Source organism: Pinus tabuliformis, chromosome 6, assembly GCF_031772625.1.
Source record: "Pinus tabuliformis cultivar Carrire ecotype Pingquan chromosome 6, CPIR1, whole genome shotgun sequence".
Classification (NCBI taxonomy): domain Eukaryota; kingdom Viridiplantae; phylum Streptophyta; class Pinopsida; order Pinales; family Pinaceae; genus Pinus; species Pinus tabuliformis.
In genome coordinates this window covers 1,271,957,909-1,272,246,266 of record NC_142292.1, presented here as the reverse complement: position 1 = coordinate 1,272,246,266, position 288,358 = coordinate 1,271,957,909, and the positions used below count along the sequence as shown (strand labels likewise).

Sequence of the window (288,358 nt, the reverse complement as noted above, 5' to 3'; positions counted from 1 at the left end):
TATCATTAAGAGATATACACTCAATTGAGCAATGAAGCATTGGAAAATTATTTACTTGGAAAAGAATATCAAATAGTGACCATTAGCCTCTTCAACTTCTCTAAACACAAAGGAAAGTTTTGAATGCATGTCTCATGAAATGGGTCAAATATTTGGAATGTTTCAACATTGTGATTAAGCACTAGAAAGGAAGTACTAATAAGGTTGTAGATTTCCAATCAAGATCACCATAAATTTGTTTGATGTGTTGCACAGTTCAAATTATGTGGTTTCAATGTTTTTAGAGAAGCTTCCACATATTTTCCGCTTGTCACACACATGCATGGATCACTATAGAGATTTTCAATGACCCTACCAAATGAAGAGTTCCAAGACTACCTACTGAAGGACAATATTCTAAATAAGTTTAATGTCATTTATGTTACATAGGATGATCACAAACCTCAATTATTGCAGCAAGTGCACAATTCAAAAACATTGAAACACTTTAAAGTCAAGAAGATGACTATGAAACCACACACACAAAAATTATTACCAAATATGGTACAAGTGGTAGCAATGTTATCAAAATATGTCCCCGCTATAGCATATCAAAACTAACAAATTAAAAGTTGGGAAAGCACATTCCACTTCTAGTCATGTGTAAACCATGGGACTTAGTTTTGTTGTATTTTCTTAGAGGTCTACAAATAACCAACAAGGTCAAATATTATTCAATTTTAGTTATAAATTGCTTTAAAAAGATCTCCATGAATGTATTGTGCAAAAAGTTGGTTTCACTAACACAAGTAACACAATTGTTTTTTAAGAAGGTATGGGAATTATTGTCCATGTACCAATAGATTTCTAGCTACATTTGATAGGTGTTATGGGGATTTATTGACAATGCACTAAAGAGAGCTATTAGCTTCCATCCATAGACAGATGCTCAAACTAAGCTAGTAAATCACACCAAGGTTCAATTATCATGTCTTTAATTAAAAACATTAAAGAACATGGGATTGCAACAACCAATATGCACAATAGTTATAACTGGGTGATGCATAGCATGATAAGCACTACAAATTTCAGTGTCATTTTTTAATCATATCCTAGAGGAAACAATAGGGAAGTAGGCCACTCCACATGGGTAGGCGATAAGATTTATAATCACATTCAAAAGATCCATGATCAGGTTTAAGAAGCTTGACACAATATTCAACAAACGCACAAGACCTAATGTAATCAAAACTACTAGATCACATTCAAAAGATTCATGATCAAGTTCAAGAATCTTTACACAAAATTCAACAAATGCACAAGACCTAACATGATCAACACTACAAATATTATTGGTTTCATGCAAGAGACAATTTAGATTTACCTTGAGAAATAGTACTTCATAGTGAAGATAAGGACATCCCACTTAGATATGTATTTTAAATTTTTATACTATCAACAACTAGATTAGAGAGAAATGTGTAAGTTGTACTCAAAAACCTACATAGGTATCCATCCAATGTTCAACACAAATTGCCTAAAGTTTTACAGACCATGAATGCTGGACAATGATGAAGAAGAACCTATCATGCTTCTCAAGATTCATACTTAAAGTTGGCATTGAGTTAGACATGGATACTAGTCTTCCATACGAATATTGGGTCACTAGAAAGGGAATTCTAAAATCTTACCATATCGAGTCGAAATGATAGCTTCCTCAGGTCAATGATCGATACACCTTAAATCAAACTAATTCAAATCTTATTAAACTCAAAGGGAAAAATTCAGGGACCAACAACTCCTACGCATAGTGGGTTAATCCAAAAAAGCGTTGGAGATCAACTTGTTATATGATTAAAGAAATTGGCTTAGCGATAACCCATCTTGCGAGACTTGTTTGTATCGATAGACACATTGTAGTGGAATATTTAGTATGCATTAATGACAAGTTCAATTTTGTAATGGACATGCTTATATCCTACACAATGCCAATATTGTAGTTTAAGGACACATATATAGTCTCACACACCTTTAACTTAGTTCGACACAGGGGCACCCATGTGGAAGAATAGGTCAACAAGAGGTTATGAATAAAAGCTCAATTGACTTAATAACTCATCATATCCTCTAAATTTCCTCATTTGCATGACTCCCATATTCCAATTTATTGTTAGATATAAACAAGGGAGCTATCAAATGCTTTTATTTCCTTGAATTGTATCATTTATGCCCCAATTTTTCTAAATATTACTAGGGTTCATTCACTTTGATGGTGTTAGTGATAGTTGGATGTTATATAATAATTGTATTGTGAAGCTTCATGGCATTTATATCATTATTGTAGAAACCTGTTTCTATAATGAATATTCACAATTTATTTCTACCCCTACACAAGTGTCGATCGTGCATGTTATATGAATTCACTTGTTTATATCTAACATATTTTGATAGTTATCTTTCTATAATTAAAAAACCATGTGTTCAATAAAAAAATTATCACAATGGTTGTGTTGTGTTTATTCCACTACATGGATGAGTGTGAATTACCAACTCTCTATCTCAGCAATCTGATTTTTTTTCCCATCTAATTTTAGCCATTGATGCCTTGGACATAGTGTTAAATTATTATATGATTAGAGGAAAAAAATTCTCCCACATTTTTACAAACCAATCATGTCCAAGTACATGGTGTTTTGGAGAATTTAGCATCTATGAATAAATACTAATTCACTAGACAAGTAGCTATGCCTAGAACAACAGTTTAAAGTGTTTTAGACTTTCCCTATAAGCAATAGATAAGAAGAGAGAATAGAAGGCCTACCTGTAGTTCCACTTTCCTCTCGCATCCCTTGTATCGATTCCATCGCTCCTTCCCGTACTTAATCTGCTTGAAAAGTACCCTTTCAACATAACAAAAGACGAAAACCGATCAAAGCATACGATCCATTGAATATAAATGAAAGGAATCAGAGGCAATTCGTACATATAAGCATTATGAAAGAACACATCATATGGAAAAATGTTCAAACACTTTATTAGATAGAAGAAGAAACTACAACCATCCGTGTCTGATTCAAAGTCATTCCTTCAGCTTGGATCCCATCCACATCACATCAAAAGCAAGACAAGCAAGTCTCATAGCAGCATTATCTCCTTACAATTCAACATAATCCAGCCCCTGATCACTTAGATGAGTGGTCAATTTATAGGAAGATGAAGGAGGTTTTGTCATTAATGGTGACATTGAATGGCCTTCCATACTTAGAATTAGTTCCATGGAGGAAGGGATGAGATGATAGGATGATCCTTAACTCATTCCTCATCCATTTTCGAGCTCATGGGAGTTGATAAGACAAGGAAACTTCTAGATGACTCCACAATAAGAGAATATTCCCCAAACCCTATGTGAATTTCGCTCATTCTCGCCCAGCGCAGGTGAAAGGAAGCCTAAGTGCTATGCAGAGCACCCTGGCATTGGACTTAACTGCTCTGCAGCGCCCCTTCGTAAGGGCTTACCTGCGCTGGTCCCTCTAGAGGCAATTTCTGGATGTCTTCAAGTCATGAAACAGTCTGGGAAGGAGGCATTCAAAGGGTTGATTTGTTTAGGGAATGAAACAACTGATTTTAGGGTTTGATGAGTCCTGAATCATTAATCTGAATGTTTGGATTTGACGTGCCCAAATGGATTTGTAATAGTTGCCCCCTAAAGCATGAAGTCGGAAAAATGCCAATGTCGAATGAAATACTTTACGATGTGATGAGGAGGTATCGAAGTGGAAGGTGACCTACATCAATTATAATACATATATCATGATATTTGATTTTACATGAATTGTTGAGGGAAGGCGTACCCATGCTCAGCTTATAAACTTTCATTGCATGTACATAAACAGTCGTCTATAGATATAGACCCATGATCAGAATCACTATCAATGTAAAGCCATTGTACATATGATTTAGTACTCCTAATATCACAACCTAGAAGGATGAAACTAGATTCAAGGTCTTCAATCTTGTTCAACTATTCGCTCAAGTACGAGTCTAACCATGTGAATATGTGATCTGAAGTCGAACATGGGAAGACACCATCTGATTGCCAGCCAATGATGTAAGTTGTTAACAAATGCGAGAGAAATTGCCGATAATTATAATGATCCTCAAGGTACTACAGTACATTCTGCATGGTGTGAATGGATGATTTGATTTCAAACACCATACAAAGTATTTTGGTCGAAAGCCATTGATGTATGCCTATCGTCAAAAGCGAGAAACCTGCCATTGATGCATGCAAGCCTCAAGGTACTGAATGGGTGTTTCTAAGTCAAATTCTTGGATAATGAGTTGATGTCGACAAGAAGTGGCTCATCGCAGGAGGGCCTTGATGTATCCCACATCAACGACACGAAACGAGTGTAGTGATTTTAGAGATAGAATTTGACTAACGACACAAAGTTCAGGAATGGAGGTCATGAAAATGAAGTTTTATGGTATTGCAAAAGATGGATTTTGACTGGATGACTTCTCTTAAACATGTCAGCGACACTAAAGTGAATTGGTAGTATTGACCCAAAACAAAGTGATGGATGGTATGATAGACCAACAGTGTGATAACCATTAAGCTAATAACCCAACCTAGATAGTCACGGTGATGGAGTGAAAGTGTCATGTTCAAGAACGACCTGCTACCATAAAGTGGTTTTCCCCTTTTTCCATTTTCCCCAATCATCGCTGACCAGTACCTTTTTATTTTTATCAAGCTTGAGGAGGATAACATATGCTTGTTGTATAATTTCACCCTTCGGGCAAATCCATCGCTATTTGATGTTTTAACGATTCTAGCGAAGGTGAAACTCGGTCATGTCTAGATGGAAAAGTTTGTCGCTATTTGATGTTTTTAACAATTTTAACGACAAATATAACTTGATCCTTTTCATGTTTAAAGAGTTTGAAAAGGTACAAAAAGAATACTCCACAAGTTCTTTTTCGTAAGTTAATATCTCAAGTCCGAAAAAACGTAAAATAATACAAGAGAGATATCGTTTCCAATCTGTTAACGAGCTAGAAAGGACAAGCGCTCGACAATCTTTTCATGTTTAGAGAGTCTGAAAAGAGCTTAAAGAGGACTCCAAGGGGGTTCCTTTTTCATTTTTAACAAAGCTTGAAAAAGAGATCAAAGTGTGTTTTGTGGTCAAAAGTACAACTTACAATCGAGCACGTTGAATTCTGCAAATCAGTTGTAAACATGCTCAAAATATCACCAAATGGATTAAAATTATCTATTTCATAGGTAAAAATAGGAAAATACTAATGTTTAGTCGATTAATTAACATGAAATAAACATAAAATAAGTTTTTACCATATCATTTTTACCATTTGGAACTTACCATCCAGTTTTGTCCTCTGAGCTCAATTTTTACCTCAAACTTCACCAGTTGATTGTGAAATATTCTGCAGACCATTTCTCGAGCCGTCCAGACAAGGTTGGAACTAAGCCTCTCTACTTTCTTTTCAATCCATTCTTTTGTCATTTCATGCAAGTTCTATGGTTTCTTGGGGCCCCTGGGGTTTCATTTTTTCCCTAGGATCAACGTAGGCTTTCACATCAAAAACTGCGCTGAAGAGCACCCAGATAGAAGGCTAGATGCTTTGTAGCAAACTGTCTCTGTGTCTAGGCTGCGCTGAGTGCATTTCCCAAGTTGGTTTTAACTGTTTTCTCCAAAATTTGCCCTATTTTTTGCATGGAATGGATCCTAATTTAGCTTATGATTGTGTTTCAGGCTTTCATCGAATCAGAATGTCAATTACATGGCGAGAAAGAGAGCATGAAGAACAAGACATGGTTTCCCTAAATAACCCAGGTATAGTTGAGGCCCTTAGGAATTGCGGGTTACTCAAATACTTTAAGTTGTCCAGAATAAGGCAACAAATAGAGCTATTGCAGTTCCTTGTTCATTCATGGGATTCGACAGATTAGACATTTCACATTAGGGACAAGATGGTCCCTATTACTATTGAGGATATTTACTTTCTTACCAAACTATCGAGGCGAGGTGCCCCCATATCACTTTCTAGATTTTCCCATGGAAGTGAATCGGTGAGAGATTACATCAGACAATTTTGGCGGTCAGGTACACAGCCTAGTAGGGATGGGAAAATAAACATCCGGGATGTAAGTGATTTGCCTTTAAGAACGATCCTCTTTACGATCACAAAATTGGCTGGCAGTGTGACACTACATCTGGCGAACAGATCTTATATGCAATATGCACTGGAGTGTCTAGAGCCAAAAGTTTTCAACTGGTGCGAGGCTGTACTTTCACTGCTGAAAGAACAACTGACTAAGGTAAAAAGCGGTAAGACGAAGAATTTTTGCTATGGTTCAATCTTGATTGCTTTTGCCTTAGAGAAAATCCCATTGATGCAACCACAACATGTATCACTGGGTGTGGCTGGTCCTAGAGATCCACATATGCAGAGGTGGGTTGAATTGATGGCTCGACATGCTGGTCAGTCAACAATCATTTTTTCCCCTGCATTTTTCAGCTGGCTTGAGCGACAACATGTCGTTATCGAGAAGCATCCATACTCAGGGATGGATTATCATGGAGATCCAGATTTGATTCTACCAGTTGGAGCACAATGGGGTGCTATGGGTAAGTTGTTTGACCAAAGTGTTTTTTGATTTTTCAAGTTTCTACATGTTTTTTTGTGTTTTTTTAATGTTTCCAAGACTAAACTAAAATTACTCCTATGCATACAGATGTGGGTACTATTCGACCTACGGTACGCCAACAGGTTGCAGGTGGGCCAGCACAGAGAAACATCGGGAGAGCAGTTCTCCAGGACTTGGATTTGGCCGAGACCTTAGCAGAGTTGCAGGATCACATAGAGGGATTAACCCTTGGTATTCTGGATATCCGGATTGAGGAGTTACCTATGAGGCTGCAGCGCCACACTATTGGTGTTCCTAACCGTTGGGCTAGGCTTTTGCGCATGATAGCACAAGCTGTGACCTGTTACCATGAGCACCACTAGATATACTTAGGATATTTTGTATGAATTTTTGAGTTTTCGGGTCAGATAACCAAATGTGTCTTGGGCACAAATTTTGTAAAAACTTTTAAAACACCTATCTATTTTACTTTTAGAGTTTTTTATAGTTATATACAATCCTATTCAACTGATGATGTGAATTGAAAATATTACTTTTACATATCTCGCAAATGTCTTTTTAACACATAATTCGCTAGAGAATTAGTTAATGTGTTAAGATTTCTAGAAATATGTTGATATTGAATGTGTTCAAAACGTCTTTCCAAAATACAAACTCTAAGGAACATACGAAAAATTGTTGGATTTCAGACAGTATAAATGTTTGTTAGTTGTAGTACAATGAATTGCGAGTCCAACCTAATGATGATTCGATGAATGCAAAGTGAAATGGAATCAAAGAGTAGTTCAATCAATGCGTTATACTCATCGATATTGTTCGTCGATCAACTGATACAAATCCCTTGAAAACTCACTAACTCGCCACTTGGAGCGAAAATTGCCCATGGTGCAGAAGACAAATTATGCGTACTACGACTAGCACCATCAACGTAACCAACAAAAGGTTCTGAAGACTACGACATCTGCAACAAATGCAAAGCGGATTACTAACCAAATAAAAATCTCTAAAAGACACACACACACATGCAATGAAATCATATATACAGTGAGTTTTACTATACTTAATCAAGCATAGTAACGTTTAAGGTACAACCCATTTCGAGGTTGCGACAATGTAATCCCATCATAATCTACTAACTCGTAGGCTCCTTTCGCCAGAACACGCTTGAAAACATAAGGACCCATCCACATTGGTTTGAATTTCTCTGCTCCAAGTTTATCAGTTTCCTGATCGTAAAGCAAGACCAAGTCTCCTTCTAAGAAGATACAAGGCTTGACATTCCTATCATATTGTGCCTTAATATGTTTCTTATGCGCTTCGTTAGCCAATGCGGCATCACAACAGGTTTCATCCAAATGGATTAATTCCAAGAAACACGCTTCTTCTTCAGAAGTGTCAGATAACAAGTCAATCACGAGTTTGAGCGATGAAATATCACATTGTATCAGTAAGATTGATTCCAAACCATACACCAACTGGAAGGGTGTAAATCCAGTTTCATTTCTCACCGAGGTTCGATATGCCCACAAGGCAGAGTACAGGATTAAGTGCCAGTTTCTTTTATGAACCCTTATCATTCTTTGAAACATCTGTTTTAGGACGTTGTTGATGGCCTCAACTTGTCCATTCGCTTGCGGGTAATACGAGGTAGAACTATCATGTGACAGTCCTAACTTAGCAGTCAACTCAACCATCATGTGATTGCGAAAATGCGACCCATGATCTGTAACTACGGCTTGTGGTACACCAAATCGGGCAACCACATGATTAAAAAAGAAAAGAGCAACCATTTCGCCACTGTTGTTCAACGTTGGCTTCGCCTCGGCCGATTTGGTAAAACAGTCAACAACAACTATAATATACCCATGCCCCCGACCGAGGTGGGGTTACATGTCATAAAGTCAATGCCCCATTTAGCGAATGGGCCAACAACAACGACTGGATGCAATGGTGTAGGTGGTAATCTGGTTTTTCGGTCATATATCTGGCATGCATGACTGCTTCTGACAGCAATAATATAATCTTTAAATATAGTTGGCCAAAAGTAACCGGCACAAAGAATCCTTTGTGTAGTTTCATATCCAAATAAGTGTCCACCACAGGCACCTGAAAGGCAATCATTCAATGCTTTCTCGACTCCTCATGCATGAGGACCTCTAACCATCGATCCACGAGTGAATGAGACGGCATGGGCAATGGAGCGGTAAAGTGTGTCGCCAATCAGATAATCTTGGCTTGGTAACAAATACGTCGTTGTTGCGAGCAAGAGGTATCTTGCCGGAAAGTTTGGGTTTGGAGATAAAACAATATATCTCCATACTAGGCGTCAGATGACGAAATTAGAAACAGAGACTCATCCAAAATTGATGGTTTGGATGTTGAATCGATGGAAGTCGAGGGAAGGTCACATAGTAACTCAGGGAACACTGGAGATTTCTTTGATTTAGACTTGATGAATTCTAAATCAAATTCCTGTAAAATAACTATCCATTTCGAATATTTTCTCCCCATCAATTGACGTGATAGAATGTATGTCATAGGGTTGCAATCTGAAATGACAGTTATTTTCCATAACATGATATAATGGCGAAATCTTTGAACAGCTTGAACAGCTGCCAAAGCTAGTTTTTCGACATAAGAGTACTTACTTTCTGTATCATTGAGATTACAGCTCAAGTAATAAATAGGATGTTCAATCCTGTTTTCTTCCTGGACTAAAACCATGCCAATGGTTGTATCTACAGTGGCGAGATACGGGTAATAGTCATTTTGGTAATTTGGAGAATACATTAATGAAGCTCTAATCAGGGTATCTTTAAGAGCGTCAAAGGAAGCTTGTGCAACCTAATCCCAATGAAAGGGTATCTCCTTTTTCAAAAGACGTGTAAAACCTTTAGCCATTTCAGCATAATTAGGAATGAACCTCCTCAGAAAGTTGTCTTTCCCTTGGAGTCTCTATAACTATAAAATATTTGAAGGTGGAGGCAAATCTAGAATTGCCTGAACCTTTAATGGATCTAGTCGAATCCCCTCTCGAGACACTACAAATCCAAGCAAGTGACCAGAACCAACACAAAACACACATTTGTGTGGATTGAGTCGAATCTTGTAGTGTCGGCACCGTAAAAATATTGCTCTCAAATGTTGTGGGTGATCAGTCCGCTTTCGTGAATGAGCAGGTAAATCGTTAAGGTAAGGTTGAACAATGTGCTTGATGTCATGGAAGGCATAATTCATTGCCCTCTGAAATGTGGCCCCAGTATTCTTCAAACCGAATGGGAGTTTCCTGTAGGCGAATGTTCCCCATGGACAAATAAAAGTTGTTTTTGATTGGTCCTGTGGGCATATATTGATTTGATTGTAGCTGGAAAATCCGTCCATAAATGAGAATATTTCACATCTGACACATTCATCAATAATCTAGTCGATAAAAGGTGTAGGATAATTGTCCTTTGGACATGCCTGATTTACATCCCTATAATCGACGCACACTCATATTGTTCCTTGTTTCTTCATGACAGGAACAATGTTGGAAACCCAGTCAGTAAAGGGAACACGGTAAATGAAACCAGCCCGCAAAATTTTTTCAACTTCTGCTTTAATTGCAGCAACTTTCTTTGGATGAACGGGTCGACGCCACTGATGAACTGGCTTGACATCAGGGTACAATTTAATTTCATGTTCAACAATACTAGAGTCAATGCCTGGCATCTCCTCATAAGACCATGCAAAAATATCTCTAAATTCACGAAAAAGAGCATGGTAATTATCAAGTTCCAATGGAGAACAAGATTTGCCGACATGAATGTTCTCTACAATATTAGGCTTGGTCGAAATATTAATAGAAATCATTTCTTCAATATTTGACAGATTTCACTTAGATTCGATTGTGTCTATGAAAACTGAATTCGATAGGAAATCAACGACTGATGGGTGGTTTAGTTCATTTGAATAATATTCAATGTCATCTGGAAGATGGGAATGATGATGATAATCTTCCCATGGTTCCTCTCCTATCATCATTGATTGGATGATTCCTTCATCCGTAGAATGTATACGTGAAAAAGGATCTGAAGAGGTACCATATTCTAACGACCTATCTACCCATACAATTGTTGAGTGCAGATTTGGGTTTTCCGCACAAGCCCGAAAGATTGATTGCTATGATGATTCAATGGGGCTTAACGACATCACCTCAATATTACTATCAACTTCAACTTTGTTGGTAATCCTCCTTAAATCAGATGAGGTGGAGGAAATCATGTTGCAAGTCTCTACTCTTGCCACTTCCGCCAAATCAGATGGTGACGGTAGGGTAAAAGTACCCATTAGGGAAGGATCTTTAAAGAGACCTACTCCAACACTTTGAAGTGACAGTGGGGGTCCGTGTACCAACGGAATGCTTCCCGTAGCTTGTGAACTATTGGAAAAGAAGGCTAGCTAATCAATGACTGTGATTCCACCCTTGAAAGAGAATACAATAGTACGAAAGTACGTGGAAACCACAACAACCATAGCATATACCCAAGGCCTTCCCAGTAAAATTTTGTAATCGAAGGGTCCGTCAACTACCTCAACTTCAACAGTAATTGTTTTCCCCCTAGTTCGATATGCAGGTTACTCAAAATCCTACATGGAGTATATGTTCTTCCATCAACAACTTTCAACGTGGTTGGTGATCATGACAATGGCGGTGAACCAAGTGTTTTCCAGCAGCTCATGGACATAATGCAAGTAGATGCCCCCTCATCAATAATAGTTCAGTGAACATTCTTATTGAGAGATTTTACTTGGATTAGGAAAGCTAATTGCACTGGTAACTGTGGTGTATATCCCGCATGGTTAAAAACCACAAGATTTGAATCCGTAGGATCTATTTCGCCTATTGCTGACAGTAAAGCCTGCTTCTGGGAGGGACAATTTTGCAACACCTCGAGTGTCGACATAGCAGAAGGTGATTGAGCAAGATCTTCCACTATGTTATAATTTTGAGTTGCTCGAGCCCGAGGGTTGAATGTCAATTTGTGCACAACTCCCTTTGGTGGTTTTATTGTCAATTCAGGTACAATGGGTGGAACAACTTCAGATGAAGTCAAAGTTGAAGGATTAGGTTGATCAGTGGCCTGATTATTCGATGATGATGACGGATTTCCATAATCTTTGTTTCTCGTTGACACCAAAACTTCGTTTTTTGGCTTTTTGATGGATAACATGAGTACTTGGGATGTGGAAGCATGGTCTGTTGCAACCAAATGTGTCTATGGGGTTGGAAACAGATCAGTCAACACTGCCGATGTGTTTGAAGTCTTTAAAAGTTTAGAGACCTTAGAGCGATGTGGACAATCTCTTGTAAAATGCTCGTCATTACATATCAGACATGGATAACGAGGTTTCCTTGCCGAAGTAGAGGAATCAGATGATTTCTCTGGAGGGGAATTTTCTTGTTTCTTTTTGTTCTTCCCCTTTTTCTTGCTCCCTGGTTGCTTTGGATTTTTGCCTTTGTCAGATGACACGGCATTAATCTTGGAGGCAAGAGTATTTTCTGATGCATTGGTAGTTTGATTGGAAATAGCAAGAGTTTGACCAGATGGTCTTCCTGTTGTTTGTGTGCTTGAAGAACTGATCACACCATCACTGGCATGAGAGTCCTTACTCGATTGTGGAGGAGGGGGAATAGTGAAAGCTGGTCGAGGTGCATTGGGAATTTTGTCATAAAGCGTGTCGGATTGTGTGTAAATCAAATCCAAGTATTGGGCACGAGCAATAACTTGCTCTTCTGTGACAACTCCACCTTTTGCCACATCCTCGGTGATTGATGGCAACAAGGATTTTATGAACCACTCAGCTAAAAGTTGATCGAGAACATATGTCTTAACCATTCGACGATGACGCCACCACTCATGAATATGATATGATATATGGGTAGCAGTAGTCTGTTTAAAGTTGGTTAGGATTCCCGTTCCAGTCTCGTATCTGATAGGTAACTGGAAGTAGGTCAAAACTTTAGTGGCTAAAGTGGTGAAATTATCGAAAGAAGCTCTTGGTAATTCAATGTACTGTTAGCGCTTGAAATTTCACCTCAGGCTGAGAAAGGTAAACCTCAAGGCAACATCAAACCATTTAGCCTCGTAGCTAGCCCTACGGGGCAGGAGAAGGCTCTCTCCGGTCTATCTCGTGAAATCTTCAATGGGATGAGATGACCAACAAGGTAACACTGATATTAGGCTAGTAAACTGATAAAAAAGGTTGATTTGGGGTTTTTTGGGTTTTTGGTGGCAAATTGAGGAGAGGGCAATTTTGGGTGCGGGGATTGGACACAGTTTCTGCAGGGAGTTCTTTGGGGCGAGGTAGGAGACAGCGTTGATGCCTTTAACTGAGGTAGATGGTCAGGAATGAAAGGTGAGGAGCTAAAGAGAGCAAACAATCACTTTGAATTCTCTTTAGACAGTAGAAAACATTGAAATTAAACAAACTTAAAAGCAGAGCATGGCAGGCATGAATTCTTACTTTAACACTTCATTTGTTTAATGTGCAGAAGTAAAAGAAAGGAAATGAATCACATAACAAGCTTACAAGTACATTGAGAAGCACACCATCAACACATGAGTCCACAAGAATCCCAAAGAGGACTGCAAAACCCTGGTCTTCCTTAGCCAAAAAATTGCAGAGATACAGTGAATAATACAATGAAAGCTTATCCCTCAAGAGTCCAACCATGAAAATGAGCAAGAAAGTACATAATATAGATGATCTAACCTCTTTCCCTGCCTCCATGGGTCGAGCTCACTATCCTAGGAGCTGTTTCAACCACTTCTAAACTAAGCACTACAAACTAGGCAGTCAAAACAACTTGCCTCTATAAACTTGGAAACCAATTCATACATTTAATTTTTACCCTTTTCATAAATGAATCTTCTAGAAAAGTTACAAAAGGGTAAAAGTGTCTAAAAAGTGTCACAATTACATCAAAGAGGACCATCATTAACCTCAAAAAGCCAAACTGAGTCAAATCTGCGTTTTCTGGGTTGTACAGTGCATTTCTGGACAAATCTGCCTAACGGGTCGCGCCCCCTGCCTGACGGGTCGCGCCCCTTTGGAGCTCTGTTTGGGGTACTTTCAGGTGGCCAAATTGAGAAAAAGTGGGCTTGTTGGAAAGGTCTGTGAGTCTAATTTCCAACCCAACTGGAATTTTTGAATTTGGAGTTCATTTGCCCTGTCAAAAACCAATTCTCCCAAAACAGCTTTCTGCAGTTCAAAAAAGTGGCAGAAAGTCAAATTTTGCATGTATTTTTGACCTTCTGGAGGCCCAAAACTCCATAAAAACTCAATTCCATCCATGGGCATATGTAAATTTGCATGAAAAATCAGGAAATGCTGAGTTTTTGTGAAAAGGAGTTGCCCTGATGAAGGGTCGCGCGGGGGGTGAGACCCGTTAAAGAGCCAAAACCTGTAAATTGCACAAAAAAATCACAAATGACAAAATTTTCTCCAAATTTCTTGAAATTTGGGCTGGCAGTCCCCAATCAAGTACCATGCTCAGTCAAAGAGGCTTTGACCAAAATTTGGAGTGGATCGGCATTTTCCGTCGTTTTAGTGCCTTGGCCAACCTCCTTGGATCCAGCGATTGTAATTTTGACATTTCTCTAAAACCATGACACCTGTGCAAAAAGTGAAGGAGGTTTTTCTTCTTTGGCATGTTATGGACAAAAACCTCTCTCAGTTTTCCAAAATTCATCTTTTATTGCTCTGGAACATCATTTGAGTGCGACTTGTCCCGATGTGTGAAACAAGGAATTTTGTCGAAATGGAGCGAAGTGAAGGGGATAGGGGGCTTCTAAATTCTTGGGGAAATTTTTGGGAGTGGAAAGGGATGTTAGGAAGCAGGGGAAAGTGGAATCTCAGAGATTGAGCGAGGGGAAGGGGTCCAAAAGGGCAAAACACAGGCCCAACCTAGAAAATTGCCAGGTTGTAGCTAGAAACTAGGGTTTGTGCAAAAATGAGGAATTTGGCGGATCTAAGGGATGGGAAGTGTTTGGTAAGGTACTTTAAGGATAGGGGAAGGTGTATGAACATCAGGATACAAGTTTTGCTAATGATTTGACCGTCCAAGAGAAATTGGCTTCAAAACCCTAGGAGAGGGAAATGACCTTGCCAAGGCGCAACTGAAGCATGAACAAGGTGTAAAATGACTCATTAGACACTGACATGATAATGACAACCCAATGAATTATGATTGACTCAGCTGAATAGTGACATAGACTGACATTTTGACAACTTTAGAAGAAGTTAAAGCAAACCCTAGACCTAATGCCTAGTGACCAAATTTTGCTTGAAAATTATTTGAAATGACAAAATTTGACCTTGGCACTTCAAAATCACTTTGTAAGAGCACATTTGATCACTGGAGGAAGGCTGGAAAGACTGACACTAACATTGGCTCCAATGGGGATGGTAGCTCCTTGGAGGTGCCAAGAACCTCAGACCTCTAGGAAAGCAGACCAGTGTCTTATCTATGGGCAATGGAGTCAAAAACTCAAACTACAATGCATGACTAAAAACCGACACAAACTAACTTAACAACAAGACTGAAAATTGACTCACAAAGGACTCATGACTCAACTAAAAACTGACTCGATACTTAAACACAATCGACCAACTGAAAATGATGCTCAAAGGGGAGCTTATTCATCAAAACCTACTCTAACAGTTTCATTCATCACTTGATCAAGTGAAATGAAACAACCAATGCAACCAAGTAAGTATCCCATCTGCTATTCGAATTCTCCACAAGTGCTCACTTATGACCAACGAGAGAGAACTACTGAAAGGCAACTCCCATGACAACTTGGAAACAGATCCGTTGAAAGATATGAATTCTCTATCCACCTCCAAAAACACTGCATAAGGATCTTGAAATTCAAGCACACTGGAACTTAGCTCATCCAATGGATTACTTCTCGTTTCCTCATACCATGAATGCAAACTTTGATCTGAGCCTTGTGACAAGACCTCTGCTGAAAATGACAAAGAAACCGGCTGCCGGATCCAATTCATATCACACATGTTTCAAGCTCACCTGTAATCAATGGAGAAGACTTTGACTGCAAACCTCATCCAAAACATCAGATATTGGATCATGAAAAGCTTGAAAAGACTGCTGCAACCCATTTTCTATTGGTTCCAATGTGATTATATGATTGCCTACATGCTGCTCATTCTTCACTGAAGATGTATTATGCAAAGTTCCCTTCAAAAGCTGAAATGATTCAAAACAGAAAGGTAAGGAACCTTCTTGTATCATTTGATCAAATATGTCAGCTTCCATGCCTTCATCTGCAACTTGACAACCATTGGCATTTGGGGGCTGCAAATCTGAATATGAGAAGTCTCGAACAAAATTTTCATTGCTCTCAAGATGATTCAAATCAAGACTTGTTGACATTTGATTTCTGATTGCATGGTAGTTATCTCTGATGAACTGAAACGAATCAAAACAAAAAGGAAAAGATCCTTCACTTACTTCAAACTTTGATGCACTTTCCTCATCATTGTCATAGCTGATATGTGATGGCTGAACATTGTATTCAAGCTGCTGAAAATGAACTTTTTCCTCCCACAAACTAGCTGCTGATTTGTTTGTAAGATTAGCTTTTGTTTGGAGAACATAATCATCATCATACTCATCAAACTGAGGCGAATCATCGGTATAAAACATATCATCAAGCATGCAGGTCATATCAACAGTTCTTTCTTCTTCACAATGATCTATAAAACAATCACTATCAGATCTATGATAACTAGGATAAGAAACAAAATGTTTTGGATCAGCAACTTGTTCTTCTTCAATCATCGCGCCATGAGCTTGAACATCATAATCATTTCTCACGTTGATCTTGTCCATCATCTTTTCCACTGCACTTACCAAAATGTCAAGCTTCACCTCTAGAGATGTTGATTCGGCCGGATCTATGTTTTTCATCTCTTCTTCTTTCAACCTTGCCCTTCGGATCAACAGATGAGCTTCTACATTTACTGCACTGTTTTTCATCTCGTGAAGTGTTGCAATATCCCTTTCTCTCAGCTGAAACTCCATCTCGGATCAAAGGCACCCGGATAGTGCAAGAGAGCAGATCTAGGAGAAGGTCTTATATCAACTGGCATCGAATAATAAACTTGGTTAAATCTGGCTGAAAATTGTTGTACTGTCTCCCCTGGCAATCTTTTCATCTGGTTATACTCTTCTACGATCAAGAAAAGGTTCTGTCTGATCATCCACCTATCGAGAAAAACTTTGACGAACTGCTGGAAATCTGAAATGCTTGCATCAGGCAGGGCTTTGAACCAACTCTTCACTTTGGCTTGCAAAGAAAGAGCAAAAAGCCTAATACTGACATCTTCTTCATCAACTTCAAAAAGATCTAGAAAATTCTCAAAATTCTGCACATGTTGCTCAGCATTGACATTCTTACTCTCACCATCAAACCTCGGCAAGTATAGATCATAGTTTTTGGGGAAAGCATGGAGAAAAGAAGGTAAAACAAGAGGTTTATACCGATCTGGAATTTTACAAGGTGTAGGGGTATGTACAGAAGGTATAGAATTAGTTTTTGTCTCTTGAGACTCATCAATCTGAAGATGGTCATCACAAGATTTAGAAGAAAGGTCTTGATCAAGCTCAAAGGTATGCAAATCTTTGGTATTCACAATCTTCAAAGGAAAGAATCAACTGCAGGCCGAAGATCTCTTCTCAAACACAGTATACTTTGCAAAGCCTTCTTGACATTCTTGGAAAAAGAGAAGAAAGAATTTATGACAAAGAACAAAATGTCTTGGATGAAATTCCAACTTGAGTACCTGATCTTGCCATATTCTCCTTTCATGTTTTTGCTGGTCGGGATCATCCTCCAGTGGAGTCTTTAGATCTGATCTCGAAACTGATTTAGAGTCGCCAAGTGAATGATTTCAGCCTTTCAAGTGTCTGATCGTTGTCCACTATCAACAATCAGATCTGAACTTGATACACGTACTGGGGTAAAATGCAAATGAAGTGGTCGTATTCACAAGCTCACGGAGATTGACTGAAGCAGCATTTATCTACTTCCGCTTATGCAAAGCAAAAGCGTTTCGAAGGCTACCTGGCATAACTTCAGGCTCCGTCTAAGACTTATGAAACAAACACATCAATCAACAGACAATTTTGTTTTCCCCAGTATGGTCGCCAATATGTTAGCGCTTGAAATTTCACCTCAGGCTGAGAAAGGTAAACCTCAAGGCAACATCAAACCATTTAGCCTCGTAGCTAGCCCTACAGGGTAGGAGAAGGCTCTCTCCGGTCTATCTCGTGAAATCTTCAATGGGATGAGATGACCAACAAGGTAACACTGATATTAGGCTAGTAAACTGATAAAAAAGGTTGATTTGGGGTTTTTTGGGTTTTTGGTGGCAAATTGAGGAGAGGGCAATTTTGGGTGCGGGGATTGGACACAGTTTCTGCAGGGGGTTCTTTGGGGCGAGGTAGGAGACAGGGTTGATTCCTTTAACTGAGGTAGATGGTCAGGAATGAAAGGTGAGGAGCTAAAGAGAGCAAACAATCACTTTGAATTCTCTTTAGACAGTAGAAAACATTGAAATTAAACAAACTTAAAAGCAGAGCATGGCAGGCATGAATTCTTACTTTAACACTTCATTTGTTTAATGTGCAGAAGTAAAAGAAAGGAAATGAATCACATAACAAGCTTACAAGTACATTGAGAAGCACACCATCAACACATGAGTCCACAAGAATCCCAAAGAGGACTGCAAAACCCTGGTCTTCCTTAGCCAAAAAAATTGCAGAGATACAGTGAATAATACAATGAAAGCTTATCCCTCAAGAGTCCAACCATGAAAATGAGCAAGAAAGTACATAATATAGATGATCTAACCTCTTTCCCTGCCTCCATGGGTCGAGCTCACTATCCTAGGAGTTGTTTCAACCACTTCTAAACTAAGCACTACAAACTAGGCAGTCAAAACAACTTGCCTCTATAAACTTGGAAACCAATTCATACATTTAATTTTTACCCTTTTCATAAATGAATCTTCTAGAAGAGTTACAAAAGGGTTAAAAGTGTCTAAAAAGTGTCACAATTACATCAAAGAGGACCATCATTAACCTCAAAAAGTCAAACTGAGTCAAATCTGCGTTTTCTGGGTTGTACAGTGCATTTCTGGACAAATCTGCCTGACGGGTCGCGCCCTTTGGAGCTCTTGTTTGGGGTACTTTCAGGTGGCCAAATTGAGAAAAGTGGGCTTGTTGGAAAGGTCTGTGAGTCTACTTTCCAACCAACTGGAATTTTTGAATTTAGAGTTCATTTTCCCTGTCAAAAACCAATTCTCCCAAGACAGCTTTCTGCAGTTCAAAAAAGTGGCAGAAAGTCAAATTTTGCATGTATTTTGACCTTCTGGAGGCCCAAAACTCCATAAAAATCAATTCCATCCATGGGCATATGTAAATTTGCATGAAAAATCAGGAAATGCTGAGTTTTTGTGAAAAGGAGTTGCCCTGATGAAGGGTCGCGCGGGGGGTGAGACCCGTTAAAGAGCCAAAACCTGTAAATTGCACAAAAAAATCACAAATGACAAAATTTTATCCAAATTTCTTGAAATTTGGGCTGGGAGTCCCCAATCAAGTACCATGCTCAGTCAAAGAGGCTTTGACCAAAATTTGGAGTGCATCGGGCATTTTCCGTCGTTTTAGTGCCTTGGCCAACCTCCTTGGATCCAGCGATTGTAATTTTAACATTTCTCTAAAACCATGACACCTGTGCAAAAAGTGAAGGAGGTTTTTCTTCTTTGGCATGTTATGGACAAAAACCTCTCTCAGTTTTCCAAAATTCATCTTTTATTGCTATGGAACATCATTTGAGTGCGACTTGTCCCGATGTGTGAAACAAGGAATTTTGTCGAAATGGAGCGAAGTGAAGGGGATAGGGGGCTTCTAAATTCTTGGGGAAATTTTTGGGTGTGGGAAGGGATGTTAGGAAGCAGAGGAAAGTGGAATCTCAGAGATTGAGCGAGGGGAAGGGGTCCAAAAGGGCAAAACACAGGCCCAACCTAGAAAATTGCCAAGTTATAGCTAGAAACTAGGGTTTGTGCAAAAATGAGGAATTTGGCGGATCTAAGGGATGGGAAAGTGTTTGGTAAGGTACTTTAAGGATAGGGGAAGGTGTATGAACATCAGGATACAAGTTTTGCTAATGATTTGACCGTCAAGAGAAATTGGCTTCAAAACCCTAGGAGAGGGAAATGACCTTGCCAAGGCGCAACTGAAGCATGAACAAGGTGTAAAATGACTCATTAGACACTGACATGATAATGACAACCCAATGAATTATGATTGACTCAGCTGAATAGTGACATAGACTGACATTTTGACAACTTTAGAAGGAGTTAAAGCAAACCCTAGACCTAATGCCTAGTGACCAAATTTTGCTTGAAAATTCTTTGAAATGACAAAATTTGACCTTGACACTTCAAAATCACTTTGTAAGAGCACATTTGATCACTGGAGGAAGGCTGGAAAGACTGACACTAACATTGGCTCCAATGGGGATGGTAGCTCCTTGGAGGTGCCAAGAACCTCAGACTCTAGGAAAGCAGACCAGTGTCTTATCTATGGGCAATGGAGTCAAAAACTCAAACTACAATGCATGACTGAAAACCGACACAAACTAACTTAACAACAAGACTGAAAATTGACTCACAAAGGACTCTGACTCAACTAAAAACTGACTCGATACTTAAACACAATCGACCAACTGAAAATGATGCTCAAAGGGGAGCTTATTCATCAAAACCTACTCTAACAGTTTCATTCATCACTTGATCAAGTGAAATGAAACAACCAATGCAACCAAGTAAGTATCCCATCTGCTGTTCGAATTCTCCACAAGTGCTCACTTATTACCAACGAGATAGAACTACTGAAAGGCAACTCCCATGACAACTTGGAAACAGATCCGTTGAAAGATATGAATTCTCTATCCACCTCCAAAAACACTGCATAAGGATCTTGAAATTCAAGCACACTGGAACTTAGCTCATCCAATGGATTACTTCTCGTTTCCTCATACCATGAATGCAAACTTTGATCTGAGCCTTGTGACAAGACCTCTGCTGAAAATGACAAAGAAAGCGCTGCCGGATCCAATTCATATCAGCACATGTTTCAAGCTCACCTGTAATCAATGGAGAAAGACTTTGACTGCAAACCTCATCCAAAACATCAGATATTGGATCATGAAAAGCTTGAAAAGACTGCTGCAACCCATTTTCTATTGGTTCCAATGTGATTACATGATTGCCTACATGCTGCTCATTCTTCACTGAAGATGTATTATGCAAAGTTCCCTTCAAAAGCTGAAATGATTCAAAACAGAAAGGTAAGGAACCTTCTTGTATCATTTGATCAAAATGTCAGCTTCCATGCCTTCATCTGCAACTTGACAACCATTGGCATTTGGGGGCTGCAAATCTGAATATGAGAAGTCTCGAACAAAATTTTCATTGCTCTCAAGATGATTCAAATCAAGACTTGTTGACATTTGATTTCTGATTGCATGGTAGTTATCTCTGAATGACTGAAACGAATCAAAACAAAAGGCAAAGATCCTTCACTACTTCAAACTTTGATGCACTTTCCTCATCATTGTCATAGCTGATATGTGATGGCTGAACATTGTATTCAAGCTGCTGAAAATGAACTTTTTCCTCCCACAAACTAGCTGCTAATTTGTTTGTAAGATTAGCTTTTGTTTGGAGAACATTCATCATCATACTCATCAAACTGAGGCGAATCATCGGTATAAAACATATCATCAAGCATGCAGGTCATATCAACAGTTCTTTCTTCTTCACAATGATCTATAAAACAATCACTATCAGATCTATGATAACTAGGATAAGAAACAAAATGTTTTGGATCAGCAACTTGTTCTTCTAATTCATCGCGCCATGAGCTTGAACATCATAATCATTTCTCACGTTGATCTTGTCCATCATCTTTTCCACTGCACTTACCAAAATGTCAAGCTTCACCTTAGAGATGTTGATTCGGCCGGATCTATGTTTTTCATCTCTTCTTCTTTCAACCTTGCCCTTCGGATCAACAGATGAGTTCTACATTACTGCACTGTTTTTCATCTCGTGAAGTGTTGCAATATCCCTTCTTCAGCTGAAACTCCATCTCCGGATCAAAGGCACCGGATAGTGCAAGAGAGCAGATCTAGGAGAAGGTCTTATATCAACTGGCATCGAATAATAAACTTGGTTAAATCTGGCTGAAAATTGTTGTACTGTCTCCCCTGGCAATCTTTTCAGCTGGTTATACTCTTCTACGATCAAGAAAAGGTTCTGTCTGATCATCCACCTATCGAGAAAAACTTTGACGAACTGCTGGAAATCTGAAATGCTTGCATCAGGCAGGGCTTTGAACCAACTCTTAACTTTGGCTTGCAAAGAAAGAGCAAAAAGCCTAATACTGACATCTTCTTCATCAACTTCAAAAAGATCTAGAAAATTCTCAAAATTCTGCACATGTTGCTCAGCATTGACATTCTTACTCTCACCATCAAACCTCGGCAAGTATAGATCATAGTTTTTGGGGAAAGCATGGAGAAAAGAAGGTAAAACAAGAGGTTTATACCGATCTGGAATTTTACAAGGTGTAGGGGTATGTACATAAGGTATAGAATTAGTTTTTGTCTCTTGAGACTCATCAATCTGAAGATGGTCATCACAAGATTTAGAAGAAAGGTCTTGATCAAGCTCAAAGGTATGCAAATCTTTGGTATTCACAATCTTCAAAGGGAAAGAATCAACTGCAGGCCGAAGATCTCTTCTCAAACACAGTATACTTTGCAAAGCCTTCTTGACATTCTTGGAAAAAGAGAAGAAAGAATTTATGACAAAGACAAAATGTCTTGGATGAAATTCCAACTTGAGTACCTGATCTTGCCATATTCTCCTTTCATGTTTTTGCTAGTCGGGATCATCCTCCAGTGGAGTCTTTAGATCTGATCTCGAAACTGATTTAGAGTCGCCAAGTGAATGATTTCAGCCTTTCAAGTGTCTGATCGTTGTCCACTATCAACAATCAGATCTGAACTTGATACATGTACTGGGGTAAAATGCAAATGAAGTGGTCGTATTCACAAGCTCACGGAGATTGACTGAAGCAGCATTTATCTACTTCCGCTTATGCAAAGCAAAAGCGTTTCGAAGGCTACCTGGCATAACTTCAGGCTCCGTCTAAGAGTTATGAAACAAACACATCAATCAACAAACAATTTTGTTCTCCCCAGTATGGTCGCCAATATGTTAGCGCTTGAAATTTCACCTCAGGTTGAGAAAGGTAAACCTCAAGGCAACATCAAACCATTTAGCCTCGTAGCTAGCCCTACAGGGCAGGAGAAGGCTCTCTCCGGTCTATCTCGTGAAATCTTCAATGGGATGAGATGACCAACAAGGTAACACTGATATTAGGCTAGTAAACTGATAAAAAAGGTTGATTTGGGGTTTTTTGGGTTTTTGGTGGCAAATTGAGGAGAGGGCAATTTTGGGTGCGGGGATTGGACACAGTTTCTGCAGGGGGTTCTTTGGGGCGAGGTAGGAGACAGGGTTGATGCCTTTAACTGAGGTAGATGGTTAGGAATGAAAGGTGAGGAGCTAAAGAGAGCAAACAATCACTTTGAATTCTCTTTAGACAGTAGAAAAACATTGAAATTAAACAAACTTAAAAGCAGAGCATGGCAGGCATGAATTCTTACTTTAACACTTCATTTGTTTAATGTGCAGAAGTAAAAGAAAGGAAATGAATCACATAACAAGCTTACAAGTACATTGAGAAGCACACCATCAACACATGAGTCCACAAGAATCCCAAAGAGGACTGCAAAACCCTGGTCTTCCTTAGCCAAAAAATTGCAGAGATACAGTGAATAATACAATGAAAGCTTATCCCTCAAGAGTCCAACCATGAAAATGAGCAAGAAAGTACATAATATAGATGATCTAACCTCTTTCCCTGCCTCCATGGGTCGAGCTCACTATCCTAGGAGCTGTTTCAACCACTTCTAAACTAAGCACTACAAACTAGGCAGTCAAAACAACTTGCCTCTATAAACTTGGAAACCAATTCATACATTTATTTTTACCCTTTTCATAAATGAATCTTCTAGAAGAGTTACAAAAGGGTAAAAAGTTTCTAAAAAGTGTCACAATTACATCAAAGAGGACCATCATTAACCTCAAAAAGTCAAACTGAGTCAAATCTGCGTTTTCTGGGTTGTACAGTGCATTTCTAGACAAATCTGCCTGACGGGTCGCGCCCCTTTGCAGCTCTGTTTGGGGTACTTTCAGGTGGCCAAATTGAGAAAAAGTGGGCTTGTTGGAAAGGTCTGTGAGTCTACTTTCCAACCCAACTGTAATTTTTTAATTTGGAGTTCATTTGCCCTGTCAAAAACCAATTCTCCCAAGACAGCTTTCTGCAGTTCAAAAAGTGGCAGAAAGTCAAATTTTGCATGTATTTTGACCTTCTGGAGGCCCAAAACTCCATAAAAACTCAATTCCATCCATGGGCATATGTAAATTTGCATGAAAAATCAGGAAATACTGAGTTTTTGTGAAAAGGAGTTGCCCTGATGAAGGGTCGCTCGGGGGGTGAGACCCGTTAAAGAGCCAAAACCTGTAAATTGCACAAAAAAATCACAAATGACAAAATTTTCTCCAAATTTCTTGAAATTTGGGCTGGGAGTCCCCAATCAAGTACCATGCTCAGTCAAAGAGGCTTTGACCAAAATTTGGAGTGGATCGGGCCTTTTCCGTCGTTTTAGTGCCTTGGCCAACCTCCTTGGATCCAGCGATTGTAATTTTGACATTTCTCTAAAACCATGACACCTGTGCAAAAAGTGAAGGAGGTTTTTCTTCTTTGGCATGTTATGGACAAAAACCTCTCTCAGTTTTCCAAAATTCATCTTTTATTGCTCTGGAACATCATTTGAGTGCGACTTGTCCCGATGTGTGAAACAAGGAATTTTGTCGAAATGGAGCGAAGTGAAGGGGATAGGGGGCTTCTAAATTCTTGGGGAAATTTTTGGGAGTGGGAAGGGATGTTAGGAAGCAGGGGAAAGTGGAATCTCAGAGATTGAGCGGAGGAAGGGGTCCAAAGGGCAAAACACAGGCCCAACCTAGAAAATTGCCAGGTTGTAGCTAGAAACTAGGGTTTGTGCAAAAATGAGGAATTTGGCGGATCTAAGGGATGGGAAGTGTTTGGTAAGGTACTTTAAGGATAGGGGAAGGTGTATGAACATCAGGATACAAGTTTTGCTAATGATTTGACCGTCCAAGAGAAATTGGCTTCAAAACCCTAGGAGAGGGAAATGACCTTGCCAAAGCGCAACTGAAGCATGAACAAGGTGTAAAATGACTCATTAGACACTGACATGATAATGACAACCCAATGAATTATGATTGACTCAGCTGAATAGTGACATAGACTGACATTTTGACAACTTTAGAAGGAGTTAAAGCAAACCCTAGACCTAATGCCTAGTGACCAAATTTTGCTTGAAAATTCTTTGAAATGACAAAATTTGACCTTGACACTTCAAAATCACTTTGTAAGAGCACATTTGATCACTGGAGGAAGGCTGGAAAGACTGACACTAACATTGGCTCCAATGGGGATGGTAGCTCCTTGGAGGTGCCAAGAACCTCAGACCTCTAGGAAAGCAGACCAGTGTCTTATCTATGGGCAATGGAGTCAAAAACTCAAACTACAATGCATGACTGAAAACCGACACAAACTAACTTAACAACAAGACTGAAAATTGACTCACAAAGGACTCATGACTCAACTAAAAACTGACTCGATACTTAAACACAATCGACCAACTGAAAATGATGCTCAAAGGGGAGCTTATTCATCAAAACCTACTCTAACAGTTTCATTCATCACCTGATCAAGTGAAATGAAACAACCAATGCAACCAAGTAAGTATCCCATCTGCTGTTCGAATTCTCCACAAGTGCTCACTTATGACCAACAAGAGAGAACTACTGAAAGGCAACTCCCATGACAACTTGGAAACAGATCCGTTGAAAGATATGAATTCTCTATCCACCTCCAAAAACACTGCATAAGGATCTTGAAATTCAAGCACACTGGAACTTAGCTCATCCAATGGATTACTTCTCGTTTCCTCATACCATGAATGCAAACTTTGATCTGAGCCTTGTGACAAGACCTCTGCTGAAAATGACAAAGAAACCGGCTGCCGGATCCAATTCATATCAGCACATGTTTCAAGCTCACCTGTAATCAATGGAGAAAGACTTTGACTGCAAACCTCATCCAAAACATCAGATATTGGATCATGAAAAGCTTGAAAAGACTGCTGCAACCCATTTTCTATTGGTTCCAATGTGATTACATGATTGCCTACATGCTGCTCATTCTTCACTGAAGATGTATTATGCAAAGTTCCCTTCAAAAGCTGAAATGATTCAAAACAGAAAGGTAAGGAACCTTCTTGTATCATTTGATCAAATATGTCAGCTTCCATGCCTTCATCTACAACTTGACAACCATTGGCATTTGGGGGCTGCAAATCTGAATATGAGAAGTCTCGAACAAAATTTTCATTGCTCTCAAGATGATTCAAATCAAGACTTGTTGACATTTGATTTCTGATTGCATGGTAGTTATCTCTGATGAACTGAAACGAATCAAAACAAAAAGGCAAAGATCCTTCACTTACTTCAAACTTTGATGCACTTTCCTCATCATTGGCATAGCTGATATGTGATGGCTGAACATTGTATTCAAGCTGCTGAAAATGAACTTTTTCCTCCCACAAACTAGCTGCTGATTTGTTTGTAAGATTAGCTTTTGTTTGGAGAACATAATCATCATCATACTCATCAAACTGAGGCGAATCATCGGTATAAAACATATCATCAAGCATGCAGGTCATATCAACAGTTCTTTCTTCTTCACAATGATCTATAAAACAATCACTATCAGATCTATGATAACTAGGATAAGAAACAAAATGTTTTGGATCAACAACTTGTTCTTCTTCAATCATCGCGCCATGAGCTTGAACATCATAATCATTTCTCACGTTGATCTTGTCCATCATCTTTTCCACTGCACTTACCAAAATGTCAAGCTTCACCTCTAGAGATGTTGATTCGGCCGGATCTATGTTTTTCATCTCTTCTTCTTTCAACCTTGCCCTTCGGATCAACAGATGAGCTTCTACATTTACTGCACTGTTTTTCATCTCGTGAAGTGTTGCAATATCCCTTTCTCTCAGCTGAAACTCCATCTCCGGATCAAAGGCACCCGGATAGTGCAAGAGAGCAGATCTAGGAGAAGGTCTTATATCAACTGGCATCGAATAATAAACTTGGTTAAATCTGGCTGAAAACTGTTGTACTGTCTCCCCTGGCAATATTTTCAGCTGGTTATACTCTTCTACGATCAAGAAAAGGTTCTGTCTGATCATCCACCTATCGAGAAAAACTTTGACGAACTGCTGGAAATCTGAAATGCTTGCATCAGGCAGGGCTTTGAACCAACTCTTCACTTTGGCTTGCAAAGAAAGAGCAAAAAGCCTAATACTGACATCTTCTTCATCAACTTCAAAAAGATCTAGAAAATTCTCAAAATTCTGCACATGTTGCTCAGCATTGACATTCTTACTCTCACCATCAAACCTCGGCAAGTATAGATCATAGTTTTTGGGGAAAGCATGGAGAAAAGAAGGTAAAACAAGAGGTTTATACCGATCTGGAATTTTACAAGGTGTAGGGGTATGTACAGAAGGTATAGAATTAGTTTTTGTCTCTTGAGACTCATCAATCTGAAGATGGTCATCACAAGATTTAGAAGAAAGGTCTTGATCAAGCTCAAAGGTATGCAAATCTTTGGTATTCACAATCTTCAAAGGGAAAGAATCAACTGCAGGCCGAAGATCTCTTCTCAAACACAGTATACTTTGCAAAGCCTTCTTGACATTCTTGGAAAAAGAGAAGAAAGAATTTATGACAAAGAACAAAATGTCTTGGATGAAATTCCAACTTGAGTACCTGATCTTGCCATATTCTCCTTTCATGTTTTTGCTGGTCGGGATCATCCTCCAGTGGAGTCTTTAGATCTGATCTCGAAACTGATTTAGAGTCGCCAAGTGAATGATTTCAGCCTTTCAAGTGTCTGATCGTTGTCCACTATCAACAATCAGATCTGAACTTGATACATGTACTGGGGTAAAATGCAAATGAAGTGGTCGTATTCACAAGCTCATGGAGATTGACTGAAGCAGCATTTATCTACTTCCGCTTATGCAAAGCAAAAGCGTTTCGAAGGCTACCTGGCATAACTTCAGGCTCCGTCTAAGACTTATGAAACAAACACATCAATCAACAGACAATTTTGTTCTCCCCAGTATGGTCGCCAATATGTTAGCGCTTGAAATTTCACCTCAGGTTGAGAAAGGTAAACCTCAAGGCAACATCAAACCATTTAGCCTCGTAGCTAGCCCTACAGGGCAGGAGAAGGCTCTCTCCGGTCTATCTCGTGAAATCTTCAATGGGATGAGATGACCAACAAGGTAACATTGATATTAGGCTAGTAAACTGATAAAAAAGGTTGATTTGGGGTTTTTTGGGTTTTTGGTGGCAAATTGAGGAGAGGGCAATTTGGGTGCGGGGATTGGACACAGTTTCTGCAGGGGGTTCTTTGGGGCGAGGTAGGAGACAGGGTTGATGCCTTTAACTGAGGTAGATGGTCAGGAATGAAAGGTGAGGAGCTAAAGAGAGCAAACAATCACTTTGAATTCTCTTTAGACAGTAGAAAACATTGAAATTAAACAAACTTAAAAGCAGAGCATGGCAGGCATGAATTCTTACTTTAACACTTCATTTGTTTAATGTGCAGAAGTAAAAGAAAGGAAATGAATCACATAACAAGCTTACAAGTACATTAAGAAGCACACCATCAACACATGAGTCCACAAGAATCCCAAAGAGGACTGCAAAACCCTGGTCTTCCTTAGCCAAAAAATTGCAGAGATACAGTGAATAATACAATGAAAGCTTATCCCTCAAGAGTCCAACCATGAAAATGAGCAAGAAAGTACATAATATAGATGATCTAACCTCTTTCCCTGCCTCCATGGGTCGAGCTCACTATCCTAGGAGCTGTTTCAACCACTTCTAAACTAAGCACTACAAACTAGGCAGTCAAAACAACTTGCCTCTATAAACTTGGAAACCAATTCATACATTTAATTTTTACCCTTTTCATAAATGAATCTTCTAGAAGAGTTACAAAAGGGTAAAAGTTTCTAAAAAGTGTCACAATTACATCAAAGAGGACCATCATTAACCTCAAAAAGTCAAACTGAGTCAAATCTGCGTTTTCTGGGTTGTACAGTGCATTTCTGGACAAATCTGCCTGACGGGTCGCGCCCCCCTGCCTGACGGGTCGCGCCCCTTTGGAGCTCTGTTTGGGGTACTTTCAGGTGGCCAAATTGAGAAAAAGTGGGCTTGTTGGAAAGGTCTGTGAGTCTACTTTCCAACCCAACTGTAATTTTTGAATTTGGAGTTCATTTGCCCTGTCAAAAACCAATTCTCCCAAGACAGCTTTCTGCAGTTCAAAAAAGTGGCAGAAAGTCAAATTTTGCATGTATTTTGACCTTCTGGAGGCCCAAAACTCCATAAAAACTCAATTCCATCCATGGGCATATGTAAATTTGCATGAAAAATCAGGAAATGCTGAGTTTTTGTGAAAAGGAGTTGCCCTGATGAAGGGTCGCGCGGGGGGTGAGACCCGTTAAAGAGCCAAAACCTGTAAATTGCACAAAAAAATCACAAATGACAAAATTTTCTCCAAATTTCTTGAAATTTGGGCTGGGAGTCCCCAATCAAGTACCATGCTCAGTCAAAGAGGCTTTGACCAAAATTTGGAGTGGATCGGGCCTTTTCCGTCGTTTTAGTGCCTTGGCCAACCTCCTTGGATCCAGCGATTGTAATTTTGACATTTCTCTAAAACCATGACACCTGTGCAAAAAGTGAAGGAGGTTTTTCTTCTTTGGCATGTTATGGACAAAAACCTCTCTCAGGTTTCCAAAATTCATCTTTTATTGCTCTAGAACATCATTTGAGTGCGACTTGTCCCGATGTGTGAAACAAGGAATTTTGTCGAAATGGAGCGAAGTGAAGGGGATAGGGGGCTTCTAAATTCTTGGGGAAATTTTTGGGAGTGGGAAGGGATGTTAGGAAGCAGGGTAAAGTGGAATCTCAGAGATTGAGCGAGGGGAAGGGGTCCAAAAGGGCAAAACACAGGCCCAACCTAGAAAATTGCCAGGTTGTAGCTAGAAACTAGGGTTTGTGCAAAAATGAGGAATTTGGCAGATCTAAGGGATGGGAAGTGTTTGGTAAGGTACTTTAAGGATAGGGGAAGGTGTATGAACATCAGGATACAATTTTTGCTAATGATTTGACCGTCCAAGAGAAATTGGCTTCAAAACCCTAGGAGAGGGAAATGACCTTGCCAAGGCGCAACTGAAGCATGAACAAGGTGTAAAATGACTCATTAGACACTGACATGATAATGACAACCCAATGAATTATGATTGACTCAGCTGAATAGTGACATAGACTGACATTTTGACAACTTTAGAAGGAGTTAAAGCAAACCCTAGACCTAATGCCTAGTGACCAAATTTTGCTTGAAAATTCTTTGAAATGACAAAATTTGACCTTGACACTTCAAAATCACTTTGTAAGAGCACATTTGATCACTGGAGGAAGGCTGGAAAGACTGACACTAACATTGGCTCCAATGGGGATGGTAGCTCCTTGGAGGTGCCAAGAACCTCAGACCTCTAGGAAAGCATACCAGTGTCTTATCTATGGGCAATGGAGTCAAAAACTCAAACTACAATGCATGACTGAAAACCGACACAAACTAACTTAACAACAAGACTGAAAATTGACTCACAAAGGACTCATGACTCAACTAAAAACTGACTCGATACTTAAACACAATCGACCAACTGAAAATGATGCTCAAAGGGGAGCTTATTCATCAAAACCTACTCTAACAGTTTCATTCATCACTTGATCAAGTGAAATGAAACAACCAATGCAACCAAGTAAGTATCCCATTTGCTGTTCGAATTCTCCATAAGTGCTCACTTATGACCAACGAGAGAGAACTACTGAAAGGCAACTCCCATGACAACTTGGAAACAGATCCGTTGAAAGATATGAATTCTCTATCCACCTCCAAAAACACTGCATAAGGATCTTGAAATTCAAGCACACTGGAACTTAGCTCATCCAATGGATTACTTCTCGTTTCCTCATACCATGAATGCAAACTTTGATCTGAGCCTTGTGACAAGACCTCTGCTGAAAATGACAAAGAAACCGGCTGCCGGATCCAATTCATATCAGCACATGTTTCAAGCTCACCTGTAATCAATGGAGAAAGACTTTGACTGCAAACCTCATCCAAAACATCAGATATTGGATCATGAAAAGCTTGAAAAGACTGCTGCAACCCATTTTCTATTGGTTCCAATGTGATTACATGATTGCCTACATGCTGCTCATTCTTCACTGAAGATGTATTATGCAAAGTTCCCTTCAAAAGCTGAAATGATTCAAAACAGAAAGGTAAGGAACCTTCTTGTATCATTTGATCAAATATGTCAGCTTCCATGCCTTCATCTGCAACTTGACAACCATTGGCATTTGGGGGCTGCAAATCTGAATATGAGAAGTCTCGAACAAAATTTTCATTGCTCTCAAGATGATTCAAATCAAGACTTGTTGACATTTGATTTCTGATTGCATGGTAGTTATCTCTGATGAACTAAAACGAATCAAAACAAAAAGGCAAAGATCCTTCACTTACTTCAAACTTTGATGCACTTTCCTCATCATTGTCATAGCTGATATGTGATGGCTGAACATTGTATTCAAGCTGCTGAAAATGAACTTTTTCCTCCCACAAACTAGCTGCTGATTTGTTTGTAAGATTAGCTTTTGTTTGGAGAACATAATCATCATCATACTCATCAAACTGAGGCGAATCATCGGTATAAAACATATCATCAAGCATGCAGGTCATATCAACAGTTCTTTCTTCTTCACAATGATCTATAAAACAATCACTATCAGATCTATGATAACTAGGATAAGAAACAAAATGTTTTGGATCAGCAACTTGTTCTTCTTCAATCAGCGCGCCATGAGCTTGAACATCATAATCATTTCTCACGTTGATCTTGTCCATCATCTTTTCCACTGCACTTACCAAAATGTCAAGCTTCACCTCTAGAGATGTTGATTCGGCCGGATCTATGTTTTTCATCTCTTCTTCTTTCAACCTTGCCCTTCGGATCAACAGATGAGCTTCTACATTTACTGCATTGTTTTTCATCTCGTGAAGTGTTGCAATATCCCTTTCTCTCAGCTGAAACTCCATCTTCGGATCAAAGGCACCCGGATAGTGCAAGAGAGCAGATCTAGGAGAAGGTCTTATATCAACTGGCATCGAATAATAAACTTGGTTAAATCTGGCTGAAAACTGTTGTACTGTCTCCCCTGGCAATCTTTTCAGCTGGTTATACTCTTCTACGATCAGAAAAGGTTCTGTCTGATCATCCACCTATCGAGAAAAACTTTGACGAACTGCTGGAAATCTGAAATGCTTGCATCAGGCAGGGCTTTGAACCAACTCTTCACTTTGGCTTGCAAAGAAAGAGCAAAAAGCCTAATACTGACATCTTCTTCATCAACTCAAAAAGATCTAGAAAATTCTCAAAATTCTGCACATGTTGCTCAGCATTGACATTCTTACTCTCACCATCAAACCTCGGCAAGTATAGATCATAGTTTTTGGGGAAAGCATGGAGAAAAGAAGGTAAAACAAGAGGTTTATACCGATCTGGAATTTTACAAGGTGTAGGGGTATGTACATAAGGTATAGAATTAGTTTTTGTCTCTTGAGACTCATCAATCTGAAGATGGTCATCACAAGATTTAGAAGAAAGGTCTTGATCAAGCTCAAAGGTATGCAAATCTTTGGTATTCACAATCTTCAAAGGGAAAGAATCAACTGCAGGCCGAAGATCTCTTCTCAAACACAGTATACTTTGCAAAGCCTTCTTGACATTCTTGGAAAAAGAGAAGAAAGAATTTATGACAAAGAACAAAATGTCTTGGATGAAATTCCAACTTGAGTACCTGATCTTGCCATATTCTCCTTTCATGTTTTTGCTGGTCGGGATCATCCTCCAGTGGAGTCTTTAGATCTGATCTCGAAACTGATTTAGAGTCGCCAAGTGAATGATTTCAGCCTTTCAAGTGTCTGATCGTTGTCCACTATCAACAATCAGATCTGAACTTGATACATGTACTGGGGTAAAATGCAAATGAAGTGGTCGTATTCACAAGCTCACGGAGATTGACTGAAGCAGCATTTATCTACTTCCGCCTATGCAAAGCAAAAGCGTTTCGAAGGCTACCTGGCATAACTTCAGGCTCCGTTTAAGACTTATGAAACAAACACATCAATCAACAGACAATTTTGTTCTCCCCAGTATGGTCGCCAATATGTTAGCGCTTGAAATTTCACCTCAGGCTGAGAAAGGTAAACCTCAAGGCAACATCAAACCATTTAGCCTCGTAGCTAGCCCTACAGGGCAGGAGAAGGCTCTCTCCGGTCTATCTCGTGAAATCTTCAATGGGATGAGATGACCAACAAGGTAACACTGATATTAGGCTAGTAAACTGATAAAAAAGGTTGATTGGGGTTTTTTGGGTTTTTGGTGGCAAATTGAGGAGAGGGCAATTTTGGGTGCGGGGATTGGACACAGTTTCTGCAGGGGGTTCTTTGGGGCGAGGTAGGAGACAGGGTTGATTCCTTTAACTGAGGTAGATGGTCAGGAATGAAAGGTGAGGAGCTAAAGAGAGCAAACAATCACTTTGAATTCTCTTTAGACAGTAGAAAACATTGAAATTAAACAAACTTAAAAGCAGAGCATGGCAGGCATGAATTCTTACTTTAACACTTCATTTGTTTAATGTGCAGAAGTAAAAGAAAGGAAATGAATCACATAACAAGCTTACAAGTACATTGAGAAGCACACCATCAACACATGAGTCCACAAGAATCCCAAAGAGGACTGCAAAACCCTGGTCTTCCTTAGCCAAAAAATTGCAGAGATACAGTGAATAATACAATGAAAGCTTATCCCTCAAGAGTCCAACCATGAAAATGAGCAAGAAAGTACATAATATAGATGATCTAACCTCTTTCCCTGCCTCCATGGGTCGAGCTCACTATCCTAGGAGCTGTTTCAACCACTTCTAAACTAAGCACTACAAACTAGGCAGTCAAAACAACTTGCCTCTATAAACTTGGAAACCAATTCATACATTTAATTTTTACCCTTTTCATAAATGAATCTTCTAGAAGAGTTACAAAAGGGTAAAAGTGTCTAAAAAGTGTCACAATTACATCAAAGAGGACCATCATTAACCTCAAAAAGTCAAACTGAGTCAAATCTGCGTTTTCTGGGTTGTACAGTGCATTTCTGGACAAATCTGCCTGACGGGTCGCGCCCCCCTGCCTGACGGGTCGCGCCCCTTTGGAGCTCTGTTTGGGGTACTTTCAGGTGGCCAAATTGAGAAAACGTGGGCTTGTTCGAAAGGTCTGTGAGTCTACTTTCCAACCCAACTGGAATGTTTGAATTTGGAGTTCATTTGCCCTGTCAAAAACCAATTCTCCCAAGACATCTTTCTGCAGTTCAAAAAAGTGGCAGAAAGTCAAATTTTGCATGTATTTTGACCTTCTGGAGGCCCAAAACTCCATAAAAACTCAATTCCATCCATGGGCATATGTAAATTTGCATGAAAAATCAGGAAATGCTGAGTTTTTGTGAAAAGGAGTTGCCCTGATGAAGGGTCGCGCGGGGGGTGAGACCCGTTAAAGAGCCAAAACCTGTAAATTGCACAAAAAAATCACAAATGACAAAATTTTCTCCAAATTTCTTGAAATTTGGGCTGGGAGTCCCCAATCAAGTACCATGCTCATTCAAAGAGGCTTTGACCAAAATTTGGAGTGGATCGGGCCTTTTCCGTCGTTTTAGTGCCTTGGCCAACCTCCTTGGATCCAGCGATTGTAATTTTGACATTTCTCTAAAACCATGACACCTGTGAAAAAAGTGAAGGAGGTTTTTCTTCTTTGGCATGTTATGGACAAAAACCTCTCTCAGTTTTCCAAAATTCATCTTTTATTGCTCTGGAACATCATTTGAGTGCGACTTGTCCCGATGTGTGAAACAAGGAATTTTGTCGAAATGGAGCGAAGTGAAGGGGATAGGGGGCTTCTAAATTCTTGGGGAAATTTTTGGGAGTGGGAAGGGATGTTAGGAAGCAGGGGAAAGTGGAATCTCAGAGATTGAGCGAGGGGAAGGGGTCCAAAAGGGCAAAACACAGGCCCAACCTAGAAAATTGCCAGGTTGTAGCTAGAAACTAGGGTTTGTGCAAAAATGAGGAATTTGGCAGATCTAAGGGATGGGAAGTGTTTGGTAAGGTACTTTAAGGATAGGGGAAGGTGTATGAACATCAGGATACAAGTTTTGCTAATGATTTGACCGTCCAAGAGAAATTGGCTTCAAAACCCTAGGAGAGGGAAATGACCTTGCCAAGGCGCAACTGAAGCATGAACAAGGTGTAAAATGACTCATTAGACACTGACATGATAATGACAACCCAATGAATTATGATTGACTCAGCTGAATAGTGACATAGACTGACATTTTGACAACTTTAGAAGGAGTTAAAGCAAACCCTAGACCTAATGCCTAGTGACCAAATTTTGCTTGAAAATTCTTTGAAATGACAAAATTTGACCTTGACACTTCAAAATCACTTTGTAAGAGCACATTTGATCACTGGAGGAAGGCTGGAAAGACTGACACTAACATGTACCATTTAGCAGCTAGACCAGTAAGTGTTCTTTGGAAAAGACGCAGTCTGACCGAATCATCATTTAAGGAGTTTGATGAACACCACAAATGAAAGTTCATGACATGATTTGATGGGTCTTCTCCAGGATTTCCATTAAATTTCAGAATGTCAGATGGTAACTTATGCGGAATTATCGACCACCAAGGTGCATATAAGATTGGATCATTAGTGAGCCGATTTAAATCTGGTAATTCTAAAGTTGCTACAAACAGAAACTGTTGATTCAAGTCAGGTTGAGCATACCCGGGATATGATGGAATTGCTTGAGCAATAGGTCATTGCATACCGACATAAGGCATCTGCATTTGGTAACCTTGGTATGGTTGTTGAACAAAACCAGTATAAGGTGGTTGTTGATAATTAGGTTGAATGTGTGGTTGTCCATAACCTGCAAAGCCTTGTTGACCAAGACCTTGGTAAACTTAAGATTGACCAAAACCAGGTTGAGCCTATGGAACAAGTCCAAACTAGGGTTGGAATTGCTAGAATTGGGGTTGTTGAAATTGAGGTTTCCACGGTTTTTGAATCAATTGTTGTTGTTGGTACAACTATTGTTGATTTAACGGTTGTTGCTATCTAGCAATGAAAGGTTGGCCAAGTTGTGAATAAACTATACCAGTATAAGCCTAGGTCAGTCCAGATAAGGGTATACTAACCTGAGGTTGTTGCTGAACTCCAGAAACAAGTGGTTGTTGTACAACAACTTGAGGAACTTGAACTTCTTGACCTGAAACTTATGGTTGCAAGGTAGAAGAATCAGTTTGTACTGGTTGAGATACAGTAGTTTGAACTTGTGACTGTGGTACAGTAGTAACAACAAGTGTAGTAGCAATAGCTGACATAGTTTTCATTGGTTGTGTTGGATACACAAGCCCTAGTTGAACTAGCATTGTTGGTTTCCATTTACAAACTCTAATTTCAAATTGACCTAAATACTGCGGGATACTACCATATGGTAGTCCTCCAGAATAAGGAGGATACGTTGAATAAGCATATTGCTCTCCATATGGTGGCAATCCAGTATTTAATGGATACATAGGTCTTTGTTGACAAAATTGCCCAACTTGATACTGATATGCAGGATCAAACTGTTGAGTTCCCATTAGAGAAGAACCAGGTAAAATTTTGGTTGAGGACATGGGTGATGACCATGGTGTAGAAGCAACCCTTGGGTGGGTTCCAGACAATGATTGGTAACCAACGGGACGGACGATTCACCATACAGGTGCGACTCAGGTGTGGTAGAAAATATCGAAGAGGTTACAACAGAAGATTCTGCTGCAGCTGCATCAGATGATACAGTTTGAGATGTTGACGATCGTTCAACCATAGTTAACTGACCCAAAATTTGTCCTAAATAATCGACGGGTACTTGAAAAGAAGCAGGATCAAATGAAGCAAAAAAATCAGGAGTATTAGGGTAAAGATAAAGCCCAGTTCCAAAGTGAAATGGGGTTCCAGGTGTGGAATATTCTTCCAATTCCTCCTCTATAGCAATTAAACCTAGTAGTTCACCGTTAGGTCTGTAAAAGATTTTCGGTGTTAATGAAGTTGAAGTTTCAATAATTATTGATGTCTGAGGGGTAACCAGTTGATCATCTTCTGGTAAAGTAACAACTTTTGAATGTTCAAATTCGAAGTCCAGATGTTCGAGTAAATGAACAACAGTTTCAGAAAGAGGTTCCTGAACAACTTCAGGTTCAGATGTAACTTCTATTTGAACTGGGATAGATTCTAGATTAACTTCTGGTTGAACTGATTCAAGTTCAGAAGTACTTCGTTGTTGAGAAACTTCAAGTTGAGGATCAACTTGTTGTTGAACAACCTTGGTTAATGTTTCACTAAGATCAGTGCTGATGTCCTCAAGTAATTGTGAAACTTCTTCTTTAGAAACAGATGGGCCAAAAATAGTTGGAGTAACTGGAGTCTATGTACTTACCGAAATAGATGATTTAGGTAACTTAGATGAAGAACTAGGAGTTCTTGATGTACTAGACTCAGTTAAGCGAGATCGCTTTGCCCGAATTAGTGTCAGTTCAGGAGGCAAAGGCGGTTTGCTCACTATTCTCCGAAAACGACGGGGTATGGGTTGATCTTCCTCCATGATTGCTGATTAATTTTATTATCAAAAAAGAAATAAACAAAAAGGGGTATACTAGGCAAAAGGTTTACCAAGCAACTTTGAACTGCAGAATACCTCCTGGTGAACCAAGCAGTACGGGAAGGCAATCTCCCCGAATGCTGTGTTCGATGTAGCACAGTTTACAAGGCGGCTGACTCGGTTACTTAAGGATGGATAGCAACCTAGAGTTTTCCTCCCATATATACCCGAAGGTACGTGGAGGCCCAGTCCGTATAAGCATTGTCTAATGCAAAACTGCACAGTGAGAGCATTCCCATATACTTTACGTATTGTAACACTACCTTATATACCTAAAGGTACGTGGACAAGCTATGATATGCTCACGTACGTGGAATGAGGTATCACACTTAGGATGTATTGTAGACAAGTTAGTGACAGTTGCTTTGTTTTACGACGCCGGAACATGTCTCTAGCCTAGAACCACTAAATGTTCTCGTTAATGACAATGCTCCATTAGGTAAATTGATGTTTATTTTAAGTTGATCTTGCTTAGGAATTTGCCTTTCAAGTTCACCACATGATGTATTCTGAAATTCCTAGGAATGCAACTATCATGATAAGAATTCTTTCCATTCAATTTAACGATGAAAATCCTAGCTACTTAGGGATAGAGCAATCAGATTTCTTTTGATCAAAGAGCAAAGAGCACAATCTAAATGCAATTTCCCTACACTATTCCTATCAGCACACACAAACTTTTTCAATGCAACATGCATGTATTTCTTTTTGATTCCCTTAATGTGAATATGAACAAAAAGGAAATATGCACATACAATCAATCAATCTTTCATATGAACAAAGAATTTTATGACAGTTCAGATTCGAAGGAAGAGAAGACTTTACGACACTTTCTTTCGAATGAAGATTAATCAATTATATCCTAACTTTGGCTATTGATCGATAATGACAAAGAAAACAAGAAGAAACATTAATCAATCCAATCAAAGCTGGGCTAGACCAGGAGATAAACACTCACTTTCAGAGACATAACATTCGTTTATCAATCAGCAAACAATCAAACAGAGAAAATTTGGTAAAAACTCTTTCCAAAGTGGGAAACTGATCCTAGGAGGATCAGCGCAACCCAGAGTGGGAGACAGTGAGCTTCAGAGCATTTTCCCTAAGCCAGGGATTCTCTGCAGCGCACTGTGTCCCTCACAAGCATGTGCTGGTGACAGTAAGCCATTTCAAGAGGTAATTTGACACAGTTTTGACCAATTTTTCAATGTAAACAGCTGAATTACAATCTATGAACAAAAATAGAGTCTACAAGGATGTCGTAGGAGGTGGATAAGCTACTAGGAAAGAGGATTCTTCCCCAGTAGAGTCGCCAATTTGTTTTGGAGAATTTAGCATCTACGGATAAATACTAATTCACTAGACAAGTAGTTGTTCCTAGAACAACAATTTAAAGTGTTTTATACTTTCCCTATAAGAAATAGATAAGAAGAGAGAATAGAAGGCCTACCTGTAGTTCTGCTTTCCTCTCGTCTCCCTTGTATCGATTTCATTGCTCCTTCCCGTACTTAGTCCGCTTGAAAAGTACCCTGTCAACACAACAGAAGGTGAAAACTGATCAAAGCATACGATCCATTGAATATAAATGAAAGGAATCAGAAGCAATTCTTACATATAAGCATGATGAAGAACACATCATATGGAAAAAGGTTCAAACACTTTATTAGATAGAAGAAGGAACTACAAACATCTGTGTCTGAATCAAAGTCATTCCTTCAGCTTGGATCCCATTCACATCACATCAAAAGCAAGACAAGCTTGTGGCATCACATCATTTTCTCCAAAGTCAAGTCTCATAGCAGCATTATCTCCTTACAATTCAACATAATCCAACTCCTGATCACTTAGATGAGTGGTCAATTTATAGGAAGATGAAGGAGGTTTTGTCATTAATGGTGACATTGAATGGCTTTCCATACTTAGAATTAGTTCCATGGAGGAAGGGATGAGAGAATAGGATGATCCTTAACTCATTCCTCATCCATTTTCGAGCTCATAGGAGTTTATAAGACAGGGAAACTTCTAGATGACTCGACAAGACGAGAATATTCCCCAAACCCTATGTGAATTTCGCTCATCCTCGCCCAGGGCAGGTGAAAGGAAGCCTAAGTGCTCTAAGTGCTCTGTAGAGCACCCTGGCAGTGGACTTAACTGCTCTGCAACGCAACTTCATAAGGGCTTACCTGCATTGGTCCCTTTAGAGGCAATTTCTGGATGTCTTCAAGCCATGAAATAGTCTGGGAAGGAGGCATTCAAAGGGTTGAATTGTTTAGGGCATGAAACAACTGATTTTAGGGTTTGATGAGTCCTAAATAACTTATCTAAATGTTGGTATTTGATGTGCCCAAATGGATCTGTAGCACATGGGAATTTTGATAATTAAAAATAGGTTTCACAAGGAATAGTTTCCTTCAAGAAATGAAAGGAAAAAATACAAGGTCTCATTGAAATTTTAGGTTATTCCATGATATTCTTCTAATAATAAGTATAAAAGAAGCTCAATACATTTTAATGTAGAATTAATATATTCATCCTAGTATCATGAATTTCAGTATCAAAACATTATTTTTTAGGAAATTTGTATAAAATAAGTCCAATACATATTAATGTAGAACTAATATGTATATTAATATATCAAATCTAAATTAAAAAACATCATTCTTGTAGGTATTTGTATAAAGAAAGACCACATAAAACGAAAAATAGCATATACATACTAGCATACTAAGTCTTAATAAGAAAAATTATTATTGTGACAACTTTTATAAAGAAATTCCATTACTACATTCAAAGTTGTATTTACTATAAGATATCAATAAAACATTTACTTTTGTTAAATTTAATAAAAGAAAAAAGAATGAAGAAGAAAATAGAAGGAAGAAAGAGTACTTGAAAGTTTAGATGGTGTTTTGTATTAAAACCTAGATCCTTCTTAACCCCCGATCTATTAAGCACCAAGAGGGATCAAATCTCTCAAGGTGAAAACCTCTCTTTTGAGTGCAAATCTTGAGGAAAGGTTTGCACCTCGAGAGATTTGATCCCTCTCAATGCTTGATAGATTTGGGGTTAAGATAGATATAGGTTGGTTTGTAAATAGGCTATGTGATAATATCATGGCTTATCCATAATTCATTTCACAATCACAATCATATTTTTATTTGATTATAATTTAATTTTATAGCATTTTTTAATTAAGTTGAAAATAAAAAATGGCATGTTTGATGAATAGCAACCCTCTATACTTACTACTATTAAAAATATTCTATAGATATTCCATATAGATTAAATCCCTCTGTGTCCATATATTAATTATTGATAATTAAATTAAAATTACCTTTACTCTAAAATATACACAAATTTGAATTTAAAAGAAAAGAAAAAAAGGTCTATAAATAAATATTTCTTTCCTACTTTGAAGAAATTTTGTATATATATATATATATATATATAAAAATAAAATAAAAGTATAATGTGTAAATAAAATGAAGTTATATGTATCTATGAGGTGTATACTAGTAAAATTTGAGAAGACATACTACAAAAAATCTTAGCATATTGAAATTTAGATTCATGATATTCTTAAAACATAAAATAGATTCAATATCCTCAAAATGTTTACAACCCAAATTTAAATTCTAACAAATTACTATAATTGAGACAAAATTTTAGAGATTTCAGAATTTAAATTTGCAACTCTTACAAATTTTGATTCATGCAACTTACATCCTATGACAGTCTTATCACCACCTCGCATCCACCAAGTCAACTAGATGCACAATAATGAATGTTAAATGAGTCTCATTCACCCACTCGCATCCACCAAGTCAACTAGATGCACCATAATGAATGTTAAATGAGTATATCTCTTTTGCCAAACTTATCATCTACCCTCTCAATATGGGCTTTGTACAAAGACGACAATTGGAATGAGATGGAATCTAGGGGCCAATGTAGTGTGTGTGAAAATAATGCAAGCAAGGCAACAAAAATGCAACCTACTCCCTGTTTTCAAAATCATCAAGATAGAAAATGCATTTGTCCAATTCTCCTCAACTATTGTACTCAATGTTTTTCTCCACGACCAAAAGGATCCCTCCATTGTAATTTTGTTCTTTATCGGTCTCCACTACCATCCACATCGAAAATCACATATGCAATACACACGTTGACAAATAAATTAAAGCAAGAACTGAAAAAGTTATAGTATCCATGTACTTGTTACTAGGAGTCATGAGTTGTAACAGAAGTGTATATAATAATGTTGAAATCTCATTTATGACAATCAGAGCGCATGCCCTCCATAGTAGCTCCATCGTTGATATGATTACTTTATGGTGACCCCCACCAATCCCCAATGCATAATAGCTGCTAGATATTTAAGTCAGTGATATTTTCACAGATTTATAATGTGAAGTAAAAGAAAGGGTTTCTTCTTTATATCTGTCATGCATTAAAGTTAAATTTTCATTACTCAAGCCGCACAATGTTAAGTCTCACATCTCAACCAATTCTCACTATTATACAAGAACTACATAAATAATTTCTCAGTACTAATAGGTGTCATAGTTCTTGTAAGTACTAGGTTAGACATTCTCAGTACTAGTTATATCTTCCCAATCTGATTCATTCCAGACTCCTCGCTTAATTTGTGCAACAGAGAGGTATAATAGGGTGTGATTCAAGTAAAAGATTCAAGTAAGAGAATATGCAATTAACTTAGATGTATCCCATCTGCTTTAAACCCTAGAAGAAAAAAAAGTGGTTAGCTTGGTGTCACGTCGGAAAATTGTTGTTGAAAAATGTGATGAAAACAATTCAAACCATATTTTGGTGGCAAAAAAAGTCTCTAGAATACCGAGCATTTGGTGCATTGGTTGGCCATGTGTTGAAGTACTAGGTTCATCTTAGTACCAGTAAATTAAATTAAAGCAAGAGCTGCGAAGTGCTCTAAAGTACAATGTTGAGGAGTGAGATTTAACATTAGTCGACTCGAGTGATGAAAATTTTCCTTTTATCGTGATAGATATAAAGAATAAACCCTTTATTTTACTTCACATTACAAATCCGCGAAAATATAACTAACATAAATATCCAACATCTAATATGCATTAGGGATTGGTGGGGATCGTCATAAATTAGTCATATCAGCAATGAACCTGCTATGGAGGGCATGCACTTTGATTGTCATAAATGTGATTTCAATATTATTGTATACACATCTATTACAATTCATCATTCCAAGTAATAAGTATGGGGATACTATAACCTCTGTATTTCTTGCTTTAATTTATTTGTCAAGGTATGCACTGCATATGTGGTTGGCATGGTGGATGGTAGTGGAGACTAATGAAGAAAAAAATTACAGTGGAGGGACCCTTATGGTCATGGAGAAAAACATTGAATACAGTAGTTTAGGAGAATTGGACAGGTGAATTTTCTGTCTCGATGATTTTGAAAAGAAGCGGGTTGCATTTATGTTGCCTTACTTGCATTATTTTCACATAGATGCATTGGCCCCTAGATTCTATCTCATTCCAATTTACCTCTCTCTATGAAGCCCATACTAAGAGGGTAAATGATAAGTCTAGAAGAAGATATATACTCATTTAGCATTCATTATTGTACATTAAGTTGACTTGGTGGATGCGAAGTGGTGCATGAGATTGGCATAGGATGTAGGTTGCATGAATCAAAATTTGTTAGAGTTGCAAATTTAAATTGTGAAGTCTCTGTTAGCACCTTGTAATTAACATTCTAGGATGAAAAAGGATCACAAGGGTAACCACGAACCTATTTTAGGCTAAGGTCCAGCCCCCCTAGCCTTGGATGGGGCTCTCTTACTTTCTTGTGCTATCAATCAAATAAATGACTGATAAGATCTAGGTTTTAGGTTGGTTATACTAATCAAAAGATAGTACAAGATTTATTTATTTTTTATATATTGAAGGTGGGTGTAGAGGGCAGAACTACTTACGATTAGAGCACTATTACAGATCCAAATGAATAAGGGATATGATGCAATTGAAACATGGGAAATATAGGCATACTTACTGGCAATCAATCAAAATTCATTGTAATGGAAGAATGAGTGAGCTAAGATAAAAATGACAAACTGAGCATCAAGCCACATATGAGTTCAAATTACCATATAGAAGAAAAGTAACACATATGATCAGCTGAATAAAATCAGAGCAGTAGATGAATTATGAAATATCTCCTTTTAAATTTCAGCATGAAGAATGTTTACAACATGAAAATATATATTAAAAACATATTAGAAGGTAACATATAAACCAGATCACAAGGACACATACATACCAATAAATATTGACACAAGAATCATTGTCCAAATTGCATCGGCCTTCTTCTATTCATTTGGAAAAAAGATACAAAATTTCATAAAAATGTAGTATAGCCTCTTACACTACCAACCAGAACTATTAAATTTCCATGTGTTTACACCATTATATACAATGAGGAATTCGAATTACCACTCTAGGTGGTCGGATTTACTCCATAGAAGTCAAATGGGCTAGATACAATGCATATTTACTTGCTATGTAGAAAAATAGGAACTACTATATCAAGACTAATATAATTTAGAAACATTAACCAAGTTGGAATATTTGTTTAACAACTCAAACTACATGACTTTAAACTTATCGACACTTATTCAACAACCAAATTACTTCTAGAAGTTCAAAAATTCGAAATTTTCCAAAATAAAACTGACTAATATGTTTGTGCAATAGTTGTGCAGCGTACGACACAAGTCTTCAAATTGGTATGGTTGCAGGTGGTTTACGTGAAAAACTGAGTATGTAGATGTGGCTGAGATGACTTGGTGTTGATGTAGATCCCACTGTGTGCTTCCTTTCATGCTCACCTCCTCCTCTTCTTGCTAGATGATTGTTTGGCTTCCTTGAGTTGTTTTCTATCCGTGGTCAGCTTGTCAGATGATTGTTCCTTGAGTTATTTTCTAGCCTTGGCCAGCTTTAGTTTCATCAATCTTAACCTTCTTGTCATGATCAAATTCCTAGTATAGTATCTCTTTATCTGTCTGTGTAAAGGAAGAGTCCACTTAAAACTACCTTGGCTTTATCGATCGTGTCAATAACTTCCAAAACTTGAGCATAGATTTCCTTTTTGTACATTTCATTCCTTTTTGTCAACTAATCAACATGATGTTGGCACCCCTCAATTTTCTCAAACAGCTTATGATGCTCTTTCCACTCATCAAACTCTGGATTTTCTTTTGTTGGAAGGGTCTCTTTCATCTATTCATCCCTCTTAGTTGTTGACCTTTTCCTGGGTCTTCCTGGTTGTTTTGGCACATTGAACTCTTCCACATCAATCACTTACTTGCATTTGTCTTGGGATGTAGGTCTAGAAGGCCTCCTGGATGACTCGCCTTCACTATATTGGGTTGCCTCTACTGCTTTGTGTCTAAGCTCTATGTTTTCCTTCTGCAAATAAGCTTCCATGAGATGGCCTTTATCAAGTTTGTCCTGCAGCTCTATGGTTTTTAGATCATTGTCCTCCATCAGAGCCTCTTGGATATCGCCTCTAAATTCTTTACCACCCACCTCAAACTGCTATGGTACATCATTAGGTAGCTCAATGGTCTTCTTAGAGGTCAGCTCCTCGATCATCTTTTTGTAGTTGAAATGGTTCTTGGTCTGTGGGAAACCTGCATTTCTTCACGAGCAACTTGGATCATCCTACCTTTCCATTTATATGTTGTTCTCCTATCCTTCAATGACTTCCTGACTACCTCTTCAACTTTAGGCCTACTGGCTGACTCTTCAGGTGCAGGTTCCCCTTCATGTGTGCCCACAAAGGGAGTGTCTTCTTGATTTTAAGAGTTGTTTGAATGGGCCAGCAAACCTAAGGCTGACAAGAAACCATCACAAGACATTTTCCTCTTCTCCAACTCATTCAAAACCAACAACTTGATTAGTGCAAAGTGGGACAAATTGGGCAATTGCTTCTCTCCCTTAGACTGAACTTTTTCTGCCATTTTTCCCAAAATTTTGAAAAGGTAATGAGGTAAGTTACGACTCATTTTTCCAGTAAAGTGCATGAGAAACCTAATATGATATTGATACACTGTACTGAAATGGCCCTCACAGGTAAAATATCTTTGTATCACCTTCAACAGTTTATTGTAGTGGTTCAACATGTAATTCCTTAGAAATGTAGGCCCGTACTTACCTTTATGTTGAGGTTTTAAAAAATATTTGTAGTATGATGCATCAAGCTCCATACCTTTGAACCAAATTTCACCAAGTAGGGGTATCTTTGTGGCTTGGTAGATGGTTTCTTATGAATTTGTGAACTCCAAGTCCCCAACCTTCACCTAGTTACCTTTAAGACTGGGAGAAAATATGCTAGAAAGCTAGAAATGGTAACCATGGTTTGAACCTTCTCACAAAATGCTATACAACCTATTTGTTCAAATTCCACTTGGATTGTAGGGTCAGCATTGACCATCTCTAGACTCCTAGGTTCAAATCAGACAACATCTCCTCCCCTTGATTTCTTTATTTTCTCTGGGTTTTCCATTTGGCTATGTAGATTTCTGAATACTTCCTTTCAAACCTAATTTTGTGTAATTGAGGTGAATGAAAACACAAAAGTCTGTGAACAGGGGATTCTATGTGACAACATGATGAGATGTGTGAATTGAGAAAAATGATAGCGGTTTCAACAAAAGGGAGTGACTTGGGGTTTTGGAGAATGGTGTAAAATAGGTATTCATTATATAAACAGTCGCAGACAACCTTTATATGCCCAAGTCACAAAACATGGACTTATATAGGAAATGTGTGTCAGAGTAATGGGAAATCTCAACGAGAGGCTATCCTCGACTTTCGACTGTGGGAACTGAGTCTCAGGTTTAGTCGCACATCATTTCAAACACATATGAACCCACAAAGTTGTGGAATGAATACTTCATGCAAATACAAACATGTAGACTTTGCACAACAATTGGGTAGTAAATGCAAACACAGTCGTTACTTTTGGTATGCCCAATCAATCTCTAATAATAATGATAGTTGGAGAGCATCATTTATAACTCAAACACCATCAAAGATTGATGAAACTTATCAGAAGACTTACACAGACCCCTGTGGAGACTTTAAATCACGTGTGCAACAGTTGTGTAGCTTAACTAGTTAGCGCAGCAGTTGCGCAGCGACCACGTACCTTGAGCTTAAACCTCCTCCTTCGACTGTTTGCAACCTTATTTGAAACCTTAGACTAGTTCAGAGCTTGAATTTCACTTTGGATGAAGGAGAATGAGGGATGGCTTGAATAATTTTTGAATTTTATGCCACCACAAGCCCTCTCATGTCATGATGATGAAATTTGAAATCATGGAGGTATGAGAAGTATAAACCACTAACAAACCCATGACATGACCCCTTAAACTCTAATAATGACCCCTCATGGACTATTATACCTTTACAAATTTGACTTAGGGCTAAAAGAACCCTTTATGACATGAAAATTTACAATGACCTTAACTCATATGACTCTTTATACAATGACCCTTTAGACTATGACATTTAGTGACTCATAGGCTAAAATTGACAAACAAACCCCCGAGATGAATAGTAAGAGGCAAACACACTATGATTCCTATATTATAAGATCCTAACCGTCTCTAAAATTTTATCTCAATTATAGTAATTTGTTAGAATCTTAAATTTGAGTTGTAAAGATTTTTAGGGTATTCAATCTTATTTATGTTTTAAGAATATCGTGAAGCTAACTTTTTTAACATGATAAATTTGTTTGTAGTATCTCTTCTCAAACTTTATTAGTAGACACCTCATATATACATGTAAATTCATTTTATTTACACATTATACTTTTATTTTATCTTTTGTAAAGTAATAAACTGTATATAGGGAGACGAGAATTACATAAATAATTTCTTCAAAGTATGAAAGAAATATTTGTTTATAGGTAGATTATTTTTTTTGTAATTCAAATCTGTGTATATTTTAGTGTAAATGGAATTTTATAATCTAATTACAAGGTGTTCTATAAGGCACGTTAGCCCACTGGCCTTTGTTGTCTATCGAAAGCCACTTACAGGATGGCAAGTGTTTGCAGTCAAAAGCCACTTCAGGTTACCAAGTGTTTGCAGTCAGCACATGTTTGCAGTCAATGTGTTATCAGCTGGTAAATTTCCATTGTTATCAACCCTTCATGCTCTGGAAGTAGTGAAGGAAAGGATCGAAGCAGTGGAAGGAAAGGATCGTGAACCTAGTGTTGGAAATAATAATGAGAGGGTGGGGTGAATCAATATTTACAAATCAATGAATTTTTCTTTTCATACTCTGATTTATATACGCTACTTCAATGAAGGTAACTCGCGTGTACATGCAACCCTATTTAAGGCAACCAGCGTATATCCAGCAAACTTTTGATTTAGTTAATTCATCATATGTTGATATTTAATCAGTGCATCAGTACTTCATTAACCATATAAATAGTAACCATGTGCAATAATAATAGAACAAACCATCACACATAAGGAACACACATGAACACCAAGATTTAAGGTGGAAACCCAATGCGGGACAAAAACCACCTATTGTTGTCTTATTTTAATATAAGAAAAACCTATTTACAATCGTGTGCCGGTGCAGACTCATACCAGTACGCAGGCACCCACCTGCAGAAGGCTACAACCTTCTCTCGTTCTCCATCTTCTACTGGAAGGGAGCTACAACCCCCTAGCTCTTGTATTAGTCGATCTGTTTACTAGTACATAGGTGTCGACCTACAAAAGGCTCCAACCTTCACTCGTTTTCCAGTTGCTACTGGAAGGGAGCTCCAACCCCCTGGCTCTTGTACTAGTCGATCCATTTACTAGTACGTAGGCACCAACCTATAGAAGGCTCCAACCTTCACTCATTTTCCAGCTGCTACTGGAAGGGAGCTCCAACCCCTTGGCTCTTGTACTAGCCGATATGTTTACCAGTACGTATGCAACAGCCTACAAAAGGCTACGATCTTCTCTCTTCCTCCAAGGACCACGTTTCATTAATTTTCAGATTGGATACTCCTAGAACACAACACCACAATCTAAAGGCCTCATTTCATCATATTTTCATACTGGACCCATCAGTAACATTGAAGCTCAAAATCAATCACCACTGCAATACAACCATCAAATACATTTGCATCAACCAATCACTGAAACTCAATCATCAATCTCTAAATCAACCACAACTGAATCAATCACTAAAATCCCATCATCACTTAAGCATATCACAATCAATCAATCTAAACATTCATAACATTGTCACCACAATACAGTCACCACAACCCATAACTCTGCATCAACACCAGAACCAACTGCAACTTCAAACATCATTTTTCATATTGTATACACTACTTCGATGTGCCGAACCTGCGTGTATACATGCTTTTATCAAAGCGAACCAGCATACAGATCTGCAAATACTAACTTAAAAACTTCACAGCTATTCCAGACTTCAGTCATACCCAGATCATAACATTTACAGAATAAAACATGTGTTAGTATTCAGATCTAGACTATCCATGATCAAACCACATAATGATAATTCATTTTAGGTCTTATGATCCCGATCCATCATCCATCATCAACCACATAGGTGCATCCTTAGTTCAGATCAAGCAAAGCATCAGAAACCCATAACCTGCATATTTGATCTAACACTTCATAAGATATTCAATACTTGCACACCTTGGCCTAATGATCTTCTCCTCCTTATATATTTTTAGGTCTTTCTCTATACCTTGGACCAATACCTTGGACCAAATACCTCGAAATAATACCTCAAACCAAATACCTCGGACCAATACCTTGGACCAAATACCTTGGACCAATACCTTGGACCAAATACCTCGAACCAAATACCTCGGACCAATACCTTGGACCAAATACCTCGGACCAAATACCTTGGACCAATACCTTAGACCAAAACCTTGATTTTCCATCCCATAATTGCTTTTCCTTCTGTGAAAATGCATGTATACGTATACGCTCTTTTTGTTCTGTGTGCCCGCATGTATACGCTACTTTGACAAAGTGAACCCGTATACCTCTCTTTCTTCAATCTCTGGAGTCTAATCTGTAATCCTTTGTTGTTAGCCTGTTGCACTGTGAACTGTCATCTATGTGAGTTTCCATCAAGGACAACACCTGTATCATAATGCCAACACATAGGAAAATATGTTGTAGAAAGTTGAGAGGCTAATTAACCTAGGAAAGGGGTTATTCTTGAGTGATTTTTGGCTATATTTGTACCAGAAATAGCCATCTTCCAGATGATTGATATGGTTTTTTGGTCATGAAAGCAAATATAGGCTTGCAGTTTCGTTTCTAACCCTTTTTCCTAGGTTTTCTCCCGTATAAATATGATTAATATTAGGATACATTATAGGGCCTTTCAACCTCGTAAACTCCTACAAATCACCTTTCATAATTTTAAGACGGATGTGCGCTAATGAAAGAAAATTGCAATGAATGAAATAAGTCTTTGCTTCTTAGCTTTTGGTTTTGTAGGCTTGCTCACTGTATTGGTTATGTAAACTTGGTCTTTGTACTGATATCTTTAGAGGACAATTTAGTTTTTTATAGCCCTAATATGATCCCTGCACTTGATGCTTCATGGCCTATGATCCTGTGATGGATGCTTCATGGACTTCGCTTTTGAAGACTAGCATACCACTATGAGATTGCTTCACAAGCACTTCTAAATTACTCAATCTATCATTAAGATATATACACTTAATTGAGCAATGAAGCATTGGAAAACTTATTTGCTCAGAAAAGAATCTCATAAATAGTGACCATGAGCCTCTTCAACTACTCTAAACACAAAGGAAGGTTGTGAATACATGTCTCATTAAATGGGTCAAATAGTTGGAATGTTTAAACATTGTGATTAAGCACTAAAAAGGAAGTATAAATAAGGTTGTAGATTTCCTATCACGGCCACAATCAATTGGTTTTATATGTTGCACGGTTTAAACTGTGTGGTTTCAATGTTTTCATAGAAGTTTACACACATCTTCCATATGTCACACACTTGCAAGGATCACTATAGATATTTCCAATGACCCTATCAAAATAAGAGTTCCAAGATAACTTATTGAAGCATAGAATTCTAAAGAAGTTGAATGTCATTTATGTTACATAGGATAATCACAAACCTCAATTGTTGCAGCAAGTGCGCAATTCAAAACATTGAAAAATCAGTCAAGAAGATGACTATGAAATCACAAACAAATTTTTTATTACTAAAGATGGTACAAGTGGTAGCAATATTCATCAAAATATACCCCCTATATATCATATCAAAACCAACAAATTAAAAGTTGGGAAATCACATTCCACTTCTAGTCACGTGTAGACCATGATACTTAGTTTTGATGTATTTTCTTAGAGGTCTACCAATAACCAACAAGGTCAATGATTATTTGATTGTAGTTATAAAGTGATTCAACAAGATCTCTGTTATAAAACCAGCTCAAGAAAAAGATAGAAAATATAGATCAACGCCTTAGAATTCAACCTCTTCGAGGGGGAAACCTCCTTTACATTACATAAATGAACAATTCTTGGATGATTCAAATGAAAAAACCTCCTTTCTATATATAGGGGTATAAGGAGTCACAATATAACCCAGCTGACCTAACAATAATAATATAAAGCCACAAAAATAACAATAGAGGGATTCTATGGGGCACAGTAATAACAATATGGGGATAATAGGGGCACAGCAATATTAATAAGGGGTACAACTACAATAGTAATGGGGTAATCACTAGGGACCCAACATGCCCCTCTCCTTCAAAAAAGTGTTGTCCTCAACGCTTGAGAAGTTCTGGATGCTTCTGTATAAAATTCTCATCCTCCCATGTGGAATCTTCAGCGGATAAGTTCTTCCACTTGATAAGATACTCCGAAATTGATCGATTTCGTAGCTGTCGAGTTCTTGTTTCTGTGATTACTTCCGGTTCCAATATAATTTTTCCTTCCTCATCAATTTCTGGCAATATTGTTTGAACTAGGAGCTTGTCGCCTATAACCTTCTTTAAACATGAAACATGGAAAACTGGGTGCAATCGAGAAGCTGCAGGAAGCTCCAATTTGTATGCCATAGTACCAATCTTTTACAACACCTTGTATGGACCATAATACTTTGGTGATAATTTATTATCCTTCTTAGCTTGCTTGAGGGACATTTTCTTATATGGTTGTAGCCGTAGGAATACCCAATCACCTACATCAAAACTTCTTTCGCTACGATGTTGATCTATCTGTTGTTTCATTCTATTCTGTGCCAACACGAGGTTATCCTTTAAGAGTTGGAGGACGTGTTGTTGATGTTCGATGTGATGTTCCACTGCTTGAACCTTAGAATTTTCTCTTAAATATGATGTGATGGATGGTGGCTGATACCCATAAAGTGTCATAAATGGGGTCATTTTTGTTGCTGTATGGAAGGAAGTGTTATACCACCATTCAGCCAGAGACAACCATTTGACCCATTGTATCTATTTATCAGATACAAAGCAACGAAGATATCCTTCCAAACATTTTTTTACTATGTCAGTTTGCCCATCAGATTGAGGATGATAAGATGAGCTATGAGCTAACTGAGTACCAAGACAAGAAAATAATTCTTTCCAAAAATTTCCAGTGAAAATGGGATCTCTGTCACTTACAATAATCTTTGGGTTTCCATGTAGCTTTTGAATTGTTTCCATAAATGCAGTAGAAACTGTACTGGCTTTAAATGGATGTGATAATGCACAAAAGTGTGCATACTTGGTAAGTCTGTCAACTACCACCATGATGACACTCTTTCCCTCAGACTTGGGTAAACCTGTGATAAAATCCATTGAAACCTCCTCCCAACGTTGGCTTGGAATGGATAAAGGTTGTAATAGACCCGGTATCTTAATTGTTTCAACTTTATTTTTTGGCAAACCAAACATTCCGCCACAAACTTTTGAATATCTGATTTAAGGCCATCCCAAAAAAATTCCTTCTTAACCCTGTGGTAAGTTTTTAAAAATTCTGAGTGCCCTCCTAAGGGAGAAGTGTGCAATTCCATAAGAATATTTTGTTTTAGCTGGGAATTCTTACAAAGGTATAAGTGATCTTTGTACCATAACGAATCATTTTGCCAGCTAAATGTATCAGACATACTGGAATCTTGTTGTAACTTTCGAATAAGTGCCCACACTTCTTCGTCATTCTTCCATTCCTCCCTTGCTTCATTTATCCAATCTGGTTGGATAATAGAAATGGCGCACAACAATAGTTCCACATCCTCATCCTTTCTTGAGAGTGCATCTACCACCACATTTTGCTTCCCTTTTTTTTAGATGATTTCAAAGTCATAACCCAACATCTTTGTGACCCACTTTTGTTGCTCTTCAGAGGATAATCTTTGTTCTAAAAAGTATTTAAGGCTATCATGATCCATTTTTACCTTGAAGTGTCTTCCCATTAGGTAGGGTTGCCATTTCTTAAGTGCATGGAGTATTGCCAACATTTCCTTCTCATAAATAGCTTTGTGTAAAAACTTTCCCTTGATTGGACGACTTTCAAAATCAACGGGTCTTTCATCTTGCATTAAAACAGCACCAATTCCATTTCCTGAAGCATCACATTCCACAATAAAGGTTTTTGTGAAGTCCGGTGTAGCTAAGATTGGTGCTTGGCACATTGCCTCTTTAAGATGTTCGAATGCCTTTGTTGCTTCTGGAGTCCATGGAAATGCATCTTTCTTCAATAATGTTGTTAGAGGTGCTGCTATTCTCCCATAATTCTTAACAAACTTGCGATAATACCCTGTCAACCCAAGAAATCCTTGCAGATGCTTTATGGATGTGGGAATTTTTCATTCCTTAATGGCTTTAATTTTGCTAGGGTCTACCTTAACTCCTTCATGAGATACAATATGACCCAGATATTCCACCTCTTGTACTCCAAAGAAACATTTGGATCTTTTTGCATATAATTGTTTCTCCTCCAATAGTTGTAGCACCTTGTCAACATGTTCAACATGATCCTTCCAAGACTTGTTGTAGATTAGTATATCATCAAAAAATACTAACACAAATTTTCTAAGGAATGGTTTGAAAATTGAATTCATCAAACCTTGAAATGTTGAAGGTGCATTGGTAAGGCCAAAAGGCATGACCAAAAATTCATAATGACCCTCATGAATTCTAAATGCTGTTTTCGGAATGTCTTCAATCTTCATTCTGATTTGATGATATCCTGAACGAAGATCCAACTTGGTGAAGTAAATTGATCCATGCAATTCATCCAGTAATTCATCAATGATGGGAATGGGAAACTTATCTTTAATAGTGAGCTTGTTGAGCTCCCTATAATCCGGACACATGTGCCATGATCCATCCTTCTTGTGCACCAATACTACTGGAGCAGAGAAAGAACTTTGACTCGGTTGAATTATACCAACCTCTAGCATTTTTGCAACCATACGTTCAATTTCACCCTTTTGGGCATAGGGATATCTGTACGGCCTGGTGTTTGGAGGAACACTTCCTGGAATCAGATGAATAGCATGATCATGATCACGAATAGGTGGGAGACCTTTGGGAGTCTCAAATACCTTGGAATGATTGTCCAAGACTTTTTGGAGATCTAGAGAAATAGATGATTCCAATGTGGAAACATCTAGTGAACATAATTGTGCAATTACACCTCTTTGTTCCTTTTTTAGAAGCTTTTTCATACCGTCAGAGCTGAATATCTTTCCCGGTTTCCCTGTAATACCCCTTAATTCAACTTCCTTTCCTTCCACAGAAAATTTCATGAAAAGTTCTTGAAAATTAAAAGCTATTGTACCCAAGGATTGTATCCATTGGACTCCTAGTACAACATCAACACCTCCCATTGGAATGGAAAGCATTGGGCTAGTCAATACATATTCTCCCATGGATAGCTTGATATTATGGCACTTTCCCGAGCAATTATTGTTCCTCCATTTGCAACCATCACTTGACACTCTGGTGCTGGATATAAGAAGCAATTCAATTCTTTTGCTACCTTACAATGAATAAAATTGTGGGTACTTCCTGAATCAATCAACACTATTACCTTTTTCTTCTTGATTTGTCCTTCTATCTTGATGGTTTGAGGAGTGGTAATTCCCGCCAATGCATTACAAGATATGGTCGGATTCTTTTCTTCTTTATCTAGGCTTCGTTCCTGGAGTATATCCTCTTATTTTTACCTTTCTTTCTCCTTTTCTTCTTCCTCTTCACAATCTATGTAGAATAATTTTTTCTCAGCACACTTATGACCTTTAGTGTATTTGCTATCACAACTGTAACAAAGCCCTTTTGCTCTTTTTTCTTCCAATTGTTGTGGTGTCAAACTTATAGGTTGTGGAAGACTAGGGGCAACAACACTTCCATCTTTATAGTTGTGAGTGGTGTGCTTCTTGGTTGCCATAATTTTGCTTTCCATTTTTCTTTCTAACCTGAATGCCTTCTCTAATGAATCAGTTTCCCAAAGGCGAACATCATGTTGGATATTATCCTTTAAAGTCCCTATGAACACATCAATCCTATGCTCCTCTGGAATATTTTTTACCCTTATATTCAATTTTTGGAACTCCTCAATGTGCTCCATTATTGAACCCTTTTGTTTGAGATTTATCAATTGGCTAAAAAAAGTGTTGCTTTTTGTATCCTCATAATGTGCTGTCAATTCTTCCGTAAAAATTGCCCAAGTGATAATTTGTTTACGAGAGCAAAGCCATTTATACCATACAGACTGATTTGGTTCCAAATATAAAGTTGCAATACGTACCTTTTGTGTGTTTTGCACATTATTGAGATCAAAAAATTGCTCCATCTGTAATATCCATGTTGCGGGATCCTTGCCATCAAACTTCCTCATATCGATTTTTGGAATGTGGTGGGTCTTCGATCCAACATTAGGGTCTACGGAATCATGATTATCATTTCTTTTGTTCTCATCATGAGTTTCCTTTACTACCCTTTCACCATTAGTGACCATTTCTTGTAGCAACTTATTCATATTTATCTTCAATTCTTCCATGTCTATCTTCAAATCTGTCTTCCAATCGTCCATCTTAGCTTCCATGCCATTCATCTTAGCTTCCACGCCCTTTATCTTAGATTCCATGCCATTTATCTTAGCTTCTGTTAGCTTTTGTGAGACTGACATTTGTTGCACTTGGTCTTGTAATTTTGATATATCATGTAGCATTTCTTCCTCTTCTTCATGAGTCATGCTACTGCTTTCAGGTTTCTTACTAGGTGTTTGCATTTTCTTTCCTCTGGGCATCAGTTACTGATAACAATGCTCTACTATGCCCTTTGAATTCCTTCAAAATAATTTTTCAAACCAAGCTTAAGCAAAAATTTAAAAAAATCTACACACCTTTTTTCACTTTGTAGGAGCTCGATATTGCCTCTGATGTATCTTTGTAATTTCTGATCATCCAGTTCTGAAATTGCGACCTGTAGTAGCCCTCTGTGTCCTCTTTCCAATGCCACCAGTCTGATCCCAATTGGATTCTCCAAGGAAGAGTTATGTCAAATCTCCCACAGTGACCTGATTATAGATTAGTTCAGTAGAGTGAACTTGTGCGAGGTGCCACGTGTCCCTGCTTCGACCTTTGGCTTGAAAAATATATACAAGAAACTACAGTCCGTCCTATTTCTGTAGCTTCTTACGAAATTTCAATCCGATGCTCAGAGAAAAATTTATGATGATTTTCCCCAAGTCACCTGTTTGGAATGTACTTCAGGAGTCTGCAAAAAGACCAACTTCCTCAGATCATATCTCTGCAAATATAGCGCGAAAAGCTCTGAAATTCGGATCCAAGATTCAGCGCGACGTCTTCTCAAATGGGTTTTTTTTTATCTTCTGAAACGTCGTAGAAAAAAAGTTCTAGCGAAAATTCCACGATGACCTATTTGGAGCAGCGAAACCCTATAATTCAAAGCTCTGATACCAAATGTTATGAAACCAGCTCAAGAAAAAGATAGAAAAGATAGATCAACGCCTTAGAATTCAACCTCTTCGAGGGGACAACCTCCTTTACATTACATAAATGAACAATTCTTGGATGATTCAAATGACAAAACCTCCTTTCTATATATAGGGGTATAAGGAATCACAATATAACCCAGCCGACCTAACAATAATAATATAAAGCCACAAAAATAACAATAGAGGGATTCTATGGGGCACAGTAATAACAATATGGGGATAATAGGGGCACAGCAATATTAATAAGGGGTACAACTACAATAGTAATGGGATAATCACTAGTATTATAGGGACCCAATAATCTCCATGTTAATACCATGTAAAAAGTTGGTTTCATTGCAACAAGCAACACAATCGTTCTTTAAGTTATGGGAACTATTGTCCATGTACCAATAGATTTATATCTACATTTGATAGGTGCTTTAGGTATTTATTTAAAATACACTAAAGAGAGCTATTATCTTCCATCCATATAAAAATGCTCAAACTAAGTTAGTAATCACAACAAGGTTCAATTGTCATGTCCTTAATTAAAAACATTAAAAAAAAATGGGATTGCAACATCCCATATGCACAATATTTATAACTGGGTGATGCATAGCATGATAAGCACTACAAATTTGAGTGTCATTTTTTGGTCATATCTTAGAGGCAACAATATGGAAGTAAGCCACTCCACATGGGTAGGTGAGAAGATTTATACTCACATTCAAAAGATCCATGATCAAGCTTAATAAGCTTGACACAATATTCAACAAATGCACAAGACCTAACATGAACAACACGACACATATCATTGGTTTTATGTAAGAGACAAATTAGATTTAACTTGAGAAAGAGTACTTCATAGTGAAGATAAGATCATGCCACTTAGATATGGCATATACTATCATCAACTAGATTAGAGAGAACATGTGTAGGTTGTACTCAACAACCTACATAGGTATCCATCCAATGTTAAACACCATTTGCCTAAAGTTACACTGACCATCAATGTTAGACAATGATGAAGAAGAACCTATCATGCTTCTTAAGTTTCATAGTTAAATTCTGCATAGAGTTAGACAGGGATACTAGTCTTCAATACAAATGTTGGGTCACTAGAAAGGGAATTCTAAAACCTTACCATATCAAGTTAAAATGATAACTTCCTCAAGTCAATGATTAATACACCTTAAAGAAAAACTAAATCAAAGCTTAATAAACTAAAAGGTAAAAAATCAAGGACCAACAACTCCTATGCATAGTGGGTTGATCCAAAAAATTGTTGGAGATTGACTTGGTATATGATTAAAGAAATTGGATTAGAGATAACCCGTCTTGCAAGACTTGTTTATATCCGCAGACACATTGTAGTGGAATATTTAGTATGCATTAGTGACAAGTTCAATTTTGTAATGGACATGCTTATATCCTACACAATGCCAATATTGTAGTCCAAGGACACACATAGTCTCACACACCTTTAACTTAGTTCAACATAGGGGAACCCATGTGGAAGAACAGGTCAACAAGAGGTTATGAATAAAAGCTAAATTGACTTACTAACTCATCATCCCCTCTAAATTTCCTCATTTTCATGAATCTCGTATTCCAATTTATTGTTAGATATAAACAAGGGAGCTCTCAAATGCTTTTATTTCCTTGAATTGTATCGTTTATGCCCTGATTTTTTTTTTAATCTTACTGGGGTTCATTCACTTTGATGGTGTTAGTAATAGTTGGATGTTAGATAGTAATTGTATTTTGAAGCTTCATGGTCTTTATATCATTATTATACAAACTTATTTCTATAATGAATAGTCACAATTTATTTCTACCCCTACACAAGTGTTGATCATGCATGTTATATGAATTCACTTGTTTTTATCTAACATATTTTGATAGTTATCTTGCCATAATTAAATGACCATATATGTTTGATAATTTTTTTATCACAATGGTTGTGTTGTGTTTATTCCAGTACATAGATGAGTGTGAATTACGAACTCTCTATCTCAGCAACTCTGATCTTTTTTCCATTAAATTTGAGCCATTGATGCCCTAGACATAGTGTTAAATTATTATATGATTAGAGGGAAATCATTCTCCCATACTTTTACAAACCCATCATGCCCAATTACATGGGCATTTTGATAATTAAAATCAGTTTTCACAAGGAATAATCTCCTTAAAAAATGAAAGTTAAAGCACAAGAAAATCAATGTAAAATTAATATATATTATTATATCAAGTTTCAATATAAAAAAATATTCTTCTAACAATAAGTATAAAAGAAGTGTAGAATTAATATATTCATCCCAGTATCACGAGTTTCAACATCAAAACATTATTTTTGAGGCAGTTTGTATAAAACAAGTCTAATTTGTATTAATGCATAACTAATATGTATATTAATATATCAAATCTCAATAAAAACATCATTCTTGTAGAAATTTGTATGAAGAATGACCACATAAAACCAAAAATAGCATATACATACTAGCATACTAAGTCTTAATATGAAAATTGATTATTACGAAAAATTTTATAAATAAATCCCATTACTACGTTCAGAGTTGTATTTATTGTAAGATATCAATAAAACATTTTGCTTTTGTTAAATTTAATAAAACAACAAAAAAAAAAAACAAAAAACAAAAAATTTGAAGAAGAAAAGAGAAGGAAGAAAGAGTAGTTTAAAGTTTAGATGGTGTTTTGTATTAAAAACTAGATCCATCTTAACCTTGGATCTATCAAGCATCGACAAGGATCAAATCTCTAGAGGTGCAAACCTCTTTTTTGAGTGCAAAACTTGAATAAAGGTTTGCACCTCGAGAGATTTGATCTCTCTCGACACTTGATAGATTCATGGTTAAGATGGATCTAGGCTAGTTTATAAATAGCCTATGTGACAATATCATGGCTTATCCATAATTCATTTCACAATCAAATATTTTATAAATATTTTTTATTATAATTTATATTTATAACATTTTTTTAATTAAGTTGATAATAAAAAATAGCATGTTTGATCAACCCTCTATACTTACTACTATTAAAAATATTCTATAGATACTATAGATATATTAAATCACTCTATATCCATCTAAATAAATAAAAATTACATTTACTCTAAAATATACACATATTTGAATTTCTTTTAAATGTCTATAAACAAATATTTCTTTCATACTTTGAAGAAATCTCTCTCTCTCTCTCTCTCTCTCTCTCTCTCTCTATATATATATATATATATATATATATATATATATGACTTTTCAAAAAATAAAATAAAAGTATAATGTGTAAATAAAATGAAGTTATATGTATCTATGAGGTGTATACTAGTAAAGTTTGAGAAGAGGTGCTACAAAAAATCTTACCATGTTGAAAGTTAGATTCATGATATTCTTAAAACATAAATAAGATTCAATTCCCTCAAAATCTTTACAACTCAAATTTATGATTCTAACAAATTACTATAATTGAGACAAAATTTTAGAGACTTCATAATTTAAATTTGCAACTCTTACAAATTTTGATTCATGCAACTTACATCCTAGACAGTCGCATGCACCACTTCACAACCACCAAGTTGAATGGATGCACAATAATGAATGTTAAATGAGTAGATCTCTTCCTCCAGACTTATCATCTACTCTCTCATTATAGGCTTCGTACAGAGATGACAATTGGAATGAGATGGAATACAGGGGCCAATGTATTGTGTGCGAAAATAATGCAAGCAAGGCAATAAAAATGCAACTCACTCTCTATTTTCAAAATCATCGAAAGAGTAAATGCACCAGTCCAATTCTCCTGAACTATTGTACTCAATGTTTTTTTCCATTACCAAAAGGATCTCTCCACTGTAATTTTGTTCTTCAACGATCTCCTCTACCATCCACAATGCCAACCACATGTGCAACGCACACCTTGACAAATAAATTAAAGAAATATCTGTAAAAGTTATAGTATCCCCATACTTGTTAATGGGAGTCATGAATTGTAACATATGTGTATACAATAATATTGAAATCACATTTATGACCATCAGAGTGCATGCTCTCCATAGCAAGTTCATCACTAATATGACTAGTTTATAGTGACCCACACCAATCCCCAATGCATATTAGCTGTTAGATATTTATGTCAATGGTATTTTCGCAGATTTATAATGTGAATTGAAAGGAAGGATTTCTTCTTTATATCTATCATGCATTAAAGGTCATTTTTCATCACTCAAATCGACCAATGTTTAAGTCTCACATCTCAATCGATTCTCAATATTAGATAAGAACTACATAAATAAGTTATCATTACTAATAAGTGTTGTAGTTCTTGTAAGTACTAGGTTAGACATTCTCAGTACTAGTTATATCTTCCCAATCTTATTATTTCCAAACTCCTTGCTTGATCTGTGCAGCAGAGAGCGCATAATAGGGTGTGATTCGAATAAAAGATTCAAATAAGAGAATATGCAATTATCTCAAATGTATCCCACTTCTTGTAAACCCTAGAAAAAAAAATAGGTAAGCTTGATGATGTACAACTTGATGATTTACTTTCCTTGCCCCAAATATATCTCCCCAAGGTTTTTCCATACTTCCAGACTTAGGTAATAGTGCATCAGTCCTAGATCCTTCATCTCAAATTCAGCTGCCAACATTTTCTTGCATTCTTGTATTCTTCTCTCCACACGTGTGATGAATATATCATCCACATACAATAGAATAATGATTGGCTCATTATTCACAACCTTTATGTAGAGATTTGAATCAGAAAAACTCTTCACGAACCCAATTCTTAGAAGGTATGCATCCATTCTTGCATGACATGCCCTAGGAGCTTGCTTCAAACCATACAGGACCTTCTTGAGTCTACAAACATGAGTATCCCTACCATTTACCTCAAATCCTTCGAGTTGCTCAATGTATACTTCCTCATCGATGGTACCATTCAAAAATGTTGTCTTCACGTCAATTTGATGGATGTTCCATCCCATTGTAGCACACAATGAAACCAAATATCTAATGGTAGTATACCTTGCAGTGGTGCAAAGGTTTCTTCATAATCTATGCCTTCCTTTTGAGAGAAACCCCTTACAAAAAATTTGGCCTTGTATTTATCTATGCTTCCATCAATAGTGTGTTTGATCTTGTAGATCCAATTTGAGGTGACAACCGATTTGTCACTAGGTCTAGGAATGATTTCCCAAACCCCATTCTTCATGATGGATTGATATTATTCCTGCATAGATTTCTTCCATACTTCTTGATGAGAAGCTTCTTCAAATATATATGGTTCTGCTTCAATTAGTTTAGTCATCTATGCAGCATATCCATAATATATCTTCGACCTTTTGCTTTCCCTAAAGGTTCCTTTCGCAGCTCCATGCCCTTTAGCATCTTCAAGAGTATATTTTAACCAATTTGGCCTCTTCCTTGTGCTTAGTATGACCACAAGTTGAACAGGCTCACTTGGTCCTTCTTCTTCCTCTTTAATTGTAGAAGGGTTGTCGGGTTGTACTTCTTCAAATATGGGTAGATCTTCGTCATCGAAATCAATAGGAATATCCTTCGATCTTTTGTAGGCTTGATTCTCATCAAATATAACGTCCCTACTTACTTCAATGTGTCTCCCTTCCTTGATGTAGATTCTATATGTCTTTAAGGAGATACTATAGCCAACTAAGATCCATTTGATGCTTGTAGAATCTAGCTTAGGCAAGACTCCCAAAGATTCGGTGATGGTCTACACTTGGCTTCTTTCCTGTGAATGCTTCCTTGGGTGTCATATTATCTAGAATTATATGAGGACTTCAATTTTGAATATATACGGTTGTCATTGCTGCTTCTCCCCATAGAAACTTTGGCAAGTCTTGATCAAGTACCATTGTTTGTAAACCTTCATTTGTCCTATTCTTTCTTTCGGCCACTCCATTTTGTTTGGAATAGTAGGGAACAATAAGCTCCCTCTTAATTCATGATTCTTTACAATATGCAATCAATTCTTTAGAAGTGTATTCCCCACCATTGTCGGATCTCAAAGTTTTTATCTTTCTTTCAGTTAGGGTTTCCACTTCGCATCTAAACTCCTTGAATTTCTCAAATACTTCATCCTTTTTCTTGAGAAGGTAGAGCCATGTCTTTCTAGAGTGATCATCAATAAATGTTACATAGTAAATATGACCTCCAAGTGATTTGTCAGACATGGGCCCACACACATCAAAATGTATGAGGTCTAATATTTCTTTAGACCTTGTTTCACTATTTGAAAATGGTTTTCTTGTATGTTTTCCCAAAGAGCATCCCTTGCAAACTCCTTCATGATCTTCTTTGATATCAGGGATGCCATGAACTAGATGTTTAAGAGTAGGAATGACCTTGTAGTGAAGATGACCATATCTTCTATGCCATAGCTCAATAAGAGAGATTTCCATATGAACTAGGGCTTGAGGAGGTGGTGTAATCACTCTATACAAACTTCCTTCATGAACTCCAATACCCCTAGCTTTATCAATACTTGCATCTTTCCCCAAACCAAGACCTTTCCATCAACAAAAGAAACTCTATCCCCTTTATCTTCTAAGTAAGAAATTGAAAGAAAAATCTTTTTCAAACATGGAACACTTAGTATGTTGTTGAGATGTAGTTTTTCTCCATTCTCTAGCTTCAAAGATGTTGATCCCAGACCTCTAACAACATAGCTTTTGTTGTCTCCCAATTCCACTGCATTGGAAGATGGTTCCTTTGATAGAGTTTGTAGTTGTTTACTTTCCCTTGTCATATGCCTTGATGCTCCACTGTCAATGATCCATGCATTATCATCAGTAAGTGATCTTGTATGTGCAGCTAAGAACCCTTGACTTTTGATCTTGTTGAATAAGTAGTAGACAATCTTCTTGATCCATCTTTTTGTAGAAGTGAATCCCATTCTTATCATATAGGGAGTAATCATTTCCTTCAAGCCAACAAAGTGATCTTCAATCTTCTTCGACCTTAGCTCTGATACCATGTTGAGAGATCAATGCTAGTAGGATTAGGGTAAGATTTCTCCTTCTTGATACTTACTTGTGAATTATGTTGGCTTCTTTTACTTATTTGTTATATTATCTTTCATTAAGAAATTACCAAATTATATGTACATGAAGATCACAAAACACAAGACACAAGTTGTAGGCACTCTGCCACGAGAAAACCCCTATCTAGGGGAAAACCCAATCAAAATCTCCTCCTTCAATCATTTTTCCTTGAGACTCTTCAACCGAAACAAAGACCTCCTCCACACCAAGCCAACCTTTCCTTCTTCGATCCAACCTTTGACCTAGCAGCAGCAAAACTTCGACCTTAGCAACTTCAACTTGGCAACTTCCAACATCAGTAGCAGCTTTGACCTTGACAAGGAGACTTCGATCTCCTAAACCAACCCACACGAGAGAGAGAGAGACACCAAAACTCTGATTTTGTTCTTCCCTTCTTCCTTGACCAAACTCGCACCTCTTTCATCCTCCTCCTTCACCTTCGCACTTTTTCCCAGCTTCCAGCCTTAGATATCAAACTATGTGAGTGAGAGAGAGATGCTCCAAATGAATTCGAACTGCCTTGTATACATAGCCTTCCAATGAGGTCAAATTTCCTTCCTTGAGGCTGACTTGATCTTCTCGAAGCTGACGTGGTGTGGAGGTTACATAATTCATTTTTTACTCAAAAATAATTATTTTTAAATCGTTCAAAAGCCCAAGAAGGGTTTCATTAAATACACAATGATTCTAATGACTCTTTATTAACCCTAGGAGTCCACAATGGGGACTTTGACTAATAACATGATGACCCAAGTATGAAACATGTGCTTTAATAAGCCATTGTAACAATAATAAAAGTTCTTTTGACAAATACATTTTATGAAGACCGAACCTAGTTACATTTTTCAACAATGGAGACCCATGAAGAAAATTTACAATGGAGGGATCCTTATGGTTGTGGAGAAAAACATTGAGTACAGTAGTTTAGGAGTATTAGACAGGGGCATCTTTTGTCTTGATGATTTTGAAAACATGGAGCGAGTTGCATTTTTGTTTCCTTGCTTGCATTATTTCACACAAAATACATTGGTTCCTATATTACATCTCATTCAAAATTCCCTCTCAATACGAAGCCCATAGTGAGAGGGTAGATGATAAGTCTGGAGGAAGATAGATATATACTCATTTAACATTCATTATTATGCATCTAGTTGACTTGGTGGATGGGAAGTGCTAGATGAGATTGTCATAGGATGTAAGTCGCATGAATCGAAAGTTGTAGTTGTGAATTTAAATTGTGAAGTCTCTAAAATTTTGTCTCAATTATAGTAATTTGTTAGAATATTAAATTTGAGTTGTAAATATTTTGAGGGTATTCAATCTATTTATGTTTTAAGAATATCATGAATCTAACATTCAACATGGTAAGATTTATTGTAGTATATTTTCTCACAATTTACTAGTATACACCTCATATATACATATAACTTCATTTTATTTATACATTATATTTTTATTTTATCATTTGTGAAGTTATAAAATATATATAGAGAGACAAGAATTACATAAATAATTTCTTCAAAGAATGAAAGAAATACTTGTTTAGAGAAAGGTTAAATTTTTTTAAATTCAAATTTGTGTATATTTTAGTGTAAAGGCAATTTTAATTTAATTATCAATAATTAATATATGGATATAGAGTATTTACTTTATATGGAATATCTATAGAATATTTTTAATAGCAGTCAATATAAAAGGATATTTATCAAACTTGCCATTTTTTATTTTCAACTTAATTAAAAAATGTTATAAAATTAAATTATATATATATAACATTTTGATTATGAAATGAATTATGGATAAGGCATGATATTGTCACATAGTCTATTTGCAAACCAGCCTAGATCCATCTTAACCTCGAATCTATCAAGCGTCGAGAGGGATCAAATCTCTCGAGGTGCAAATCTTTCCTCGAGTTTTGCACTCAAAAAAGCAGTTTGCAACTTGAGAGATTTGATCCCTCTCAATGCATGGTAGATCCAAGGTTAAGATGGATCTAGGTTTGTTTATATCCAAATACACTTTAGGCCACTTTGCAGTTCTTGATTTGATTTAATTTACTAGTACTGAGATGAACCTAGTGCTTACTTCAGCACCTAGCCTTCCAATGCACCAAATGTCCAGTATTCTAGAGACATTTTCCATCACCAAAATATGGTACAAATCGTTTTCATGACATTCTTAGACAATAATTCTTTGATGTGTCACCAAGTTGACCTATTTTTTTCTAGGGTTTAAAGTAGATGGGATACATCTAAGATAAATGCATATTCTCTTATTTGAGTCTTTTATTTGAATCACCCTATTATATGTGCTTTACTGCACAAATCGAGCGAAGATTTTGGAATGAATCAGATTGGAAGGATAATGCTAAAAAATGTTTCGTCACAAATAATAACTCTCCTTTATATTTATTTTTTTCACTTTACATTACATCAGAATCGACATTAAATTGTGTTGTGCTTTTAGTTAGTTAATAGAGCTGGTATTTTTAATGTTGACATATGATCTTTCTTACATTACGCCTAATGCCTACACATCTCCCCCATATTGAACTGTATAGTGCCTCTTGGCGCAACCATCCTACATCCATCTTAACCTCAAATCTATTAAGCACCTAAGAGGGATCAAATCTCTCAAGGTGCAAACCTCTTTTTTTAGTGCAAAACTTGAGGAATGGTTTGCACCTCGAGAGATTTGATCCCTCTTGGCGCTTGATAGATCCACAGTTAGGATAGATCTACACTGGTTTGTAAATAAGCTATGTGACAATATTATGGCTTATCCATAATTCATTTCACAGTGAAAATATTTTATATTTTTTTATAATTTAATTTTATAACATTTTTTAATTAAGTTGAAAATAAAAAATGGCATGTTCGATAAATATCAACCCTTTACACTGACTATTATTAAAAGTATTCTACAGATATTCCATATAGTTTAAATTGCTCTATAGTTATATATTAATTATTGATAACTAAATTGATTGCCTAAAAATTTGGGAGGACTAGCAATAAGGGACCCAGAGTCAATGAATTTAGATATGGGAGCAAAGCTAGTATGACAACTTCTTACGGAATCACAGGGAGGTGGAATGCAACCTTCCTCCGAAAATATTTTCGTAAAAATCAATTAATAAGACTTGAAGAAGCATCATGGATAGACCGGGGCTCTAAAATATGGACGTTGTGTCGAGCAATCTACAAAGCTAGAGAGTTTCCAAATCTCCCGTCAATGATTCTTAGACTCTGGATCCAAATTCAGAAATTTGAAAAGGTTGATCAAAAGGAAACACAACCAAGTAGGGTCTTCGCTAGCTAACAAAGGTGCAACCATAGAACAAGGAGAGTTAATCATGGACCATGGTGTCCCACCTATAGTAAATATCCCATGAATAAAAAGCACAATCTGACTTGGGATTTAATATCCCAATCCCTTCAGCGTTGGTGAAACAATCGATTTAAGAATTGTCAGGAAATTAAATGTTTGCATGAGGAATAATTCTTTGGAAGTCTAGAGTTAGCGGCCTGCAACTTTGATGTAAAGTATTAGAGACCTCTCCATATGTGTCACCGAGGACGAAGGATCCATGATCCCTGTCAGGTGGAGGATTTATTTGATTTTATCAATATATAGTGCTATAGTTGAGCAAGCTCGCACGCAGCGTATATTGAAAGCCTTAAACTTGATTGAGCCCACGCGCTGTAGAGGCTCAGTGATGGCAAATATTGCCAGGGAATTGCAGTACCAGGAGGATGGAATTGAATGTGAGCAAGTTGTTGCAGGCAGAAGCAGTTTGGGAGTGACCAATTATAAATGGAGGTTCACTGTCCTAGACATCTTGTTGAGGTGTAATATCACAATTCCATGCAGGGTGGAGCATTAAATTCAGTCGGAATGTGATGAAGACCCGAAGGCACAAGTGCCATTGAGCTTGTCATACTTGGCAACCCTCATATGTTAGAAGGGTGAAAATGTAGCGTCAAAAGCTTGTTCCCATTTCATATTGGTTAGTCAACAACTCGAGACATTGCAAGTCGATGTCGATCGCTCGCAGATGATAGTGGAGAGGTTGGCTTTAAAAGTGGACCACATTGACTTAATTGTGGAAACAACAACGCTGGGAATTCTTAAGGAGGTCTTTGGAATTGCAGATAGTTCAGTACGAGGAGAGCAAGCAAGGCAATGACATGAGGAACTATTGGACCAAGCCATGAATGAGTACCCACCTCATCAAGTATAGTTTGTTCAACCAGGACAAAAAGGAAATTTTGAATTTGGGCAAGCTAGTAGTGGTTGGTCTTTAATGTTTTCTTATGCTCTGCAAGTATATAGTGTATCAAGGAGTCTTTTGGAGACTACAAAATAAATGTTAGGAGTGTCGTTAGTAGTTGGCTAAGTAGAAGCAAGACTCTTTTTGTGAAATTTTGGAACAATGAAGATGTAGATCTTTCTCTGAATGTAAAGTTGTTCCTTGTTTTCTAATTGAATTAATATAAAATACCCTTTCTTAAAAAAATATATATTGATAGCTAAATTGAAATAGCCTTTACTCTAAAATATACACATTTGAATTTAAAAAATAAAAAATTTGCCTATAAACAAATATTTCTTTCATACTTTGATGAAATTATTTATGTAATTATTCTCTCTTTATATATATTTTATAACTTTACAAAAAATAAAATAAAAGTATGGTGTAAATAAAATGAATTTATATGTATCTACGAGGTGTATACTAGTAAAGTTTGAGAAGAGATACTCAAAAAACCTTACCGTGTTGAAAGTTAAATTCATAATATTGTTAAAATGTAACTAGATTTAATACTCTTAAAATCTTTACAACTAAAATTAAAAATTCTAACAAATGATTATAATTGAGACACAATTTTAGAGACTTCGCAATTTAAATTTGTAACTCTAGGAAATTTTGATTCATGCAACTTACATCCCATGTCAATCTCATGCACCAGTTTGCATCCACCAAGTCGACTGGATGCACAGTAATGAATATTAAATGAGTACATCTCTTCCTCCAGACTTATCATCTACCCTCTCAATATGGGCTTCGTACAGAGAGGGCAATTGGAATGAGATAGAATCCAAGGGAAAAGGTATTGTGTGTGAAAATAATGCAAGGCAGGCAACAGAAATGCAGCCCACTCCCTATTTTGAAAACATCGAGACAAAAAATGCACCTGTCCAATTCTCTTGAACTGATGTAGTAAATAGTTTTCTCCACGAGAATAAGTACCCCTCCACTATAGTTTTGTTCTCCACTACCATCCACGATGCCAACCACATATGCAAAGCACACCTTAAGAAATAAATTAAAGCAAGAACTATGAAAGTTATAGTATCCCCATACTTGTCACTGGGAGTCATGAATTGTAACAAATGTGTATACAATAATATTGAAATCGCATTTATGACAATTAGAGTGCATGCACTCTATAGCGGGTCCATCGTTGATATGACTAGTTTACGACAACTCCCACCAATCCCAATGCATATTAGCTTATTGGATATTTATGTCATTGATATTTTTGCGGATTTATAGTGTAAAGTAAAAGAAATGGCTTCTTTATATCTATCATGCATTAAAGGTAGTTTTTCATCACTTGAGTCAGTGAGCGTTAATTCTCAATTGTCCACTGATTCTTAGTACTAGATAAGAAGTACATAAATAATTTCTCAGTACTAGTAGGTGTTATAGTTCTTGCAAGTACTAAGTTAGACATTCTCAGTACTAGTTCATGGTTTATTTATTTATTTATATCCAAATACACTTTAGGCCACTTCACAATTCTTGCTCTAATTTAATTTACTAGTATTGAGATGAGTATATCACTTAATTCAGCACCTGGCCATCCAATGCACCAGACACCCGGCATTCTAAAGACTTTTTCAGCCACCAAAATATGGATACGAATTGTTTTCATGACATTCTTCGACAATAATTCTCCGACGTGCCACCACACTGAACTCTTTTTTTCTAGGGTTTAAAGCAGATGGGATACATCTAAGATAATTGCATATAATCTTATTTGAATTTTTTATTTGAATCACCCTATTATACACACTCTTCTACACAGATCGAGCAAGGGGAGATAATGCTTAAATATGTTTCATCCAAATAATAGCTCTCCTCTATATTAATTTGTTTACTTTGCATTACATTAGACCCGACATTAAATTGTGTTGTGTTTTTAGTTAGTTGTAATAGAGCCAGCATTTTTAATGTTGATAACATTACACCTAAAGCCTAGACATCTCCCTAAACTAAACTATAGAGAGAGCGTCTCTCGGCGCAATCAATTTAAAAAAATTAATGATTAAAAAAATAAAATGAAAACACTTTAAAAATATAATAAATTAATAATCAATATAAGAACCATGACAAATATATTGAATTAATCTGTCCGTTGAGTGATGTACCTCAGCCTCCTATGTCGACCCCGTCATTTAACATACCTCAGCAATAACGGTCAAGTCACTATTATATTAAATCCCAGTGAATATGAATAAAAAAATTAAAAGACCAAGAAAAGGACCATTAGAGATACCAATGAAAATATAAATTAATGCAAACAACTATAAGAAATTAGATTGAATTGTTATGTATAAATATTTGGAGAGAAGCATTAGAAAAAGGGAAAGTATAAAGCCACTACACATAATTGATTAAAGGTGAGAACTAGATAATCATTAGGAAAATAACTAAATAACCGAGGAATAATCAGGCCGAATGTGATAGAGACCATTAAATCTTATCGTTGTAGAACATGTTAATGAGAATCCGAAATACAGTTCACAGAATCCGAGATACAGTTCAAATTGGTGCAAGATTGTCAGCTGGCATGAAGCAAAAAGAGGTTCGTATGGATCTTCTTGTGTTTTGAGACAACTTTGGCATTATATTTCCAAGCCAAAACAATATATGTTCAAAGATATATATCATCTACCGAGGGATAATTGCTCACCGATTGCTAACTTCTAATAGGAAAATTAAGAAAATACAAGTGGAAAATCAGAAGCAATACTTATAAAATGGCACCTTTATTTACATTAACAAAGTGATCTATGGTTATCCAGTCTTCCTCATACAAAAAGTTTAAAGATGAACTTCATTGTCACAGAGTTATGCCAGGAATTCCTTCTAGGATGGAAAAAAAAAAAAAAAAAGAGAAATATAAAGGTAGGGACATCCCTTCCAGAGTATACCATATACAGAGGTTCCCTGAAAGAATAATCTTGTTAGAGTCTGAAGTGCTAGTCGTGTTTTGAATGGAGGACCGATTGATTTGCAATTAAATTGTGATGTTTCAGATTCCTTTAAATGTCTAACAAAAAATTCCTCAATAATACAATCAATGTAGCCCAAGTATGTCTCTAATTGCACTGCTGGACCACAAGGCCAACAAAATTATTTTCCTGATTTGAAAATGATAAACTAAAGAACCAAAAAAACCCTGTCAAATGGAAAACAATTGTTAAAAATAAATACAGTGGAACTAAGCATTCCTGTATCATCTGAGCTGTGCATTTTTCCCTCGTACAAGTGACCATCTGAGCTCACCAACTAGTCAGTTTTTTGTACAAGCTCCACAATGGTGCACAATATATTTGTCCAATCAGGAGCCAGTAGCATCTGTAATATCCTCTGTTAAGAATAGCACAAAAGAAGCTCAACTATCCACACCAATAAACCCCAATAGAGCAGCAGTAAGGCTGTAGAACTGATAAAAGTCAACGTATTGAACCTAGATTCCATCTCATTCCTGGTATAACATGTGAAATTTGGTCAAAATTCTTATCTTTCCATGATTCCATCAAATATCCCAGTACGCTCATCAATTGTAGGCCTTGAAAACCACTTCCGAAGACTCATCTCTTTGATGACGTTGCAAATGCAGTTCATAGCTGCTTTATCCTAGCTGGGAATAAATGCACATTTAATTGTAAACCAGAATCACTTTGGCTTTGGGGATAATTGAGCAATTTCAAGAAGATGTTTATGCAATGCCTGTGGTTTTGAAAAGAAGGGGCAATGGTCACTGCCCTTAATCTGAAACACCTGTTCTGGAGGATTTGATTTTAACATGTTTTCCTGAATATAAGGCGTAATGGCTTGATCATCAGGTGCCTCAATGAAGAAACGCCGCACGGAGCCATAATTCTCTTCAGTAAGAGAGAGTTTTTCTAAAAGTGGTGCAAATGGAATAGGTCTCATTGAGACTGAAGCCAATGCCACATCCTGTTGCAAATGAAAATAAAATGTTCCATCAAACCTAATGTCGCTGCAAGATAGCTCAAAAACAGGCTCCTGGATATCTTTCATATCCATGAAGGAAATTCATCGTTTAACGATGTACACATGCACTAAGGATAAACAAGATAGCATATGAAACCTCAGCAAATATAAATCAGAAAGCTCAAACCAATACAATGAATTGAAAATATATACAATAGCAACAATTATATGGAAGAAAGTTCATCTACATAGAATTAATGGAAATAGTCAAAAGAAAAGCATCAACGATTTGTACCTACTCTAATGCAAGATGTTATAAGATTGAATTTGCTTAGGAGTTGTTATTTCACCCCATGAGAAGTCCAATTCACTCAATGCATGCTCCCTGAAGCTTTACAAATTTTAACTTTAGGTAGGTCTGATTCGATGTTACTCCACACTTCTTGAGTGTCCACTTGTAAGTAATAGCTCCCAACTTAAATCAGCATGGATTTCCCTTTCGCAGATGATGAATATAAGTACACGGTGAAATATTGGTACATTCTCTTTTGGAGTTCATGTCAAAAGATTGGATACCAATTTTTTCTTGTTGTCTGAAGTATTTTGTTAAATACGCATCCTTCTAATAGCATGCACTCAAAAAGACTCAATAAATAAGAAAACATAACAATGTTTCCACATTAAAATTTCAGGCACGAAAATTTCCATTTTCAAATATTACTAACAATCATTTGAAAAAGATGCCAATCAACGACTTTCATTCATATGATAACAGCATTAAAACAACCATAAAGTGTTACAACCGAACGTATGGCTACTTAGTTGACCAATGAATATGAACTGGTAAACCTTCAACCAGGGTTTGAGTACATGTGTTTTAGTGCCTTTTTGGTGCAATAAATAGCATTCTTTATTTTGGTTTTACAAATAGCACACTCAGCCCTTAGGATTCCTTGTGTCATCTGAAATAAATGGCCATGGCTCCCGGGGGGGCAGTAAATGGAAAGCCAATGCCATAATTAACACCTGTCAACACTGGTAACTATGCTAATACCTATCAAATGATATCATTATTAAATTAACAAGCAAAAACTAAACTTCCAGATGGCCCATTATTATTTGTTTGACATGTGGTATCATCATAATCAATAGTAGAAATGTAAACCTTATGCACCATATAACTGCCCATGACTAAATATAAAACAGTGATGGTAGGAAAACTCCAAACCCTCGTGTCTAATCTAGAGAGAGGGCTCAAGCCTTATTAAAATCCCTGTCAAAGTGAAATGGAATGGTAATAGTCTCAAAGATTTTTCCCTCTTGGGAACAGACACAATGGCTAGCCTACTGTATTTCAAGACTCACGTTGTCCTGGGAAGCAAGGTTTGTGTTTAGCAAGATGTAGAACAAAATCCCAGTCTCAACTTTAACAAATGAGACATGAAGCCTGTCATGTCCCCATTTTTATTCTTCTCCATAGTACAGCTAGGGTGGATTTCCAGGACAGGGGATGGCCAGGACAATGGAGCAGGTTTATGTCATCAGGGGTCCCGATGGAGTTTTGAGGGGTTTTTATGAGATTTGATGGCATTCACTTGGCATATTCCATCATCAGCATAGTGTGTCTTTCATTCCGTTGCATTCCAACAACTTTCAAAAATCAGCATAATTATTGGGCGTAACTTAATAATTATGCTCGAGGTGGCATTCCGGGGAGATTAATTGATACATGATGAAGATCTACATGATGAGACTTTTGGATGGGAGTCTCAGTGACCTGAGGAGACATGGTGGCCAATTTACCTTTTTTCCGCATTAAAAAGAATATTTTAATTAAAATAAAAGAGGGAAAAGTGCTCCATGATTAAAATAATAATAAAATAGAAGATTCTAGAGGGGTCCATCAGATTTATAAAAGAGGAGGAGGCCATTGGAGGACATCTTGGTTTTGATATTATTTCTTGTATGTGAGGTTGAGAACCCGGTTCTCTACTCCAGCAGTAGCCCCAAGACGGAAACCCTCGGGTGATTCAGTGAGAGTGGGCGAGCACCCATCTCTTCCCTTGGTGAATCCATTCAAGGTTCACAGGTTGCAGTGTATTGATTTTTCAGTTTGTTTTGGAGGCCGATTGTGGCATTATTGTAGATCTGTCTAAGGCCATTTATCTCAGCTCTATGGGTTGTATTTGCATGTAAACCCCAGTTCTTCTAATATAATAAAGCTGAGAATTTCCTGTTCATTGTGTTATGTGATTGCAGTGCTTTATTTGCTTATTTTTACATGGCAATCTTCTGTTAAATGTATGATAAATTTTATGTGAAGAGCTTGTTCCAAATTTTTCTCATTTGGGACATTACAGTGGTATCAGCATTGGTTTTCCTGCCAGCCTGAGGGTTTATTGTAGATTAATTTTGAAACAAGGTTGAGGGCTTCAGGAGGAACTAGTTTTCAGTGATCTTCCATAATGACCCTAGCTATAATCTCGTCAATTTCAATGGTTCTCCATAACCACCCTAGTTGACCATGCAGAGAAATTACTCGTCCATCATTGAGTTTGATTTGCAGTTGGCTTTCAAATCATTCCACCACATATCGAAGAAAAATATATTTGCTGGGTTTTGCCAAATGAGCATGAAATGTTGTGCTAGTCAAATTTTTAATTTTTTGTGGAGGTGAACTTTAAAGAAACCGAAACCCTTGAAGTTGCAGTATCATTTTTTAGGGTTTCTAATATAAAAGTGGATTTCCAATTGGGGATCAAATTCTGAAATGTCATAATCAGTCTCCAGATTAATCGTTGTCAAAACTACCCAGATTTGAAAGATTCGTGTTATTGAAGGGAGTCACCATAGTTATCAAGCCGCATATATTAAAACTTGTGGGGCGCATCGGGCAAGGTGGACCACTAACCATTGTGCCGAGGATCAGGTGGGCCGTGTGGGGGCCGTGGTGAAAACTCTCATGTGCAGTAGGCCGACGGCACATCAACAAGTGAGATGAGATCATTGATTTTGGTAGGCTGTGAAGCCTCACTTCGTTCGCAGAGAAGGTAGAAGATCGAAGGCCCTCTTCAGACCGTGTGGATTTTCTTGAGGAGGCCAAGCCACAAGAGGGGCCACATACTGCAAGCAGTGCCAAATCTAGTCGTTGCTTCATCGAGGGGAGGGTTTGGTGCCACATAAAGCCTAAAGATTCGAGATAGTTGCAAGTGAGTCTCACGCCCGCACAGACGACATTTCCACATAATCATTGCCCAGTCACGGAGAGAATATGTGGATGATCGCATTCCCATGATACAAGTTTGTCATTTGTAGCAAGCGACTTGTTGCACAGAGATCAGATTGACCGTGTTGGGATCGATGGAAATATTTATCTGGGGAGCCATCACATGTTAAGACACATCAATCACATTCGCTTCAGTTTGTGACATCGAATTCTTATGGGTGCAAAGCGTGTTCAGGGCCAAAAAGCTTGCAAAGCCATAAACCGTCACCGAGGAGTGCATCATGTTACAGAAGGCTACCATTAATTTGGGAAGGAGGAACGAACTAAAAGTAGGTGACCGTGTTCTTAAAAGAAGCCGAGTTGCTATTGCTTTCAATGGCTTGAATTGAATTGCTCTTTAGGGATCAATCTTCCTCAACGTTAGGGCCGTGGGGATTGATAAATGTAAGCTGGTTCTTTTGTCGTGTGTCTTTCTCTAAATTTCACGCACAAGAAATTCTGGGCATATATCTCATTCTCAATCAAACATTCCAGATTTGAGATCAAATTCCTGAATTTTGAGGCACATTTCTTGAACACTGTTGAGACAGTCCCTCATAGCAACCGAATTTCTCTTGCAATTATCCTTGTCATGATGGTTGAATTATTAGCTCAAAAGGGAGACAAGTTCTTCTATTTCAGAATCACGACCACCTGCAAGTCCTGGTCCGATTTATGGTATCTGAACCACAGCCATTTCCATGTGCGCTGACTGAATGTTGTCACTTAAGGGACTGAGTTTAGTTTTCTAAGAGCTGTGTGGGACAAATTCCATTGCTGAAGGTTGCTAGAAAATTCTGAGTAGGCCACCAAGATAGCCGCTAATACCATACCTGTGTGTATAGAGCCTAAAGGCCAGATTTCCAGTGAAGGCTCGAGTTGCTGGGAGCACACTGCTGAGGAAGAGAAGACTGATATGCAGAAGGGAGCTGTCTGGAGCAGAGTACAACCAAGTTGAGTATTATTCTTCATTTCCAGAATTGCATGGACCAAACACACAGTTGAATAAGTAGTTCAACTTACATCAGTTCTGAGTTTACATTGCTGGTTTTATTCCACCTTGGCTGATATAATGGAAGCTACTCATGTGACAAAATTCCAGGTCCCTTTATTTTATTTCCTGTATTCAAATTCATATCAACATTGTATAATCTACCTGAGCTCAACATATATATATATATATATATATATATCAGTTGAGAATATTTTGAGGTTGCAATAATTACTATGCCTATTTTATTTGGATTGAAACCGTGAAAGTACACCTACGGTAATGATCCTATGATATGTTTGTCAAACTCACTGAAAAACTCAGAAAATGGTGGTTATTGGGGAAAATTTCCGAAGGGGAAATTGACAGTGGTATCATTTGTATTTCTGGGTACAACGTAAGGCAGTTTATAATATTCTAACGCATCATTATTCCCCACAGTATATGCCTACAGCAGTCTGTCCTGAAACTTTTTGTTAAAATACCTGAATGAGAAATTCAACAAACTCATTATCATAGTTGTACTTGTCATCATTAAGCAAAACATGGCTCAAGCCTTCATAGGTTCCCTTAATAAAACAGCAGCTGCCAACAGCAGACCCTTCTCAAAGGGGGTCTATGCCAATCTTCAGAGAGAACACCCAAAAGATGTGCAGAAGGGGCAGGAAATAGGGCACAAAATATTTGCACTTGGGACTGATTTGAAACATATGAGGGTCACATGGAAAGTTCTTTTCAAACTGGATGAACTAAATGCACTCCTTTTTAAAGTGAACCAGTTGGAAGGGTGAAAACTGATTTGGGCGCTAAAACCAGCTATGTTTGCTCTAATACAACCCAAGTTCATGGAGGAACCTTGTGAAGGGGTCAGACTTCCAGTTGCCTCTTGTCTTAGTAGCATCATGATGCTGACGACCCCAATAGCTCTTTACAATGATGATGTTATGAAGAGAGCTTTCAGGCTGATAGTAGAAACTTTCCAGGACTTAAACAACAGTGCAGGCTCTACCTTTGGGAAGAAGCTTGATATTCTAGGAGACATGGCCATGACTAGGACTTATGAGATCTTGTTTGATCTGGAGTGTGACGATTTGACCCTACAGATGTTCCAATGCTTCTTCAGCATTAGGAAACATCATCCTAACAGAGTCATAGCACACATGCAGTCCATCTTGTACTCATGTATGAGAGGTCGTGATGCCATTTGTCGGGAGTTGCAGTCTCGATTGTTGTCTATTTGGAGGAGAGAGCAGTTGTTCTCACCAGCTGCTTATGATCTATCCGAGAGTTTGCTTGAGCAGAACATTGGGCTATTCAGGAGATAATTTACTAGGGAGGAGCAGCTCAGGTTTTGGGGCTCATGCAGCAAGAATGAGATGAGGTAGATGGGACTTTGCTTCATCTGCAAAGGACCTTGGGGACCTGACCACTCATGCTTGAGTGACACTGAGGAGATGGTAGCGGTAGAGCAAGGGGATATTCTTTATGTCTGTCAGGATAAGGACTCTCGTTGGACGAGTATGTGGGTTCATACGATGATACCTTAGAGGAGCATGAGCAGTCATATGGAGTTGATGACAATAGCCCAAATATGCATCCATGTGTGGTAGAGGAGTACAAGGAGCAACTGATTGTTCCCATGTGGGAAAGAGATCAGGGAGCAGATGAGCGGTTGATGATTCAGCATAGAGAGCACATAGAGGAGCATGAGTCATGGCGAGTCATTGACATCAGGCTAGATTCATATGATGAGCAGTTTGTGGGTCCTAGGAGAGACATTCAGGATAGTGTGTCACCAGTGATGAGTCAGCATGAGTAGCATATGATGGAGCGTGAGTCAGATGAGGAGGATGAGGTGAACAATATGCATGATGAGCCATTTTGGGAGAGCCTGTTAGAGGTTCATATTGAACCCATGATGATGGAGGATGAGCAGCCACCCTTGGGGCCAGTCGTTGATGAGGAGCAGACAGATGTACAGACAATTGGCAGGGAGATGATGTTCGTTGACACTTGTCCTTAGGAGATGTTGAAGTATGACAGGACAGTTTGGCAGGAGAAGAGCGGGGAGTTTCCTATCAAGCGAGCGAGATGGCAGTGCATACATCTTTGGGTCTACCCATTGATGAGGTGCAAACAGATGTAGTGGCAGCTAGCCGAGCTGCAACATTTTCAGGCAGCAACCCTCTATGGGAGTACATAGACAAGGCTTGCAACACAGTTTTGCTACTTGTACCCATTACAAGGAGAGAAGCAGGACTTTCTCGATGGATATTGATGACCAACCAAATAGGGCAGCATGAGTTGAACATGGACCAACATCATCATAGTAGACTTGTTCCTTACACAAGAGTCCATGACCTAGATTGGCGAGAGATCATGAGTTGGTATCCTATTGATGGGGTATCATTCTTAGTCAGGAGCAGTGTATTGCAAGAGCCCTTAGAGGTAGGGGATATTACATGCTCCAGTCAGCAGCAAAACGAGGGTTGGCCACTCATCAATATCTTAGCGCAACATCAGTATGGTGAGACTGATCTTGGGGTATGCCAAGGATTGAATTGGAGAGAGGTGATGAGTTGGTACACAGTTGGTAGGGCAGCATTCACAATCGCAGCTACAGCACAACAGCATTAACACCCCTTCTTGTGGCATTGGGATACAGGGGGATCTATTGGCAGCAGGTTAACTCAGAGATGGACATGGGATCCAGGTATTGGAGGATCCAGTCATGTTTTGATAGCTTGGAGACGTGACGTGGACCAGTGGTTTGTATGGGATCCGGGCATTGGGTCTCAGTGGCGTTGGGCCACCAGATTGGTCCACAAATTTGGATTGCTTGAGGGCAAACAATCTTGGGGCGGGAGGACTATCATGTCCCCATTTTTATTCTTCTCCATAGTACAACTAGGGTGGATTTCCAGGACAAGGGATGGCCAGGTCAGTGGAGTAGGTTTATGTCATCAGGGATCTTGATGGAGTTTTGAGGAGTTTTTATGGGATTTTATTACATTCGCTTGGCATATTCCATCATCAGCACAGTTTGCCTTTCAATTCATTGCATTCCAACAACTTCCAAAAATCAGCATAATTATTGGGCATAACTTAATTAATTATGCTCGAGGTGGCATTCCGAGGAGATTAATTGAATGGAGCACCTCAGTGTAATAGCTCATTGGAATCGGAACGAGAAGATCTACATGATGGGACTTTTGGATGGGAGTTTCAGTGATCGAAGGAGACATGGTGGCCAATTTACCTATTTCCCGCATTAAAAAGACTATTTTAATTAAAATAGAAGAGTGAAAACTGCTCCATGATTAAAATAATAATAAAATAGAAGACTATAGAGGGGTCCATCAGATCTATAAAAGAGGAAGAGGAGGCCATTGGAGGACATCTTGGTTTTGATATTATTTCTTGTATGTGAGGTTGAGAACCCGGTTCTCTATTCCAGCAGTAGCCCCAGGACGGGAACCCTCAGGTGATTCAGTGAGAGTGGGCGAGCACCCATCTCTTCCCTTGGTGAATCCATTCAGGGCTCATAGGTTGCAGTGTATTGATTTTTCAATTGGTTTTGGAGGTCGATTGCAGCATTGTCTGAGGCCATTTATCTCAGCTCTATGGGTTGTATTTGCATGTAAACCCCAGTTCTTCTAATATAATAAAGCTGAGAATTTCCTGTTCATTGTGTTCTGTGATTGTAGTACTTTTCTTATTTTTACATTGCAATCTTCTGTTAAATGTATGATAAATTTTATGTGAAGAACTTGTTCTAGATTTTTCTCATTCGAGACAATACAAAGCCAGTTGTCTAGCTTGTTACTATAAATGCCTTAGCTTCCCGTAAGGCACCAGAGTATCTACCCTTGCAGCTATGTTCACCTGAATGCTTCCAAAGAGATGACTAACTTATTTTTCTAGATTGGTGGTTCTTTAGATTGACACGGTCAATGATCTCCTAGATAGATAACCTGATCAACTCTAAGGTCATACGGTATACCTTACAAGAAAACTGTGACATGGCTAAAAGTTCTCCTAGCAAAACTTCTTGCTAAAATCTAGGATCAAAACCACAAGAAACTCCACTTCAATTGTGAAAGTAATACAAAAAATGACCAATCAAGATCTTTACACGTGAAGAATGGGACAAAAGCTTGCTTTCTTTTACCTCAATAAGAACCGATGTACAAAAAAGATTGTATAGAGAATCAAAACATGCTAAAGCAATTTAATCTTATTCTACCATACTGAGCTTGGGTTGATTTCCAAGCCTTAAATTTTCATAAAAGAGTTACAGAGCCTATAGAAGCATTTCTTGAAGATATCAACTACCTAGTCCATCTTTAGATTAATCCATCGTTTGAACGAACTTGAAGGTCCTGAGATATAAAAACCCCCTTGGTAAATTGGACAAATTCAAAAAGAGATTGACACTTGTATTCCCACAGTGAAGTTTGGCACAGCATATGTGAAGGTGCTCTGGATGTTGTCAGCAAAGAGACATCACATTAAACTAGAATCAAACTTGAGACGAAGATGGGTGAAGAATATTATGGTGAACAGTCTTATAGTTCTCAGAGTTCTCAGGCAGAGAAAAAGAATTCTAAGTAGTATGTTTGCACATTGGAAGATGTGAAGTTAGCTGAGCCATTACAACTGGATGGACTAAAAAAAGACCCACTTTGGAAAAAAGAAAACGAATCTAATTGGCCTAAGATAAACATGTCATTGATGGGTGTTATCACTCATGAGCCTGAGACATGAAGAAACTCTTGGGAATCAGATTTGGAAAAATGTAAAGCAAGGTTGAATTATGTATTTATAAATAATACTTTATCTCTTACTGTCAACTGGGTTTAGCCTGGGTGGTTGGGAGGAATGATTGTTATCCATCCCACCTAGTTTCAATTCCATAAAGTGACATGTTGAGCTCTTAATGAGTATATCATTGTAATGGCTTAGATCCTCGTTATTGATCAGCGTTGAGCCCTGAAGATTCTAGGGTTTACCATGTCTACCATCCTCGAAATGAGGGGAAGTACTTGGGGCTTTTCCCCAGGTATGTAACCTAGAAAATAAATAAATAAATAAACTTTAGAACTTACTGACTTGCTAAAAGGAAAGAAATCCATAGGTTGCAAATTGGTTTATAAAACCACATACAATGCAGATGACACCAACGACAGGCATAAGGCTCAAGTTCTAGCCAAAGGAAGTACATGATCGAATGGGAATGACTATGATGAGACATTCGCTCCTACAACAATGATGGTCATAAGTCAGATAATCATGGCATTAGCGTCTCAGTTTGGCTAGAAGGTTACCAGATGGAAGTCAAAAGAGCATTCCTGAATGTTGACTTGGAAGAGGTTGGGTAGATGGAGCATCCAGTTGAATTTGAAGTGGAAACAAAGAAGCACTTGGTCTACATATTGATCAAGTCATTGTATGGTTTAAAGAAAGATGCTTAAGCATGGTACACCAAGACTGACGAACATCTTATAAATAGAAAATTTGTTTGAAGTTCTTAAGATCCAAACTGTTAATTTTAGATAACACTGGTATGTTCTATGTTGTAGAACAATTTAGCATCCCAATGACAATTTTCAATTATATCCAGTAGCAATCACATTGACAGTAAATGCAGATAGAACATAAAAATTAAAAAACACGTGCAGAAGACAAGGCAAGACAAGGGGACACAAGATTTGGCAAATGCCAAGGAAAACCCCAATGTGGGAAAACCCTTTGATCAAATCTTCTTATTATTATTCAATAGTTCAGCAGAGAGAGAGAGAGTACATAAATCAAATTCACTTGCCCAATAGTCAAAACAACCCTGTCAAAATCAACAGTGAACAACAATCAACTGCAGCCCTAACCCGAAAGTCAATCCTGGTCAAATCAGCACCAAAACATCCTCCAAGCAGCTCAGTCAACAGCAGCCCAATTCGGCCTTCAAGGAGAGTCAAAGTCAACCCAAAACAGTTTGGTCAAACCTAGTCAAAGGAGAGAGAAACACTGCGGTAATTTTTTGCGGCCAAATCTAAAGTCAATGCAAAAGTCAACGCTAGTCAAACTACCCAAAACATTTCGATTTCTATGCCCAACAATTTAGCCTAGGAAATTCGAAATTCTTCCCTAAAAACCGAAGCAAAGAAGGCCAAATGAGCCCTAGTCAACGCTGGTCTAATTCTCTCAAATTTGGCCTGCACTTAACCCTGAAATTTTCAACCTCCTGGCACACGTGCAAAGAAGAGAGAGAGGCTTCCCAAGTTGTACGAACCAATCAAGAGAAGAGAGAGAGATGAAATGATGTGGGGAGTGATGTCCAAATGAGGAGAGAGGTCACTCCTATTTATACAATTCATTGAGAGTGAGGAGACACATCCATTGGGCTTTCATGTACCATCTCTGTAATCACTGCTATCTCTGCACTACTCTGCTCTACTGAACCATGAAGTAATAATGAAGAAGAAGTGATCGAGAGTGAGTCATAAGACCTTACCACTCTCCACTGACAAAAGTCAGTCTTTGATCCTAGATCAAGTTGTTGAACACCATGCATCCTCGTCATAGGGAGTACGACAGTACACGATGCGTCCATCGGTAGTGCTATGATCCCTAACCATCTTTTTCCAACTCATTGGCCAAATGAGAGGTACTTCCCACGAGTCCTAGACTTCATGGGTAGGATGTGTGCTAGGGCATTGGCAAGAGAAGGTGAACCACTCATCCTACTCATATGCCATAAGAGAAGGTGAACCACTCATCTTATGCATATGTCAATCGTAGGGGAAGGTGAACCACTCACCCTACATACATGTGTCTGCAATATATGGACACACATCAAACTCTCTTCTCCTCTTCTATTTGGTCTTGGCTCGCACAAGTCTAATGGAGGAAGCTCGCTCAAGGGTCTAAAGCTTCAGGATGAAGTTCGCACCGAACTAGGGTTTTCTGATTCAAGTCATTGGCACAGTACTGAGCATTTGGGTCTCTGGACGCTGGCACACAGTGGTCATGAGAGAGACTTTGGGTCCTTGGTCGCTGACACAGAGTCTTCATGAGAGCGACCGAGAGTCTGGGTCAGTTTGGTCCCCGGTCGCTTGCATAGAATGGTATGGGAGCGACCGAGCTACCACAGTCGCTATCATGCAGTTCACAGAGAGCGACCTTATCTGTCATAGTCACTTGCACAACTCCTCCTCCCTTCGATCGGGACTCCAAGATGAGATTTCAGTATTCCGAAGATTTCGCTCAATGACAGAAGTGTTCGGCAACAGGCTACAGGTAGTGACAATACATTATAGTTATCTGAATCAGAGTTTTGATGTTTAGATGCATTTCATGGATATTCTAGTTTTTGTGAAGATATGGATCATTGTACTCTCTTTTGCTGAATCATTTGATGACAATCTATTAGAAGAAGATTTGCAAGGGTTTTCCCCATAGTGGGTTTTTCCCTGGTCTCCGACCAATCCTGGTGTCTCTATGTGTGCATGCTTTTCTTCTCTTGTTCCTTTATGTTTCGCTGCATTGATGATGATGTTATTGTTCTTTCTACATAGTTGCATATGCTGATGAATAATGATGTAAATATGTATAATGTTATGATGCTATCGGGTGAACTTAATGTAGTAATGAAGAAATGCAATTATCAAAGCAATGAACAATATATCCCTATGAAAAATTAACATGGAATCAAAGCTGGGATGAAGAAAAGCCATGGAGATCACCCCCATGGAGACACTTTGGATGGAAGCAAGAAGAGGATGGTAGAGACCTAAAAGAATCCTAGGGTATGAAGGAAACCCTAGGTTGTTAGTGCATAAGGATTTGATGGTTAGGGTTAGAGAGACCATGGTTTATAGAAAAGACTTTAGATTTGACGTATGAAACTCTAGCATGGTCTATGTGAAAATGCTCAAGCACTTGGGACACATTTGATGAAGCCCTAGATGGCCAATTGTGGACTATGGATAGTGATGACTCTTGAAGGCTGGTTCAAGAGGGAGAGGATCACCTCTCATTGAAGATAAGTACTCCTTGACTTATGATGTTTCTTTGTGTATTTACTCTTGTTTAGACTTATGGATCTGATTATTATGATTATTGTTTTGATCATTGCTTATACTTCTTGCATGTATATTTGAGTATATGGATGTATCTAACCTCCTTGATGAGATGTGATAAGTGGATCCCTCTTAAGGATCATTTGAGATGCAGGAAAAGAAAAGCTAGATCTGGAAAGAGGTAAAGAGGCACTTGATGAAAAGGTGACAAGCACTACAAGCTGCCTATGAGAAGGTGCACAGGTATTTGAACACTACAAGGTATGAAAGGTATATTGTTTCAATGCTATGGATGACTAGGTAAGCCTCATGGTATGTTGAGAATGTCTCCTTCGCAAATGGCTCATGCTTACATATGAAAGAGATTTGGATTTATGTTTCCTACAATGAAATGGTGCACCTGGTATTGAATATTTCGATCACGATGATCTTGATTTTATGAGGCTACTTATTGTTGATCTCGGATATAGGTGGTATAACTTGATGTTTGGCTAACATCTATTGTTCTTAGAGATCCTGATTCTATGAAGTAGGCTAGTACCTTGACTCTAGTAAATGATACTCTTAACACTTGACATGCAGTTGACATGATGGATCTCTTATAGAAGGTTACCTCATTGACACTGATAATGCTTGTGATAAGCATGATGAAAGTATGTTGACACTCATGTTGTTCTGGTAAAGTTTTATTGAATGACCCGACTTCGTCCTATGATAACCATGATGATAGAATTATGAGATTGATACTCTAGATCTTTTATTAACCGTGGCCATGTCTTTGACAGTAATTATGGCATATGGTAAAACTAAATGCCCTAAACCTGATGGATTGACTTGATAGAAGTGATTGTGTTCATGATCTTTGAAGTATGTTGTCAAACCTGTACAATGTCCCTATCATGTGAATCTAACCTTTGATGAAAGACGGATATCATGATATCACGTAGTAGCTTACGTAAGCATGTTATGACCATGATGGGTATATGTTTGATTTTATGATCTAGTAGATTTGTTGTTGCATGAATCTAGTAAAGACATATTGATGACATGAAAGAAGTCGAATGAAGTAGATTCTCAGTCAAAGGGAGAATCTCTTCTCAAGATTCTTACTCTTATTACGAATTGCATTATGTACTATTGAAATATGATTTATGTGCACCTGACATCATTGATCTGCAACAAGGTCTCAGATCTGAAGCTTGTACAGAAATTAGGGTTTCTTCTCTGGACGCAAGCATAGAATTGGGAATACTCGTCCCTAGACACACGCATGCTAAGGCCAAGGTAGCGTCCAGGCAGCTAAAGTCACTGCCATGTTAACTTGATGAGAGCGACCAAAGGTTTGACTATTGTTGACCATCATCTAAAGATTGTTGAAGTTGTTTGAACTCTGAATCAAGATGTTCACCTGGAGGATGTCAGTTCCACAAATAAGTAGCAGATACCCGAAAGATTTGAAAGCAGGGAAGTTTGAATGTTTACATGTGACCATGACATATAGATATGTCATTGTGTTTGAAGTTTGTGCTATAAGAGTTTAACAAGATTTGGGTGATTGATATATAAGTGTTGTATGATGTCTGATGATGACCTAAATCTCTGACTCAATGATTGAGATATGTCTTGGACTATAGATCTCTTTATGATAGCAAATTTAGATATTGACACGATGTCTAATGTTTTGACTTGATCACTGATGATTTGCCTTGATGACAATGATATATGAGCATAGTAACTTCCAACGACTTGTATTATGGAAATGACTTGATTGATATTGCATGGTTGATGACAACCTATTGGCATGATAATAGATGATGTCATGACTTGATGAAAGCCCTACTTGTCATCTGGTTCAAAGAATTGACACTGAGATATTGATGACTTTTGATATTAGTATTGATCTGGTTTCTAAACTTTGATGAGCTAATTTGATTGCACAATAAGGATTTATGAAAGGTTGATGGTTTGGTAAAGTGTTATGGTTACAGTGAGCATTGCATGAAGCAAGCTCCCCCAATCCAAATATGTCTACATTGACAGTTATCTGACGAAGCCGGATGATGTGTTGATTCAAGCCTTTACCTCAGAAGTGTTCCAAGGTATGACTTTGATTTTGATTTTTGGTTTTTATATACTGACGATTTGCTATTGTCAGGTAAAGAGCCTCTGATGATATAAGTAAGAGGGAGATGGCTTCTGAAGCTCGTAATAATGTATCATGGCATGATGAATTGATTTTTGAAGTTGGGAAAAGATAATCTATATTGTGAAGCTATTAAAGAAGCATTGAAAAGTGGAAATGCAAATCCTTGGACACTCCAATTTGAAGTTCAAGATATTGTTGAACTTGACATGGCATCCGACAATTGATTGAAGCATTGATGTTATGTTTTGAACATCCATCTGTATAAGTATGATGTGCATAGAACCTGAATAAGTTCATGATTGAGCCGCTTCATACACATTGTCGTTAAGAATCCTTCGAGATGTTTGCATGATATGATCTATTCTTGGTCTGAGATATTCTTATGATATATGACTATATGGAGATGCTAATGTTGATTATTGATGAGCACATATGAGTGTTGCCTTAGTATGAAATATGACATGATGAAAGGTCTGTGACACAACCGAGGTTGAGTATGATGTTGCTAGGATGACTAGCTATGAGCATGTTGAAGAATCTCCTTAGAGAGCTTTATAAGCATGATCTGAATATGACATGGATACATTGCGATAATAAAGAGTGGGTTCTGATTGACAGAGAATGCCATATATATATAGTTGGGACCGCGATACTCTCATATATTGAGACAGTGCAGCTGTGCGAGACAAGCTTAGGCTTGTGGTTGGCACCTCCTTGAGAGGGAGGATGATTATGGTATCCTTTTGTGATTTATATGATTATTTATGCTCTAACATGATACTTGATTTGATGTTCTGTATAAACAGGGGACAATTGTTATTGATAGGTGATGATTACTTGATACAAGCACAATGATGAGTATGATGAGAGTAGTGTTGATCGAGGACATTGAGCCATACTCTTCCCCCCTGTTTGAGCTCAAAGGGTGAGGAATTGAGATAGAGGGCTCCTGGGGTTGAGGGAAATCTGGACAATAGGGTATCACCCCTATCTGTTACCCATAGGGTTGGAGTAGTAGCTCACCCTATCTTGGTCTTTGCAGAGTATACCCCAATTGGCATCATACCCACAAGCCAGGCTTGTTGAGAGTACCGCTCCTCGTCTGGCCAACGAGTTGAGAGTGTACATGGGGTTGTACAACCCAAGGCAATTATGATGCAGGTGTTCTACCACTTAACTATTCAAGTTCATTGATGGGAAGATCAGTAGGCAATAGGATGGTTTGAGTAGTAGCTCTCCTATATCACCTATTGCTCAATATGGGGTCGTAGTAGTAGCTCCCCCATGAGGTTTCGAGTTGAGTAGTAGCTCCCCAATATGGTTGCAGGTTGAGATGTGCTCCCTAATGATACGCTCTCTGATGTTGATGCGGGTCGTAGATCAGACTCCCCGCTGATATTTCTAGCTAGTAGCTCGATGACATTTCCAGGTAGTAACCTGATGACACATTTTCGGGTAGTAGCCTGATGACATTTCCAGGTAGTAGCCTGATGACACATTTCCTAGTAGTAGCCCGATGACATTTCCAGGTAGTAGCCTGATGACACATTTCCGAGTAGTAGCCTGTTGACATATTTACGGGTAGGTAGTAGCCTGTTGACTGATATTTCGAGTAGTATCCTGCTAACAAATATTCCAAGTAGTAGCCTGCTGATAGAGATTCTGGGTTGGAGCTCGATGAATAGAGGGTGGTAGCTTAAGCTCCCCTCCGGTGGCGAATTCTTCTTCTTCTAGATTCAAGAATATTCAGCATATGAGCAAGAACAATCAAGAGATAAGCAAGAATAAGCAAGAGATGTACATTGATTATCCAAGATGATGAGATACTTGAGATCGGACTTATGTCATGTAGATCGATGGTCCGATATTAGTAAGTGGAATTCTCCCTAGTTGAGAGGGTGTTAAAATATGCAACTACGTTCAAATTCCACTTTGGACTACTCATTTGATGGAGATGATGATTGCATTGAATTACTCTTTTAGAAAGGACCAAAATCGACCTAAAGATCACCTCATTTGGACAAGCGAAAGTTGAGTTATGAATTATTTTATTCATACATATATTCTGGATCAAGTCGACCCTATGTACATGTACCAATGGACAAGTCAAGTGGCACCTCATGGAAGCCTATAAATAGAAGAGACCTCAAGCTCATTTGGACACACATCAAGCTCTCTTCTCCTCTTCTATTTGGTCTTGGCTCGCACAGGTCTGACGGAGGAAGCTCGCTCAAGGGTCTGAAACTTCAGGATGAAGCTCGCACTGAACTAGGGTTTTCTGATTCAAAGTCACTGGCACAGAACTGAGCATTTGGGTCTCTAGACGCTGGCACACAGTGGTCATGAGAGCGACTTTGGGTCCTTGGTCACTGGCACAAAGTCTTCATGAGAGCGACCGGGAGTCTGGGTTAGTTTGGTCCCCGGTCGCTCGCACAGAATGGTATGGGAGCGATCGAGCTGCCACAGTCGCTATCATGCAGTTCACAGAGAGCGACCATGTCTGTCATAGTCGCTCGCACAGCTCCTCCTCCCTGCAACCGGGACTCCGAGATGAGATTTTAGTATTCCGAAGATTTCGCTCAATGACAGAAGTGTTCGGCAGTAGGCTATAGGAAGTAACAGTACATTACAGTCATCTGAATTAGAGTTTTGATGTTTAGATGCATTTCATGGATATTCTAGTTGTTGTGAAGATATGGATCATTGTACTCTCTTTTGCTGAATCATTTGATGACAATCTATTAGAAGAAGATTTGCAAGGGTTTTCCCCATAGTGGGTTTTGCCCTAGTCTCTATGTGTGCATGCTTTTCTTCTTTCGTTCCTTTATGTTCCATTGCATTGATGATGATGTTATTGTTCTTTCTACATAGTTGCATATGCTGATGAATAATGATGTAAATATGTATAATGTTATGATGCTATGGGGTGAACTTAATGTATTAATGAAGAAATACAATTATCAAAGCAAAGAACAATATAGCTCTATGAAAAATTAACAGTGAGGACACTCTCTAGCGAAGTGGCCAAACCTATTGCAATTGACGCATTTTCCTTTTCTTCCTTCTTTGAATCCCGACTTGAACCCTTGACCTTGTCTTCTTGGATCAGCATTCTTCTTCCTCTTAGTATGAGTGGAGAAAGCGGTAGGATTGTTTCCATTTGAGGGCTTGTCTCTTTCCATCATCCTTATTTCTTCTGGAGTGCATCTAGCCCAGTGTTACTTGGGAGCGGGAGCGGGAGCGGGGAGCGGGAGCGGGGAGCGGGAGCGGAAGCGGGAGCGGGAGCGACCATTTTCAGAAGCTCCCGGTTTGGGAGCGAATCCCGGAGCGATTTTTTAAAAATATATATATTTTTTATATTTTTTAATTTTTGATACATATATGTCAACAAAAACATGTAGAATGATGAAATAGACATAAAAAACATAAAAAAACATAAATTGATCATTGAACCATATCACATCAATCATCTAGAAATTATAATCGTCATCAACCTTAGTAAAATAATAAATTAAAATAACATTCAATTCAATAACATTTATCATCATTGATCACCAAAGTAACAAGTTGTACTTGTAAGCCAAGTTTAACCATTACAAGAAGTAATATCGAAGATATTTCTAAGTCCTAACTTCTAACTGTTAACATGATATGAAATGTTAAAAATTTATAAAATGAAACATGAATAATGAGATGAAATGAAACAACTTTAGTCTTTCACAAAGCATCATATTCATAATTCACAATCATTACCAATGAGTTATAATTGCCAAGGCCCAACTTCAAACTTCAAATTTTCATTGTCACAGTGATATAATGTTTACAAAAAATATCATAATGTCATAATGATATGAAAGAGTCAAGAGTCAAGAGTCAAGGACTCAAAACTCAACACTGAACAGTTATGAAAACTAAAGTGACAAGTCTAATAGAAACTAAAAAAGACAAGTAAACTGTAAATCTACAAGTGGCCCTTGCCACGAGAGTCTCCAGGAGTATAAGTAGGTCTTGGCGGTCTTCTAGGAGTCTCCCGCCCAGACCGACGACCAGAACTAGAGCCTCCACGCGAGGGTGTCGATGGAGGTGGCAACAACAATGGAACAAGACTCGGGCCCCGAGAACTGCTACTGGATGGTGGAGGTGGAGGTGGCATGGCTGCTGCAGCTGCTTCAGCTTCATCCCGTACAAGCTCATCTTCTAGTTCTTCCATATGTACAATGCCATCCTCCAAATTGTCGTCCTCAGGGTGATTGTCCCAAATTTTATATGTGGGATCTTCATTAGCCCGATCACAGTAATGGCTCAACAACCTCAAATTGTAGTGCACATAAACCAAGCTTTCTGCTCGGTTTTCGTTGAGCCTGTTTCTTTTCACATTATGTATATAACTGTAGGTGCTCCAACACCTCTCTGCAGAAGAAGAATTTACAACCTGTGCAAGAACTTTCAATGCCAATTTTCGCAAAAGTCCGTCGCCGCCATATGTTTCCCACCATGTGAGAGAATCAAATTTATCTTTGTCGTCCATTGCATGGAAGTTACCATACAAACCACTGCCAGTGAAGTATCTGCCTATTTCAAGGCGCACAACTGCACATTCCTCCCTGTCAGGCACCAACTTTTCTAATGCATCCAGATATCCTTTAGTTACCTCTCGATCTAAATGGGGTTTGGTCCTAACACCACCCCCTGCTGCAGGTTTGCCCAACCAAGAATCTGAGTAGTATTTTGGCGTAAGGATATACGCCAAGCAATGTAGTGGAAGGTTAAGCCTTTTCCACCGTTCACACACACAATCGTGAATCAGATTGTACAAGTCGGGATCTCTGTTATTAACAATGTCTTTTATTTCCCCCAACATGGTATCCATTTGCTCATACACCTCGCCAATCACTGGTTTGTCTGTATCTGCAAACCGAATCATGTTATAAATTGGCTTGGTGAAATCCAATACCTGTCTCACAGCTGTCCAAAACTGCCCATCAAGAGCGGCCTCCTCCACCGTTTCAAAACCTGCAATGTCAGCTACATTTGTAGCCCTTTCCTTTAACACCTGCCAATTTGGACTTGATACCATGCTAGCTAAACCCTCTCTTACCTTCAAAAGGCGCCTGAAGGTGAGGTAATAGCTACCAAATCTAGTCCTCGCAATCTTCAGCAACTCCAATCTCGAGTGACTGCGGAAAAGGCCATGGGTATTGCTATGATTTGTAATAAATTTTATCATTTTTTTTCCTCTCTTGTACAAATCACCAATCCATTGGTATTGTTCATTTTTGTTTTTGACAATATCATGCAACAGAAGGTTCAATGTGTGAACCAAACATCCAGACCAAAATATGTTCGGGTATCTATCCTCAATAATTGCTCCCGCTGCCTTACAATTAGGAGCATTATCAGTGATGACTTGGATGACATTGTATGGGCCAATACGCTCAATTGTTTCAAGCAATGCTTCTGCAATGTTGATAGCGGTCTTGAACTTGTCTGAGTAATCATGTGCAGCTAGAAAAATGGGACCACTTCGGTACACAGCAAGAACACTTATCAATGGCTTGCCTTTTACATTTGTCCATCCATCAGATACAATGGACACCCCATTGTCAGTCCAAGAACTTGTCATTTTATTCAAAGAATGTGATATTTTTGCTTTTTCATGATCAAGGCCAACTGTTCTTGCCTTGTCATACCCAGGGCTCTTGTATCCTTTAGGGGCATCATTTATGGCAGAAACCATTTCGTGCCAATAAGGTGAGCGTAGAACATTGAATGGTATCCCATTTGCATAGAGGAACCTGTAAATTTTTGAATCCACATCATTCCTACACCCCTCATCAAGGAAATCTGATATGGTTCTACGGCGTAAAGATGATGACCCTGAGCCTCCATGTCCATATCCACTGCCTTGGGAGGATGCTGAAGGAGTTCTTTGTGAGCTTTCAAAGAAACCCCTTGATCTTTTTGCTTTGTATTGGGCGTCCTCCTCTTCCTTTATGTATTTGGCTCTATCTGCTGTTGACACCGCGTCGCAAGTTCTGATTCCTATTTGTTTCTCTCCATCCCATGCCCTTTTCCCGCAAAGGTGTCTTCTCAAACGGGTGTATGAGCCTGTGAAATCATTGTTGCAATGGGGGCAATGAAATTTAGTGGTTCCACCCCCTCTCCCTGTTTCAGGCCTGTGAACATATTTCCACAATGGAGTTTGGTCTTGTTTAGTTTTTTGACCCTCATGTTCACCCTCCACATCCTCCTCACTGGGGTTTTCACCTATTTGACTTCCTCCGGCTTCTTCATCCACCTCTTCAGTTTCAGGCCCCCTCCGTTTCCTACTCTCCACCACCATAATAACCAGAAAAGGGACCAGGAAGAGGAAAATGCCAATAAAAATCCCCAGGTCCATTTTGTTTGATGTTTGTAGGGTTTGAGTCTTGAATCTGCAAATTAATTTAGTTTATTGGGATTAATTCATTTAATTTATTAATTTAATTTAAATTAATGATCTTTAAACTCAAACAGGTAAATTAAACTAAACAAACTAACTACCTAACCAACTAAACTAACTAAATGATTAAGTTACTTACCTCTGCAAGCTTGCTCCTCGCTCCTTGGCACTTGCTCCTCGCTCCTCAGCTCTGGCTCCTTGCTCCTCAGCTCTTGCTCCTTGCTCCTTTGCTCTCAAACTCAAGCTCAATCTCATTGAAATGATTTTGTTTTGGCCCATTGGGCTTATAAACCCAAAAAAATTAGTTAATTTTTTTGTTTTTTTTCGGGTCCGCGGAATTTTTTTTCCGCCGAACCGCTCCCGGAATTTTAAAATTCGCTCCCGGAGCGTTTTTTAATGCCCGGAGCGATCAGGGAGCGATCGCACCCGGGCATTAAAAAGCGCTCCGGGAGCGCGGGAGCGATCGCTCCCTGAAGCGCTCCCTCACAGACCAGGGAGCGCAAATTTTTTTACGGGAGCGCGCTCCCGAAAATCGCTCCCGTCCGGGAGCGATTTGGGGAGCGCGCTCCCGACCCGCTCCCGAGCCGCTCCCGCCCGGAGCGCGCTTCGGGAGCGGGTTCGAAGGGGGGTGGGGGCGCTCCCCCGCATCACTGATCTAGCCAATAATTCATCAAATCCCGGAATCTTGTCATTGTTGGGGATGATAGTGTTAAACACATCCCATTCTCTTGTAAGGACTCCAAGTGCAATAAGAGTGAGCTCCCTGTCACCAATGACTTCTCCAATAGATAGGAGATCATTCTTGATTTTGGTAATCCTCATGAAGTAGGATTGAATGGATTCTCCTCTATCCATCTTGATGTCTTTCAACTTGTTCTTGAGAAAGAGAACTTGATTTTCATTATTTACTTTGAACATCCCAACCAGCTTGTCATACATCTCCTTAGATGTTTCCAAATCAGAAATATAGGCAACCAAAGGCTTGTGAATAGAATCAACAATAATTTTCTTAGCTTTAACCTCACCTTTCTTGTACTTTGTTTGTGCATGCATTTGAAGGAGGCTCCACTACTCTTCCTTTGACATAGTCCATGGCATCATTTTCTTCCAAAGTCAAATCTAGAGACATCTTCCATGCATGATAGTCGGATTTGTCCTTAAGCTTGTCCTCATATTTGAAGTAATATGTAGTCGTCATTGGGACTAGTTCCAAGTTCTTGTCCAACAGCTTCCCTTAGTGACCGTTTTTCCTCAATCTTGCCTGAGCTTTGATACCATGTTAAGTTTAGATAAAAATGGAATGTTCTATGCTTTAGCACAATTTACTTCAATGTTCCTTTAGCAGCGCAATGACAATTTTCAATTATATCCAGTAGCAATCACAATGATAGTAAATGCAGATAGAACATAAAAACATGTGCAGAAGACAAGCCAAGACAAGAGGACACAAGATTTGGCGGATGCCAGAGAAAAACCTCAATGTGGCGAAAACCCTTTGATCAAATCGTCTTATTATTATTCAACAGTTCAGCAGAGAGAGAGAGAATACATAGATCAAATTCACCTGCCCAATACATAGTCAAAATCAGCAGTCAACAATAGTCAACCGCAGCCCTAACCCGAAAGTCAATGCTGGTCAAATCAGCACCAAAACGTCCTCCAAGCAGCTCAGTCAACTATAGTCCAATTCGGCCTTAAAGGAGAGTCAAAGTCGGCCCAAAACAGTTCAGTCAAACCTAGTCAAAGGAGAGAGAAACACTGTTGTAATCTTTTGCGGTCAAATCTGAAGTCAATGCAAAAGTCAACGTTGGTCAAACAGTCCAAAACATTTCAATTTCTATGCCCAGCGATTCGGCCTAGGAAAATTGAAATTTTGCCCTGAAAACCGAAGCAAAGAAGGTTAAATGAGCCCAAGTCAACGCTGGTCTGATTCTCTAAAATTCGCCCTGCACTTAACCCTAAAATTTTTGGCCTCCTACCACACGTGCAAAGAAGATAGAGAGGTTGCCCAAGCTATCCAAACCAATCAAGAGAAGAGAGAGATGAAATGATGTGATGAGTGATGTCCAAATGAGGAGAGAGGTCACTCCTATTTATACAATTCGTTGAGGGTGAGGAGACACATCCTTTGGGCCTCTTGAACCTACATTTCACTGAAGCCGACCTTGACAATTTGTGCATGAGAGACTATAAATTTAAAATTCCACTTCTGCTTGTCAGAATGAGATGATCTTTATATCAAAATTGGACCTTTCGAAAAGAGGAATCCAATGCAATAATCATTTTCATCATATGAGTTGTCCTAAGGTGGAATTTGCCCCTAGTTTCCCATTTTAACAAAAACTCTGCATAAAATGCATAAAGGATGGTATTGTAGTTGTGATCGTTGTTGATGATCTCATTCTCACAAGAACAAAGGAATGCTAAATTGATGAGGTAAAAGAACTTGGTATTTGATATGACTAACTTGGGATTGTTGCCTTTTTGTCTTGGAGTTAAATTTTTTCAAATGAGATTTTCAGTCTTTATCTCACAAAGAATGTATGCACATCACTAGGGAAAATTTTAAGTGATTGAATGCAAGCCTTGATCAACCCCATGGAAGCAATGTTGAATATACCGACTCAAAATAATATAAAACAAGTTGATAAAAAAATGTAACAGCAATTGGCTGGTGGGATGATATACTTGACAAATATTAGGCCTGATCTTTGTTATGCAGTTAGAATTGTATACAGATTTATGAATGCTCCAAAGTGTACTCATTGGAATGCAGCAAAAATATATTGAATATGTAAAGGGTACAATTACCTAGGCAAGTACCTCTTCAAGAAAGGTCATGTCTTTAGAGACATGCCTATTCACTATTAACTAATTATTATTCATTATTCACTATTATTTATATTATTTGTATATATTTTATTCATAACATCACCATAGGTATAAGTGTCTAGACATGTGGAAGTCAAAGCCTTCAACCTTAGCAAAATTACTTTAATTAAAGAAATAACTAAAGTAAGTGCTTTTTGTAAGAAAAGTGAGTTCAATCTAATAAAATGAAAGGTTAATTGCATTAATGAATTAGATGAATCATAACTGTTGATCGTAAGTGAGGTGAGATCTAATCTCAACCGTCAATCAATTTGGAAATTAGCATTATGGATTCAATCAACAACTCAAGCTTATAAATGCAAGGCTAGGTGAAGGAGGAAAACACACAAGAGACATAGAGAGCTTGAGACACAAAGGCCTTTGACTCAATAAGAACTCAGCAAGGGTAAAAGAGGACTTTCATACAAAGATCAGCTCACAAGAGGAGAGTGCACCCAGATTGCAACAAGAGGAGGATAACCCAGCAGCCAAAGAGGACCATACAGCAAATCGACAACACTATAGCAATTGTGGGAAAACCATACAGTAGTTGGGCAGGACAGTAGAAGCCTAGGGCAGACTGTACAGGAACTAAGCATGGATGTAGAAGTCGCGGGCAACTAGATCTGGGCCACAAAAGTCGCAGCAAGGCACGTGCAGAGTACAATTTCTGTAGGCAGCCTAGTACAAGTTGTACAAGTGTGGGTTTAAGCACGGGCATCCCAGAACAGGTTGTGTACAAGGGCATGAGAAAAACATATAGCCACGCAGACAGCAAGTCGGGCAGGCAGAAAATAGGTTTTTCTTCAGGGGCAATTTCAACAGTTTTGTGTAGCTTGCAATTTTCTTAGTGGGCAAGTTATTTCGCAAGTTGGGAAATCCCTTCTAAGCTTTGATCTTATTAATGGAACATTGATTTAAAGGGAAGAAACTTTTGTGTGCATGTGTGAAATTGGTGTTTACTTGCTTTTGTTGATTTTTTATTTTATTTATTGTTAATATCCAAGCAATGAGGGGTGGCAAGAGAGGAAGGGGCACTTAATGGCCCCGAAGAGGACAAAGTGTTTAGGTACTCATGGGGTCTTGGTCATATGCCAAATAATCAAGCAGAGATTTATGGTTTCTACCAGGAACTATTGTTAGCCAAATAACATCAGATGGACACATTTACGGTTATGGAAGATTCTCTCTTAATCCTACGTCATCCGGTCAAAGGCTCCCTCCCAAAGGAGAAATCTATAGAAAGTGTAATGAAAAGAATCAAGAAAATTGTTGAAAATATCCCATCCAAAGCATATCTCAATGTCCTAAAAGACTTCAACAGAGAAGCAAACAAGTATGCTAACAAGGGGTGTAAATTGAAAATAGGTGAATTAAAGATTAATGGCCAAATTAGGCCTGCTATAGTTGATGTTGCCGCAAAATCTAACAGGCCTTGTGGAGGGTCACCCTACAATGCAATCATTAGACCAAGTGGCAACCCCTGCTCTTTATAGATTTTCACCAATGGGAGGAGTCTTGGTAGATAGGTCACCTAAGAGGTATTCTAGGCTTCAATGTATAAGGTGACTAAAAGGCTTTTAAGGGGGGACTTGACTTAGGGACAAGGCCAAGAGCAATGGAGAGGAGGCAATGTGCTTCCCGTAAACAAGCCAAAGATAGGGCACGCTAGACCTGGGTTTAAGTATTAGCGTGGAAAAGGGAATGTCCCAAGGTTAAGGTGTAAAGAAAAGGTTTCAAATAATGAGTACTAACAAGGCAAAGGCGCATTTTTTTATTTTCTATTTTTTTTTTTTTTTTTCGAGCTCTCCTTCGCAGCTCCTGAACGCATGACCTAGCCAGGGTGATCGCAGTTCCCAGCCGCCTTCCAGCAGCCCCCTGTCGCCTCAATGGAGCAAATGCATCCTCCAGAAGATGGAGATCCATCAACAGACCATCTATAGGAGCAAGAAGATACAACAAATGTGTTCGCATCTCTCATCTCTACTATTGGACCTCCAAAAAACAGGTCATCATTAACCAAGTTTGTGAAGAAACTTGATGACATTCTGGAGATATCCCTCCCTCCGACTCTCCCTCGACGAGCAGCACTGTCCCTAGCAGAACATGGTCTGGTTGGCCAGTTCACAGGTTTATGGCCATCCCCCAAATCTGTCCAAAAATGGGTAGAAAGAAACTAGACTTCATCAATCACTGGGAAAATCTCCATAAGGTTTTGCGGAAGAGGATATTATACCTTCCATTTTGAAACAAAAGAAGATCGTGATTTAATCTTCAGGAACGGCCCATACTTCATGGACATGAGAGGATTATATCTAAACCAATGGACCCCTGATTTTGATCCTGAAATGGATGTTCCCAACATCGTGCCAGTCTGGGTTAGACTACCGCATCTTCCTCTTCACTGCTGGGGAGATGAATCAGTAAAAGCTATTGGGAATGTTGTGGGGAAATACATTGACAGATGTGAACCAAAGGAGAACATGCATGCGTGCGCAAGGATCTGCGTCGAAGTGGATCTAGGGAAAGGCCTCCCGGAGGCAGTAAAAATCAAAGTAGACCAATGGACGCATATACAACAGTTGGACTACGAACAAATCCCCTTCAAGTGCAAGGTATGTCATGAATACGGTCATTTCGCAAATAGATGTCCAAAAAAGCAAGAAAATGATAATGCTGAAGAACCCGAAACCAAATGGGAGCAAGTCAAATGGAAAAAATCATCCAACAAACACACCATTCCCCCTTCATCCCAACCTCAAGCCTCCTCTGAACCTTCTCCATCCTCGCCCATTGCTGATAACCCTTCCTCCCTTGCAAACCCCAACCCCTTCAGCCCCTTGGAAGAGCCCTCAACTCCCCCCTCCCCCCCTCCTCCTCTCACCCCCACTCTCCTCCCTTATGCCTTCAATCCCTATTACCCTTCGCACCCCTCCTCCCCCTTCAGTGGATAGAATATTAACTAGAAATCAATCCAAGGAATCCCTCCAAACCCTTGAACACCAAAAAAAAGCAAGAAGAAAATCCAACAAGGAGCTGAGAGATGAAGCGGCAGCTAAAGAGATGGCATTAGGAACACAGCAACCCATGGACTCCTTTGGAAAAAGTTCCGGGAATAATGAGAAAAATACAAATCAGCATAGAGGGAAAGGTCCCTCATCTCACCAAACAAACAAGTAATGATTGTGGTCTCCTGGAATTGTCGTGGACTGGGAACACCTTTCAAAGTGAATGAAGCAAGAGATATTTTAGCAAAAGAAACCCCAGACATATTCATGCTTCAGGAGACCAAAACAAGCAGCCAGGAATCAGAAAAAATGATAAAAAACTTAAAAAATTATGACGAAACAGCAATACAGGCCATAGGGGCCTCAGGAGGAATTTGTACACTATGGAAGAAAGGAAAATGGGAAATACTTCAGCAAAAAAAGGAACAACATTGGATCAGAACAGATTTAAAGGAAACAAGCACCAAGGAGCAATATTGTATTATCAACGTATATGCTCCAAACCACTACAGGGAAAAAGAACAATGTTGGAGCACAGTGCAAGAAACTTTAAAAGAAACACAAAATAGAAAAGTAATTTTGGGAGGGGACCTCAACCTAGTTCTAAATATTGAGGAGAAATTTGGAGGGTCCTACCATGCAGACCCATCTAGGGAGGCTCTCGAAACAATCATGGAACAAAACAAGCTAATTGATATTCCACCAAGCAATGGAAAGTACACATGGAATAACAAAAGGGTGGGAAAAAGCAATATAAAAGAAAGATTGGACCGAATATTGGTTCAAGAAAACATCATCTCAAGTTTTAATTCAGCAAGATCAAAAATTATTCATATCACGGCATCTGATCACAAGCCGGTGGCAACCACTTTGGGAATGATGGATAACCAAGCACTGTTACCTTTTAAATACTGCCCAATATGGGACAACAGTGAAGAGTTCAGAAATTTAATCTCAGAAGTGTGGACACAGAAGGTCACAGGTTCGCCTCACTTTGTGTGGGAAACCAAGCTAAAAAATTTGAGAAAAGAAGTGAAAATATGGGCAAGAGAGAATGAAAAGCAAAATAAAAAAACAAGATTCGACCTGATTAAAAAAATGGACAATTTACAAGAGGCAAAGGAAAATTAAGAGGATAAACATGACTATCTACAAGAAAAGGAACTCTTGTGGGAAATATACAGAGAAAATAGAAAAGAAGAAGAAGAGATGAGATTAAAGTCAAGAAGCCTATGGCTGAAAGCTGGGGACAAAAACACAGCATTCTTTCACAACTCCATGAAGCTTAGAAGAACAAGAAATCAAATTGACAAAATCCAAGTAGATGGACAAGAAGTTAAGGGAGTGGAGGAACTAAAAAAAGAAGCACATAACCACTTTAAAAACCTCTTGACAGCAAATGAAGAAACAACAGACCATGATAATTTTCTGCAGCATACTCCAAAAAAGATAAATGAAGAACAGAATGCAGAAATAATGAAAGAAATTTCAGAAGAAGAAGTAAAGGCAGCAGTATGGAGCCTCCACCCGGATAAGGCACTGGGCCCAGATGGCTTCACAATAGCCTTTTATAGGCAGCACTGGCAAACTATAAAAAAGGACTTACTAAGAATGGTAAGGAATGTTTTCAAAAAAAAATGGGAGGCAACACAAAATCTTCCTATCTGGCATTAATACCAAAGGAAGCTAACCCCTCCACTTTCAGCAGATTTCAGCCAATCTCCCTATGCAACTATTCCTACAAGATAATAACAAAGATCATAGCCAATAGAATAAAGAAAGTTCTTCCGGAAATAATATCGGAAAACCAAGGAGGTTTTGTCCCAAACAGGCAGATCATCGACAATGTAATAGTGGTCCAAGAAGCCATTCACTCAAGCATGCTGAGAAAAGAAAAAGGAATTATTATAAAATTAGACATGGCCAATGCTTTTGATAGAGTCAGCCTACCATACCTCATGGTTGTCCTAAAGAAATTCGGATTCTCAATAGAAATTATAGAGGTCATCAAGGCTTGTATCACGGATCCATGGATAGCACCGCTAATAAATGGAAGACCCAGTGACTTCTTCCAAAGTTCCAGAGGATTGAGATAGGGATGCCCACTATCTCCTTTCCTATACATCATAATGGCAAACACTCTAAGTAGAGCACTGGAAAAAAAAAAGGAGAGAAAGAACCATAACTGGCCTGCAAATTTCAAAAGGAATCAAAAGTATCAACCACTCTTTGTTTGTTGATGATACTCTATTGTTGGGAGGTGCCTCGAGCATAATTGCTCAAAGATTTAAAAAAGTCATGGATAATTTTTTGCAGGTCTTTGGTGGTCTTTTAAACAATACTAAGTGTAGAATTTATGGTTGGAATACCTCTCCCAAAACCATGCAAAGAATCTCACAGATTCTTGAGATCCCTATTCAAGAAAGCTGGAACCACTTCTTCTACCTTGGACTACCCATTTCAAAAGAAAATTTGAAATCAGAGTTGTGGAGTAAAAAAATTGAAAAAATGAAAGAGAAAATTCAAAAGTGGGGAATGATGTGGTTGAACATGGCAGGCAGCGTAATTCTAATCAAAGCTTTGCTCACCACACTCCCAATATATCAATATGTTACAATTATGGCACCGGCAAGTGCACACAAACAAATGGAACTAATTGTCAGAGGTTTCCTATGGCAAGGAGGGAAGCAAGAGAATAAAAAATTCAGTTTTGAAAAATGGGAGCAAGTAACTTTGCAGTTTGATAAAGGAGGCTTATCTATAAGGCTGCCCAGCCTGATGAATGTTGCCTTAGGAATTAAAATCATTTGGAGAATGATAACCAGCAAGGAGAGCTGGTGGAAAAAAACTCTAGCTTCAAAATATATGAACCACCCAAGAACAAATTTGTTGCTTGAAAATATTCCAATAAGACCGTGCACGCAAGTATGGAAGCTTGTAAAGAAAATGATACCAACAATCAGCAAATATATCTCAAAAATACCAGGCAACGACAAAAAAGTCATGATATGGGATGACAGAATAATGGGGAAGGAGCCTTTAAACCTTCTCACGGGCCATGAAGACATACAAAATTGGATGAAGAGTAGAGGATTCACAACTCTTCACTCCATCTCCAGCTGGGAAAATCGAAATTGGCAAGAATGGTACATTCCAAGTATCCCTCAAAATCTAAAAGGGCAATGGGACAGCCTTCGGCATCACCTCAAAGGAGTAGCACCAACAAGCATGGAGGAGGAAGACACTTTTGTATGGGACCCAAGTGGAGGAAGTTATACAGTTAAGACAGGATACACAACTCTACAAGAAGAGCAGAATCAACAAGATTGGGCACCATGGAAGTTTATATGGAAAACTGAAAGCCTCCCAAAAATCAAAATCTTCATATGGACCCTACTAAAAGGAAAAATCCTCACTTCTGAAAACCTCAAAAGAAAAGGCTTCTCTGGTCCATCCAGGTGTCAGATGTGTTTAAAGGAAGAGGAGACTATCCAGCACCTCTTTCTGGATTGCACGGTCATAAAAGAATGCTGGAAGCAGCTGACAACTCCTTTGGAAGTTAACCTAAACTTCTCGAGAACCCTCATGGATTTCTTCATAGAATGGAAGAAAACTTACCCCTACTCAACAAAGAAAAAGGAAACTATTAAAAGGTTTTGGGAAAGCCTCCCAGCTGTTCTTTGTTGGCAAATATGGCTCTCAAGGAATAAAAGCATCTTTAAAGATCAGGCACCAAAAATTGGAAAGATATTATCAAAAACATGGGGTCTCACCTCTGAATTTTTAAATGAGAAGGGTACAACAGCAATAGATAACAATCTCCTACAGCAAGAAGAAAGGGACTGGATAAGCAAGGCAACAATAAAAAACAATGGAAATAAAAATCTCAAGGACACACCTACAGTACAGAATTGGAAGATCAGATTAAATGAGGAAGAGTTTACAATTTGGAAAGGAAACCAAAATAGATTTTGCTTTTTCTTTGATGGGGCCTCTAAAAATAATCTGGGGAAAGCAAGGGCTGGAGGAACCATAAACGACCCCTGGGGGAATATGTTGGTCTCCTATGAATGGGGACTGGGGGAAACTACAAACAATAGAGCAGAGGCCTACAGTCTGTTATTAGGCACAAGGATACTTAAAAAAAGAGCTATTAAAGATCCAATAATATTAGGGGACTCGGCTATCATTATTGAAGCAATGGCCAGCAACAAAAATCCTTCAAATGCAGCCATGAATAGGATTTTCAACGAAATAAGGAACAATCTGGTCAGTGCAGGCAAAGTCACATTCAAACATATATTAAGAGAGCATAACAACACAACTGATCATTATGCTAATATGGCAATTACTAGATTGGAAGGAGAAATAAGAGAAAATGAAGAGTTCTACCATAACTCAGTCCCTTAGTTCTATCCAATCAATGATCATGACAAATAACACATTCCTAAAAAAAAATCAGAAGATCAACAAAAAGAAGATCCAAAGGACCACAACAAATCAGTGCACAAATACATCAACAACCCAAAACTCATGGAAAACTCGTGATTTATTCCAGAAAATCCTGAGAGAATCAAATTTTGATCCTAGCCCGAAGTCCAAGGAGGATAAGCCACTCTTTCACTGGCAGATTTGCACGAATCGCACTTTCTATGACAATCATTCCCATCGCCTTCCTTCTTTAAATTTCGAGACTATCCTTCCCTTATTCATATGTAGCCCTGTCAATGAGAATATTGAGGCCTCTATTTCGCACTCCCCTCATCGATTCCCCGGATCCTCTGCTTTGCATTCTCCACATTCACTAAAAAGCCTGAGCATTTCCCTCATCAAAGCTCTTTCAATCAATCAGTGTGAAGAGTCTCCTTCCTTATGCATTCACATAGCCTACAATGACCTGATCAATATCCCTCTGTGTTAAGAATTTTAAGGTAGAAACTTCTCTCGAACTTGCAGCACTCATTGCAACTCTCTACCAAGCCCGTGGTGCTCCTAAGCATCGCATTGGTCACTTATTCCAGCTCTTATCAACAGCACAAAGAAGTGGGAAAAATCAATCAGATAGCAGTCAGCAGAAGAGGAGTCATCAATTCAAGAGAAGCGAAAATCGACTAAGACTCAGTGCACACAAGAACTTCAGAAAGCACTACAATACCACAGAAAATCAAACTTCATAATGGAATTCAACCCGGTGGAGAAAGCTGCTCAGAATGACAGTTGCACCACCTGCAAAGCGAACAAATTCATGATCAACAGACTCAAAGAAACAATTCAAGACCTCAGATCTAAGATGAAGATGGAGATCAACTACCAAAAGATGCAGTTTGAGAATCAGAAAGTGGAAATCATAGCCCTCAAAAATAAATGTATACATTTGGAGGAGGCTGTTACATACATCAAAAACTCCACCCTGAGCCAGAAAGGAGAAAACTCAATAAACCAAGGCAAAAAGCAGAAGTCCCAGCTAGAAAACTCTATAAACCAATACTAAGTAGTTTTAGTTCTACAATAGTATACAAGTAATATGTCATGTAAGTTTATTTTGTTACTATGCCAGTTTGTTAGGCAATATGCCAGAATAGTCTTAGGCTCTATAATAAATTTGGGATTCAAGCACTCAAGTATTAGGGACTGTGCTCCCATTTTCCTACTAAGGCTTCCAACTAAGGCTTGACTTCAAACTTTCTCGAATGTAATAGGAGTCAGCTCCTTTTCTTTTTTGGAAATACAAAATTAACCAATCTTGTAAAAAAAACAAGGCAAAGGCACATGAAACCTTCAACAAGCCCTCAAGTTGAAGCTTAAACCAAACTAGGGTTTTATCCTAGGGAAAACAACTAGGGAAAGAGAAATTATGGATGAAAATGGAAAGAATGGCCACCAAGAGGAATGATTTTGAGGCAACCACTACCAGTGTTTTAAGATTCGGCCGGCTCGGAACCGATTCGACCAAGTTGGTCCGAGTCAAGGCCTCACCAAGTCGACTTAGCCAGTGAACCGGTTCGACCGGCCATGTTGTTGTCGAGCCCTCAACCAGGTTGGATGACAACGGCCTGTGAATTAAAAAACATCGATTTTTATTTTTTTTTTGCTTTTGGGGGACTCCAAGGTTTCCACGATGATACTTTAATGGTTTTTTGTCCCTAAATAAGTTTATCTAGCTTGATCTTGAAAGGTTTGTTTAGGTGGTATCACATATGTAGTAGAGATTCCTTAAGGGATAGCTTCATTCTTCTTCAAAACCTTCCAATAGGTTCTTTGCCCTTTTCTTAAAGCAAACCTAATTTTGTGGCCCCAACCTTGGCCCTCCAAAGATGAGCATCGAGCCTTGAGTTGATGCCACGTGATGCTACACCCCTTGATGAGCCTCCAAATGCTAAAACACTAAACTTGAAAGCTTGGACGTTGGACTATTTGATGATATGCCCAAATGGACTGAAGATGCCCCCTGGCTGGCCTTGACCCTATTTTGGTGGATGGTGCCTTCTTCCAAAGCACAGATGAGGATGGTTATCATTGAGACGACTTAGGAGGGCTAGCACATCCCTCTTTGATGCCAATGCTTACCCTTAGGGGTGCCATGTCACTCACATGCTTGAAAAGGGTGACAGGTTCTCTCCTAGATAACATCATGGTGGAGGATGCACCTTTTGAAGATGTACACATGCACTTTGGGACTTTCTTGGAGTGAGGAACACTCTTGGACCCTTGTATTAGTTCCTTGATGACTTACAATCTATTTTGGAAGATAACGCCATTTCTCGCCTCCTTGGTTATGTGTTTTTGTTTTGATCTCTATATCATCCTCGTGTAGGTATTGGACAGTGCACTAGATGCTATTTTGATATAATGGATATATTAATGAGCCTACTTTGATCATATGTTGTCTTCTATCTATATTCTAAGGCTGTGTGTTTGGAAACATGAATGAAAATCTTTAAAATTATGTTTTTTAATAAAAAAATAAATATTTAATGTATTTTTTACAACAACCGAGTCATTGAAATCAAGCTGACTGAGTCGAAGTCGGAGTCGGAGTCGGAGTCGGAGTCAGAGTCAACCCTCGACCGAGTCGGAGTCGGAGTTTTAAAACATTGACCACTACAACTCTTGAAGTTGAGACTTTCCAAGTCCAAAAATTCCCTTCCTAGCTAATTCGCACTAAGCTCTAATTCGACCCCTTGCCTTTAAGAGGGGTCGAATTAGAGAAGAAAGAGAACGAGATTCAATTTATGGATAAAACATGATCACCAACTAGGAAAGGCCAATGCCGAGTCCTTGGGTTAATGGAGTCTATGGATGCATAAGATTAGCTAAATCTTGGAAAGGAATAAGGTTATTTTGATGCCCTAGAAACAAAACCCTAACTATTCCCTTTGAGGGATCAAAGGCACTTGGGAGAGCTACACCAAGAGTTCACCAAGGGGATTACCATTCATATTCCATATATGAGTAATGCTCACAATGAGGATATCTAGATTATATTCAATTTATTTTCAACAAATTAGGGCACAATACAAAAACCCTAGACAACCATTACATTCAATACATTAGACATCAAATGAAAAATTCTTCAACAACAAAGCTCACTTACAAGATAAAATGCATGAATAATCCATCATTGATCTAAGGTAACTTCTCCAAACACAAGAAAATAGCTCCAATATGCAAATTACTCCATAGATCACATCTTGCCAAGATACGAGAGGTCGAAATTCTCCTAAGGTGGGTCGAAATAGTCCAAGTGATGATGATTGAAATGAAAAGTCCTCTCCTCTATTTATATCAGGGGGATGACTCCAAATTTTGGTCTAAAATCCCCTAATAACAAGCTAAATTACAAGAAACACTTGGGTTACAAGCCAACCCACTAGCCCTTGATCAAAAGTGCAAAATAAGCCCACATGTGTGAGTCACTAGCCTTCTAGGACTAACGTCATGCATGAAATAGACTAAAATTGGAATCTCCAAGTGTTATGAGGTGTCTAATGTGGTGTAGTAGCATGTAAAAATCATGATTTGAGGGTTGGCCCTCAAATCTACCTCAATGGCTCCCTATGGTTCCAAAATCCAGCTGGGGCACCACAAAATGGTCTCTTTGTGTCTCTAACTACTCATAATGTCCATATTTGCGCCAGTGTGGAGGGATTTCCAAGTGCTACTAGCCCTCCCAAGCCTTTGAATGTGAGACCATCCTCATTTAGGCCCTGAATCAGCGACCATCTTTCATAAGTTGCTAAGGTCGACCTGGGGGCATACTAGGTCCAGGCATGTCATCTTAAATAATCATCAAATCCAGTGCAAAGTGGAAAAACATTCTGGGTGCAAGAGGTGCCCAAGGTCGTGTGTGATGTGTTGTTGCTGCTAGGAGGCCCAAGGCTCTCAACGCTTCCCTTGTTAGTGCCAATATACTTCTTTAATGAACTAGGTACCTATGGGTAAGATGCCCAAGACATGGGTTGTTGAACCACTTAACAATAAATAAATAAAATTCTAATGAAAGCAACCAGTCATTAGGGACAAAAATCATTATTGCATCTAAGTGAACCAAGCTTGAATGTAATGGGCTATTTAACACTTCAAATAAGGATTCCCTTCCAAAATCAAGGCCCTAAACTTGCAATGGTGTTTCCTCCCTAGATAGGAGTGGCTAAATGGAAACCCTATTAGGTGTTTTCAACCCCAAGGGGAAGTAGCGTTTCCTTAGACCACCCTTCAATTGGTAGGTGTTAGTGAATAATCATGATGGTACAGAGGGGAGAAAACTTCATGGCCAAGTGCCATGGTCAATGGATTTAACATGATGGGGATCCACATCCTGAGTGTATAGATGTGAGGAGGGAGCAATCATGGATGCATGAGTTACCAACTCAACCTTTGTTTTTCCACCCCTCTTGTGCACCTTTTACTTTTGCTTGATTTTTTTTTGTATTACTGCTCATAGCTCAAGGGTTACAACTTGCTTTGAATGATATAACAATTGTATAATGATGGGTTAATTTATCGCTCATTGGTATTGGGATATAGGGTTCCTTTTTATGATGTAATGGAGCAACATGTGCTTAGGAATTAGGTGATGGCCATAAAGGGTGAGGTAGAGCTCATGCTAGGCTTTTTCCCACATCCTCATTTGTATGTCCCGGCCATCCTTTGCATTTTGATATTCTTTGTTTTGTGGCCATGATATGTTTTTTTCTATTTCTTTTAGCTACATCAACCTCCCAAGGCAAACTTCCAAGCCCTAACCAAGTATGAGGATGTATGGGTGCCAAATCCCAGAGAACCAATGGTCAGTTGAACCCAAAGAATGGATGTGAGATAAGGGCTTGTAATGTATGATGGAAAGTGGTAAGTATGGAATAGGGATAGATGGAACTACACTATCTCAATCAGGGCTTCCCAAGTAGTGCCCCTCCTATACCCATTGGGCCATTAGGGGAGGTCCCACTGGACTAGGATCGAAGATTAACCCCCCATTTAAGGTGAGGGAACAAGATCACAATCAAAATCCCTCCTTTCAATTCACCCCATAATCCATATCAAATGCCCAAATACAAACAAGCACAAGCACCCGATTGCAAAATGAATAAAGTACCTTTTGTAGCCCACCTTTGTCCATGTGCTTTTGTAGGATGTGTGAGAAGCATATGGTTGATGCAGGTGGCGAAGATGTAATGGCACGTCATCATGTAGAGGTGGCTTTCAGGGGGTGCATGCCTAGTCGGCTTTCTGTGAAGAACGAGAGAAAAATTCTCTCCTATAGGGTTACCCATTCTGGTGGGTAACATATGGCTCCAACTAGGGGACAAGAGCTCACCATAGATCACATGATCCGTATGCTCAAATGAGGAGTTCATGAGAATTCCAACAATCCCTAGGTTGGCAGACCTGTAACCTGCACATTGCAATAAACTTGTTTGGGAAGCATGTGCATTGAGCATAGGTTATCACCCATGTTTTATGTTAAGGTATAAATCCATACAGAAAACAAAATCTATTCTACATGAAACATGATATGAACTATATTAAAATGCTCACACAATATGCAATCCAACGAAACTACTATGCAATGCTAGCATACAATGCATGACCTAAGTATAATCGTATAACCACTACAACGAGCATATTATTAGATCAACATAATACCCCTTTCCCTTATGATGGATCATGAGATAGAACAAGAAAGCATCACAATCATTCATATAGCATTCACATGTTGAATCACAAGGATGGGAAGTGGGAAAATAACTGTGTATGATGAAAAAGAGTTTCAGATAAAGAGGGAAAAGATGAAAAAGACATGCACCAATGGATCCTCTCTTGCAGCCTGAAGATGGAGTAATCAATGATTAAGCTCAAGAATTTTTGTTGAAAAGCCACCTTAGGCATATAACTCTTATTGATGTCTTGAGGAACATGGTGGGAGTGATATGGTGGGGGAGATGGTTGATAGGCAAGATCTTGAAAACTAGGCCACCTGTCACAACAATCACATTGAATAGGGTCAACTAGTGTTGATTTATCATGTTCAAAATTTATGTGACTCGAATATGACTAACGGATGCCAACAGGAAGGTATAAAGAGGTCTCAAATACATTAGCGATCATATCTTCCTAATCATATGGAGTACAAGGGAAGACAAGGACCTTGTTCACATAATCATCAATATCATAAATTGGATCCTTATCAAAATTGTTGGTTGATGTAGCTTGGATAGGTGTTCTAGCCTCAGGTGGTGTTAGTGAGGTAGGAACACAAGAACAAAAAATATCTCCAAGCCCAAGTTATTCTTTTGAATGGAGATATCAATTAAATTAATTAATCATTTTTTAATTTATTTTCCTAAGTTTTAATTTATGGAAATAGATTAATTAATTAATAATAACTAAGACATGGTCGATTTTCCTCTAGAGACTTCTAAAAGTTTCTAAGTGATCTTAGCCATCGATTAGATCATTTCAAATCTAGATCTTGGTCGTTGATTTCTCAATGAGAGATTATAAAGGAAATCGATGGCCATTGTTGGAGATCATGATCATGGTCATTGGGGTTTGACGCCAGCGAGGGTTTCAATAGCAATTGAAGCAATGAATATTTTTTGGGGGTTTCCTTTCATCAATATTCTTCCAATTTCTGAGATCCGGAGGAGGAATTTTCCCAGATTTCCTCTACAGACAAGGAGGCTGAGTTATTGAGGTCATGAGGGTTCCACAAGGGTCGTGTTTTCTCTGAGAGGGGTCAAGATTCCTTGTGGAGGTCGTATCTTCCAGGAGGAGGCCTTACGAGATTTCCAAGAGGGTCGTATGAGTTGCCAAAAGAGCCGAGAGTCTAATTTCGTATGGGCCGTGAGCATCAAAGGGTCCAAGAGTCGAATGTGTGGGGTCATACAAGTCGTATTTACTAGTGTGAGGCAGTATCGGGTTGCAAAGGGAGGTTGTGAGCCACCAGAGGTTAGATTGACTTGTGGAGGTGAAGAAATATTTTAGCAAAGCTTTGTCGGGGTTTGGAAAGTAGTATTGTAATATTTATCAATTGCAGAATTTGTTGTATATAATAATAAAACCCACAAACCTGAAGAACTAGTTTTCCCTCTGGGTTTTTCCAGGGACATTTTGTCCAAAAATATTGGTGTCCATTTTGTGATTGGTTTTTCTCAAGTTTCAGCAATTTATTTTGGGTAAATATTGCAATCATGTTTTCATTCAGTATTTACAGTAAAATAATTTTGCTCATAATTAAATGCATTGGATAATTACCGAATGATTGCAATAAGCAATATTTTATCGATTTTTCACGTGGTACCAAAGCAGATTTAAAGCACTGAGGTTCACTGGAGTAGATTAGCGTAGGGATTTGGAACAAGAAATCAAGGGTTTAACACCCAGATTGATTTCTTCAGTTTATTCTAGATTTACTTGGAGGGATTTTACCAGTGTTATTTTTTGTAGGAAAGGCTAATATTTTCAGTCAGGTTGCGAGAGTTTCTAGAGGGTTGTGTTTCCCAGATCTAGTCGCACGTGTGGAGCATTGAGGCCATGTTGAGGGCATAAATACTCTTGCAGGACCTAAAAGGTGAGGCCAAGTCTTTTTTAGGAGGCCGAGACTTCCACAAGCAAGGTCGTGAAGCCAGTTTGCTATGAAAAGGCCACACAAGTAGGTCGTATTGCTTTCCAGTAAAGCCGAAAATTCTCATAGTAATTGAGATCAATTGCAAAAGGAGACTGTGAGGTTTTCCAGGTATTTTTGTTAGCTGGTAGAAGAGATACTTATTTTTTATTTTCTCCTGAGGGTTTCAGTAATGGCTTTAGCACGATTGAGAGACCAAGTTAGGTTGGATGGCGCATGTAACTTTGGTGTCTGGAAAATCCGGTGCCTTCTTATTTTGGAAGAGCGTGGGCTGAAGGAATTTGCTATGGCACATATTGTTGTACCAACAAATCCTATTGCATGAGTATTGAAAAGATGATGCTAAGGCCAGGAATATTATTCTACATGGGGTCAAGGACCACATTGTTCCACATTTGGTGGAAGAAAATAGAGCCAAGAAGATGTGGGATGCCATCAACAAATTTTTCCAAGATAAAAATATGAATTGGAAAATGGTCCTAAGAAAGAAGCTCAGAAGCACCAGACAAAATAAGAGAGAACGTTGTCATTTATCTCGCCTACATCAGGACAGTCAGAGATGAGCTAGCATCCATTGTAAAGAAGATCAATGATGATGAGCTTGTGAGAATAGCCCTAAATGGGTTTCAGAAGCAGTGTGATATTTTCGTGCAAGTGGTCGGTGGAAGATCTGATTTCCTACTTGGGACCGCTTTTGGAACGAATTTACACAAGAGGAGCTTCGACTAAGCCTTGTGAAAGGCAACAATGGTACTAGTAACAATTCCAAGCAGAAGGGAGATGACAGCGAGAATGTTGCTCTTGTCAGCGAGGGCAAAGCAAAGAAGGGATTTATTAAAGGGTCCAACTCCAAGGAGGAAAAGAAGGAGGACATGTCGAAGATCAAGTGCTATGGTTGTTACAAGTTTGGCCATTACCACAACAATCACCCACAAAAGAAGAAAGGTGACAAGAAGAGTGAGAAGCATACACTGGTAGCCACAGATGAGAGTTCTAAACGGATAAAGGGTGAGTTTGCACTCATCGCCTGCAACAACAGTCCAGGAGAGCTATCGCAGAGTGGAATGGGCCATGGGGTACTCAAAGTGACAAGAGTTCTAGATGCAAGCACGGAGCCCGATGGTGTACACCGTAGAACACCTTCCTCGCTAAGGTTGTGTTGGTTGATGTAGCTTGGACAAGTGCTCTGGCCTCAAGTGGTGTCAGTGAGGCTAGGAACACAAGAACACAAAATATCTCTAAGCCCAAGTTATTCTTTTGAATGGAAATGTCTTAATTAAAGTAATTAATCAGTGTTTAATTTATTTCCCTGAGTTTTAACTTAGAAAAATATATTAATTAATTAGTAATACTTGAGACATGGTTGATTTTCCTCTAGAGACAACTAAAAGTTTCTAAGTGGTCTCAGCCATCGAGTAGATCATTCTAGATCTAGATATTAGCCGTTGATTTCTCAACGAGAGATTATAAAGGAAATCGATGGGCAACCTTGGAGATCATGATCATGGTTATTGGGGTTCAACACTAGTGAGGGTTTCAGCAGTAGTTGAAGCAGTGAATATTTTCCAAGGTTTTCTTTCATCAATATTCTTCCAACTTCCGAGATCCAGAGGAGGAATTCTCCCAAAGTTCTTCTAAAGACAGGAAGGTTGAGTTATTGTGGCTGTGAGGATTCTAGTAGGGTTGTGTTTTATCTGAAAGAAGTCGAGATTCCTTGTGGAGGCCATATTTTCCATGAGGAAGCCGTACGAGATTGCTAGAAGGGCCATACGAGTTGCCAGAAGAACCAAGAAGCTAATTCCGTCCAGGTTGTAAGCATCAAAGGGTCTAGGAGTCACATGTGCGGGACCATACAAGTCATATTTTCCAGTCTGAGGACGTGTCAAGTTGCAGAGGGAGGTCGACAGCCTTCCAAGGGTCAGATCAACTTGTGGAGGTGAAGAAATATTTTGTTGGAGATCTACCAGGGTTTGGCAAGCAGTATTGTAATATACTAATATTTATCAATTGTAAAATTTGTTGAAGATAATAATAAAACCCTCGGATCTAAAGAATTGGTTTTTTCTTCAGGGTTTTTCCAGGGACATTTTGTCCAAAAATATTGGTTGCCATTCTTCGATTGGTTTTTCTCAAGTTTCCACAATTTATTTTTGGTGAATATTGAAATCATGTTTTTATTCAGTATTTGCAATGAAATAATTTTGCTTAGATTTAGATACATTGGATAATTATCGGTTGATTGCAATAAGCGATATTTTATCAATTTTTCACAAAAAAGAAGGTTATTGATATCCCACTTCCCTCCTCCTATATGCAATAAATAAAAAATGTTAACCTCAAGGGAATTAATGGGATCGCCCTTATCAAGGTTTTCAAGAAGTACATCATCAAAGTTAACATCCATGGAAAGGGTGGAGCTTGCCTCAACTCTTCTTACCAAAGAACCATCTTCATTATGATCCCCACTATGCCCCTTTGTAAGACCATCTTCAAGATCACTTTTAATTCGTTCATCTTAATCATCTGAAAAAGATTCTTCCTTATGGTATTCTTCTTTAGGATGGCAAGGATCTTCTTCAGCTTCCTCAACATAATTGAGGAGGTGCTCTTCTTGGAAATTTACAGTCAAATCTTGAACAACTTCAAGATGACACATCAGTTCCCAATCCTTAAGATATTCTTTAATCAACACCTTAATGGAAAGGATGTTTTTAGGTCTAGAAGAACATTTAAGCCAATCTCTTTCACCATCCCCTAAGGAGTTAATGAAGAACCTCATGAGAGCATCCTCATGAACCATGTTGATCTCTTAAGTATACTTGATAAATTTGGCAAAATGGTTCACAGCTAAAGAAGGGTCACCATGGAATTTTGGAACATTCGTCATATAATCAGTATCCCAATGATTTGGATATCCAAGAATATCCTTGACATCCAGCATTGGGAACATCTCATCTAGATCCCAAGGAGCCATTTCCTTAGGTTTGTTGAGAAATCTAGGGCTTTGATATGTTAATGATTTCTCGATCTAGGTAACTACTTGTGAAGTCCTTTTTAACTTTTTATTTATAAAAACAATTTCTTCCTTACCAGCTACCATGAACAATAACACAAGACATAGGCAGCAGCCAGGGCAAAACCTCTCCAAGACCTTGAGAGGAAAACACATGAAAATCTTCTTATAGAATCTTCACTTGAGAAAATTTCCATGACCTAGACAAAGACCCTTTGGCTGATGTGTCTCCAATATCAAGGCAAGTACCTTTGACTACTGTTATCCTCTTACTGCTATTGTCCTCTAACTACAGTACAGTGAACTGGATCAGCTTCTAGATGAGATGGGACTAGCTTCTACCTTCCTTGTACCTTTCCTCAAATCGTATTTGTTTCAAGGGTGATTACAAATCAAGTTTTTACCCAACAACTTGATCTTCCTCTTGCAATTTCAGTCAGCCCTGTAAGTCTGCAATTTCACTGTGAATGACTTCACTAGATGTCAAGGAGTGGCTCTCCTAGACCTCCTATATCTTCGCTTGCCTTAAGGATTAGTCTTCTGTATCAAGATCCTTACCCTTGACCTTAGAACGAACCTTTTGGAGACCTTGTGGATGACTATCCTAGCAACTCTAAATCAAAGAAGAACAGGTCTTCAATTCAAGTTCACACGTGGGAGAGGTTTAGGGCTCTTCTAGCCCTCATAAACCTTCGCTCTTCTAGTAGGATACTTACACTTATTTCTGCCCTTCAAACTGTCCCAAAAATGAACCCTTTCCTTGCTAAAATGGGCACACAAGATAATGCCCTACTCTCAATCTGTTGCCACACATGTGGACAGACTTCTTGCTATTTCGGATGGCAGAACAAACTCCTTTTTTTCTCGTTGACCTGAGGCTCCTTGTCTTGACCTTTTCCTCGCACCTTTATCTTTGATTTTGACCAAGTTCTTGAGTATGAGAGAGTGACCGAATTGATGTCCTTGAATGAGGTGAGAGGGGCCCTTTTATAGTCTTCTTGTGATGCCTCGTTAGGCCGACTTGATGACTTTCCCTAAGCCGACTTGAAATCTGTCTTGAAGCCGTCTTCTATTAATGCATGTGTAAGCCTTCTTTGTGCCAAATTAATGGCTCTTTTGCCATGCTTTTGGAGGACGAATTTTACGTAGTTATTGCCCTTGATCTTGGAGACACAACTTCTCATTTTGACATATTATTTACAAGTGTAACAATTACAATAATGACACAATCCTATCACCTAGCCTACAACTCACAATGGAAGCTACTAAAACAATTTTGAGCATGAAACCCATGACTCAAATTTTACAAAATATTTTGCTAGATACAAATTTACATCATGTGTCACACTCCCTCTTAACTAGCGAAGTATTTATACATACATGGTACTTGGACAATTTTTTCAAGTTCTCAAAAGAATTATCATAAGAAGATTGGATTTCAATCCATCGGTTATAGCATCATTTCAACCAACATTGTTTTCATTTAGCAATGCCTTGACTAACAGCTCTATCTCTCACTTAAATCAGAGCACACAATGTTGGTGAGACTAATGACTAGTAGACATGCATCATTATTGTCTCTCTTAGGGTCATACCCACCGGGGTGTTCTCCAAGTATGCCCTACTAGGACTATTCTCATCTTGGGTCCCCAACCCTCAAGAATATCGGTCCTCTTGCCCACTCTTGTCTTGGATGCCCTACCACATCCTCAAAGAGTGTCGGATGCCAGATGACTACACAATCCTCCATTCTTTCTTCCAAACTGAAGACAAGAATGTCGTGTCTAACTCTCCCACTTAACCAGGGATGAGTTCCAAGTTTCACCTTACTCAGAAACTTGTTCAAGTTCCTTTCCTCATGGAAACTTTCCAGAGCTCCCTCTCAAACAGGGACTCTTTCATCGACACTTTATTGGGTCTTCTAGTTGCTTGATGATCCATAACCTTTAAGTCATCACTTTCTTGATATGTAGGGTCCAACCATCCATCACTTCCTTTCATCATGTCATTCCTTCTTTCCCGGAAAGTATCCTTCTTGGCTTTATATTTGGAGCTTTCTTCATAGGGCCAACTATCTTCACTTTTCCTTCAACAGTGATTGCTTTAGATCACAAGGAACATGGTTGTGACATCCTTCACAACTCTTCTTGCCATGGCCCTACACACATGTCCAGACCTTCTCCAAGAAGTCAAAAACCAAAACAAATCACATATTACCTTTTGGTGATGGCCTTTTCTAGAGACATCTTGTACCAATATCATGCATGCTCCTATCTACAAGGTTTTTCAAGTGTCAAAGGGTCTTCTTCTTCTTTTACAATGCTTCATGCCTTCTATCGAGAGATGTCATATTTCTTGGATATTGAATTCTTAATAACATGGTATCTTCTTGGATCTCTTTCTTCCTCTTTACTGCAAAGCTCCACCTCATGTCTCAAATGAGGTCATATGTTCACCTGCACAAACTAGAGAAAGAGATCTTCTATACCAAAAACAAATGACATGATATCTTAAAATACAATAACATACATACCTCATCAGTCTTGAATCATACCATGATTATTGCAGTGGACTTCTTGAAGGATCTTTGACCTGCAACAGAGTTGACTTGACTCTTGCAGCTTTTCTTAGTACCATCATTCTGAATTTCATGAACCTCAATTCTTTACAGAGAATATTTGCCTATAAAACCCTTCAAAGATTCGGAGAACAAAAGTGTTCTCATCTTAGGGTTTCCTACAAAATGTAATTCATTATTTTCTAGAATCCTTTCATAAAGAAATTCCTATACAACACACTTGTATCATGACTTTAACAGTTCTTTCAGAGGATTCAACATATCCTTATACATCAAGTGTTTCTCTATGAATGGTACAAAATACAATGTACATAGTCAGAGAAAGCATCCTTCAAGGAACTACTAACCATTACTACATAAGAATGTTCATGAATTTCAACATGTCACAAAATGCTTATGCAATCTATCATGGAACTAAGATTTATGTAAGAAAGCAGGAGGTGATCTTTCAATCATGGTAAAGATCTTGTGGGTCCTCCTTTTTCAGCTTCTTTTCATTGTCTTGTATTTCCTAGGTGACACGTGTTGCTTCATGTTTCCTCTTGCCATTCTTCTTTCACTTGGGACAATCTCTCCGGCAGTGTCCATATTTGTGACATTCAAAGCATTGAATCTTTGATATGTCTTTCTTGGGATGTTGCTAGTGACCAGACCTTTCAAATTTTCCGAACTTCCCTTTTCTCTTGAACTTGGCAGCAAATGCTTGCTCCTTGGATCCAATTGCAATGTCATCCTTGGTCTTCAATCTAGCTTCTTCCACTTTGCATATCGACCACAGATCATTGAGTGAGGATACCTCCTTTCTAGCCCATACGCTGGCTGTAAAGTTTCCCCAATCCTCGGGCAATGCATTCAGCACTATAGTAGTCATTTCTTGATCAGACATGATTTCTCCACAATCCTATAATTGATCTCTGATTTCAGAAACCCTCATAAAGTACAGAGCTATAGCTTCTTCTTTATTGATTTTCATCTTGTACAACTCATTTCTTAAAGAGATCCCTTCTCCTGCAGTGCTGACAGAGAATAGTTCTATCAATTTGTCATACATTTCCTTGGTTGTTTCAAGTTTGGCCACATAGGGAATCAAAGAGTCTTTGATAGATTCTATGAGAATCTTTTGAGTTGTTATTTCATTCTTGTTGTACTTGGCTAATTCTTAACTATCAGTAGGAACAGAAATTTTCTTTTGCACATGTTCCATAACTTCTTGTTCTTTTAAGTTGATGTCAGTTCTCTTCTTCCAAGCAAGGAAGTTGGCAACCCCAACTAACTTATTGCTTTCCTTGCAAGAGGACATCTTTTCAAGATTAGTTTTGCTTATAAAATAAGATACTTACTTGATATGATGATCCTTGAAGCTTGTCTTTGGATGGTTGCCTTGAGGAAGCTTGTATGTTTGTCCTTCAACTTGAATGTGAGAGAACTTGATATCTTATCCTTGAGGATCTGCTCTTCAACTGGAGTGTGAGGATGCGTGTTGCCTTCCTCTTATAGATCTGCCCTTTAGAATAGTAGATCTAGCCTTCCCTTTGATAGATCTAGGGTTTTGCAATGTAGATCTAGATCTTGTTTTGCCTTCAACTTCAATTGCCTTGCCTCTTCTTTAATGTTCTTTGTCAGCCCTTCCTTGATGTGCTACCATACGCTCTGATACCATGTTGAGAAATCTAGAGCTTTGATATGTTAATGATTTCTCGATCTAGGTAACTACTTGTGAAGTCCTTTTTAACTTTTTATCTATACAACCAATTTCTTCCTTATGTGTGTGTTCAATAACTTCATCAACCAGCTACCATGAACAATAAACAAAAGAACAATAACACAAGATATAGGCAGCAGCCAGGGCAAAACCTCTCCAAGGCCTTGAGAGGAAAACCCACTGAAAATCTTCTTATAGAATCTTCACTTGACAAAATTTCCAAGACCTAGACAAAGACCCTTTGACTGATGTGTCTCCAATATCAAGGCAAGTACCTTTGACTGTTGTTGTCCTCTTACTTCTACTGTCCTCTAACTGTGGTACAGTGAACTGGATCAGCTTCTAGATGAGCTAGGAGCAGCTTCTACCTTCCTTGTACCTTTCCTCAAATTGTATTTCTTTCAAGGGTGATTAGAAATCAAGATTTTACCCAACAACTTGATCTTCCTCTTGCAATTTCAGTCAGCCCTGTAAGTCTGCAATTTCATTGTGAATGACTTCACTAGATGTCAAGGAGTGGCTCTCCTAGCCCTCCTATATCTCACTTGCCTTAAGGATTAGCCTTTGTATCAAGATCCTTACCCTTGACCTTAGAACAAACCTTTTGGAGACCTTGTGGATGACTGTCCTAACAGCCCTAAATCAGAGAAGAACAGGTCTGCAATTCAAGTTCACACGTGGGAGAGGTTTAGGGCTCTTCTAGCCCTCCTAAACCTTTGCTCTTCTAGTAGGATACTTCCATTTATTTCTGCCCTTCAAACTGTCCCAAAAACAAACCCTTTCCTTGCCAAAACGGACACACAAGATGATGCCCTAGTCTCAATCTGATGTCGCATGTGTGGACAGACTTCTTGCTATTTCAGATGGCAAAACAGACTCCTTTTTTTTCTCGCTGACCTGCGGCTCCTTGTCTTGACCTTTTCCTCGCACCTTTATCTTTGATTTTGACCGAGTTCTTGAGTATGAGAGAGTGACTGAATTGATGTCCTTGAATGAGGTGAGAGGGGCCCTTTTATAGTCTTCTTGTGATGCCTCATTAGGCCGACTTGATGACTGTCCCTAAGAAGACTTGAAATCTGCCTTGACACCATCTTCTATCAATGCATGTGTAAGCCTTCTTTGTGCCAAATTAATGGCTCTTTTGCCTTGCTTTTGGAGGAGGAATTTTACATAGTTATTGCCCTTGATCTTGAAGACACAACTTCTGATTTTGACATATTATTTACAAGTGTAACAATTACAATAATGACACAATCCTAACACCTAGCCTAGAGCTCACAATGGGAGCTACTAAAACAATTTTGAGCATGAAACCCATGACTCAAATTTTACAAAATAATTTGTTAGATACAAATTTACATCATGTGTCATTATAAATACCGAACCTAGTTAAACTTTCTTCAACAAGGTTTTGAATAGAAATGAATGGAGGAGTTGCCAGGGTGAATCTAAAATGCCTTAAATGATGCTTGCTTCACCCTACAAGCATTTGCTTGAGACATTGAAACTTAATGAAGTAGAGGATTTTTGTCATTTGAGATTTTCCCCTTCAAAGGAATGAAGCTTAATCTTCAGATTACATGGAGGTAGACTCACTCCCTCCTCGACAAAGGCGTCAAAAATGTTGTCATAAAATCTAGCAAGCCGTGTGCAGGGGCACCCTATAAGGAAATCACTAGACCAAGTGACAACAATAAGGTAGTAGCCCACTGTCACCACAGCTACTACCCCGTGCTCTTTACGGATTTTCACCCATGGGAGGAGTCCCTATAGATAGATCACCTAAGAGGTATTCTAGGCTTCAAGGTATAAGCTGACTAAAATGCTTCTAAGGGAGGACTCGACTTAAGGACAAGGCTCAAGCAAAGGAGAGGAGGCAATGAGGCAATGAGCTTCCCTTAGACAAGCCAAAGCTAGGGAACACTAGACCTGCGATTTGAGTATTGGTGTGGAAAAGGGAATGTCCCAAGGTCAAGGTTTAAAGAACATGTTTCCAATAATAAGTACTAGCAAGGCAAAGGCACCCTTCAACGAGCCATCGAGTTGAACCTTAAACAAAATAGGGTTTTCTCCTAGAGAAAACAACTAGGGTGAGAGAAATTATGAATGAAAATGGAAAGAATGATTTTGAGGCAACCACTACAACCCTTGATGTTGAGACTTTCCAAGACCAAAAATTCTCCTTCCTAGCTAATTCACACTAAGCCCTAATTGGGTCGCTTGCCCGTAAGAGGGCTAGAAAATAGAGAGGACGGAATTCAATTTATGGATAAAATTTAACTTGATCACCACCTAGACAAGGCTAGTGCCTAGTCCTTGGGTTGATGGAGTCTATGGATGCTTAAGATTAGCTAGATCCTAAGTGACTTGACATGGGAAACGCAGGACACGCAAATTCGAGTCTCCGACATGGGGCACATAGACCCCCAAAACAGGACAAGTAGGACATATATATATATATATATATTAAAAAATTAATACTAAATAGATATTTCAATGATTTCATATTACACAAATCCTCATTCATGATACAAATTCAAACATAGATCTAGATTCTAAATTGTAAATTTGTAAGTTGTACAATGTAACACTATGCATACAAATACAATTGTGACCAATTAATCAATGATCCAATAGGAGAAAGACAAAAAATTACAGTTTTCTCATTAAGTCATCAAAATCAAAATGTGTTACATAGGTAGTAGGTATTGAGTCTTGAGGACTCCTTACTAGAATTACCATTAGCAAATACAAAACAACTACAAGGTAGTAGTTAGCTCATCAATCATCATCATCAAAATCAACATCATTGTCATGGTCACCACTGTTCTCCTCTATTGCATCCTACTCTATGTCCAATGTAATCTTTGCACCTGTCAATGTGGAGGATGACCCCTTAAGAGTATCACCATCATCAAAAGTGAAAGGCTCTAGAACCAACTCGTTAAGATCCAAGTTGGTCAATGCCAACTCAACATTGTTGTCCAATCTCATATCAATAGGAAAGACATCCCACATCTTTTTCTTTCCCTTCAACCACTCATCCCTCTGCCTAGATAAGACAAAGGTTGGTGTGCACATACACCATTGTCTCTGCTCTGCACTGCTCAAGCCCGCTCTTCTTGACACTACACAAATTCCCATATGTACTCCAATTCCTCTCACAACAAGAGGATGAAGTAACCTGAGAGAGAAGTCTCATGGCAAACTGTTGTAGAGGAGGGTTTGTTTCCCCATGAGTTTCCCACCAACAATAGGGCTTCTTAGCCCCCCTGTCTCTAATCACATCATAGCCTGCAAATCACCCAATGCCAATGGAAAACTCTGCAAAGGCATCCTCCACCTCATCAAAGGATGCTCTATCTTGAAATATCTGCCTCAATGCATCCTTCCTCCCCTGTGAAATTTCACCAGCCATGTGAGGAGGGAATCTGTGGGAAGGTCCACCATTCAACCACTCATGGTTGTAGTATTTTGGGTTCAATGAGTGAGCCAAGGTGTGCAATTCTTGTCACATCTGCAAAGGTTGGTGTGCACATACACCATTGTCTCTGCTCTGCACTGCTCAAGCCCGCTCTTCTTGACACTACACAAATTCCCATATGTACTCCAATTCCTCTCACAACAAGAGGATGAAGTAACCTGAGAGAGAAGTCTCATGGCAAACTGTTGTAGAGGAGGGTTTGTTTCCCCATGAGTTTCCCACCAACAATAGGGCTTCTTAGCCCCCCTGTCTCTAATCACATCATAGCCTGCAAATCACCCAATGCCAATGGAAAACTCTGCAAAGGCATCCTCCACCTCATCAAAGGATGCTCTATCTTGAAATATCTGCCTCAATGCATCCTTCCTCCCCTGTGAAATTTCACCAGCCATGTGAGGAGGGAATCTGTGGGAAGGTCCACCATTCAACCACTCATGGTTGTAGTATTTTGGGTTCAATGAGTGAGCCAAGGTGTGCAATTCTTGTCACATCTGCTGACAAGAATATCTTGTATGGTGGTGAAGAAGGCCTTCGATGATGTCTCATACTCAGGGCACTCACTCTATAAAATAATGGTCCTCCTAGACTCAATCATGGAATCCCATCCCTTGTAAACCTCTCCTAGGGTGGGTTGGTCTATATTTGAAAATCGTAGCAAAGTAATGATATGGTCCATGATCTTAATAATGACATCTACCATCTCCCACCAAGCATCATCTAACACTACATCCTTGACTCTTTTTTAGGCTACTTGATCTGCCTTTCTCCAAAAAGACCAAAACTCTGAAATAACCATGGCCCCAAGAGCGATCTTGACCTCCCTCAACCTCTTCAACATGATGAATAGAGAGGCAAACCGTGTATCTGCAATCTTCAACAATGATAGATGGGTGTACTCCTTGTAGATTGTGAGAGCATTAGTATGATTTTGTACAAAGTTGTGGATATGTCGTGCATCCTCAATAACACTTCCAATCCAACGCACATCAGAAGAAATAGTTTTAAGTGATAAACTCAAGGAATGGACAATGCAAGGTGTCCAAAATACTTGTGGATATATAGCTTCCACAATCATGTCAGCAGGCCTTGCAAATAGGTGCATTGTCTGTAATGATTTGCAAACAAGAATCAACACCTACATCTTCAATAAATTTAATGAACAACTCACCCATATATTGTGCATCCACTGATTTCAAGAAAATTGGTCCATTCAAAGAGACACCATGAAGTTGATGAGTGGGTGGCATGTCGGATCTATCCATCCATCATAAACAATACTAACCTCAAATGTTGGCCATATTGATTTAATAGGCTCAAGCAGTTTGTCCACCTCTTTCTTTGCCTTAGTCAACAATGTGGTTCTAAGCTTCTCTAACCCAGGAGGCACATACCCTGATGGAGCCCCTTGAGTTAGAGCTAAGCACATCTCAAGAAATAAAGGTGATTGTTCAACATTAAAGGATATGAAGTTTAGATAGAAAAAGAAGGCAATGGTGATATCAAGCTCTTCCCATCTCTCTTTCTAAAATATCTTGTCCATTCAACCAAGTGTCACTACCTTTCTTTTGTTGCTTGACCTATACCCCCACCAAAACTCTCAAATGGAAAATTGTTGTTGCTTTTCTTCAAGAATGGAAGGGGATTCTCATTCTTTTTTTTTAAATGATGCAACCACCCTTGCCACACTAGGATTGCCCTCTTTTTCCATTTATTTCCTCTTAGCTACAGACACATTTGTACATGCTCCAATTCCACAACCCAGTAAGCCCAACAAATGAGCTTTCACGCGGAAATAAGTGCTCTTGAATGATTGTCACAATAGCTACATGTCCAAGAAACATTGCCTCATCCCTTTAACTTGTTGCATGACCCTTGATCTCTTGTGACATACTTCCAAAAGGGGTATTTACTTTCTTGAGGTTGTTGTCTTTCTAAATTTATTTTGCCCTCAACATTTGAAGTTATTGTTGAAACCCCATTGTCAACAAAGGGAACACTTGCAGACCCTGATGAAATTGGAACAAGAGGGGCATCACCAATGGGGACATTCTTCCCCTTCTTTTGCCCCTTCCCCGCTGCCCTTGATTGAGCCATGAATGTTGTCGAAAAAATAAAGAAAAAATGCACAAGCATGTAAACAAAATGGAGAGGCAAACTATTGTAGCAAAAATGGAAAAAAATGGAATCAAATGCAATTATCGGTTGCTTGAATCACCTCCAAAACACTCCCAAATGTTAGAAATTAAATAATAGATCAATGGAACACAAAATATTGCGGAAACACAAACACAAAAAAGCATAAAACAAGAGAGACACATATATACGTGGTTCACCCAATTTGCGCTATGTCCACGAAGAAACATCCAGACCGTCCTTTATATTATCCAGCAAAATGAAGAGATACAACCTACAACAAATCCGTTGTAACTTCCTCTTCGCTCTCACACAGCCTCCTCTCTCTTTCTCGCACAAAATAATAATCCATAATCACAATACAAATCTCTCATATATATTGAGAGTTGCCTTCTAGGGCCAAATACCCTAAATTAACATAACTTCTATCGTCAGATCTTTCACCTAATGAACTTCTACCGTCAGGCACTGGGATCCAACCACAGCTAAAACAAAAAACTTTGAACAATCGTGAAGATAATCAGGCTCCACACCCAACACCAAACCCTTTTCTAGTCACTCCCACACACCCAACACCAAACCCTTTTCTAGTCACTCCCACACACCCACAACAAGAGAGAGACACAAGAATGAGGAATTAAACGGCCCAAATCAGGCTTTTAAATCCATGCAGCACAATTTTTAGAGGGACACGTGTCCCAAAATTGGGATTCACTAACCCATCGAATCCCAATCGTGTGCCCAGCGAATCCCACATGTTAGGACACGCTTGAGCCACAAATCAGACACATGTCCCCTGAGAATTGTGTCTGACATGTGGGATTCGGGACACGAAGGGGGGGCGTTGGACATTGGATAAACCAACGCTCCCCTTATGTTTCGCGACATGGACTAACCACCTCTTGTGGATCCTTATCTCTAGTGATGCAATCGTTGACTAACACTTACGGGTTTTGGTCTAACGGCAATCGTGATTCCCAACAAGTGGTATCAGAGCGTAGGTCATGAGTTCGATACACACCTGACTCGCGTTGAGGGGGGAGATTGTTGGACATTGGATAAACCAATGCTCCCAGTGTGTTTCGCCACATGGACTAACCACCTCTTGTGGATCCTTCTCTGGCGATGCAATCGTTGACTAACACCTGCGGGTTTTGGTCTAATGGCAATTGTGATTCCCAACAAAAGGTCAACCTTCTTGAATAGCATATATAGAATGCACTTCCAAGGTGCAAAGTTGGAAGCATCCTCTAGATGGTCACATTCCTTGAGACCAAAAACTAGTCATATTTTCAAGTTTCGGAACAAAACTAAACCAAACAAATCAGCCAAAAAACAAATCAGATCCAAAACCTATCATGAGTGTGGATTACCCCTCTCAGGCATAAAACAAGCACAACAATCATTGAAACACTTAGGGCATCACATTCTACAGGCTACAACTTATCACATGTCCAGATCACATGAATAACTGAAGCAGAAGCAATACATCCACTGAAATCCTCTCGCATCTCCCTCATAAAGAGCAGCCATATCCATCCACAGATTTCAGATCTGCCACTCTGATGCCATCTTAAAATTTTCAGATCATGGTAATACATATATGATATTACCACTCAAAAGATTGAAACCCTAAACTAATAGGCACTAAAACAGAAACTACTCTCAGAACAGTTAGTTCTGTAGAGAAAAGAAGAACTAGATAAAGAAATTAAAACAAAACAAAAAAATCAGATAATATGAACAGCAACTGTATAACCGGACTGTCAATCACATCACTGTTTTATTAATTGAACAACAGGAAATACTAGTGTTGATAATATTGGCGATATTCGAAAATATAGCGATATTTCTGGCAAAATGATATACATCAGAGTAAATATCGCGATATTTTCCATTTTGAAAATATCACGATATTTTCAAAATATCCGCAAAATATCGCCATATTTTGAAAATATCGGCTATTTTTAAACATCTGAAAATTTGATTTTTTTATGTTTGCAGATATTTGCCGATATTTGACAATATTGCCAATAAGATGTTTCTGGACCCTCGCCGATATTTTGCCGATACTGATATTATCAACACTAGGAAATACAATGCACTTAGCTCAACTGCTAAACAGACTCACTGAATTAATAAATACTCACCCACACTGCCTTATCAACACTAGGAAATACAATGCACTCAGCTCAACTGCTAAACAGACTCACTGAATTAATAAATACTCACCCACACTGCCTTCTATGAAAGGCTCTGATCAGAATAAACTAAATCAAACTAAAGACAACCTAAAGAAGTACACACAAGTCTGAATGGGAAATATTCCTGGAAATAATGCCCCGAAACTAGCTCATGCACCCAGCTAAAAATAAAACTGCTGCTAAAGACAAAAGAATTCTAAGCTAAGAAAGTCTCCGCTTCTAAATATAGCGGACTGGCTAACGATAAACGAAGTAGAAGAGGGCGCATGCATACTGCCCACATGCATGCACCTCACACACACATAAGTTATAACTCTCTATAACAGGACCCTCATTCACACTTTCACAGAGACCAAGGTAAGACTGTTGAAACATGCCATCTCTGCTGGAGAAACAACAATGACCCAGCAGTCACAGGTAAAACTAACAGTTATGAACTTCAATTTTGCTATAGTTTTTTAAAGATTTTGGCATACCTTCTCTATTTTCTTGTGCCAAAAATGTTGGGCCATATTTTCCCATATTATATTTTCCATTTGGCTTCTGTCTGAACTAATTTCTACACCACTAATGAATAATAGTGCCCTCAAAAATCAAAAGCAGAAATCAGTGAACAAATATGAAAATATGCCCTTGGTGTCACTAGCAAATTCCCTCTCCATTTGAACTGGTGCTTGCCAACCTCAGGGGGGTGTCCTTAGTCTTAATACCTGCTGTCTGTACCTGTAAATCTGCTATATATCATAGAAAAACAGCAAGAAAATGGCTGTTTGACTAGTATGTTTGTGGCCAAACAAGAGCGTAAAAAATCTTAATTTAACTTGTGGAATGATCCTTTGGAAATCAGCTTTTTGTATGAAAAAATAAAATAAAAACAAAGCATATTTAAGTGGTTAATTACCAAAGTAATTGCTAAAATAAATCTTGATTAATTGCACAAAATATCATGAAACAAACAAACCCAAACAGAGTGGATCAAAAATGAGTTTTATTCTGCAAGAGCCAAAAGGCTGGCCGCACCAAGATGACAATTACAAAACTGAAGGCAATGATATCCAGACACAAAATAATAAGAGTTAGAAAACAGCAGAAAGAATGATGAAGAGGAGAGAAGGCTGCTTGCTTTGCTCAAGACAATTTCAATTGAAAGGTTGCCCTTCCGCTGTATCTATAAATCATATTTAGATCATACTCATTGGATTGCATATCCATTGAGATTCTCTTGAAATCATACTCATTGCATTCGTCTTTCAGTAAAGAATCCAAAATCCGCAATCAGAATCGACATGCAAGTGCTGCTAAAAATATAAAGTGCTTGCATGTCGTCCATAAGTAGTTCATCGGACATAGAATCTCACAAGGAATTGAAATATACCATTATCTCTGACATGCAAGTCTTCAGACAAAACCTGCTAAAAATAGTAGGTGCCATGCACCTTACCCAGGGGCCAAAGAAGCCTCATTGGAACTCTGAGTTCATAAGGACTCCAAATATGTGATCAATGTCGCTGTGCCATCCCTGGAACTCCATCTCCTACAAAGTAGGGAACCTGCTAAAAGTAGCAACTCTCTCCAATATGTGCAAAAATGTGTCTAAATCATCATTGGATCAATCCTACAACTAGTCTCTCTAGGAACCAACCCCAACTTGCATCTGCATCTATCTCTGAACCTCCAGCCTAATAAAATGAGCTGGTCTTTAACCCTCCAAATTTGCAAAGGGCAAATTTAGGGGTTATGGGTTCTCATAACTCTTATACCATAAGACCAAGCCTGTTCCTTGCTGTAATTTTGCCTTAATCATCTAACTTCATAGTAGTCCATGGAATAGAATAAGAACTATAACCAAGATAAAGAATTCAAGGTACTACTAATAAATATAACGATATTGTATCCAAAGCATACACTTATATTTACACACTAACTTGCCTCTTAGTGCCATTCTAACACATACCTTGGCAGGGGTGTGGTTAAATAATACATCTCTCAATAATTCTTTCTCAAGCTCAAACGCTGTGGGAGGCTCTGTACTTCCATTTGCATAGATAAATGTCTGTGCCTTCCGCAGAAGACAATCTGGGTTCTTAGCCTGAAAAATAAAATAAAGAAAATTGTAATTTCAATATGATTAAAATGCACTTCGACAGTAACAGTTTTAATCTGACCACATCTGTGCACTAGTGAAAAGCAGCCACAGAATAAAATAGTTTTCTAATTTTCAAAAACTGTTCCCAATTATTTAATTTAAGGGTATTAAAAATAAAAAAGTGGAACCTCTTCAGCAAAAATATCAAATGTTCTCTGTTCATTGATGACCATAGCAGCAGAAATAAAGACAGCTTTAGCAATCTTTGATGGAAAATGTTCCATTGCATATGATATGCATGCGCCTCCAACATCATGGCCAACCAGAATTACCTGCACAAAAATGTCACTAAGCTGGAGATATTTGCCCAATGTAAACTTCGATTCAATGAAGAAATCTATTACCAAGAAAAAAAATTATTATGACTTTGTGCTAATGAATCTTTTAAATGAAGAGTTTCATGGCATCGAGTTATGTGATATGAAGCACTGATTATGATTGTAATAACTATAATCATCTTGATTTGCCTTGTAAAATATTACATTTCTTCTAGTACAGGCAAGAATAGATGAGCCAACTACTCAACTAAAACTAAATTCATGAAAATCCAGAAAAGCAATACAATACCAAATAAAATATCTATGAAGCAACAGTGTTGCAAACATTGCAAAAAAATGATGTTGATAACACCACATTGCAATTTTTTCTAGGCATCAATCTTATTGGACAAAAAAATCACGGATTTTTAGGTCCGAAAAAATTGAGAAATCGTAAAAATCATGATAAACTCAGGATAAATTTGTGATAAAAATCGGGATAAACTCAGGATAAAATCATAAAAACCACAAAAAAAAATAGCGAGTCAATCCAAAAAAACTCCATGAGTCACTTTTTGTTTCTTTTTTTCCCAATTTTTACGATTTTTTTGTTTTTTGTCAATTTTATCCCAATGCTTATTTCAGCAGCATTGATAGGAAATATCAAATACTCATTCTAAATTAAATTATAATCATGGATATAAAAAGCGACACCAAATGGACAAGTATCAAACAGAAAATGTGTTTTCAAATGTCAAACCTCGGTTAATAGTGGGGAACATGGGTCAGACCAGTCAAATGACCTTGTGACAGGTGAGAGCAGCTTTTAAATCAGCCTTCTTGTTAAAAAGGCCACTTGTTAGCCTGGTGGGCTAGCTAGAGTAGTGGGGTGCCTTGAGCTTCATGCAGGAGGTCTTAGGGTCAATCCCCTGGGCTGGCTGCCTCTGATCCCTGCCAGGTCAAGCACCATAATCAGCACCAACGAGTTTGCACTGGATGCCATAAACGAAATGTGGGGAAGTGTCTGGGAGTTTTCCCACAAGGTTTTCCTTCGAAACAAAAAGTTTACAAAAGTTGGTCTCTCATACATCAGCCTATTACAGTTTTCTTGCACCTAGGTGAACAGAAACAGTGCTTAGACACATCCCATTAAACAATAGCTCCAAAGTACTAATTATTATTCTAAAGTAGATATCAGTCTCATTTTTGCTCTAAAATTAAGGTCAGGCTTGTTACAGGGCTTCAAACTCCTTTTTCATTAACATTTTGGTAACTCTACTATCTCAGAGAGGTCCCAGAGCTATTATCCCTGCTCCCTACTAAGGCTGGCCGCTGTACAAACTGGTTTTAACACATAATTAGTAGTTCAGTAGGACAGGTCAACTTACGCACTACCTCAAGGAATTTTCCATTTCAAAGGCATCCAAATTGCCAAAAACTCTCATGTTGAGACCCAAGACAACAGAAAAATGTGTCACTCTCATAATTAAAACAATATGCTTTTTGAAACAAATGCATCTTAGTGAACGTAAGAAAATACATCATAAAAATCATGCGGCTCCTGCCAAAGCAGGTGTATACCACAACAGTACCAATTTTTCTTCTCTAAAAATTTATATCCTAGCTGCAAACTGTACTGCTAAATTAGAATTGAATGTGCAGCTTCCTCCAGGTGAAATAATGTATCTTCTCCATTATAAGCTGAGTGGCAGCATATTTGCCATAAGGAGATGGCTGTTATTTTATAGTGCCCCATATACTTCTTCCTGCCTATCTAAGCACCCATTTACCCCCAAGGATGTTCCCATTCTTCTAGAAAGGAGCAGTAAACAGAGAATGGCATTCTATCACAAACCAATCCCAACAGGTTTCGGCCACCTTACAATCCTACAATAACTACTTGACTGTTTCTGTCTTGCAACAAATCACACATCTAACATCTGTACAGCGTATAGCACATATGTTAGAGTCCAATTACTTGACTATTATTGAGCATCAGCCACCTAACAATTTGAGCTTTGAATGATCATGTACTTTTCAGATGCCTTGGAACTTCCTAACCCATATTGCCTTAAGATCATAGAATGGCCCTCTTCCATTTTGCTTCTGTCAAAAATCAATTTGAGGACATCCTGTTAGAAAAATCTTCGGTTCTAATAATTAGAACAAAAAAAGGAAAAAAAAAGAATCACGCATAAGTCCAAATGGGTCCTTGCATATCCAAGCTCATTTTGTGGTATCAAGTATGTTATTGCAATGTCTTGATAAAGCTTACTTGTCTATTGCTCAAAGCCTATGCATATGACTGACTTCTCTCTGTGCAATCCAGCTGCCTGAGTCTTGGCCCACAAATTCCCCCCATGTATGAAAACCTTTTTTGGCCAGCCATTTTCCTGGATAGAAATGGGTTAGACAGTAGACCTAGCTGCCTCAAATATGTGTGATGTGTTGATATTGATCTTGAAGCTAAGTCCCAGGCACTGAGAAGCCCTTCAAAATCCCAATAAAATTCTAGGCAAGTTATCTGCAAAACCTTCCATATCCTTTTGAGCACACTCCTAATCCTGAGATTTTGAATGCCTCTGCAATGCCAATAATGTTGCACATTTATAACAGAATTCAATGTCTTGAGCACTAAAGGCACAAGTTACTTGTCTATTGCATCAAAGCCATATGCATATGACCTTGACTTCCTCTCTGTGCAATCCAGATCTGCCTGAGTCAGTTCATTTGGCAGTTTAGCTAATCACACATTCAATTCCCATGTACAAGAACGAATATGTTCAATGAAGTTTGGTGAACTTTGAACTTGAAGCTTCAAGTTTTTTTAGGATAATCAACTTGCCTGTATTTATACATCCTGGATAGCCCAAGATTGGGTTCAGCCACAAGTAGACTCATGAATAGGCTGCGACATGTAGCCCAATTATTGTATTCAGTCCAGAACCCACACATGCAGAAGCAAATCATGAGAACAACCCCAATATCATCCAATATATGTCTGAAAGGTATCATCAGTGATATGTACACATGCAAGAACATCACTTCACATAGTCCACCTGATCAAATGATGAAGCTACACTCCTAATCCTAGATTGATTATTGAATGCCTCAGATGCACTATGCCAATTTTCATTATGACTTGCATCATTTTCATGAGCACATAGGTCAAAGACTTCAAGGATTTTAGGTCTGGTCACAAGGTCAAAAGATTACTCTCCAAGAACAAGTGTCACTATCCTCGTGCAAGTCGGCTCTACAAAAAGACAGTGATCTCATTGATGATATGTTGGCCTGCCTTTAAGGCACTCATGTCAGCCTAATGTATCATAGATGATCTATATATATAAGAAGTAACATTGAGTCAACGAACAAGTCTTCGGATCATTCATCATAGTCAATGAAGATTGTACGCGTACACAGTGATATCTCGGTGAAGTGATCAAGGGTAATATCAAGCTCTCAAAAGTCTATACGCTGCGATAGCTCTCAGTGGTGGTGTATATATATACAGTGACTGTGTTCAGCTCTCAGTGGTGGTGTATATATATACAGTGACTGCGTTCAACTCTCGATGTTGGCCTGTCTTATCTTTATCATAACCAACGAAGAGCATGAAGGATTGTCTCAAGACAATAACATAAATGAAGAACTATGGCAACCGAGAAAGGAGGAGTCGAGGACTGTGAATGGACAGCGAAGTCATAAGGAGACGAAGAAGGAGTACAGTGATATCAAGTCTATAGACTGTGGATTGTGGGCCAAACAATGCAGAGGATAGTGACAAACATCTTGGAGGTAATATGGTGTCAATTTTGTCAAGGATCTTGGTATTCATCATCTAAATATCTATAAGAAGAGATTCAAGGGTTTTACTTTCAAGAGGAGAGGTTTTTCCCTGGCTTGGCGCCAACATTTTGTGTATGTGTACTTTATTGTTTTTCTTGTTTTGATAATTGTTTGATGATTAAAGAACAAGAAAACATAAAGAAGTTAACTCAAGAAAAATAAAAGACATCACAAGCAATTGTCAATGATGGAAGAATCATTAATAACTTGCCCTAGATTCTTCAACATGGTTTCAAAGCTATGGTTACAGTCTAAGGAAGGGCAAAGAAGAAACATTCAAGGATCAAGTGTCACGCAGGGCATCAAAAGCAAGCTGAAGGGTTTTGTCAAAAATTGAAGGATCAAGTCTACTACAAGCAATCTACAAACAGCAAGATCTTGTGTCTTCACAGTTATCATCAAAGGGTCATCACAGAAACGCAAGTAACGAAAACGCCTATATAAGTCTCGGTTAACATAGTGAAGGTTTGTATCAGCATACAATCGTGGTAGATACTCTGTCTCGGTGAAGGAGGAGAATATATAGTCTCGGCATTCCTATGATCACGGTCACAATCATACAAAATTGCAGTCCCTGTGATCTCGTGATACAATCTTGGCATGATATCTAATCATTGTTACAGTCTCGGCTTATGAAGAAGATCGAATCTCATACCATGTCTCGGCATTTCACTGTGACTATTGTCGTTGTCCCGAGTCTCGGCTTAACTGTGATATAAAGTATCTCAATGAAGCATACTCAGTCTAGGTATATTCATGATGAATGAATCACACTAACGAGTTGGACGAAGTTATAATCCTAGTCTCTAGACATAGTTACAAGTATTGATTATATCTTTGTGCAAGATCTCAGTGTTATAATGATGAGTCGAGAAAAGGTATGATCTCAGTGAAAGAACAATGAAGATCTCAATGAAGCTATAACGATGGAGCAGCAGTGATAAATTTCGTGACAAGTTCGGGCTCACAACACTGTGCCTCTCTACACAACTCATAGAGTGCTCATAGACATCACTATCTCGTTGTTTGCTGATAGGAATGTTGTGTGTGATAAAGTCCACTTGTGGGACAACAATATCACTAGCATGTCAACAATGTTTTCAAATGTAGGAGTCAAAAACACCTTGAAGATGAATTAGGAATCAAGATAATGTCAGGATCACAAATGTCATGCTATGGTGCTAAAAGGTCTCCAAGGAAGTCTTGATCAAAGGATACTAGTGATTCATGATGGGCAACTCAAGCAAAGGAAGCATTAAGGTGAAGATCTCCTCTTCACATGCCAAGTAAATATCTTTCATGTTTTTTGTTTAATGATTTTGTTTTGTAAGGAAATAGAAATATTGGAGGATATTTAGAGTCCTCATGGAAAAATTCCTTGCATAGAATGAGGAGGATAGTCTTAGTCCTCATAGATGAGTAAAGTCATTAAATAAGGTATCCTTTGAATTCATAAGGCAGACATTGAGGAAGCTGGTAAAGGACTTACGAACAATATGGTTCTTAAAAGAACATTGATAGGAGGAAAAGAAAATTCATGTCACTGGATAGGATGGAAGGAGCTTAATGCAGCCCATGGTAAGAGGGAGTAGAATTTTTTAAGCTAGTCTCTCTCTATAAGTCTCCTTTTGGGCTCCTAGATCCTGTGAAGAATGTGACTACAATATATTATCAAGATATGATGTGATAGTATGGAAGTATTAGAAACAAGATCTCTTGACATCATCACGAGGATGACTATAATCACAAGGATAAGTAAGATACCTTCGTCAACAACTTAGGGTCTCTGTGAAAGAAGACAAGTTGTAGGCAACAACTTTGCAGAACTCAAACATTTGAAGAATGATCATCATGCGACAAAAGGGAAACATCTGTTGGATAGGGATCTTTAAGATCCTCAAGACTCTGATGGAATCTTCACTAGAAGATTCACTGATCCAAGGATGAAGCAAGTGTTTCAATAGATACTCCAACCTGTGGAATTCATGAATAATGATATGATGACATAAGAGCAGTTCAAGGGGTTGAAGATCTTTCAATCAAGGAAGTTGTTGAAAGAAGCCTGGACAAGCTAAAGGTAAAATGAGGTATGTATACTCATATTTAAGCTTTATAATGTCATGTTGTATGCTTGCAGATCAATACTTCTATCTTGAGAAGCATAATCGAAGGAAAAGGATCTCCTCCTTTGAAAGGATGCAAAAAGACATAAGTCACACCAGATGAAATCAACATAATATGTCCTCATATGAAATATGAGGTGGTTGACTACAATGAAGAAACTATGATTGAAAGCTACTAGGAATGAAATGTGCGAGGAAGGAAGAGATCGTGAGATATGCAACCCTGATGAAGGCAATCAACATCCAAAATATCAAGAAGACTTGACTAGAAAATCTCTCGGCAAGATATGAAGACTTTGATGGACAAGATGAAAACACTGGACAACGGATATCTTTGGGAGATGTGTCAACATGTATGCAGGATGTTGATACCTGCAGAAAGATGTCATGATGAAGAGTCATATTCTAAGGTATGACTTGATTTAATGATATATTTTGATCTCTTAAATAATATCTAGATAAGTTCATGCAGGGCTACTTACAAATACAACTAGCATTCATGTGATGAAGGGAAGAAGCATGATGAGAAAGTAGTCATATGATGAAGGTTCTAGATATGAAGAAGGCCACTTTCCATGAAGAAAGGAATGACATGATAAACTAAGGAGGAAAGTGATCGATGGTTGTTGCCCTACAAGGAGAGAAGCTAATCAAGCAGCTGAAGGACCCACGAAAAAGAAGTTGTTGATATATAGAAGAATCCCTAGCTAAGAGGGAGCTCTGACAGGTCCCTGATCAAGAGGGAGCTTGGATTACATCACCCTTGATTAAAAAGGAGTGACAATTGTGTTTTTCTATTTCATGTGTCATGCACTAAACCAGGACCAACAGTCGTAAGTCTAGGTGAAGGCCATGAAGAGAAATGTAAACACATGATATCCTCCCTAGTTGAGAGGGAAAGATAGACACAACATTCTTGTCTTCACTTTGGAAGAAAGAATGGAGGATTGGGTAATCATCTGGCATCCGATGCTCTGTGAGGATGTGTAGGGCATCCAAGACAAGAGTAGGCAAGAGGACCGATATTTTGAAGGTTGGGAACCCAAGATAAGAATAGTCCTAGAAGGTCATACTCAGTCAACACCCAGGTGGGTATGTACCTTGAGAGACAATGATAAAGGTGTCCATAATCATTGGTCTCGCCAACATTGTGCTCTGATCTATTGAGAGATAGAGTTGTTATTCAAGGCCTTGCTATGTGACAATGTTGGTTATAATGATACTATACAGATGGATTACTAGTCCGACTCTTCTTATGAGATCTCTTTAATATTGAAAATAGCCATGTACTATTTAATGAAACCTCCCTAGTTAAGAGGGAGAGTTGAAGAAAATGTAACTAGGTTCGGTTTTCATTATGACTTGTAATTATAATAATATGTAAAAGAAAAATTATTATTCCTTGCATCATGGGTTTCATGAGCAAGATGTGTTTACCATAGGTCAAAGACTTCTTCTTGATGTCTTTAGGATTATATGTCTCATCATAAGTATTATAAAAGTCATAAGGTCAAAATATTATGCTCCAAGAACAAGTGTCACTATCCTCATGCAAGTTGGCTCTACAAAAAGACAGTGATCTGCTTGATAATATGTCGACCTACATTTAAGGCACTCATGTTGACCTAATGTATCATAGATGATATATATATATATATATATATATATATATATATATATATATATAGATAGATATAGATATATATATATATAAGGAGTGGCTTTGAGTCAACGAACAAGTCCTCGGATCATTCATCATAGTCAATGAAGATTGTACGAATACACAATGATATCTCGGTGAAGTGATCAAGGGTAATATCAAGCTCTCCGAAGTCTATACGTTGTGATAGCTTTCGATGGTGGTGTATATATATACAGTGACTGCGTTCAGCTCTCGGTGGTGATGTATATATATACAGTGACTACATTCAGCTCTCAGTGGTGGCATGTCTTATCTTTATCATAACCAACGAAGAGCATGAAGGACTGTCTCAAAACAATAACATAAACGAAGAACTGTGGCAGCCGAGAAAGGAGTTGAGGACTATGACTGAACAGCGAAGACATAAGAGACCAAGAAGGAGTATAGTGATATCAAGTCTATAGACTGTGGATTGTGGGCCAAACAGTGTAGAGGATAGTGTCAAACATCTTGGAGGTAATCTGTTGTCAATTTTGTCAAGGGTCTTGGTATTCATCATCTAAATATCTATAAGAAGAGATTCAAGGGTTTTATTCTCAAGAGGAGAGGTTTTGCCCTAGCTTGGAGTTAAAATTTTGTGTACGTGTACTTTATTGTTCGTCTTGTTTTGATAATTGTTTGATGATTAAAGAACAAGCAAACACAAAGAAGTTAACTCAAGAAAAATAATAGACATCACAAGCAGTTGTCAATGATGGAAGAATCATTAATAACTTGCCCTAGATTCTTCAACAACTAGGAATCATCAACAAGTGGTAAATCAAAAGAAGAAAACACATGATCCATGGATACATGAAGAGAAGCATCATTGGAATCATCATTGGCAAGAAGTGACAAAAGAGATCCCGGTAAACCATGAGGAAGGCATTCATCAAAGATAGCATCAAAATGTTCGGTCCCCTATGTGAAACCCCTAAAATGTCACATTGTAGCCAACCAAAGTGTTGCATGGAGTATCATTGACAGGTGATACATCTCACCTTTGATGAGGCAAGTGAACCTGTTACACACATTTTGTCAAAGTTCCAAGGAAGCAGAAGTGCCAAATTTTTTCAACAAGATCAGGGCATCTACCAACAGTTTACATGTCATTGTAAACTCATTCTGCAAGTTATGTAACGTAAATGATCCTAATAAGACCTTGAGTATATGTAATATCCTAGGTAAGCCTATAATTTTGATGACGAATTCCATCCTAAGGGATTTTTTAACCTCGTTGATTCCCTGTGCTTCTAGACACGGCTAATCAGAAGATTTTTTTCGCTCCGGCTTAAACCCCAAAGCTAGGGTGAAATTTATACCTGAAATCCTAGGTGAGTCTTAGTGTTTTTAGTTGAGTCTGATGTAAAAGTGAATTGGGAATAATTTAAGCTAGTTGGCTTAATTATTTTATTACGAATCACTTGGTCTACTAGATCATATTATGTCACAAACGGGTTATGTGTCTTGAGGATCTATGTGTATTCCCCCTTTGAGGGTTGTAAATGTAAAATCTTATGTATTAGAGAGTGGAAAAATAATTAAATCCCCTCATGCGTAAATTAATTACTTTTTCTGGCAAAATAAAATTAAATCCTAAACCAAAAAATTAATTAATAGAGTCAAAATTAAATTGTCTTTGGAAAAATAATTCTCCAAGTGGAAAAATTCGTGGGTCCCAAAGGAATCAATTTTTAAATGTCTTCCACCAAGGGAATATTGTATATTTAAAGAAAATTTGGACCTTTGGAACTTGGTGGTTAAGTCAAATTCAATTTTTTAATGAAATTAACTCAAAATAATTAATTTTGAGCTAATAAAAATGGAATTAAATGATAAATTCGAAAATTCCTTAAAAATAAAAATAAAAATAAAAAATCAATAGCCAAGATTAAAAGAACTTGAAGTGTTTATCAACGACCAAGATTATTTTGACAAGGATCAAAGGAACTAGCCGTTATTTTTCCACTTGGAGGATAAATCTATAAATTAGAGAGTCATTTGAGTCTCTAGCATCTTGACCTCTGGCTACAAAATGGTTGTTGAAGCATCTTTGTAACTATTGTCCTGCTAGGAACTATTTTTTCTATCATAATAAACATTTTGGAGTACAATTCAAGGTGTTCTTGCTTATTGATTTGTGGTATGTGCTAACTACAGGCATCTCTATGTTGTGTTTAATATTGGTAAGATATGTTTTTTCATTAGATGGATATAAAATCATACTATTGATAGTTTTGGGCTAATCTTAGGAGATTTGATTCCCCATGTGATCTAACATATTATTTTTGAGATAAATACATCGTGCTTGCCTTCGCCTCCAAGTTCACAAACTTGGGCAGGAACCTCTGTTGCTTGGATTCCAAATATTTGTATGGTGGATTAAATCTTCGCTAAGTCTATAGTATACAATGGGGTTTCTAAAGTATTTTTAGTCATTCTTCAAAGGAAAAAACTCCATAAAAATATTTTTCTCAAAAATTCAAAATTTTAAAACCCTTGTATATTTGTAGATCTTGTGAATAATTTTGTAATTATAATTTGTAAATTATTTTTTCTAACTTGGGTTTTGGGGTTTTAAAGTATTTTGTATATATTTTAAGCTTGGTTATTGTATTTTCCATTTTTGCAGGTTGGATCAAGGGATCAAGCTGAAGTAGTGTTAGATCTAGGCCCTTGAGGGTAAGATCTAGTCTTTTGGAAAATTTGCAGGGCTACCCACAAAGGAATTTTCTAGAAAATCGAAGAGTTGGAGCACAAAAAAAAAATTGAGCAAGGGTTTCACAGTTTTCAGGCCTTCAAACCCCTTTTTCCCTTCCAAACCCTCAACGTCTCTCCTTTGTCCCTCTACATCAGGGTATCTAACCTCTCTAAGGCTAGCCGTCACACTAAGGGTTGCGACCTCACCTCCCTGTCGCGGGCCTCCCCTCCTCTTGGCCTTCCTTTCCTCGGCCCCTCATTTTCTCCTTCTCCCCTCTCTTCCCTTAGCCGCAACCTTCTAAGGGCTTGCAGCAACCCTTCTAGGCCTCTAGGCCTTAGGCTGTGGGCATTAGGGCTCTCTCCAAGCCCTCAGCCTCCTTCTCACCCTAGGTCGTGGCCCTTGTGGGCCCACGACAGCCCTTTTTAGGGCCTCTCCCTTAGCCATTAGGCCTCTCCCTTCCAACGCTGACCCTCCTTGGCACTTTTCAGCCCAACGCTAGCCCTATTGGGCTTGGTGTTGGTCCTCCTTGGCCCTAACCTACCCTAGATCCTTCTCTGATTTTTCTGGACTAAAGCACTTGGTGGTTTTGTAGGTTTTTGGGGCTCAAAAATTCTATTTTTTAGGTGGCAACGTGATCCCAAAGTTTCAACAAGTTTTGACCAAGGGATCTACAAGGCCTTGGGCCTAGGGTTTGACCTCTAAACCCTAGTTTTCTCTCTGTTTTATTACAACAGTCAAATCAGTAATAATTAAGCCCTAAAATCACATGTTAAATGGTCAAAATTGCTCAATAATTGCTAAATATTGATTTTCCTAAATTTTGGCCACTTGGGCACCTTAGATCTAGGCTAGATCTAATTTTATGCTTGCTGGAATTTACTGCATAACTGAATATTTCAGATCTGCAATTTTTGAATCACACACTCAAAGAGGGCTAAAGAACTTGAAATTTTCAGTTTCCAGTAAATTTCCCTATTTTTAGGCAATTTTGGTACTGTTTTTAGCCTCATTAGCTTGCTGATCTGTGGTTTATTTACTGTTGTAATTAATAAATCAGATCTGAAATATCTCTGAAAAATACATTTTAAAGAGGCCAATTCACCTAATTTTTCAGTTAGCTAAGTTTGCTTGGCAATTGGGTTGCTTCTTATAACATTGGGCAAGCATATATACTTGGAATTTGTCATTTACTTACCGCTGTCATAATAGTCACTTGCTGCTCATAAAAGGATCATAGGAACATAAAGTACATAAGTGTCTTCATATCTCTATATCTTGTTGTTACATGTTCCTAGCATTTATGTGGTGAAAGTGGCTAACATTGTGTTGTTCTTGTGAGTTTATTTATTTATATTTCACATCTATAAGTTCACTCACCTAAAAGCACTTGAATCATAAATTGTCTTGGTGATAAGTTTCTTGATCATATTGGTATCTTGTTGATTTGATTGAGTTCCTCTTAATAAATGCCATTGAAATGATATGATCATTCTTAATCTTATTTTGGACATCTAAGTTTTCATTGGTTATCTTAATAGTGATATTTAGCTCATCTTAAGTATTGAATATTGTTGAACATTGGCATCTTATAACTTAGTGATTAATTGATAAGTACTCTAGCATCTTGAGGAATATCTTATGAAGTTTGCACTTGTATCTTTTGGCACTTATCTTGTTAATATTGTTATCGCAATATTGTTAAAGTACTCTTGCTTTAAGATAATTCACACTAAGTACTTAAGTAACATAAACAATCTTAACTTAAGATAATCTCACTCATCACCGTTGCATAAGAATCATAGATCTAGCTTGCACTAAAACTTACCTCCTACTATAAGCTAGGCTGATAGAGATCTAGGGCAACCCTTCTCACCTAGCTTGAGGGGCTTGCAACTCTTCAGTGGTTAATATAGTGATCTTGCAATTGTCAAAGCCACAATCTTTGCAACGTTGAAGGCATCAGGTGATATGAACACAACAAAAGGTATCATTAATCAGGCCCTAGCCTACTTTGGAGCCCAGCTTCAAAATAGTTAAGGGAAGCCATACTTAGATTAGGCATATAATTAAAATTAACCAAGATCTTTGCATTTCACATAGGTCCTAGGACTTGTACATCATATAGGTTAGTCAATCATTCAAACAGTGGGGTGTCCATCCAGTCACTTGGTTTTAATTTACCATAAGCAAGAATTGTGACTCCGTTAAGGTATTGGTCTCATACACGAAAATCTAATCTAATTAATAATCTTGCTAAAATTCAACCAAGTGGCTTGGCCACTCATCTGTCTCTCCCAAGCAAGTTGATTCCCGACTTGTTTTCCTTCATCGCATTTCATAGGGACTACCCCCCATAGCCTGTTGTTAGGAGACAGCTAGAACGAAGTGGGTGAAGATAAGAGTAACAGCCCCTGCCCTGAGCGGTTGTCGTGGTGCATGTACAATCTAGGTGACAACAAGACCTATGAACCTAATCCAAAGGTCCAGAAGTCTAAGGCTTCTGCCCATGCAATTACTCATAAGGAGTCATACTAGCGACCACACAAGTTGTTGTGATTGATGATATATGTTGCACAAACCACAACCCCTCCCAATAAAAACAACTTCAACTTCTAAAAATGAAGCATACAGTGGGCCATTTCTATGGTTGCCATATTCTCACACTCCATTTTGCTAAGGAATATAGGGTATAGTATTATGCAAAGAAATTCCATAAGAAAAAAGGAAGCACCTAAAAGCATTACCATTATATTCACTCCCCCATCCAGAAGGAACTTGATTTTCTAATTGCATTAAGCTTCTGCAAAAGGTTTAGATTCTCAAAATTTGCCTAGCACCTCATCCTTGGATTTAAAGGTGTAGATCAAGAGAAACTGAGAATAGTAATCAATAAAGGTGATGAAGTACTTGGCTCCCTCAAGAGGAGTGGCCATGGGGCCATAGAGTTCATTGTGAATCGATTCAAGGGGATTGGAAATATGCTTACATTGATCCTTCAAAATTAACTCTGATTTTTTCCCATTACATATCCCTTGCACACCACTAGTACATTTATCTCTGGAAGATGATCAACAAGGCAAAGATGGCTCATGTGTCTTAACGATCCATAATTGGCATGACCCAAAGGATAATATCGTGGAATATTGTCATCATTTGAATTGTTGATCATTCCAATGAATTTGTTCTAAGTTAAAGGTGAAGAACTCTTTCCCAACTTGTACTTATGCTAAAATTCATAACAATATCTAGAGTCAACCACTTCGAACCAGTCACTAGTATCCTTGACAATCCATTTGTATGAGTAAAATTCCACCCTTTTCTTGGTGCGTATGATATGATAGATAGATAGAAGATTTAGTCAACCCCAAGAACATGGAGAACATGCCCAAACTTAGCATTGCAAATACAATAGTGACCACAACCAAAACCTAGGCGGGTTGAATCATCACCAATGGTGACCTTCTTTCCTTTATGGTGATCATTGTTATGAGAGAGAACTTGTGCTCCATCATATGTCTAGTAGCACTAGAATCTGTGTTCCAATCTTGTAAAGAAGTTGAAGACCACAAAGTAGAGTGCATAGCTAGATGTGCAAAGTTAGAACTACCAACGTTTTTTTCAAAGAGGATTGTTGCTAGTTGTTTTCCTACCAATATATTTAATCTTTTGAAGATGGAGACAAGTTTTGACGAAATGTCCTTCCTTATGGCAATGCACACCATCCCCTTCTTGGAGGATATAGGAGTTTCCCTTGTTGACTCATGCTGCCATGAAGATGAGTAGCCTTAGAATGAGCTTGATCACGAGGGGGTGGTTCTCTCAAATTCCTCAAGTTGACTTGAAGTTGGATAAGGTTTGAAAATGCATCCCTCTAAAGAGGGAGAAACAGGTGCATTGATAAAGAGAAGAATGTTCTAGAAAATGCAGCAAAATTTTTTATGTACAAGAAAAATTATTCAGAATAGTACTTACATATTTTGAATCTGATTTAGCCTTGCCACCAAATGTAGGAATGTTAGGTTTCAGATTAAGGATGGAGTAGCCTTAGAATGGGCTTGATCACAAGGGAGTAATTCTCCCAATTTCCTCAAGGGGACTTGATGTTGGAAAAGGTTTGAAAATACATCCTCTAAAGGGAGAGAAACAAGTGCCTTAATAAAGAGAAGGATGTTGCAGAAAATGAGAGCAACATTTTGAATGTACGAGAGATTTATTCAAAATAATACTTCCATATTCTGAATCCGATTTATCCTTGCCACCAAATGCGAGAATGTTAGATTTCAGATTCTTGAACCTTGCAATAGACTCCTCGATGCTCACAACATTTGCCATTTTGAGGTTGGAGAATTCAATTTCAAGTTGAATGACTAGAGTAGTGTTTAATACACAAATAAGTGGAGAAAAGCATTTCAAATCTTCTTTTCACTTTGTAAGACTAGGTGTGATGAACAAGATGCAACTCCAAATAGAGTGTAACCAACCCAAAAGCTTCATTCCTTTTCAAGCAAACAATGCCATAACTATCATCATCAGAAGCAGGGAGATTTTTCTAAATACATTCATAAAGTCTTACTATGAAGAAAGAATTGCAATTGACCAGGCCAAAAATGTCAATTGGCCACATTAAGATGGGGAAAAAACCATTTTCCATCCATGGATCACAAGCATAGCAACACGGTCATGGAAATACAACAATATTTTTTGTTGGAAAAGAGGGAAAAAATAGTACATCGTCCTAGAAGGGCAAATATGCAAAAAAATTCCATCAGATTCACTTAAAAAACACAAAAATAGCCAAGAAATGATAACATTGGTGATGGATAGAGAAGGAAAAGTTCAAACCAACTCAAACACCATGTTGTATTCAGAAGAAGATAGGAAATCTACAGTGAACACTTCAATAGCCCCTACTCCAGACAAGTTAAACATGGCAAACTTATAACAACACTCAATATTGATCACAATAGAGATAAACCCATGCTATAGTGCACTCAAGAGGCACAACTCAGCTTGAGAGAGAAATCAAACATAACCAAGAAAGATTGTTGCATAACTCAAGGACAAGTGCTATAAAAGAGGTGCACTAAAGAAGAGATGCCCTTAGACCTTTATCAGTAATCCACTTAAATAGATAATTACAAATGAGAGGTTTTGTATTTATAGGGCTGGGGCATTAGTCCGTTGTCTAACTCGGTTGTAGCAAAAGTAGCCAAATAAAGTACAGCACAATAAATGGGTCAGTTACCAATGGATAGGCTCAGCAAAACCATTAATACATCCATACAATACTATGACATGTGTCCTCAAGAGAAGACTAACCACATAATCTCAATAGGTGAATCACCTCCTCACCCATTTTTCCCCAAGGAAGTGTCAAAAGCATATGCCCCAATTTACTGCACCTTAAAGCAACTGACAAAAAAAGAGAGGAATAACATACACACCATACTAAAAGTAGGTTGTCCATTATAGTAACTTCTCAACTAAAGGAATAGCTTTTTTTAATACATGCTTCCAGTTTGTTACCTCCCAAAGTTGCACTCAAAGATATTCAAGTCCCTAATCAAAGTTCAACCCTACGAGCACTTGGGAACATTTCCCACTATCACCATAACAACTCCTCTCACTTTCGGCTGCTTCCTTCTCATCTCAAAGGGAGAACCCTGGAAAAGATGATGTTCTTTAGAAATAAACGGACGGTGCACTACCAAGACTAGTGTCTATTAAATTGGGCGATGGAGTTAGGATCAAAGAGCAAGAGATTTTAAATGGAATGGAGAAGATGTAATTAATCCATTCAGTGATGTGCCATAATTAGTCCAAAACAAATTTTTAAATTAATAGGCAAGAATAAGTGCAAGCCCTTAGATAAGATGCACCATCACAACCAAGAATAATGTGCTACCACTGAGCAATTCAAGGACAACCACATATGAAGCCATAAATAAACAAAATAGGACAACCATTTTACCAAACTAACAACTGACAATACATCATTCTTCAAATCTGATTTTACAAGAAGTCCAACAAAACCATAATGTGTTGCACCTGATCTTTCTCCTTAGCTTGGACATCCCTAAAAAATAGAGTGAATGACCCTAACTAGAATATTACAGCAGCAAATATCCTCCTCCCAAGGGTTGCTCATACTTTGAAAATGAGCTCAAAGTAGGAGTGTTTAGGGAGCACCCCTAGGAGTGTGCTCCAAGGCTCCCTAGCATTGTGGGGAACGTGGTGCTCCCTAGGATGCTACCGGGGCAAGGACATGATCTATTGAATATTATAGCTCGGGCAAGTACTTATGCATAGGCCTTATGTCTAGGCATACAAAAGTCGCCCACATTCTCCTTAGAACACTTACTCTAGGTTGAGTAAATTGCTTTGTAACTAGAAAAAAATGCAAGAGTATTATGTTGGCTTGTTGAGCTAAAAGAAACTTAGGAAAAGTGAAGTAATTTACTTTAGTGATTTTATTTTAATCTTAACCATTAATCTCAAGTGAGGCAAGATCTAATCTTGGTCGCTAATCACTTTGAGATTAGGGTTAGAGTTAGGATTTGGATCAATGTAAAGCTATAAAAGCAAACCTAAGGGCAAGCAAAAGACACACCATACAGTAGCACTAACCTGGAGGAGGACGAGTGTGATACTTCAGAGTGTCGGATCCAAGGAAGTATAGGAGGGAGCCTGGAGATCTAGATCTACCAAGGAGACGAGCATCGATCTAGCGCAGATCTGCTAGATCAAATCCAAGGCATTTGTATTCTCTCAATTGGGGCATTATCCTAGGACAAGAGCCCAAGTAAGTTTGGATTATTAATGAAAAATTGTGATTGGGCAAGATATATTGTGTCATTGTGATTGAGATTGATATATTTGCTTCCACTGAATTTAAGTTAGTAACCTAGTTTTGTATTTAATCAGTAGATCAATTTTCTGCTAGGAATTAAGTACCAGGTGCTAGGTTAGCAAGAAATCTAGCATGCTCATCATGTGCTCCCTAAGCATTCCCGACATGCTCTCTAGCTCACCTACATTCTCCCATGAAAGATGAGGGCATGCAAGGGATAATTCTAAAAGAACAACAACAATTTCCTTGATATTGGCGGCAAGGATGAGGTGGATCCAAAAGTGATGCAATTTCTCTATGCTTGTGGTGTACCATTCAATGTTCTTTGCTCCCCCTATTTGCATGATATGGTTTAGGCCATCAACAAAGCCCCCAAAGGCTACAAGGTCACTAGGTATGAGAAAGCTAGAGCTGTGTTACTAGCCATGGAAAGAGCAAAAATTCAAATAGCTATGAAATGATTTATGAATAAGGGGTCACACTATGGGGTACCCATTGTATCCAAGGGTATCCCATTATATCATGAGGGTACCCCATTGTATAATTGGGGGGGGGGGGGTGGGGCAACCACTAATAAGACCAAACAAAAAAGGGGCAGTCGCCATCAGTCGAAGCAATGATGCATAAGAGGTTGTAGACAGGTAGGTGCCATAGCTTGAGGAGGCAACAGACGTGGTGGTTATGATGACAGTAGCAATAGTTCACGCGGAGGTGATGGCAGCAAAGGCAGCCGACCAACCACGAGTTGTAGCCGACAACATAACCGTCAACAGGCAAGGGTGCAGTGTGGTTGCGACAAGCTCAACACAGCCAGCATCATCCAACCAAGAAGGAAATGGTTGGCTGCAAACGATAAAGGGATGTAGCAAAAGACATAGGTGGGAAGACCTGCCAACAACACCAAAAGTAGAAGTTGTGGGCATACAAGAGCAGGCCCAGAAGTGGCCACAGCAGAGTGTTGTGAAAGTAGAGACTAGCAAGGCCACACGCGCAGCTAGAGAAAGTAGTCAGGTGCATGGTTGCAATAGCGCACAAGCTACAAAGAGGCTAGGTTGAGACTGCAAGCAGGACTACAAATAGGGTTGTGTGAGGCAATCATCAGACTAGCTTGTGGAATTCAGGTCTGGAGCAAGTGGTGCCACAAAGCAGTGTCAAGGACCGTGTCGTGCTAAAGCATGATCGAACAACTACAAAATGCAGTGGACAACAAGGAGTCATTGGACAAGGGATCTGCCGAGAAAGGCTATGAGTAGAAGTGTCGATAGGCTTCAACTAGCAGAGCATGGTACAAAGGACGATACTAGCAATGTAGCTAGTAGGATTGGTGGGGGTCAGCCCTCAAAGGGAGAGAGGGAGACTGTACCACTCGGGGTATTAGCATCAGAGTTCATCAATGCCTCAAAGGATCGAGACAAACCTAAAACTGTGGTAGGACATAGCACAAGAACAATGCCAAGAAGAATTGCAATGACAAAGAACAAGGAGCGGGAGGCTCCCAAGGTTGAGCAACTCAGAGGGAGTCATCCTTCATGTTCAAGTAGGGAGGAGCAACTGACAAATTCCTCCAAGTCTATCAAGAAGGTTTCTTGGTATGAGATGACCTTACAAATGTTCAGGAGCAAAAGGCTTCTAGGAACAAATTCAAAGGGAGCGGGTTTTCGAGGATGATGGCAAGAAAGCTTTCCAATTCAAAGTAAGCAGCCATGACAGCAAATGCAAATCCAGGATCGGAGCCAGTCCTAGGAGGCAGAAGTCCCTGCCTCGCTAAGAGGGAGTGTTCAAAGTTGTAGCTCAAGCAAGTACTTCTGCACAAGCCTTGTGCCTAAACGCGCAAAAGTCATCCACATTCTCCTTAGAACACTTGCTCTAGGTTGAGCAGTTGCTCTGTAACTTAGAAAAAGCACATAAGTATTTTGTTGGCTTATTGAGCTAAAAGAAACTTAGGAAAAGTAAAGTAATTTACATTAGTGATTTTGTTTTAACCTTAGCCATTGATCTCAAGTGAGGCACGATTTAATCTCGGTCGTTGATCACTTTGAGGATTAGGGTTATGGTTAGGTATTTAGCTCAATTTAAAGTTACAAAAGCAAGGTTAGGGAGAGGGAGAAGACACTCCATACAACAACACTAGCCACAGGAGGAGTGTGATACTCCAGAGTGCTACGTATGAGTAAGTTTAGGAGGGAACCTAGAGATCCAGATCTACCAAAGAGATTGAGTACCTATCTGACGCAAATCCGCTAGATCAGATCCAAGAATTTGTATTTTCTTAGTTGGGCCATTATCCTGGGACGGGAGCACAAGCAAGTTTGGATTGTTAATGAAAAATTGTGATTGGGTAGGATTTGTTGTGTCATTCTAATTGAGATAAGTATAGTTGTTTATGTTGAATGTATGTTAGGAACCTAGTTGTGTATTTAATCAATAGATCGGTTCCCTGTTACGAATTAAGTACTAGGTGCTAGCTTCGCAGCAAATCTAACATGCTAGGAATGTGCTCCCTAAGCATTCTCAACATGCTCTCTAGCTCACTTGTATGCTCCCACGAAAAGATGAGGGCATGCAAGGGGTGATTTTACAAGAACAACAACAATTTCCTTGATACTGGTGGTAGGGATGAGGTGGATCCAAAAGTGGTGCAATTTCTCTATGCTTGTGGTGTACCATTCAATGTTCTTCACTCCCCTTATTGGCATGATATGGTTAAGGCCATCAACAAAGCCCCCAAAAGATACAAGGTCCCTAGGTCTGAGAAAGTTAGAATTATGTTGCTAGATATGGAAAGAGAAAATATTCAAAGAGCTATGACATGATTTACGAATGAGGGGTCACACTGTGGGGTGCCCATTGTATCTGAGGGTTGGACAAATGTTAGAAACCAACATTTGATATATGTTCTTGGTTTTTCAACTAGTGATGTAATGTTTTTTCAGTGCATAACTCCTCACCATCACTTCCTCTACTCAAAACATTTTAGAGCTCCCACTAAAATTATTAATGATGTTTGTCATTCTAATGTGATTCAAGTAACCAGTGATAATGCAGCAAATTATAACGGAGTAGGAAAAATCATCGAATGGGTTCACATATTTTGGTTTGGTTGTTTGATGTAGACATTGAACCTTTTGATGCATGATATTGTTGAGCATAAAGATTGTGGATGGATTAATGACATGTACAATAAAGGGAAGAAACTCATCAAATTTTCTTAAGGCATACAAAAGTCAATTACATTTATGGCACTCATTCTAGGTTGCAAGAACTTAAGATCGCAAATACTAGATTTGGTTGTTATTTCCCTACCTTTAGGCACCTATTGAGGGTGAAATAGGCTCTCATGCTATGGTGATGAGTGATGCCTGGGATGATTTGAGCATTGATAGAGATGGTGCTAATGAAATGAAGGAGATTGCTCTTGACAGTCATTTTTTGTCACACGTTACGTATGTTTTGCAATTCTCTAAGTCAAATTATAACACAATTCAATTTGCAAATTTAGATTCGCCAATCTTTTTATAATCATATTCGTATAGAGGTGGAAAAATTGTGGGAAAGGCTAAATATTCCACAAAATGCCTTTGAATATGTGTTTACAACAAAATGCTATCATATATCATGGCTTTCAACAATAGCACCAAGTGGTGGAGTGAAGAGTAGTTTTATTGGAATCAAATTGAAATTGGAAAATTAGTTTCGAGGATGTACCAGTCTCAAATCTTTTTATAATCATATTCGTATAGAGGTGGAAAAATTGTGGGAAAGGCTAAATATTCCACAAAATGCCTTTGCATATGTGTTTACAACAAAATGCTATCATATATCATGACTTTCAACAATAGCACCAAGTGGTGGAGTGAAGAGTAGTTTTATTGGAATCAAATCGAAATTGGAAAATTAGTTTCGAGGATGTACCAGTCTCATTTACGGTTTTTAATCAAAAATAGATGGTTCTATACAATGTGGTTAGTGTTGAAAAATATAACTAGGTGTTAGAAAATCGGAAAGGCAGAAAGATTTTCTCTAGTTGATATTTACTTGTGATATCTTTTGAATTCTTATTATTTTCTTATGTTCCTTTTTATCTTAGTTCATCAACCAATTACCAAAACCAAAAACACAAAGATTAGGGACACCAGATATATGCACTCCTCTAGGGCTAAAACCCCTATATAGGGGAAAAACCAGTCAAGAACTCTTCCTTTAGTAATTCAGATTGAGATGGACCAAGACCCTAGACCAACAAACTTTCCTCCTCCACCAAGTAAGCCTTCCAAGATGATATAGTAGACTCTTCTTATCCAGCAACTCCAGCCCAGCAACAATCCAAAAATTCGACTTCCCAGTTGCAGTGTTTTGACCTCCAGCAACAAAATTTCGGTCTCCTAGTTATTGCAAAATTCTGGCCCCATTCCAACAACTGCACAACTTCACATGTGTGGGAAAGAGAGAAAATTTCGACTTTCATGCTTGCGAGAGACCTCCTTCTCCTTTGTTATCCTTCTTCCTCTTCTTCCATGAAATTCGCACTTTTTCTGGCCTCGGAAGTTGCAGATCGAACTTGTTGTGAGTGTCAAATGAGGTTGAGTTGCCTTTATATAGTGATTTTGCTGCCCAATTTTAAGTCGACTTGTCCAGTTTTGAGACCGGCTTGGTGGAGGAGGCCTAGAAAACTTATTTTAATATAAAATACATTTCCTTCTTGACAAAAAATTCCCAAGAAGGGTTTCTTACAACAAGACATAGGCAAGGATACTTGACACAAACCCTAGAAACCTGCAATGGAGGTTTTGACCTAAAAATAATTAACCAAAGCATGAAACCCATGTTTTAATAAGTCAATTTTAATAATAATAAAATTTCATTTTCTTCTCTTTTGACAAATATATATTTTGACTTAAATATATTTATGAAGATCGAACCTAGTTACATTCTTCAACACTCCCTCTTAACTAGGGAGGTATTCATAGTTACAAACATAGAGAGGTACATGGAAGATCTCCAATATAAACTACGAAGAGTTCAGGCACACTCAGCGCCACGGACTAAATACCTGACCAGGATTATCTATTCGGGTGGGACTAAGATGGACTAAAGTTTTCAGCTAGTCTAGGTACCATCAGGCTTACTAACTAATCATCAACCCAGGGATCTAGGTGTGTATCTAAGGTTAGAGCTCCAAGACCAATGCCACCCTCCCTCTTCGAGATCTAGACATCAACACACAAGCCGACCAGATGTACCCCAAAGCATCCACCATTAGATGCTTCAACTCTCCCTAATAAACTGGATATCTCCATTTATCCAAGCATGCTTCCAAAGTGTTTCAACCTTCTTGGGGAGAGATTTCCCTGTTCAATCACAACCCCAATCAGTAATAAACTTTCAAATAAACAAGTAAACATAAACCTTCGAGGTTTGGATGTTGCTTATATCATCAACAAGTTATCCAAATACATCTTATCGGAAGCTTTCTTCTACCACTTCTTTAGCAGCACCAAATATAGCTTTGTGTTTGCAACTTCATGAATCACAAATATTCATTGATAGTACTCTTGCTTACTTCAAAGTACTCATTGTCATAATATGCCCTCCCTCTTAACTGGGGAGATATATCTTTATTCTATCCAGGCTCCCTCTTAACTTAGGCAGATCAACTACTTCCCTCTTTTATAACAATGGAGAACCTTTCATGGCTTCATTTCTTCTTATGGCATCAAGTTCATCCTGATATATAGCTTCCTTCAGCGTGCTTATACGAACATCTTCATCATCTTGAAGATTATGCACCTGCAACACTTTAATAGCAAGTACAACCAAATATATCTATAGAAGCATGAAGTTAACAGTGTCAAAGTTATGTCAATATAGTCAAAACAATCAAATACTTTAGACATCAAACACCTAAACCTAGTTAGGTTCATAACCAGCAAGAGACATATACTTCTAAACTTCAACTTCTTGCTAGGGTTTCGTTACAAACCCTAGGCTACATCATAAAGCAACTTAAATCAGTCTCATTCTATCTAGGGCCTCAATATTATTTTAAGAGATAGATTCTACCATGATCTATTAAAAACCCTAGATTCCATCTTAGAGACACAAAACCTTAGATATCAGTGATTCAATCAAATAACAATTCTACTATACATTTTAGACTCTACTAGGGTTTGTTGCAAACCCTAGATTTAGCAATCATGTCCTAGAATATCAAACTCCTACTAGGGCTTTGTTAAAAACTCTAGAATTTACAGACTATGAGCATCAACAATTAAGTTAGCATATATACATATCTAAGATTTCATAATCATGCACAAGCATATCACAACAATATCTACTATCAATATACAACAATTTTGACCAAGCCGAGGTTTCGATCAGACAGACAAACATACACCTAGGGCTTCATTCCTAGGATCTCATTATAGATATTATAAGGGTTTTACTCATAAACCCTAATTCATCAAACCCTAAAGATCTAGGGATTCATCAAACCCTAAAGGACTAGGGTTTCTATTATAAAAATACCAAGACTAAACATCAAGAGAATAGGATTTCTAGACTTCATTATTAACCCTAAGTAGACTAGGGTTTCATAAATATAGACATACCCTTAGGTTAGGATTTTATAGAGAACCTTTTAGGGTTCCATATGAATGATCAAGATATAAAGAGGGTTGATTCAATCTAATGATTAATCACCTAAACAAGAACTTCTTACGATTCAAAAACCATAGACATAACAATGTTAGTAATGTAGAGAAAAATATAAAAGAAGAATGATCGTACCTTTATACGAAGAGAAACTTATAACAAAGCTTATAGGCTAAGACATATCTTGAGTTGTTTCTTAACAAACCTTGTAGGACATCAATGCTTGAAGGGTTTCAATAGAACTATGCTTCAAGTCTATCCTTTGAAGTCTTCTCCATAACACTTGATCAATTAGCAAGCTTTCCTAGCCAAGAAAAAATATAAAGAGAAAGGTTATTAGCATATAATACAGACATATATAGATATGAGAGAGAAACTAAACAAAAAAGAGGAGACAAGGAACAAAATACTTATCTTTGGTAAAATGGTGAGGGCTCCCTCTTAATCCATGGTCTTTGAGGGATACCTATAACTTTATCAAAATAAAATGGTGAGGGCTCCCTCTTAATCCACAGTCTTTGAGGGATACCTATAACTTTATCAAAATAAAAAATGTTCTTACAAGTCCTATTAGATTTACAAATTCTTGAGATCAAAACATAAAGGAAAACAATTCAAAACTCAGAATAGAAGACTAAAGGAGGATATGTGTAAGGGAGGACTTAGCAGTATAAGTCCTTGACTTCTGATTCTTCTTCAGTCTTGTTCTTCTTAGATGGAGCTTCGTCAGTGACATTTGCTTGATCCCTATTTCTTTTCTTATTTCTTGGATTCTCAGGACAATGACTCTGGTAATGTCCCATCTTGTGGCAATTGTAACATTCAACCTTGGATAGGTCCATTTTCTTCTTTGGTCCTCTGAACTTCTTGAAGGTTCCCTTCTTCTTGTGATGAGCAAAGTAAGCATTCAAGGTGTTTTCTTCTTCATTCTCCTTTTTGTTGTTTACCATCAGTATTTTGGCTTCTTCCTGACAACATGCATTCCACATTTATTCAAATGTTGGCATATCCTTCCAATTGTTGAGTCTTGACGCAAAGACACTCCAAGATTTAGGTAGTCCTAGAAGGGCAGTAATTACGAGATCCTTTTCTGGGACAAATTCATCTATTGCTTGGAGTTCATCCGTGATTCTAGATATTCTTATAAAGTATGATGAAACAGTATCATCATTTGTCATTTTAACAGTTCTTAGTTCATTCTCGAGGTTTGGTATTTGACCAATGTTCTTGATTGTGAATAACTTGGAACGAGCCTCATACATTTCTTGAGCAGAATTTATGTTGGATATGTATGGAATTAAGTTATCCTTAAATCAATCCTTTATTAGATTCATAGTCACGATTTATTTGCATTACTTGATTCATCAGTAGGCTTCTTGACTTTTCCTTTAACAAGATCTAAAACTTTATTCTTTTCGAGAATGAGATCTACTCTCTTTTTCCAGGCCCTGTAGATGGAGGCTCCTTCTAGTTTGTTCTCTGCCTTCATTGAGTTTGTCATGTTGATATCTTCTATTTCTAACCTTGAAACTCCTTATTCTCCTTTCAATAGACCTTCAGGCTGTCTTTTTCCTTCCTTCTTTCACCTTAGCTCTGGTTCCATGTTAGAAAATCGGAAAGGCAAAAATATTTTCTCTAGTTGATAATTACTTGTGATATATTTTGAATTCATATTATTTTCTTATGTTCTTTTTTATCTTAGTTCATCAAGAAATTAACAAAACCAAAAACACAAATATTAGGGACACCAGATATAGGCATTCAGCAAGGGCTAAAACCGCTATATAGGGAAAAACCCAGTCAAGAACTCTTCCTTCAGTAATTCAGATTGAGATGGACTGAGACCCTAGACCAACAAACTTTCCTCCTCCACCAAGTTAGCCTTCCAAGATGATATAGTAGACTCTTCTTATCCAGCAGCTCCAGCCTAACACCAATCTAGAAATTCGATTTCCCAGTTGTGGAGTTTTGACCTCCAACAATAGAATTTCGATCTCCTAGTTATTGCAGAATTTCGGCACCCTTTTAGCACCTGCACAACTTCACACGTGAGAAAGAGAGAGAAAATTTTGACTTCTTATGCATGTGAGAGACCTCCTTCTCCTTTGTTATCCTTCTTCCTCTTCTTCCTTGAAATTTGCACTTTTGTTGGCCCCAGAAGTTGCAAATCGAACTTGTTGTGAGTGAGTGTCAAATGAGGTCGAGTTGTTGCCTTTATATAGTGATTCTGCTGCCCAATTTTAGGCCGACTTGTCCAGTTTTGAGGCCAACTTGGTGGAGGAGGCCTAGAAGACTTATTTTAATATAAAATAAATTTCTTTCTTGACAAATAATTCCCAAGAAGGGTTTCTTACAACATGACATAGACAAAGATACTTGACACAAACCCTAGAATCCTGCAATGGAGGATTTGACCTAAAAATAATTGACCCGAGCATGAAACCCATGTTTTAATAAGTCAATTTTAATAGTAATAATAAAATTTCATTTTATTTTCTTTTGACAAATACAACATATTTTGACTTAAATATATTTATGAAGACTGAACCTAGTTACATTCTTCAACATTAGGTTCTTTCTTCATAATTATCTTTGTGCTTGTATCAATGTATATTTTATGAAAAAGCGAAAATAAGAAAAAAGAAAATTATTTTTCTAGTTAAGCATGTTCTTCTTGCTTCTAGGGTTTATTTGAGTCAAAAAGAAATTTTTGCCATGTGTCAAAGTCCCATTTGGACTTTTTGTAATAAAAGAAAAATATTAGTTTTGAGTCTAGAAGAGTCTTTTTGACCCCCAAGACCAAGTCGGCCCTGCCAAGAGGAGTCTGCCTAGAAGAGGCCTAATTCAACCACATGAAAGGCTATAAAAGGAAGAGACTACGTCCTCATTTGCACTCTCACACTCACAAGTTCGATCTATGACCAAGAAGAAGATTTGTAGCGAAAGTCAAAGAAGGAAGAGCAAAAAGTCCAAGGAAAGAGAAAAGGCTAAAATTTCTTATTTTCTACCCTCATGTGCGAGAGTTCTAAGGTAATTCTGCAAATTGCAAGGCCGAAGTTGCAAATCCAAACTGCAGATTTGAGTTGCATGGCCAAAATTCTGAGTTGGACCAGATTTGGTGAAGTTTGACCAGCGTTGACTCTATGAGCTTTGACTTGTCTGAGGAAGGTTTTGAAGAAGCGTTGACTTGAGGTCTTGGTCTTGGTCTTTGGGTCTTGGATACCTCACTTTGATCTGATTCTATAAGAAGAGAAGTTGTTTGGGTTTTCCCCCCTATGGGGTTTTGCCCTGGCTTAGAACCTCTATCTTGTGTTCTTTGTGTTCCTGTGATCTTCATGTATTTTATGTTTTGCTAATTGCTTGATGAAGAAGACATAATTAAGTAATAAAAGCCAACAAAAACTGACAAGTAATTATCAAGTAAGAGGAATCAACCCTAATCTACAAAGATCATTGATTTCTCAACATGGCATCAAAGCTAAGGTGATGGAAGGAAGTCTGAAGATCACACTCTTGTTGGCACTCTTGTTGGAAGACTCTCTTGAAGCAATTATTTATTCTCTCCCCCCCTCTTCCATGGCAAGCAATATGGAGAAAGGCCTCAAGACTCTTAGAAATCTCTTTGAAACTATCAAAGGTTGCATCATCAAGTTCATCTCCAAGCTATCTAAAGAAGTCATGGATGGAAGTCTCTTTTCCACACTTACAGGTACTTTTGAAGATGATAGTATATGGGTAATCAACAGTGAAGCCTCAAGACATATGACAGGGGAATCTGGTAAACTTCAAACCCTATCAAAGGAATCTCTTCTCATTCAGTTGAACTTGGAGACAAGAAGAGCTACTCAGTCAAAGGAATTGGATCTACTTCTTTGGAGCTGGAAAACAGTGGAAACATTCATCTCAACACTATACTCTATGTTCCAGGTTTGAAAAAGAACTTAATCTCTAGTTCTTGTTTAGAAGATAAAGGTGATAGGGTTGCATTCGTTGATGGAAAGGTTATTGCATGTGATAAGGGATCTAGTACTGAAAATGCTAAGACTATTGGGATTCGTGAAGGGAGGTTGTATAGGCTTCTGACACCTCTTCCTCAAGCTCTAATGCATTTAGATATTAACCCTTGTGAGCTATGGCATAGAAGGTATGGTCACCTTCATTATAATATATTGCCATCATTGAATCATATGGTTAATGGTATCCCCAAACTAAAATAAGAGCATGAAGGAGTCTGTAAGGGATGTGCTCTTGGCAAGAATGTAAAGAAACCTTTTGCAAGCAGCGATACTAGATCTAAGGAAATTTTCAATCTCATGCATTCGAATGTTTGTGGACCAATGGCAGAGAAATCTCTTGGAGGTCATCAATACTATGTGACATTCATTAATGATCACTCTAGAAAGACATGGATATATCTCCTCAAGTCTAAGGATGAAGTGTTTGAGAAATTTCAAGAGTTCAAAGCAGAAATAGAAAATTTGATAGAAAAGAAGATCAAAACCCTACGATCAGATAATGGTGCAGAATACACTTACAAAGAACTTGTGGCTTTTTGCAAGGAAGCAGGAATTAAGAGGGAGCTAATAGTTCCCTACAATCCTCAACAGAATGGTGTGGTTGAAAGGAAGAACCGATCAATTGAAGAATGTGTTAGAGCCATGCTACATGACCAAGACCTACCCAAGTTCCTATGGGGAGAAGCATTTGTAACAGCAGTATATATACAAAATCGAAGCCCTCATAGAATTCTCAATGACATGACCCCGAAAGAAGCTTTCACAGGGAAGAAGCCAAGTGTTGATCATCTCTAAATATTTGGACGTCCCGTATATATTCACATTCCCAAAGACAAGGAAGAAATTAGATCCTTCAGGTATAAGAGGCATTTTTGTTGGATATAGTACTTCATCAAAAGCTTATAGAGTCTACATTAACGAAGATCGACAAATTGAAGTAAGTAGAGATGTTATCTTTAATGAAAGCATTGCATACAAGATGTCCAAGGACATTCCTATTGATTCTGATGAAGAGGAAGAACCCATCTTTGAATCTAGGCATGACAATATTCAAGAACCTACTACTAATCATGAAGAAGTTGAAGGACCGAGTGAACCCATGCAGCAAGCCATCATTCCAGAAACTCATAAGAGGCCAGCTTGGTTGAGGACAACTCTACAAGAAGTCGAAGGACATGCAACAACAAAGGGAACTTTCTGAGAAAGCAAGAAGCCTAAAAGATATTCAGTTTATGCAGCTTATATGACTAAGCTTATTGAAGAAGAACCCACAACTTATGAGAAGGCAGTCGAACATCAAGAATGGAATGCAATGCAAGAAGAATATCAATCTATGACTCTATTATGAAGAATGATGCCTAGGAAATTGTTACTAGATCTAGTAACAAATCTATTGTCACTTCCAAATGGATACACAAGATCAAACATATAGTTGACGGAAGCATGGACAAGTATAAAACAAGATTTGGGGCAAGAGCTAAATATACCACCATTAGATCACTTGTCTCTCTAGCTGCTACTATGGGATGGAACATTTATCAAATGGATGTTAAAATAGCCTTCTTGAATGGAACAATTGATGAAAAAGTTTATGTTGGGCAACCTTAGGGATTTGAAGTCCATGATAAGGAGACACATGTTTGTAGAATGAAGAAGGCCCTATAAGGCTTGAAGCAAGCTCCTAGAGCTCGGTACACCAAGATGGATGCATATCTACTAAGACTTGGTTTTGTCAAGAGTTTTGCAAATCATAATATCTACATCAAGGTAGTTAAGAATGAACCTGTGATTATACTACTATATCCGGATGACTTACTTGTTGTCGGTGTAAAGCTTTGTATTCAAGAATGCAAGAGGTTGTTGATAACATAATTTGATATGAAGGATCTTGGGCTTATGCACTACTACTTGGGATTGGAAGTATGGAAGAAATCTGGTGAGATCTATCTTGGTCAAGGTAAATATGTGAACAAGATCATGCAGAAGTTTGGTATGATGGACAGTAAATCGATGAAAACTCATATGATCACTAATTTGAAGAAGCTAAGGAGTTCAAATTCAAGTTTTGTTGATCCAACATCATACCAACAATTGATTGGCTCCTTGATGTACCTCGTGAACACCCGAACTGACATATGCTTTGGAGTAAATATCCTTAGTGAATTCTAAATGGAGCCAAGGCATGATCATTGGATAGTAGCTAAACATATTTTGAGATATCTTCGTGGGACTATACATCACTGTCTAAGATATGTTGGTAATGAGATACAGTTATTGGGTTATATAGATTCAGATTGGGGAGGCAGTGAGATAGATAGAAGAAGCACTATTGGTGGATTTTTAGCTTGGGATCTTCTATGATCTCATGGATGAGCACGAAACAAGATTCAGTTGCTTTGACTAGTGCTGAAGCCAAGCAAATTGTAGCAAGTGAAGCTGGCAAAGAAGTTGTTTGGCTTAGAAAGTTGTTATCAAATTTGTTTGAAGAACCGTTAGACCCTACCATTATATGTTGTGACAATTAGAGTAGCATAAGATTAACAAAGGACCCAGTTTTTCATGCTATGACAAAGCATATCAATAATAAGTATCACTACATTTAAAGTTTGGTTCAAGATGGAGTCATGAAGCTACAATACATCTCCACAAACGAAGAAGTAGTTGATATATTGATGAAGTCTCTTCCGAATAAGAAGCTTGAGTATTTGAGAGAAAATCTTGGACTTGTAGATATCTCCTCCCTAGTTGAGAGGGAGTAATGAGGAACACCATATTCTCCGTGTGTCATGCACTAGACCAGGACTAACAGTGCTAAGTCTAGTGAAGGCACTAGGAGGGAGAATGGAGGATTGGATAAGCATCTGGGACCGATACTTCTTGAGGATTGGGAATCCAAGATAGAAGTAGTCTCATGGCCCAATAATCTTTGAGAATGAGGTAGGGCTTCCAAGATAAGAGTAGTGAAAGAGGATCGATATTCTTTGAGGATTGGTAATCCAAGATAAAAATAATCCTAGAAGGACATACCTAATGAGCATCTGGATGGGGTATGTGCTCTAATCTTATGGAGAGTTAGAGCTTGTCAAGTCAAGGCCTTGCTATATTGCAATTTGACAATGTTGGTTATGATGATGATGTGTGATGATGGCTTACCAATCCGACTCTTCTTATGAGAATATTTCAATTTGAGTATATCCTTGTACCTCGTTGTGGAATTATGAAGACCTAGCTAGTTAAGGAGTGTTGAAAAATATAACAAGGTTTGGTCTTCATAATTATCTTTGTACTTGTATCAATGTATAATTTATGAAAAAGCAAAAAGAAGAAAAAGAAAAGTTATTTTTCTAGTTAAGCATGTTCTTCATGCTTCTAGGGTTTATTTGAGTCAAAAAGAAATTTTTGTCATGTGCCAAAGTCCCATTTGAACTTTTTGTAATAAAAGAAAAATATTATTTTTGAGTCTAGAAGAGTCTTTTTGACCCGCAAGACCAAGTCGGTCTTGCCAGGATAAGTCGGCCTAGAAGAGGCCTAATTCAACCACATGAAATGTTATAAAAAGAAGAGACTTTGTCCTCATTTGCACTCTGACACTCACAAGTTCGATCTCTAAGCTAGAAGAAAAAGATTTGTAGCGAAAGTCAAAGAAGGAAGAGAAAAAAGTCCAAGCAGAGAAAAAGGGTAGAAATTTCTTGTTTTTTGCCCACATGTGCGAGATTTCTAGGGTTTTTTTGTGAATTGCAAGGCCGAAGTTTCAGGTCCGAACTACAAATTTGAATTGCAGGGCCAAAACGTTGAGTTGGACCAAATTTGCTTAAGTTTGACCAGTGTTGACTTTGTGAGCTTTGACTTGTTTGAGGAAGGCTCTGAAGGAGAGCGACTTGGGGTTTGAGGAGTTCTTAGTCTTGGTATTTGGGTCTTGGATGTCTCATATTGATTAGATTCTATAATAAAAGAAGTTGTTCAAGTTTCCCCCTTGTAGGGTTTTGCCCTGGCTTGGAGCCTATATCTTGGGTTCTTTGTGTTCCTCTGATCTTTATGTATTTTATGTTTTGGTAATTCCCTGATGAAGAAGACATAATTAAGTAACAAAATCCAACAAATATTCACAATTAATTATCAAGTAAGATGAATCAACCCTAATCTACAAGATCATTGATTTCTCAACAGTGAGTGACCACTAAAACTCGTATTTATTTAAAAACAATGAAGCACAAAATCTGACCCTAGTGATTAATAATAACATTAAATTTTAAAGTAAAAGTTGACATTCTCGTTTATCTTTTCTATCCTTTTACTTAAATTTTTAACATTACCATTGATTGTTTTAGGATGTTTGAGAGTGGTTCCAACCTCATTGGACTTCATATACAAAAAGTAGAATTTTAGATCTCATTCAAAATTCAACATACTTAAGATTTTTCAATATTTCAACCTTGGTAGGATTGCAACATTTCCATTAGATTCTATCATGTATTGACAATATAGAACTAGCATTTAATCAAGAGGACCAAACTCCCTATGGCTTGATGTTGGTGGCATTGATTGTTGAATTCCTCTCTCACGACCCTAGTGAAAATGTACCCTTCTCTCAAGCAAAACCATTGATTATGAATGTTAAGCTTTTTCTATCTTATTTTAATGCCTAGAGGATGATACTAATGACAAGGATCCCAACGTAGGCAACGATTTTGATGATATGCATCTATTTTTTGTAGCATGACCTTTGCGGACTTTAGCAGCCATTTAAAGCCTCTTTGTCGATGTGTTTTGGGTTAAATATGTTGTTATTTTCGCTATATGCAATCGGTACTGTTTTGGTTATATGCACGCTTCCTATGTACATGATGAGAAACTTTGCATATTTTTGTATAATGATTTGGATTCATATCGATGCGCATGAATATATATGTTTTTTTTTTCAAATTTTAAATATTTTACATATGTTTTGGTTGACTAAGTTTTTCCCCTTTTTTTTGGTTCTAGTCTAGTTTAGGATTTTGGGGTTGACCAATTTGATGACTAGTCCAATTCTGATAACTATGGTGAAAAGAAAACCATACCAAAATCCAAAGGGTTAGACTAGTTATATGCAAGCACTGGACAAACAAGTCCTTGTTGAAGAGTGTGATACAATATAAAGACAATTGAGCCATTACATCAATGGCAGTGTTGCCCTGGGACCAACCATCCAATTAGAGATCGAGGGATCCTATCTTCTCCCAAGTGGTGGAACACACATATTGATACTAGCCCACATCTACAACATTGTCAACACGGGTTCTTTCAAAGATGTTGAGGAATTCTTCTACAGAGAGGTGTTGGAGCATTTATAGTTTCATCTAGAGTGTCCAAACAAACAAGTTGAATGTAAACTAGCTAGAGAGCTTGGTTATGTGCATTACAACTTGTGTTTATTGTTACATTATTGTGAAAACATGGATAAAACATTTAAGACATGGGACAACAATCCAAAAAAAGATAATTTGAAGGATGGAGTGTTGGTTTTGGAGCAATTGGAGAATACTCTTATTGATGATGACGATCATGTTGAAATGCCACCACCATCCATGGCCATGGTCCCCTTTTACCCAGATTCCAGTTGCAACAATAGGGGTTTCATGTTCAATTCCACCTCCATTTGCTTCTACACAGTTCCCTTCTACTTCGACTCCACTACCAACACGATGTGGCTCACACAAAAATTGTGGTGGTGCAAGGAGGAAGGAAACACAGATAGAAATTAGAATAATTGTTTTCTTTTTTCATTATTTAAATGTCATAGACTCGCATTTTTTAGCAACTCAATTTAGTGTTTTGGACTTTTTTGTCTTCATACTTAGTTAAACTATCATTTTAGAACTTATGCAAATGGCCTATTTCGTAAACAAAACTATTTGGTCATGCTAACAATTGGTGGATAACCTATTTCATTCCATAAGTTAATGGTCTACTTCCTATTAGATAGCTGAAAATTTTGTATGTTTATTTGCAATTGCTATATGGTTTATGCTTGTATGATTAATCATTAATTTACTATGGATGCCATTTGTAACTTCATAATAATGTAGTATTCATCCATGAGTAGCATAAATATGCCCATTTTCATATATTCTACAACAAATTTGTCATTCTACATGTCTTTCTGAATATAAGTGTGTTATAACATAAAAAATAAAAAAAAAACTATATTAATAAAGAAATGCTCTCAGGATGATTTGTTCTCAAGGTCTTTTTGGAAATGGCGCTCTACAACATTGTCAACACGGGTTCTTTCAAAGATGTTGAGGACTTCTTCTACAGAGAGGTGCTGGAGCATTTATAGTTTCATCTAGAGTGTCAAAACAAACAAGTTGAATGTAAACTAGCTAGAAAACATGGTTATGTGCACTACAACTTGTGTTTATTGTTACATTATTGTAAAAACATGGATAAAACATTTAAGACTTGGGGCAACAACCCAAAGAAAGATAATTTGAAAGATGGAGTATTGGTTTTGGGGCAATTGGAGAATACTCTTATTGATGATGATGATCATGTTGAAATGCCACCACCATCCATGGCCATGGTCCCCTTTTACCCAGATTCCAGTGGCAACAATAGGGGTTTCATGTTCAATTCCACCTCCATTTGCTTCTACACATTTCCCTTCTACTTCGACTCCACTACCAACAGGATGTGGCTCACACAAAAATTGTGGTGGTGTAAGGAGGAAGGAAACATAGATAGAAATTAGAATAATTGTTCTCTTTTTTCATTATTTTAAATGTCATAGACTCGCATTTTTTAGCAACTCAATTTAGTGTTTTGGACCTTTTTGTCTTCATACTTTAGTTAAACTATCATTTTAGAACTTATGCAAATGGCCTATTTCGTAAACAAAACTATTTGGTCATGCTGACAGTTGGTGGATAACCTATTTCATTCCATGAGTTAATGGTCTACTTCCTATTAGATAGCTTAAAATTTTGTATGTGTATTTTCAATTGCTATATGGTTTATGCTTGTATTGTTAATCATTAATTTACTATGGATGCCATTTGTAACTTCATAATAATGTAGTATTCATCCATGAGTAGCATAAATATGCCCATTTTCATATATTCTACAACAAATTTGTCATTCTACATGTCTTTCTGAATATAAGTGTATTATAACATAAAAAAAACTATATTAATAAAGAAATGCTCTCAGGATGATTTGTTCTCAAGGTCTTTTTGGAAATGGCGCTCCTAGCACTCTCGCTCAGCTCCTATGCTCCAACAACCTTGAGCTAATCATACTCTCCCGCACCCGTAATTGCCATCGAACTTCAAAGAGCTTCTCTTCTACTCGATGAAAGGGGAGGCCCATGAAAATGCAAAATGAACCATGTAATTTCAAGGAGCAATTATTGATTCCATATGGGGACTACACTCACTCTGTTGAGAAATGTAGCTTGAGAAAAAACTTCTCGCACAAGTTCGAATGTAAAAAATGTAGGAATTGTTTTTAGGCATTTAATTGGCAATCACCTTGGAAAAGTGGTAACTAATTCCATCTTGTAATTTTACTTAAAGAATAAAAGAAAAGTGAAAGTCTATTGTTTTGAAGTTGGCTGTCTTAAGGACCTAAATGAAATATTCTATAAGTTCTAGGACATTAGTGACTTAGATTAAAATTTAATCTTAGTCGTACATCTCAAAATTGAGATAGGCAGTAGCTAGGATTGAGGAGATTAGGTTTTCTCTCAAATCCTAAAGAGGACAAAAGTGGAGTGATCAATGTCATATGAGAAGAGACAGAGCTGGAAGAAGAAAGAAGTGCAACAAGAAGAAAAGAAACAAATTTGCCAAACAGATTAACGAAATACCAACAGGATCGGCAGGAGATCAAATCTAGCTTTCCCCTTTCCTACACAAGCCATACACTTCAGATCTAGGAGATCAAATGACGAGACAGTTTTAGGATCAAGCAACCTGCAGAGGTCACCTTCTAAGCTTTAATCAAAGGAATGAAAAGCCCTGAGAATGAAAAATCCATATGTATGCATGTGTTTTAATTCTTTCCTTGCTCATTTTTCAGGTATTGTGTGATTGATACAAATTTAGAAATTTAATATATTATAGTTAAATAATTTTTGTTTTGAGTTATTTAATAACAGAACTTTAGAACAGCAGTCACCTAGGATTAGAAAAATTACATGGTATGAAAGTTTTTTCTTTGATTGAAATTCTCAATTGTTTACAATAGTAAATCAACTGTCAAAAAGAAGGATCAATAGGAGGATTTCAATATTTTTTAGGGGCTAATTTTCAGATATGAGAGTTTCTGCATTATATCTCAGAGATTACCTCAGCTAGTTTTAGATTTGAGGATAGACTAGATGGATACAACGTTCAAAAATTAATTTTCTGCTGTTAAATAAATTCTGTTTCTTGAATTATTTAATGAGGACAATAGGACAGTAGGCACTGTTGCCTCAAAATCTAGCAGGTCTTGTGAGAGGGCTCACAAGACAAGAACTAGACCAAGAGACAACAATGAGGTGGAGACCCACTGTCACCACAACACTCTATCTCCTACTCTTTAGTGGATTTTCACCATATGGGAGGCTTCCCAGTATAATTCACTTAATAGGTATTCCAAGGCTATGGTTCAATGATGACAAATGGATAAGCTCAAGAAGGGCACTCAAACTAAGGAGAATGCTCAATCCAACAAGACAAGGAATAGCATGCTCTCCAAGAGGCCTATCAAAGGCACTTATGACCTAGGGTTTTGTTGAAATTTGGTAGCTTGAAAGGTATTTTCGAGGCTTTCTATTTTGGGGTTTTTGACCCCAAGGAGTGGGCTTGGAACCCAAGGAAAAACATTTATAATTCTAATTTAATTAATGAGTCAACTTAGGGTCAAGGCAGCTCAGATCAGTCAGCAAGGCCAAGGGGGACACCACTTGGGGCTTCACACTTCTTTGACAACTATAAATAAATCCAATGGAGAGGCTTGATGATAAGAGTAAGAAGGAAATTTCTCTCGTGAGCAAAGGCAACAAGGAGCCACAACCAAAGAAGAAAGAAGGGTGAGTTATGTGGCAAGTGAGAGGCCGAGTTAGGTTGTTTTGGGAACAGGAGAAGACTGAAAGGGAGGAAGTGAGGCATGGCTAAAGGTTGGATCAGCTGCCAAGAGGAGGGCCAAATAGGCCGCAGAGCAGACCAACCCTAGCAGAGGCCTTTTGGAGGTTTGCAAGGTCAGACCGAGGAGGAAAAGGATTGTTTGGCATGTTGAGAAACCAAGTGTTGGAAAGATTAGGGCTTGATTCCTTACTTGATAATTGCTTGTGAATGCTAGTTGTCTTCTTTTAATTTATGTTCTTCTTCATCAAGCAATTATACAAGACTTTAAAGCATAAAGATCACAACGAGACAGAACACCAAAAATTAGGCCAAGCCAGGGAGAAACCCCACAAGGGGGAAAATCCAAAAGAAATCCTCCTCTTATAGAATCATATCAAAGTGAGATATCCAAGACCCAAAACCAATACCAAGATTGTCACAGAGTTCCCAAGTCAGCCCTCCTCCAAGTCTCCTCCAACAAAGTCAATGTTGGTCAAACTTTGTCAAATCTGCTCAAATCACAGAAATTCAGACCTGAAGTTTCGGACCTGTAATTTCACATAGCTGCCCTAGAACCTTCGCACGCGTGAACAGGAACAAGCTAAGAAATTTGAATTTTCTCTCTCCTTTGACTTCGCTCCTTTTTCCTCTTTTATTTTGGCATGGAAATCGATGTGATGAATTGTGAATGAATGGCTCTCCAAGTGGTCGAGTTGACTTGTATTTATAGTTGTCCAAGATGGTTGAATGGCTCCACTTAAGGTTGACTTGTCCATGGAGGGCCGACCTAGTATTTATGACGACATTTTTGAGTTTTGACTCGAAATAAAATTTATTTTATTTTCTTACAAAAAGTTCAAATGGGACTTGACTCAAATAAATTTCTTTTTAATTCATAAATATTCTTTTTTACTCAATTGACCCTATAAGCATGAAGAACATGCTTTGACTAAGATAAAATAATAATAATGAATCTAATAAATACATCAATGATACATTTGAATTCAATTATGAAGACTAACACTAGGTACATTTTCAACACTCCCTCTTAACTAGGGAGGTATTCATAATGACACAATAGGATACTCTCAAATTTAAATATTCTCATAAGAAAAAATTTGGATTGATAAGCATCAATCATAACCAACATTGTCAAAAATAGCAAGGCCTTGGCTTTCAAGCTCTATCTCTCCATTAAATTAGAGAACAATGTTGGGAGGCATAAATTTGGACACCACTGCCTCTCTGGGCACATACCCCATCCAGATGTTCACCAAGTATGTCCTCACAGGACTATTTCCTTATCTACCAGCAAATATCGGTCCTCGAGACTATTCTTATCTTCGATTAATTTATAAAGTACAAATCCTCAAAGAATATCGATCCCAAATGCTTATCCAATCCACCATTCTCACTACCAGTGCCTTTACTAAGGCTTACAACTATTAGTCCAGGCCTAGTACATGACACATGGAGAATACGTCTCCATCCTCACTCCCTCTCAACCACGGACGAAATATCCAAAAGCCCAAGCTTGTCTCACAAATACTCAAGCTTCCTATTATGAAGAGACTTCGTTAATATATCTGCTACCTGTTTGTCAGTGGAGATGTATTGTAGCTTCATGACCGCATCCTGCACCAAGCTTCAAATGTAGTGATATTGGATATTAATGTGCTTCATACTAGCATGGAAAACCGGATCCTATGTAAACCTTATGCAGCTCTGGTTGTCACAACAAATGATGATACTTTCGGAGCCAAACTGCTGCTCGACCAACTTCACTGACAACTATATACTCAGCTTTAGCGGTACTTAACGCAATTGAATCTTGTTTTCTGCTCATCCATGAAATCATAGAGAATCCCAAACAAAAACAACCACCTATAGTACTTTTTCTATCTCATCACTACGTGCCCAATCTCAACCTATGTAGACTAATAAATGTATCTCATTTGCTGCAACATATCTCAAACAATGATGTATGGCCCCATGGAGATATCTTAAGATGTGTTTAGCTGCTATCCAATGATAATGTCTCGACTCCATCTGAAACTAGCTAAGGTGGTCCACTAGAAAACATATATTTCGCTGGGTATTCACGAGGTACATCAAAGAACCAATCAATTGTCAGTAGATTGTTGGATTAACAAAACTTGAATCTGAACTCCTTAGCCTCTTCAAATTGGTGATCATAGGTATTTTCATAGGTTTGTTATCCATCATTCCAAATTTTTGCAAGATCTTGATCACATATTTTCCATGACCAAGATAGATCTCGCCAGGGTTTTGCCAAATTTCGAGTCCCAAATAATAGTGCATTAATCCAAGGTCTTTCACATCAAATTCAGCTTCTAGTTATTTCTTGCATTAACGCATATGATGCTCCACCCCTGTTATCAGTAAGACATCCACATAAAGTCATATGATCACGAGCTCATTCTTTACCACCTTTATTTAGAGAATTGGATCTATAGTACTTTAACGAAACCAAGTCTTAATAGATAAGCATCCATTCTAGCATACCATGCTCTAGGGGCTTGTTTCAAGCCATATAGAGCCTTCCTTAACTTGCAAACATGAGTTTCCTTTCCATGCACTTTGCATCTTGGAGGTTGCTCAATGTAGACTTCTTCATCAATTGTTCCATTCAGAAAGGTTGTTTTTATACATCCATTTGATGTATGTTCCATCCCATAGTAGCTGCAATAGAGATGAGAGATATAATTGTTGTGTACTTGGTTGTTGGAGCAAAAGTTTCCACATAGTCAATTCCTTCTTGTTGTGAGAATCCTCTTGCCACAAATCTTGCCTTATATTTGTCAATACTCCCATCAGTTGCATGCTTGATTTTGTACACCCATTTGGAAGTTACAACTGATTTGTCTTTTGGTCTAGGAACAATTTCCCAAACATCATTCTTCAGTATTGATTGGTATTCTTCTCTAACATTGCATTCTTCCACACTTGATGTTTGGTTGCCTTTTCACAAGTGGTAAGTTATGCTTCAATAAGTTTGGTCATGTAAGTTGTATAACCTGAATATCTCTTGGGTATTTTGCTTTCTATGAATGTTCATTTTGTTGTTGCATGTCCTTTGGCTTCTTGTAGAGTTGATCTTAACCACGCTGGTTTTTTTTTAGTTTCTGGAATGATGACTGGTTTTACAGGTTCGCTTGGTCCTTTTGGTTCTTCATGATGATCAATTGTAGGGTCTAAAGGATTGTCTTGCCTTGGACTCTCTTCATTGGGAAAGATAATTCCTTCTTCTTCATCAGAATCAATAGGGATGACCTTGGACTTCTAACATGTCTGCTTACTTCAATACAATGATCTTCCTTGATGTAGATTTTATATGCTTTGGATGAGATACTATATCCAATGAAGATACCTCTCATACCTGCCAAGTCCAATTTCTTCTTTTTGTCCTTCGGAATATGTATGTATACAAGACATCCAAAAATTTTGGGATGATCAGCAATAGGCTTCTTTCCTGTAAATGCTTCTTTCGGGGTCATGTTGTCAAGTATTCGGTGAGGAATTCTATTTTGGATGTAAATTGCTATCATAGAAGCTTCTCCCCATAAAAATTTGGGAAGGTCTTCATCATGTGGCATGGCTTTAACACATTCTCCAATAGATTGATTCTTCCTTTTGACTACACCATTCTGTTGGAGATTAGCTCTCTCTTAATCCCAGCTTCTTTGCAAAAGGCTATAAGTTCTTTTGAAGTATATTCCCACCATTGTCTGATCTTAGGGTCTTGATCTTCCTTTTTGTCAAATTCTCCACTTCTGCTTTGAACTCTTGAAATTTTTTGAATACTTTATCTTTGGACTTTAGGAAATATATCCAAGTCTTTCTAGAGTGATCATTAATGAATGTTACATAGTATTGATGACCACCAAGCGATTTTTCTGCCATGGGCCCACAAACATCGGAGGGGATGAGGCCCATATTTCCTTTGATCTTGTGTCGCCGCTAGGGAAAGATTTGTTCACATTTTTACCGAGGGCACACCCTTCACAAACTCCTTCATGCTCTTCCTTTAATTGAGGTATACCAATAACCATTTGATTTAGGGATGGTAATATTTTGTAATGAACATGACCATACCTTCTATGCCATAACTCATAAGGATTAATGTCTAAATGTACTAAGGTTTGAGGAGGAGTTAGAAGTCTATACAACCTCCCCTCATGAATCCCAATTGTCCTTGCATTTTCTAAACTAGATCCCTTTGCCCATACAATTACTTTGCCATCAACAAAAGCTACCATGTCTCCTTTATCTTCTAAAAAAAGATAGAAAGTAAATTCATTTTCAAACCTAGAACATGGAGGATGTTGTTGAAATGAATGTTCCCTCCAGACTCCAACTCTATGGAAGTAGAACCAATCCCCTTAGCAAAGTAGCTATTCATGTCTCCAAGTTCGACCTTGTTAGAAGAGCTTCCTTTAGATAGGGTATTGAGATGTTCATGTTCACATGTCATATGTCTTGAAGCTCCACTATCGATTATCCACATGCTTTCATCTTCAAATGAACCTGTAAGTGTTGAATATAGACTTCCATCCTTGAATTCCTTAGATAGATTAGAGATGAATCTGGTGATGGATTCAAAGAGACTCCTAAGAGCCTTGAGACCTTCCTTCACGTATCTTGCCATTGAAATGAGAGAGAAAATAGCTGCTACAAAGATGTCTTTAAACAAGATTGCCAATAACCTATGATCTTCAAGCTTCCTTCCTTCACCTTAGCTCTGATACCATGTTGAGAAACCAAGTGTTGGATAGGTTAGGGCTTGATTCCTCTTACTTGATAATTACTTGTGAAAGTTAGATGTCTTCTTTTAATTTATGTTCTTCTTCATCAAGCAATTATACAAAACTTTAAATCATAAAGATCACAAAGAGACAAAGAACACCAGAAATTAGGCTCCAAGCCAAAGCAAAACCCCACAAGGGGGAAAACCCAAAAAAATCCTCTTCTTATAGAATCAGATCAAAGTGAGATAACCAAGACCCAAGGGCCAAAACCAATACCAAGATTGTCACAAAGTTCCCAAGTCATCCCTTCTCCAACTCTCCTCCAATAAAGTCAAAGCCAATAAAGTCAACGTTGGTCAAACTTTGTCAAATCTGGTCAAATCACAAAATTTCAGACCTAAAGTTTCGGACCTGTAATTTAGCATCGCTACCCCTGAACCTTTGCACGTGTGAACAAAAACAAGCTAAGAAATCTAAATTTTCTCTCTCCTTTGACTTCTCTCTCTCCCTTTTGACTTTGCTCATTTTTCTTCTTCTATTTTGGCACAGAAATCAATGTGATCAATTGTGAATGAATGGCTCTCCAAGTGGTCGAGTTGACTTGTATTTATAGTTGTCCAGGAGGGTTGAATGGTTGCCCTTAAGGCCAACTTGTCCACAGAGGGTCGACTTGGTCTTTGTGATGACATTCTTGACTTTTTTTTCCCCAATGAAACAACTATGGGACTACCCACTAGAACTTGTTTATACGGCTTTTTTCACAATTTTCACCAAGTATAGCATGTCTCTAGAGATTTGAACCAGCCACAACCAAAAACACAATATGTGCCTCTACTGCTTGAGCTCAACTCCTTTGACTACGTTTTTGACTTTTAACTCAATAAAAAAAATCTTTTCTTTTCTTACAAAAAGTCCAAATGGGACTTGACTCAAATAATATTCTTTTTTATTCATAAAATATTCTTTTTTACTCAAATAACCCTATTAAAGAACATGCTTTGACTAAGATAAAATAATAATAATAATGAATATAATAAATACATCAACGATACATTTGAATTACATTATGAAGACCAACACTAGTTACATTTTCAACACAGCAAAGGTTGAGGGCTACTGTAGCAAAATGCTAAGAAAAAGGGGTAGGGCGAGGCCTATACAAGGCAACCAAAGGAAAGGAGAGGTCACAACAAGATAAGGAACAACAGTCGAAGGTAGCACGTAGCCTAAAGGAGCAGGCCAGTGCCAATAGAAAGCTTAAGGAGGTTGACTGCAAAGGACAACAAACTGCCCAAGTAAGTTGATTCGTTATACTAGGTTGTTTAAGTGTTGTAAATGTGTTGAGCAGATGAGAGCCTAAAGGAATTGGCCTCAGCCTAAGATTTGGTCAAAGGACTGACCTTGTATATTAGGCATTGTACAAGGATTGGAAAGGGCCATGATCCCTAGTACAAGAGCACGGAGGTTTTCTTATTAATGGAATTGTAGGAAACATGTTTAGGCCATAAATCTTGTGTACTATCATTGATCCAATTGTTGTTTTAATGCCCATTTTTACCATTAACCAAAGAATCAAAATTTAACAATTTAATTGCAAGTACTTACTTGGAAATCCTATTTGAAGGTGATTCTGGATTGTCGTTGCTCTTGCTCCTACTACCAAACTGACCTTTTCCTCCCAGCGTATCTAGGATCAACCTATTTGATTCCCAGAGCTAGAAGACTTCGAAATCGAGGACTTCTGGCCCCCATGCCCAAAACTCCAAGAACAATTGCTCAGGTTTCCAAGTCTCTTTGTTATTCCACAGATTCACTCTAGTAGTCTTTTCTTCGTCGTGGCTCTCTCCCCTTCCCTTTTGTCTTCACTTCCCCACCTTATATCCCCAAAACCCCACCACCTCCAAGCCATCCACCATCTTAGCATCACATATTTTTATTTAACTATGATTTCATTGTTTCGTCGATCACTGCGTTGTCATGAATGTTTTATTTCAATCAATTTTTAGAGGCAGTCTAACATTTAATATTTATATAACAATTCCTATGACCAAATTGAGTTTGGTTAGGTTGGTTCACCAATTATGAAAGCAATTCAATAGGGCCATTTAATTAATGAATTAAATAGGTTTATTCAATATGGTTATTTAAATAATGAATTAAATAGATGTATTCAATAGGGTCATTTAATTAATGAATTAAATGAGTTTATTTAATATGTTTATTTAACTAGAGTATTAAATGTGTTTATCTGATAGGTTTAATGAATTAGTAATTCTACTAATTTAGTTATGTTATACAATTATCATAATCACTTTGTGTGTTTGTGTATGTGTGTGTGTATATATAGTGCAACGCATGCATATGCAACTATCATATGCATGCCTCGTATGCATGTTAATAATCACCTTTTGTCGTAATTCGAGATGTGTCATTATAGTTGTTGTAATTTCTATTGTGAAAATTGTTTAAAGTTAGGCACTACTAGTGTGTTTATGTTTCCTAGCTAAGGCATAGACTAGGCTTGGGTTGCATGGAATTTCTAACATGGTTTCAAAGCTACTTTGAAGAGTAACTAGGTCAAATTTGTGTACAAGTGGCAGCTCTAAGAGGGAGTTGTGGGACTGTTGCAAGAAGCAGCAGTGTTGCCAAGTGATTTGGCTAGACATGGAGCAAAATGTTCAAACAAGGAGCTATGGATTATTGCAACTTGGAGTGGTAAAATGGGAGTTTTGGTGGATTGATGGAGAACTTGGTGCACAATAGTATGTTGAGTGGCATTTTTCCGATACTATTGACGGACTTTCGTTGACTTGTCAAAGTTGTGACAACTCAAGTGCCTTAGTAGGCAGTGCTTTGGCATGGGTGAGGTATCTTCATGTGGATGACAAGTTGATTGTGAGATAGTACCTCATTGGGTTGCAGAGTTGCACATCCGTCAGTGGAGCCTTGTGCATAGGAGGTCTTTTGGAGGTCTGTAAGGTTAGACCAAGGAGGAAAAGGATTGTCCAACAAAGGCCAAGGGCCTCTATAACAGCACGCTGAGAAAAGAGGGTCAGTCAAGGCCTACACAAGGCAACCAAAGGAAAGGAGAGGTCACAACAAGATAAGAAATAGCAGCTCAGGGTGGCACAGAGCTTGAAGGAGCAGGACAATGCTAATAGAAAGCTTAAGGAGGTTGACTGCAAAGGATAATAGACTGCCCAGGTAAGCTAATTTGTTATAGAAGGTTGTTTAAGTACTGTAAGTGTGTTGGGAAGATAAGAGCCTAAAGGAATTGGCCTCATCCCTAGAATTTGGTCAAAGGATTGACCTTTTATATTAGGCATTGTACAAGAATTGTAAAGGGCCATGATCCCTAGAACAAGCGCCTAATGTTTTCTTATTAATGGAATTGTAAGAAACATGTTTGGGCGATAAATCTTGTGACTACCATTGACCTAATTGTTGTTGTAATTTCCGTTGTGCAAATTGTTTAAAGTTAGGCATTGCTAGTGTGTTTATGTTTCCTAGCTAAAGCATAGACTAGACCTGGGGTGCATATATTTCTAACAAAGGAATAATCAATGGTAATGGCTTACCAAGGTGCATAAGATCAAGAAAAGGCTTATAAAGAGATAATATGACCAATAAAAGAGCCACAAGCCTTCAACAAGCCCTAAGTTGATGCCTTGATATTAGATTAGGGTTTCCCTAAGGCAAAATGGCTTGTGACGTCAGGCCTAAAGAGGAAAAATTAACTATGTAAAAGGCTATATTTTGATGCAATGAGACTCAGTCCACGTGTATGACCTCACAACAATCCAACGCACTCCGCTCCAAGAGCTAGTCTCCAAGAGAAAAGTTATACACAAAGATCACATCTCCACAACAATACAAGCTACAACAGCTAGGATGAAATCCTCTGAGGCTAAAATAGTCCACAAGTGATGATGAGAATCAAATGTGAGGTGACCTCTATTTATATGAGGTCTGCCTCAACTAATATTAGCCTAAGAAGCCCTTAAAACAAGTTTTGCAACAAGTAATCCTTGGGTTACAAGCCAACCCACTAGCTCAATGCTAAAACATGCATTAAATGCCCACTTGTGTGAGCCATAAGCCTTAAAAATGCTAATATCATGCCTTTTTTGGGCTCCAAATGTCATCTCATGGTGAGATGAAGGTTGAAGATGTGTTTGTATCCCATAATCATCCATCATTTGAGGGGTGTCCCTCAAATCCACCTAAAATCATTCTTCGAGGTCCCAAATCCAGTTGGGGTGTCACCATGTCATCTCCATGGGTCTCCAATGGTCAAAGCGGGCCTCCTCTCTCCAATGTTAGGGGTTCATCAAGTGCAACAAGCCCTCCCTAGCCTTCTCATGGAAGACCATTCTCATCTGGGCTTGAATCATGGCTTGCCCATTAAGTACTATAAAGGCCATCCTGGGGGCATGCTAGGTTCAGTGGTGCAATCATCAAGAATATTGTGTGTTGAGTCAAATAAGATCAACATCCTATGGGCATGCTAGGTTCAATGGTGCAAATTGCAATCATCAAGAATATTTTGTGTTGAGTCAAAGAAGATCAACATCCTAGGACCTAGGGGTGCTTTGGGACATGTATCATCTGCTCAAGTCATCATAAGGCCCAACACTCTGAAGAAAGTGGGCAATGTTGCATATGTTAAGTCATCAACCTCTCTGAAAGGCTTGAGTACCTATGGAGTGAGTGCCCTCAAGCCCTGGGTTGTTGTGGACCACTTGACAAGACCGACATGGACTCAAGTGAAAGCAACCATCCATTAGGGACTATGATCATATATGCATCTAAGTGGACCAAACTGTATGTTAAGGGCATATTTATACTTCAAACTTGGATCACCTTCCGATATCTAACTAGACCAAGTCCCATAAAGGTGTTCCCTACCTTGATAGAGGTGGCCAATGGTCAACCCTATTAGGTGCTTCCAGTGCCAAAGGGGAGATGGCATTTCCAAGGTCAACCCCTCAATCAATAGTTGTTAGTGTAAATGAGTGACAATGGAGGGGGAAACGGCTTCATGGTCAAGGGGACCAGTTGATGGGTAGAGTCCACATCCTAAGGGTAATGATGTAAATGGAGGGAGCAATCATGAGGCGTGAGTTACCCTGCTCAGCCTGCTTTTTCCACCCCTCTAGTCCACCTTTTACTTCTTTTTTATAATGCTTTTTATTATGATGCATAACTCACATGTTAGAGCTTGCTCTTAATGATGTAGAATTTAACATTACCCCTTAAGATGAGACAATTCATCGCTCATCAAGGTTGGGATATGCAAGGGTTCCTTTTGATGTAATGGAGCAACATGTGCTCAAGAACCAAGTGATGGCTAATGAGGAGGGTAGAGCTCATGTTAGACTTTTGCCCACATGTTAACTTATGTCCCAACCATCTTTGCATTTTGATTTTCGTCTTTTTCTTTTATTGAGACCATATTATGATTTTTCATTATTTTAGCTACATCAACCTCAGTAATGTTTCCCAACCCTACTCAAGGAGTGTGGACAAAAGGGTGCGAAATCCCAATGAACTAATGACAAGTTAAACCTGAAGAATGGAGGTGGTACAATGGGGCTTGTAATATGACATGGAAAGTGTTAAGTATGATGTAGGGGAATATGCTCACACTATCTCAATCTGAGTTTTCCAAGTAGTGCCCCTCTTATACCCCTGAGGCCTTAAGGGATGTCCCGGGGGCCATGGGCTAAAGATTAACCCCCTTGGTAAGTTGAGAACAGATTTACATTCAAGATCATTCAATCTTATAGATCACCCCTTTTTCCATACTAAATGCCCAAAACAAACAAGTATAAGCACTTGATTGCAAAATGATCAAAATACCTCTTGAACAGAATCCCACCTTCATCCAAGTGGAAATGTCAGATGGTGAGGAACATGTGGTTGATGCAGGTGCTAGAGGCATATGGCATATCATCATCAAGAAGTGAATATCAGGGGTCCTTGGTTGGTTGGTCGACTGTCCAATGAAGGAGAAAATTTATCTCCAATGGGGTTTACCCATTTTGGTGGGTAACAGGCACATAGGCTAAAAAAATTTACATGGTATCAAGGTTGCTTCTCTATTGAGATTCTCAAGGATTTATAGCAGTAAATCAACTACATTAAGAACAACCAACATTTGGAGGGTCTCAATATTTCCTTCAAGTACTAATTTTCAGATATAGAAGTTTGTGCATTAGATCTCAAATATGGCTTCGGCTAACTTTAGATTTAAGGATAGATTGGATGGTGTCTTCTCATCATGGAAAGTGAGTAACACTCTTCTTCAAAGAGAGTAATCTCTAGCACATTTTCAAGCATGTCATGCCTTTTCCTACAAATCTGCACTAATTCACAACTCACAAGAAGAAAGAAGTGAAGACCAAGCAACTTATTATGGATGCAATGAATGGTCATTTGATTTCCCACTTATCTTAAAAGGAAACTGCAGAGGATATGTTTGATGCTCTAGTTGGCCTCTACCAGAGTGAACAAATGATATTGCAAAACAAACTCAAATCCCTAAAGTTGACCAAATCAAATTCATCAACCAATTACCTTATGAAGGTCACGCAGATTCTTGATCAACTTGTCACAATCGACGAAATGGTTGCAAATGCAGAGCCAATGAACACTGCACTGAATGGACTACCAACTTCGTGGGAACCATTTACCAAAGGTATTTGTGCTCATGAGAACCTTCTTGGCGTCAAAATGTTGTGGGATAATTGTATTTAGGAGGAGATTCAAATAGAGTCAAAGGTCAACAAGAAGGGTGGTGATGAGAACCTAGCTCTATTTGGTCAAACAAATAAGAAAGGGTAAGGGAAAGAGTGAAGAGTCATCTTCAAAGATAGGAAAGAAGGACTTGAGTAAAATCAAGTGCTTTATTTGTCATAAACACGATCATTATGCATCACAACGTCCAGATAAGAAGAGGGGTAAAGAGAAGAAATTACAAAAGCAGCATTATTTGGTCAAACAAATAAGGGCAAAGTAAAATGACAAAGAAAGGGTAAGGGAAAGAGTGGGGAGTCATCCTCAAAGCTAGCAGAGAAGGACTTGACTAAAATCAAGTGCTTTATTTGTCATAAACATGATCATTGTGCATCACAGTGTCCACATAAGAAGAGGAGTTAAGGGAAGCAACAACATAAATAGCTCCCTCCCTTTACAAAAACTCAAATGAATGAGTTTATTGCCAAGTTCAAGATTCATTTCTTAATGGTACTTGCTTTTGTACAATCATGGTTCTTAGGAATGGATGGTACATGGATAGTGGGGCATCTCATCATATGACGTCAAAGCAACAGTTGTTTTGTAGTCTAACAAAGAAGTAATCATGAGTGCAAGTCGATCTTGGTGATGATGCCAACTACACAATAACAAGAGTTGGTACCATTTCCATCTAGCTCGACTTAAATAACTCTTTAGATTTTGACAATGTCTTGTTTGCTACAGGTCTCGAAAGGAACTTGCTTTCAATTTCAATTATGGAGGATAAAGGCCATGTAGTTGAGTTCAAGAACCAAGACGTCCTCATCAAATTGAATAAAGTTAACCCAGATACAACAGAAGTAATGGTGGTTAGGGAAGGTAGTCTTATAGGTTGTAGGGTGAACCTATTCAAGCCCTACTTCACAACAGTGACAACCTGTGCAAGTTGTGGCACAAATGAACCAAGCACCTACATCATAGAGCTTTACCTATTATGAGGGAGATAGTCGCAAGTTTTCCAAAGTTTAGTAATAAGCAACAGGGAATATGCAGAGTTGCACACCTAGCAAGCATGCCAAGGCTATATTCCCAAGTAGGGACCATAGGTCTAAGTGTTGAGAAATCATGTTGATTGCATATTAGGATTGATTTCTCTTACATGATAATTACTTGTGAATTATTTGACTTCTTATTAAAGTTATATTCTTCTTTCATCAAGCAATTACCAAAATGAACGAAACAAGAAGATAACAAGAGACAAAGAACACAATGATGCAAGCTCCAAGCCAAGGCAAAACCCCACAAGGGGGGAAACCCAAACAACTCCTCTTCTTATAAAACCAAAATCAAAGTTAGAAATCCAAGACCCCAGAACCAAGACCAAGACTTCCCACAAGACCCAAGTCAACCCTCCTGCAGTCCTTCAATCAAGTCAAATTCAAAAAGGTCAACACCAGTCAATACCTTCAAGATCTGGTCAAAGTTTGAGTTTTTCGACCCTGCAGCAATCTTAAATTTTTTTTGCCTTTCAACAAATCATAAGCCTCACACGTGTGGCAGGAATTAGGGAAAAATTCACAAGATTCTTTCTCCTTTGACTTTCACTCTCTCTCCTTTGACTTTTGCTCTTCTTCCTTGGACTTTTACTAGTTTTTCTTCCTTCTCTTACACAGAAATCGAATTGTGTGAGTTGATGCTACAATGAGGTCAAGCAGCCCTCTATATATACACATCCAAGAGGTCAACTTTGTCCCTTCTAGGGCCGACTTGTCCAACAGGGCCAACTTGGTCTTGTGGGTGACAAAATGACACTTTTGACTCAAATAAAATTATTTTTCCTCTTTCATCCAAGAGTCCAAATGGGACTTGACTTAAGTACAATATGACAAATTTTCTTTTGATCCAAGAAACCCTAGAAGCGTGAAGAACATGCTTGACTAATGAAATAATAATAATAATAATAATTTATTTTTATTCTTTTGCTTTTACATGAAACACATGTTGATACAAGTACAACGATAATTATGAAGACCAAACCTAGTTACATTTTTCAACATAAGGAGATTCTAAACCTAGTGTATCCAGATGCTTATGTACCAATGTCAATAGCACCAATTTAAGGAATCATGCACTATGTTTCCTTCATTAATGAATTCTATTGCAAAACTTGGATCCACTTCCCAACAACCAAGGATGAAGCCTTTGGCAGGCTCAAGCTTTCAAAGATCTACTTCAAAATCATAAAAGGACGATGATCAACGTCTAGAGATTGGACAATGGGGGTGAGTATACCCCCAAGGATTTTGATAGTTTTTGCAAGGAGACGGGAATCAAGAGGGAGATAATCATTCTATATATGCCACAACAAATGGGGTTGCAAATCAAAGGAATTGGTCCATCATAGGTCAGCGAAAGCCATGATTCATGACCACGACTTGTCAATGTTTGTTTTGGTAGAGGCATGCAACATAGTAGTCTACATCCAAAACTAATGCTTCCCATGATCTTGGAGAATAAAACAATAGAGGATGTATTCACTAGTGTGAAGACAAAGGTGAGCCATTTTTGCATATTTTGTTGTCTAATTTATATGCATGTACCGGTAGAAAAGAAGACTAAATTGGATCCTTCAAGCAAGAAATGTTTATTAGTAGGTTACAATGAGACTTCAAAGGCTTATAGGTAAATTCCAAAGTACAAAAAGAAAATAGTGAGCAATGATGTAAAGTTTGAGGAAAACTTTGCATTTAGGGAGTCCCATGAACTATTCCCACAATAGAGGATGGAGATCTAAAAGCTTTAAAGGTTTAGCTAGGGTCATCAGTGACCTCTAGAGCAGTACAATAGACTTCAAGTGATGACAAGACAATAGCCCCCTTCCACTTCTGTCAAGAGACCTCAATGGTTCCCTTAGACATTGAGGAATGCTCAAGAGTATGTTGAGGCTCCTATCACTACATTCAGGGAGACTAGGCCTCCAAAAATATTTTCAAACTACATGGCGTTTTTTAGCAACATCATAGATTCTTTTCTAGCTCGAGTCAAATAATTCTTCAGAATTTGAAGATGTCTTGTTTGTTCCAAGTCTCTGAAAGAACTTGCTTTTAGTTTTGATAATGAAGGATAAGGGATATGCAATAAATTTCAAGACCGAACAAGTACTCATCAAAACGAATAAATCTAGCCCAAATACAACAAGTAATAGGGGTTAAGAAAGGCAATTTTTGCAGGTTCCATACTGAACCTATTATAGCCCTAGTTCATAATAGTGATAGCTTGTCTGAGTTGTGTCAAAAAAGAATGACAGGCCTTGTCATTATGCATTTCTTATTTTGAGGGACAATCTTAAGTATTCCAAGGTCAACATTGAGCAGTAGGGAGTATGCAAAGCTCTGCAAGGCCTGCAAGCATGCCAAGGATGTCTTCCCAAGCATCAAACATAGGTCCAAGGAGATTCTAGACCTAGTGTAGTGGGTTGCTTGTGGAACAATGTCATTCACATCAATTCCAAGAAGCATGTACTATGTTTCCTTCATTGATAACTTCTCTTTGATACACAACCTAAAACGAAACGGGTGGACCTTCAATTAAAGTTCCTTCAACAGAAATTGCTTGAAGAAGGAAATGTACCCGAATATATTTCTAGACTTAAAAACATAGGACAATAAATCATTACAACAAGATTTACTTCCATAGAAGATAGTTTGATGGTAACAATCTTAAGTGCAAGATTGCCATCCTCCTATAAACACTCCTTGGAGACATTACAGTTGATAGGAAAGTTGGAGAAGACATCATTGTTGAGAAATCTAGGGCAGTATATATTTTGATTTTCCTTAACTTGATTTCTCTTATACTTTGACAAGTTCTTGTGATTATATTAATTTTTCATCATTATTATTATGTCATCAAAATAAATGCCAAACAAGAAGATCACGTAGACATCAAGAGAACACCTAGCAAGCACTCAGCGAGGGCAAAACCCCTATGAAGCGGAAAACCCAGTCAAACTCTTCTTCTAGTAGATTCAAATCAAGATGAGACAATCTAGACCTTTAGACTAAGAATGTGGACTTCATCCACCAAGTCAACCCTTAACGCAACTTCTTAAGGTTAGGATCTGCAACTTCTGGAATTCTTTCTCCATCCTTGGCCCCTGCAACTAGCTTTAGACTCCTCACACGTGTGACAAGAAAACATGATGACTTCGGTTCTTTCAGCTTGATATGCTTCTCTTCTTTCCTTGCTTGAGTTATCTCTTCTTTTCTAGGCCTTCACATCCCTTTAGCATCTTCTAATTGCAGATCGAGCTCATTGAATGAATCATCCAAAATAGGTCAAGTAGCATGGCTATATATAGTGGTTGTGTCTCTATTATGAGGTTGACTTGACAGAGTTTGTGAGGCCAACTTGATCAATTGGATGTCCTTGAGGCCAACTTGATGGATGAGGTACAAGACACATAATAATTTTTCTTTCTCAATACAAAGAGCCCAAGAAGGGTCTTTTACATAATGATTTTGGCTTTGACTCAACAAAAATCCTAGAGCACACAATGAGTACTTTGACCTATTGACCAATGACCCAAGCATAAAACCCATGCTTTAATAAGTCAATTTTCTTTTACAATAGAAGTTTCTTTTTCTTTTTTTCGACAAATACAATTATGAAGACCAACACTAGTTACATTCTTCAACAATCATTTGAACAATTAAGTGATATGTGTTGATTTTAGGCAACAATGGTATGTTCTATGCTTTAGAGCAATTTTACTTCAATTTCTTTATTAGCCCAATATCAATATCCAATTTAGCAATCACATAAACATGTAAGTAAAATGTTGATAAAACATAAACATAAACAGTAGAAGACAAGCCAAGACAAGAGGACACAAGATGTGGCCCCAGCCAAGGACAAACCCCAATGTGGGGAAACCCTTGATCAAATCTTCTTTAGTCTTCAATAGTTCAGCAGAGAGAGAGATAGTACAATTTACAAATTCTGATAATTTATAACAGCAGCAAAAGAACCCTAACCAAAAAAGTGAACGTTGTTCAACAAGGCAGATTTCTTCCTCAATTCAGCTCAGTCAAACCCAGTCAACTTCAGCCTCCAACAGCAAGTCCAATCAGCGCAAAATAGTCTAAAAAGGTCTAGTCAAAACTGGTCAACAAAAGTGAACCTTGCGGCCAGCCCTAGTATAGTCAACGTTGGTCAAACAAGTGGTCAAATTGCCTCGATTCTTGTGCCCAAATCTACAAACTACTAGGAAAAAATTCCTCCACCCGAAATCACAACAAACCAAGTCAACGCAGCCCAAAAACAGCCTCTGAAATTTTTGGTCAAACCTGGTCAACACTAAAACAGAAAATGATTGTCCTTTCCTTCGCATGTGTGGAGAGAGAAGCTGCCCAAAAATTCGTACCCAATCAGATGAGGAGAGAGAGATGTGTGAAGATGAGTGTGTCCAAATGAGGAGGATGCATCATGTATTTATAGGCAAATGTTGAGGATGAATAGACGTGACTATTGGGCTTCTGAACCTACATTAGTTTGTTGGTCGACCTTGACAATTTGTCCATAATCAAAATAAATTCATATCTTCATTTGTACATGTTAGAATCAAATGATCTTTAGATCAATCCTACACCTCTCGGAGAGAGGAATACAAGAAAAATACCAGTTGTTATAAATAAGATGACCCATGTGGAGTTTGACCCTAGTTGCCAATTTTAACACTCCCTCTCAACTAGGGAGAACTCCACCTGCTAATCCATCTGCCAATCTGTACTATCTCTGCCATCCATGCACTGTTGTGCTTTGCTGAACTATGAAGAAGAAAAAGTGATCGAAAATGTATCATACCATTCTCTACTGACCCGAAGTCAGTCCCAATCAAAAAAGAGTGTCTCATACCACTCTTACTGACCCAAAGTCAGTTCCAATCAAAAGAGAGTGTCTCATACCACTCTTACTGACCCAAAGTCAGTTCCCATTGATCCCATATCAATATCGGACATCCTAGCTGAGAAGAAACTATATAAAAATTCTAACATGAAATGAAACGTTATAAAATGATGAAATGAAAAAACTTTCAACTTTCACGAAGCAACATATTCATAATTCATTACCAATGAGTTATAATTGCCAGCTTCAAACTTCAAACTTAAATTGTCATATATGGTTTACAAAAAATATCATAATAAATATGAAAGAGTCAACAGTTATAAAAAATACTAGAAACTAGAAAAGACAAGTAAATATATCATCTACTGCTAATGCTTGGCCTCTTGCCACCACGAGAAATGTCTAATTTTTTAGTCTTGTTGGAAAATCAGGATCTTTGTTATTAATATGACCCTCTAAACATTAATATCCAAAGGTATATTTGTCATTACCTCTAGATCTGTATAGGGATCTTTGTCATTAATATCACCCTCTAAGCATTAACATAAGATAGAAAAAACATGGCATGTTAAGTCAAGAATTTATTTGAGTGATTGGTACATTTTTAGTAGGGTCATGATAGAGGAGTTCGACAACCAATGTCACTAACATCAAGGTAAATAAAGGGATTGGTGCTCTTGATTAAATACGAGTTCCATACCCTAATACATGACAAAATCCAATGGAAACATTGCAATCCCCCCAATCTTGAAATCTTGAAAAACTGATGAGTCTGCTAGATTTTGAATGAGATCTAAAATTCTACTTTCTCCATATGAAATCCAATGAGGTCGGAACCACTCTGAAACATCCTGAGTCATTTCATGGTAATGTTAAAAATTTAAGTAAAAGGATGAAAATGAAGATTAAGGAGAATGTCACTATTGCTTTAAGAATTTAACATTACCATGAATCGCATATCAATACTAGGGCCTTAGGCTTGATCATTACACTACCCCACCCAAAAATTATTATTTTTTTGAAAAAATTTGCATTTGGAATGTTTTTGCAAAAAGAAAATTGCAAAAAAGGCTAGAGAGCGAAAATTTCGCTCCCAAGTTCACTCCCAAAATTCACTCCCTACAGGAGCGATTTCGAGAATGTGCTCTGAGAGTAGGTTTAAGGGGGGGAGTCGCTCCCCCGCAACCCTGGTCAAGGTAGGGTATTCTTCCTTCTAGCTACAAGACATTGCACTTCGACCTCCTTTTGCAGCACCAAAACTCCTAAAACTTCACAAGTGTGAGAAAGATTAAGCCCAAAAACAAGATTTTCCGTCCTCCTTGCTTCCCTTGGACCCTCGCTCTTCTTTTTCCAACTTCCTAGCTACAAATTGAATTATTTCTTGAGAGATCAAACTTCTTAACTGAGTGAGTGCTAAATGAGGTCGACCTGCTTCTTTATATAGCCTACCCAGGGGGTTGAATTCCCTCCTTTTGGCCGACTTGTACTTTTGGAGTTTCCAAGACTTTCTAGACTCAAAAAAAATTATTTTTACAATTATATTTTGCCCGAAAGGGTCTTATAAACATGATGTTGACTCCTTTAACTTATGATAATAAATCCTAAGACTTAACAAACACTAGAAGCAAGAAGAACATGCTTTTACCTAGAAGACCATCAATAAAGAGCATGAAACCCATGCTTTAATAATAATAATTTTTTCTTTTCTTTTCTTGTTTGTTACATAGCATACATATTGAAATGAGTACAACAACAATTATGAAGACCGAAACTAGTTATATTTCCAACATGGTCAAGTCAATTTTCATCCCTCGCGGTTGTGGGCTATTTTCTGGGTAGTTGCATTGCAAATTTGATATATTTCAAACTACATACCCAAATTTAGTGTTTTTGTGCTCATTGTTAAGGTATTTAATAGTACTAACATATCCTGTAAAAATTTCTCATTTCCCACCCCGGTTTTCAGTTTCACCTTATTTCTCCAAAATAGTTAAATGCCCTTTCCCATATCCATACATTCAACAACTGAAAAATAAATTTTGCTGAAAACACAAATTCTGGAAATTTTACAGAATGCTGGAAAATGCATAAATATAAAAATCAACACATACAAACAGCTTTTTAACTCATTTAAACACAGTGATTTTTGGTCAAGGTGACCCTGGAAAAACCCCCTACAACTCTTGGGGAAAACCAGTTCGAGAGCTCTTTCTTATTTCTGGAAACTCGGCTGTACGGACTTGCTGAAACTCCGTTGTACGGACTTGCTGAAACTCTGAATTGCTGAAACTCCGACTTGCTGAAACTCCGCCTTGCTGAAACTCTGACTTGCTGAAACTCCGTTGTACGGACTTGCTGAAACTCTGCCTTGGAATGTGTGTCAAGTTGCTGCCTCCTTCTCCTCACAAATTCTGGAAATTTTACAGAATGCTGGAAAATGCATAAATATAAAAATCAACACATACAAACAGCCATTTAACTCATTTAAACACAGTGATTTTTGGTCAAGGTGACCCTGGAAAAACCCCCTACAACTCTTGGGGAAAACCAGTTCGAGAGCTCTTTCTTATTTCTGGAAAATGCTTTTTACAGTGAGAAATATTCAGCAAAAAATCAGCAAGCAAATTTTACAACTTATCTCGTTTTTTGTGCCTCACAGCCAACTGGGAAAACTTGCAAACAACAAAACAGAACAGCAATAAATGTTGTACGACCTCTTAAAAAAATAGCAGTACAGTTGTACGGATTTCTGCCCTCGGCTTGCTGAAACTCAACTGTACGGACTTGCTGAAACTCCGTTGTACGAACTTGCTGAAACTCCGAATTGCTGAAACTCCGACTTGCTGAAACTCCGCCTTGCTGAAACTCTGACTTGCTGAAACTCCGTTGTACGGGCTTGCTAAAACTCTGCCTTGGAATATGTGCCAAGTTGCTGCCTCCTCCTCACTATCCAGAAATCTCCCTTGCTCTCTCGCTCTCCTTCTCTCAATCTGCTCATGAAAGAATGAATGACCTTTTCCTCCTTTTCCTCCTTTAATCTAACCTTAAGTGACTTTTGGGTGATCCCTAAATCCAATGGCTGGAATAGATTGAGATCTAGGGCTGAGATTAAATACTCATTTAAATCTCACTTTCTATTTTTTAATTCACCCCACTTTAATAAAGACCCACTTAGTCATTTATTTCCAAAGTCACTTTTCCTTTCTAATTTTACATTGACTTTATTAAAGTCACTTTAAAATTAGACTTTAGTAACTTTATCACTTAAAGTCACTTTTAAATTAGATTTGACTTTATAAAAATTATAAAGTCACTTTAGGAGAAAAATTAAATTCTTTTTGGACACTTTTCCCTAGGCCAAAGATCAAAGCCTTAGGGAACCACCTGTCCTCCGATACCAAATTTCAACACTCCCTCTTACAGAGGAAGGTGTTCCTCACCACACCCATCTTGTCTCTGAAGTAGTCATGCTTGCCCCGTGGTAAGGCTTTGGTAAGAATATCTGCAACCTGCTCATCAGTGGGAATATACTCAAGCTTCACAGCTCCCTTCTAAACACAGTCCCTGATGAAATGATATTTGATCCCGATATGCTTTGACCTGTCATGAAATACTGGATTCTCCATGAGTTTAATGCAACTCTGATTATCACAGTAAATCACTGAAAGTCTCAACGGCTGACCAAATAAGCCAAACAACATCTTGTGAAGCCAGATGGCCTCACAACTAGCTACACTGGCTGCCATATACTCTGCTTCCGCTGAACTCAATGCTGCTGACTGCTGCTTCCGGCTGAACCATGACACTACTGCCGAACCCAACCCAAAACAGCACCCTGAAGTGCTCTTCCTATCAGAAGCACAACCTGCCCAATCAGAATCAGTATAACCGGCCAATCTCACTCCATCCCCCTGCCTGTAGTCCAGACCATAATCCATTGTCCCCTGCAAGTACTGCAAAATGTGTTTTGCAGCTACCCAGTGAACCTTCCTAGGGTCACACATAAACTGACTCATCGTGTTGACTGCAAAACAAATATCTGGTCTAGTGTTGACCAAATACATCAAGGAACCAATCAGTTGCCTGTACAATGTGGGATCCACCAACTCGGAATCTGAAGCATGAAGCTTCTTCCAGTTAGTGATCATCGGTGTTGACATGGGTCCACAATCCTCCATGTGGAATCTGCTAAGGATGTCCACAATATACTTCCCCTGCCCCAGGAAGAAATGCCCCTCCTCCCGCCACACCTCCAAACCCAAAAAGTAATGCATCAAGCCGATGTCCTTCATCTCAAACTCCGTTGCAAGGTCTCTCTTGCAGTGCTCTATGAGTCTCTCTGCACCTGTAATGACCAAGTCATCCACATACAACACCAGAATGAGAGGCTCCTCACCTATCACAATAAAGTAAAGGTTCGGATCTGCCTCACTCTTTGTGAAACCCATCCCCTGCAAGTATGTATCTATCCTGGAGTACCAAGCTCTAGGAGCTTGCTTCAGGCCATAAAGGACCTTCTTCAGTCTGCACACATGGGACTCCTTCCCATGCACCTCAAAGCCCTGTGGCTACTCAATGTACACCTCCTCTTGTATGAAGCCATTGAGAAATGCAGCCTTCACATCCATCTGGTGGATCTTCCAACCCATCTCTGCTGCTATCGATATAATGGAGCGGATCGAAGTATATTGAGCCACGGGAGCGAAGGTCTCCTCATAATCAACTCCCTCTACCTGGGAGAACCCTCTAGCCACAAACCTCGCTTTGAATTTCTCAATGTTGCCATCTGCAGCATGCTTTACCTTGTAAAGCCATCTGGAAGTAACCACGAATTTGCCCTCAGGCCTCGGCACTACCTCCCAAACATCATTCTTCATGATATAAGAATACTCCTCCTGCATGGCCTCTCTCCAGACCTGCTGGCTAGCTGCCTCCTCATAGCTAGAAGGCTCAGAGTCAAGGATGCTGGTAACCATTGCCATATAGCTACAAAACCTCTCAGGCTCAGCAACAGATGTGGCATCTCTCAAGGTGTCCTGAAGCCACTTGGGCTTCCTCTTCCCTGAGCGCACTTCTCCCATAGGAGAATGAAACTCCTCCTCCTCATCATCATCAGGAGCCTGAACTCCTGACTGTTTGTTTGTTGTCCTCCTACCTGCACCTGAACCTGTAGAAGTCGAGGTACCGTGTGAACTGTCCATCAGTGGACTCCCTAGTGAACTGCTCTGTGTACTGCTCTGCATGCTGCCCGGAGCACCACCCCTCTAGCTCGGTGAGCCACTGCTCACTGACGGACCTGACATCCTCATAGATGTACCTCCGGATCCTCCTGATCCCTACCCACTGGATCCCTGCAACTAACTCAACTGCTGTTGAGGGTCTGGCTGATCCAGATACTCTAACTCCCGTGACCTCCTAAAGGCCCTGTCCTCCTCGAACTTCACATCCCGCCTGACAACAACTTTCCTCTGTGCAGGAATGTAAATCCGAAAGGCCTTTGAGGTCTCACTGTAGCCCACAAAGATACCCTTCTCTGCAGTGGGCTCTAGTTTGGTCCTCTTCTCCTTGGGTATGTAGGAGTATGTAATGCACCCAAAGATACGAAGATGACCAATATCAGGCTTCTTCCCAGAAAAAGCCTCCTCTGGAGTCATGTTCCCCAAGGCACGATGCGGACTCCTGTTCTGCAAATAAACAGCTGTGTTGCAGGCCTCTGCCCACAAGAACAATGGCAACCCCTAATCATGTAACATGGCTTTGGCAGCCCCTACGATGGATCTGTTCTTCCTCTCCGCAACCCCGTTCTGTTGGGGGTTGTAAGGAACAGTGAACTCCCTCCTAATGCCTGCCTCCGCACAATAGTCAACAAACTCTCCAAGGGTGTACTCTCCCCCATTGTCCGACCTCAGGGACTTGATCTTCCGACCTGTCTGTGTCTCCACAAGAGCTCTAAACTCCTGAAACCGCTTGAAGACCTCACTCTTGGTCTTCAAGAAATAAATCCAGGTCCTCCTGGAGTGATCATCAATGAATAAAACATAGTACTCATATCCACTCAAGGAAACATGAGACATCCGACTGCTCACATCGGAATGAATCAAATCAAGTATCCAAGTCACTCTGTTGTCACTGCTGGGAAAAGGGGATCTGGCAAACTTGCCCATCGCACATCCTCTGCAAGTATCAAAGTGATCAGTACTGAAATCTGGCACACCTGTAGTGATCTCCCGCAATGTCCTCAAGGCTCCATGATACATATGCCCCATCCTGCAGTGCCAAATCTCACACAGCTCAGAACTGCTAGCTCTGCTGTCAGTACTACTGCTCAATGCCAAAAGGCGCTGGAATGCAAACTTGTACACCTTTGCATGGCGTACACCTATCACTCTAGCTGAATCAGCTGGAGTGCCCCTGGGATACATCAACACCTGTCCTCCCCTGAACAGTACCTCATATCCTCTGTCCTCCAAAGCTGAGACGAATATGAGGTTCTTCCTCATCCCTGGCACATAAAGAACATCTGACACCTTCAAGGGAGGTTTGGACTCCCTCTGAAATGTCAGTGTCCCCACACCGACTGCTCTAACAACTCTGTCATCACCAAGTACTACCTCTATATCAGTGCCACTCTCTGAAAGCTCTGAGAAGTACTCACGGACTCTTGTCATATCACGTGAAGCCCCACTGTCCACATACCAGATACCCGAAGATGCTCCGCTAATCGAGGGAAAAGCACGCTCCCTCTGAACCTGTGTGGCAGATGATCCTGCACTAGAGGACCCATACGCAGTGAACCCAAACTCCCGGTCAAAACAAACTGCAAAGTCCTCAACCTCTGCTGAAGTTGCCACGCTCTGGTTCTTCCCCTTCGTCTTCTTCTTCTTCTCCGGACACACAACTGCATAGTGTCCCATCTTTTGACAATTCCAACACTTCACCTTGGAATAGTCCTTCTGTGTGTTATCCTGTTTACCTTTACCTTTGCCTTTGCCCCCACCATTGCTTGTGGAAGCCTGCTTCTTCCCTTTTCCTTTCTTGCCTCCTGCTAACAGTGTCTCACGTGCACAAACCCCATCAGCGAAGTTCATCCATGAACGGGGGAGGCCATTCACTGCAATCCGCACCAACTCAGTGGGTGGAATGACTCTCCAACTGCTGCCAACTCATCTCTCACATTAGTAATCTTTGTGAGATATCCAGTTGCACTATCATTACCCATCTTAATAGTCTTCAGCTTCTCCTTCAGGACCATTTTCCGATTCTCATTGGTACTCTGGTAGAGATTGGACAATGCTGTCCACATCTCATGGGCATTTCTCTTTCCTCTCACATGAGGAATGCAATGGTCTTTGACTCCGTCTAGAATCAGTCTCTTACCTTTGTTGTTCTTTTTATTATACTCAGCCAACTGAGTAACATCAATAGGCACAAGGTCCCAGACTTCTGCCTCCTCAAAGATACTCTGCATTCTCTCCTTCCAAACGCTGTAATTGCTATGCCCATCCAACCTATCCTCCACCCTCAATCCCAATGACATCCTGTTGTCCTAAAACTGAAAAATAGCACTGTTGTAGTAAAGATAAAACTGATGTTTGTGAAAAATCAGTGTGCTGGAATTTTCTGAGTGAAAAATCAGCAGGCTGTAATTTTCCTCCTTGCTGTCCCAAACTGCACTTCAGCACTTAAGCTCTGATACCATGTAAAAATTTCTCATTTCCCACCCCGGTTTTCAGTTTCACCTTGTTTCTCCAAAATAGTTAAATGCCCTTTTCCATATCCATACATTCAACAACTGAAAAATAAATTTTGCTGAAAACACAAATTCTGGAAATTTTACAGAATGCTGAAAAATGCAGAAATATAAAAATCAGCACATACAAACAGCCATTTAACTCATTTAAACACAGTGATTTTTGGTCAAGGTGACCCTGGTAAAACCCCCTACAACTCTTGGGGAAAACCAGTTCGAGAGCTCTTTCTTATTTCTAGAAAATGCTTTTTACAATGAGAAATATTCAGCAAAAAATCAGCAAGCAAATTTTACAACTTATCTCGTTTTCCGTGCCTCACAACCAACTGGGAAAACTTGCAAACAGCAAAACAAAACAGCAATAAATGTTGTACGGCCTCCTCGAAAAAATAGCAGTACAGCTGTACGGATTTTTGCCCTCGACTTTGCTGAAACTCCGCTATACGGACTTGCTGAAACTCCGACTTGCTGAAACTCCACCTTGCTAAAACTCCGACTTGCTGAAACTCCGCTATACGGACTTGCTGAAACTCTGCCTTGGAATGTGTGCCAAGCTGTTGCCTCCTTCTCCTCACTGTCCAGAAATCTCTCTTGCTCTCTTGCTCTCCTTCTCTCAATCTGCTCATGAAAGAATGAATGACATTTTCCTCCTTTTCCTCCTTTAATCTAACCCTAAGTGACTTTTGAGTGATCCTTAAATCCAATGGCTGAAATAGATTGAGATCTAGGGCTGAGATTAAATGTTCATTTAAATCTCACTTTCTATTTTTTAATTCACCCCACTTTAATAAAGACCCACTTAGTCATTTATTTCCAAAGTCATTTTTCCTTTCTAATTTTACATTGACTTTATTAAAGTCACTTTAAAATTAAACTTTAGTAACTTTATCACTTAAAGTCACTTTTAAATTAGATTTGACTTTATAAAAATTATAAAGTCACTTTAGGAGAAAAATTAAATTATTTTTGGACACTTTTCCCTACGCCAAAGATCAAAGCCTTAGGGAACCACCTGTCCTCCGGTACCAAATTTCAACATATCCAACTAAGTTCTTTGAGGTTCAGGTCCATTTAAAGCTATTTTCAAGCCCCTAAAGTGGCCCTCTAATTGTTGGCATGGTGCATGTGAAAATTCGACAAACCTCAAATCCTATTGCAGCAACTGATGTTAATTCTTCTAATTGTTAATTTGATTAAACAATTTACTTGTTGTGTGCTACGGTAAATATCGAATTAAATACACTCCAACCTTCACAAAATAAATATTGCGAAAGAAATAAAAATGCTAGAAGAATAGATGCACACACACACAAATACACAGTTACTTTTGGACTAAAGTCCCCGGAAAAACCCAACTTGGGAAAACTAGTGCAGTGGCTGAGGGTTTTAATATTATGCAGTAGCAAATCTGAGTACAAGACTATGGATGCTCAAATCTAGCAATCCATACAGAGAAATGACTGAGAATAAGTCTAGTGAGAAAAATTGCACTCCCATTGGCGAACCAACACTGACCTTGGCTCAAGTTGAGCTACTCTTTGCTGCCTCTGCGCAATCACTGCGTCAACCTACACAGTACGGTGCCCACAACTCAGAACTGCTTCCCTCTTCGTTATCTGATCAGCGGTTGTCTAGAAGATGGATCCTCCTGGCCTCCAAACTCTCTCTCTGACTTCTGGGACTAAATCACTTCTTCTCCCCAGCGAAATACAAAATCCCCTCTGAAGCACTGCGCTACCTCTCTGCAGTGCACTCACTGGAGCTAGAAAACTTCCTCCGGCCTTATTATCCATGCCCCTCTCTCACCTGCTTCGAGCTCACTAGCTCTCTCTCCGACAACTCAGCGCTGCTACTCTGGAAATCGATCTGCCAGTGAAATTGCATTGCTAGTGTGCGTACTCTAAGCCCCATCAAGTTTCTTCTTATAATCTATCGTTGAGACATCAACGGCCAAAATTAAAACATAATCGATGGCTAAGATTAACTAGAACTCGATCCATGTCTTTTTCTAGAAGATTCTCACCATGATTTAATTAATACCCTTTAATTAATCATATTCTCTAAGTTTAGACTTAAGAAACATTAAAAACTAATTAATTATTTTAATTAAGTCATCTCTAGGTGGAATTTCAATAGATGATTTCTGGGTTTTGGAGAATACGTGTATTCTAGCCTCTCCACCAAATTTCATGGCTAGAACACATATGATGCTACAAAAACTAACACTCCCTCTTAGCGAGGAATGTGTTTTAGTGTTGCAACCCACTAAAGCAACACTCTGTCTCTGCACCACCTCCTGTCACATTGTTGATGTTTGGTTTCTGCTGCCCACCAACTACTGTGCAACTCTAATATACTTTGCATATGTGTTGCTACTGGCCCTACTGAACTGCTGCCAACACTGCATCTACACTGCAACTGCCACTCCATCTACTATTGTTGCAACTGCAACTGAAAAGCATCCAAAATACTGAAATACTGAATCAACTGTGATCAGTATGATGCATATGTCTCCCGAATCTCTTACTGCTGCTAGTCTTTGCTCTGTCATTGAAGCCTCTGCATTGTTGTTGACTCCGCTCTGTGCCAACTGCACTGCTGCCAACTCTACACTGCGCTGCCCAGTATCTGACTTCTACTAGCCACTGCATCTGTCACTCTAGCATCTCACTACACCATCTGCCACTGATCCATCCTACTACTGAAATATTGTGGGCTCCCATAGCAAGGTCCTAATCCAAGAGGTCGACCTCCTCAAGAATCATGCCCACGTTGTAGCTCTCTGGGGCTACAAAACTAAATCACCCCACCTCACTTCTGGAGGTATATCGGTGATCATGGCAAACTCTTCCTCCAATTTGGAGGACAACCTGTCGATCTCTGCATGAGTTGCTCCCTGGTCCCACTTCTCCTCCTTGTCCTTCTTGAGGGGACACTGGGTGCTATAGTGGCCAAGCTCACCACATCTGAAACATTTGACCTTGGAAAGGTCCTTCTTCCTCCTGTGTTGCCCTTGCTGCCCCTTTGATGCGAGGGCCACATTCTCCTCTTCCTTCACTTGCTTCATCCCATTGTTGCTGTTGCTACCACTGATGGTGGTCTTCACCAAATCTCACCTCATCCTCCTGCTGCAGATCAGCGCACATTCGATCCCACTCTGGCAACTTGTCTCTGCCCAAAATACTTTGGACAAAGACCTACCAATCTTCGAAACATTGTTTAGAGCTAACCTCACCAATTATATAGGCTGGGGCGCTAACCCTATTGCAAACAATTTGTCTCGAACATCCTGAATCCTAGTGAGGAAGGGGTTTATGCACTCCCCTTTATGCATCCTTGTACATCTCAGCTTCTCCCCGAGATACATCTTCCACTGCTCGGAAGATCCCTGGTATAGTGTAGCGAGAGATTCCCACATCTGCCTGGCAGTATCTTTGCCAGCTATGTGAGACACCACATGATCTCGAACCCCATCAAGAATTAGCCTCTTTGCTTTCGCCATCTCCTTCTTGTAGGTCTTCATCTGATCTGCATCTTTGGGTATAGCTACCATGTTATCGATGTAGGTTTTGAGATCGTATTCATTTAGAAGACAGGAAATTATTACCTTCCAGATCACGTAGTTGGAGGCTCCGTCCAATCGATCCTGATCTCTCAACCCTGTTGATGCCATCTCTACAAAAATTCGAACTCATTCTCTTCTCCTCTGTGCAGCTACTGACTAGCTCTACGCACTCCCTGCTGGAGTGGGCAAATCTGCTCACAACTACTGCTGCTCTAGAGTTAAAAAACAAACTTTTGGACTAGAAGTTCCCTGAGGAAAGAATTTCCTCAGTGTGTGCTCTTCCTTCCTCCTAACGCTATTCTGCACCGGCAAACTGCTGCAAAATAACTGCATCCCAGCTGAAGATCTGCTCTGCAAGGAAAACATTGCTTCTCCCTCTGCCTCTGGTAATCTTTGATCTAGAAAATTTATTCTCTGTCGACTTTCTCAGAGAAATAAACTTTTCCTCAAAAATTGACCATCCTGACCAAGAACTGCGTTGCCTCTAAGGGTTTCGAACTGCTGCCTATGCAGAGCTTCGAAATTCCTCTTCCCTTCTGCTACTAATCTCTCTTGCTTACAATTTGTGCTCTGATACCATGTGAAAATTCAGCAAACCCCGAATCCTATTGCAGCGACTGATGTTAATTCTTCTAATTGTTAATTCGATTGAACCTAAGTTGCACGAAACGCCAAAACATTTCAGAGTTTCTAGAACAAGTACGTTTAGAAACGTCTGCCGAAACGTTAGCTGAAACATCATATATGTATATAAATATATATAAAAAATTATAATAAGTGAATAACATATTATCTTGCAAGAAAAAGGGGAATAACACCCATAGATGACAATTTTGAAGGAAAATCAAGTCTATATTAACTCTCAGAGATGATTATATGATGGTCGAGCTTTGACCCAGTTTCGGAGTTTCGAGTATGGGTATGGCCTGAAAAGTCGGGTTCCTAGAAGTTTCGTACAACATAGGATTAAACAATTTACTTGCAGTGTGCTACAGCAAATATTGAATTAAATACACTGCAACATTCACAAAATAAATACTACGGAAGAAATAAAAATGTTGGAAGAATAGATGCAGACACACACAAATACACAATTATTTTTGGACTAAAGTCCCTGGAAAAACGCAACTCGGGAAAACTAGTGCAGCAACTGAGGGTTTTAATATTATGCAGTAGTAAATCTAAGTACAAGACTATGGATGCTCAAATCTAGCAATCCATATAGAGAAATGACTGACAATAAGTCTAGTGAGAAAAATCTCACTCCCACTAGCAATCTGACACTGACCTTGGCTCAAGTTGCGCTGCTCTTTGCTGCCTCTGCACAAACACTGTGTCAGCCTACGCACAACTCGGCACTGCTTCCCTCTTCGCTATTTGATTAGTTGTTGTCTAGAAGATGGATCCTCTTGGCCTCTGAGCTCTCTCTCTGGCTTCTGGCACTAAATCACTTCTGCTCCCCAGCAAAATACGAAATCCCCTCTGAAGCACCCCATTGCCTCTGCATGGCTCTACGTTGCCTCTCTGTGGCACTCACTGCCTCTCTGCAGTGCACTCACCGGAGCTAGAAAAACTTCCTCCCACCTTACTCTCCCTACCCCTCTCACTGCTTCGAGCTCACTAGCTCTCTCTAGAAACTTAGTGTTGCTACTCTCGAAATCCATCTGCGAGTGAAATCGAACTGTTGGTGTGCATTCTCCAAGCCCTATCAAGCTTCTTCTTATAATCTCTCATTGAGACATCGACAGCCAAGATTAAAACATAATTGATGGCTAAGATTAACTAGAACTCGATCCATGTTTTTTTCTAGAAGATTCTCACCATGACTTAATTAATATATTTTAATTAACCATATTCCCTAACTTTAGACTCGGAAAACATTAAAAACTAATTAATTATTTTAATTAAGTCGTCTCTAGGTGGAATTTCCAGAAACAATTTATGGGTTTTGGAGAATACATGTATTCTAGCCTCTCCACCAAATTTCGAAGCTAGAACACATCCGATGCTACAAAAACTAACAATATCATTAATGAGATAAGAATTTGGTTATTTAACTAACCCATGCCTCTTCCATGTACTTCATCTAGGCACTGGTCTATTATCTCTTTGGTTGAGTTGTTGTGTGTCGGGATACTGCCCATGGCATTTAGTGGGAGTTGCCTAAAACGAGAGGAATATGCTGAGGGGACATTGGGTGTACTCCTAATAGTGTTTACCGTATAACAGTCTTGGTTGAACCTTGCCAACACTGCTAATTTGAGCGATAATAACCTCGAACAGGAATTTCCACACAAGTTTAACGTGAACTTGCAAGGAGTAGTTTGAGATATTTTTGGAAAGGTAATTCTATTTTGTAATTCACTTTAATAAAATAAGTCTTATATTTAGCAGTTAAATCTAAAAGGTGTATCTCGTGTATGACTTAGACTAATCTCAAAAATAGATTCTCAGCTAAAAGTATAAAGACAAGTCAAGGAGGCTTTCAACACACATGAGCGTTTTAGCAGTTGAGAAACACAGAGAGAAAGACAGAGGATTCAGGGAAAGACAAATCCAGGCAATGGGCAGCCGTACAGTCTGTACAATCATACAGGCATGCTGTACAGACTGTCTAGCTACTAGCAGGTTGTACAGTAGTTTTCTGGTGTTTCTGGTTTTTTCACCGGGCTGTACTTTCTCAAACAGGCCATACAAGCTCAGTTCATGATGTATTTTGGTATCCGTGCAGTGCTGTTTTTTCTAGCAGCTTGTGGAAGTTTCCTCGTAAGTTTTTCAAAAGACTGAAAAGTTCATTTGAAAGAGTAATTACCTGTGTAAGTGTAAAACTATTTTTTATTCTTCCACTATTTAATTTCTAGCTACCGTGAGATTGATGCTATGGTCTAAAATTTAATTTCAGCATTAATTAAATTCAGCAATCTACTTGTTTGATTGAGATCATAAGGACATTAGTCACCTAGGGCTTGAAATTTTCACAAGTTCAAGTTGACGATGCAAGATTGCTTGGTATCTCAAACAAACAGAGTTATCATGAATTTATTAGACATATCTTCATTTAGTTCCCATAATTGCATATCTTCAGGGAGTAGTAGATTGACTCCCTCATTTGCCAAACCATCTAGCACTTGATTTAAATTTGTTTTAATGTGGGAAAAGGTTTTAAATTTGTTTTAATTCTTGCACTTTCAAATTGCTTAAACTTCAGGCTTATATTATACACCTTGGGATATACAAATTATTCATTATTTGTATAGTTAGCTTTAAATCGACAGAAAAAGTTAGTCAATTTGATGTTATTGTTGAGAACTATTCTATAACCTTCCCTAGTACACCCGCATTTTGGCCACATTATTTGAGTTATGAACCAAGTTTCAGGCAAACTTTATTCTGATATTCCATCCCAAGTCAGTGACAAGCCCCCCTGCCTGGCTCTGTCCAGGTTCCCTTTCGTCGCCCCATCTACAATAGGCGTTATTATAACCCAAAATGCAACATTTCGGTCAAGGAAAAATTCAATTATATATCTGTTGGAGATCCTCCTACTCTAAGCTGTTGAACCGAAGATGATAAACATGACCTTTCCAAATGAATTTGCAACAACCTGTGCCTAAACCTACTCTTCAATATGCCTTTATGTCTACCATGTTGGCATTATGACTCAGGTTTGGTGCTATGGCACAGATGTTGTCCTTGATGGCAACTCACTCAAGTGGCAAATCTCTGTTCAGGCTCTCAAAATAATAGAAAATGTGATACCCGCAGGTGAGCCTAACAAAAGCTGCGGACCCGCAGGTGCCCTGAACAAGAAGAGCAGACATACCCGCAGGTTCTCCGAACAAAAGGTGCGGACGTCAAATTCACTCACTTTCATGCAGAGAAGCACACGCACGTGGGAATTTTTATCACTGGTCCATGGTATCTAGTCCGACGTGTGTGATCCTATGGTTTTGGTCTGTGGTATTGCATCTAAAATATTGAACCCCGGTTTTTGGGTCCCTTGTATTGGCTTTCTATGGTTTTGATCCATGGTTTGAGTAAGGGCTTGCCTATAAAAAGGAAAGGAGATCAATTGGCTAAGCACTTTTTATATGTTGAATATCTTAAGAGGAACAAGATCTGAAATAATTATAATCGGTTGGTGAGTTAGAGTTGAACCTGAGCATGAGAAGACAGATCAATTGAGGGGTCGTGATCTCTTTGGCGCATGATCAGATCTGTGGATCTGATAGTCTGTGGCACATTGGAGGACTGATAATTTGGCTCTATTCGGAGGTCCGCAGGCGATCCACAGTGCAGGTGCGGTGGTACACAGCTTAGCGACAAGAGCAGGTGCGGAGGTACGCAGTCCAGTAGAAGGCGCAGGTGTGGAGGTGCGCAGTCTAGAAGAAGCCGCAGGTGCGGAGGTACGCAGTCCAGTAGAAGGCGCAGGTACGGAGGTGCGCAGTCCAGAAGAAGCCGTAGGTGCGGAGGTACGCAGACCAGAAGAAGCCGCAGATGCGGAGGTACGCAGACCAGTAGAAGCCACAGGTGCGGAGGTGCGCAGTTCAGCAGACGAATCAAGTGCAGAGGTACGCTGTCAAGTAAACAAAGCAGGTGCGAAGCTACACAGGGTAGACAAAGAAGAACTGCGGATATTCGCAGGTTTCTATTGGTGAAGTTGCGGACTTTTCTTGAAATATTTGTTGGTTGCCTTTTGTCTATTGCTGCTGAATTCTAGGTTTAGATTACTGGTATTGCTTGTCTGGTTACTGCATTCTGAGAGGCTCATTAGTTGATTGTAAAAGGAGATTGGTTGATTCACATGTACTTGATGATGATTTGATGTTCATGGATCCAGTCTGAAAATTAATGAAACGTGGTCCTTGGAAGAAAAGAAGTAGGTCAGCACCTACGTACTAGTAGCTCAGCTAGTACAAGAGCCAAGGGGGTTGTAGCTCCCTTCCAGGAGAGACTGGAAAACAAGAGAGGGTTGTAGTTCTCTGCAGGTTGCAGCCTGCGTACTGGTAAAGGACTGCACCAGTAGAGAATCATTGTAAAAGAAGTTTCTAATTGAAAGAAGATAGAGACACATTGCAGCAGGTGGTTTTCACCCACATTGGGTTTCCACCTTATATCTGGTGTTCTTTGGTGTGATTGTCTGTTTTTCTTGTTCCTGTTCATTATTATATGGTACTGACATTCAAATTAATGGTCAACATCTGAAGAATGATTTAAATTATAAATCTAGAGGGAATATTGAAAAGAATTTGATAATACTGATTCACCCCCCCCCCTCTCAGTATTATTTCCAACAATTGGTATCAGAACAGGTCCTTCAGAAGAAGCTTGATTGCTTGAAGGAAGATCTATCATCATGAGCAACTACGAGAGAGAAGCATCGATCAGGCCACCAATTTTTTATGGGACAAACTTCGTATATTGGAAAGTAAGAGTCACTACCTATCTTCAATCTCTTGGTACGGAAGTCTGGGATATCATAGATACAGGGTACACTTTTCCGTGAGCAACACCTACAGATCCGGCGGGTAAGAAGCAGTATGAAACAAATGCAAAAGTTGTTAATACTCTATTAGGATGTCTATCTCAATCAGAATTCGTCAAGGTTATGCAGTATAAATCCGCAAAAGAAATATGGGACAAGATTGTTCTGAGCTATGAAGGAGATGAACAGGTAAAACGAGCAAAACTTCAAACCCTCAGAATTCAGTATGAAAATCTCAGAATGCACAATGATGAAAGTGTGGCTAACTATTTCCTTCGTGTAGATAAGATTGTTAATTGTATGAAAAATTTGGGTGAAGAAGTAAAAGAGGTTGTTGTGGTTGAAAAGGTTCTAAGATCCTTGTCCCCTAAATTTGAATCTAAAGTCTCTATAATAGAAGAAAAGGAGAATCTACGAAATCTCACTATGTCACAACTGCACGGAATTCTGATCGCTTACGAAATGAGGAAAGGAGGACCATCAGACAGAAGAGAAGCTGCATTCAAGACTTCAGGCAAAGGAGATTAGTATGAGTCAGGACATCTATCAGAAGAAGACGAAGAATCAAATTTTGTCAAGAACCTTCAACGGGGTGCTGGAAGATTCAGAGGTAAGTTACCTTTCAAATGCTTTGCTTGTGGAAGAGTCGGTCACTATGCTGCAAAGTGTCCTCATAAAGACAAGCTTGATAAAGGTAAGGAACCTGTCAGATGGAACAAGAAACAGAATGTAAATACGAAAAGCTATTACACTCATGAAGACAGTGATGGACTTTCAAATAGTGACGAAGATGAACAAGGTAACAGTTATAGACTCTTAATGGCCTTTGAAGATGATGATTTCATGGATGTTATAGATGAAGAAGGTCTGTATGAAGAGATTTCTAAACTCAAAATTTGTTTAGAAGAGAAAAATATGATTATTGATACTCTGCAATTCCAACTGGCTGAAAAAGAAAAACTTCATGAAAAGTTAGAATGTGAAATTGTTGGTCTTAGAAAAGAGATTGAGAAAACAAAAGCTCTTAATTTTAAATTTGTTAAAGGATCTGAAACTCTAGATGAGATTATCAATGTGCAGCGTTCTCCACTAATCAAGACAGGTCTGGGATATAATGAAGAAGCATTTCAAGCATCCACCTCCAAAAGTTATCTTGATGCAGCAAGGAGGAGCGAGCAAAGGCCTAATAGAAATCATCAGGTAAATCAGGGACAGTTTACCTCAAGAATGAACAAAGACTATCAAGTAAATCGGGGTCAATCTACTTTAAGAAGCTACAACCAGCCTCAGGTAAAACCTTCTCAATTTGCTTCAAGAATGGATGTCAATAGAAACTACAATCATTTGGCCGGTAGATTTGATAATCACAGGAGTTTCTTCAATGGCCAATGTTTCTCTTGTCATAACTTTGGCCACAAAGCAGCTCAATGTGTTGCCTATAAGACAATCATGACTAGAGAAGCTCAAAACAATGAAGCATGACTAGGATCGTGAAAAGAACCTACAATAACTTTTTTGCTCTTGAAAATGAAATAGAATGCTCTATTTGTAACAACTTCGGTCATGAAGATTTTGAATGCAGGAGCAGGTTTCGGCAAACAACTCAGAAGGAGCAAGCCTCAAGTGTCAAAACATGGAGAATGAAGGAACCACAACCAGAGAGATGTGGTATAGCTTTATATGCAGAAGGGCAAGAAAATCAATGGTACATTGACAATGGCTGTTCGAAACACATGACGGGTGACAAGGAAAAACTCCAGTCATATAGTGCCTTAGAGAAGGAGAAGAAGGTCTCTTTTGGAAATGACACCCATGCGCTCATAAAAGGTAAAGGTTCTGTTCAGTTGAAATAAAAGGTCAAAGCTGGAAATGTTATGTATGTTGATGGGTTAAAGCATAATTTGTTGAGTGTCAGTCAGATGTGTGATCAAGGAACAGAGGTAATAATTTGATCAAATGGATGTAGTGTTCGTGATCTTGATACAAGAAAAACAGTGATCAAAGGCATAAGGACTCCAAATAATTTATACATATTCAAAGAAGGACAACATCAATGCTATCTAAGCAAGAACGATGAACACTGGTTATGGCACAGAAGATTGGGGCATCTTAGCTTCTCACAGATAAGGAAAGCATGTAAATACCAGGCAGTTCATGGTCTTCCAGACATCAGAATTCCAGACAATACAATTTTCAAATCGTGTCAGTTTGGTAAGCAAACCAGAACTAACTTCCCTGAGAAGGAAGGATCAGCTAGCAGGCCACTTGAACTTGTCCATACTGATGTATGTGGCCCATCTAAGAAAAGGTCACCTCGAGGAGAAGAATATTTCATATTATTCATTGACGACTTTTCCAGGATGTGTTGGATAGGACTTATGAAGCACAAAGACGAAGCCTTTGAAAAGTTCAAATCATTCAAAGCCTTGGTGGAGAACGAATCAGATCACAAAATCAAATGCCTCAGGTCTGATAGAGGTGGGGAGTTTACCTCGAATGAATTTTTTGACTTTTGTGAAGAACATGGAATAAGAAGGGAATTCTCTACAGCTAGGACTCCACAGCAAAATGGAGTGGTAGAAAGGATGAACAGAACGGTTCAACAAATGACTCGAGCTATGCTTGATGAGTCTGGAACTCCCGCAACCTTCTGGGGTGAAGCCACATTTGCTGCAGTTGTTATTCTCAACAAGACAAATATTCGGGTGAACAGCACTCAAACTCCTCATGAGCTCTGGTATGGTGAGACTCCTTCGGTAAAACATTTCAAAATTTTTGGAAGCAAATGCTATATTAAAAATAATGATGAAAATCTTGGCAAGTTTGAACCTAGAGCAGATGAAGGCATTCTCCTTGGTTATTCTCCTCACAGCAAAGCTTACAAATGTTACAATAAAAGGCTTGGAAGAATTGTCGACAGCATTGATGTTGTGGTGGATTAAAAAGAAAACACTCCCAGGCAAGTAAGATCTGAAGACTTCGAAGATGATGAGGACTATCCATCAACATCAAATCAGATTCATAATGAAGAAGAAACCCATGAGGCACCAGAGGAACAGATAAGGATAAAAGAAAAGACTCCATCCAGGTATGTTCAAAAGAATCATACAGAATCTCAAATTTTGGGGCAAAAGGAGACAGGCATACAAACAAGAAGAACAATTGCAGAAGCTTCAAGCTATTTGGCATTACTTTCCTCCACTGAACCACAAAATGTAAGAGAGGCATGCAAAGATGAATGTTGGGTCAAGGCAATGGATGAAGAACTTGAACAGATTGAAAGGAATAACACTTGGGAATTGGTTCCTAGACCAAAAGATAAGAATGTCATAGGGACAAAGTGGATTTTCAAAAATAAACTAAATGAAAATGGAGATGTGGTTAGAAACAAGGCAAGACTTGTTTGTAAAGGATATGCGCAACAAGAGGGCATAGAATTTGAAGAAACCTTTGCACCAGTTGCTAGACTTGAGGCTATAAGAATGTTTCTTGCTCTCTCTAGCTTTCAAAAGTTCAAAGTATTTCAGATGGACGTAAAATCTGCCTTTCTGAATGGAGACTTGAATGAAGAAGTGTACATTGAACAACCAGATGGGTTCATCCTTGGAAATGATCCAAATCTTGTATGCAGGCTCAAAAAGGCTCTCTATGGTCTTAAACAGGCTCCTAGGGCATGGTATTATCGGTTGGATAAATATCTTCATCAACAAGGTTTTATAAAAGGATCAACTGACAGCAATCTATATATAAAGGTTGATAATGAAAAGTTGCTAATACTTGTTGTGTATGTAGATGATATCATCTTTGGTAGCAATGAAGAAGACATGAGTCAAAAGTTTGCCTTGGTGATGCAAAAGGAGTTTGAAATGTCCATGCTTGGTGAGCTCACATATTTCCTTGGTTTGCAAGTCCAACAAAACAAAGACGGTATTTTTCTATCACAAACCAAGTATCTCAAGCAGATCTTGAAGAAATATGGGATGGAGGATTCGAAACCAGTATGTACCCCTATGGTGACAGGATGCAGCCTCAGCGTGAATGATGAGTCAGCAGCGGTACATCAACCAACCTATAGATCCATGATTGGAAGTCTGCTTTATTTGACAGGTACCCGACCAGACATCATGCATGCAGTGGGAATTGTTGGAAGATTTCAGGCAAATCCAAAGGAAACTCATCTTCGGGCAATTACATCATGCATGCAGTGGGAATTGTTGGAAGATTTCAGGCAAATCCAAAGGAAACTCATCTTCAGGCAATTAAGAGAATCTTCAAGTACCTTCAAGGAACTCAAAACTATGGCTTATGGTATCCTAGAGAGACAGATCTCACACTTCATGCTTATACAGATGTAGATTGGGCCGGAAGCGTGGATGACAGGAAAAGCACTAGTGGTGGTGCATTCTTCATGGGTCCTAGATTAGTATCTTGGTTCAGCAAGAAACAAAGCTCTATTGCACTATCTACAGCTGAAGCAGAATATGTAGCTGTTGCATCTTGCTGCACAAAACTCCTTTGGATGATGCAAACATTGCAAGACATGCAAATCACTTGTACTCCACCTATCTCCATCTTCAGTGATAATACAAGTGCAATCAGTATTTCAAAGAATCCTGTCATGCATTCAAAGACCAAGCACATTCCAATCAAGTATCATTTTCTTCGGGAACAAGTGCTTGAACAAGTTGCAGATATACTCACCAAACCGCTGCCCAGGGAGACCTTTGAATACCTCAGGCAAAAGCTAGGGGTAGTTGATGCATCATCTTGCTGTTGAATCTTGTCTGTTTCAGAGATTGTTAGTTGTACACGAGTTTCATATGAGGTATATGCGTACATTCGCTCGTTTATGGATTGGTTGAAGAACGAATGGCACAGGTTCAGGGGGAGCATATATTCTTCTAATAATGCATTGTTGGCATTATTGTAGAAGATCTTGGAGGAGCATGTACAGAAGAAGTACATGGATGTTGATCTAATATTGCTGCTAATGTTTTGTCTCTATGTCTTATACTTCTTTTGTCAAGGTCATGTAACGGCCTATGTCCGGGATGAATGATGTAATATACTTCGTTGTCATATGTAAATTTCTGATGTAACCCCACTTGGTTGGGAGGATGATCCCCACTTGGTTGGGTGATGAATGTATATATAGAATCTTTTGGTGATAGGAAGGTCTTTTGGTGTATGGTGGTTTATGGTTCTTCTTGAAGAGAATTTCTTTTGCAGATCTAGTCTACAGTCAGGGGTAGCACTATCAGCACAGCATGATCTCAAGGGGAGCATAACCCTTTGCCCTTGATGACAAAGGGGGAGAATGACTTTGAGGATCTTGGGGTTGCCATCAAGTCCAAAGGGGGAGATTGTTGGCATTATGACTCAGGTTTGGTGCTATGGCACAGGTGTTGTCCTTAATGGAAACTCACTCAAGTGGCAAATCTCTGTTCAGGCTCTCAAAATAATAGAAAATGTGATACCCACAGGTGAGCCTAACAAAAGCTGCGGACCCGCAGGTGCCCTGAACAAGAAGTGTGGGCATACCCGCAGGTTCTCCGAACAAAAGGTGCGGACGTCAAATTCACTCACTTTCATGCAGAAAAGCACGCGCACGTGGGAATTTTTATGACTGGTCCATCGTATCTAGTCTGACATGTGTGATCCTATGGTTTTGGTCCGTGGTATTGCATCTAAAATATTGAACCCCGATTTTTGGGTCCCTTGTATTGGCTTTCTATGGTTTTGATCCATGGTTTGAGTAAGGGCTTGCCTATAAAAAGGAAAGGAGATCAATTGGCTAAGCACTTTTTATATGTTGAATATCTTAAGAGGAATAAGATCTGAAATAATTATAATCGGTTGGTGAGTTAGAGTTGAACCTGAGCATGAGAAGACAGATCAATTGAGGGGTCGTGATCTCTTTGGCGCATGATCAGATCTGTGGATCTGATAGTCTGTGGCACATTGGAGGACTGATAATTTGGCTCTATTCGGAGGTCCGCAGGCGATCCACAGCGCAGGTGCGGTGGTACGCAGCTCAGCGACAAGAGCAGGTGCGGAGGTACGCAGTCCAGTAGAAGGCGCAGGTGCGGAGGTGCGTAGTCCAGAAGAAGCCGCAGGTGCGGAGGTACGCAGTCCAGTAGAAGGCGCAAGTGCGGAGGTGCGCAGTCCAGAAGAAGCCGCAGGTGCGGAGGTACGCAGACCAGCAGAAGCCACGATGCGGAGGTGCGCAGTTCAGCAGACGAATTAGGTGCGGAGGTACGCTGTCAAGTAAACAGAGCAAGTGCGGAGCTACGTAGGGTAGACAAGGAAGAACTGCGGATATTCGCAGGTTTCTATTGGTGAAGTTGCAGACTTTTCTTGAAATATTTGTTGGCTGCCCTTTGTCTATTGCTGCTAAATTTTGGGTTTAGATTACTGGTATTGTTTGTCTGGTTACTGCATTCTGAGAGGCTCATTAGTTGACTGTAAAAGGAGATTGGTTGATTCACATGTACTTGATGATGATTTGATGTTCATAGATCCAGTCTGAAAATTAATGAAATGTCGTCCTTGGAAGAAAAGAAGTAGGTCAACACCTACGTACTAGTAGCTCAGCTAGTACAAGAGCTAAGGGGGTTGTAGCTCCCTTCCAGGAGAGACTGGAAAACGAGAGAGGGTTGTAGCTCTCTGCAGGTTGCAGCGTGCGTACTGGTAAAGGACTGCACCAGTACAGAATCATTGTAAAAAAAGTTTCTAATTGAAAGAAGATAGAGACACATTGCATCAAGTGGTTTTCACCCACATTGGGTTTCCACCTTATATCTGGTGTTCTTTGGTGTGATTGTCTGTTTTTCTTGTTCCTGTTCATTATTATATGGCACTGACATTCAAATTAATGGTCAACATCTGAAGAATAATTTAAATTATAAATCTAGAGGGAATATTGAAAAGAATTTGATAATACTGATTCACCCCCCCTCTCAGTATTATTTCCAACATGCCAATTATGCATTCTGCCCTTGGGGACAGAAGTTGATATGTTGTAATCTTTCTGTCCATCCAAATGGTGCAACTTGACAATATGTTTCTTATCTTACATTTTGCTATCTAATGAATAAGTATGACAAGCTAGAAGGCTCAGGTGTGCCACTTTGTTATAAAATGCCCACACTATTACCCAGAGAATGAAAGTCCTTTCACAAATTAACAAAAAAAAAAGGAAGTTTGAGGCAAAAAGGGCTTCTGTATGCCTAAAAGATACGGTCTTATTGAAAAACTTTATAGGATCAAAAATTTATTTCTGTATCAAACGACTTCAAGAAGTTTCCAAAGTCAGAAACCATGTTCAACATTTTGCAAAGAGTGAATTGAAATGAGCTCCAAATCCCGAAAAGGGTGAAGAAACATCAAACCTTGCACAGTAAAAAATATTTGAACTGATTCAACATTGAAGTTAGAATAAGGAATACTGGATGGAACTAACCATGCAGAAAACCCTTAAGTTCTGATGTTTTAAGTTAATAGATGTAAGGATATAGAATAAGTGCCCTATGCCACAACAAACGCTTGTAGACCATTATAATGTTACAAACTTGAGTACCAAAGTCCTTTGCCAAAATAACAATGAGAATGTTCTTGCCTCATACATGGGTTCACCACGAGACAAGGAGGCATTCTTAAGAAATTTTCAAAATAGAGAGTATTGCTTGCAATTTCTCTTCATATTCAGCCAAAACATTGATACTCCTGTAAGGAATACGATTGCATTATATTGTCCTACAATATTGTTATACTAAAGTTTAAATAAGACAATAGGCTGTAACAATATCTAATTTATAGGTACTCTGTCGAGAATAATACTCATACATACCATGCTCAGCCTCTTACTTTCAAGGCCTACCAATATGTTTTAGTTAAAGAAAATGAACAGCTATAGCAAGTTAACCAGAATCTTATAATCTAGCAGTACTTGGGATGGACATGAACCCCAAAATTGGGATGACTGAAAACACACCTGTCGTTTTGAGGCAGTTATCCAAGTCTTCTGATTGGATTCTTTTCAACAAATTATCTCCAGTAATTTTGGAAATACTATTTGATGCATTTAAATTATTCCCACCATAAAATATGTTGTAAACATTATATTATTGCAAGGTCTGCTACTTAAACAATTAAGTACTTGAGGCAGTCATCACATCAATCTGCCACAGACTTCAACCAACTCAAGTGATTAACAAGGATACTAAAATGTTATGTTTAATACAGTATCTCACCAAACAAAACCAAAAATCTCTACATATTGTAAAAGAGAAGATAAAAACAGCATAAGTGCAATTCGAGTATGGCTTACTCTAGGCAGAAAAAATATATTTCCAAAATCAACCTGTGATAGGCAACAATCAATCATTATAGGAAGCCATGTTCTCTATTCTGTTTAATATGTCTCTAATATAAAACCATAAACACTCTCTTTCTTTAATTCCATCTTCATTATTTTTCAATAATGTTCCACCAAGTTTCTGTGACAGCGGTATGCAGGAATGGGGAAAAATATTTAGGGGACGTGTAAAGACAGCCCCAAATTTTAGGAAAATCAGGGGTAACGTTGTTGGGGTTCCAAACATAGAGAACCCTGTACAAAATGCTAAAAATAAAAATTTGGTTATATGAGAAACAATGACTGACGAGTCAAAAACATGAATAATAATAGCATGATATAGATATTTTCATTTTTTTAGGGATTTGATTTTTTTTTAATTTTTTAAATGTACTTCTTCTAAGGCCATTGGACAAAAATTATGGGGCAACAACCAGGATTCCTGCCTATTTGGACGGGGGTGCCAGGAAACCCCTGGAAAAGGGAAATGTCCCCTTCACTGTTTCCCAAATTTCACTAAAAGGGGGACATGGGGAAACGTCTCCCACTGAATTTCCCTGTCTTGGGACCATGGGAAGCATGGGGGATGTGCCCACTGCCACCCACCATGTCCCCCCCATGTAACATTGCTTTTCAAAGTGAATGTGCAGTTAGAGAGATATACTTGTGAATCATCACAAAAAACCATGCAATCTATGCAATGTTGTTTGTTCTTTCAAGGAAAAAAGAACAAAGTGAAGCTAGATCAAAGTGAATGTGTGGTTAGAGAGACATACTTGTGAATCATTACAAAAAAAACTATGCAATATGTGCAATGTTGTTTGTTCTTTCAAGGAAGAAGTATGCACTGGAAGAGATTATCACCTTCTCTTCATCACCAAGCTTTTCAAAGAACTCTGTTAATGGCTTAACATATTGAGCAAGGGTTGCAATTTTGTTCGGATCAGTAGAATCTATGCCAGAGCCAGTAAGATCAATTGCAGTAGCTTTGAAGCTGATTTCTTCCAGTAAGGCTATAGTTTTGTACCAACACCAAGCACCGAATCCACCTCCATGTACAAGTACAAAATGTTTCGTCTCCAAATCAGCAGATAATTTAGCATCCTGCCAAAGAAAAGGTACCTTATATGATAAGAACTACAGAAACCTTAAATGCAGAGATGAAACTGTAAGACATAGTATATTGCATGCTTTCTCGGCCTTGTATTTCATCTGGTTTCTAGATACCCTTTTCTTTATCAAGGTTTGGAGAGAATATCCTGAGGTAAGTTATGTCAAAAGCAATTCTAATTCATTAACAATAGTGCCATTAAGGGCACTAAAGGCTGCCCAAAATAAAAGTGAAATTTACAAAAGACCACAACAACTACAGTACTGTCATATAACTAAAATGCTTAAAGAAAACTAGTTGTTTAATTAACATCTTATACTTTGACCTTAATTATGAACATCTATCAAGAAGCAACAGTTAGAACATACTAGGAAGATTTGATTCCAACTTGAACACGCTCAAATTTATTGGAAATTTAAACAGGAATACTTGCTAATAGATATTAAGCTTGACATGAGAAAACTGCAAATTAGGTAGAGTTTCAAACAAACTGTTCAAAGCAGCAGGCATGAGAGTTATTTTGCAAGCATATTAATAGATCAAGAAAGACGACACAATTTAAGAAATCATGAAATGACACTTTAGTCTACAAGCCTTTATAAAGTGCCTGTACCAAGATAGCTAATATACAGGAACAGCAATTCTAACTTCGCTCTAAACGATTTCAGTGTGAACCTCAAAAATTAATAGATAACAATCTCTTATAAAACAAAATTTTGACTATGGTTATCTTTATTTTGCATGGAAAGTACAGGAGTGCACAGTTTGGAAAATGAAACAAAATTAAAGGGTCCTAAAATGCCTCATAGACAGTTCTTTGAATCTCTGACAATGCAGTTATTGTCAAAGAACATTTTGACTTCTTATTCTTCCAGTGTGAGTAGTAAAAGTATTTAAGCAACATTAATCACGTGCATGCATATGTTCATATAGACCTATATTGCGTTGTTGATAAAGCAAGAATATGACAGTGCTATATGTTGGGAAAGTAGTAGGTATTCCAGTTTTGCAGAACTCAAGGAAAATTTGACTGGGAACCCGAATCATTGATTCGGGAGAAACTCTGCCAAAAATTGGCAAAATTGGTGAAAATCAGCAAACATTAGAAAATTGGATCAATTTTTTTTCAAGTTAAGGAAAATATCTTTGGCACAAATTAAATGCCACTTCTCCCCTCTATTAGCATGCTGAAACAAAGTTCACCAATGAAAATGAAATCTGTAAGAGTTAATGAGCAAATACAGCCCCAAAAAGTAAATTTTGATAAAGCTGCTCCCAGCATGAGAAATGTAGCTGGAACTCTTTTTACATAGAGATAGTTAACCAAAATGGACTACCTGAGGGACTGTTTTGAAGGAAAAGGCATGTATGAGGTTGTGCTATAAGGAAAAGGTTTCTGAAATGTTTAAGACCTTGTTGAGCTACATGGAGCTCATTTCTTGAAATGGAAAAGCCCATTTATGTTGTAAACCAGGTTGAAATTGTGTTCGGAAGCTCTAGCTGCTAAATTCGCCTTTGTTGGTTAATTTCCTAGCTTGGGAGTGGTACCTACATGTGCTGGTGCCCATGGCTAGGTAGTAGGAGGAAAATCACTCCTGAGGAGCTATTTTCCCTGAATGCATCTTTAACCTATAAGTATTTTGTCCTAAATCTTTTTATGTGGAGAATTAGTTCTGTTGGTTGTTGTGTGTAAATTTTCCTTCTCCAAATGAGTAAAATTGCCAATGTGGTTATGATAATGTCTAAGGGAAATGTTAGAAATTGGAAGCCATTTAAAATATAGTTATCTATATGTTTAATGGCTGTTACAGCCATCATTTCTTGCTGAAGGATGCAGAAATCAGTCTTTCTGTGTAAAGGATGGTACAACCATGCCAGTCATATGAAGCTGGTTTGAGAGTATCATTGATAATCCCAAAACCATGAAAAGATTGGGATTATCTCTGTGCAGAATGCTTTTATCTGTATTTTGTTATGTGCTCCCCTGTATTCAGCTGATAACATGTGATTTCTGCATTGGAATGATTAACTGTGTAATTAAATGCAAATCCTTGTGTAATTCATGCATGTGGTTAAATCTTTATTTATTTCCACTGCAATTATAATTAGAATGAGTCGTGATTGTATTGCATGTTAAATTGGCTACAAGACGATAGGAGAATGAATTCAACTCACAGTGGGTAAATCTCAATTGAGATAGAACCACAATTTAAATTGACCGCCCCAGCAGTCAACAGAGGCGGATCTGGGTACATTACATAATTGATAATAGGGGAGATTTTCAACTTCTAGCACACTGAACTGGATTTCGTCATTAGAGCATAAATGCAAAACAAGGCTCTGTATACCTTCACCTTGCACCCCTTGAGTGAGGAATTGTCGGATTCTAAGATTGAAAACTAGAAACCAAACTTCTGTGAATAAGTATCAAAGAATGCCTAGGGAAGCATGTGCTGGGTTCAATTTCACGGCTGCATTGCTTGGTTGGCTACTCGGCAATGCTATGGGCAGGCCCCAATGGTGCCAACTCATTTTAAAAATCAAATGGCAACAATTGAAGGCATTTAGCAAGAGAAAGCAAACTCCAATTCACGGACTTGGCCAACACAATCTAATGAGCCATATTTAAGATTTCGACGTTGGTTTGACCCAATGTTTTATCCAGGGATCTCAACATTTAATCATTATAATACATTTTTATGATTCTTGGACTTTAGTGACCAGTTAAAGCCCCATTATTTATGTATTTTGTCTAAAAAAAATTAATTTTGTTTATCTCAAAACTTATTTTTTATCTATTTTGATGAATTTAAAGTCCCATTTATGCATGAAATTTGTCTCAAAAGTTTAATTTTATATATCTCAGAACTGCCCATTTGCACGCTAAATGCAAATATAAATCCGCAAGTTTTTCATATTTCATGTATATATATGTGTATCTCAAAACTTATATTTTATCTATTTCGATGAATTTAAAGCCTCATTTATTCATGAATTTTGTCTCAAAAGTTCAATTTTATATATCTCAGAACTGCCTATTTGAATTTCCACCACTAAATGCAAATATGAATCCGCGCAAGTTTTTCAGACTTTAGTGGGTAGACGGTCAGTTCAAATCTAGTTCTAAGCTAGATAAATGATAATTTTGTGACAAAGCGATTCTGATCTAGTTCTGAGTCAAGTTGTAATTTTGGGGCAAACCAACTCGGATCCGATCCAATTGCAAGGCAGGGTTTTGAGGCAAACCTATTCCGATCTAGTTCCAACCATGCCAAGTCATACTTTTGGGGCAAGCCAATTCCCATCCGATTTTGAGTACAATAACATTGCACCTAACATCATCAGTAGATGTACCTATTAGGTGCTCACCACTTCAGTCTCAGTGGAGTTGCACCATCCACATGGACAACAATGCATGCGCTCTTAAATCATCTAAGCCGAGTCACTGCCAACCAAAGCACGCATGTTTAGCTCTTGTGAACAAATGAAATCTCTGGGGACAACGCAAACTTATAACTCCATATGGGCGCAACCATAAGTATCGAAGTACTGTCTTTGTCGGCCAATATTTCTTAGTTCATTTCCCATGGACTAAAACTGCTCAAGACAAAATATTCAGGCATGCAAAACTGCACAGATACTAGTGCCACAAACCTCCAACGGCATGCAACACTACATAGACCCTAGTGCCACAAACCTGAAAAACTGCGGTCTCAATCATCCATCCCACAGAGAACTATGGCAAATAATAAATGGTATCACTGGGCAGCAAGTTCTACAGCCTAGCATAATGCAAAAATCTGTGAGAAGTTGACCACATATTTCCTGAATTCACTAAACCCAACAATCTCCAGGAAGTGAACGCACTATTACTGTAATCGGCAAAAAACACAATAACTTGTAGGACGTGACCCCAAAAAGAAACTCAGTCCCCTGTAAACACAGACTCTGACCTTGAAACTACATCAATCCACTCAAAAACGCCGAAACCGGTCCTAATATCAGCGAAAAATCAGCTGAAACTAAATTCTTGGAGAAGAGGAGGCACTCTCACTAAAAATTTGTTTAAACACAACAATACTCGGAAAGTGCCAACATTAGCAAAATTCACCTTAAAAACTGACTAAAGAACGAGCGTACACTCATTTACTCGGAATTTGCTGACTTACTACTAAAAGAATTACCCTGGCGTTACAAGTTATGAAAGACAGCGGGACAGACAAGAAGAAACACGTCCATGAACTCAGAATTTGTGAAGACATAATAAGCATTAATGAGGCTATATCAGATGCAGAGCACAAAATACAAACCTGATTAATGAGTTCCAGCGGGTGAAGCAGAGAATCCTTTGAGACCTCGGTCTGACGCTAGCGCTGCGTGGAAGACCCTGCTTTGGTCCCCCGGGCGGTGGATTTCGCTGCGACGTAGAACGCTCAAACTGCATGCGCCCGTTCTTCGGTTGATGCTGCTGCTGCGACAGAAAAAATGCCAGAGCTTGCTGCTGCAATAACTCATCCTGCAAATTACTTTTGCGGGTAGATGATCGACCTTTAACCCATTTGTCCCCGCCACGGACCGACCTGGGAGACGGAGACCGTTTTCCCGTCCGCGGCAGGCACGCCAGCCGGTTTCCCATTGCCTTTAAGGTCCTGCACGTTGAAGCACTGATCGTTGTGGAGTATGTATGAAAGTTTACTTAGTTGTCTCTTTCTCGGCCTCTTGCTTGCAGCCAATGAACTCAAACTGGAAGGCTTAGTGATCAAACTCCTGGCGAGAATTTATTGAAGAGGTCCAGTGTACGAATCCCGGGGAGGTTGCTTTTATTCTTAGAAAGTTTCAGTTTTGAAATCATAGTGAACGAAGCTTTATTTCAGGAGGTCCAGTGTACGAAACCCCGGATGCTGTTTATAGGGATTGGTGAAGTGGAGGATGAATATGAAAAGGATGTTGAAAGGCGTGTCCGGGACGGCATATATTCGATTCGACACGACGAAATCAAGTCAACACCAGATCATCCTTCGCCTTCAACCAAAATCTCATGGTACGAAGGGAATGGAAAATAAATTAATAATAATATAAAGATTAAGAAGTTTGCTTATAAATTTTTGCTTATTTTAATTATTTTTTATTTTTTATTATCTTTTCTCTTGAAATTTTGTTGGGATTATATATAAATTGTTTGCTTATTTTAATTATTTTTTATTTTTTATTATCTTTTCTCTTGAAATTTTGTTGCGATTATATATAAATTGTTGAATTCAGGTTAAAATGTTTTATTTTTTTTAAGTAATAAATTTATTTATATATTTAAAAATGTAATTTAAATAATTATGATTAAAATTTATATTTAAAAAAATATATTTAAATTATATAATTTTATTAATTATTTTTTATTGTTTAAATTGGTTGGTGAAATGTATGTTTGTCATATAAAAAATTTAGTATAACTTAGTTGTCAAATTTATAGTGAACTAATAGTGGGATGTTATAGGCCAATGCATGTTGACTTATCTTGTTATTTAAAGAAAATCATGCCACTTGGAATTTACTCGATATTGGTTCATTAAAAAGTAAACTTACCTACTTCTTTAATACTAACTCTTAACCCAGCATAAATAATTGACTTATCGTTGCTATTTAAAGAAAATCATGCCACTTGGAATTTACTCAATAATGGTTCATTAAAAAGTAAACTTACCTATTTCCTTAAGATCAACTTTTAACCAAACATAAACAATTTTAAAATAAACACCTAACACAAATAGAAAAATATATTATCATTAAAAATAATATTGATTTTATATAAAAAATCAAAATTAAATATTATAAACAAACATCTAATTTAAATATATATATTCTCTTCCTAATAAAATTTTAGAACATTTGTTTTCACATAAATAAAACTAATTATTTTGATTTTAAAGTTGAAGCACATACCACAATTATTAATAGTTATAGTCCTTATCGATTCACCACTTAATTTTTTATTTTTTTATACTTTTAAAAATAGTTTTATTTTTTTAAATTTTAAATTTATTATAAAACTATGATGATGAAAAAAAAAACATTTTTATACCATTTAACTAAAATTATATTTTAATTTTAAAATATGATTTAAAATAATAATTATTTTAATTATCTCGAATGTGGGTGTACGTAGGGGCTGATTTGATGGCAAGGGAACGGGACGGCAAGTGGCATAGCCACATGGCCACCGTAAACCTGCACACAAAGCCATAAAACCGTCTAACAGCAGCAGTAAATGTCATTCAATTCGGCACTCGAATCAACTCGCCAGCGCCAACCTGCCTCAACTCTACATCATGGAGCCCTCAGGTAATATACGACCCACCTCCTCTGTTTCTACTCCTATGCCTCTGAGTTGCAATTGCCCCCTGGCTGCAGTGGAGCCAAGTTCACGAATAGCAACGGGCAGGCGATGCAACATTCTCTGCTGCATCGATTTAGGACAGGGCGGCCATTACTCTCAAAGCCTAATATGCAACCTGACTTTCAATTTTGCATCTTTTGAGCCTTCTGAGCCTTCTGAGCCCCACTCAGTGTCAACCTCACACAGTCATTCTCTTCATCCCCACGCCATCATGCCCCAATTGCGCCATCGAATGCGCAACAGAAGGGGTAGCAGCAGAGGCAGACTGCCCCGTTCTCCGCCTTCAACAATTTCAGACTCTTCTTCCCCCACAACAAATTATGTCTCAGGCAGTTATCCAGAAACTCGCAGCGATGGAGGCCACTTAAGCGCTACCCACTCCCACCCTTTGCAAACTACCATTCCAGCTACTGACATCCCCTCCAGCTCTCGGCATCCCAACCATTCAGCCCAATTCATCTACCATTGCTCTCTGAACCGACCACTCATCAAGGCGACCATCACAGTCACCTTCCAAGAGGAACCTTCCAGCGATGAAGACTCCCCACCAGCGCAATGGAGAAGAGGGATAATGCACAGGGCAAGACCATTGCAGCGGAGCAAAATCAAGAACCTCAGGCGAAGGATGACACGGGTGTGTTGCAGAATGACGAGGACGGGCTTGACACCTACGGGTGTTTCATCATCGAAGAACACCTGTCAGCACCGCATGACACATAATTTTCCATGCATCTTCGGTTTTCAGGTTCACAGCAATCAAGTTTATGGTTTATTTTTTGAATTTTTGAGCAAAATCGTTAGCCTTGAAAATGAAGTCTATAGAATTTTGCTACATGATTCAACTGTTGGTTTCCCCTACGCAGGTAGCAATTTTATTTTGGATTGGACTGGTTTCCCACTTCTGGACAGTCTTAATCTTGCTTCTGATGTATTATGCCATGAACCTTGGCACTGAACTGCAGAGGCCAAAGCCTCCTTGTATTATTTTGTTATAGTACTAGATATTAGACTTATTTAGAAAAAAAAAAATAATAATAAATAAATAAATAAAAATAAAATATTTTAATTAATTAGAATTAGTCTTTTTAAATCTTTTTTAAATATAAATATATAAAACATTTAATAAAAATGAAAATTTATTCTTTTATAATCACCAAAATCTTAATGATAATATAATTATATATTAAAATCTTAAAATAAATAAATTAATTATATGAATAATGTTAGATCTAAGACTTTTGTGATCCATAATGTAGAAGAAAGTCTTTCGGATTAATCACATTGATAGGATTTGGTCGACATTTCGAACCAGCTAATGTGGTTCATCCTCAGGACTAGGTGAGAAATCCATCGATCATAAGGAATAAATAGTAAGGATGCAACATTGCCCAGAAATAGCCATTAAAAACTAGTTGTTGGTGAATTAGTATAGCAGATATCATTGAAGTGTTTAGAAATAATGGGTATAGCAGATCTCAAAGCCTCAAGGCCTTTCACAAAGCCTGCAAAGATCCTAGATTTAAACCTGCTCGTGATGATCCTATCTCTAAGGTTCATCTCCCGTATATCCAAGGAACCACAAATAAGATTGCCCATATCCTCAAGAAGATTAATGTCGCTTCTTCATTCAAACCTCTCAATACAATTAAGAATTCTCTTAGATATGTTAAAGACTCTATTGATCCTTATGACTCAAAAGGGGTCTACCTTATTCCCTGCTCATATGGGATCCCCTACATTGGAGAAACAGGCAGATCTATTAAGTAGAGGATCAATGAGCATGTTGTAGATATTAGACACAATCACTCCCGCTCATCAGCATTAGCCAAGCATGCAGAGAAATCCAAGCACCATGTCTGCATTGAAGAATCCAAAGTCATTGCTAAGGTCGACCACTTCCACCACAAGAAGCTTAGAGAGGCGATTGAGATAGAAAGGCATGCCAAAAATCTTAATAGGGATGATGATTGAAAATTGAGTAAGAGTTGGATTCCAGCTCTCTCATCGGAAGTCATCATTCCCTTCTTTTCCCCTCTCCTCCTCTTTCTCTTTCTGGCTTTTTCTCTTTTGTTTTCTGCCTTGATCTTCTTCTTCTTCTTTTTCATTGATTTTACTATTTATTATTATTATTATTTTTAGTATTTTTCTTATTATCCTTTAATTTGAATGATATTAACTTAATTAAAAAAAAAAAAAATATATTATTATTATTACATTGGGATAAAGTTTTTAGTTTCCTAACAACTAGTTTTCTAATTGGTCAACCTCTAACAATAAAATGATATAATTTATTAATAAATAACTTCTTTTCATTAATTAAAATTCAATATTTTATATTTGATTATTTTTAATTGTTCTTTAATAGCTATTTTTAACTAAACATAGAATATTTTAATGGAATAAGTCCTTACCACTAACTCCCTAATAATTAATTTCTTTACCTTTTAACTAATTCACCAACACCTAGTTTTTAACGACTATTTCTGGGCAATGTTGCATCCTTACTATTTATTCCTTATTATCAATGGATTTTTCACCTAGTCCTGAGAATGAACCACATTAATGTGATTAATCCAAAAAACTTTCTACTATATATGAATAATCCTTAAATGTTATAAAAAATATTTTTATTTAAAATAATATAAAATTTGATTTAACCAATCCATCGAAAAAATAAATTGTTTAAATAATTTATAATATTTTAAATAAAAATAATATAATTTAATTTAATTTATAAATTCATTAAAAAATTATAATTATTTATTTTATATATTTATTATTTTATTATAATCTAATTTTTTATATCATATTAATTTATAATTTTATTGTAATCTAAATTTTTTTTTTTTAATATTAAAAAAAATAATATAAAGTAAATGCACCTTTCCTAAAACGTACCCAATCCAATTATACTAACTCCCATCTTATCAGTGAAAAATGTCAATGGAAAAATATATATTTTAGTAGAATGTCAACCCGAAGAAGATATATCTCTTATTGTTAAGAATTATTTTAATATTTAAATATGAAATTTAAATGTCTTATGTCCTTGTATGAACATATATGATTAAATATATGTTGATGGTAAATTTTATTATAATTAATATGTGATAGGGAAGATAGTTATTACTTTGTCATTTGTGAATATTAATAAACATATTATTATTACTTAAAACAAAGTATATCATTTAAATCACAATCATAATTTATATAAAAACAAAATTTCATTATGGTTACGTATATTTGATTTTAAATTATTAAACTGTTAAAAATAAATTATTAATTAATTAAAAACCATTTTGAATTTTATTTTAAAAACTTAAAATATTGACTTTACCAAATATATACATCAATGGATGGCCATGAATATATATTTTTGCAATGGTACTAGTACAGGTTGCATTGAGTTGAATATTTTTGAATGCCCAAAATGAAGTCAAAAAGTGGGACCACCACCTAACCAAGCAACAGAGTTTGACATATTGGTCGGTTGAGAAAATCATGACCTACTCCTGACAGCGCACGATCAGCGCTGCGGTTTTTATTTTCTCGTGACTTCTATACCCATCCGTCACTTGTAATTATCAAATAATTCTTCAATGCAACAACATGTCATATGAGCAAAAATTAAAATTCCATGGTGTCAATCTATTTCTAATTTAGCAATGTTGCGAATTATTTTATTCTATTGCCCAATTAGTTTATATTTTATTTTATTTGAGTGGTATGTACAACATTACCAAAATTGTAAAGTATTTGTGTGGTCAGTGCCCTCACGCTCACAATCATGCAATTTTTTTAATGTTTGAAGTTTTGGTTTAATCATGACATAGACATTTCGGTTACCTAATCCGCACACTTACGATATTGACATTTCAGTTACCTAAACGACACCAGGGTAGAATATTCACTCCTATCATGTGGCTCGCATGATGGTTTTTATTGTAAAAGTACTTCCTTAGTTTTGCGCTGGTTTTCACCCTTTCCTCATGAATAATTTTATATTTTATTATTATTTTATATATATATATCATTGATTTCTGAAATTTTCAAATATTTTATGTTATGTGTTGGGAAGGGAATGTTCTGGTAATGGTATTAATTATAAAATTGGAATTTGTTCTATTTATTATTTTATTATTTACGACATACTGTAGAGTACAAATATCTTATGTTATGAGTTGGGAAGCGAATGTTCTGGTATTAATTATAAAATTGGAATTTGTTTTATTTATTATTTATTATTTACGACATACTTTAGAGTAACGAATGTATTTTTATTTTTAATGAATGTTTTATTTAAATTGAGTTAGTGTTTTGATAAAAATAAGATTTTAATTTAAATGGAGTTAGAATTTTGATGAGTTGTAATTTTGATTGTACTAATATTAACAATTGCATCAAATATAGCAAAAAAATGCCATAAGGCATATAAAATATTGTTGAAGATAAAAATTAGTAAACAAAATGTCATTCAAAGCTAGAAGATACAGATAAATCAATTACTAAGTTCTTCCTATTCCAAATGAATCAATTTCTGATTATTTTTTAGTTTTATAGGATTACCCATAGTCACATGAATTTGTAGTTGGAATTTTTAATTCTCAGGCATTTGTCACTATGTTTATAGTTTACTACTGAGTATAACCAATCTATTTGTGCATGGATTGAATTTAGTAAAAACAACTCTAACTGGAATTTCATGTGTAGGCAGTATCAACAGAGGCTCATGCAATGTAAAAGACAAGATTAGCAGGATTGACATATTGGAGCCCTAATGTGAATACATTTCGTGATCCTTGAAGGGGACGAGGTCAAGAGACACCAAGAGAGGATCCTTTACTTGTTAGTGAATATGCCGCCAACTATGTGAGGGGATTACAGTTAACAGATAGTCTGGATCCTAACAGATTAAAGGTTGTTGCATGTTGCAAACATTACACTGCCTATGATTTGGATAACTGGAATGGTGTTGATCGCTTCCATTTTGATGCCTAGGTATATTAGTTGATTATATAGACCATGTTAGGATACCAATTCAAAATTCATATATCCATATGTTATATAATTTATGCTCTTGGGGTTGATTTTGATCTCAAATATGGAATGAAAAAAATAGGTTACACAATAGGACCTAGAGAACACTTAGCATTCGTTGTAAGTGGAAATATGCAGGAGTTTTAGTTCCACTCTAATTGAAAAAGCAGTTTGGTGGTTCTTTTAAACAAAAAGAAAGTACCATTAGTATTGGTTTTGTGACATCCCAGTACTTCAAGTTAATTTTACTTGAATGTTTTTACTTTACAGTAAGGAAATGAACTATGGTTTTTACTTTTGCAAGTGGACAGTAACTAGATAGAGTAATAATAATAATTTTATTAAATAAATGAATAATTATGACAAACATGGTATTCTATGGTGATTCTAAAAGAATCACTGATGAACCTTAGTAACTCTTTTTCACCCAGCAGTTATCAGTGATCAACTATTAGTTAAAGAAACAGTTACCCTTTTTTCCCTACTCTTCCTTTACAAAAGGAAGAGAGAAGGAGGAAGGAGGGGGGTCTTTTTCTTTCGGGACAAAGAAAAAGAAAAATTCCTTGAGCTGAAGGAGGATCCAGTGGGAATAAGTTTGAACACTAACAAGACTTCCCTGGAGGAAGTAAGAGTGATTGTTGGCTGGACTTAGAGTCTTGAGGCCAAGTAGTAGAAATTGCTCCATGTGAATAACTGATTGGCTGGGTGAAAGAGGATCTTGGGGGGAGAACTTTGGATGTAATTGCCAGGTTCTCATAGGAAGGGTGGAAAGAGGTTCATCGAATACAGATTGGTTTTGCCATGGCAGATAAGTGCAATCTGGATAAGTGCAATATGCTTAAATAATGTGTAAGATTAGGATAAAGATATTTTGGAACTGGTTTTATATTGTTTTTTAGATTGACAAAGCAGTGTTAAGATTTAGGGGCAAATGCAATTTAATTAAATGATAAATTAGATACAAGTTATTCTAGAAAATGTGCAGAGAACGAATTGTTGGAAATACACTTGTTATAATGCAACTATATTTTAAACCTGAATGCGTTAAATCTGTATGACAAAATTAGCATATTGGATAAACTGAGCCCCAGCCTGAGCATAGTATGAATCAGTAAAAAGAGAAACAAAAACAAAAGTGAACCTATAACAGAATGCCCAGAGCTAGCCAAGCATCTCTAACTAACATAAAAGAGAAAAACGAAACGAACCGAGGTGGGTACCCTTCTTCAGCAGGGAAGCAAGAATATACGAAATTTCATTCAAAGTTGGGTGATATGGCCAGGAATCGACTAACTTATTTATGTGACTGCAATTTTAACCTTGGCAGATAACCTAGCATAATAGAACCATAGGAACAGAGTGTGATAACAGACACCCATGCTAAAGGTAAATATGTTATTACCATAGTTAGAAATTTGAAAGTTAACTGTTGAACCTCTGGCGAGGAATCATAATAGACAAACAGAAAGATCATTCCAATAATTTGTCCCAATACGTTAAGCAATTAAAGAGAAAAACACAGTGCTTATTACGGAAATGGGAGACCCGGGAAAACAAAGTTCCCTTGTAAAAATTATATATATAGCATTATCCAAGTAGATTCGGTCCTCAGATTTGTTTGAGGGCAACCTGAGAGGACGCCCTGGAACGATGTTCTGAGGACAATATAAATTGAAGAACTCACCAATCCAAAAACCAATTTCAGAAAGCAACTCAATGATAAAGATGAACTTGAATAAAAACATAACAAAATTCTCCATTGTATTAATAGGAGTCAATATTTAAAACTATTAGCGACAAAGAATCGCTTAAATATTTACAAACAAAGCCTAGAAATTAAATTACAGTCATCTGCTATGTAACCCCAGGAGCAGGGGGCCGTCACCATTCGTACTTCAGAGGCCGCACATAGCACAATCCTCAATTTAAACGGAAACCCAAACAAGGAAAAGGAAATTGTTCAGAACAAATCCTCATTCGAGATAAGAAGAGTCGGCAGCTATCAAGGAAAAACAAAACCCTCATACCCGAAGGCCTCGCGCTAGCTAGTGCATGGCTGAGGATAGGACTGCATGTCGCACCCATTGTCCTTTTGGGTGAACCCTACACCAAAGACTCGGGGTCGTTGCCCTTTCAAGTCATCTAGCTGCAAAAAGAAAGTGAATGGGCAAACCAAACCTGCATCATTAACCATGCAACCCTCAGTGCTTACCCAGGACCGCGAGGGTGAAGTAGGAACGTGTTAGCGATAGAGACTCCAGGCATTGTGTAGAGGCGGCACCTACAGGAAACGAGACATCATTAGCCGAACACCATATAGAACTAATTAACCAGTGTAAATAGGACTGAATGTAAAGGCCGAGAACCAAAATTCCAATTCAGATTTCAAACTGTTAACTGAACCTTACCTGTTTTGGGCGGCAGCTTACAGCTTTGATACAAGCTTGATTGTAGTAAGGTATGTATGGGAAAACTTCCCCTTTACACAACGGATAGTTTGTGATGGGTTGCAGAAAGAACCTAAGCGCAACCTCCAGAACGATACCCATCAAATGAGCAAAGGAAGCATTTGAATGTCGGGTAGAGAAGGTTTACCCTCAAGACATGAGACAACATCGAATGCATCACCAACTCCACATTGGGCACCAAACCACAGATGGCAGACGATTAGGGCGAGCGCTAGCAGCTGGCAGCCATCTAGCCAGGGGGCGTCTGGACAAGCCCGGGAAATGTCATTACAATCCATAAAAGTGAGATATGGAGGATCGTCACATAATCAAAGATGTCATTACCATCGAGTCAATTGTAATAATAATTAATAATCATATGTTGTAGCAGCGAAGCAATATTTAAACAAATTGTACGGAGGTTGAATGTGTAAATTCCATGTACCATATTATTACGGTAGTGTAATGATACTTGGGTTTTATATAAGCTTTTTTTTTTTTGTTGGTAATGATGGGATTAATGGATAAGGGTGTTACAATTGGTATTAGAGCCTCAGGTTACTACACTGAGGATGGGTGGAATAATTTGGAAAATAACAAAATGATTCTGATGCACATATGCGTACCGGACGTAACCCAAAAGTATGGGTTCAATTGCGAGAAACAAATGTTGACACCAATGTTGCCTTACTCGAAATAATTCAACAGTTGGGGACAGAAATGCAGAACCTGCGAGCGGACAATGAGAGACTCTGTTTGGAACAAGAGAAAATTATGAAATGTTTATCAGATCGACAGAACCAGAGAAATCCAGACCCTAGTCATGGAGAAGAAAATGGAATAGAAACACGCAAATAGCAAGAACAACATCAGGAATCAGAAGGGGAACAAACTGATAACGAGGAGGAATCAGATAATGGTTCCAGCAAAAAGGGATTAAAAAGACAAAAAATAGGAACTTCAGGGAGAATTCAAGAAGATCAAGCCACCAAAATATAATGGTGAAACGGAGGAAGAAACGGAGGAATGGCTTATTAATATGAACAAATATTTTAATATATGTGAATATGATGAAAATTTGAGAGCAAGGCTAGCAATTTATCAGTTGCAAGGCAAGGCCACCTTGTGGTGGGAGGAGATTAAAACAGTTAAGGAGATCAATGAGCAAGAGGTTACCTGGGAACAATTCCAAAAGCATTTTAAGGATAGATATCTGACGAAGCTATTCTATGATGATAAGGCAAAGGAGTTTCATGATTTAAAATTAGGGTAGCAAACAATGGATGAATTCATAACAAAATTCACATCACTACTAAGGTACGTCCCTTATATCCAAGAAGAAAAGGCTAAAGTCCAACGTTTTGTTAGCAACCTGCTTGCTTTCATGAAGGAAAGACTAGAATTTAACAACCCAAAAACAATGGATGAAGCAGTCCGAAAAACTCGGATATGCTATCAGCAAATGAAAAAGAAAGGTGAAGTGCAGAAGAGTTGCCCAATTAAGAAGGGACAGAAAAACTTTACGAATAATAGGAATATGAGAAACCCAGGAACCAAGTTCTCAGGACGCAAAGCACCAACTAGACCTGTTAATCAAAATCAACAAAAGTACAGACCTCTGAGCGATGTAAGACAAAGTGAGGCATCAAGTAAATTGGAAACCAGTCAGGTGCCTCGACCATCGTTACAGTGTTGGGGTTGCGGGGAACCCCATTACTACAAGAACTGTCTTCATAGAGGGAGAGCAGAACCCATTGCAAATATTCATGAAGCTTCTACTGTGGGTGATGTAGCACGAAACATACCTCGAATCAATGCAGCGCTGGAAGATCGTCAGGCAGATTATCAACCTTCAATGGTGGAGCTTGAAGGTAAAATATATGATCTTCTTGTTTCCATTTTAATTGATCCAGGTGTTGTTTGAGCTATGTTAGTCCTAGAATAGTATATGAATGTCATCTAAAAAGTTCAAAATTTAAGAACCCGTGGTTGGTTCAGCTAGCTACCGGTGCAAAGAGAAAAGTCTGTGCAAAAGTAGAAGGCTGTGAAATAAAGTTAGCAGAACAGAAAATTAGCACAGATTTAAATATATTACTGTTAGGCTCTTATGATGTTTTGACAGGAATGGATTGGCTGGAGCGACAGTGGGCCTTAGTAAACTACAAGGATAAGACAATTAAGTTTTTGTCTGAAAACGGTGTTAGGGTAGAGGTCCAGGGGGTTAAGAGAGAGGTGAAGCTGCAATCTGTTACAGCCCATCAACTGGCTAGATGTATGCGTAAAGGTTGTCAGATCTATGCAGTTCGAGTGGGATTTACAAACCCCAAGGACAAGGTGTCAGCCCTAGAGGAAATTCCTGTAGTACAAGAATTTAAGGATGTATTTCCAGAAGATATTCCCAGACTACCACCCAAAAGAAGTCTTGAATTTACCATAGAACTAGTTCCTGGAGCAGCCCCAGTGTCCAAGGCACCATACAAAATGAGTATTCCTGAGCTAACTAAATTAAAAATCCAGCTGCAAGAGCTGCTGGATAAAGGATACATCTGACCCAGGGTATCCCCTTGGGGAGCTCTGGTTCTATTCGTAAGAAAGAAGGATGGTACTCTATGGCTGTGTATGGATTTCAGATAATTGAACAAGTTGACTGTGAAAAATAAATACCCCTTACCCCAGATTGATGATCTTTTCGATCAGGTTAAGGGGGCAGCGGTATTTTCAAAGATTGATTTAAGATATGGATATCACCAAATTCGGATTAAAGACGAAGATATCTTCAAGACTGCTTTTAGAACTCGCTATGGCGACTATGAGTTTGTGGTCTTGCCATTTGGTCTTACCAATGCCCCAACAACCTTCATGAGCATGATGAATGGGGTTTTCCATTCTTATCTAGATAAATTCGTTCTTATATTCATTGACGATATTCTCATATACTCCAAAAGTATTTATGAACATAAAGAACACCTTCGCATAGTACTGCAAACCCTAAGGGAAAATCAGCTTTATGCTAAATTCAGCAAGTGTGATTTCTATAAAGATCAGATTCAGTACCTAGGACACATCATATCTTCTGAGGGTATACCGGTCGATCCAGAGAAAATAAAAACCATTATGAACTGGCCCATTCCAACCAATGTGATGCATGTACGCTCATTTATGGGACTTGCTGGTTATTATAGAAGATTTATAAGGGGATTCTCCAAGGTTGCGTATCCAATTACCTCCTTACAAAAGAAAGGGACAACCTTCAAATGGTCAAAATACTGTCAAGAAAGTTTTGATAAATTGAAACAATTGCTCACAACAGCTCCAGTGTTAAAAATTGCAGATCCTGGAGAGGATTTTGTAGTTTGCACAGACACATGCAAAGAGGGCATGGGTGGCGTTTTAATGCGGAATGATAAGGTCATCGCTTACGAATCCCGTAAACTCAAGGAGCATGAACATAAATATTTTGCTTACGATTTGGAGCTAACGGCAGTATTGCACGCCTTCAAACTATGGCAACACTATTTACTAGCGAAAAGGTTTTTGCTTAAAATGGACCACATCAGCTTGACCAGTTTCTTCAGTCAGCCTACCTTGAACGCACGCCAAGCTCGATGGACTGCATTTTTAAGTGAATTTGACTTTGAAATTACACACTTCAAAGGGAGAGAGAATAGAGTGGCAGACGCGTTAAGTAGGAAGCTGCACCACCTCTACGAAATCCCTTTTAGTCAAAATTGACCTGATTTTGTAGATCAATTAAAGGAGGCAGCCTAGAAGGACCCTGAATATAGTTATTTATGGCAGCAAGTGAAATCTGCATAAGGTTTGGCAAAGCAAGGGGAGTATAGTATTAACTCTGAGAATTTATTGTTATTCAGAAACCATATTTACGTACCTAACCACCTGACTTTGAAACAAAGCATGCTAGATGAATTTCATAGAAGCCCCTATGCTGCCCACCCAGGTTACCAAAAACTTCTGATGGTTGTTAGGAAAGCCTACTACTGGCCTGGAATGAGGAAAGATATTGCCGAGTACCTGGCTAAATGCCTAGAGTGTCAGCAAGTTAAGACATAACACCAGTACCCTGTTGGATTATTGCAGCTGCTACCTGTTCCGGAATGGAAATAGGATACCATAACTTTAGATTTTATAACGGCATTGTCGCGATCTAAAAGGTAGAATGACTCAATTATGGTAGTAGTTGATAAGCTGAGTAAGACAACTCATTTCATACCTGTCAAATCCACGTATCAAACAACCCAAATAGCAGATATATTCATGAGGGAAATTTTCAAGCTACATGGTATGCCAAAAGTCATAATATCGGATAGGGATGTTAAGTTCACTTCTGCCTTTTGGAAGGCATTGTTCACCGGGTTAGGTACACAAGTCCACTTCAGCACTGCATACCACCCCCAGACTGATGGACAAACTGAGCGGGTGAATCAAGTGTTAGAAGATATGTTGCGCATGTATGTGATGCAACAACCGGGTAAATGGGAAGAATATCTACATCTGGTAGAATTCGCGTACAATAACGGTTATCACGAGTCACTTAAAATGAGCCCCTTCGAGGTACTTTATGGAAGGAAATGTACCATACCTGCAAACTGGAATAGCCCAGAGGAAAAAGTGATATTGGGACCAGATATGTTGGAGGAAATGGATAAAACTGTGAAGAGGGTTCGACAAAACTTGAAGGTTGCCCAAGATCGGCAGAAATGTATGCTGACAAAAAGAGGACTTACCGAGAATTTTAGGTGGGAGATCATGTATACGTGTAGAATAAGCCAAAGCGGATTATGTTGAAGTGGAGGAAGTGCGCTAAGTTGCCCCCGAGTTCTATGGCCCACTTCAAATTTTGGATAGGGTTGGGCCGGTAGCCTACTAGCTAGCCCTGCCCAGTCACATTAGGGTCCATAATGTGTTCCATGTTTCCCTTTTAAAGAAGTATGTATACGATCCCCGACATATCATAAATTGGCAAGAGATTCAGGTAAAAGATACTATATATATAAATACATGAATGTACGTACGTAGGCTGTGTATATATATATGTATACTTGCACATAAATAGGTGTGCATAACTCAGAAATGATTTACTTTAGAGTGTGGTGATTGTGTACACATCAATTATATAACAATGATATTTATGGCAGGTCGAACCGGAAGGAGAATTTCTGGTCGAACCCCTGCAAATACTCGATCAAAGAGAAGTAACATTGCGGAAACGAGCTATCATCCAAGTTAAAGTGTAGTGGAAGCACTTCAACCTAGAGGAAGCCACTTGGGAAGATAAAATTTTTATGCAGGAGGCATATCCAGAATTATTTTGAAAATAACAAGAAAGATGAACACCGAGGACGGTGTTCCCCTAAGAGGGGGAAGATGTGACATCCCAGTACTTCAAGTTACTTTTACTTGAATGTTTTTACTTTACAGTAAGGAAATGAACTCTGGTTTTTACTTTTGGAAGTGGACAATAACTAGATTTAGTAATAATAATAATTTTATTAAATAAATGAATAATTATGACAGATATGGTATTCTATGGTGATTCTAAAAGAATCATTGATGAACCTTAGGAACTCTTTTTCACCTAGTAGTTATTAGTTAAAGAAACAATTACCCTTTTCTTCCCTACTCTTCCTTTACAAAAGGAAGAGAGAAGGAGGAAGGAGGGGGGTATTTTCCTTTGGGGAAAAAGAAAAAGAAAAATTCCTTGAGCTGAGGGAGGATTTAGTGGGAATAAGTTTGAACTCTAACAAGACTTACCTGGAGGAAGTAAGAGTGATTGTTGGCTGGACTTAGAGACTTGAGGCCAAGTAGCATAAATTGCTCCGTGTGAATAACTGATTGGCTGGGTGAAAGAGGAGCTCGGGGGGAGAACTTTGGACGTAATTGCCAAGTTCTCATAGGAAGGGTGGAAAGAGGTTCATCAAATATAGATTGGTTTCGCCATGGCAGATAAGTACAATCTAGATAAGTGCAATATGCTTAAATAGTGTGTAAGATTAGGATAAGATAATTTGGAATTGGTTTTATACTGTTTATTTAATCTTGTTTTCAGATTGACAAAGCAGTGTTAAGATTAGGAGCAAATGTAATTTAATTGAATGATAAATTAGATACAAGTTATTGTAGAAAATGTGCAGAGAACAAACTATTGGAAATACGCTTGTTATAATGCCACTATATTTTAAACCTGAATGCGTTAAATCTGTGTGACAAAATTAGTAAATTGGATAAACTGAGCCCCAACCTGAGCATAGTATGATTCAGTAAAAAGAGAAACAAAAACAAAAGTGAACCTATAATAGAATGCCCAGAGCTAGCCAAGCACCTCTAAGTAACATAAAAGAGCAAAAAGAAACGAACTGAGGTGGGTACCCTTCTTCAGTAGGGAAGCAAGAATATACGAAATTTCATTCAGAGTTGGGTGATATGGCCAGGTGCCGACTAACGTATTTATGTGACTGCAATTGTAACCTTGGCAGGTAACCTAGCATAACAGAACCATAGGAATGAAGTGTGCTAACAGACACCCATGCTAAAGGTAAATATGCTATTAATATAGTTAGAAATTCGAAAGTTAACTATTGAACCTCTGGCGTGGAATCATAATAGACAAATAGAAAGCTCATTCCAATAATTTGTCCCAATACGTTAAGCAATTAAAGAGAAAAACACAGTGCTTATTATGGAAATGGGAGACCTGGGAAAACAGGGTTCCCTTGTAAAAATTATATATAAACATTATCCAAGTAGATTCGGTCTTCAGATTTGTTCGAGGGCAACCTGAGAGGACGCCCTGGAAAGACATTCTGAGGACAATATAAATTGAAGAACTCACCAATCCACAAACCAATTTTAGAAAGCAACTCAGTGATAAAGATGAACTTGAATAAGAACATAACAAAATTCTTCACTGTATTAATAGGAATCGATCTTTAAAATTGTTAGCTACAAAGACTCGCTTAAATATTTACAAACAGAACCTAGAAATTAAATTACAGTCATTTGCTATGTAACCATGCAACCCTCAGTACTTACCCAGGATCGTGAGGGTGAAGCAGAAGCATGTTAGCAACAGAGACTCCAGGCATTGTGTAGAGGCGGCACCTACAGGAAACGAGACATCATTGGTAGAACACCATATAGAACTAATTAACTAGTGTAAATCAGACTGAATGTAAAGACCGAGAACCAAAATTCCAACTCATATTTCAAACTGTTAACTGAACCTTCCCTGTTCTGGGTGGTAGCTTATAGCTTCGATACAAGCTTGACTGTAGGAAGGTATGTATGGGAAACCTTCCCCTTTACACAATAGATAGGTTGCGATGGGTTGCAGAGGAAAGTTGCAGAAAGAACCTGAGTGCAACCTCCAGAATGGTACCCAACAAATGAACAAGGGAAGCACCTGAACGCCGAGTAGAGAGGGTTTACCCTCGGGACATGAGACAACATCGAATGCATCGCCAACTCCGCGCTGGGCACCGGACCACAGATGGCAGATGATTAGGGTGAGCGTTAGGTGCTGGCAGCCATCCAGCCAAGGGGCCGTTCGGACAAGCCCGGGAAATGTCAATACAATCCATAAAAGTGAGATACGGAGGATCATCACATAATCAAAGATGTCATTACCATCGAGTCAATTGTAATAACAATTAATAATCATATGTTGCAGCAGCGAAGCAATATTTAAACAAATTGCACGGAGATTGAATGTGTAAATTCCATGTACCATATTATTACGGTAGTGTAATGATAGTTGGGTTTTATATAGGCTATATATATATATATATATATATATATATATGGTAACGATGGGTTAATGGATAAGGATGTTACAAGTTTATTATTGAAAAACCAATCTTCGTGATATTTGTGATATAATGCATCTTCATGAAGTCATTTGACAACAAATTTATGATGAAATATGTTTGCCCCAAATGTAAGGCAACATGTTTATTTTTTTATTACTAATAATAAACTAAATATATATAAACGACTCTACATAATATTTACTAGTATAAATGTCTCAAAAAAAAAAAACAAAAATGACACACAACTTAAACATAATATTTACTAATATAAATGTCTCCAAAAAAACAAAAATGGCACACAACTTAAACATAATCTTTACTTTGCATGATTCCATTAAATGGCACAACTTGAATTGGTCATAATCTTTACACCATATAATTCCTCATTCTTCAAATTATTGGTAAGTTATAAATTAGTTTGTTAAACTTTTAGAGTTGTGGTTGGTAAGAGAGTTCCATACATCAAGCTCAAGCTAATGAGGACTGCCTAATAGAAATTCCCTTCATAAATAAAATGGGTTAATGTACATTATATATATCCTCACATTATATATTACCGAATATATACACAAATCAATCAGGTTGGTATATAAATGAAGAAAGAAGATGTGTTGATATAAGTGCTTTAATGTATTTAAAGCATTATCCAACTTCTTACATTTAGAGATTAGATTAATGTTTCCAACAAAAATTCATCTCCCAATCTTTCTTTTTCAAACTTTTAAAAGCACATTTATATATTCTTATTTCAAAATAAAGTTAAATAAATTATTGTAGAATTTATTTATTTATTTATGTTTAAATTTTAGAAGAATTTTTAAACTGAAGTTATTGAGATTGTATAATATAAACTTATTTTGAACAATTGTTTGAGTTCCTTTTTCTAGTTTAATGTTGAAAATTGAAATAATTTTGTTAAATTTTGAAAATTGAAATAATTTTGTTAAATTTTGAAAATTGTAATACAACAAAAGGGTTTTTGATACTTATCCACATACATCCAAATTAGTATATATTTTATATATCTAAATTAGTATATATTTTTCAATATGTTTAATTTATGTGAATAAGTTAGTATATATTTTTAAAAATATTTAAAGCCAATATATGTAAAAATAATTTGAACTTTGTAGCATATGCACATTGTTGTAACCATAATTAATTATATGACGTGAACTAACTCGAGATATTTTAAGCCACAAAAATCCAGAGTTAAGATGGATCTAGGCTGGTTATATATTAGTAACCATCATATGTGTTAGTTTGAGTATCATTTTTTTTATATAAATACACAATATTGCTAAACAATAATGGTTGTAAAAAATATATACATTCTGCACACAAAACAATAGGGCTTAAAAAATGTATTAATATGGAAAAATGAAATTCTAAATGAAAATACAAATATTACATAAATTGGAAATTTGGGAGAAGCTTCTCAATCAATAAGGCTATTTTCCTCTTCAATTACTCTGTCTTCATTTGCAACCTCCTCTATTTTTGCAGGCTTCTCATTCTCTATTGTTGCAACTCCTCCAACCTTTTCACCTTTGAATATGCCTTCAAAGTTGTAAATGCTCCATGGTTGCATTCTCCTACAGCCATTGATATGGTTACTACCTCGACCTTTGTTTCATTGTCTCCAACCGTACAATGAGTTGTAATATCTTCCACTCTTATGGCACTTTCATTTCCATCTTCTCCTTCAAAGTATTTTTCAAATACTACAACAATGTTATTGTTGTCCTCTTCTTGAGTTGCAGCAACAATAGGGTTGCTTCTTCCTTCCTCTATACTTGCATACTAACAAACATTAGATGTATTAATTAAATCAAATTCCTTAATGGGCATGCCCTCCAGGGACTCTTCATCCACGAATGCACAAATGATGAATTCAACATCACCATCCATCTCAAAATCTGGCATTTAAAGACATGTTGCTCTTCATTTTATCTTATCTTCACTACTTGGAGATCTTCCTTGACCTCCTCTGCATACAAGACCCTTTCAATTTGTTAAGCCTTCCACATTCGAGAGCTTTCAACAACAAGATTGACACTGAATGTTGCACCCTCAATTTTGATGTCTCCTTTAACCCTTATTATGGTAGTTTCCACCTCAATATCTGACTCATCCTCTGCAATGCGCTCATGGACTAACATACCCTTCATTTTTTATAACGTAACAGTCTCACTCAACTCAACATTGCTACTAGCTTCTTTCCCTACACATTCATTCACAAACTATTAAACAGAAATTGGGTTACACAAATGATAGTCCCAACACCATCACCATCTACCCATTTACTATATAACGACATATATACAACACTAAGCTTGTATATTGCATTGAATGGTCTTGAGTTTGTGATGCTACTCATTTTTTATATTGGTGCTTATTCAAATGCAGCCAAACTCAATCACAAACCTAAAATGGTGGAGCAACTCAATTCCAATTATGAAGTATATTATACTTAGCATGTGTCCACTGAAGGATGCATAAACCATGCTATGTACCGTGGCCAAGTTTTTCATGAAAAAAAGGAAAGCTTTGTCTAGCTCATTCTGATTGTGGGATGTGGTTTGAACTGGGAGAACAACTTGAATGTCATAAGGAGCAAGACAAAAAAAGAAGAAGCCAAAACAAAAGTCAAAAGGAGAGTGTCTTGTAGAAGCATAAGTGGCTAGATTGTTGTGTTGCAAAATATCCAACTACTGATCCCACTACCCATTTTTCTAATGAGAAAGTTTGTTAAAGACATGAGAGGTTTTGTTGTAGTTGTGCTACAAAATATGCAAGTAATAATTCCACTCTTTCTTCTACTAGCGGTAGATGTAAAGAACATGAACCAAAGTTTTGTTCATTGCCTTGATTTGACCATTAGTCTATGGTTGAAATGGAGTGGAAAACAAAAGCTAACAACCTTTTTGCTTCACAAAGATTTTCAAAGGTGGCTGAAAATCTGGATTCACAATAAAAAATGATGGTCAATGGTAATCTAAAATGGCTCCAAACACATTGGAAGAAAAGTATTGTAGTTGTAGATGCAACAATAGTTTTGTTGAATGCTATGAAAAGTTAAAACTATCATCCTAGAAAATCTGCATATTGCCACAAATATGCAATCATGTTTCCATTGAATAACAAAATCCATGGTGAAGGATTCTTAAGCCCAAATGTCAACATTTTTGGATGTAATTTTCCACTTGTTTCCACATGAAAATCCAACAAAAGTACCTCTGCAAATGCAACAGAGTATTTTGCACACCAAAAATCCCTCCATAAGATGAGGGTGCATAATCTTGATAAGAAGATAAGAATCAAGATGATCCAACTAGAACAATCATCTGATTAAGCTTGTAAAGAATGCCACTGTGGATTGCGTAGTCTAGGAAGAGTGCTAGTTAACCATAGTAGATTGTTGGGTGGATTTTATCATTGGACAAAAGCCCATTAAATATTGGGATTTTCAATCCCCATAGGCAGAAAATCTAAAGCGACACCGTTACCTTCATGTTCGAAAGCCCTAGTAAGTTGAAAGGACCTCAATATACCTAATGTGCCATTTCTTTTTCAATCATTCAATTTTTCTTTTTTTTTGTAAGCTATAGAAGGATCTATTCTATTATATGCATAAAAATATGTACAAGCAACAGGTGATCTCAACCCGCCCCGAAGGGAAACCGGGTCTGTTGATCCCCATCAGTCTGAGAATGACAATTCAAAGCATGTAAACATACACCACCGAGTCTACAAAATGTATCTTGTTTTAACTACGAACAGCCTTATGATTCTACCAACATACAACATTATGATTCTACCTACATACAACATTATAACAATTCAGGAACATTATCAAAAAACTGGTTCTCCTAGCGATTGACTGAAGGATTAAAAAGAAGACTGAACAGAAAACTCAATCTACCATGGCTTCCGTCTTGACCTCCTCCTTGCGCTGTCCATTAGTTATCTTTCTCAGCATAGTTTGAATTTCCTCTAACCTGGTATCCTGCATCTGGATAGTGACATGAAGATTTTTCATCTCCCTTCTTAGGTTGGGGATTCCTTGAGCTATTTCAATCATCTCTTCTGCTACCTGTTCCATTGCTTTTGCTATTAACCTTTTCACTACCCAATAAACATGCAGGGCTTGTTTATACAGAGATAACCGACCCCTAGTGTTTCCTGGGTCAGGTAAAAGAGTGCTCCAGTCCTCCATTTCAGGGTCAGAGGGTTCCTGCAACACATTGTTCTCCAGCTCCTGAATAATTTTCCTAATATCCTCATTCGTCCCTTCATTATACGCCTTTTCCGCGTCCTGAGCCATCTGCTCTGTCGTTCTCCTTCCTCGTTTCTGGCGGTTTGTATGTTGCATCTCTGCTTCATAAGCATCTTCTTGCCAGCTTCTTCCCCGGCCTCTGCGACCTCTACCTTTGCCTCTACGGGAGGGTCTTCCTCTATTACAGCTCCGGCTGCCTTGCCCGTCCTCGACCGTCGCCTTTCCCCTCTGTTCTTCCCTGCCTGCTTCCATTTCTCCCTCTTTTCGCCCTTCTTCCTCCTCCGACTGTTCCCTCTCCTGATTGTTCACCCTCTCCGCTCTTCCTTTGGATGGAAAATGTTTTTCAACTTCCTGCGGATTTCCTCGCACCTCAGTTCTTTGCCTAGCTTGCTCTTTATCCTTCTGAGCTCCCTGCTTGTCCTTATCCTATCCCATTTGGTTCCCTTTCTCATCTATATTTCCTCCTACGCCCCTTCTTCTCTCTGCCATTGTCTCTTGCCCTCTCCTGAGTTGAATACCCAATTTTCTTTGACTGTTATTCTCTGCCCTCACCACTTTTCTAATCCTCTGGGTAACTTCTGCTTTGGTTTCGCCAGCTTTTAAATATTTTCCGTTGCCTATCCTACGCTCCATCGCCCCTACTATTCCATCATTCTCCCCTGTTCTCGCCATTACTCCTTCTCCTCCACACCTCGGTTTTCGACCACCTCTGCATGCCGGCTCTGCATACCTGTGGATGATTAACTCAGGAGGTGGCTTGAGCTTCCACGTCCTGCTTGCCATCATTTCTGCATACCTGTGGATGATTAACTCAGGAGTTGGCTTGAGCTGCCACGTCCTGCTTGCCATCATTTCTCCGCGTCGTGTCCTTTTCTTCACCCCGATCGGGGTCTGGCTGCAGCCTTGATCAAGGTTATGTTGTATCATTATTGTCCAATTTTATGATTTGATTTAAATTTTCCCATCTTGTTCCTACCGGGTGGATTGGCCAAATGCTATCCACTTTCCCGTTTGATTCATTACATCCCCAATTTGCAAGGTAATCAGCTGCTTTATTACCTTCTCGCCTAACATGGTGGATGATCTTATAATCTATACGCTTCATGATTTCTGCCAGATCCTGGATGAGACCCACCGTCCTCCAGCTCTTTGCCACCTGTTCCCATTCCTTCCCGTTATTTAATTTTCTAATGGTCTCTATTACTAAATTTGAGTCGCCTTCTATTTCTAGCTTCCCATATCCGTTTCTTATTGCAACTCTGATTCCTTGATAAGCAGCCATAAATTCTGCTTCATTGTTACTCATTATACCTCCTATGTCTGCATAAATCCACCTGGTGTGGCCTTGGTTATCTCTGAAAATCCCTCCGTATCTTGCTGGCCTTGGATTACCTTTGGAAGCCCCGTCAAAGTTTAATTTGATGAAGCCCTCCTGGGGACGAGTAAACACAGCTGGACTTTGGATCTGTATGCTCTGAGCTTTTTGCTTCTGGGGATAAACCATTCCTTGATCCAGACTTAGCTTAATTAAGATTTGTTTTTCTTCCGTAGTAGTTTTCCAATCCTCCTGGTCCCAAACTTTTGATAAGATTGTTTCCCTTATAAGACTCTGGGTTCTTTTCCATATCAACTCCGGGGGGTTGATTTTATTTTGAAAAATTCTTCTGTTCCTCTCTTTCCAGATAAGCCATATGTTGAATCCTACTGCTAAACTCCAAGCTCTCCTCACTACTGGGCTTTGAAATTGGCCTTTTTCCCATTGGAAAATAGTTTGTTTTATGCTCTGAGGGTCTCGGTTTGTCTTTCCGAAGAGGATTCTTGTTTCTTCCCATTGTTGCTGTGCTACTGGACAAGAGTTTAAGATATGTTCCTAGGTTTCTATATCTTGCTTACATAGGCTGCACTTGGGTGGTCCTAGGAACCCTCTTTTCTGAATTTGATCCCAAGTTAGTATGCATCCTCTTCCCACTAGCCAGGCGAACATCGTGACCTTTGGCCACCATCTGTTCCTTCATAGTTGTTTCCAGTCTTGTATCTGTTCTTCTTGCTCCTGTTTGGACTTTAATAAGTATGCCTCCTTAACCGTAAAGGTGCCTCTTGAAGCTCTTCCCCATCTAAGAATGTCCGGCTCTGTTCTAGTTTTAATTCCTCTTGAGTCCATCTCTTTGACTAACTTCGCTTTGAGATCCTCATTAATATTATTGTCCCATTCCTCTGGTCCCTTCCATTCTCTCCAAGTCTCATTGTCTCTTTCTTCCCTCCAATAGTCACTGACATAGTTTAGACCTTTGGCTTTGGCTTCCCTGCATGTAATTTCCACGTCCTGAATTTCCACCATTCTTCCCCATTGCTGCCAGGCTTCCTCCCAGAATTTCGCTGTCCTTCCATTTCTTATTTCCCAAAAAGCATACTTATTTATGATATCTCTGTTCTGGCTTGCCAAATCCCATATCGTGGATTCTTTTGGCATCTCTTCCTTCCTCAAAATCTCTTCAACAATTGCAGGCATGTTGTATTTTTGAGTCCATATTTTTTTACATAAATCTGTGCCTCCTTGCATCCAGTGCCACCATAGTTTCACTCCAAGGATCTGGTTTAGTGTAAGAGGATCTCTAAGACCCAGTCCCCCTTCCTCTTTTGTTTTTATTAAACTGTTCCAAGATGATATGGCCCATTTCTTTTGTTGTTTAGGTCCTCCCCATAAGAATTTTCTAAATATCTCGATCATTTTATTACATACCCTTTTGGGAGCCGCCATTACCGATAAGGAGTAAATGGGAATTGATTGGAGGATTGATTTCAGAAGCACAAGTCTAGCTGCTATATTCAGAGACCTGAAAGCCCAGTTGGCTAATCTATTCTTGATTTTCTCTAAGGTCGGTTGCCAGTTAGCTAATCTCAGAGGATTGACAGCTAGCAGCGTACCCAAGTATTTTGTGGGAAATTCTCCCAATCTGAATCCCAAAGTCCTAGTCAAGTGCCCTTTAACCGATTCAGGAGCGTTGAAGATGAAGGTGTTTGATTTGTCCTTGTTGACTTCAGTGCCTGAAGCCTCCATAAATACCTCCAATATCCCTTTTACCCTTTTCACTTCTCTCAGGGAAGCAGTACAAAATAGCATAATATCGTCCACAAATTGTTGATGCGTTACTGGAAGATTGTTGCCCCATGGTCTCAGACCTTTTATTTTCCTCTCTCTCAGCTCTTTTTTGAAGTATCTTCCTAATCCTTCAGCTGCTATGATAAATAGAAATGGTGATATGGGGTCACCTTGGCGTAATCCTCTTGTGGCATTAAAAGTCGAGGTTGGAGTTCCATTCAGGAGAATGGAGTAATTTGGTGTAGAAATCATGCTGCGGATCCAATTCACCCATCTATTGCAGAACCCAAAAGCCTGTAGAATTGACTCTAGATAGTTCCAATTTAGGCGATCATAGGCTTTTGAAAGATCAAGTTTTATCATCATTCCTGGTTCCTTCTTTTGTTTCAGGGTATGAATAACTTCTTGGGATACTACCAAACCATCTAAGGTCTGTCTCCCTTCCACAAACCTTGTTTGTTCAGGGGATATTATACTGGAGAGGATTGGATTTAGTCTTTTGACCATTAAAGAGGCTATGATCTTGTATATTACATTGCAAAGCGCAATTGGGCGGAAACCCTGAGCTGTTTCTGAATGAGCTGTTTTAGGAATAAGAGTTAAAAGGGTTGAGTTTAGGCCTGGCCATACCTTTTGATGTCTGCGTGACTCCTCCACTACTTCCAGTATTTCTCGTCCTAGGAACTGCCAACCCGCTTGGTAGAATTCTGCTGTAAATCCATCTGGCCCTGGGGCCTTGTTTCTTTTCAGACCTTTCACTATTTCTTCCACTTCCTCCAGTGTTGTTGCCCTCATCAATGCTAAGTTTTGGTCCCTGGTGACCAGCTCTGGGATCTCATTACTTATTCTTCTTATAGCTCCTGTTCTATTCCTTTGAGGTTCAGTGAGCAGTTCCTTGAAGTGTCCTACCAGTTCCTGTTCCAATTCTTCGTGTTGGGTTATACGTTGTCCTCCCTCATTTTGGATTGAAAAAATCCTATTCCTTTGTCGGTGCTGGATCATGGCTTGGTGGAAAAACTTCGTGTTTCTCTCTCCTTCTCTGAGCCAGTTTATCCGTGACTTTTGCTTCCATAAGATTTCTTCCTGTTTCCTACGCTCCTCTAGTTGGCCTATTACTATGCCCTCTTCTCTACTTCTCTCTTCATTCCTGCCTTCCAATATGTTCTTCTGTTGCAACTTGCTCATTTTTTGCTCTAAGCGTTGTTGTTCTTTGAATATGTCTCTGAATTCTTCTTTATTCCACTTTCTTATTTTCCCCTGAGTTCCTTCAATTTGAGTTGAAAAGTTTGCATCTTACTTCGCCCATTTTGTTGGCTTGTAGTCCACCATTCTTCTACCTTTGACATAAACTGTTGATTCATGAGCCAAAATGCTTCAAACCTAAAGGGTCGATTTTTAGGACTCTGTTTGAGGTCGATTTCTAACTTGACTGGCCAGTGGTCTGAGACTGCTGCAGGGAGAATCATAGCCTCAATGTATATATCTTTATTCATGATTTGTTCCGAAACTAGGAACCTATCCAATGTCGACGCTATTTGGTTTGATCCGCCTCTACGATTATTCCATGTGTGGGTACCGTTTATTGTTTGGATATCCACCATTCTCTGTTCCGATATCATATCTCTGAATGCTTCCATATCTGGGTCTATTTTCCTTAATCCTCCTCTCTTTTCTACTAGGGTCGTGATCATATTGAAATCGCCACCTATAATCCATGGCATTTCTTGGTAGAGTCTTCTTGCTGACTTCATATTCTGAAGGAATCCTTTGCGTTCATTTGATAAGTGTGGTCCATAAACTCCTGAGAGGGCAACCCACTCTAAGGATCCTATCAATCTAAACATACCTGAGAGAATTCGAGGGAAACTTATCCAATTTCTAAATTGGACTTCTTCAGGGTTCCATAGGATTTCCAATCCTCCTGCGCTTCCTAACACATCTTGCCCCATTACCTCATACTAAGTGTTACCCCTACTTACTATCTCTTCCATTTTTTCCATGTTGATATTTGTTCCTTGAACTATCATTATGCTTGGTTTGTCTTTTTTCAGTCTATCTCTTAAGTATCTCTGCTTCCCCCTGCTGTTAAGACCTCTAGTGTTCCAGCTTGTTATTATCATCTTAATAATTTTAGGGTTTGTTGGAATACCTCAGATAGAGGTATGACTCTTCCTAAATTTACTAACATTTCTCCAACCTCTTGTATTGTTTCACTCATCGAGCGTTGACCTCTTTTCCTTCCTCCTTTGCCAGAGCTGCCCATTCCTAAGTTCTGCTCCCCTTGCGTTCTTATCTGTTCCAAATTGTTTGCTGCCAATCCCCTTGTCTTTTCCTTATATTTTTGGAATGCTTCTTTGTTTCTGCTCCTCAGAAATGAATCTCTCATCTAAATACTGCCATTCATGTAACAGTTTCCTCATTGTATGTTCCTCTTCTCCTCCTTTGTCTTTCTGCATATCTACTTCCATTTGAGTCTGTTCATTTGCCTGTTCCTCCTTCTCTTCTACTTCTCCTTGTTCTGTATCCTCTTTTCCTGTTTCCTGCTTTCCTGTTTCTTTTAATATTTCCATTGGTTCTTCATTGCTAGCCTCCTTTTCCGTTCCTGATTCCTCCTCCTGGAGGATTTTGAATTTATTCTGCGTTTCCAACGATATATTTTTCTTGGGTGGTTGTTGTTGGAGCATACTTTTCCTTGATCTCCTTTTGTTCTGTACCTCTTTAAATCCCTTTTCCTCTCTTCCAGGGTCCTCTGCTGGTATTCTCTCCTCCTCTTTTTTGTCTGTTGATTCCTCTATCTTATTTAAAGGGCATTGTCTGTAGAGATGTCATGACATCTTCTGCACTGGAATGGAATATGTTTGTAATCCACTGGTTGTTGGCAGATCTCATCATGATATTCTAATTCAATAAAGTCTGGGAGAGGTTCGGTGATGTTCATATACACACATATCCTAGCGTATGACGTATACCTCCCTCTTTTGGTGGATTCAACAACTTTCACGAATGACCCTATTGCATTACCTATCCCTTCTAGGATCTCAGGGTCCCAGAACTCTATTGGCAGTCCGAAAAGTCTGATCCAGAGAGGGGCTGCTAGCATTTTCTCCTTGTCTGGGTTGTAGCAGTCTTCCCAGTGTCGAATAAATAAACCAGCATTGTTTATAAAATAAGGACGTCCCTCGAAAACCCTTTCCTTGTCCTTTGTGTTGGAGAAGATAACTCAATCATTCAATTTTTCATTTTCCTTTTAGGTTTTAATATTGATGGGTTTTGTCTTTACGTGGGTTTAGACTAGGACAAGCTTTCGGGCTTTGAAATGAAGTTAATGGACATTGACAATGAGCATTTGGGCATTCTAAAGTCAAAGTAGAATGCCATTGTGAGGATTCCATCTCAAGAATTTGCTCGCATCTGCAAGGATCTCAACTCCATTTGGGACACTAGTGGGTATAAATCATGCTATTGAGTTTTTGAACAAAAAGCTCTAGTTTTGTTGATGCTACTCATTTTTTATATTAGTGCTTATTCAAATGCAGCCAAACTCAGTCACAAACCTAAAATGGTGGAGCAACTCAATTCCAATTATGAAGTATATTATATTTAGCATGTGTCCATTGATGGATGCATGAACCATGCTATGTATCGTGGCCAAGTTCTGCATGAAAAAAGGAAAGATTTGTCTAGCTCATTTTGATGGTGGGATGTGGTCTGAACTGAGAGAACAGCTTGAATGTCATAAGGAGCAAGACAAAAAAAAAAATCCAAAACAGAGGTCAAAAGGAGAGTGTCATGTAATCTGGATTCACAACAAAAATGATGGTCAATGATAATCTAAAATGGCTCCAAACACATTGGAATAAAAGTATTGTAGTTGTAGATGCAACAATAGTTTTGTTGAATGATATGAAAAGTTAAAACTATCATCCTGGAAAATCTGCATATTGTCACAAATATGTAATCATGTTTCTATTGAATAAAAAAAACCCATGGTGAAGGATTCTTAAGCCCAAATGTCAACATTTTTGGATGTAATTGGCCAATACCCATCTCTGAATCGGGTATTATAATATCCAGCAGTGAGCTCAGGAGCATGGGATCTGGTTCCATAATGCCAATGTATTCCAGCCACTTTGCCAAAAATCTTGACACCAGTGCCACGAAAAATGGCTTCAGCTGTTGTTAGGATTCTCTCTCCATGATCAAGAAGCATACCAGAATACCACTCAAGGAAAAACTCATCATAAGGAGTATTCCAACCACCATCTCTTCTGAAAAATGGTGTGTCCTCAAGCTAGTTGTTGTAGTGGCCTGTGTCACTTGGGCCCCTATTACCCCATTCCTTCTTTCCAACAACTTCAACTACGACTTTAAGATTAGAGACCATACATTGCAATACAAGGATATTCAAATTAGTTAATAAGGGACATTGACCCCAACAACTTTAAAAACTTATATAGTAGTTATACACATGTAGATATATAAAAAAGGTAAGATGCATCTATGCTCTGTAGAAAGTAATTTAAAAAATTGTCTATACCTTATCATAACACTGAAATGCTCCAATCCCCGGGAATCTCCATGTACCATTACTCTCAAGATAAGATGGATACCTCAACTCTCCTGCAGGACCCATTCCCACTTGAATTTCCTGTATTATCATGGACAAATCACACCCATGTTAGACAAATTTTTAGCATAGATTCAAATCATGAGCTTACTTTGACATACAACCAAGAGAATTCTCACAGGTCAAAACAACTCCTAGATAGATATATAGAAGGGTTTAGAGCCAATGATATTTGAAGAAAGAAAGCAAAAAAAAAGTGATTAAAAACTGGATTAATATAGATTAGGGAAATTGGACATATGAAGACTGAATGGATATCTAAGACTTGTAGCATGCATGACAGTCTAGAAATATGCTTTGCATTTAGATTTTGCCTACTTCAAAAAAGGTAAGATTTAGGCTTAATTATGCAAGAGTGCAACAACCTCTTGGACCAATGGGACTGTAGCATAGACAAATGAGTGTATGAGTGGTTCTCAACATAAACCTCAATCCCAAAATACAATGGTAATCTAAAATGGCTCCAAACACATTGGAAGAAAAGTACTGTAGTTGTAGATGCAACAATAATTTTGTTTAATGTTATGAAAAGTTAAAACTATCATCCTAGAAAATCTGCATATTGCCACAAATACGCAATCATGTTTGCATTTAATAACAAAATCCATGGTGAAGGATTCTTAAGCCTAAATGTCAATATTTTTGGATGTAATTTTCCACATGAAAAGCCAACAGAAGTACCTCTACAAATGCAACAGAGTATTTTTCACACCAAAAATCCCTCCATAAGATGAGGGTGCATAATCTTGATAAGAAGATAAGAATCAAGATGATCCAGCTAGAACAATCATCTGATTAATCTTGTAAAGAATGCCATTATGGACTGCGTAGTCTAGGAAGAGTGCTAGTTAACCATAGTAGATTGTTGGGTGGATTTTATCATTGGACTAAAGCTCATTAAATATTGGAATTTTCAATCCCCATAGGCGGCAAATCTAAAGCGACATTGTTACCTTCATGTTCGAAAGCCCTAGTAAGTTGAAACGACCTCAATATACCTAGTGTGTCATTTCTTTTCAATCATTCAATCTTTCATTTTCCTTTTAGGTTTTATAATTGATGGGTTTTGTCTTTCTATGGGTTCAGACCAGGACAAGATTTCAGACTTCGAAATGAAGTTAATGGACATTGACAGCGAGCATCTGGGCATTCCAGAGTCAGAGTAGCATGCCATTGTGAGGATGCCATCTCAAGAATTTTCTCGCATCTGCAAGGATCTCAACTCCATTGGGGACACTGGTGGGTAGCAATCATGCTACTGAGTTTTTGAACAAAAAGCTCTCGTTTTGTTGATGCTACTCATTTTTTATATTGGTGCTTATTCAAATGCAGCCAAACTCAGTCACAAACCTAAAATGGTGGAGCAACTCAATTCCAATTATGAAGTATATTATATTTAGCATGTGTCCACTGATGGATGCATGAACCATGCTATGTATCGTGGCCAAGTTCTGCATGAAAAAAGGAAAGCTTTGTCTAGCTCATTCTGATGGTGGGATGTGGTTTGAACTGGGAGAACAACTTGAATGTCATAAGGAGCAAGACAAAAAAAAGCCAAAACATAGGTCAAAAGGAGAGTGTCCTGTAATCTGGATTCACAATAAAAAATGATGGTCAATGGTAATCTAAAATGGCTCTAAACGCATTGGAAGAAAAGTACTGTAGTTGTAGATGCAACAATAGTTTTGTTGAATGCTATGAAAAGTTAAAACTATCATCCTGGAAAATCTACATATTGCCACAAATATGCAATCATGTTTCCATTGAATAACAAAATCCATGGTGAAGGATTCTTAAGCCCAAATGTCAACATTTTTGGATGTAACTGGCTGATACCCATCTCTGAATTGGGTATTATAATATCCAACAGTGAGCTCAGGAGCATGGGATTTGGTTCCATAATGCCAATGTATTCCAACCACTTTTCCAGAAATCTTGACACCAGTGCCACAAAAAATGGCTTCAGCTGCTGTTAGGATTCTCTCTCCATGATCAAGAAGCATACCAGAATACCACTCAAGGAAAAACTCACCATAAGGAGTATTCCAACCACCATCTCTTCTGAAAAATGGTGTGTCCTCAGGCCAGTTGTTGTAGTGGCCTGCGTCACTTGGGCCCCCATTACCCCATTCCTTCTTTCCAGCAGCTTCAGCTACGACTTTAAGATTAGAGACCATATACTGCAATATAAGGATATTCAAATTAGTTAATAAGGGACATTGACCCCAACAACTTTAAAAACTTATATAGCAGCTATACACATGTAGATATATAAAAAAGGTAAGATGCAGCTATGCTCTGTAGAAATTAATTTAAAAAAATTGTCTATACCTTATCATAACATTGAAATGCTCCAATCCCTGGGAATCTCCACGTACCATTACTCTCAGGATAAGATGGATACCTTAGCTCTCCTGCAGGACCCATTCCCACTTGAATTTCATGTATTATCATGGACAAATCACACCCATGTAGCGATATTTGTTAGAGGTATGGCTAACAAATTTGCATATAGGGTGATGGGATTTGGGTTCAGTGAAATGTGGAAATATACAGAGAAAATTGCAGTGAAAAAATTGAGTATTGGGTCTCAAAGACTTAGTGGTTCTCAACATAAACCTCAGTCCCAAAATACCCTAAACCAACAACACATCGAGAGGATGAAGCTGCAAAAAGCAAAGGCACTAGCCAAACAGAGTACAAAAAAACAATCAGAGGGAAGACATAGTGAAGCATGGGTCAAAATATTTTCAAAATTTGGAGGGCTTTCCAAGAAATCCAAACGCAGAAAATGGTGCGAATGGAAAGAAGTCATGAGAATATTGGAGAGCCAATCTAATAATCCTAATTCATAGGGATGGAAAGAAAAACAGAGGACGAGAAAACACTCACAAGGAAGCCAAAGAGAATCACAGGTCAAAATGGGCTCAGAATCTGGAGGGTTTTCCAAGATGTCCAATTACAGAAAACATGTAGAATTGAATGAAGTGATGAGAATGTGGGAAGATTGGAAAAAACTTCTAGAATGGAAGGACATGATGAGAATGTTGGAGGACCATTCGAAGGGACACATTACATTATCTAATGAGAAGACGACAATTTTGGATGTTGTTTCAAGAGGGGAATATGCATTTCTTACAGGCTATGCAGGCACAGGCAAGAGCTATCTTCTTAATTTTGTCATAAAAATCTTGAAGAAATTGCATGCTCCAGGCTTCGTCTTTGTAATAGCCTCAATAGGGATTGCAACGACATTCCTTTGCTGGAGCTCTACTATTTATTGTGACTGAGCAAGGATTGTTGACACTTAAAATAAAACAGAAACATTAGCAGATGGAAAAATTCCAAGGAATTGTTTATAGATGAGATAAGCTTGATTGATCAAGAGTTTTTTTATTAGTTGAATTATGTTGCCAATAAACTGAGGCAACAATCGAACGAGAAAGGGGTGTGGGGTGGGTTGCAGTTGTGTCTTGGCAGAAAGTTACTTCTTAGCCATTGGACCAAAAACTGTATTAATACATAGAAAAAGAAGCCATGATCATTAAGACTCGGGACAAAATAGATTATAGTTGAATATAGCTCCTCCTTGGCATCTTTTTTGTCGTTGCACTTCCTGGATATTAAAAACCTCATCTTCCTGGGCACACTCCTGATGCCCTTGCTCCATACAACCTTATTAAGTTTCACATCAAGCCTCACATTGGTGGTTCCCATAGCCTTCTCGGCAAATTTCCTGATCTCTTTAACGACCTTTGGAGCCATTTTCTTAAAAGTGCAGCCATGGAGGCGCTTGTGAAGATTGATGGTGTACTGCCTGGTCATGACCTCCACCCTGTGGCTCTTGCCTGTCTCCGCCATCATGCTACTTGCTTTCCATTGGATCCAAAACCTTACCCTTCTCCACCATCACCCTGCATCTCTTGCCCTTCTCCACCATCTTACGACTTGCTCGCCATTGGACCAAAACCTTTCCCTTCTCCACCATTGTGCCACCTGCTCACCATTGGACCAAAACGTGTATTAATATATAGAAAAATCCATGATCATTAAGGTTGAGGCCAAAACATATTATAGTTGAATAAAGCTTCTCCTTAACATCTTCTTCGTCGTTGCACTTCCTGGAGATTCGAACCCTAATCCCCTTGGGCAGAATCTTGATGCTCATGCTCCATAAAACCTTATTAAGTTTCACATCAAGCCTCACATCAGTGGTTCCCATAGCCTTCTGGGAAAATTTCTTGATTTCTTTAACGACCTTTAGAGCCATTTTCTTAAAAATGCAGCAATGGAGGTGCTTGTGAAGATTGATGGTGTACTCCCTGGTCACGACCTCGGCCTTGCGACTTTTTCTCTTCTCCACCATCCTGCCATCTTCTAGAATCCACTCCAGTTAGAGTCTTGTCTGGGCATCTCCCCTACTAAACCCTAAGATCTACAGAGAAGAAATCATTTCTCTTCTCCACCATCGTGCCACCTGCTAGACTCCACTTCAGTTAGAGTCTTGTCTGGGCAGCTCCTCTACTAAACCCTAAGATCTACAAAGAAGCATACTAGATGGTGTGAGTTTCAGTTATAGCTAGAGGTTTGATCCAACGGTGGCAAACATTTTAATCATCTAACATCATATCAAACGGTTCATAGGACGACAGGTAATGTAAGAGGGGAGTTGATTTCAAAGGGGAACGCCTTACGTAATTAGAATTTTGACTATTTAAGTTTCTGAGTTTGAATCAATTTATAAGTTTAGACTTTTGAAAAATATTTATATGTATAAAATAGTTATTAAAAATAATTTATCAAATTTATGTATAATTTTTATAAAATATTAATTATTTTTATATTTGGATCATTTAATTTCAATTTTAATTAATAAAATGTGAAAACTTAGTCAAATATTAATATATAAATAATAATTTGAAAAATAAAATTTGTTTTGATTTTATAAATAAAAAAGATTAATTAAATGTTGACTAAATGTATATAAATTTTCCCTAATGGGTGACGTTGCATGGTAATGAAGAGTTAGAGGGGGGCGGGGTGGTCTCGCCACTTCTTAACTCGGGTGGTCTATGAGTTGAATATGTGGCAGTCCTTCTGCATGCAAGTGTTAATGCTTGGATTTCTCTAGAATATGGGTGTATGTTATATGTTTTGGTTGATGGCTCTAGCGATGGCGTTGGTGAACTCTAGTATAGGAATAGTAGGAGAAGGTTGTTGGCAAGCTCTAGTTTTGTAGTTTGTGCTCCTCTGGGCACAACATCCTACGCATGAAGTCTTTGCACTAGTGTTGAGTCTTTGTCAGTGTGATGTTGGATGGTCGAAAGGAAAGCTGAGATGGAGAATTTGGGACCCTGGTGCAAGATTACAGGTGAGCTCTCCTTCCTATGAATATAACTTTGCTTCGGACACACATCATCTTGCTGTGACTAAGAGCAGAAGAAATCTAGAGAGTTCTCTTGGTGTTGATAGCTTGATAAGCTTATTGATACCTCCATTATGATTTACTATTTCATTCTTTAATTATGATGAGTCCTTTGCACCCTTTGGGAAAATTTAGGGGTTGTTGTGTTTTAATGTTTCTTGTGTGAGGATTTTAGCCTGGGACTGTAGGTTCTATGGGTTAAAAGAGAGCCCTAGTGTTTTTTGTTGCTTTGGGGAACACTAGGTGCTTCTACATGTACGTGGTGGGAGATATTTTCTGGCTTGGTCTTTCAGTTTCCAGTGAGTGGTGGTGGCCTTGCTCTTGGGTCAATGCAAAAGAATTCAGTCGTCCATTGCTTGGTGGTTGTTGTGAAGGCATTTGATTCAAACACTTTTGGTTTATGTGCATTGCGAAGGGGTCATGGTCTAGCAGTGTTGGGCGCAGATGTTGGGGCAACGCCATGTTTGTTTTGGCACTTCAGGGGGACTACAATATTTGTAAAGCTTATTTCTAAGAGATGGTCGATTTGGTTGGGGGTAGTTTTACTTGAGGTCCTCCAAAATTGCGTGGGACCTGGGGTCAGGAGACATCAGTGGGTCATGACTCGTTCTCATTTGGTATCACTTCAATCATGGGGGTGTCCTTAGGAGGACTCGGAAATCCATACCATATAGCGTCAACGTGGCAGGGCCCAGAGGGGCATAGGCCAAAGAGGCCAAAGAGATGAACACTCGAGGCAAACGTGAAGCTGGGGGAAGAGTTGGACCACAATCCAGTGTTCTCTCATTCCACCACCCTTTGATTCTTTTGAGAATCAATTGAGGCACGTTACTCTTCTTCTTGAAAAGTTAGGCTAAGAATGTCATGATGATCGAAATATGGTGATTAGCTTCATGAACTATTTGCAGCACAACCAGTGGCACATGCAAGATCGATTGACTACTTTGCAGTGAGGGCAGAGGAGGCTCTATGAGAAAATGGATCATCTGGAGGGGAGGCTGACACACATGGAATTTCATGTCTGTTGTGACTTTAAACCTCTAGCATCTCTTGGTAATGAACCAGATAACCTTGCTCCGGTAAATTCCTCAGATCCTTAATATTTGTTGATTGTATTTTTATTTTAGATGTAATTTAGTTATACTGGTCCGTCAGGTTCAAGGTCTTAGGTTGTTTATGGCACTTTGTCATTAGTTTATGTGTATCCCTTTTGGCCAACAAATCTAGTAGGAGTGAGGCCGAAAGACTTTTGAGGATTGGGCGGTTTTGCTGTAATGTTTTTATGATCTAATAGAAGCCTTTTGATTAACAAAAATAAATGTATATAAATGTGCAAATATGAAAGTAAGATTTATAAAAGACATTACAAGTTTATTATTGGAATAATAATATGACTTTTCTTTGCATATTTTATTATTTGTTAAACAAACATAGTAATTAGTTTTTTTTTAATATTAAATTAACACAACCATGTCATGTGAATGTTGTGCATTATAGAACCTTTTCATTGTGTTTAATGGAATGTATTTAATTGCAAATGCTACAAATGTTGGGGTGGGAGATGGGAGCGATAAAGGAAGGATCGCTACAATTTGTTGCAGTAGCTCCCTCAGCAAGACACCTAACTCCTCTCTGACACATATCTGATCTATCCTACACCCATGATAACTTACCTCAGCACACCGATTTCCATCGATTTTTTCCTCCCACAATGTTCCACGACCATCAAGGATTCCTTTCACTAGGTAGTCTAGGGTTTTCTCAAAGTTCCCACTCAGCAAGTTTATGGAACAACACCCTAACTCCTTTGTTACGACCAACAAATCCCATTCACCTGAAGGCTTTCGAATGATGCAGGTTACAAGTTAAGTTTTACCATCTGAAGGAAATATTAGTGGATTTTACTGAGGACCCTCATGAGGGTTTACCCATATTTACTACGTCAATTGCTAGCCCTTGGAATGGGAAGGGAAACCACCGAGATATGGATGGTATGGCCCTAGACGAGTCGCTCACCCCCAAGAGTGGTCACAAAATGGAAGATCAACAAAGGAGGATACTAGGCTGAACAAATGTGGTTGCCCCTCATGTTGGATCAGGCATCTTCGCAGGGAACACCAACCCCACCACCAATCTAGGCGAAGATCTACTCTTGGGCTTCTCTTCTGGTCAGATTTTGGTACCCCCTTCTCACCCTTTAAACAGTCTCTCTAATTTGATTCAAAATTTTCCCCTTGTTGTCTCACCACCCTTTTCTGGTCTTCATTCTTGCGAAGATAACCTCCTAAATTTTGGTTTCTTCCCATTAATCTGGACTCACCAGGAGGAGAAATTCCCTCTTAGTTTTTTGGCCTCTCCTTTGCAAGATCCCCTTACATCCTTGGTCGATGTTTCTTGCCCCTCACACTCTCTCAAAGTCATTTTCCTTGGTTTTCTTTTTCAGGCTAGGGTTTTAGAGTTCTTTGCCCTTTCCTTGACCATAGGCTTTTTTTGGTTTCTGCAAGCCTCTAGGACTACGACGTCGTCTTCCCTTATTTATTCGGTGAGCGGGACACTTGTTTCACAAGGTCTATTTGATCCTCTTTTCTTCATGTAGACCTCATCGATGGTTCCCCCTGTCCCCAATGCTTTCCCCTCGTCCCCTTGAGATCTAGGCTTTGTTTCTCTTATAACCCTCCAAGGAATCGAACCGAGGATGCTCCCCCCATATTACTCACCACCGCCTTACACTCTCGGTAGTTCGGATGGGGCTTAAAGAGGAAGTCACATCCATGTGTGAAAGAACTAAGAGGTTAAAAAGAAATGGGACCAAGAGACGATGTCGAAATTCACCAAGTTATGCACATGATTGAGCACTCTTGGCTTTTCGTGCTATAGGACATCATTTCAGCCAAAAAACCCTATAAGACTAGGTAAATTCATAATGGAAGAACCACCTCAAAAATATGTCGGTTGCACATTCGATGGTTAAACCTCGATGGTTTGCATTGATCTTTCCAGACAAGGAGGAGGCCTCATGGGACCTCAAAAAAAATTGGCATATTGATTCTACTCTCGTCCTCCTCAAATGTTGGAACATGCTTTTCGACCCAAATAAGGAGAGGATGGACAAAATTCTTATTTGGATCCGCATGCATGGGATCCCTCTAAAGTTTTGGATGTGGGGCACCCTCTCGGCAATTGGCACAAATCTGAGTAAATTGCTTAATGTTGACATGTTCTTTTTCGAAACTAGGGAACTGAGGGTGGCAATGGTTTTGGTTCTTTTGAACATCTGTGAAGGACTCTGGAGCAAATTTTTTTTTTTCAGAAGGGAATATCGCATATTCAAGCCCTGGGTTAAGAAGGAATTCCATTTAAGTGTAGACGTTGTCACAAGCACGGCTACATTGTGCTTCAGTGTCGGCTACCATTCAAAGGAAAGTAGAGGATTGAAAGGGTACAAACCCCCACACCAAGAGAACCTAAAAACTTGGTTGAAGATAAGAAGGGGCACTCCTCTCCTCCAAAAAAATACAAAGAGGCTATTTTTTCGGTCACTCTCTTAGCCTCTCCATAGCATACCTCCTCACACACTGCACTCCAAGCTCAGAGAATAGAGTATGAGCACTCTCCTCTAGGGTAGTTCTCAGTCCCTCCTTCACTGTGATTGTTCCCTTACTCGAGTACTCCTCTCCCTACCCTCTCTACTTTTCTGGTCAACTTTGTTGTTTGGTCGGGGTCCTTTACTTATGCATGGGGATCATCAATGGTTATGACATATGTTATGCCTCTCTCCCATTATCTGAATATATGTTATGTTGATTGTACCCTCCCTCCCTCAACAACATCCAACTATCCCCTTTCATGAAGAATCACCCTCACTCTCAAGGTCCTCTGCACCTTGTTACTTCTTTCGTTTGAGACCCACCAATCCCACCTTCCCATGCGAAGGTCTCGGTCACAACCCCCCCTAGATAAAGGAAAAATTCATGGATCTAAACTCATCCTAGCCCATAACAAAGCTCTATCCAACATGACATACAACCAAAAACTCTCCATAGATGGGGCGCTTAGAGTAGTGATAGCCCCAAAAGGAGTTAACTCATGATCATTCTATCCCTCAATTGCAGGGGCTTGGTTAGCCCTCCAAAACAATTGGCCCTCTGTAGATTGGTAGAGATCGAGGTTGTTTTCATTCTCTTTTACAAGAAACCATGGGGGTGGGAGATGATATTTCTAGTTTATTGGAAAGACTTATGCCTGGATGGATCTTCACTTGCACTGATTCTCGAGGTAGAGAAGGAGGTCAAACGATTGGATGGAACCCTCATTTCATCAAAGCCCTCAATGTTTAGGGGATGGAATTATTTCTTGGTTTAAATTTTCAACCAATGGAACTTGACTTTGACTTACTTATCCTCAACATATATGACCTTCTCCAGGACAACATCCCCTTCTGGGATTCCTTATCTTAATAATATTTATTTTTTGAAGACAACCTTATCATGAGGGGGGGTTGGGGGGGGGGGGGGGGGGGGTGTGGGCGTGACTAAAACTGACACTAGGTGTTGCAAAGAGTTGGAGCCCTCATGCACAGGTCGATCCTGATTTAGCCTTTTTCCATAGGCTCCTATCTTACCACAACCTTCTTGACATTGGGCATGTAAAACTTAGACCCACCTAGCAAAATAAAAGAACTTGGGAGGATCACATTGCCAAGCGACTTAACCGTTTCTTACTTGTTGAAAAGTTGGTGGATCAAATGCCACTCATAAGACAATGGATTAGGGAAGGTGGAGGATCAAACCACTCCCCAATCATTTTAGAGATCAAAACTATGGGGTACAAGCCGCCTAACCCCTTCAAACTCAACTCCTCCTGGCTAAAAGACAAGAGCTTTCTGGAGATCGTGCAATCAACCTGGCAGCCTTTCAATCCCATATCGGAAGTCTCAGTAGGAGGCCAATTTGCTAAGAACCTAAAATACGTAAAAGAGTCAACCATAAAGTGGTTGGTTAACGAAATGATGAGGGACTCACAGGAACTCAAAGAAGTGGAAGCCGACCTAAAGGTTATCACAGAGGAAGAAGTGGAAGGATTTGAATCAGAGGAATCCAAGGAAAGACTACTACATCTAGAAGGGAGAAATAAATGCCTTCTAGTAGACATTAAAGCCACTTGGAGGCTCAAAACCAAGGCCATCTAGCTGGAAGTTAGTGATGATAATACTAAGTTCTTCCAAAATTACACCAAAGGGAGAAAAATGAGCAACATAATCTGGAAGTTGAGGGACACTTAAGGGAATAGTGTCTCATTGATTGAGCACCTTGAAGAGCTCAGGAAAAATCACCTCGACGCTCTTTTCAAAAAATCACAAGGGGCCTCCATAGCCTAGGTGATTTAACTAGCCCTTTTCTTCCCTAGATGTGTTGGCTTAGAAGATAATGATGATGTCATGGAAGTTGTATATATGGAAGAGTTCAATAAGGTTTTGGGAACTTTTTAAAGGGATAAAATTATGAGTCCAAATGGGTGGTTGTTTGAATTTTTTCTTGGGCTAATTGACATCTTGGGTGAAGATCTTTTTTGAGTCATTGAGGAATCCTGATCAACTGGCCATATTCAAGAATCCTTCAACTCCACTTTCATTGCTTTAATACCCAACATCAACAAGCCCTCAAACTTTAACGACTTTTGACCTATCTCACTCTACAATTTCATCCCCATCCTTTCCAACTCTATCTCAAAGGAACAGTTCACTTTTTTGGAAGGGAGACAATTTCATGAATCCATAGGGATAGCCCAAGAAGTTTCTCCTCACCCATTTAGGATTTAGAATAGATTTCATAAAATGGACCATGAGTTGCATCTCTTCATCCTCTTTTGTTGTACTCATTAATAACTCTACTTCTCCCTTCTTTCGGACTGAAAGAGGTTTAAGGCAAGGTTGCTTGATTTTTCCTCTCCTCTTCCTATTGGTAGCTGAGGGACTCAATAGATCATTGGAGGAAGCTAGCAGAGGGAGCGGTTTTCAAGGAATTAAGGTTGCCTCTACCCTGTATATCACACATATAGATTCTAGAGACAATCAAAGAAGTTATTTTTTCCTTGAAGTTCCCACAAGTATGATCTCAAACCATCTCAAATCCTCCCTAACTTCCTCTACGCTCACTGTGGGTGAGTTGAGGATCCACCAACACTTCTTTCCTTTTGAATTGATCAATATGGAGAATGGTTTCAAATACTAGGGCTTTCTCCTCAAACTGAACTCCTACACTAGTGCTGACTGGCTATGGCTCATGGCTAAAATCGAAAAAAGCTCAAAGTCTTGGAGTATGCATTGGCTATCTAAAGTAGGTCACCAATTCTTATGAAATTTGTTTTAGAAGTTATACCAATCTACTAGATGTCACTCTCTTGGATTCCAAAAGGAACTCTGAAAAGAATCCATAATTCTTCTACATTTTTTATGGGCAGGTTCTTCAGAGTAGTTTGCCTTCCCTTGGGTAAAGTGATACGTAATTTTTATGCCTGATGCGTTGGGGGGCTGGGGTCTAAAACACCTTCCCTATTTCTCCCATGTGTTGGCAACGAAGGTTGGATGGTAGATTATCTCCACCCAGAGCTTATGGAATTCAATGGTTTATAGGAAATACATCTCCGCCCTATCTCTCGAAGATTGGATTCAAAGGAACAAAAAGAATAGGCATAATGCCTCTATCATCTGGAATGTTGTTATCACCTCTTTTCTCCTCATAAAAAATGGTTTAGCTTGTAAGGTAGGGGATGACACCTATCTTCGCTTAGCAATTAATCCATGAATCGAATGTAATAATGCTCATCATCTTCATGAGGAACTAATAGGCCTTTTTCACGACAAAGGGCTCTCCACCCTCCTTCAAGTAGTGACACCTTTTAAGAATCCACTCAAAGAACAATAATGGCTCATAGGACGACAACTGAATCTCCCATGGGGCCTCAGAAAGGCACTGGTATGCTTACATCTGTGCCTTAAAGAAGGCCCACATGCGCCTCTCTAATGACCTAGACGAATTGGTATGGATTCATTCCCTTTATGGGAACTACACTCCCAAAGAAGGATACCTCACCCTCATTGCAGATCGGTTATCAAAATTACAAGAGGACTGTTTGAGGCATCTTTGGAATCTTAAATGCCCAGCCAAATCTAGGCTATGTATGTGGTGCACTCTGGAAAACAAAATCCCCACCTCAGACTTCCTGTGTAGAAAGCAAAAAAAAAGGGCCTAGCTGGTGTAGTATATGCAAATATTTTAAAGAAACAGTCTCCCATTTTTTGATTGAATGCCCTTATTCCTAGTCTCTTTGGTGCGTTTTCACATCCAAACTAGGTCGAGTATGTACTTAGTCCATCAAACTAAACCTTATGGAGGCTTGAAAATCATGGTAGAATAATTGGGAAGTAAAAGCCCTCATCAACCTCCCCCTTCTCTCTTGCTAGGGTATACGACTTACTAGAAACAAGAGCATCTTCTGTAGGTTTTAACCCTGTACAGAAATTACTTGCATACGAATTCTAAAACAAAGAAAATGAACAATGCGAGAGCATAACACATAAAACACATATACACAGAGATTTTCCCTTGGATCCCAAAACCGAGACTACCAACTTGATTTTTCATTATGTTCCTTTCAATGTTATAATACATATTTGTACATGCCGAAGCATCCAATACCATGGACCGAAAAACCATCGTGTCCAAAAACATGTGCGAAAATCATGCACAAAACCATAGGTGGGTCCGCCCAACCTAACATAGGGTCCAAAACCAAAATTTTCCGGGGCGCTTCCCCGGACCCCATAAAGTTGGGGTTATGGTTACAGGTACGCTACACAATTGGCGCAACGAAGGGGGGCTCCACCCCCCCTCTAACCCCCCGGTTAATTACATGGGCTAGTCATGGAAAGAATATAACACAACTCAATATTCTCCAACTTGTTGTTTTCTTTCCACAGGGGGCCACAAGAGAGCTTAGTCATTTTTCCAGCCCTAAAATGCCCATTGTCTCTCTACACTAAGAGAACTTCTCAGAGCTCACAAATTTTGTCAATGCATCTGCAGTATTCTTCAAAGTGTCCACCTTTACCAGCAACACCTTTTTGTCTTCTATCATATCCCTCACAAAGTGATACTGAACATCAATGTGCTTTGTCTTTGAATGATATGCGGGGTTCTTTGCCAAGAAAATTGCACTTTGGCTGTCACAGTCTATCCTTATAGCTCCCTGTACTAACCCCATACTTGAACATAATCTCTGCAACCAAACTGCTTCCTTGCTTACATGAGTGGCTGCCATGTATTCTACCTCTATAGTTGATAGTGCCACTATAGATTGTTTCTTACTCATCCAACTGACTACACCTCCAAATAGGTTAAACACATACCCACTTGTAGATCTTCTCTGATTTAGATCTCTAGCCTAGTCTGCATCAACAAAGCCATGAATATCCAACATTCTGTCCAATCCTAATCTTCCTTGGTAGCACAAACCATAATCACTAGTGCCACGCAAATACCTGAAAACTTGCTTCACTGCTGTCCAATGCTCCTTCCCTGGTTTTGACGTAAACCTGCTCAATACTCCCACTGCATGTGCAATGTCTAGTCTAGTACAGACCATTGCATACATCAGGCTGCCAACTGCACTTGCATATGGAACATGGGACATATCCTCTTCCTCTTCTTGTGTCTTGGAACACTGTTCAGCAGATAACCTCACACCTACAGGAATAGGAACCTTCACCGGTTTACTATCCTGCATATTAAACCTCTGCAGTATTGTCTCGACAAACTTCCTCTGGTTTAACCAGAGCTTCCTCTTTGCCCGATCTCTTTTAATTTCCATGCCCAAAATATAGTTTGTAGCACCAAGATGTTTCATGTCGAATTTGGAGGACAATTAGGTCTTCAAATCCTGGATAATTTCTTTGTCATTTCCAACCAGTAACATAGCATCCACATACAAGACCAGATAAATAACACGGTCACCGATTAATTTAAAATACACACAGTGATCTGCTTTGCTTCTGGTGAAGCCAAGTCCCCATATAAATGTATCAAATTTCTGATACCACATCCTTGGTGACTGTTTTAACCCATACAGAGACTTCTTTAACTTGCATACCAGTTCTTTCTTACCCTTCACCGAAAAGCCTTCAGGTTGCTTCATGTATATTTCCTCTTCCAGATCCCTGTGAAGAAATGTTGTCTTCACATCCATCTGTTCTACCTCAAAATCAAAAGCAGTAGCAACAGATAAAATTAATCTAATAGAAGTTACCTTGGCAACAGGGGAAAAAATATCACCAAAATCAATTCCCGGCACCTGGGAATAACCTTTTGCTACCCAACCGAGCTTTGTATTTCTCCACCTTTCTTCTGCATTTGTCTTCTTCTTGAACACCCATTTGCTGCTAATGGGTTTCCTTCCAGCTGGCAACTCCACCAGATCCCAAGCCTCATTTTTGTGCAAAGATGCCATTTCATCAACCATGACCTCTTTCCAGAGTTTGCCATCCTCTGAATCTACTACTTCCTTCACAGTTCTGGGATCGTTGTCAGTAATAGATAAAGAAAAATTTGAACAGAAAGTAGATGGACTATACCTTTCTGGCTGCCTTATTTCTCAAACTGATCTTCTCACACCCGAAGTTTGTGGCTCTTCATCTTCAGATTCCTCCTCTGCTGTAGAGTCTGATTCTTCCTCCTTAAGCTCAAACTCTACCTTCTCAGGTTCCTTTGGTTGGACTTCATGTTTAATAACATCTTTTACCTCTCTGAACCCCACATGTTGGCTGTACACAACCTTCCGTGTGACTGGGTTCCAAAGCTTATAACCCTTTAAACCATTCTTATACTCAATAAAGATGCACTTTTCAGATTTACTATCCAACTTGGTTCGTTTCTCCTTTGGAACATGTACATATGCATCACATCCAAATACCCTCAGATGTGAAAGAGAGGGTTTCTTACCAGTCCATACCTCTTGTGGAGTCTTATCCTCCAACGCTGATGAAGGTGACCTGTTGACCAGGTAACATGTAGTATCCACCGCCTCTGCCCAGAATTCCTGTCCTAACCCTGCACCACTGAGCATGCTTCTTGCCCTGTCCATCAACGTCTTATTCATTCTTTCTATAACTCCATTTTGTTGAGGTGTATATGGAGTAGTCTTTTGTCATGCTTTACCACACTTCTTACAAAATTCTTCAAATTCCGTGCTACAAAACTCTCCACCATTATATGTCCTCAGCACCTTTATCTTCTTCTCTATCTGATTTTCCACGAGAGCCTTAAATTCTTTAAACCTGTCAAAGGCTTCAGATTTCTTCTTAAGGAAATATATCCATGTATTCCTTGAGAAGTCATCTATAAATGATACATAGTACACAGACTTACCCAATGATGGAACCTTCACAGGTCGAAACACATCACTGTGCACAAGTTCTAATATCTGTTTCGTCCTCTTAGTACCAAAAGGGAAACTCACGCGATTCTACTTCCCATATACACAATTTTCACAGAAATCAAAATCCAGAGAGTTATTACTCATACCTTCTACCATACCTTTACCATGAAGTATTCGAAGGCCCTTCTCTGCAATATGTCCAAGCCTTTGATGCCACAACATGGTCTTCTCTCCAGAGACCACTAGATTTTCTGCTCCAATTTCAGGAACCATAGAACTGTTGCACCCATCAATAACAATGCTACCTTGCAGCTTGCTTACAGAAATCAAATTTCTGGCCAATGCAGGAATATGTAGAACACCCGGAAGTGTTCTAACCCTTCCACCTTGCAACTTTAACTTTACTTTTCCGTGACCAATAATTCTAGCCTTTCTATCATCCCCTAAGAAGACATCACCACCATCGTATTTCTCATACTCACAGAACCACTCTCTATGGGGAGTGAAGTGAAAAGATGCACCTGAGTCAATCAACCATGCCTCGTGATCTACATGTGTACTTGAAGAAGCTAAGTACACATCCCCACCTTCATTTGAGGTGGTTTTTGCCTCTGCAGAAGGAGCATCATCAGATCCCTTTCCTTTATCAGGAGCTTTAGATTTACAGTCCCTTTTGTAGTGCCCTTCCTTTCTGTATTTCCAGCACACCACCTTTACAGGTTTTCCTGGAGATTTAGATCTCCCTCTAGATTTAGATCTCCCACTCGATGACTTATTTTTGTTTCTGTTCTGGGACCGTCCTCATACAGACAAGGCATCACCATTCTGGCTCTCCATATTTTTCCGTCTCATCTCCTCCGTCAGCAAGGATGAGACTATTTCATCAAACTGCAAGGCAATTGCATTGCTACCTATTGCAATAACTAGACTATCCCACAAATCTGGTAGAGAACACAGCAAACTGATGCACTTATCTTCATCTGAAATTTTAATATCAATAGATGCTAACTGACTTACCACAGTATTAAATGCATTCAAATGTTCTGTCACCTAGTCTCCATCTTTCATCCTCAGGTTATACAGCTTTTTTCTGTAGGAACAGTTTATTCACCAGAGACTTAGATTGGTACAAAGTCCCTAACTTGTCCCACAAATCCTTCGTTGTAGCTTCCCTTAATACATTAAGCAATACTGAATCTGAGACACACAATCGTATTGTACTTTTTGCCTTCCGATCCAACTTCTTCCATTCTTCATTGGACACTCCCGTTGGTTTAGTACCCGGATCTACCACGATCCACTGATCTTTATCCACCAACAGATCCTCCATCTTGAATTTCTACAACTCAAAACTCTGACCATTAAATTTCTCGATCTCTATCTTTCCACTGCTCGCCATCTTCTTTCACCACCAGAATTGATCTCGCAGATCTCCCACTGAACAGGGTCTACCACAGGCCGAGCAAAACCCCTTAGCAACAAAGGCGTCCCCTTGAAGCCAAAACAGCTCTGATACCTTTTAACCCTGTAAAGAAATTACCTGCATACAAATTCTAAAACACAGAAAATAAACAATGCGAGAGCATAACACATAAAACACATATACATAGATATTTCCCTTGGATCCCAAAACCGAGACTACTAGCTTGATTTTTCATTATGTTCCTTTTAATGTTATAATAAATATTTATACATGCCGAAGCATCCAATACCATGGACCGAAAAACCATCGCGTCTAATACCATGGACTGAAAATCATCGCGTCCAATACCATGGACCGAAAAACCATCGCGTCCAAAAACATGTGCGAAAATCATGCACAAAACCATAGGTGGGTCCACCCAACCTAACATAGGGTCCAAAACCAAAATTTTCCGGGGCGCTTCCCTAGACCCCATAAAGTGGGGTTACAGGTACACCTCAAACCCCCCGTGACCCCCCCCGCTACACAATCGGCGCAACGAAGGGGGGCTCTGCCCCCCCTGTAACCCCTCGGTTAACTACGTGGGCTGGTCATGGAAAGAATATAACATAACCCAACATCTTCAACGAATGTTTGTTCACTCCAGAAATCACTGCTACCCAATCCCTTACCATGCTCGACCTCCTTCCTAAGCAAAAGATTGTTCAACACAACAAAGTTGGCCATACTCCACAAATTAACAGATCCATAACTTGGGGCTTTTTTCGATGGGGCAGCACAAGGTGACCCAAAATTTTGTGGTGGAGGCGATGTTCTTCACACAGATGATAGCATTACTTCCAAATTAAAATGGGACTCGGTGAGGGCACAAACAACTATGTCGAACTTGTTTCTCTCAAGTTACTTCTTATCTTTGCTCTTGAACAAAACATCCTTTCTCTTTAGGTCCTTAGGGACTCACAATTGGCCATCAATTAGATAAAAAGCACCCACATATGTCATAGCTTAAGGATCCATTCACAGGTGGATGATATAAATCGTCTAAACTATGTTTCACTTCTTTCTTTTCCCTTTATATCTACAGGGAGCATAATGACACAACAAACACCCTCTCTAAAGAAGGTATTCCATTGGCTTGTGGGTTGTGGTTGATCATTGAATATCAAAATGGACAGGCAAACAAGTTATACGACAACCCTTTCATTGAAGAAGAAAACTCATACTAGAATGCTCAACTCAACACTATTTTTTGTTCTGGTTTTTTCTACAACATCAGTACATCTACAGTGGATTGTCCTCACAGTCTCACTTATATTTTTTGCTTTTATCATATGTATACTCTTTCACAGGTCACTATGACAACTTTCCTCAAAGTTGATATTTTCTCAGACTTTTTTGTACAACAAGCCCCTATATGGAAACCTTTGATTTGTGTATACTAGCATGAATATTCTAAAATATTCTATGGAGGTTAAATCCCCACCATCCACTTAATAAGTATTGATAAACAAATTAAAATTCCAAAAACATTATTCCAAAATAGACATATGTGATTATTTGTATAAATTTTTTTATTAGGTAACAAGTTGGAGGTCTTATTAAACAACTCTACACAGTACACTATTTTCAATTTTAGATAAGTGTTGCCAACAGTTTAGTCCCTGCCACTCAAGTTAGAAATTATGCTCTAAGAAAAATTACAAATTGCTATATGAAGTGGAAAAATTATTTCTTGTTAAAATGTCGAGGAACACATAAATAATGGTGGACAATTACTAAGTATATTTTTTTACATCTTCTTCCAATCCATTTTTTATTCACAGACTTGGATAAGTTATGATTGACATTAACTGATGGTAAATAAGTTATTTATGTGAGTATGATATATTTTAAATAATATTAATTTTGGGTGTTTTCCTACAATTCTTAATAATGAAAAATCACTACAACAATATTTGAAAATGATGACATGAATATTGCAATTGTATCAAAAAAATTATGGAAAAAAAATTAAGGTAACTATCCACATGACATTGTATTATGCAAATGTTGCAATAAGACCTTCAAATTATGGTCCAATTTATAACTTGCATTAGTCAATACTAAACTAATAATAGTTAATACCAAACTAATAATAGTTAACAAGCAAATCCATTTCTATAGTCCGCCTTCACCAGAACTAACAAGTGCTTAATTTAAATATAGCTAAATTAAAGCAAACATATTAAATTCAAGTTAGTATCAAGGTTTAGAATCCAATGAATTTAGGGTTTACTGATTGGTAAATTGAAGTATACCCTGCCTTCACTAGAATTAACAAGTACTTAATTTAAATATAGCTAAATTAAAGCAAACATATTAAATTCAAGTTAGTGTCAAGGTTTAGAATCCAATGAATTTAGAGTTTACTTATTGGTATATTGTGGTTGTGGAGAATCAAATCCTACCTAGGGATAATAATAATGTCTTATTGTAGTGATAATGTTTTCGTTGAGAAAGTTGTCTAGAAAGTTTTACATTTTTTGTGTAAAGTATATATATATATATATATTATAAAAGATAGTTGTTATATATATATATATATATATATATATATATATATATATATATATATAATGAAGTTGTTTTATTTATTTAGTTATTTGTTATTTGAATTGATAACCATTTTAAATTTATCATTAATATTTTTTTTCCATAATTTTTATTAATATTAAGTAAAATTATATAACATTTTTACTATAATTTAATTTATTTATTAAAATTCATTTCATTTTTATATGCTTAAACTAAATTTTGTAATAAACAATAAATACTTAGATAATATAACTAAGTAATTCTTATTTTTAAAATAATTATATAATAATTAAATGAGTTTATATTAATTTTTTTAAGTCTAACTATTTTTAATATATATTAAATACAAATTTATTTTAAAAATAATTATATAATAATTAAATGAGTTTATATTAATTTTTTTAAGTCTAACCATTTTTAATATATATTAAATACAAATTTATTTTAAAAATAATTATATAATAATTAAATGAGTTTATATTAATTTTTTCAAGTCTAATCATTTTTAATATATATTAGATACAAATTTATTTTAAAAATAATTATATAAAAATTAAATGAGTTTATATTAATTTTTTCCAGTGTATCCATTTTTAATATATATTAAATACAAATTTATTTTATAAATAATTATATAATAATTAAATGAGTTTATATTAATTTTTTCAAGTCTAACCATTTTTAATATATATTAAATACAAATTTATAAGTTGAATCATATTTCACTTAATTAAACAACCTAGCTTGTTACGATTGATTAGGTGGTGGACCATGTCTGACGTGGAGTAAAATGAGTGGAGAAGCGTCATCGTCCTCTGCATACGTCATAAAGTAATTAGAGTAACTTCTCCAACATCCTCTGCCACAGAATGCCAAATGCACCAAATACATTGCGGATTGGGTGACACGACGAGGGGCAATTAATGCAGGTAGTTGTGAGGTATCCTGCACAAGAAAATCAATGAGTAGCTGGATAATTATCAGTTTGTTCCATATTTTCAATCAGAGAATCGAGAACTGAAACCAACTGAGTTATTTTGATGTTATATTCAAATGATTCAATAACAATAAGCTAGCTATCAATTTTATAAAATTATATTGCAAATTGAGAGAAGATTTTTTTGGCAAAAATTACATTAGGATTTTTTTGTTGATGAGTTTTGAACTAACAAGTGTGATTCATCGTCAAGATAAGTTGAATGAACAGATCTCTTTGCATATTAAATAGATAGAGAAGAAACTCCACTGACTGAATCACTTGATTAGGTAACGGCTATATTGACAACGGCTAAATTTGACCAGAAAATGGTAGGTTTGGACCAAGATTAGGGGTAAAACCTATAATTAATTAAAGAAGTTACTACAGTTAGTTATCTTCTTATTAAAATAAAAGCAAATAGACCATTTTATGAATTTATAATTATAAATATATATTAGAATAAATAAATTATAAAATAAATTAATTTTAAGTTGATAGATAGTTATTAAAGATATTATCTATAAAGATATCAAAGTAAATTAATAGTTAGATATAAAAGTTATTATACATAATAGAGTAATATATAGTTAGTTATATTTTTTTTATTAAAATATAAGTCAAAGGGGATATTTTATATATTTATATATATTAAAATAAATTAATTAATTTTAAATTAATAATTATGTATAAAAGATATTAAATAAATAAATATTAAAATAAATTAATTTTATTTAATAGATGGTTATCAAAGATATTAACTATATAAATATTTAAGTAATTAATAGTTAGATATAAAAGTTATTAAATATATACCTATCAGAGTAATATATAGATAGTTATATTTTTAATAAAATAAATAAAATAAAATTAATTCTAAATTAAAAGTTATTTATAAAAATATTAAATATATAAATATTATAGTAATCTAAGGGTTAGAGAGAATATTTTAAAATTTTAAAATTAAATTAATAGTTAATTTAAGGGTTAAAATTAGTATATTATCATAGATTCATTTCAAGATTATTTTCTTCTATTATTAGCATAAATTAAGCGTCACTACAATACCTCCAACTATATCAACCATACTTCAAAGAAACAAGGTCACCAGAAACAGGAAACAAGAGGAAAAATATTAAAAAGACAACAAGATCATGCTATACAAAGGGAGGGAGAGAATGGAAAGAAACGACTAGGAGGAGAGGGCTGGGCCCAGCAACTACTGATCTTCGAGCCATCTTCTCAATTGAGATTGTTCGGCCTTTTTTCAATCTCAAGGGATTCCCTAAATTTCGGGTGATGGAATTGTGACACTTTAGCAATAACACTAGCCTCCTCAATACAGACATGATGAAATTTCAGGTGATGGAATTGTGACACTTTAGCAATAACACTAGCCTCCTCAATACAGACATGATGATTGATTTTCTGTATTGAGGAGGCTAGTGTTATTGCTAAAGTGTCACAATTCCATCACCGAAAATTTAGGGAAGCCCTTGAGATTGAAAAAAGGCCGAACAATCTCAATAGAGAAGATGGCTGGAAGATCAGTAGTTGCTGGGCCCCCTCTCCTCCTAGTCGTTTCTTTCCATTCTCTCCCTCCTTTTGTATAGCTTGATCTTGTTGTCTTTTTAGTATTTTTCCTCTTGTTTTGGTGACCTTGTTTCTTTGAGGTATAGTTGATATAGTTGGAGGTATTGTAGTGACGCTTAATTTATGCTAATAATAGAAGAAAATAATCTTGAAATGAATCTATGATAATATACTAATTTTAACCCTTAAATTAACTATTAATTTAATTTGAAAATTTGAAAATATTCTCTCTAACCCTTAGATTAATATAATATTTATATATTTAATATTTTTATAAATAACTTTTAATTTAGAATTAATTTTAGTTTATTTATTTTAATATATGAAATATTCCATTTAACGTATATTTTAATAAAAATATAACAAACTATCTATATATTACTCTAATAGGTATATATTTAATAACTTTTATATCTAACTATTAATTACTTAAATATTTATATAGTTAATATCTTTGATAACCATCTATTAAACTAAATTAATGCATTTATTTAAATATATAATTACTTTTGACTCTAATATTTAATAACTTTTATATCTAACTATTAATTACTTTAATATCTTTGATAACTATATATTAATTTATTTTATAATTTATTTATTTTAATATTAATTAATTTAATATCTTTTATACATCACTATTAATTTAAAATTAATTAATTTATTTTAATATATATAAATATATAAAACATTCCCTTTAACTTATATTTTAATAGAAGAATAGAACTAACTATATATTACTCTATTATGTATAATAACTTTTATATCTAACTATTAATTACTTTGATATCTTTATAGATAATATGTTTGATAACTATCTATCAACTTAAAGTTAATTTATTTTATAATTTATTTATTCTAATAAATATTTATAATTATAAATTCATAAAATGGTCTATTCGCTTTTATTTTAATTAGAAGATAATGAACTGTAGTAACTTTTTTAATTAAATATAGGTTTTACCCCTAATCTTGGTCTAAACCTACCATTTTCTGGTCAAATTTAGCCGTTGTCAATATAGCCGTTATCTGATCAAGTGATTTAGTCGGTGGAGTTTCTGCTCTATCTATTTAATATGCAAAGAGATCTGTTCATTCAACTTGTCTTGATGATGAACCACACTTGTTGGTTCAAAACGTGTCGAAAAAAAATCCTAATGTGATTTTCGCCAAAAAATCTTCTCTCAATTTACAATATAATTTTATAAAATTGATAGCTAGCTTATTGTTATTGAATCATTTGAATATAACATAAAAATAACTCGGTTGGTTTCAGTTCTCGATTCTCTGATTGAAAATATGGAACAAACTGATAATTATCCAGCTACAAACTGAAGCGTATCGCTTCGGGGTGGGGTGGGATTTGTCAAACCTGACATTGCCTTCGATTTAGTACTCATAATCGTATCTTTTACACTATTCAACTGTGAATAATACTTGTAATTAACGTTGCTTCCAACTGATTATAAGTCATGAAGGACTCGTTACAATTGATTGATCCCTCTGTTAACGGTATCCTATGCAACTTTGACTTCCCAACCACCGTAATAAATAAAACCGATAATAAATAAATAAATAATTTACAAGTAAAGGAAGGCAATAAATAAATAAACCATAATAAATAAAACCGATAATAAAACCGATAATAAGTAAATAAATAATTTACAAGTAAAGGAAGACAATAAATAAATAATAATGTATAAAGGCCGGACAAAGTCAAAACATTAGTTAAATTAGAAATATTTAGTTAAAGAATAAAGTCATCGAAGACATACGCCAGAAGATCTGGATTTTTTTTAGTGGAGTGGCACAATGAGGGGGCAAATAATACATGCAGTTGTGATACGAGCACCCAAAATAGTTATAGAATAAGATCTGAAATAATCATATTGCAGATAAACAATTTTTAATATTAATAAAAATAATAAAATTGAATTTATAAAATTAAACTATGGAGAAGTTACAATTTTTTTCGGTAAAAAAAGCAATATTAGATCAAAGGAAAAATCAAATGTGTAATATCATACCTGTGGCAAGTATAACAAGGGTTGGATGGAAGCATAGTCCCTGCCACACAAATTTGTAAAAAGATATTGCTTAATTATTAACCTGAATCAAGTGATTACAAATCATTTAATTCAATTTATATATGCATTTATATGAATTCAATCTCTATGACCTTAACTTAATGATTTTTTGGAATTGATTTACAAAGAACTAAATTAAATTAAATTATGAACAATTTAAACTAATTTACTTTGACAATTTTAGACAGTTTGTTTCATTACATTAGACTTAAATATAGTTGAGCTTTATCCAAGCATGTAAACAAATGTATATATATATATATATATATATATAAAACTAACATTTGCTACAATATTCATAAGAATTAAAGATTACATTTCTATTCAAAGCACAAGTGGTTTGATTGCTTGTTTATATATATATTATTTTTTTCAAAAGAAAACTAAGAAATAGACTAAGAAATGATTATCTTGCTAACTTGCCCACCGTGAATACTACTAGGTTTATCCAATTTAAAATTGAAAATAAAAATAAAAAAATTGAGCGCACATGCACCAACACATGAATTGAGATAGATGTCAATAATATAAAAAAACTTTGAATGGAAATTTCTCATTTTCGGATAGTAAGCCATATCTATTATACCACAATGGATTTGACCTTCTGTGTTGGTATTTGACAGATCTTTTCATTTTTTCAGCACGAAAAAACTGAATAATTGTATTCATAGTAGGAAAACAAAATACAAGCATTATCTCAGATATATTGTCGGAGAACTGTGACTGACGGGGATTTGGCACATACTGTTCATATGACTAAAAATATTGGACCGTATGCAGTTCTATATTGGGAATGTTTACATTGGGAATGGAAACAATAGGCCTTGCAAAATAACAAAATTTGTTGAGCGCATACCTTAACAGAGAGTTAATGCCTTGTGAAAATAAGAAAATACATACCAGAAATTGACTGTGATGAGATTCATATATCCTGGAAATAAAAATCTTGAACCTGGAAGCAATGGTTGTCCGTCCTAATCTGCATCCGCCAAATGCCTTGGGGAGCTGAAAGGCCCCTTTTAGATAGTGAATCGGCTTCATTATTTTGGTCCCTGTTAATGTGGGAGATTGAGTAGTCCCGCCTGTTGTTCCACATCATTGCGATCCTGTCCAGCCATCCAGCAAGGTGAGTGTTTTCTATATTGTGCTTTTGCAATACATGATCAATGATAAGCCTCGAATCTCCAAAGATTTTCAAATTGGGGATATTGAGAAAATTGCAGAAAAAGAGGAGTCCTTTGACGGATCTACATCACTTGCACTTGTGAAAGGTGAGAAACGAGCATCTCGTTAAACATTCTGTAAACAAGGATCATCAGATTTAAAATTACAACCATGGATTCAATCTTCTTTGCTAGTTTTGTCACATGAACCTAGGCAAGGTGAGCAATAAGTATCAAGGTGGATTTTATGTTATTTATCAATTTTTATTTATAAATTCACCAATTACAAAGTATATAATATTTCAAATTTCAAAATTTAATATAGCATTTCATATTTTGTAAGTGAATATTTGTTACTTGCATTTGTTAAAGTGCAAATGCTTTGATTGTCAGAAAATTGGTGTTAGGTAAGTATGTTGAGATGTTCATCTTTATTTTGATATTAAATTTTTTAATATTTTAAAAATCTGACAGATAGAATTGAAATTGTTTGACTTCACTTATATTTTCAAAATATTTTAAAATTTAAAAAATCAAAATAATTCAGCTTAACAAAAATGAAATGCTTAAATATTTTTAATTACAAGTTTGCATTGATTTAAATTACATAATCAAATGAAGATACACTCATATTTAATAATATACAATCTAAAATAGCTGAACACAAATGCAAACTCACCTCATATATAGTTTCTACAATGAATTGATGTGATTGTGCCATGGAGCTAGCTATGTAGTCCTTGTTCCAGAGGAATTTTGTACAAAGCATCTCCCATATAAAGATATGATTATTTCTTTTTTTCTAAAGTTAAATTATAGTTAGGATCAACCATGTGCATGCCTCGAAAACCACAATTTTCACTATTTCAATTCGAAGTATAGCATACATTCCACGTTCTCACATATTTTACAAATTTATACTAATGGTATTTTCATAACAATGTGTAGCGAATACACCTATTACAAATTTTGCAGCTATAGAGAAACTACAATGATGTCGTATAAATTTGTTGTTGCTGCAGAAAATATGGCTCAAAATGGCCATTCAGAGTGACCTCTATGTAGAAAATCTTGTATATTCACAAGCTAATGCAATTTGCTAAAGCAAGAGACAAGAATCCACTTCTACTCTTTAGAGCGGAAGCCCATAAACATCGAGCAAAGAATAATCAATAGAGGAAGATAATCAAAGCACATAACACAATAAATATCCAGGGAAAGCCACAACTCAAAACCCCACTATCTGTTTTGTATTAATCCAGAAAATCAAGATGAAATCACAATGCTTGTTCTCTCTAGAATAATCCCAACACTCAGTGAATTCAATCTCCAAATCATAAGCAAGATTAAGGACAAATATTAGCCTCTTCACAAGCTCTCCAAGTCTCTATTTCAATGTGTAATTCCTATGGAGGATAGCTTGTATTTAAAGGGAAATAAAGCCTCTAAAAACTACGCAATCCCTCAAGGGTCAGTTCCTGAATGCATGCACTATCAGTGCAACTTAGAAAAATCTAAAACAAATAGTACATTGTCCCTACACTCTAGTCTTAACTGGGTCTTTTTTAGAATCGACATGCATGAATTTCTGATGAGTAAATATTCGGTTAACTAGAGTAGCACTGGTGGAGTTCATTAGTGACACCACTGACTATTAACTCACTATTAGTTCTCTTAATCAGTTTGAGAACTAATTTAACTAAATTGACTCATGAAACTAAGTCTTTTATTTTACAACTCATAATTAACTCACACTGGACTCCTATAAAGTAGGGAGAACATAAACATGATGACATAAAGACTTCCAACTCGAATTTCCTAAGTTAAGTAAGTTTAATAAACTTAATTAACTAATTTTAAGTTGCTATGTGTTGGCTTGATGGGCCCTGACCGAGGTTCAACGTTAGTCAGCCAAGCAAATCCCTACACTATTGGCCCTTTCGGCATCAATCCGTGGAGCACAGACTGAAGTCTCACTTGAAGCAGTATGGGGGGATGCAGGAACCAAGTTTCTGCACCCTGAGGTGGTAGCGATGTCTCTTTTAGACCTTCATTATGCCTTCGCGTAGATCGATAAGCCCTTTAGGGCTTATCGATACAACTTTCTTAATCGTCCTGGAGTCCTCCGCGAAGGTCTACCACTGTCCTTCGCGTAACCTAAATAGATAGATCAGGCACTTACACACCTCTATAATTACTCTTACTTATGTATTTACTCAAATTATCTTAGTTTTGTATAGTCTTAACATGTAATTATGATTATCTTGGCGTAAACATATATCTTTTCTTACGTTCATATAACAAAGAGGAACATATAGATTCGGGCATCAAAATAACATTAAAACATAAATGTAGTGTTCAACGAAACATAATCACATGAAATTAATAGAAGTAAAATACACAGGTAATTTTAGAATACTTCTCTTTATTGATAATCCGAATTTCCAGTATAGACTCTGACTGCCTTGCGCACACAACTGCAGTGGTTTGTGCACTCAGCTGCGCATTTATACCTTAGGCCTCTGCACACACAGCTTCAGAGCCTCCTTCCTAGGTTAAGAATCTTCGCTCTTAGCTCTCACAAACCAATTACATCACTGAACTGAATTACTAAGAGACTCTTCTAGGACTTCTTTTTATACAATCCCATGGTCCACGGACCATGGGTAGATCTCTAAAGCCGACATGACTTACACAAAAGAAGGGTGGAAACCCTTAATGAATATTTACATCTTTGTGCTCCGTGACCACAAAATGTGGAGACTTTACATTCTTTCATACAAAATTTGGGCTTTCTGCCCTAAAACTTGGGCTTTTGACCCCAAAATTGACTCTAGGGGAACTCGTTCCCAACAGGACCCCAACACAGACATGGTGACTTGCCCTCGAGTCACTCTGCTGGCGTGGAGATCTTGTCACGAAGACCTCCCAACTCCACCTATACCACTGCGACTTTGGCGACGCACTGTGTTTCCCCCTACTTCACCTGCTCGACCAACTACTCCGTCGCTAGCCCCGCGTTATCTGCTTGCATTTTCTGCCGTGTTTCCTGAAGACTAGCCAGTTTTCCTTCAATAGTGGTCGTGAGCACATACACTTCATCTAGCCAAGGCTTTAATCGAGACTTCAGTACTGCCTCCTTATGCTGTGCTGCGTCCACCTGTTCTTTAAGCGCCTTTGCTTCCTGCAGCTTCGCTAACCTTTGTGTAATGGCGACGGTGCGCGCCATTGCTTTAACCTCATCATATCTCTACTGCAGCTCTCGCACCTCTATTTCTAGCCTCTGCACATTGGGATCCTCCTATAGGCTAGTGACTACTTTGAGCGACTACTCGAAGAGCATAGTGCAATCCTTCACTACGACATCTACAGCTGCTACTGCATCTTTGACAGTGGTCGCGCACTGCTCTTTAACCTCTGGTGGAGTTGAAGGTTGGGCCCTCAAATCGAGCTCTGTAATTTTAAGGTTTAGTTCAAACTGAACCTTAGCCATCTCTATTCTTGCTTCACACACTCTAGTAGCGAGCTTCCGAATTCTCACATCCACTGGCGCATCTTCAGGAATATCCAGTTCTGGAACAATCCTGCATGCCTCAGCCACCACCTTGGTCGTGTGCTCATTCTTTTCCGTGATGGCCTTAAGAAGGTCAATGGTATAATTCTTCTGTACAACCATCTGAGCGTTGTTCACCTTCCGCTCACTGATAAAGTTCAAGGTGCATTGTTCCCAAGCCCTAAGTTCCATGATCACACCATCTTGCAAAGATGTGAAGGGCTTCACTTGGAAACGCGACCAAATTTAGCCCAACCCTCTTGAGGGCACTGACAGTGGCCCTATCAGCTTCTGCTTCTGTAGTCAGCGCTCCATCTGGCAGCGCTATGGCTTGGGGATCCAACGTGCGCACCATTTCTATTGCCTCTAAAGTTCCAGGCAGCAAACTAGTTGACATCGCGCTGCTTCGCCCCACACTGGTCTATACCTGTGACTCCTGGATCTGCAGCTTGAACAGACCTATTTGAATGGCACCCAAGGCCTGTTTCCGCTACTGCAACAGTTTCGCGACCGCATCCCTCATAGTATCGCCAATGTCATTCAAATCACCTTCTATCAAGGTGATTGGGTCGAGGGACATTTTTCTGGCCTTGGACTTCTTTCATGGCCCTACTTTCTCCTGCTCCCTGTTGCGCTTAACCCAAAATAGAGTAGTCTCTGAGTCTGCTCCTCCCTGTTCGGATCGCTGCTCTTCCTCTTCTGTCTCCAGGGAAGGAGATTTCTGACTCTTGTCGGAGTTGCGCTCCTCCTCTTCTTCCTGCCCTTCTGTCTGCTTTTTGGCAGCGTGCTCTGCTTTGGCTTTGTCCTTAGCCTCTTTCTTCCTCTTTTTGGCCAACTGTTCCATCTTTAGTCTGGCCTCTTCCTTCTTACGCTTCGTTGCAGACTTGCTAGACCTAGCTATCAAGTCTGAGGCCATGCACCACTTTGCTGGCCAGCGGTTGAGGACCACCGTGATTGCGTCATCTGTGGCCAGGTATGAAAGGTCATACCACTTTTGATTAGGGTCCTTACATGCTCGCTTGGAGACACAATGGAAGTCCACCTTGAACTCTACATACCTTGCCAACTGTTCGAAGATAGTCGGTGATAACCGCGGTTTGCGGTTGATGGCCATGTTGATACTCATATCCATCAAGATCCAAAATATCTTGCTATCCTTGACCCTTTGGGGTTCCTTGGTGGCCCAGAGCGAAGCGAACTTTGCTACTTCCGGTAAATCCTGTGCAACTGGAGGAAACTAACTATCCTTGAGTAACTCCCATGTGACCAATACTATGGATAGCAGCAACCATGCATATTGAAAAGTTTTTCTCTGATCCTGCGCCTCTATGTAGTTCGCGAGGAACTCATTGTAGAGGTAGTGTGCCCAGTTGAATTGTATGCCCTCCATGCACTGGGCCACTAATGATACGACTGGTGTCAACACTTCATCTGCGTGACACTTCCTCATAATTTTTCCAGCTAGGATCTGGGTGGCTACTTTGACTGCGGGGTCAGTTATACTAGAAATGGAGTAGCCACACGGCTTCTTGGCGAGCTTAAATTTGTCCTTCATTTGCTCGGTGAGGTTGTGCTCACCTTTATTTCCGCCAAATTCCATGGCTAGATTTAATCTTGAATGCGGAAGCTGAGTGATCCTATGGATCATCATGTCAGTGATCGATATTGGTTCTTCTAACCACAGACACCCATCGTGCACCAAGCATAGCAGCTGTTTGATCACTATCATGGTTATGGTTGCATGATTGTAATGCGGCATCCATAGCATGTTTAGAAGTCCTGCCTTGTCCACCAATTTTATCCACTTCCTTGGTTCCAGTGCGGTCACACCAGAGTCCTTATAGAAGACACGGTGCATGAATTGATTGGTCGCTAAGTGGGGAAAGCGCTCCGTGTTGGCTTCTTGGTGAGCTTAAATTTGTCCTTCATTTGCTCGGTGAGGTCGTGCTCACCTTTATTTCCACCAAATGCCATGGCTAGATTTAATCTTGAATGCGGCAGCCGAGTGATCCTATGGATCATCATGTCAGTGATCGATATTGGTTCTTCTAACCACAGACACCCATCGTGCACCAAGCATAGTAGTTGTTTGATCACTATCATCGTTATGGTCGCGCGGTTGTAATGCGACATCCATAGCATGTTTAGTAGTCCTGCCTTGTCCACCCCTTTTATCCACTTCCTTGGTTCTAGTGTGGTCACACCAGAGTCCTTATATAAGACACGGTGCATGAATTGATTGGTCGCTAAGTGGGGAAAGCGCTCCGTATCGACCAAATCCCAATCCTATAGCTTTAAATGGGGGATGCGCGCCAGGCGTGGTCCTTCAAATGTGATCTTGTCTGGCAGCAACAGTGTATGTAGTGTGACTTTGCTCTCATCAATGTCCTTTGGGACCTTTGCCTTGCCTCAGTGCGAAGGAATGTATTCAGGCAGTTTAGAGATATGGTCGGACCCTTCAATGTCAACGTCCTCTGCCCCCATGTCAATGTCTTCCCCACCCATATTGATATCTTCAATGTCTTCTTCAGGTTCCAGGTCAACTACCTTGCCCTTCTCCTGCGCGGTGGGCTTTTCCTTTTGCGGGTGTTTTCTGGGTGACGTGTGCACCGACGATGTCACTTTTTGCTTATCTTTCTTCATTTTTGGACCTTCTTTGGTTGGCATAGGCCTCGGCTTGGGTGACCTCGGTGATTTGGGTACCTCTACAGGTACTTCGACACTTTCTATCTCCGGGGTAGCTTCCTCAACTGCCATTGCTACCTCCGGGGCAGCTCCCTCATTTGCCATTGCTACCTCCGGGGCAACTCCCTCAGCTGCCATTGCTTCTCCAGCACTCACGGTTTCTGCAGGCGCTGACATGATGCTAGTAAAAAACTCCTGCATTTCCTTCAACAACCTCTCAAACGCTGAACTTGCTATCAAAGCTTCAAATTTCTCACGGTTCATACGCGCTTGAGAGCTCAACACCTCAATTCCCAAAATGCCAAGTTTCCCTCGCTGGTAGCCATCTGTAATTTATAGGCATTTTCGAATTCAAATCCGACCGTTGCCCCCAAAATTCGTTCATAAATGCTAGATTGGAGGCATATTTTCAAAGATATCGCCCTTAAATTTCGACTTAAATGCCGCCCGCCACTCCATTTAGCCATTTTTTCATTGCCAAATCATGAACAATGACAATAACGGTCACTTTCCGGCTACCTTGTGCGGTCCCTTCTTCGATAGCACAACTCTCTGCGCGTTTCTGCTTACATTGTGACATTCCTTCATTCCGCACAGTTGCCTAATCACACAACTCCATAACCCAGGCAATGTAGTTTATTGTCTCACACCTCCTTTTAGCTGCTTGGAATGCTAAGACCTTGCTTCCGCAATGTAGTCATCTAATCGGATCGCCAATGTATGGCTTCAATCAACTGCCATTCACCTTTCCTGGGAAGGGTTCTGTTAACACCCAGGTTGTTCCCTTTGACTCCTGAGGGAATACGGTCGGGGTAACCACTAACCAAGCTTTGGATTACAGGTTCTAGCCAACCTGTAATCAGAGAGGGCTCTCTCTTTAAATTTTTTAACTTTGTTCTTGAGGATCTTAGGCTAGTTATGTGGTGAGGGTTCGGTTTAAAATTTTGGTTGAGTGATGTCTTTCAATACCTAAGATGAGGTCTTTAGACAGTTTAGTCCATTGGGCAATGGAGTCTGTGTTTGTAGGTTGTTTGAAATGTTGAATGGGATTGTTTAAATTGCAGGGCCATTTAGATATTCCATGAAACAAACTTGAAATTGTGATGATGAACTATGGTTAGCCAGTGGAAGGAAATTAAGAGTTTTCCACTAAACTGGTGGTGTGAGAATGAGATATATTGCCCAGGAGTAGGCTTGAATTCCTGAACAATAATCACTATGAAAATTATAGTCTGAAGGTGCAGCAATTAAGAATTACACTATCATAACTATAATTGAGGAAAACATTCATAACAACATAGATTGAGTTCAGGGTATTCCATGAATAAATCCTGAAGCTATTCTTTTTCTTTGCTATCAAACTGTGAAACATAGAACATGAGTGGATTATGAAAGAATGAAATACATAACGAAGAGGTTAAAGAAACTTATTGTGTCATGAAATATACAGGAATCCTGTAGCATTCAGCAAACACACCACAACGCATCAAACAACACAGAACTTTCGAAATTCCATCAACTCTTTGTATTAAACTCTGAACATTTACAACATAGGATGTCTTGAAGAGAAAATCAACAACCCCTGCTAGCTTATGCGAGGGGGAATATATACAATCAGTTTTACAAAAATATCTGAACCGCTGAGTCATTTGATTAATAAATACGTTCACCAACTTTCAGAATAGCAGATAAGGAAGTTATTGCTGCTCTAAATACAAAATAAATACTCTTTAGTTCTGTCAGAAGTCTTTTTGACCTTTGGAGGCCACTGAGTCGGTTGAGCGTTTCTGCATTGATGTTGAATGATATGTCTTTATGGCTCTGTCGTGCTGTAGCTTTCTCGGCCTGTCACCTGTAGCTGTTAGTGTTGCTTTAGTGGCCGAATTGGTTTGCTAAGTTGGCTCAATCCATTCTTATCCAGTCATACTGAATGCATCAAATTTTCTGAACATGATGACTTATATTTTGATGAAAAAAATTGATGAAAGCCTCTTGTTTACAGTAATAACTCTATCATGCTGGTCCACCACTCCTGTGTAGGCAATTGATGCCTCAAAATTGTGCCTAATGTCTCATCTGCCTCAGTGTATTTGAAGTAAGTAGGAGGCACTTCAAACAGATGCCTGATTTCATTCATAATAAAGAACAAATTTTCTATTTTCTCATAGAGGCTCTGCCCAGATGCAGGCCCTGCTTCCTCTGGAGTACTTGATCCTGCAGTGATCTAATTGGTGGCATATCTGTTTACCCTTTTTGCATAGTTCTCATGTGATAGTAGCCTTCCTGCGCTGTTCAGTAAGCTGGGGAGGCCTCTGCTGTGTAATGCTGTGAATTTATTTGTGAACTTATTTACTTCTGTTTGCATCTCCTTGGCACCTTCTATCCAAGGTCTGCACCAGATTTCTCAATGTGAGGACCCTCTTTATCATCAGGATGGTTTCAGTTCTATTGGGGATTCCTATTGCTGCTAGCTGAGGACCTGTGCGGTTATTGAGAACATTGATCATTCTATTGGCTATCTCAGGCATAGTGCCTAGAGATGCCCTTGCTCTTTGGCTTTCTTTGTGTGCCCTGCCTATGAGCTCCATGTGCTCATGAATAGTCTCTATGTACTACCATTGATCGGTTATTGATTGGCCAATATTGGCCCATAGAACTTTCTTGATCTCAGCCACCACTTTGTCAAGGGTGAGCTCTTTCTCCAACTCCTTTATCTTCTCCTTGAGAGCCTTCACTTCTCTTCCTTTTTCAGCTACACTTTGCTTAGATTTGTCATATTTTTCATTAAGGGTAGCTAATTTCTCCTTGGCTTGATTCAGCTCTGCCATCTGGGCTTCTAGGACTTGAATCTCATTCATCAATTTCTGCATATCAAGGCTTGGAGCCTGCTCTGATGTTGGTGCTGGTGCTGATGTTGATGGAGCTGTCTCAACTGTCTGCACTGTGGGAGGAGTGACAATTTGAGGGGGTTCCTCAAGGTTGATTACTTGTTGAGGGGGCTGAGATGTTTGGCCTCCTTCTTTCTGCTGTAGGGCTGCCTGTAATGCAGCCTCTGTCTCTACCAATTTTCCCTCTGTCTGTACCAGTTGCTTGTGCAGTGTTAGCAGCATGGCTGCTACATCCTGGTCCTTTCTTTGCTGGGCAACCTCTTCTGTTTGAGGGTGAAGGGTTGCTGGGAGCTTCACCATCTTTTTTAAAGCTGCAATATCTGCATCTCTTTCCTTTAGCAACTTGTATAGCTTTGGGATCCTTGGGGTCATGCCCAAGCTCTATGATAATATCCTCCAAAGACCTGATCCTGTTGTCTTTGGCCTGAGAGGATGCCTTCTCCAACTCAAGTTGGGCAGTTGTATTGTTCAGGCTATTTTCCAACTTATGCGCCAGGAAGGTCTTGTCTGCAAGGGTTGAATAAACCATCTCACCCGTTTGCTTGTGAAGCTCTATCTGGTCCATAGGGTGGATGTCTTTTGCAAGAACCTCAAGGTTGGTCCTTATATAGTCTGCAGCTGACTGTGGCTGCAGCATGGTAGGCATGAAATGACTCATGGTCATTTTCCCCTCTGTTATGTCATAAGCTGACATAAGCCTCTGCTGGTTTGTAGGGGCCATCTTAAGCAAGTGATTATAGAGCTGGAGCCTGACTGGCTCATTTCTCTTCTTGATGTCAATGAATTGTTGCTTAATGCCTGATTCAGCTCTCCTTTGCTGACTTGAGGAGCTTACCTCTCCTCCAAAGGTTCTTTCTTGTTCCTGCTGAAAGGAACTGGCAGATGCCTCCATGCTTGGTGGGCCCATGCCCAAGGATTGCCCAATAGGCATCTCTTCTTCAGAAAGGGGATTTAGTCTCTGCCTTTTCTCCCCTTGATTTGTGGATGTGGTGAGGGGAGTTTATTGCTCTCTATCCCTCTTCCTGCTTTTTTCCTCATTCTGTGGAGTTTGGAGCACCGAGGCCTCCACTGTCGTTTCTTGCCTAGGAGGCACAGTTTCTTGAACCTGCTGCTCTTTGGATTTTGGGACCTCAGCTGTTTGTTCTTGCTGCTTTGGCTGCTCTTTTTGCTGTTCTGCTGTAGGAGGTGGTTGTTCCTGCTCCATCTCCTTTTCTTTACCCCTGCTTGATACCTGATGAACAATTTTAGCTGCTTGCTGGTGGGCTGTAGAGGATGAGGCAGCTGCTCCAAGTTGCCTTTGATACGAAGAGGAAACCTTCCCACAAGTTTCCAAGTCAGCTTCTTTCTCAAGATTCTTTGCCTCTCTTTGTAGTATTTCCTCTCTAGTATTTGCCTCTTCTAGAGTGCCCTCTTTCCAACTTAACAAATTGGCATATTGCTCAATATGAGGCAATCTGATGTGATCATAGGTGGCCATTTTATATTTGACCCTTCTAAGACTAATGAAATGATTAGGGTCATAGGGTGACCAGAGGAAACTGGTTTGTAATCGGAGGCCCTCCAGGATCCTATCTGCTTCCTTCCATCCCTCCTCCCTTTTGTTGTAAAGAAATGGGCCTAGCTGGTTCCTGATTTTTAGTTGCACCTTCTTGTTTTTGCTGTGGAAATGGACTTGGTCTGCATTTCCAAACTGCCTGAAATACTCTAAGGCAAAGAGTCTCATAGGGACATATCTTGGCAGTCTATATGGGTTTAATTCACAGCCATATATTCTGATTACTGTATGGTTTTGGTAGAAGTACCAATCCCCAATGTTGTAGGCCTTTGAGAGCTGGAGTATCCTTTGCATCTCATCTATCAATCTTGGAGGAGGGGTGCCCAATAACAATGACATAGCTGGATGGATGAAGAGGTCTATGAACTCACAGTAGCTGTATGGTGAAAAAGATGTATGGTGAAAGACTGAGGTCCAAAATACCACAGACCTTGGGTTTCCCTGGGCATCAAACTTCTTGAGAGGAATAGGGAAGCCATCAGGTTGATAAAATAAGAAGAGGTGATAGATATATGAAGTGTATCTAAACACCTTTTCCCTTTCTAGATTCATCAATTGTTCATGAATCTTATTGGCAATGTATGCAGCATAATCATAGTGTACAGCAGGAGGCATTCCAGGGGAGAATATGGACAGCATGGCCAGAATGGTTTCATCAACATCCTCACATGACCTGTAACCTAGGACATAACTGATCAGATCCACAAGCATTTTGACCAACTCATTGAGATATTGATTGCCTATAGGAGGGGTTCTCACAGCTTCAGAGCTTGGTTGAACGAACAGCTGATTAATCTTGATGATCTGGGCACTGGACAGCTTGCCCCCTTTGTTTAGCAAGTCCATCATGGAGAGAGGAGTTAGAGGCTTTGCAGTATGAAAGTGTAGCATCTCATTTATGGCCTCAGGAGTGATATGGAACAAAACTGAACCTGAGGGACTGAGAACAGCTCTTTGACATGGGTCATAGCTGGAACATCATCGACGGATCAAGTCTGGGAGGACATTGACTTGAGGAAGATTGAAAATGGGCAAATTGGAGTCCCAAATCCCTAGAATATCAGCTCCACTGAGGTGCTTGGCCTTCAGCTCATTAAGTACATGAATGTTAAACTTGGTATTCATTGAGAATGTTTCTGTCATCTGGTAATCTTTATCACCCAGGGCCTTCCACTCTAACTCTCTGTGTGGGGCATTCAAGGGTGGAATGTTCAGTGCTACTGGTGTTTCCATGGTTAACTGGTACTCTGATTTGTACTAGAACTTGTTTTACTGGGCAGAGCAACACAGAGGGGTATTTTTGCAAAAGTAAGGCAAATTGCAGGGGAAAACAGGGTAAATTGTGGTGAGAATAATTGAAATGCTCCCAAGAGAGTTGAATGAGCAAGTGTTGGGACTAGCAAAGCTGTTTTCCCGGTGAATTAGTGCAGCAAAGGTTTAAGTTCACGAATGCGCGAACTGACTGTAAATTTATGGGAACTTGGCTCAATTTAGATTTCTGTAGGTGAATTTCGACCCAACAACTGAAGATAAACGCTGGCCACCGGGGATTTGCTGGTAATTACACTGTTTTTCACTCTTTTTAAGCTAGCTTTGGTGAATTATGCACGAAACCAGGTGCGGAGGGGAAATTTTGGAGAAATACCTGGTGAATGCTGGCAATGGTGACAAATGCAGGTGAGTTGGAAGCGCCCACGGTCTTTAGGTCGATTTCTGCAGGTTGGCGGCGAAATGGTCGTAATATGCATGCAGAGAGCAGAAACAGTTCTTTTGGCAAAAGTGACAAAAAACTCGAATTTTGGCGAAAATATGGACTTTTTGGGTTATTGGCGCTTTTTTTGGATGGCGTCATCAGGTGGGGTTGGCTACGGAAGGGTGACATGGTGGCCTGTGAGTGGTCCACGGGGACTGGTGAGGTGGTTGACAGGTCGGAGCGATGGCGGGTCGGGCGTTGACGCGACGCTGAGTTGGCATGACGTAGCGGTGACGTGGGCAGGCGGTATACGAAGGGCGGTAAGCGGTTCCATCGGACCGCTTATGGTACGGTGGCGGTAATGGCAGGCGGCCTCCCGATACGATTTGGGAGCGACGCGTGGCACTGGCCTGACGTCACCCTCTGACACTTTTCGGGAGGTAACGTCCGGTCATCGGGGGCGGCCCGATATTGATATGGGCCGTCGGATGGGAAAACCCAGATCCGACGGTCGACGGGTCGATAAAATGGAAGGACGATACGGCAGCGGGGCGGGGAATATTTTATTGTATTTTTTGAAATGCGCGCCCAGGCGGGACTTTGGAAACTTTGGCGGATTTGTGGGTTTTTTCAATGTTTTATGCAAAATGCGCTTTTTAACCCAAAACTTTGGATAGGCGGAAAAATGGGTTTTTAGTGTTTATTGCAAATAGCGCGGGTTAGGGGTAATAGTGGGTTTTTACAAGGCCTTTTTGTAAGTAAAGTGGGTAAATGATTTCAAAGGGTTGTAAAGGGAAAAAGGGGTAGGGCTTAGGTTATTAAACCAACGTGGGGTTAGTTTAATCCCTGATTTTGCACAAAGCATCTTGAACCAGACTTGAATTTTGCATGATTGTCCAATATTTGGACATATGGCTATAATGCCAAGGGGGAGGGAATATACATATTGTTGGGGTTTTATACACCATGGTGTTATAGTAATAGGGAAAGGGAAACATAGGGAATTAAGTGTAGATAGAGTTAGTAGTTAGTATTGGAGGGGAATAGGAATGGGAAGTGATAGATACTAAGTTTTAAGGAAACAAACTTAGTTAGGAAGTAGATCAAAATGAAAAGAATTTTACACAAGAAATGTGGCTCTTAATGCAACAAGAATTAACAAAAGAGTTTGACTTCTTTCATGAACATAGGTGGTCTTGGGATGTTAGCAAGGAGTGTGATGGGGGATGTTTAGGAAGTTAGACATGCTTCATTGTATTGCTGCAAAACTGCTGAATAAGAGATCTACACTGGCACCATGTATTTCCTTTGCTTGGGCCAGTGATATGAAAGGAATCATGCTTCTGCAACCCCATCTACCTACCCACTCTATTGCCTAACATTCTTTGTTACTTCAAAGAGGGTGCACTTAGACTTGCAAACCCTTATGTGCCTTTTCTTTTCCTTTGGATTTTTCTTTTGATTTTCTATCTAAGGCTATCCTTATTGCTTCCAAGGCCCCAGATTAAACAGTTGGGAACCTTCTTTCTCTGCCTAACTACTTTATCTGCCAAGATTGAACTGTTTGGACAGATTTCTTTCTCTAATCTACAACAAAAAATTGAAACATGGCATGACCCAGCTTAGACTATTGGATCACCCATTCAGAAGTAGGACAACATCAACCAACTGTAGATATGTGTCTTCCACAAGAATATGAGATCTTTGCATCACCAAAGTAGATCATATTGGCACTTCCCCTGCCAATCATGAAAAATGAAACCTATTGGTATAGGTAGCTAACAGGTTCTCTATTTAATTTTACCAACTGAACTGCTCCACTGTCGGTAATCTCCTTGATGACATATGGCCCCAGCCAATGCATCCTAAATTTTCTTGGAAATTTATCAAACTTGTTGTCATATAATAAAACTAAATCATTTACCTTAAATGTGTGCAGTTTGATGTGCTGATCATGCCATGCCTTTTCACACTCCTTTTGAACTTGTTGATGGAATCCAGCTAGAAATTTATCCTCTTCAAGCTTTGTTAGCTGCACGAGCCTCTCCTCCAGAGCTCTACGATCCGCCATTCCTGTAAATGCCACTATGTATTCCATCGGCATCACAGCTTCTACGCCATAAACCAAACTAAACGGAATTTGTTCAGTCAGCTTCTTGCAAGTCGTTCTATAATCCCATAGCACCGCGGGTACATGCACATCCTAGTCATTTATTTGAGCATTTCAAACCTTTGTTAGCGCGCTCTCCAATATTTTATTAAACACTTCCACCGTCCCATTAGCCTGCGGATGATAAGGCGTACTTTTCTGATGGTAAACCTGAAATTCCTCCATCAACGTGTTGATCATTTCATTTAGAAATGCGTACCTCCGGCTTGTATGTAGCATCAAGCGTAAACTTGCTACGTGGCGCTTTACTAGTCCAAACATTGTCCAATCGTCAAAGTATACCTCCAGAAATTTGTGAATGAAATCTTTGAACATTGTGATGACAATGCGCGAGAAGATCACCGACGTGTTCTTCAGCCCAAAAGGAATCACCATATACTAGAAGCATCCCCATTCAGTCGCGAAGGTCATCTTACTCCTATCCTCTGGTGCGATCTTGATCTGATGGTACCATGAGAACCCATCAGTAAACGAATATGCTTCTTGGCCGCCAACATTATCCAACACCTCATCAGTGAACGGAGTTGGGAAGAGATCATGCACACAGGCATTACTCAACTTCCTGAGATCTACGCATATCTGTATCTAATCCTTCTATTTCTTGTCCTAAACTACCATTGGGCCTACCCAATCAGACTCCTCGACTGGTTCAATGATACCTGCTGCAAGCATTTTATCCAACTCCAAACAAACCCTTTCTTTATACTTCGAATTGAGGCAGTAAGGTCTTTGCTTATCTGGCTTCGTGTTCGGTTTTAGAGTGCTCTTCATGACACCCAAATCCCCTATTATCCCTTTCATATATGAAAGCTTCGTGGGGAACAGATCCTAATATTCGCAGAGTATTTCGGCGACCTTATCTACTATCGCGTTGTCCTAGTAGTCCCCAATCTTTGCAAACTTTGGCTTTGCCTCCGTGCCAATATTCACCTGTCTAGTTTTGAGCGGCTTAGTTATGTTTGGGTTCTCTAGTTGCAGTCCTTCAACTTCGCAGTGACCTTCAGTTTCTGGGATATTAATCTTCCTCGGGTCTTCGTCTTCTTCTTCCATTGTTACATTGTAGCACTCCAATGCGTGGCTTAGCTGGGTAGTCCAATCAGGTTGAATCAAATCTAGAGGATCCTGCAGTATCCTGAAGATTGCTGCCTTAACCTCCTGCAACGCTTCATTGATACATTCAAACGCATCCTCAAAGCTAAACGTCATAAAAAATCCTTGGCACAAAACATCCCATTCTTCAGTGCCATGGCGGAGTTCCGTCTCCAAGTACCAATTCATTAGTATAACATCCAAAGTATGACAAAACAGATGTACCCACTCCAGCTGAGGCTTCGCTCCATATACTTTAGTCCATTTGGCCAAATGGTCGCGCGAATCATTCCTCCCATCATATTTTCTGTTAACCACACCCGTGGGTGGCCAAACCACACTCTCATCATTTTTTTGTATACACGCCAATCATGAAAATTGTCCTTGTGTGTGCCCCACCATCTTGCAAGTGTAGCGAGCAACGCCCAGTCCAGGGCCTGGAAGTGATGCTTCTCTGGAACTTCTCTTTCAAATGCATCCAAAAAGTGATCAACATTAATTAAACCATCATCGTAAGGCAGATTTCTTACCCTTGATGATACACAACGCAACAACTTGGTCATCATACTATAGTGCAGCGTAGATACTTCATGCAGTCGATTATGCCATTGCTCTAGTTCTTCTTTTGAATTTGATGTGCAGGAACTTTCGCGGTCCCATGCAATACATCCATCTGGTGTCGAATTCACCCAATCCCAATCTAACATCGTTATCTTGTAAATCTGGGCCAAATCGTCATCACTTTCATAATCGCGGACCGGTTCAGTATAGCGTGGTCCTTCTAAAAGGTCCAGTGGCACCACTACGCATAGCGATTTCTTCTCAAATATCATGTTCCACTTCTTCAGATTGATTACCCCATTCATGTCAGTGGCCCAATCGATACCAAGGAGCATGGGGTAGGGATTGATGTCATTCACAATTTCTATCACTTCAAAATTAGCTAGTGCGCTCACGCCTTCAATATCAATTATTACCCCCTGCAACCTCCCCATTGGGATGATTTTATGCTGATTCACCATCCTTAATTGAATTGAAGACCACTGTAGTGCAGGTCTCCCCATTCTCTCCCATTTTGTTCCGGCAAAATGTTCGCGTCCAACCCCAAATCTAAAATAACCCGATCCATCTCATATTCGCCTATCTGCTTAGTAAGCCTCATCTCACGCCTAATTCTCGCCTTATGCCTACCAATCTTTCTGACTATGTGCAATCGGTCAATACTGTTTTCCTTCCTAGTGCACCTATTGATCAGCTCCTACAGTCCCTTCACAACCTTACTATCGCGTAGCAGTTTCATGCAGGTCTCTAAGAACGTGGTAATCATGGATGGGTCCATTTCTTCAGTCGGCTTCTCTTGACTCCCTGAGGTAGAGGCCTTAGCGAAGCTTTTCTTCACTTCCATAAATGTTTCTTTCACGCGTTCTAGATCAAACACAATCTCCTTTTCTGGTGCTTTGTGGACCCACTCACCTTCTTTAGGCTGCTTCCCTTTATCTTCACCAGTCGTCGCTCCACTCCACAACGCAATATTTACCTTAGGATATTCCTCGCGAGGCTCAGCCCTCATCATTTCCAAGTTCTAAGCCAGTTGCTGAGGCTGTACCCCCTTCTCGCGTATCTTAGCTAACAATATAGGGAAATCCTCTATCCATGGTCAAACTGAGTATAATAGCGGCATGAAAGTCGCGTCAAATTCAAGTTGTCTCGTGCGTATTGTCCTGGCCCCCCACAGTTGTAACAAATGACCTTCCCTCGACCTCTACCAGGTCCTCCTCCACCCTGTCCTTGTCCGCGTCCTTGATACTCGACTCGTGATTCTCCAGCGCCTTGGTCTAGAGGTCGGGTTTCTGCCTATAACCTTTATGCAGGTGTTCTATCCATCATTAGTTTGTAACTACGACAATTGTGCTCATCATGACCCACTAATTGGCAGAAGTTGTAGAAGAGAAATTGCTGTGTCTGTACGAATTTCTGCAGCAAATGGCAATTGTATGTTGCATGTTTTCCAGCTACCTGAAAAATAACACACCATAGCGCGGGCCCTGTACTTGGCCCTGTTGGAGATTCTGGCCTCAGAGGCATTGGTCCCCCTGTTGGAACATAATTTGCGAAAACCGGACAATGATCTTTGTCGTGCCCCTGGCTTTTGCACTTCAGGCACCAAACTTCTTCGCGCACCTCGGGCCGAGTTGTTCTATCTTTCTTCAGACTTTGAATTTCTAGGCAAAGGTTCTGCAACTGCGCATGAATCTGCTAAACCCCCATATTAGCATCTTGCATTGGTGTCTTGTGCAATCTCATCGCGGTTTCCAGAGCTTCCGCCTGGGTACCAATCTTCTATTGTGATAGCACAACCCTTAGATGAGGTAGGAGCGAGGCCACAAACCATTCGCGGTGCTGCCCATCAGTTGGATTCATGTTAGCCTCACGGATTGTACACTTCAATCTCTAATCCAAATCCCAAGGTGTCTCACTAGGCTTCATCATGATCTCTTTGAATCTGACAATTGGTTGCGCTTTAGACTTAGGTCTATTGAATTCCTTATTCAACGCAGTTTGGATATCTGCCAACGTGGACATTGGGTTATCAATGCAATACTTAATGTACCACATTAGTGCGTGGTCCTGCAAAGCACTAACCAATGTTGCTTTCATTTGATCATTCGTGATACCCTGAGCTTCCCATACAACCTTCCCGATGAACCAAAATTGGTCCGCATCTTCATTCCCACGCCCTTGAACATAGGTAGCTTTATGGAGTTCGCCATATTGAATGGTGGCGGAGGTGGTGGTGGTGTAGGAGGAGGTGTATGCGGTGGAGGTGAAGATGAAGGTGGTGTGGGTGGATGATGTATTCGCTTGAACCCTTGCTTTATCAACTAAACAATGCTATGCAGAGATGACAATGCTGCTTCATCATCGTCACTCAGAGGGGGTTCAGTTAGCGGGCTATATTCAGGGCATGTTCTTCCTTTGTTCCTGAATGTCCTTCCACTTCGTGTTGCCCCAAACATCAAGGTAGGTGCATAACCCACTTTTCACATAAGAGCATCTTAATCCAAGTATTTAACAATTTTAAATACTTGCCTCGCGACCCTTTGAAGAAGCGGCGCTCTGCTTCGCTGTAACTGACCGAGGTATGACCGCAAACTCTGTCACGAACCCTCCTATGGTATGATTGAACCGATGATTGACAACGCACACGATCTTATCTTAAGATGTTTCTAATCTCCACACTAACTTCGGGGTCCAGACTATTGGACCGTCAAGCCTCCACCTTTCTTGACCATCTCCAAATTTCGCGATCCACTCATACAACTTGACCGGGAAGGAATATAAGAAGATCTTGTGTATTTCTGTGTACATGTATATGTCCAACCATTGTTCTTTCTTCAATCGCAGATTCTTGTTTTCTTGCACCGCGAATTCATGGATCTTTCTATCCAACCAGTCTTCGATCTCTTTCTTAGTTGGATTCCAATGATGCGACATCACACATCTCATTATGTAGATCCCGGTCCCACAACAGAACCATTTGTTGGCTTGATGGGCCCTGACCCAGGTTCAACATTAGTCAGCCAAGAAAATTCCTACACTACTGGCCCTTTCGGCATCAACCTGCGGAGCATGGACTGAAGTCTCACCCGAAGTAGTACGGGGGGATGCAGGAATCAAGTTTCTTCCCCCTAAGGTGGTAGCGATGTCGCTTTTAGACCTTCACTTTGCCTTCGCGTAAATCAATAAGCCCTTTAGGGATTATCGATACAACTTTATTAATCATCTTGGAGTCCCCCGTGATGGTCTACGACTGTCCTTCCCGTACCCTAAATAGATAGATCAGGCACTTACGCACCGCTATAATTACTGTTACTTATGTATTTACTCAAATTATCTTAGTTTCGTAAAGTCTTAACATGTAATTATGATTATCTTCGCATAAACA

General features: G+C 38.5%; 1 pseudogene across 1 annotated transcript; it reads right to left on the bottom strand.

The window, feature by feature from the left end:
- Positions 1–71,360: 71,360 nt before the first annotated feature.
- On the bottom strand, positions 71,361–214,346 carry LOC149263291 (putative methylesterase 11, chloroplastic; annotated as a pseudogene). Its single transcript, XR_016259247.1, has 5 exons — positions 213,711–214,346; positions 209,154–209,393; positions 128,628–128,771; positions 128,308–128,442; positions 71,361–72,314 (listed from the first exon to the last, which is right to left on the bottom strand). The product of XR_016259247.1 is annotated as a putative methylesterase 11, chloroplastic (transcript).
- Between the last annotated feature and the right edge of the window lie 74,012 nt (positions 214,347–288,358).